This window comes from Dryobates pubescens, chromosome Z (genome assembly GCF_014839835.1).
Source record: "Dryobates pubescens isolate bDryPub1 chromosome Z, bDryPub1.pri, whole genome shotgun sequence".
In the NCBI taxonomy this organism is placed as follows: Eukaryota; Metazoa; Chordata; class Aves; order Piciformes; family Picidae; genus Dryobates; species Dryobates pubescens.
This window is the reverse complement of record NC_071657.1, coordinates 54,988,364-55,233,045: the sequence shown is the minus strand read 5'-3', so window position 1 is coordinate 55,233,045 and position 244,682 is coordinate 54,988,364. Positions and strand designations below refer to the sequence as shown.

General features: G+C 42.1%; 1 protein-coding gene and 1 non-coding gene across 2 annotated transcripts; one reads left to right on the top strand and one right to left on the bottom strand.

Moving 5' to 3' along the window:
- Positions 1–45,668: 45,668 nt before the first annotated feature.
- On the top strand, positions 45,669–45,775 carry LOC128899537 (U6 spliceosomal RNA). Its single transcript, XR_008463131.1, has one exon. It is a non-coding gene; the product is annotated as a U6 spliceosomal RNA (small nuclear RNA).
- A 12,368-nt stretch (positions 45,776–58,143) lies between these two features.
- GLIS3 (GLIS family zinc finger 3) lies at positions 58,144–235,149 on the bottom strand. Its single transcript, XM_054178226.1, has 10 exons — positions 234,777–235,149; positions 180,700–180,895; positions 174,487–175,600; positions 101,704–101,865; positions 100,123–100,233; positions 86,820–86,961; positions 80,654–80,816; positions 72,069–72,250; positions 59,366–59,548; positions 58,144–58,299 (listed from the first exon to the last, which is right to left on the bottom strand). The coding sequence occupies exons 1-10, from the start codon at positions 235,147–235,149 to the stop codon at positions 58,160–58,162; spliced, it is 2,766 nt and encodes a 921-aa protein (XP_054034201.1). The 3' UTR covers positions 58,144–58,159.
- Positions 235,150–244,682: the final 9,533 nt, after the last annotated feature.

Here is a 244,682-nt window from a genome sequence, read left to right as displayed (position 1 = left end):
CTGCGCCAGGGGAGGTTTAGACTCGAGGTGAGGAGAAAATTCTTCACCGAGTGAGTCATTCGTCATTGGAATGGGCTGCCCAGGGAGGTGGTGGAATCACCGTCCCTGGAGGTGTTCAAGAGGAGATTGGACGTGGCACTTGGTGCCATGGTCTAGTCATGAGGTCTGTGGAGTCAGGTTGGACTTGATAATCCTCGAGGTCTCTTCCAACCTTGGTTATACTGTGATACTGTGATACTGTGAGGTACAAAGGGGCTGATCCCATAAGTCCATAAGCATTTAGGGAGTCGCAGGGGGCTCACAAGACCTGACTGTACTGCAGGCTGAGATAAACCTGACCGGGAATGAATGGGGAAAGCACAACATAGTGACTGGTCCAGATGCACCTTGCATTCTTGGCATTGACTTTCTGTGGGAGGGATGCTTGAAGGACCCTTGAGGGCAAAAGTGGGCATTTGGGGTGGCAGCTGTAGAGATTGCAGGCAAAGAACAGCTGTCCACCACGCCTGAGCTGCCAGATGACCCCTCCGTAATGGGCAGCTATAAGGATTTGAAGTTACCTATCCCAGGCGCTGCATGAGCCTACCAGGGGTAAGGCTATGCTTGACCTCCTCTTCACCAACAGAGAAGGGCTGGTGGATGATGTGGTGGTCGGAGGGTGTTTAGGGTCCAGTGACCGTGAGATAATTGAATTTTCAGTATTTAGTCAAGCTAAGAGGGGCAGCAAGAAGACCTCCACTCTGAACTTCCATAGGGTGGACTTCAGGTTACTCAAGGAACTAACTCAGAAGGTTCCTTGGGAAACAGCCCTTAAAAGCAAAGGGGTCCAGGAGGGCTGGACCTACTTCAAGGAAGAACTCTTGAAGGCACAGGAACCGTCTGTGCCAATGTGCCGGAAGATGAGCCGCCGGGGCAGATGGCCAGCCTGGATGGGCAATGAACTTCTAAAAGAACTAAGGGAAAAAAGAGGGTGTATCATCATTGGAAGAAAGGTGAAGCACCCATGGAATGTTTAAGGATGTTGCTAGGTCATGTAGGAAGAAAATTAGGGAGGGAAAAGCGCGTTTAGAGCTTAGAATAGCCTCTGCTGTGAAGGACAACAAAAAATCCTTCTATATATATATTAATAGCAAGAGGAGGGGCAAGGACAACCTCCACTCCTTAGTTGACACGGTGGGGAATGTTGTAACTAAAGATGAAGAAAAGGCAGAGGTACTTAACACCTTCTTTGCCTCAATTTTTACTAGCAGGACAGAATGTCTTCTGGACAGCTGGCCTCCTGAGCTGGCAGATGGAGCCAGGGAGCAGCATAGTTTCCCTCTGTTCCAGGAGGAGGGGATAGTTAGAGATCTCCTCAGCTGCTTGGACCCCCACAAGTCCATGGGACCAGACGGGATCCATCCTAGGGTGCTGACAGAGCTGGCAGATGAGCTGTCCAGGCCATTCTGCATCATTTTTCAGCAGTCCTGGCTCACTGGAGAGGTCCCAGAAGACTGGAAGCTGGCCAACATGGTGCCCATCCACAAGAAGGGCCAGTTGGATGAGCCAGGGAATTATAGGCCTGTCAGCCTGACCTCAGTGCCAGGCAAGATTGTGGAACAGGTCATCTTGAGTGCAATCACACAGCACTTACAGGATAGCCAAGGAATCTGGCCCAGCCAGCATGGATTCAGGAAGGGCAGGTCCTGCCTGACCAACCTGATCTCCTTCTAGGATCAGGTGACTGCCTGGTGGATGTGGGGCAGGCTGTGCATGTAGTCTACCTGGACCTCAGCAAGGCCTTTGACACCATCCCTCACAGCAAACTCCTGGTCAAGCTGTCAGCCCATGGATTGGACAGGAGCACTCTGTGCTGGGTTAGGAACAGTCTGGAAGGCTGAGCCCAGAGAGTGGCGGTGAATGGTGCCACATCCAGCTGGCAGCCAGTCAGTAGTGGTGTTCCCCAGGGATCAGTGCTGGCCCTGTGCACTTTAACATCTTTATTGATGATCTGGATGAGGGCATTGAGTCCATCATCAGTAAATTTGCAGATGACACCAAGCTGGGGGCAGGAATTGATCTGCTGGAGGGTAGAGAGGCTCTGCAGAGGGACCTCGACAGGCTGGACAGATGGGCAGAGTCCAACAGCATGAGATTTAACACATCCAAGTGCCGGGTTCTGCACATTGGCCACAACAACCCCATGCAGTGCTACAGGCAAGGGTCAGAGTGGCTGGAGAGCAGCCAGGCAGAGAGGGACCTGGGGGTACTGGTTGATGGTAGGCTGAACATGAGCCTGCAGTGTGCCCAGGGGGCCAAGAGGGCCAATGGCATCCTGGCCTGCATCAGGAACAGTGTGGCCAGCAGGAGCAGGGAGGTCATTGTGCCCCTGTACACTGCACTAGTTAGGCCGCACCTCGAGTCCTGTGTCCAGTTCTGGGCCCCTGTGGTGAAGAGGTTATTAAATTTATGAATATGAAATAGGAATTATGAAAATATTATTTTTATTAGTTATAAAATTATTTATAACCGATGAATCACCAACTTATATACATGTTCTAGTGCACGTTCGTGAAATACATTCCACAAGAGGCTTAGTGTTATAATTAGAACTTAATTGAACTAGTTACAGACTATTTCCATATTTATATAACAAAGGGTGCAGTTCCGCCACTTGGCCACTAGATGGTGAGTCGTTGGAACACGGGCAGCTTCTGGCCACACGCAGCAGTATTGTAATCTATCTATACGTCAGTGATTACTCTGCTAGACGCGGATACTTCGATCTGAGTGCTAGTGGATGGAAAGCACGTAGAAGATGCTCTATAGCTGTTATTTGTAGCAAAGTGGGAGTCCTGCAGATGACTGTCGCTGGACTGGTTCCTAGATGAGTTAGATGGCAATGTTGAGTTACTGTCTCCTCTCTCTGCAGCAGTGGAGAGGGAAATAATGGAACCTGGGCTTGGCTCAGAAGCAGGTTCCCTTCAGGACTCAGTCGGTTCCCTCCAGACGACAGGGATCAGTCCTGGTCGGGGTCAGCCCGTAGGGTTGGCCCTCAGGAGTCGGCTTGCACGACAGGGTGGGGCGATGGTTGCCGGTGCGTTACGTGGTGGCTCCTCTCCCGCTACGGCGGGGCTAGGCATCTATGGACTCAATCTCGATCAAAGTCCCTTCTCCCCGGCAACTGGGCAGGTCTTGCCCTCGGGGGGTTGGTCCAGTCCTCTGGTGGCACGGTGGGCTCTCCCTGTCGATACGACTGGCTGTGACGACCGTGGGCTCCTCAGGCTCAGCGAAGGTCCTCCCTCTGTGGAGATGGTCCTCCCAACTGCTTCTCACGATGCAGAGGCTTTCAGTATGCGTGCATGTATAACAGAAGCTAAACAGCAATAAACTCAATGACAGAGGCTGGAGCTCGAGAGTTGCTCTCTCGAGCAAGCACAGAGACAAAGTGAAGGGGGGGGGCGCAACTTGGGTGATACTTATAGATTTCCTTGAGGCTGGGTTTGACCAATGGGCACTCTCATAAACAACTGGCTTCAGCCTACAGAAAGCGTGAAGCTACAATTCTCCCCATATTTGGTGTTTGCACGAGCACTGAATGCGCTGGGTGCGTGCTGGCCTGGCTAATGCCTTGGCTTTTGTCTTCCTCCTGAAGGAGGGGGAACTTGTCCACATGCTGGGACAAGATTCAGTATCTGGGCATAATGTGCCTTCACCACAGCCCTTCAAGTTTAGGAAGGATGCTGACTTGCTGGAACGAGTCCAGCAACAAAGGGTTGCTGGAAGGGCAACAAAATTGGTGAGAGGTTTGGAACACAAGTCCTATGAGGAGAGGCTGAGGGAGCTGGGGCTGCTTAGCCTGGAGAGGCGGAGACTCAGGGGTGACCTTATTACTCTCTACAACTACCTGAAGGGAGGTTGTAGACACGTAGATGTTGGTCTCTTCTCCCAGGCAGCCAGTACCAGAACAAGAGGACACAGTCTCAGGCTGCACCAGGGGAGGTTTAGGCTGGATGTTAGGAAGAAGTTCTATACAGAGAGAGTGATTGCCCATTGGAATGGGCTGCCTGGGGAGGTGGTGGGGTCGCCATCATTGAAGGTGTTCAGGAGAAGACTTGATGGAATGCTTGGTGCCATAGTTTAGTTGATTAGGTGGGTTGGATTGGTTGATGGGTTGGACGTGATGATCTTGAAGGTCTCTTCCAACCTGGTTTATTCTACTGATCTGTCAGCATCATTTTCATGCCTGAGATGATCATGGAACAGATTCTCCTAGAAGCTATGCTAATGGCACTTGGAAGGCTGGGAGGTAATTTGAGGTAGCCAGCAAGTCTTGCCTGACCTACCAGGTGGTCTTCTGTAATGGAGTGATTGCATCAGTGGACAAAGTAAAAGCTACAAATGTCATCTCTCAGGACTTCTGTAAGGCCTCTGATGTAGTTCCCCACAACATCCTTCTCTTAGAATTGGAGAGATATGGATTTGATAGAAGGACTCTAGTGGATAATGAATTGGTTAGATGGTCACATCCATAGGGTAGTGTTCAGTGCCTCAGTGTGTAGACTGAGGTTGTGGACAAGTGGTATCTTTTAGGTGTCCATATTGGAATCAGTGCTGTTTTTAAGCTTCATCAGAGACATTGTGGGATTGAGTGCACTCTCAACAAGTTTGGCAGGTGACACTAAGCTGAGTGGTGCAGGTGACACTAAGCTGAGTGGTGCAGCTGACACATGAGGGACAGAATGTCATCTACAGGAACCTGGACAAACTTGACAAGTGGTTCCATGTGAACCTCATGAGGTTCAACAAGGCCAAATGCGAGGTTCTGCATGTGGGTCAAGGTAGTCCCCATTATCAACAGCCCTGCAGGTGATGTGGTTGAGAGCAGACCAACAGAGAATGTGCTGGTAGATTAAAAGCTGGACATGAGCTGGCAGTGTGCAGTCACATCCTGGAAGCCAACCTGAGTTTAATCAAGGGAGGTGATTCTGGTGCTTTATTCCATGATGAGACCTGTGGATGCCTGTGTTCAGATCTAGAATACTCAGCAGAAGAAGGACATAAAGCCCTTGGAGCTGGTCCAGAAGAGAGCCAGAGAAGTGGTCAGAGGGATAGAACACCTCTCCTGTGAGGAAAGGTTGAGAGACTTGACATTGTTCAGTTTGGAGAAGAGAAGGCTCTTGGAAGACCTTACTGCAACCTGTCAATATTTCAAGGGGGCCTGTAAGAAAGGTAGGGATTGACTTTTTAGTGGCCCCTGTTGCAAGAAGACAAGGGGTAATTGTTGTAGACTGAATGAGGGTCAGAGTGGTGTTAGATGCCCCATCCCTAGAATCTTTCAAGGTCATGTTGGCCAGGGCTCTGAGCAAGCTGATCTAGTTGAAGGTGTCCCTGGTCACTACTGTGGAGTTGGACTAAATGAGCTTTAAAGGTCCTTTCCAACCTAAAGCATTTTATGATTCTATGATATTTTATAAATAAAATGTGCTACTGTTGCATCATACTGTGAGGTTACAGCCACAGAGCTGCAGAAGCATTGAGGCATGTCTGGAAAGTCCTCAGTTTCACTCCTGTCCAGAACAGATCAGCCACAGCAGGTTGATCAGGGATGTGTCACATCAAATTTGAGTATCTCTAGGAAAAGAGACTTCACAGCTTCTCTAGATCCTGTTCCACTCTTAACCCTCCTCACATTAAAAGAAGTTTCTTCTTATGTTCAAATATAATTCTGTGTATTTTGATTTGTACCCATTGCTGGCTCTCCTATCACTGAGAGGAGTACGGGTCCATCTGCTTTACTGTGTCCTTTAGGTATTTACATACAGTAAGATCATGGATCCCCCTGAGCCTTCTCTTCTCCAGGATAAAGACTCCCAGCTATTTCAGCCTTTCTTTGTATGAAAAATGCTTCATTCTCTTAATCATGTTTGAAATTGCTTGGTGGACTCACTCCAATAGGTGCATTGGAGGGTGGGACCTACTTCAAACAGGAGCTCTTGAAGGCACAGGAACTGGCAGTTCCCACGTGCCGAAAGATGAGCCGGCGGGGAAGGCGACCGGCCTGGATGAGCAAGCAGCTCCTGAAGGATTTAAGGGAAAAAAAGAGGCTGTATCACCTTTGGAAGGAGGGGAAGGCTTCTCGAGGTATGTTCAAGGAAGTGGTTAGATTATGTAGGAATAAAATTAGAGAGGCAAAGGCCCAGTTGGAACTGAAACTGGCCACCTCTGTGAAAGACAATAAAAAGCATTTTTACAAACATATCAACACTAAAAAGAAGGGCAAGAAGAACCTCCACTCCTTACTGGACCTGGAGGGGAACACGGTGACTGAAGATGAGGAAAAGGCTGAGGTCCTGAACACCTTCTTTGCCTCAATGTTTAACAGCAAGGCAGGAGTTCAGGATGAGTGGCCTCCTGAGCTGGGCAATAGGGTTGGGGAGCAGTGTGATGCCCTGGAAATCCATGAGGAATTAGTTCGGGACCTGCTGAGCCACTTGGACACTCACAAGTCCATGGGACCGGATGGGATCCATCCTAGGGTGCTAAGAGAGCTGGCAGATGTGCTGGCCAAGCCGCTCTCCATCATTTTCCTCCAGTCCTGGCTCACTGGAGAGGTCCCAGATGACTGGAAACTGGCCAACATGATCCCCATCCACAAGAAGGGACGGATGGAGGAACCTGGAAACTCCAGGCCAGTCAGCCTGACCTCAGTGCCAGGGAAAGTGATGGAACAGATTATCCTGGTGGCAATAACTGCACACCTGAAGGACGGCCAAGGGCTCAGGCCCAGCCAGCATGGATTTAGGAAGGGCAGGTCCTGCCTCTCCAACCTGATCTCCTTCTATGATCAGGTGACCTGTCTGGTGGACGTGGGGAGGCCTGTGGATGTGGTCTACCTGGACTTCAGCAAGGCCTTTGACACCCTCCCCCACAGCAAACTGCTGTCTAAGCTGTCAGCTCGTGGCTTGGACATCAACACTCTGTGCTGGGTTAGGAACTGGCTGAAGGGCTGAGCCCAGAGAGTGGTGGTGAATGGTGCCGCATCCAGCTGGCAGCCAGTTACCAGTGGCATCCTCCAGGGATTAGTACTGGGCCCCATCCTCTTTGACATCTTCATTGATGATCTGGATGAGGGGGTTGAGTCAGTCATCAGCAGGTTTGCAGATGACACCAAGTTAGGAGCAGATGTTGGTCAGTTAGAGGATGGAAAGGCTCTGCAGAGGGACCTTGACTGACTGGACAGATGGGCAGAGTCCAATGGGATGGCATTTAACAAGTCCAAGTGCTGGGTGCTGCACTTTGGCCACGGCAACTCCAAGCAGAGCTACAGGCTGGGGTCAGAGTGGCTGGAGAGCTGCCAAACAGAGAGGGACCTGGGGGTGCTGATTGACACCCGCCTAAACATGGGCCAGCAGTGTGCCCAGGTGGCCAAGAAGGCCAATGGCATCTTGGCCTGCATTAGGAATAGTGTGGCCGGCAGGAGCAGGGAGGTCATTGTGCCTCTGTACTCTGCATTGGTTAGGCCACACCTTGAGTCCTGTGTCCAGTTCTGGGCCCCTCAGTTTAAGGACATCGAGACACTTGAACGTGTCCAGAGAAGGGCAACAAGGCTGCTGAGAGGCCTTGAGCACAAGCCCTGTGAGGAGAGGCTGAGGGAGCTGGGATTGTTTAGCCTGGAGATGACCACCTGAAGGGTGGTTGTAGCCAGGAAGGGGTTGTTCTCTTCTCCCAGACAACCAGCACCAGAACAAGGGGACACAGTCTCAAGCTGCGCCAGGGGAGGTTTAGACTCGAAGTGAGGAGAAAGTTCTTCACTGAGAGAGTCATTTGTCATTGGAATGGGCTGCCCAGGGAGGTGGTGGAGTCACCGTCCCTGGAGGTGTTCAAGAGGAGATTGGATGTGGCGCTTGGTGCCATGGTCTAGTCATGAGGTCTGTGGAGACAGGTTGGACTCGTTGATCCTTGGGGTCTCTTCCAACCTTAGTTATACTGTGATACTGTGATACTGTGATGTCTATCTTGCCTTGGACAGCCCAGGACTGCAGACAGTAGTCCAGATGTCTCTCACCAAGGCTGAGGAGAAAGGAAAGATGACATGCCCAAATTTGTTAGCATGCTTCCTAATGAGGCCCAGGAGGCTGTTGGCCTTTGCTGCAAAGGCATGTTGCTCTCTTATGGCTTGCTTGTCCTTCAGGACCTTGAAGCATTTTTTATCAAAGCTGGTCAGACATCAGCCTGGACTTGGGTGGAAGGTTTTTTCTTTCCAAGTACATGACTGGGCACTTTCTTTCCTTGGATGCTGTGATGTTCCTTTTGGCTCATTTCTCTGGCCTGCCCAGGTCCCTCTGAATAACAGCACTCATCTCAGTTTTGTAGCATCTGGAAGTTTGCTAAGGTTGGTATCTTATACCACCATCTCTAAGCCATTAATGAAGTTGTTAAGCAGTGTAGGGCTCAATCACTCTTGCATACCAGTAGTGACCACCCCACACCAATGGACTTTGTGCCAGTGACCACAGCCCTCTGGGTCTGGCAGTTCAGCCACCTCCATTTTTGTAGTCCAAGCTTCATCATTTTGTCAGAATTTTTTAGAGATGACAGTGTCAAAACCCTTGCTGAAGTTGATATGAACAGCAACCACTACTTTCTGCTTTTCCACCAAGTCAGTCATTTTGTGGTAAATGGTTGTCAGGTTGGCCACACATGGTTTACCCTTTATAAATCCATTTTGACTACTACCTGTCATCTTCTTTTCCTCAAAATATCTAGAAAAAGTACCCTGTATTTACTCCTAGCCACTTGCTGTGTGACTGAGAGGAAAATGATCAGCCTGTAGTTTTATAAATCACCCACTGGGTCCTTCTTGAAGTTAAGAATGATGTTTGCTTTTTTGCAGTCTTCAAAAATCTTTCCCAGTTGCTGTGACCTTTCAAAGACACTTGAGAGCAGCCTCATAATGACATGGGCCAGCTCCCTCAGCACTTGTAGGTGCAACCTGTCAAGTCCTGTGGATGTATGGTTATCCAGTCTGTTTAAATATTCTCTAACCTGATGCTCTCCCATCAAGGACAAGTGTGCATTTCCTGGATATTTTCCACTGCTCTTAGTGACCTGGGATTGCTTTACCTCTAAAGATGGAGGTGAAGAAAGTATTGTATGCTATGGCCTTTCCCACATCCCTTGCTTCTAGATCTCTAACCCATTCAGCAATGAGTCCAGATTTTCCCTAGTCTTCATTTTCATGCTGATGTACCTGTAGAAAGCTTTCTTTTTCTTTCTCCATCCCTCATCTGAGTCAACTTTCCTAACTCTTAATAAACACAGAAATCCCAACACCAGAGTCTGCCCATTAATCTTTACCTATCAGCTCCCACCCACATCGTCATCCACCCCAAGGCAGAGATCCATGCTCTCTCACTGCTCTCTCACATAAAAAATTATGTCCTCTCCTCACCTTCCAGGCCTGTCCTTCTTACAGACCTTCCATCTTCTTGTTACAGCACTTCATCTGTGTGATCTATCCCAACATTCTCTCTGATCACCAATTCTTATTTCAAACATTATAGTTATTTCATGTTAATGCTTTTGAGCATGAAGTAACTGAGAGACTCGTGATGGCTGAGGTATTTTCTTAATCTTTGTGAATCACATAAACCCTATTGCACTTCAGTACTTACTCACTCATATTTTACAAGATATTAAGTGCAATATATGTGATAAGAAAGAAGCCTCACTTTCCATCACTTTTAAGAAAAAACAGGGTATAATTTCTGAATTTAGACATAATTTCTACTGAATTTCTTGTACAGTTTTGAATTAACATATTTTTAAATGACCATGATTAAGTGAATATACACACAGATTAGAAGTTATTTCAGATAACTGTAGCATGTTTTATTTTTGGCAAGATGTAGGGGGAACAGTAAGATCTAGATTGTGCAGGTTGCTCACTGCCAACTTCAGTGTCTATTCAAATACAGTGTTATCATCCAAAGGAATAAAATCACAGACAAGAACAGAAGCACAAGGAAGTTAAAAGAATTTTCCAGGATCATACACTGAGGCAACAAGAGATCAAGAAATCTGCATCCTCGTATTCTGTATCTGGGTAAGGATATTTCATTTCACCTGTGTAATTTTCACTGGGTAATTTTCCCACAAGTTTATAAGGCTTTGCTTAAAAAGGGAAATTCCAGGGCAAAATACCTTTCTGACCTTCATGATATCAAGGATCAGGCCCTGTTATTACCTCTATGCCAATTCACTGAGTGCAACATGCAAGTTATGTTCAGTGGCTGTAGAGGGACCAGAAAAAATGGAGCAGTACAAAACCTCAGCTTTTAAAAGTGTATGCATTCACTTATATAAGGGAAGGAATTTGGCTGAAATTGTGGGTAACCCTTGTCCAAGCAATGGAAAGAGAGTCACAGTGGGAGGAAAGACATTTTCAGTTAGATCTACACAAGACTGTAAATGTTGCAAGAACAAGTATGCGATATCTACCAAAACAGAAGCAAGGGTGCTGGCTTACATATTTCAGGGTGCCTGTGCAGCTCACAGGAAGATTAGGTTACTGTAAGGTGGAATCAGTGTTACTCCTGAAGGCTGCAACCTGTGCAGCTCTCATCCCACACACAGTTTACTGTGGTGTGAACTGAAGTATTTCATCCTGGTAAAGTGTAGAGCCATGAGGCATTTGACTCATTCCCCCTGATGGCTGTTGCTTACTGGGTATTTGAGACGAAAGTCCTTATAAGGGGAGAAAAAGCAATATGAAGGTACTGGTTTCTGCAAATCAGAATGAAAAGACCTGGAAGAGGAGAGAGGTAGTACATCCAAAAGCAAAACCTAAAAGCATCCAATAAAAATAAATTGTCTCATTGTCATCAAGTCTAATGCTTTTTAATGGTGAGTATCTTGGCAGACTGTTTTGTAGCAGATGTAACTTCAAGGACAGTAAAAGAAGAAAATAAAATATTAAAATTTGTTACATGTAGAAAGTTTTCTATATATTCTATCTTGTTACCTTTTGCCTCTTCTGGTACATAGTACTATTTTGCTGCTACCTATAGCTCCAAGATGATAACATTACGTGTTGCTGTTAATAGGAACAGCAAAGACTTGATGGTGGTTATAAATGATGGAGTGTGGGCGTGTCCTCCTATCATTAACCCCATCTTTGTCATAGTAGATAAGCTACTGAGGCAGGTCTGAGTTTAAAATTAATGTTTGATTCTGGCATTTCTGGAATGCAAAGCAAAAATTCAGATTCTTTCAACCTGTTGGGGTTTTTGTTTGTTTGTTGGTTGGTTTGTTTGTTTGTTTTGTAGGGAAGAATAAGCATTAGACATAAATGTCATGTTGTTTTGTAGGCAGCTAGGCTCTCTTTGACTTCTAGAATTCTTGCTTGTGATTGCAAACTTCTGTTTGCAAACCCAAATGGGGAAAAGTATGCTTGCAGAATAATTTAGTTTACTTGTTTAGGTATTTTCTCATTAGTTCAGAAAAATACTTAATAACAGGATTCTGGAATGTAACTACTGTAGTAATACACACTGTAGAAAGCCTTCCTTTATAGTAGTTTTTTTCTTCGCCCCCCCCACCTCTTTTTCAGGAGGACACAGTGGGGATAATCAGTTCCTTGAAGTTCTCAGGATTATTCCTCTTCAGCCAATTACAGATTTTTTTATTTTTTTTTTGTAATGTATGATGCAAAATCAGTGCTATTCTGTTGGATTTTTCCATTGCATTTTCCTTGTCTAGGTTCAAATATATTTAATCAAAGTGTAAAAAGAAATTTCTATGGTGGCCCTTTTGATTAAGTCTCTATGCTTCATTCTTAGGAAATTTGTGAAGTTATTGATTTACTTAGCACTATAGTCAATTTCAAAGTATTATTGGTTTACTGTATACCAGATAAAATTACATTTATGCTAATAATTAAAGTGCAGCCCTGTCTGAAAAGTGACTACACAATATGCATAATATGGCATGATTTTTATTAGGTAAGAACCCTGTGTCTACAGACAAGAAAGAGATACATCTTGAACCCCGGAGATCTCATAAGCAGTATGAGAGATGGGGAATGAATGAAAAGACAGAGGAGGAAAAACAGCCTGTGCAGCCTTCACAGGTGCATATAAGCACTGTAGGAGTTGCCATCCTTTTATTGACAGAAGAGACTCCAAAAGAGAAAAAGATTAAAGGGAGAGCCTAAGGTTTTAGTGTTCACTTATTTTTATGCATCAAGAGGAAGTAAATAGCTTGGGGCCAGCTTAGGGTGTATTTAAGCTGTTGCAGAGGGTGATGTGCCAGGCATTGACTTTCTCCAGTGCCCCTTGGCTTTCTGTCCTTACTGGCACATGTTTATGCCTTCCTGGGAAACATTTTGACAATGGCAACTAAAGCAGGAGTGAATACAGTGGTGGGAAGGCAGAGGCTAAGCAGCGTTTAAGAGCTATCAGAAACAATGAAAAGCATAAGAGGAAAGTACCTGTGTGATACTGCAGGGCTGAGCAGCTGCCTTGTGAATGCTAGCGTTGTTGCTACCATTGCAAACTGCTGTGTTAAAGAAGACACCATTCTCCTAACCTCCTCTATTGCCCTGATAAGTCTACCTGGCAGTGCCTGAATTTAATAAATAAATAAATAAATGATAATAATAAAGCACTAAATTCTGGATGCGTAATGGTACAAGAAGCCTGGTACTTCTTTTTCTGTAAGATGTGTTTGTGTGAGTGAATCTTTACAGACAGTATCTGCAGCCTGGCACACAAGTGCTTTTGTAACCAGTACTTGTTGGAATAGTGAAAGAAGAATAAGGAAGCTAGCTCAGCACTTTCAGAAAGCCTCCCCAGAGTACTCAAATATTGTCTCAAAGTCATTCTGAGGTCTCAGAATGGATTTTCAAATATGGAAAAAGTGGATTTCTTAGATCAGTCCAAAGCAAACTAAACATAAAACCATCAAGCCTTCTGCACCAAGCTTTCATAGAATGTGGTGCTTTAGTAATAGAAAACAGCCCTTAAGGACACAAGTGGTTTCTGCCAGACCTGCCTCTGCTGTTTCAAAAGCACTCAAAGGTCTTCTTTTTCCTTCTTCCGGAAAGAAACTGTATTGCAGCTTCTCTGTGGAGGTTAAGAAGGAAATGATGCACTTCATATAGGTATACATATGTAACCAGTAAGTATCTATACAGGCATTAATGCTGAACACCAGCTAGTGCAGAAAATCCAGGAAGGGTGTAATGAAGCATTTTGAGTTACCATAGTTTCAATTTTGCCAATGTGTCAGTTTCAGACAAAAAGCTACCAGGAACATACATGAGATATAATAAACACTTTTTTTTTTTTTTTAATGGCTGGACAAAAATAATTCTGCCACAGTATTCAGGATTAGCACCATCAAATGATGGAGTGGGAATCTAGTGTATCCACTGCTGGGAGAAACTCTGAGGAACTGCATCCTGCCCCTTCCTGTGCAGGAAGGCCAGCAAACATGAAGCACTAACAAAAGCACAATCAGTGCACTCGTCAGTGCACTAGTCAGTTAGTGCACTAGCTGACTAGCAGCTCACTAGCCCTCTGTTTGCCCTTAATAGCAGCATTGGTAGGAACTAAAAAAAATTTTTTTACTTTTGGAAAGCTAATGTAGGAAATAGATATTTAGCAGCATCATGGGTTTTTGTTTGTTTTGTTTTGTTTTCCATAGGTTAGCCAGCCAGAAGATGTCTACTGTAGAAAAGCTTTACATTTAGTAGTAATATTTCTACTTTCGTGGTAGTAACAGCATGTCATGATCTGCAGAGAAAAAGTGAAATGGAAGGGGAAAAAAATACAAAAATGCTTTTTGAGATCTTCTACATGGTACTTGTCCCTATAATGACATCTTTGAATTTTGATTTAAAAAAAATAATACTGCCAACTTATCCAAGTGAAAATAACTAGTCAGCACCTCCCAGAAAGACTGGGTTTGAAATCTTAAAAATTTTTAAGGAGGCTATGCTTGTGCAGCTTCAGTTTACCTTTGCAAATACTGTTCAACCACTTATCCCTAAAATGAAGTAGGTTTTAAAGATCAAATTAGAGCGTGTGGTGGGAATAAACACAAAACCTTGTAGTAAATACCTCAAGATCAACTCATCTTAATTTGATTTAGCACGTGTAAGTATCCATGTGGAATTCTTTGGCAGCAATGCTTTTGTTTTAAGCTCAGTATTATAATTGTTGTTGTTGTTGTTATTGTGGGGTTTTGGGCCTATTTGCTTGCTTATTTATTTCAAGACAAGAAAAAAATTACAAAGGGTTTCCTACATAATAAAATACTGTGTACATTTGCATTGAAAGGAGACCTTGAGGGCTCACTAAGATTTAACTGGTCACCTTAGCACTTGATTTATGTCATCCATTACCACCTATAATGTGTAAGACAATGGCTTGTCAGGTAAGCCTGACTGGAGGCTTGACAAGCTGCTTTGAAGCCCACTGCTCACTCCTAACTAGTTTAAATGCCACTGGCTTCCAAGAATTGATGATGAATATTTCAAGTCAAATAAATAAATCAAATCAAATCACAGCTGCAGAACTAAGCCTGCAAATGTTTTCAGTTGTATGGTTGAGTCCTCTTTATTTTTTGATGAAAGTGAGACAAATATTTCGTTGGGACCAATTAAAAAACAAATTATTTTCCTTCCACACTTCTGGAATTACAGAGTCATAGAACGCTTTGGGCTTAAAGGGACCTTAAAAGTCATCTAGTTCCAACCAGCCTGACATGAGCAGAGACCTTCCACAAGGCCAGGCTGCTCAAAGCCCCATCCTAGTGGTGTTGGACACTTCCAGGGACAAGACAGCCACACCTTCCCTGGGCAACCTCTCCCATTGTCTCATCACCCTCACAGTAAAGAATTAAAGAATTATTTCATTATATCTAATCTGCCTTTTTTTTTTTTTTTCCCATTTAAACCCATTACCCCTTGTTGTATTATATAGGTTCTTTCCCCTTTTCTGGTCACTGGGAACTTCACCAGTTTAACCTTTGTTCACCTTCTCTTTTGACCTGATAGCACCTTCACCTTCTCCTGAGACTTCTTATTTGTAAGAGAGCAACATCCATCCCTCCCCTTTTTGTATTTATCAAAAGTGTTCATAGCACATCACACCATTAGAACTGTTATTTCTACTTCTTGCAGCCAACCCCAAACAAGACTAAATATGGAGATATTTACCTGTTACAGTAACCCACATTAGACACAGGCATGTTGACAAAAAAAGATTGTGTTATAAAGTGCAAAATTCCTCAGCAGATATCTGGATGGTTGATATTTAAACCACAACCAAATTCATGTGGATTAGATTCACATGTCGATATTGTGAGCTTTGTTACAAAGAACCTAAAGGTAAAGTGATAGTCTTTTGCACATTTAGTATACTCACATAGGTACAATTTCTAAAGTAGAGCCTAGAACAAGGAATAGTTGAATCTGACTCCAATTGGAATCAAGCTGTTTAGGTAAAATCTGTCATTTCTATTTATCATACTTTAATCTTACCTCCTTGAAGAGCAGTGATGAGGGTGTTGAAACATTTCACACTTACCTAATGATTAAGTTACCAAAGAGACAGTGCAGTAAATAAGGAAGCAATCTTCGAATGTACTCCTAGTTAACACGACTTTAAGGCATTTCCTTAGTATTTTGGAGGATGTGTATATACCAAATTACCATCTAAGGTGTTTTCCCATGGAAATCTCATGGGACTATCACCTTCTGCCCATCCTTGCTCCTCAAAAGTATGTGATCTCAACATATAGTTTCTCCAAAGTTTTCCCATATACTGATTGCGATCTTAAATTCCAGTTGTGCCTGAAACTCTCACTAAAGAGGGGCAAATCAGTCCTGATGTTAAAGAATAACACCCTTGCTTCAGATAGTTATTATTACAAAAATTAAGCCTTTCACTTGCTCATTTAAAAATTATTTTTGTTAAAGGCAGCACTCTAACAAATGGGTTTTGGCTGTTGAACAATGATCAGTAGAAATCTCCACACATTTCCTCATCTGCTTTTCCAATAGGTAAGGCAAAAGTAACAAACCTGAACATGTCATTTTATACAACACTGGTACTTGTAACAAATGTTTTTGGAATGGTTACGTTAAAATTTCTTTATCTGAAATCTCCCCCTGTGCTGATCCTGTCCTGCAAACTTTATTCTCTTGAGATTGGCCTTCAATAATAGAGATGGTATTTGACACAAGCTTAAGTATGGCCTTTGCCTTTGTATTACCACAGTGGTGATAATATATCACAGAAAGGTGATCAGGCTGTGTTACCCAAAAACCCTGATGTCAGCTGTTGATCTAGGGGTGCCAGGGCCAGCATCTTCCTGGAAGAAGATTTGAGGAGCCATGCAGAAAAATATCCCCTCTGTTTTTCTCCTAAATTGCTACCAATGTTTGGATTAATAGCTGCAAGGACATTACTGCAGGACACTCAGTTCACAGGGATACATTTAACAAACAGCCAAACACCATCTGGAACTGAAAAGAAGTATTACTTACAGGCTGTCCATGTAAATTAAATAACCAGCTAAACAAACTGAAGGTGGTAAGACAGTAGTCTCAAAGAGCAGACTTAAACTTGGCCTCTTGATACTTTTTTACTTACTCCTAGTTGGACTGAGGGTAAATGGGGAACAGGATTTCCTTCTCAAAAATGTGCAACTCTTGATATATCCACCAAAAAAACCCCCACACAATATCCTGGTCTAGAAGGAACAATCTGCCATATAACTAGTGATCTTCTTGATGGGCAGTGAAATCAGTGCTGACTAGAGACTCTTTGCCAAAAAAAAGCAGGTACCCCAGCTCTGAGGAAATCACAAGAGAAGCTAAAACTTGTACTATTAAGAAACAGCAAAGACAATCTGAAAACAGTGTTCAGTAACTATGACAATGTACATGGAACTGTAGCTCAGGACCATCAATTGTCCTTTCACTGAGTCTAACTATAGGAGAAAAATAACAAAGCTCCATGTTTTTCATTGTTGTCTCCATCTTCTGACCTTAACAAGGCTAGAGTTTGGGGATGGGATGAAGGAGAATGTATTACCTGAAAGTCTTGTAGTATGCAGTGTACCACTGGGCTTATGGGTTCATGTTGTCTGTTGTGCTTTTTACTTTTGTCCTGCAGTTATTGGCACAGGCACATATTATCTCCTGTCCTCTATGTAGGGCTGCACATTAATGTTCATTGGAGCAAAACAAACAGAAAGTGGCTTGCCATATCTCCCAAGCCAAGCAGATGAATAGATGAATGGAACTGAGACTAGACACATCAACCCAGCACCTCCACAGTTTATTGAACACTGCAGTGCCTTACTGCTCAGAGATGCCTTACAGGCATCATCTTTTGCCACATGAATGGATATGCCAGGCCCTCATGAAAAGTGTCTTTCTTGGTTGTTTTGGAAATGAAGGAATGAGAAAGGTATCAGAACACTCGAGATCAAAAGAAATGCACATGGAACCAGCACAGTGAAATCAAGTAGCATTCTATGCGTATTTTTGCTCACCATAACCACACATTCTTATTTTGCTCTTTCCATGGAACAATAAAAAATCTTCTACAGATTTTGACTGTGTAACTTCATACAGTGTGTCAGATGGACATATATGTGGTAATCCATCTCTCTGAGTTTTTTAGGCCTATTGGAGGGAAAAGAAAAAAAAAGTGGAAATTAGAATGCTGAAGAGGGCCATATGGAGATGTATAAAATCAGGAGACAACATATGTTTTATGTGCCTTGTAAACATTCAGAGGAGCTGATTTTAATGTGATATACGTGACTCCCAGGTCATGATCAGCTCTTTGCTCCTAGCCAAAATTACTCATTTTTATATTAAAGTTTTGGTATGTGGTCTGCCAATGCCATATGAAAGAAATGAACTGCAGTAATTTAGCCAGAGTCAAACTTCACAATGGCAGTCAGAGAAGCATAAATTCTTGCCATGATTATTCTTCACCTTATTTGAGTGATTATCAGAAATTTTCATACCACAGGCATTTTTTCAGTTAATCAGATTCACAAATCTCCCTTTTAAAATACAGTAGATTGATCACAGCCCTCTTCTATGTGCTGTACAACTTCAAGCTGAGAGATGAAGTTGAAGTACTCTTTGTAATAAGTAGATGATCTGCATATTTATTTCACCAGAACAATAATGAAAGAAAAACCTGTCAGCCTGATTGTCACCTGCAAGAATGTACTTCATATATCTCAGCACTGAAGATGATGAAAATAGACATATTTACATTAGCACCACCTTCAGTCCAAGCATGAATAATAGGGTGCTTTACTATTGCATACAAGATGCACTGGAGCTAAGCATATCACTTGAAAGCTGTATCATTCCTCATGACTGGGGGAAAAAAAAATAAAAAGAAAAGAAAAGAAACATCTTGTGCTGGCAAACGCTGCCAGTTCTGTGTTCTGTCTTCTGCCTTGTGCACTTTGGTAACATGGTGTAAAAGCCACACTCTTGCATGTTCATGTTTTGTCCAATGACCATCTGCCACGGGTTGGGAAGCACTGACAGAGTACCTGCAAATGCAACTCTGTTTTGCAGAGAAACATCTATAGTCTGTGGGAAAGGCAGCTCCACCTACTGACCTTTCTGTCTGTCTGCTTGTTTAACGGTGGAAAAATGACTCAGAAGTGGCACGCAGTCTCATTTCCCAGTGGAAATGATGTTCCCAGAAACACTAAGAAGGTATTCCTAACTAAGCTTTCGAGCTAGAGGTCCACATTAAATCATGTTCTCTGTCTTAAGCTGACTCAGACTTTCTATATATTCACAGTTTCTTAAAACACGAATCTCTGATAGTAGAAAATCTACCAAAAGTAGCACATGAGTAAATATAAAACTAACTCAAAAATCAATTCAATTTTAACCATGCTCTGTCCTGAAGTAGCTTGTCTATTTATTCACTTTTGATCAAGTCATATTTTTCTGTGTTGCAGGTGCTCAAATGTTTATTTTCGTAACCTAGAGCACATTGTGTCTTTTGAAGGATTTTTCCGGGCACTGCGAAATTTGCCACATTTGCCTCCAATGCAACATTGTGGCATTAGGGTGTTTTGAGATCACACCTAATACATGCCCAGTGCCATAGAGACAAATAGCACTCTGCTTGGGTGGAATCAGGATTTGGATGTGGATGTCTCACAACTTGTGATCAAAACATGGTCCATAACCTCACAAGGACTGCTGCAGTGCAGATCGGAAGAACTGAAAGCACACCTTTCAACAAGGGGCCGAATGTGGAAGGGATGAGAAAACCTGTTGTGCTGTGGAGAGCCTAGGATGATTGCTGTAATAATGTTTGGGTGGGAATGAGAGTCAACTGAGCTTGATCTGAATGCTAATGTAGCTGTGAGTGGGGTTGACCTAATTTCTACTGGCTGAGTGGATAGGAAATGCTCTTATGCAATCTTTATTCTGCTTTTCCAGGAGGGTGGCAGGGAAGTGGTGTTAATATCAAACACACACATATACCTTATTCTTGGGGAAAAAATAATACACTTATTCTCCTAGATTTTGTGGAATTTTGAATAATTTGACTTAAATCACTCACTTTGAAAAAGTTCAACTGTAGGTTAAAATAAGCTTGCCTTACTAATTTTCATTCCCTTTGCACTCCATTTCATTAATTTATTTATTTTTTTAAATTTTTTTTTTTTTAAGAGTCTCATTCACACCTACAAAAGTGAAAGTTAGTTTATCCAGACTTAGTGATAAACTCCACACTGGGCAGTCTCAAAAAATATCCAGTAGATTTCTATTCAGCTAAAAGAGGCAATTAGTAGTGACACATTGATGACAATTTGCTGTTAGATCCTTGCTTGCTAAGATGAAGAACTGTAAAGGCATAAACAAGAGAGTGTCTTAGTGTCCAGTGGATATCTGCGTACTGTAACTCAAAGTTACAGTCTTTGCGGAGGGATAATGAAAATGGTGCTGCCAGTCAGACACGAGGAGTAATAAAGAGAAATAAAATAATGGGAGGGTTGGACTGGATGAACTCAAGGGTTGGACTGGATGATCTTTGTGGTCTCTTCCAGATGGATATATTCTGTAGCTCTGTGATTCAGAGAGCTAATAAAACCTTGGCAGATTCAGAGCACCACTCCAGGGAACCAGACTAAATAACTCACTAAACAGAAATGAAACTTTAAGAGAGCAGGTTATAGCAGACAACCAGCAATCCAGTGGGGACTCTATGCCAAGTACAAAACTACTGGACAGAAGAAGGGGCTCTTTCTTCATTTTCACTGAAAAAGCTGCTGGTGACTTGATCTGGTGAGCAGAGAGAATGACACCTGACAGAGCTGACACAACACTGGCACCACCACCAACACAACTGACTCTTGCCATCCCAAGGATGGGATGACAAGGCCCTAACTTCTTCCATCATGCGAGAGGGAAAGAGAGAAGTACAACACTTCAAAAATGAGGTGCTGGATGAGCAGGCAGAATGTGGGGAGTTGTTTCTGGCTCTCTCGTTCTCCTGGTAACAGAGTCAGAGGAAACCAGCCCTGCCAGGGTAGCACTGCAGGATGACTACCTATGCACAGTTTGTTCAAGAGCCAGGCTGCTGCCACTACCTGTTTTGGTTAAATTAGGTGTTTCAGTGTCAGTTAAAGAAGTGCCAGTTTTAGAACTGAGGCAGTAAATAAGCCAGCACTTTTAGCATAGAGGTCTCACAACCATTGTCAGGTGTCGAGGGCTAAGGCTGGGCCAGCCATTTAATGTGAGAGACGCTCAGTATTAACCTTTTTCTTTCCCAAAGGGAAAGAGAAATGGAGTAAGAAAGAGATTTATGGGTTGGAAAAGAAAACTAAACCAGCTTTAAGAAAAATACCAAAATTTTAAAAGTATATAAATGTATAGAAACTCAGTATTGAACCCAATGCCTCCAACAGCTGTGGTTTCCAAAGGAGTAATTATAAGCAACAGCCTTTCTGCATAGCAGTCCTGGGCAGTAATTGTAAACCTCAAGCACTATCACATCTAAAGCATACTATCTGTGAAAATACGCTGTTAACTTCAGTTTGTCAGAAGAGGCTTAGCTGAAAAGTAAAATGGATGAACAGAATTTTGTCTGTTCTAGCTCAAACCAGCACAACAAATTAATGTGCAAAAGGTCCAAGTATGCTGCTGTGGAAAGAAAAATTTGAAAGAGACCTCCTGCTTCTTTTCCTCAGAGACACGGATTCCCATTCACTAAAGCTGGTGTTTGTTTGCTGCGTAGCTTTATGTGCATTAGATTATCATACTGGAATACAGCTTACTGAGTGCTCAACAGAAGAGGAATTCATTATTGTCCAAGGTCAGAAGTGTTACAACAATACAAAATTAATGCTTAGTACTTCTCTGCTACAATTTGTTATGCGGCTGTGATTATACCTCTTTTCTAGAACCTAGATTAAACATGCTGACATATGTATGGCAGCTCCCAAAGGCAAAACAATTTTGTCTGCTGTTTGTCAGGTGATTGAACAGAGCCATCTGGAAACTTATCTGTAACAAAGTTTTGTCACCTTGCAACAAATTTTTGGCCCCCCTCCCCCTCTCCCCTTTCTCCCCTCCCATTTTTTGAAAAAGCATTTTCACAGAAGCAAGGCTGTTGTGCAGAATAATTTCAGAATGGATCCATTCTGTGGATGCTAGAAAGGAAGACAGAACTTGATGATGGACAGGCACATTATGCAAAATTATACAAAAATATGGAGCTAGATGTAACCCAAAATTTAACCATTCCCCAGAGGAGTAATCTGTGTAAAGTCTGCTAACAGCATCACTCAACAAAATACATTTTTTGGGTATGTTTTATTGCTATTTTTTCCTTGAAAATATATTTCAGGTCTTTACCGTGTCACTGTTTTTCAGTTGAAAAAACAGAAAATTCTTCTGCATGTCTCTAAAATTTTCCTGTTATGTGAATAAAGAAGATGAATATTAGCAAATGCTTTCTGAGAAAAAAATCAGGTGCAATGATGGCCCTCATATTTTTTTCTTACTCAGTTTCTGCCTGTTGTTTCTCTTTCAGTGCTTGTTCTTCTTCCTCTATTGTGCAATGTTACTATCTTAGTAAGAAATGTAGCCACTTAAATTTTGCTGTTGAATTATGTCCTGTTATTCCTACATCACAGTGTGAATTAGTGTAAATTACAGAAGGCCCACTGAGCCCCAGATGATACTGCTCCAGAAGTGTGGACCCATTGTCAGGGACTCTGATGAAACTGAGGACAGTAGTCTATTGTCTACAGCAAAACTGTTAATTTTGTGGAAATTATTTTTACATAGGTTTGTAAAAAACTATTTTATGCTGTTCTCTCCTCTGCTTATCCCCACAAAAGATGTAAGATTTTGTGGGTTTATTTTATACTCCTACTTTGACAGGCTTCAGTTTCTTGACAGTCTTTATCAACAACATGAAAATAGTTTGTTTAGTCTGAAATAATATCTGAAAGAAGTGACAGAGAACCACACTATCAAGTGTGTATCGTTGTTTAAATTCTCATTTGATTTTCTATTTTAGGTTGGGGGTTTTGGTTTGGGTTTTTGTGGGTTTGTTTGGTTTGGTTTTTTGTGGGTTTGGTTTGGTTTGGGGTGGGTTTTTTTTGTTTTGTTTTGTTTTTTTTTCATTTTGCATACAAAATGTTTGGTAGTTGGCCAGTTATTGTGTGGAGTGGTTTAGAAAAGGGAGTGATGAAGATTTAACATCGCTGTCAAATTATTGTTCAGTGTGTGAGGAAAATGCTTTATAGATTCACTAAAGTTAGCAAAGGGCTTTACTACATAGAACTTGAATGTCTTTAAAGTAAATCTGAGGCTTTAATGCTCTGTAACTACCCTCTCTATTATCTCATTTGCCTCTTAATCTTTCATGTTTTCTCCTGATCTACATGGGGCAGATTGCTATTTTTTCAAACAGATTTGAACTGGTGCTGAGTCTCACGCAGGATTAGTTACCTTAGTTCAGTAATGTTGGCTTAGAGTCAACACACCATCCAAGAAATTTAAGTTGGCTTCATTCTATGTTTTAGTGCATTTTTCATTCATATTTTATATTAGGTACTCTGAAATCAGTGATAACTTCATGAAAGCTGTTGTTAGAATTGTAAGGGGCCAAATACTTGGTTCCTGGCTTATTTTGACGTGTTAAATGTTCACAGTCATGTACCTATTGAGATGCTAGAGGAGAGATAATTACCTTCTGCTTGCCATTTTCTCCATAGTACTGATGGCTAGCGGTGATGATTAAATGTATAGACATTTTATTCAACAATGTCACAGTCCAAGACCACTCTCATAGTAAAAAAAGGTTTCATTTTACGCTTAAATGGAATTTTCTGCAATTCAGTATGAGGCCGTTGCCTCCTGTTCTGATAGGGCATCACTGAGATGAGAACAGTTCCCTATTTTTGACTCCCTGCATATAGTATTTATATATGGTGCTGAAATGTCCTGAGCCTTCTGTTCTCCAGAAGAGAAGACTAGAAGATGACAGGAGCCAATGGCCTCTGTCCAGGGCACCTGTTTTTTTTTCAGGACAGGTGGCACAAGCAATGCGCAGGGAGCTTGGACTGCCTTGCTCTGCTGCTTGGAAAGTAGAGGCCGGAAGAGTATGAATAAAAAGGGCTCTGTTGGAACATATACATTAAAGAAGTTCACATATACTCCAAGATATTATCCTGCTTTGCTTTCCTCCACTGTCGAGACCATGCAGAGATCATTGCCCACATGGTGCTTTGATTTTGGAAGAAAAAGTCTGAAAAGCTTCTGGATCTTTATTCAAGGTCTGTGAAGCCAATAATCTGAGCTTGCAGTGCAAGCATGTTGAAGTGGAGAACTTCTGGGCTGGCCAGGTGCTTGAAGCCTGTTGTTCGGGGGGATCAGAGGTCCTTAGAGCTGCATTCCCTCATGCTGCTCTGTCCCTCCCCACAGGTCCCTTTCTCTGAATGGCTGGCTTGTTGGTGGTACTTTGGGTGCAGATAGTAGTGCTGCTGTGGGTATTTGTTGCACACTCTGCCTTATTGTGTTGGCATTTTGAAGACAACTAGTCATGTAAGCAGGGTCTGTCACAGATGTAGTTTTAATTTGTGGAATCAAGCCTTTAATTCTTCTTGTTGTTTATTGTTATTATTGTTGTTGTCATTATTATTATTAAAAAATAATTCTGCTGGCACACAGACAAACTAACCATGGGCTCCTGGTAGTCATTGTCCAGCCTCCTGTGTGCAGGATATAGTAAGAAGGCTGTCAGCCCACCACTGTGGGGAGCTGAATCAGAAGGAGTGGAATCAGGTGTTGACATAGGCTGCAGTGTGCAAATGTCATCCAGGCAGATGGGGCACAGGCCATCTGCCACGGCCTCCTGCTGCAGCTGGATTGTGCTGGCCATATTGGCGTAGCCACTGTCCAGCAGACCCTCCATGGAGCCTGACACCATGTCCTGCCAAGAGATGTGCAAAGTGCCTGCGCTTTTCTGGTACTAGGAACACAACACAAAAGAAAGCCACAGAAAGCAGTGAGAGAAGAGAGGCAAGGACCTCCTGAAGGGGTTTTTTGCAGGCTTCAAAGTGATCAACCAGCCCTATGGCCTGCCCCCCACTTCTGCCTGTCACCCTGAGCTGTCCCCAGCAAGCTGCCCACCAAGTTCAGGACCCTCTACCCTGTTCACTCCCCCCATAGACAGACATCATGACTTGAGCTAGCACAGACTACCTACTGGAGGGCAGTCAAGGAATGTGGAGGAACTGGATGGGAGCCTTTGGTTGTGCCAATGGTCCCTGCACCTCCTCAAACTCACAGGCCTGGAACACACGCCATTGGAATGGGCTGCCCAGGGAGGTGGTGGAGTCACCATCCCTGGAGGTGTTCAAGAGGAGATTGGACATGGCACTTGGTGCCATGGTCTAGTCATAAGGTCTGTGGTGACAGATTGGACTTGATGATCTTTGAGGTCTCTTCCAACCTTGGTGATACTGTGTGAGACTGTGTACTGTGTGTGACTGCTGCCATATGGGACCCGAAGCACTCATGCCAGCCAAGTGGCCTAGATGCTTTCTTTATGGGATGGCAGAAACTCGCTGAGCTCTAGTCTGTTTAAGATAAACCGGGCAGTGCTGCAATCGCAGCCACAACACACGTGTTATACCAGCTGCTCCTCCTAAATCTAACACCTGCATTTTGGGTTACATTTGTTTCAAATCCAATCTTGTCAGTAAGCAAAACCCAGTTTTCTTCTGGGTCCTATGGAAGTCCAGGCAGACAACAGTTGAGGTGTAAGGACTACCACCTCCAAGTCAGGGCTAGTGCACACAGGAAGAGCTGCACGTAACAAAGCTGTTAAGAATGCAGACAGAAATACTTGAGCTTTCAGTGTTCAGTCTGTCAACATTCCTAACAGTGAATTATCAATTGATATACTTTATATTTACTTTGTATTTATATAAGCATATATATAACATATATACAAGTTTGGTAATGCAGGTTTGATGAGTTAGACTGTCTCCACTGAGAAAAAAAAAAGAGGTGTAAAAGGTGTATTTTGTTTAAAAGAAGCACCACAAGTTTACCATCTAAGTGAAAATCCTACCTGAGACAAGGCAATTTTGACTTAGTACCTAAACTATGCTAAAGGCAGCCTGTGTAACATCTCCTGTGGGACTTCACATTGAGGCAGGTAATTTGTATTCTTTCACTTAAAGTACCATCTTTTGCAATAAAAATTTAATGGTGAAACTGATAGAACTCCAGCAGGCACACAGCACAACAGTAGCTTGATGACAGTTAATGATCGGGTTAATTTAAAGAAAAATGGATAGAAAGATGGAAAAAAAGAGATGTGAAAAAGGGAAGGGAAGGGAAGGGAAGGGAAGGGAAGGGAAGGGAAGGGAAGGGAAGGGAAGGGAAGGGAAGGGAAGGGAAGGGAAGGGAAGGGAAGGGAAGGGAAGGGAAGGGAAGGGAAGGGAAGGGAAGGGAAGGGGAAGGGGACGGGGAAGGGGAAGGGGAAGGGGAAGGGGAAGGGGAAGGGGAAGGGGAAGGGGAAGGGGAAGGGGAAGGGGAAGGGGAAGGGGAAGGGGAAGGGGAAGGGGAAGGGGAAGGGGAAGGGGAAGGGGAAGGGGAAGGGGAAGGGGAAGGGGAAGGGGAAGGGGAAGGGGAAGGGGAAGGGGAAGGGGAAGGGGAAGGGGAAGGGGAAGGGGAAGGGGAAGGGGAAGGGGAAGGGGAAGGGGAAGGGGAAGGGGAAGGGGAAGGGGAAGGGGGAAGGGGAAGGGGAAGGGGAAGGGGAAGGGGAAGGGGAAGGGGAAGGGGAAGGGGAAGGGGAAGGGGAAGGGGAAGGGGAAGGGGAAGGGGAAGGGGAAGGGGAAGGGAGGGGAAAGGTGTAACCTAAAATGTCAAGTGACAATGCATGATAACAATAACAAATGATGTGTATCTAGCATCACAGCTGTCATTGAATTTCCCTCACAGGCAAGACATCCAATGGTTAATCCAAGTTGAATCGTTTCGCCTGATGCAGAAAGGTTTGGTAGAAACTTGACATTGGCTTTCAGTGTTAATTTTTGGAGTAATGGTTTCCTGAATCTGCAACCCTTTTGTCACTTAGGATAGAGACCAAAAAAAGTTGTATTTTAATGAAATTTTGTCAGAAATAAGATTTTCTTGTATATCCTAGAGCAGCTCTCCTTGCACTGGTGCTCATCTAGAAGAGAGATGCAATGCAAGCCCAGCTTCCTCAAGAACTGTGGAACCTTGACAGTCCTTTCCACAGTTCAGCAGTGCTAGAAGGGTATATTCTTTTGCCATAGCTTTTCATACTCTCTCACCCACCTTCACCTGCACGTACCTTCTCCTGAAAGGAACTGCTGCCTGAGAAGTAAGAGCATCTTCCATGCTTTGTGTAGCATCTCCTTTGACTTTAGTGCCTTCCTGAACAAAGTTATTAATCCTGTGGCTTGGACCTTAAAGTTCTTTAAGATTTCAGAAAGTCCTAATCAGAAATGAATTTGTCTGGGTTTGTTAGTCTGGAGTCTAAGGTGATAGAGAAGAGAGAGTGGGGGAACTTAAAACTGAGTGTAAAATTCACAATTGCCTGCAAATATGCTACTGACACATTAAGAAATTAATCAGTCCCTTTACTACCTGAAAGGAGGTTGTAGGTAGTTGGGGATCGGTCTCTTCTCCCTAATATCAAGCAGTAGAATGAGAGGAAATGGCCTCAAGTTGTGCCAAGGGAAGTTTAGATTGGATATTAGGAAAAGATTTCTTTACAGAAAGAGTGGTCAGGCTTTGGAATAGGTTACCGAGGGAGGTGGTGGAGTTGTTGCTGGAGCTGTTAAAAAAATATGTGGTCATGGCACTTCATGGTTTAATGGCCATGGTGGTAGTTCAAGCCTGCAGTGGGCAGTAGTGGCCTCCCTACTCTAGTCATGAGGTCTGTGGTGACAGGTTGGACTTGATGACCTTTGAGGTCTCTTCCAACCTTAGTGATACTGAATACTGAAAAAATAGTATTAGATAAACAGTTGGACATGACAATTGTAGATGTCTTTTCCAAATGTAACAGTTCTGTGATTCTATGCTTCTGAGACTGTTACTGATAAATTGTACAGCTGCTAAGTAGAAGTACCATGTCAGCTTTAAGTTAGCAGTTAATCTCAAGTCATCTACACTTGTGCCAGGTTTTGTTGCCAAAAAAACATGAATGCTTGAGAAATGTCTATATCTGGTCTGTATTGTACATCAAACACTTCAGATTGGGACTTGTCAGTAATTAAAATCATTGCTTACATAAAATAAATTATTTACTGTACATACAGGACAGCCATGTTTTTTATTTTCATGGTTAGGTCTAGCTTAAAAACCTTCGACCATATATGCATTGCCATGATGAAATTACAGCTGCATGTGATTCATTCTCACATGTCAGATTCTTTCTTAAAAAAAAAACAAACAAACCAGATTGTAGATTAGATTAATTTAAATTATCATTCTAACCATAAAAGATTCCAAATGTGTGTGCCTTTGTGAGCAGAGCAGTTTGTGAGACAACAGCGTACGTGATACTCTCCTTTTAAAGCGGGGTTTCTATACTGTTGTTTTAGCCATTGCAGGGATTGGTTTATTTAAGGGAAAAGTCTGAGGTAAATAATTCTGTAACACTACACTTCACTAAACAATTCTGCTGAGGAATGTGCAGCCTTATTTACAGTCAATAGAGTATGGTGATGAACTTCATATCACTAACATCACTAACACTACTCCAAAAGGGAGAATTTAGCATGGGCTTAGCACAGAGCATATTCAGAAAGAGCTGGGGTGGACAGGGACAGATGGATCTTTCTCAGTGCCCTAAGCAATGCCTGACAGTGCAGAAAGTATCTAACTTCACAAAGCTCCCTGTGATTGCTATACCATTTAGCCTTCCCCTTCTGTGGTTCATGAAAGAAAGAGGGTATTTGTACAGTTAAATAATTTCAATCTCATAAGTTGACCCAATTTTAAAAATAGGGATGCAGGAATGTAGTTCATTAGCTTTAGATCTGCTTAAGATATCCTAATACCTTGTACATCTCTCAGGTCTGGTGCTAGCACAGCTGCAGAAGAGCTGTTTTCTTTGGCATGCCATGAAAGCCTTGTCCTTTTATTTTTTCTGCTTTTTACAGGAATAACTTTTCTTTGGTTTGTTATTATTGTTATAGTTATTGCTATTATTATGCCAGTTGACTGGACTGTTCTTACAGGTACATCTTTAGTTATCAGTTCAATGCAGTGCTTAGTTTATTCACCAGGGGTCATCAAAGGTCTGGATTTTCTTTGTTTGCTGAGATGAACTGAATGATGACATTTCACAGCTTTCATCAGGATTTGGCATTTGGAAAAGTTCATGTACTCTCTTACAGCCCCATTGCTCCGTCTGTGACAACTATACAATGCACTTTGAAGACTTCTTTCAAATATTTAAAATGTGGTTCGTGGGTTTGTTTGTTGGTTTGGTTTTTTTTTTTGTGGGTTCTTTTTGTGTGTGTATGTGGTTTGATTTTTTATTTTTTTTTGTCAGAGCAATCTGACAGTAATTTTTTCACATACTGTTATTTTTTCTCTTACTGAGTTTACATTCTCTTATGTGGTATTTAAATCATTAACAAATGCAGGAGCAATACCAGTTACTTGCTCCTTGCAGATATTTGTTAAACCAAATAATATGGAATAAAGCTGCAAAACGTGCCATAGGTACAAGTCTGGTTTTCTTCCAAATTCTGGACCTTTTAGACAGAAGAAGAATCAGAATTTTCAGCTCTGCCTCCATTATAGCATTTCACAAAGGTAGCAACAATGGGGAAAGCAAGTTGGAATTTTCCTAGGAATTGTTTTTTCAGCACTGGGCAAAATTCATAGTGCTGAGGACAAACAATGCAGTGTAACACACTGTCTATAGACTTGGGTCACTGAAACACTGTAAGAAGTGCGTATTTTCCTGGGCTAAACTTACTGATTCTGAAATAATCAGGTCAAATACACTCTCCATCAACTTCAGAGTCTTTTGGACATAAACTGAAAACAGTTTCCTCACTTTGCCAGGCACTTCAGGATTGTCTTCCTAATCCAAGCCAAATAACCCAGTCAATGATAGGTAAGTGTTGGGTGGCAAGATTAAAACTAGCAGTTTCTGCCACTGAGTCTGAGGTGCTTTTCCCTCCCTGTTTATGTTTGTGACTAATGGCAGTTCCTTAATCCTCTATTGTACAGAAAATTATTTCTAAAGTGCTGAGATAGAAAGGTATTTTAATTAAAGGATGCATGCCAGGTAGATAACCATGTTGAATGTAATCCCAACTGACTGTTGTTCAGAGGGTAATAAATGTTCTGTCATTACTCTGGCATAGCTAAAAGTCTGATGTAACCTAACGGCTCCTCTAAACTTTGTTACTGCTTTCAGTTGTAAGTGTATTTAGTGATCACCTCACTTTCACCAGACTAAATACCAAAGTTGTGTCTCATGTCTAAATCCTCTACAAATCACACCTTCTTCCCACTACATCAGCCACAAAATTTCCCCATTTTTGAAGCTTCCAGTTCCACATTATTTCTGTTTCATGCTTGCATTAACATCTATCTTGAAAGAGATTCACTCTTCTTTAAGGTTTTTTTTTTCTCTCATTTTGAGATTTTCTCTTTCTATGGACAACTGGATTCATGCTGTATTGTGTTAGTGGGTCACTGGAGCACTGATACGTTTTCTCTCCTTTGCCCTACTCTAAGTGCTTCTGCAAGAGCTTTTATCATTGCTGCCTGTGTCACATTCGTTTGAAGTTGACCGCCAGAGTTCAAAAATGTTCAAGGGAGGCTTGAGTGACAGAAACACTTAGATACAGATAAATTATAAAGTAAAACCTAATGTTGCCATTAATCCTGGAAAGATGCCTCAATAGTCATCTTACACAGCTACTCCCTTGCCAGAGAAGGAACTTTTTGCACTCACATGTTTCGTGCTTTTGTGCTCTAATTTGCAACACATTCCTGACAATTACTGTTTTAGATTTCTTTTCTTATCTGGCTAATTATATATGTTTTTGTCAATGTGCATCACTATAATCTTCAAAAGCCTTTGTGATGAGAAGTTTGATAGGAGAAAAAAATTGCATACTAAGGTGAGAGACATCTGTAAAGGAATGTTTAAAATATGGAAAAAACAGTTGATATCTGAAGACAATTTCCCTGTGTTCTATGTGTTCCATAAGATGCCTTATAACCTTTTAAGAAGTTTCAAAAAGATGACATACTCATATCTGATTTACCAAGATATCACAATAGGCTTGAGGAAACCACACAGAAAACTTACATGCTTTGGCTGAGTTCAGTGCAGCAGTAGTGATTTAGGCCACCTGATTATCCATTCCTAATACAATAAAGGATTCTTAAGTCTGTTTAATGAATATTATTAGTCCAGGTCTGGTGCCCTCAACACAAGAAGGCCATGGATCTGTTGGAGCAGGTCCAGACAAGGGCCATGAAAATGATCTGGGGGATGGAACACCTCTCCTTTGAGGACAGGCTGAAAGAGCCTCATACAAGATGTGGAAAAACATTTCTCAGAATCAGAAATGAAATGAATGACCAAAACTCCTGGCTAAAAATTACTCATCTTTATCTCTCATACACCCCTTTTTTTTTTTTTTTTTTTTTTTACTGGGGAAACAGAATAACCATTAGTAAAAGGCATTAGGATAAAAAAAGTCTAAATTAATTGCTGGAATTCTAAATATGTAGACTAGAAAAATATTTGAGGGTTGGGGTGGGTTTTTTTGTTTGTTTATCTCTGTAAATGGATAGCTTACATAAGGAGCAGGTAATAACATGGACACTAAACCTTTCAAAATTCACAAGAGGGCAAAACAGATAAAATTACCTGTCAGAAACAAACTATAGCACTAGAAAGTGCGATAGTGCAACACAGTGAGGAGTAACTGTACACTGCACTGGTTAGGCCACACCTCGAGTACTGTGTCCAGTTCTGGGCCCCTCAGTTTAGGAAGGATGTTGACTTGCTGGAATGAGTCCAGAGAAGGGCAACGAAGTTGGTGAGGGGTTTGGAACACAAGCCCTACGAGGAGAGGCTGAGGGAGCTGGGATTGCTTAGCCTGGAGAACAGGAGACTCAGGGGTGACCTTATTGCTCTCTACAACTACCTGAAGGGAGGTTGTAGACAGACGGATGTTGGTCTCTTCTCCCAGGCGGCCAGTACCAGAACAAGAGGACACAGTCTCAGGCTGCGCCAGGGGAGGTTCAGGCTAGATGTTAGGAAGAAGTTCTATACAGAGAGAGTGATTGCCCATTGGAATGGGCTGCCTGGGGAGGTGGTGGAGTCGCCATCACTGGAGGTTTTCAGGAGGAGACTTGATGGGGTGCTTGGTGCCATGGGTTAGTTGTTTAGGTGGTGTTGGATTGGTTGATGGGTTGGATGCGATGATCTTGAAGGTCTCTTCCAACCTGGTTTATTCTATGTATTCTATGTAATAACACCACATTCTGTTCCTAGAAGTCTTTGCTGGCTTCAGTTAGAATCTTCTGAGGTTTCCATTAGATTTGCTTCTTTTTTTCTTTTCTTTGTTTCCTCATAAATTCTGTTGTTTACAGCACTGCAGCGTCCTTTGCTTAACTAGCTGGCAGGTTCTGCACTAAAACCAAACCAAAACAAAAAACCAACACCAAACCCCCCATCCCCCAAAACTCCAAACTACTGATCAGGAAACTCAAAATGTCTTTCCTGATTTGCTGTTATTATGCCAAGCACTGTTTGTGTTAACTGCCCTAAGAAAGATTTTCATAATAGATCCAAAGACAAAAGTAGAGACTGGAAGTTTGACATCAAACATTACACTGTAACACACTATGTTTCCTTTTAAAGTACTTGCAGTACTTGATGCTGTTAATTGTGTTCTTACTATGTAATAAAATTTCAAGTTGTTCCAGAGATTTGTTAAAAGCTCTCAAATTCTGTCTTCAAACCAGATGTCTGTGATCATCGATTGTTGCTATTCAGCGTTCTCTGTTATTAATATTGTTAGGATGAAGATGTTCTAGGTCAAAACCCTAACTTGCTCTTCATCTCATCTGCTTCCTTTAGTTTGCTTTAAGAGGTTTTCTGGCATTATATGAAATGAGTGTTTCTCCAGTTACTCTTATTGTTAAATCCTCTCAACTCTTCCTCAGTCTTGATCTTGGTCTTGATCTTCACCTTCAGCTTTGCCAGATTTTAAGTTTATATTTCTATTTTTACTTCCTTGTGACTTGAAACAATGCACTGCTTTATTCTGGATGATTAAATTCTTTTATAGGAAGATCACAGGATGTTAGGAGGTGGGGGTTTTTCACATTGGGCATTTACTATTACTTGAAACATCTGTTTGTTGCTTTCTTGTTTAAAGTCTCTCCAGACTTCCCTGTTGTGGCAGATGGTGCAAGCTTATCCACTAAAAACTTGCTAAGCAAGATTTTACAGCTTCACAGCCAATACTTTCAATAATCTATCCCACACCCTGAGAATATGATTCGTTGGTCTCCCATGCACAAATGTGTCTCCAAGAGATGTTCCATTCAGTGAACAAACAGAAGAGAAAACTAAAGGAAAAAAAAAATCTAAATAGTTTTCCCCCACTGACATAATGAGGGGAAAAGATGACAAACTTGACCTTCTGGAGAATGAGATTAAAGATGGACACTTTTTAGCTGGAGTCACCATCTGATGTAGAGAAAGCTGCCTGCTTTCCTGAAAACTGTCATCCAGCTTTATTTCATGGAAGGGGGCAGAGCACCATACCATGAAGAGTTATCATTCACAGAAAACACAGGTCTTGTCACCTTGTTGCAGTTTGAGCTGGGTGCCCCCTGATGTGTTCACTTCCTGTGTCCAGAAGTCCAGCCCAGAGGGATGGACGCAGGAAATTGTGTGTATTTCCTACCATGATTCCTTGCACCACTATAAGATCCAGTGCGGGGTCTAGCACTTTCTCTTTTCTTCCTCCTCCGTCAGCTGGTAGCTGGGGGAGATGTCTGCTGGCCTTGGGCCTGGCTAGGCCCAATGCCACAGGGGGATGGGCAGTCTCAGGCCTGGCCAGCTGAGACTAGCCCAGCAGAGGGAGGGGGAAGAAGGAGCCCTGAGGGTCTCGGGTGTACCCTCAGGTGGGAATGGGATGCCTCTGGGTTTGCTTTGGGATCTTTCTTTGTCACTGCGCTTTGGGTTCTCTGTAACATTCACTGCTTTCTATTTAAACTTTCATCACTTTTGCAATCCGTTTGTCTGAGTGTTTTATTCCTGCCCGTGGTGGGGAGAGAGGGGGCTGCCTCAACCCAGAACACACCTTTACCAGCATATGCTGGCAGTGTTGTTTGCTGCTCCATTCAAAAGAAGTTGTACCTGTGTTTTCTGTCACTACCACCTCTTTCAGGTTGCAATGCTTTCTATCTTGCCTTCTTTTGAGAGTATTCTGAAGCCCAGGACTGTTTATCAAATACAGTAAAGGTTTTATTCCATATTTTAGTAACACCATATTTTTAGGATAAAGAATGTAATTGATAATTCTGAATAGTGGTACAGCTTGAATATGGTTCAACTCATGGATCTTGGAAAAAACCTATCTGCCATGGGTTTTCAATTCTGGAGATTTTCCAGGGCAGACTTTGAGATGTCGTATCTGCCTGCCACTGGTCACTTGATATCCCAGGACAGGCAAATGGACAAGCACCCAGTTTCGGTGATGACAAGTGTATCCACCCTGAGCTCTGATCTGTAGGAGTTCTCCAGGGCCACTGTCTGAGGTGCTTTACAGCAGCTGGAGGAACCTATTAACAGGAAGTACCACATTTGAAAAGCTGCTTGTGCCTATTGTAGTTACCATTATATTGGAGCAGAGAGAACCAAGGAAGCTGATGGTTTGTTTGATTTTTAAAGGAAAAATTGGACATTTTCCACTCACAACAAAATGGTAGAGCCATCTTCAGCCTACATAGCTTTAATGCACCTTGCGTTCCATTTGAAGCCGTTAACACACTAAATTGTGATCTGTACCAGTGCATTTTGGCAACTTAAATGTAGGTCAAACCATAGTGCATTGACACTTTGAAAGGATGTTTCCTCAAAAGGGGAGGATTCTGTTGCTTTTCTGAATCTCTTTCTTTTCTTTCCCACATAAAAGGTTGTCCCAAGGAAACCGAGCAATTGATGTAATAAAGACAGGTCACAAAGAGCACATGTTAAAAGGTTTACAGGAAGAGTGAAAGAACCATGGTGACTCCACCATCCCCCTGGGCAGCACATTCCAATGGCCAATCCTCTTTCTGTGAAGAATTTCTTCCTAACATCCAGCCTAAACCTCGCCTGGCACAGCATCAGACTGTGTCCTCTTGTTCTGTCACAGGCTGCCTGGGAGAAGAGACCGACCCCCACCTGGCTACAACCTCCCTTCAGGTAGTTGTAGACAGCAATAGAAGAATAGAAAAGAAAAGAAAAGAAAAGAAAAGAAAAGAAAAGAAAAGAAAAGAAAAGAAAAGAAAAGAAAAGAAAAGAAAAGAAAAGAAAAGAAAAGAAAAGAAAAGAAAAGAAAAGAAAAGAAAAGAAAAGAAAAGAAAAGAAAAGAAAAGAAAAGAAAAGAAAAGAAAAGAAAAGAAAAGAAAAGAAAAGAAAAGAATAGAATAGAATAGAATAGACCAGGTTGGAAGAGACCTTCAAGAACATCATGTCCAACCTACCAACCAATCCAAACCAACTAAACAACTAAACCATGGCACCAAGCACCCCATCAAGTCTCCTCCTGAACACCTCCAATGATGGTGACTCCACCACCTCCCCAGGCAGCCCATTCCAATGGGCAATCACTCTCTGTGTATAGAAATTCCTCCTAACATCCAGCCTAAACCTCCCCTGGTGCAGCCTGAGACTGTGTCCTCATGTTCTGGTGCTGGCTGCCTGGGAGAAGAGACCAACCTCCACCTGTCTACAACCTCCCTTCAGGTAGTTGTAGAGAGCAATAAGGTCACCCCTGAGCCTCCTCTTCTCCAGGCTAAGCAACCCCAGCTCCCTCAGCCTCTCCTCATAGGACTTGTTCCCAGAACTGGACACAGGACTCAAGGTGTGGCCTAACCAGTGCAGGGGCACAATGACTTCCCTGCTCCTGCTGGCAACACTATTCCTGATACAGACCAGGATGCCATTGGCCTTCTTGGCCACCTGGGCACACTGCTGGCCCACATTCAGTCTACCATCAACCAGTACCCCCAGGTCCTTTTCTGCCTGGCTGCTCTCCAGCCACTCTGACCCCAGCCTGTAGCTCTGCATGGGGTTGTTGTGGCCAATGTGCAGAACCCGGCACTTGGATGCGTTCAATCTCATGCCGTTGGACTCTGCCCATCTGTCCAGCCTGTCGAGGTCCCTCTGCAGAGCCTCTCCTACCCTCTAACAGATCCACACCTGCCCCCAGCTTGGTGTCATCTGCAAATTTACTGATGATGGACTCAATGCCCTCATCCAGATCATCAATAAAGATATTGGACAGGATAGGGCCCAGCACTGATCCCTGGGGCACACCACTGGTGCCTGGCTGCCAGCTGGATGTGGCACCATTCACCACCACTCTCTGGGCTTGGCCCTCCAGCCAGTTCCTAACTAATCACAGTGTGCTCCCATCCAAGCCAGGCACTGACAGCTTGGCCAGGAGTTTGCTGTGAGGGATGGTGTCAAAGGCCTTGCTGAGGTCCAGGTAGACTACATCCACAGCCTGCCCCACATCCACCAGGCAGTCACCTGATCATAGAAGGAGATCAGGTTGGTCAGGCAGGACCTGCCCTTCCTAAATCCATGCTGGCTGTGCCTGATCCTTTGGCCATCCTGTAAGTGCTGTGTGATTGCACTCAAGATGACCTGTTCCATAATCTTGCCTGGCACTGAGGTCAGGCTGACAGGTCTGGAATTCCCTGGTTCCTCCCTCCGTCCCTTCTTGTGGATGGGCACCATGTTGGCCAGCTTCCAGTCTTCTGGGACCTCTCCAGTGAGCCAGAACTGTTGAAAAATGATGGAGAGTGGCTTGGCCAGCTCATCTGCCAGCTCTCTCAGCACCCTAGGATGGATCCCATCCAGTTCCATGGACTTGTGGGGATCCAAGTGGCTGAGCAGGTCTCTAACTACTTCCTTCTGGATTACAGGGGATCTATACTGCTCCCTGCCTCCATCTGCCAGCTCAGGAGGCCAGTTGTCTGGAAGACCACCTATCCTCCTATTAAAAATTGAGGCAAAGAAGGTGTTAAGTACCTCTGGCTTTTCCTCATCTTTAGTTACAATATTCCCCTCCGTGTCCACTAAGGAGTGGAGGCTGTCCTTGCCCCTTCTCTTGCCATTAATATATTTATAAAAGCATTTTAAATTGTGTTTTTTATGCATAGATACCATAGCCTTTTCCCGAACCTTTTTACCAGTGCAACAATTAAAACATCAATAAAGCACATAGCATGTTTTTTATAAACCCAAGCAGTTTGTGCCTTCCCAGTGTAAGTATAGAATTGATCTGTGTGGCTAGCCGTGTTTCCCAGGCATCAGTACTGGATCCAGTTGTTCAGTGTATTCATCAGCACCTCGATGAAGGGACAGAGTGCACTCTCAGCAAATTTGCTGACAATACAAAACTGGGAGGAGTGGCTGACACACCAGAAGGTTGTGCTTCCACTCAGTGAGACCTGAACAGGCTGGAGAGCTGGCAAGAAGTAATTTTATGAAGTTCAACAAGGGCAAGTTGCAGTGTCCTGCACCTTGGAAGAAATAATTTTGTGCACCAGTACAGGTTAGGAGGTGACCTGCTGGAAAGCAGCTCTGCAGATCTGGGAGTGCTCATGAAAAACAATTTCACGGTGAGCCAGAAATGTATCCTCATGGCCAAGAAGGCCAAAGGTATTCTGGGGTGCATTAAGAAGAGAGTGGCCAGCCAGTTTTGGAAGGTTCTCCTTCCGCTTCTACGCTGCCCTGGTGAGACCACATCCACAGTGTTGTGTCCAATTCTGGGATCCCTAGTTGTAGAGAGACAGGGAACTGCTGGAGTGAGTCCAATGAAGGATGATGAGGATGGTTAAGGAACTAGACCATCTCTCTTATTAGGAAAGACTGGTGCTCTTTAGCCTGGAGAAAAGAAGACTTGGAGGTTTCGCTTGAACTTAAGGAGAAACTGCTGTGAGGCTGCCAGAAAAGTTGTACAGTCTCCTTCTCTGGAGACTTTCAAAACTCACCTGGATGCATTCCTGCACAACCTGCTCTAGGTATACCTGTGTTGGCAGGGTGATTCGACTAGATATCTGCATGATCCCTAGATGATCTTCAGATGATCCCTATGATTCTGTGAAACAAATAGTGACATCACTTCAAAATTAGGGTAACTTAGCTCAAAATCAGGACCATCAAAGACAGAGAAACCTAGCAAACAAAATTACCATGGTCAAGCAGTACTCAGGACTGAAAGGGTCAGGAAGTTTGGAAAGATCACATACCAGTTATATGAAGCATATAAACAGTTTCAGGAGTGATGCCGTGGTCTTTTGGAATTCTATGACTCAGCAAGGTTATTTGGTCTGGCATAAGATCAAACTTTAAAGAATTTGGTTTTGTATGTCTTGCACAATTGCCATTTGCATTACAAGGGTTGTTGCACTGAAACAGAAATTTGCCTTACCCCCATTTTGGTGATTTGTTCGTTTTGTTGCTGGTTTTCATTTCGGTTTGGGTTCTTTGTTTGGTTGGTTGGGTTTTTTTATGAGAAGTAATAAAAGCCCTTGAATGGTGGAACACACATGTTTGCAGCTCATCTGCTACTGGAAACACACTGATAGCTAATTTCACTCTTTTGTCTTCATCAGGGTTTTGAAGTAACTCAGTGGCCACTATCATATCAGGAGAGGCTTTTGTTATCATTATGAAAGCTTTCTAAGCTATTTTACAGAACAATGAATGGAGTTCAGACATTCCCAAGAATATTCTTGGGACCCCAAGTGAACAGACAAGTATGGGGCCTGGATTCCTCCTCGGCAAATCCAAAGCCTAGGCAGAACCTGGTGTAACATTTTTCAGTGCTCTCCTCTTGCTGCAGCCAGACGGAGGTGGTAAAGCCTCAATGTTGTTTCACTGAAATCCTGCATTTTAGACAGATCTTACTGTTTCAACATAACGGAACTTATTTACCTCCACCGAAGAGTAGTTGGTACCCTAACCAAATCCCTGGGTTTTCCTCAGCTTCCAACTTTGTAGTAAGATGAGTAGCTCATGAAAAAGATCGTTGTTATTTTTAGAGGTGTTTGATGGTGTCAACCCTGATAAAGAGACTGGTAGATCAGAAGATAATCTGAGCAACATATTTTTCCAATATATCCTTACTTTGTAAATGCAGACTTTCAAATGGTAATCATCTTGCTCTGAATTAGGATTGGAGCATAGCTTGACTCTGCTTTTCTTTTCTTACTTTTTTCCCAAGCTATGGAATGCATATCTTGTTTTGGGGCCATCACATTTATGCTATGCATTCGTTAAGAACGTGACCTCTTGGAGATGTGAGGTCTGGCATAATTTTTCACCTTGCTATTTCTGGATTGCTCCTGCACCCCATTACGTTTTGTCACTGTGTAAAAATGTATGTTTGGAATTCCCAGGTACAGTTTCCAGAATTAATTACTGGAGGTTGTAAGGTGACTCAGAAAAGCAAAGAACCTCCTGATCCTTGCATGTAAAATGCAAATCTGCAGCATCTGGACTTTACAGACTTATATAGATTAAACCATATGCAAGCAGGTGACACACTTCTAACAGAAGTATTAGATGCTATTTTTCTTCTCCTTTGCTAAGAAACAAAAGCCAGTTTCAGGAGCTCATGAAATGCTGTTGCACAGAAAGCTTTTGTTATCATAGATGTCTGGGTGAATTATTAACATGGCATCGTGTCAGGTGCTCTTTGTCCCCTTTTTCTTTCACTCACTTCTGGTAATTAGCTGAAACTCAGCATTCAAGAATGCTGCCTTTGTTAAATTCCTGCAGGATGAGGTAAGGCTGTATGATTAATTCCAACATTTCACAGACCCCCATATAATTTAGCAGACAGCAGCCTTGAGAAGCAAAAAACTAGATTACTCACTTTTTCTCTCCTTTCCACCCAAATCTGAGCTTTTACTGTGGCACTTACTAGGTCTCATTTGGTATTCATGTTCATGACATGTTCTCTCTATACAGATTTTAGCAGAATCACTCCTTGTTCACTTCAGTGCAAATGGGACTTGAATTAAAGTTAACATTTCTATGTCACTCTTTTATAGACTTTTCCCCAATCCCACAGAATACTGAAAGAAAGGATGGCAGACATCCTTCCTAACTCAGAGGTGAGATTTTTCCTACTTCCCATGTAGAGTGAGCTTGACAGAGTATCACTGGGTATTCAGTCACTGCCATTGCATACATGGTGTCAGTTCTCTTTCAAAACCTGTGAAACAAAAATTAGAGAGGAATAAAGACTATGAACCAGCGAACACAGAATTTTCCTTTGCAGTGTAGTCTGTGGTGTCAGTTATGGTAAGGAAGAGTTCAGGTCAACTCTCTTGTGCCAAAATGGAAATGTGACCACAGCAACTTGCTGTTCACAGGTACACGTGGTACATCACCATGGAGAATCTGCTAAGGCAATTGGACGAAGGCTCTCAAGAGCTGTGAGCATGAAATCAAGGTAACACAAATTTAGAAGGCGATGAACAACCACTGCGCGGTCTTCTAGGTAATAAGCAACCTATATCTTCCAGCAAGTGGTATTTTCTGTTGTTGACAATGTTTGCAACGACTAGGCCTGAATTGAAACTATGTAGCTGATAGTCTTATAAATATTACTGGCAACTGCAACACCAAATTGAGGTTAATGATGTATTCTTCGCCTCCTTCAGGAAAGAGCCTTGAGAGCTTCCAAAGGAAAAAGCTTTTATCAGCTCCTGCTTTTACTTCTGTTTCTCTGTATATATGTATAGGTTATAGGTATATTGTATTATGACTGGTTTTATGCTTTCTTTCACCTTTTTTTTTTCCCTAGAAAATTAATGCTCATGAGCAAATCAGTTTTAATTGCCTGTGATCAGTTCCCTGCTACAACTAGCTTTCTATAATGCTGCTTCTATTTGTAATTGAATCTAAACTGTTAGGATGGTTTCATTGCAGGTTAAATGTTTGCTATAGTTTTCAATTGGAGAGCTAGGTTATTTGTCTGTCACCCAGTTTGCTCTCTTTAAAGAGCTGTATGTTTAGAACCCAATTCATCCTCAGCAAAGCAGTGATGTCTCATATGATATAGCGGGCCACACTTCACATACTAAGCATGAAGATGTAATTTTTCCATTCACAGGACCACTGCTTACCAGTGGACCTTGGGAACAGCAGCATAACTTGTTGTGTTTAGGGTTTTCTAAAGCCACTCTGAGCTTGTTTCCATATTAGCTTAAACAGTATAAAGTAACTGGATAGAAATTTCATGTCTGCCTTCAGGTCATTTAGTTATGTCACATATCAGTGACTTCTTTTTGCTTTAGGTTATACACAAACTTCAATTTAAATTTATACTTGATTCTCAGGCAGGACATACAAGTAAGGGCAATATCTGTTACCCTACCTATATTTTTCTGTAAGTAGAGACAAGCAAACTCATCCTAATCTTTCTTACTGCCTGCCTTTAAGTGCTGAAAGGCTGAAGGTAGGTCTCCCAGAGTTTTCTCTTCTCCAGACTGAACAACTGCAATTCCCTGTCTTTCCTCATATAAGAGATGTTTTATTCCTCTGATCATTTTTGTGGCCCTCCACTGGACCACCTCCAACATGTGCATGTCTTTCTTGTGTTGAGGACTCCAGAGGTGGACGCAGTACCATCCAGTAAGTGGGGTCTTACAATGGCAAAGCAGAGTGGCAGAATCACCTCCCTTGACCTGCTCGCTATGCTTCTTTTTATGAAGCCCAGGATACTGTTGGCTTCTGGGCCGCAATTACACATTGCTGGTTCATGTCCATCTTTTCTCCAAGCAGTATCCAAAGTCTCTTCTCTTGCAGGGCTCCTCTCAATCTGTCTCCCGCCTAGCTTGTGTTGATACTGGGAGTTGCCCCAGTCCAGGTAAGGCACCTTCTGCTTGGCCTTGTTGAACCCCATGAGATTCACACAGGCTCACACCTCAAGCTTGTCCTGGTCCCTCTGGATGTCATCCTGTCCCTCAAATGTGTCAACCATGCCATTCAGCATGGTGTCAACTGCTAACTTGCTGAGAGTGCACTCCACCTCACAGTCTATGTCACTGTATCACAGTATCACAGTATCACAGTAACTAAGGTTGGAAGAGACCCCAAGGATCATCAAGTCCAACCTGTTCCAACAGACCTCACAACTAGACCATGGCACCAAGTGCCACGTCCAATCTCCCCTTGAACACCTCCAGGGACGGTGACTCCACCACCTCCCTGGGCAGCCCATTCCAATGACGAATGACTCGCTCAGTGAAGAACTTTTTCCTCACTTCGAGTCTAAACCTCCCCTGGCACAGCTTGAGACTGTGTCCCCTTGTTCTGGTGCTGGTTGCCTGGGAACCAGAGGGGGAAAGATATGAACCAGATATTAAGCAGCACTGGTCCCAGTATGGACCCGTAAGGGACACTACTTGTCCACGATGTCAGTCTAAACATTGAGCCATTGAGTTGCATTTTACCTGCTGGACATGACCATCCAACCAATTAATTTTCCACCAAACAGCCCATCCATTAAGTCCATATCTCACCAGTTCAGAGAAAACAATGTTGTGGGGGACTGTGTGAAAGGCTTTACAAACGTGCTGAGAGATAACAGCTCTTTTCTTGTCCACCGATGTAGCTATTCCACCATAGAAGGCCACTAAGCAGGTGAGACAAAACCTGCCCTTCCTAAAGCCATGCTGGCTGTCTCAAATTACCTCCCAGTCCTCCATGAGCTGTAACATAGCTTCTAGGAGGATCAATTCCGTGATCTTCCCAGGCATAAAGATGAGGCTGACAGGTCAGTAGTTCTCACAGTCCTCTTTTCTACTACTCATTTTAAAAAGTGGGTGCAATGTTTCCCTTCTTCCAGTCACCAGGGAGTTCACCTGACAGCCAGAACTTTTCAAATGCCATGGAGAGTGGCTTGGCAACTACATCAGCCAATTCCCTTGGGACTCTGGGATGCATCTTGTAAGGTCCCATAGTCTAAGGTATGTTTGGGTCATTCAGGTGTTCACAAACCTGATCTCTTACAGTGGGATGGACTTTGCCCCCCCAGTCTCTGTGTTGTGATCCATTGATTCAGAAGGTATGAGGAAGGAGGCTGCAAGTGAAGGCTGAGGCAAAAAAAGTTGTTGAGTACCTCAGCCTTCTCCTTGTCTGTTGTTACCAGCTTGCCAGTGTTGCTCATCAGGGCAGGTTTGCTTTCTATAGCCATCTTTTTCTGGTTGACGCACCTGTAGAAGCCATTCTTATTATTTTTGGCATCCCTTGACAAGTTCAGCTCCAGCCATGCCTTGGCCTTTCTAACCCCCTCCCTATACAACTGGGCATCATTCCTCTACCCTTCCCAGGATATCTGTCATTGCTTTCATTGCTGGTGCATTTTCTTCTTGCCCTGTAGTTTTACCCACAGTTCTCAATTCAACCATGCTGGTCTCTTCTCTTCCTTTCCTGATTTCTTATAGAAAAAATTTCTCCCCCAGATTGACAGCTCTTGTGCTTTATGGATCCTTAAGGTCTGCCAGCTCTGTTCTGCTCCCTTGTCTTTGAGGGTAGTTTTCCAACTGACTCCTTGAAGAGCTGGAAGTTTGCTTTCCTAAAATCCAGGCTCCTGTCTTTACTCTTTGCTTGACTTGTATCTCCCCAAAACTGTGAACTCCACCAGCGCAAGATCACTGGAGTCCAGACTGCCTACAGCCTTCATGTCACCAATTAGCTCGGTTGCATTTGTGACCGTCAGGTCCCCTCTGGCAGGGTTGTGACACTGGCTTAAAAAGGTATCCTTAATGCATTCCAAGAGTCTCCTGTATTGCCTACAGTTTGCCATACTATTTTTCCAGCAGATGTCAAGGCTGTTGAATTCTCCCAGCAGGATGAGAGCCTGCAAATGTGAAGCCTCTAGTAACTGCAGTATGATTTTGTCAATAACCTCCATTGATTGTACAGCCTGTAATAGATACAAACCATAAAGTTCCCTCTGTAGCCTCAGTCTCTAATTTTTACCTCTAAGTTTTCGGTTTGCTTGTGGCTGTTCTTTAGGGACATCTCTTCACACACTATCCATTTCTTGACGTAGAGGGCAAGTCCTCCTGCATCACCTGTCCCTTCTGAACAGCCTGTAGCCGTGAATAGCTGTAGTCACAGGATTCATCCCATCTATTTTCAATCATGGCAACCAAGTTGTAGCTTTCTAGCAATATGATGGCCTAAAATTCTTTCTGTTTGTTGCCCATGATGCATGTGTTGGTATAGCCCACTTAAACTGGGCTATTGGTAGTGTCATCTTCTTAGGGGAACACCCCTTAATAATTTTGAGGTATTTTACTGGTGTTTCCCTGTTGACTTCTATTACTTCAGGAGCCCCCAACTAAGCTTTGTAAAACTTCAAGTGTGCTCTGGTGTAACCTGCATGTCCCAAGCATCAGACTGAGAGCCCTTGCTAGCAATCTGTCCCTCAAACATTGGCTCATCGTTCCACAGCTTGTGACAGGTAAGCTTGATATATTCTCCCTCCCACTTCAAGTCTAATTTAAAGCCCTGTCAATGAGCTCTGCAACCTCCTGAGTCAAGACTCTTCCTCTTTTGAGGAAGGTGAATACCTTGTGGTGCCACCAAGCCTGGTGCTGTGTAGGCATTATCAGAAAACCCAAAACTGTGGTGGTGATGCCAGCCACAGAGCCATGCATTGGTAGAGCGTGTCTGTATGTTTATTCCAGAGCCATTGCCCCACAGCTGAAAGGAGAGAGTGAAAAATAACCTGTGCTCCAGATTCCTTCACCAACTATCCCAAAGTCCTCAAGTCTTTGGACGGCTCTTAGATTGTGTTGTGGCTTCATCACCATCCACAAGGAAGAGCAGTAATGGGTAACAGTCTCAGGGCTGTACCAAACTAGGAAGTTTCCTTTATCTCTTTAACATGGGAGGCAAAAGGTTTCCTGAAGAGGAGAGTCTATCTTGAAGATTGCACTCTGTTCCTCTCAGAATGGAATCTCCTACAACTATAACCTCTCTTCTGTTCCTCATGAATGTGGTCATGATGTGGTGGATGGATATTTCTGACCTTGGCAACATCTCTGTTATAGATGGGCCATTATCCACATCCTCTACTAAGGATTCCATACCTGGAGCCTCATGCTTGTTTCACAGAGGCACCTGTGAGGGTGAGCTAGGCAAGGAGAGCATTTGCCTGACACCTTGAGCATGGCTTTACCTCCGTTCACTCCTTTCCTTTCAGGGGAGGACACAGGGTCCCCTTGACTTTTTTTTTTTTTTTTTTTAACTGGTGGGTCATGCTTTCCCTTAAGGCACAATCAGAGCAAGAACAGGATAGGATAGGATAGGATAGGATAGGATAGGATAGGATAGGATAGGATAGGATAGGATAGGATAGGATAGGATAGGATAGGATAGGATAGGATAGAATAGAATAGAATAGAATAGAATGGAATAGACCAGGTTGGAAGAGACTTTCAAGATCATTGTGTCCAACCTATCAACCAATCCAACCCACCTAAACAACTAGACCATGGCACCAAGCACCCCATCAAGTCTCCTCCTGAACAACTCCGATGATGGAGACTACACTACCTCCCGGGGCAGCCCATTCCAATGGACAATCACTCTCTCTGTATAGAAATTCCTCCTAACATCCAGCCTAAACCTCCCCTGGCGCAGCCTGAGACTGTGTCCTCTTGTTCTGGTGCTGGCTGCTTGGGAGAAGAGACCAACATCTGCCTGTCTACAACCTCCCTTCAGGTAGTTGTAGAGAGTGATAAGGTCACCCCTGAAGAAGCTTGACTCCAGCTTGTTCCTGTAAGTTACATGTCTTATTGGAGGTCACACAGTGATGTGCTCGCTTTGGCAGCACATATCCTGAAACTGGAACGATACAGAGTAGGTTAGCATGGCCCCTGCACAAGGATGACAGGCAAATTCGTGAAGCATTCCATATTTTTTTTTACAGACACAAATTAGGGTTAACTGGGAAGTCGAGAGCCCAGCTGCAGTGCATGTACACCAATGCACACAGCCTGGGCAATAAACAAGAGGAGCTGGAGGTCCTGGTCCACCAGGGTGACTATGATATAGTCACCATCTCAGAAACATGGTGGGACAACACACACGATTGGAGTGCTACACTGGGGGGTTACAGGCTCTTTAGGAGAGACAGGCGAGGGAGGAGAGGAGGAGGGGTGGCTCTGTATTTTAGGGAGTCACTCTGCCACAGAGCTTGAGGTGGAGGATGATGGGATTGAGAGCCTGCGGGTTAAAATCAGAGGGAGGCCTCACAAATCTGACATCCTGGTTGGAGTCTGTTATAGACCACCCAACCAGGATGAGGAGGCTGATGAATTATTCCGTAAGCAATTGGAAGCAGTCTCAAGATCACCAGATCTTGTCCTTATGGGTGACTTCAACCTGCCTGATATCTGCTGGGAACTTAATTCATCAGACAGGAGGCAGTCCAGAAGATTCCTGGAGCAAATGGAGGACTGCTTCCTGACGCAGCTGTTAAGTGAGCCTACCAGGGGACAGGCTCTGCTTGACCTGCTGTTCTCCAATGGAGAAGGGCTGGTGGGAGACGTGTCTGTGGGAGGCTGCCTAGGGTGCAGTGACCACAAGATAGTGAAGTTTTCAATAGGCAGGGAGATAGGGAGGAGCACCAACAGAACCTTCACCTTGGACTGCCGGAGGGCAAACTTCAGCCTCTTTAAGAAACTTATTCTCAAAGTTCCCTGGGTAGCAGCCCTCAAAAACCGAGGGGTCCAGGAGGGTTGGACCTACTTCAAACAGGAGCTCTTGAAGGCACAGGAACTGGCAGTTCCCATGTGCCGAAAGATGAGCCGGCGGGGAAGGCGACCGGCCTGGATGGGCAAGCAGCTCCTGAAGGATTTAAGGGAAAAAAAGAGGCTGTATCACCTTTGGAAGGAGGGGAAGGCTTCTCGAGGTATGTTCAAGGAAGTGGTTAGATTATGTAGGAAAAAATAGAGGCAAAGGCCCAGTTGGAACTGAAGCTGTCCACCTCTGTGAAAGAAAATAAAAAGCATTTTTACAAGTATATCAACACTAAAAAGAAGGGCAAGAAGAACCTCCACTCCTTACTGGACCTGGGGGGGAACTCTGTGACTGAAGACAAGGAAAAGGCTGAGGTCCTGAACACCTTCTTTGCCTCAATGTTTAACAGCAAGGCAGGAGGAGTTCAGGACGAGTGGCCTCCTGAGCTGGGTAATAGGGTCAGGGGGCAGTGTGATGCCCCGGTAATCCATGAGGAATTAGTTTGGGACCTGCTGAGCCACTTGGACACTCACAAGTCCATGGGACCGGATGGGATCCATCCTAGGGTGCTGAGAGAGCTGGCAGATGAGCTGGCCAAGCCGCTCTCCATCATTTTCCTCCAGTCCTGGCTCACTGGAGAGGTCCCAGATGACTGGAAACTGGCCAGTGTGGTCCCCATCCACAAGAAGGGACGGATGGAGGAACCTGGAAACTCCAGGCCAGTCAGCCTGACCTCAGTGCCAGGGAAAGTGATGGAGCAGATTATCCTGGTGGCAATAACTGCGCACCTGAAGGATGGCCAAGGGCTCAGACCCAGCCAGCATGGATTTAGGAAGGGCAGGTCCTGCCTCTCCAACCTGATCTCCTTCTATGATCAGGTGACCCATCTGGTGGACGTGGGGAGGCCTGTGGATGTGGTCTACCTGGACTTCAGCAAGGCCTTTGACACCATCCCCCACAGCAAACTGCTGTCTAAGCTGTCAGCTCGTGGCTTGGACAGCAGCACTCTGCACTGGGTTAGGAACTGGCTGGAGGGCCGAGCCCAGAGTGTGGTGGTGAATGGTGCCACATCCAGCTGGCAGCCAGTCACCAGTGGCGTCCCCCAGGGATCAGTGCTGGGCCCTGTCCTCTTTAACATCTTCATTGATGACTTGGATGAGGGGGTTGAGACAGTCATCAGCAAATTTGCAGATGACACCAAGATGGGAGCAGATGTTGGTCAGTTAGAGGGTAGAAAGGCTCTGCAGAGGGACCTTGACTGACTGGACAGATGGGCAGAGTCCAATATGATGGCATCCAACAAGTCCAATTACCGGGTGCTGCACTTTGGCCACGGTAACCCCATGCAGAGCTACAGGCTGGGGTCAGAGTGGCTGGAGAGCTGCCAAACAGAGAGGGACCTGGGGGTGCTGATTGACAGCTGCCGGAGAGGCTGAGGGAGCTGGGATTGTTTAGCCTGGAGAAGAGGAGGCTCACGAGTGACCTCATTGCTCTCTACAACTACCTGAAAGGTGGTTGTAGCCAGGAAGGGGTTGGTCTCTTCTCACAGGCAACCAGCACCAGAAAAGAGGACACAGTCTCAAGCTGTGCCAGGGGAAGTTTAGGCTCGAGGTGAGGAGAAAGTTCTTCACTGAGAGAGTCATTTGTCATTGGAATGGGCTGCCCAGGGAGGTGGTGGAGTCACCGTCCCTGGAGGTGTTCAAGAGGGGATTGGACGTGGCACTTGGTGCCATGGTCTAGTCATGAGGTCTGTGGTGACAGGTTGGACTCGATGATCTTTGAGGTCTCTTCCAACCTTGGTGATACTGTGTGATACTGTGTGTGAAGACACTGGCACGATCATTTCTTTCTGTCTTTCTGCCCCACCTTCATCAAAAGTAGGTTTGCTCATCACTGTTTAAAGCAGTGGAGAAGGACTACTAACCTGAAATGCCTGAACATTAGCACAAATTCTGTATCTACAGATCTCTATGGTTAGCCACATCTCCTGAGTAGTGGAGACACACAGCTGCAAGTAGCAGAAAAAGTAAGAGTGCCACAGTGGATTTCAGTGCTGTTTTTCCCTTTTCATTGTTCAAGCAGCATTTCCACTAGTTAGGTAATCTCATCTAATTGTAAATGTTGGTTCCATTTTGATTTTAATAATCATGATAGAAATGACTGGTATTGTGCACATTCTATTTCAGCAGGTTCCCTAAAATCAGTTTAATAATTGTAACACAGTTGTTATTCAATATGTATCTGGATCACAAAATTGCTAGCATATTTAATGCTTTTGTGAACTGTCTCAAGAAAGTCACAAAAGAGAAAACTGGCATTGGAACTTGAAAATTTTCACCTAGTGGATTCTAAAAAATGGTTGGGAAAAAAGTAATAATGCAGCTTCCACAGACATTAAACTTCTAGGATGAAAATAAGTGATTTTGCAGCAATGTTTTGACTCCCCATTGGATGATTGTCAAACTGATCATGAATACAACTTTAGTGCAGTTATGGTGCCACGTAACGCTATTTGTCCTTCCTTCATAGACAAGCTTGTCCAGTACTCCTGCTTTAACTTTAGCCTAGGATCATAACTCAGCCAATTTCCATTAAAGCATCCTTCCTCTTCTTCCAAGCAAAGATAAACACAGCATAATTGCAACTGTGTGCTATCCAAAGTGGTCAGTCTTGATCTGGAGGTTTTAAATATGTCTACAGTTCTAGCAGCAACATAATTTGGTGTTTTTTGAACATACTTATGCTGGAATTTTCAGAGCATTTTCAGTGACTGACATGGCCAGGTCACTCTGATTCTAATAAGCTTTATCAATCTCACCATGACCATTTCTGCAACAGCTGAAGTCGGATGATTGAAATGTACAGCCAAGCCTGTAGAGTGCCCATTTTGGGAGAAAAGGAAAAAATGCATGATATTGAGGAAAAGATTATATTTTCTTCTGTCTGCCTAGATGTACTTGTAATGCTTTATCCTGTGTACCTAGTTGCAACCATGCATGAGGTTTGCATTTTCTAGTTACAACAAAGGTTTAACGAGACACACAGAAAGGCATTCTTTGTTACAGCTCAGTGAACCAGCCTGTCTCATTTGTGAATCATTAATGACACTGGCTGCTGGGTAAATTTACTTTAGTTGTAAATCTACAAATGGCATGGGAAGCTGTGGTAGAATGATTTTCCATACCTAGCTTTTAAATGGGTGCACTAAAGATTCAAGGAAGGTACAGGAAAAGATGAATTAACATTTTGCAAGAAGGCACAGCAACCTTAAAAAACTAACACTTTTCACTCTCTGATATTATTCTTACCACTCTGTTTCCTGTGAGTGTATACTACAGTGAATGACTATACACAGTCATGCAGAAATTGTCCACTTTCATACTATCCATTTTTCACATCTGCTTCTTGAGGAGACTTATTTACAGTGGTTTACAGAGGTTAAAAAAATCAGGTAATGTAAAACACATTTCATATTGTTGGAGGCAATGAAATGTTCCAAGGTAGGAAACAGCCAATCTGAATGTGAGGAAGCATTTTCCTGAGGATCACAGCCTAGAAAAAACAGACAGGTGTATTTTCATACAAACATAGAATCACGGTCAGTCTAGCTTCAAATAAAAATTACATTGCAATTAAGCACAATAAATATGAATAGATTCATATTCAGAATGGATGAATACTGTTTGGAGTTAGCTACCTCTAAGGAGAGAGCTATATAGCAGTCAGAGCTTCAATTAGCTATTTTCCATTAGAGCAGTTCTGCTATAAATTCAGGAATACGCTTGGGCTTGGGCACCAGTTCACAGGAGAACTCCTCTAACTACATACAAGCAAGGAAATAACCACCACCAACACCCCTGCCCCTTCCCAAATTTCCATATTGTGAGAAAATTTGATAGCTAAAAATGGGGATTTGTTCTGAAATAGGAAGAAACCCACAGTATCAACACTTTGCAGGGTTAAAAGCTCAGGCAATTTTCATTCAGAAATCATATTCATTGAAGAAATGTAGATGTAACATAGATTCTTTATTACACTTCATTATTTTGCTACAGGAGGGTTTGCAGGGCACCAGGAAAAACTGATCTAGGTAGCCTTGAAGTATTTCAAGTCACATTACTCCCCAATGCACAGGGAACTCATGTTAAGGGTTACACTAAAAGAAAAATTGAATTCTGAAAGAAAACTTGAACTCAGCAGCTCTCAGTTCCTCATGGTAGCCCACAGGATTCATAAATAATATATGCTAAAATGTGGAACAAGTTTTCTACCTCAAATTATCATGCAGTGTAAATAAGTCTGTACTGGGCAAAGTTCATTTTTAAGTAAGGCTCTACAAAGCTCGTACGTATACCAGTCAATGAATTTGAGTATACTCTCACTGAATTTGAGTATACTCTCTTTTTGTTCTGCTAATTGTTGACCCAGAGCCAACCTTGCTAATAACAGTAAAACCATCTTGGACCACTATTTTCAAAGTTCATTTTGCAAGGATATAACAAAATATTTTGCATTTGATTTATTTATTAGTTTGTATTTTGTCCTTAGATTTCTAGCCTAATTTACAAGAGTGGAAAAGTTAACCTCTTGTTTCGTAAGCATGCTGGTTTCTTAGGATGTGTTTTGGACAATGTGATATGAGCATGCATCCACTTCTGCCTCTATTTTTTTTGCTAGCATTTTGCCTAATACACAATGAAAAGAGGTGCTCTGTTACTTAAATGCTCTGAAATAACTTAATTGTTGAGTACGTTGAAGCAAAATCCCTTTACACATTATATTGTCGAAACACATGAGCAAAGAAATCAATAAAAATGGTCACAGCACAAAAATGCATTTGAATGTTCTTCTTTTATTTGTGTCTTTACCCAGGGTGTAAATACGCAGTGAGGCATTAATTTATCTCTACAAATCTGTAGCCTCACTATAACAATAATCAAATACAGGCTTAAAACTCTGACCCAACTTTTTTTGTTGTTTTTACAAAACACTGACATTTATTTATTTTTGTGTTTACTTCTGTTTATAATTATACTAATTCATACAAATACTGTAGTCTTATGGCGAAGGACAATGGCTGGAGCAGTCTTCTTTAAAGGCATCTCAAAAATAAGACATTCTACTGGTCATGTCTTTGAGTTGTGATTTTCCAGTTTTATGTTGTACCATGCACCTTTCAATTTTACCTTTTACATAAAAACAAAAAAAAAAAAAGAAGAAAGGAATCTTATGAAACAGGAAAAATAACTTACAATTATATGAAAAATAACTGTAATCACAAAACACAAAATCTTAAATCACATGGTAGAGAAAAGAAGTGTAACTAATTCTTCTGAAAAGTTATTTTTCATAGCATACATCAGATATGTCTTTAGAGCTTATTTCAGGCAGGTATACAGTATGGCAAATGGAGTTAATCTGTGTGTATATATAAGCACGTATAAATACCTAGAATACTCTCTAAGGGTTAGAAAAAGCATACTCCCACCTTCCCTCCTTGCCAAAGTGCTTTGTGTAAAAAATATTACACAATATGCTGCTTTCTGTACAGAATAAAGGGATTTTTTTTTGTTTCTTAAATAAAATCCCATTCAGCTAATTTTAAATTGTGGCCTTTTGCTTTATCTGTCCCTAGGAAATAAAACAATCAATCAAACAAACGAAAAAGAAAGAAACACACAAAACCAAAAAAAAGACACAAACAACTAAAAAGTGCTGTAAAACTACTCAGGGAATAAATAGTTAAAGTGTAATTTTGATACTCATTCGCAGCCCTTCAGACAGTTGGAAACAAAATACTAATGTAACAGATGACCTTAGCACTGCAATACTTCAGCATCCAGTACTAGTAAACCATAACACCTATATGGATATGTGTATATATACATGCATATATATACATAGAAAGGGATCTAAATACACACATGCACTCTCATATACTCACACACGTACACATGGGCTTTGAAACTGTACTTGAAACTCGAATGTAGAGCAATTTCTAATGCAGATATAAATAGACCATTTTAGTCTGAAAATATGATAATTCCATGAAAGAATGACTGTAAATAATTTCATTAAAGTATTGCTTAATATCCATACTCTAATTAATCTCTTAGCTGTGAATCCCTTTAGAAAGTTAACAATCCATGAAGTAGAATAACAACACAAAAATCACTGAGGGTGAAAGTATTTGCATATGAGTCAGTAACTGGCATTATGCTATGTATCTTCACAAGCACCACTTTTCATTTTAATGTATCACAAATACAATTCCCTGTTTAAATATCAAAATAAGGTAAAATGAGATTAAATGGTTCTTCTTTATACAATTTCCCTCAGTGATAAAAGCTGATCCCCAAAATTCAGACTCCAAAGAGAATAACAAAAAGAATCATCTTTCTCTTTGACACAGAAGTAAACAAAGGCATATCTTTCTATTGACCAATATCCCATTCTTACATGCTGAATTTAGTTGTACTCTAGCTCCTTCTTTTTAAGGCTCACAGACAGCTGCAAATACCTAACTTATCTATATGAATAAATCAATGACTTGCAAAAGTTTCCTTTTCGAAATGTCAACCGATGAGCCTCCAAGTTACAAATACCCTTTTTTGAATTCTAGTCTCTCACTTTGGCGTTGGTCAGGATTTTTCATGATGGACAAGCCCCTTCTCTATTGAACAGTTCATACATTTTTACAGAATTACAGATTACAGGAATACTATTTCAAAAGATTTAAAGGTCAAGGTGGTACAGCTCTCAAGTCAGCAGCAGTATTTCCATTTTTTTACACAGTAACTGACAAATTCTGGATAACCATGTTGTTAAAAAGAACCTTAAATTATTAATACAAATATACAAAAGCAAGTATGTACATATGCATGAATATGTACACACTGGGCCTGATCTGACTTTAGTGGAAAAAACCACAGTCCTACACATTTGAAACTGAAGTGTTCAGCATTGCCCAATGACTTCAGCTGAGCCAAGTTATGCTTGTGCAGTAATCACAGAACAGGCTTTAAGACAGCACAAAAGTAAAGCTTTACTCAAAAGCAAAATTTGCTGTCAATGCACTGTCCCAGACCACAGAGTAATGCAAAAGGACTGTCTTTTTGCCTGTTTATGTATAATTGTGTAAGGAAGCCTGATGTCATTTAACCCAGTGCAAACTAGACCTTCTGTTGTAAGCTGAAGCAGAGGGGCACATTCACTGTTCATGTGAGAAACATAGTAGAAGGAGGAAGAATTTATTACAGAATTCTCTTCAACCATATGACTTATTCTTGTGTATCACTTATGTACATGGTTTATACATGTATTTTTGCATTTATTGGATGGAAATCTCTCCTTTAAATATGCAAGCACATATGCCTGTATGTAAGAATATACTTTGTGAACACAAACCTCAAAAGACTGCCAGTGTTTATAAACATCTGGATATAAATTATTCTCTCTAATGTAACGGCAAATTAAATTATGAATGTGACCCAAAGTGCATTCAGCAACTCTCAAAAACTTCTCAGGATTAAAAATTTTTAAATAATAATAATAATAAAAAAAGGTACACACATTTTAAAAAAATTAATTAATTTTTTTTTGCATAAACATCTTTCAAGAGGAATGATTTCAGCAGCAGAGTCATGGTCTAGTCTGTAAGAACAAACTTTGGATTTTTGTCCTTCTTATTGAAACAGATCATGAGAATACTAAGATGCACATTGCACAGTAAGAAGTCCACAAAATGGATGAATAGGGATGAATACCTTAAATGACCCAGTTTTATATATTGTAAGAGCTGATTTCAAGGTATATAGGATGACAGTGATGACACATCTCCATTGCAAAACAGCACTTTAATTCATACAGTTGTACCTTTCATGAAGAGCAACCTCATTTGCTTGCATCGCAGAATACATTCAAGGACCAAAGCCTGACATTGAGCAGAAAAGTCAAGAAAACCAAACAAATTCAGTTAACCAAAGTAACCAAAGTAACCAAAGTAACTAAGTAACCAAAGGGCACATAAGAAATGTGTTATGGAAATGAAAAATGTTAGGGCGACAAAAATTTATTTGAATCAGGACACACAACTTTGGAAAAAAATCTGTGGAATTTAAGGAAAATATTTTCTACAGATTATTTAAACTTCCCACATAGTACCATAGCTCATACAGCAATACAGATCTAAAATACAATTAAAAATCGACAGAAAGATAAAATCTACTGATTCTCATCTACGCAGTGTGCTTAATGCAGATAAAGTTCATGTACCTTCTCATGTAGTGCATTTGACCCTCCATATTCACTGCAAAAAGCCAGGAGGATAAAGGTAGGAAGGAGTATTGGGAAAATAGCAATGGCCATATTGTATGGCTTGAAATACAGAAGGAAGGACAAGACACTTCAAGTGAAGCCTGTAAGGAAATCAAATACCAGTGAACTTTGACTCCAGAAAGAAGCTACACTAATGCCTCCAGCGGGTAGTGCCTGGATACATGTCTAATTTCTCTCCCTTTTTGATGCTGGTGTGTGCTTAACGTTGGAAGCCTCACAGCGAACAGGTTGTGCAAAACGCTGTGTTTGCAGTGTGCTCTGGTTTTACTTGGTTTCCTTTTATTTATTTTTTTTAAAGGAATTTTTATTTAGCCGTGTTCTTCAACAAGCCCACCCATTCAGCTTGAAAAGATTACACCCAAGAAGTAGTTTGGTTATTCAGTCTGTGAATTTAAACTAGATTTGAAAGGGGAAGGGGCTGAAAACAGTCCCCCCAGACAGGAGTCTGAGGGTGGTAAGATGGAGTGAGGAGTGAAACCAGCAGCCCAGCGGTTGATGAATTATTTTATAGACAGCTAGAGGCTGTCTTAAGATCACCAGACCTTGTTCTCATGGGAAGGTTCTTAGAGTGTATGGAGGATAGCTTCTTATCCCAGTTGCTGTGTGAGCCTACCATGGGTAAGGCTTTGCTTGACCTTCTTTTTACAGAGAAGGGCTGTTGGGAGATGTGGTGGTCGGAGGGTGTTTAGGGTCCAGTGACCATGAAATAATTGAATTTTCAGTATCTAGTCAAGCTAAGAGGGGCAGCAAGAAGACCTCCACTCTGGACATCTGGAGGGCAGACTTCAGGTTACTTAAGGAACTAACTCAGAAGGTACCTTGGGAAACAGCCCTTAAAAACAAAGGGGTCCAGGAAGGCTGGACCTACTTCAAGGAAGAACTCTTGAAGGCGCAGGAACAGGCTGTGCCAATGTGCTGGAGGATGAGCTGCCGGGGCAGACGGCCAGCCTGGATGGGCAATGAACTTCTGAGTGAATGAAGGGAAAGAGAGAGGGTGTATTGTCTTTGGAAGGAAGGAGAGGTTACCCATGAAATGTTGAAGGATGTTGATAGGTCACACAGGAAAAATGTTAGAGAGGCAGAAGGCCGTTTAGAGCTTAGACTAGCCACTGCTGTGAAGGGCAACAAAAAGTCCTTCTACAAATATATTAATGGCAAGAGGAGAGGCAAGGACAACCTCTACTCCGTAGTGGGCATGGAGGGGAACATAGTAAGAAAAGATGAGGAAAAGGCAGAGGTACTTAACGCCTTCTTTGCCTCAATTTTTAATAGCAGGATAGGTTGTCTTCAAGACAACTGGCCTCCTGAGCTGGCAGATAGAGCCAGGGAGCAGTATAGTTCCCCTGTGATATAGGATGAAGTAGTTAAGAGACCTGCTCAGCTGCTTGGATCCCCACAAGTCCATGGGACCAGATGGGATCCATCCTAGGGTGCTGAGAGAGCTGGCAGATGAGCTGGCCAAGCATCTCTCCATCATTTTTCAACAGTCCTGGCTCACTGAAGAGGTCCCAGAAGACTTTAAGCTGGCCAACATGGTGCCCATCCACAAGAAGGGACAGAGGGAGGAACCAGGGAATTCCAGACCTGTCAGCCTGACCTCAGTGCCAGGCAAGATTATGGAACAGGTCATCTTGAGTGCAATCACACAGCACTTCCAGGATGGCCAAGGGATCAGGCCCAGCCAGCATGGGTTCAGGAAGGGCAGGTCCTGCCTGACCAACCTGATCTCCTTCTATGATCAGGTGACTGCCTGGTGGATGTGAGGAGGCCTGTGGATGTAGTCTACCTGGACTTCAGCAAGGCCTTTGACACCATCCTCCACAGCAAACTCCTGGCCAAGCTGTCATCTTGTGGCTTGGACAGCAGCACTCTGCACTGGGTTAGGAACTGGCTGGAAGGCCAAGCCCAGAGAGTGGTGGTGAATGGTGCCACATCCAGCTGGCAGCCAGTCACTAGTGGTGTGCCCCAGGGATTAGTGTTTGGCCCCATCCTGTTCAATATCTTTATTGATGATCTGGATGAGGGAATTGAGTCCATCAGTCAATTTGCAGACAACACCAAGTTGGGAGCAGGTGTTGATCTGTTAGAGGGTAGGAGAGCTCTGCAGAGTGACCTTGACAGGCTGGACAGATGGGCAGAGTCCACACATCTAAGTGGCTGGGTTATACACATTGGCCACAACAACCCCATGCAACGCTACAGAATGGGGTCTGAGTGCCTGGAGAGCAGCCAGGCAGAAAGGGACCTGGGGCTACTGGTTGATAGGAGGCTGAACATGAGCCAGCAGTGTTCCCAGGTGGCCAAGAAGACCAATGGTATCCTGGCCGGTATCAAGAACAGTGTGGCCAGCGGGAGCAGGGAAGTCATTGTGCCCCTGTACTCAGCAGTGGTTAGGCCACACCTTGAGTCCTGTATCCAGTTCTGGGCCCCTCAGTTTAGGAAAGATGTTGAGTTGCTGGAACGTGTCCAGAGAAGGGCAACAAAGTTGGTGAGGGGTTTGGAGCACAAGCCCTATGAGGAGAGGCTGAGGGATCTTGGGTTGCTTAGCCTGGAGAAGAGGAGGCTCAGGGGAGACCTTATTGCTCTCTACAACTACCTGAAGTAAGGCTGTAGACATGTGGGGGTTGGTCTCTTCTCCCAGGCAATCACCAACAGAATAAGAGGACACAGTCTGAAGCTGTGCCAAGGGAGATTTAGGCTGGATGTTAGGAAGAAGTTCTTCATAGAAAGAGTGATTGGCCATTAGAATGTGCTGCCCAGGGATGTGATGGAGTCACCATCACTGGAAGTGTTTAAGAAGAGACTGGATGGGGTGCTTGTTGCCATGAGTTAGTTGACTATATGGTGTTGGGTGATAGGTTGGTCTTGATCTTGAAGGTCTTTTCCAACCTGGTTAATTCTTTTCTATTTTATTCCCTTTGAGAAATTAAAAGAATAACAGAGGAAAAAAAATAGAGCTGCAGTGCCTCTGATGAGAAGCAAAAATTGCTAAGGTTTTGGCAAACCTGATTTCTCCAAACATTCTGCTTCTCAGTTGACTGCTTGATTACAGGATGAATGCTCAGTGACAGCTTTTTTCCTCTCCATTATGTATGTATATTAACTCATATCCCCATACATACATGGCAGCTTTAGGGAGAGAAAAATTTTGCAGAGAAATACCAGAAGAGCAAGATGAAATGTAACTAGTTCTTGTAATTAGTGCTTGCAACTGGATTTATATTACTTTAGCCTTCAGTGTAGACAGAAGGAAGCTGGCTAGAACAACAATCCACTGCATTTACTTGCAGAAAACTGCTATCCTCTGGCATGGTGTGAGATGAATCACCAAAGATACCTGTAGACCCTGATGGGGAAAAAAAATAAAATTAATCAGGACAACTGCTTCATGGAGAGTATCCTAATACTTCTGCAGAGAACTGTAAGTAGTTTATAACCAAAGAAACACAGCAAACATGCCAACATATGTATGAAATTATTTAATAATTGCACAACTTCTTGCTTCTAAAGGGAAGAATTTCAGTTCTGTCACAGTCAAGACTGGAGTACAGCAGACTTCATCACAACTAGCAAGGGCTCGTTGTGCCCGTTTAATGGGTACTAAAAGTGTGATAATTTTAAAAAGCAAACTTATTTTTTGCCTATCTAATTTCATTATACCAAAGGTATGATAAGAGGCTATAAAATACTGTAAAACTAGTTTGCTGTAAAGCTGACACTGGCACATGATAGCAGTAATCACAAGAGTTTCTGTTTACAGAAAACCTCCTGTCTTTTGGATGACATCTTTACATGCTGTAAGATAACTCTTTCAAGTCACAGGTGCACAGGCTTTTTAATGCATGAATGAAGAACCAAGGGCAAAAGAAATTTCAAACCACAACAAATGTTAATTGAAATAATTCTATGTGGATGGACATCAGTTGTGCTTAGGCTCTAAGATTAGGCCTGCTGTCTTGTGTTGATCCACCATATTGAGATAATTTTCATCCTTCCATAGCAGCATGCAAGCCCCTTATGTACGTTTCAGCCAGGAGGAGACCAAGTCAGGTGTTCTTGTCATGATAATGTAAAGAAATTACATTCAAGACTGAGAGAAATCAAACATGAATAAAGCAAAATCAGTGGTTTGAATTATTTTAGGCAGAGTAGAGTGACTATGCAAATATTACAGAGGCCTCAATGAATGGGACTTCAAAGCAAACACATGACCCAGTGACTGTCTGACCCTTAGTGCAGTCTGCATACAGACCAGATCTTATGGTGACCCATGGTAACTGGGTCCCAGTGCCAAAAAATCCAGAGCAATCTGAAAATCTTCACCTTTCAGTGAAGATTGGAGCCCACCATGACAGGTCCCAGTCACACAGACCAAGCAAATCTGTCAGTCCACAAAATACACAGCCATCCACAAATTCCCTCCTGTCACTTACCTGTAATAGCAGAATGAGCTGAAAAGGTTCGATGGAAAATGCCCAGCCCTGCCTGACCTCCTGATGTGGGAATTAAGCAGTCTTCAAATGGAGGAACCATATTGCAAGGAGCACCATGTTGTACATTCCTCTGAAAGTCAGTATGATGTGGAGGGCAGAAGGTCTGAAGGTGCCCATAAAAACCTACAACAAGGTCAAGAAGATATTCAAGGTCAGGCTCAACAAGGTTCTGGGCAGCCTGATCTAGTTGAGGATGCCCCTGCTTACTGCAGAGGGGGGTTGGGCTAGATCACTTTTGGAAGTCCCTTCCAATCCAGACCATTCTATGATCCTGTGAAGAAAGTGGTCAGCGAGAAGTCCATGACAGGTGTAGAAGGCATAGTATGAGGAACCATGGTTGCAAGATTGGTTAAAAACCTTGACTGCAGTAGCACCAGGACTTCAATTATTTTCTACCAACAAGTAAGCTTTGATATGAAGCTTCCTAAGATGTCTTCCAGTTGCTACTAGTTCCAAACACCATCCACTTAATGGACATCATGATTCCAGCTTTTGAGAGGCATTGACTGAGAGGCAGAAGCTGAAAATTTTCAGGAAATCTCTATCTTTACTCTGCACTCCTGTGGTCTGAACTGCTACTCTCCAGTTCTCACACTGGACTGCTGCCTGAGAAATCTGAGAAAACACTTAATTAAAAATAATTAAGATTACCCAAGAAAGGTCTGCATGAAATCTGAAGGTCTGTCACTGATGCCAAGACTGACTGATAGAGGGGACAGGCATATAAGACTCAGAAAGGATGCCAGCTGATGATCTACATGGCCTGCTGATGATAAATACATGATGAGTGCCTAACCCACTCCGCAGCAGCAGTGAGTCCACACAGAAGAGAACTGAGACCCCACCAAGACCCCACCAGGGGGTTTTGTTCATAAGTTGTAGGGGTTTTTTTGGTTCTGTTTATTTGTTTGTTTATTCCTTAGGTGATATTTGAAGGAGAAAGCATAAAAGCATAGAATAAATTAACACTGAAATCTATGATGAAATACATGTTTATATAACTAAAACCATGCTTCTTGATAAAACACAGACAAATATGCACCTTAGGAGGCACAGCCAGACATTCTGCAGTAGGTTGGCCTGAAGATTTTTCTCATGGAATTGAGGTCTTTCATTCTCCCTAAAGAATTGTTGCTAAGTCAAAGCTTGGGAGATTTTGCTTGGAGTCTGAAAGATGGCCTTTTTTAGGTGAAAAAAATGTGGTATGCATTAATTTATGTTTTCTGTGATATGCTATTAGAGTACATGTAGGAAATGAAACATTATAAATTCAGTATTACAATATCTATTATGGAATGAAGCTGGAGGTGGGGAGATTCAGGCTGGATGTGACGAGGAAGTTCTTCACCGTGAGAGTGGTGAAGCCCTGGAATGGGTTGTCCAGGGAGGTGGTTGAGGCCCCGTCCCTGGAGGTGTTTAAGACCAGGCTGGATGAGGCTGTGGCCAGCCTGATCTAGTGTGGGGTGTCCCTGCCCATGGCAGGGGGGTTGGAACTAGATGATCCTTGTGAACCCTTCCAAACCTGACTGATACTATGATACTATCTATATCTATATCTGTATCTTTCTTTTAAGAAAAACTGTGAACTGAGCTCTTCTTTGGCAGTACTGAGGCTCCTTGTTCTCACTAACTTTCCATATGCATAAAGGAAAAAGGAAAATACAGTGCATTACCTCCAAGGTTTTACATAGAAATTGTGGGCCCCAACTGTCCAAAAATAGGCTGAAGAGTGACACAGTGATTGAAGATTTTATTGGTAAACAGACTATTGCCTAAGGGCTGGTGTGCTATTGTCTAGATGAAGAATGTGTTGTGATAAGTCATGCCAAAAGACCACTGTCAAAAAAATGTATCTTCTGTATATAAGTCTTACTGCATATACTGGCTTACAAACATGACCTTAAATGAATCCCCTCTCCTTAGGCATCTGTTTATTTTCCTTGGGATATTATGAAAGAAAGGAGGAACCTTATTACTTCAGTGATTACAAATGTTGGCAGATTTGACTTCAAAAAGTACTAGAAGAGAATTAGGAATTCTAATCTGGATAGTCACAGGGACAGTCACCGCAAGTTCATTCCCACACATGTTCAGGAATTAGTACTTTCCATACTGAGTACTCAGGAAAGCGTATTTATACCATACACTTGGCTTTCATGCAAGGGATCTACTGATGTCTATGAGCAGTAAGAAAGCATGTGTAGCAAGCAAACTAGCTGACAGGATTAAAAGCTCATCTCCCTCCGTAAAAATAATGGGATGTTTGGGTCAGCATCATATGACAAAAAGCCTTTGGGTACCATATAACAGTTCAGAAAGGATGAGGAAGGTGTCTCAGAGAACAGATTATAAGCAGAGGAGATCCTTTTATGGGAAACATGAAACATGGAATCACAGACTATAGATATTTGGGAGGGGCACATCTAAATGTTTTGTGTATTACATAGAATCATAGAATTGCTTTGGTTGATAAAGACCTCTAAGATCATTGAGTACAACCATCAAGACAAGACCACCATGGCCATTAAACTATGTCCCGAGGTGCCATGTCCACACATTTCTTGAACACCTCCAGGGACGGTGACTCCACCAGTTCTCTGGACAACCTATTCCAATGCCTGACCACTCTTTCTGGAAACAAGTTTTCCCTAATATCCAATCCAAACCTCCCCTGGCACTATTTCAGGCCATTTCCTCTTGTTCTATCACCTGACAGTAGGGAGAAGAGACCAACACCTGCCTGACTACAACCTCCTTTCAGGTACTTCTAGAAAGCAATGAGGTCTCCCCTCAGCTTCCTCCTCTTCAGACTGAACAACCCCAGTTCTCTCAGCCTCTCCTCATAAGACTTATTGTCTAGACCCTTCACCAGTTTTTTTGCCCTTCTCTGGAGATGCTTCAACAATTCAATGTCCTTCTTGTAGTGAGGGGCCCAAAACGGAATATAGTATTTGAGGTCTGGCCTCACCAGATCTGGGTATGAGGGCATGACCACTTCCCAACTCTTGCTAGCAATGTTACTCCTGACACAGGCCAGGATGCATCTAGCCTCCTTAACCACTTGAGCACACTGCTGACTCATGTTCAGCTGCCTGTCAACCAGCACTCCCAGGTCCGTTTCTAATCTGCAGCTTTCCAGGCACTCTGCCCTAAGCCTGTGACATTGTGTGGGGTTGGTGTGATCCAAGTGCAGGAAACTGTTACACCTCATACAACTGACCTCAGCCCCTCAATCCAGTCTTCCTAGCATCAAGCAGATCAACACTTCCACCCAACTTAGTGTCACCCGCAAACTTACTGAGGCTGCACCCAATTTCCTCACCCAGATCATTAATAAAGACGTGAAAGACAACTGGCTCAAATACTCTTCCCTAAGAAACACCACAAATCCATTCAACCACCCCTCTTTTGGGCCTGGCCATACAGCCATTTTTTAACTCAGCGAAGCATCCACTCATTCAAGTTGTGGGCAGCCAGGAAATAGTTTTGAAGGCTTCACTGAAGTCCAGATAAACAATATCCACAACCTTTCCCTCATCCATTAAATTGGTCACCTTGTTCAGCCCAGATCAGATCATCTTTGTCAAGCAGGGTCTGTCCTTCATTAACCCATGCTGACTGACACCTGAACTGAACTATTTGCCTACTCATTTGTTACTAGTAATTAGAAATGCTTCCCTGGGGCATCTAGTTTTAAATCATGAACAAAAAGTGTTTTAAAAATAAAAATTTATATTGGTACATTTCCACACCCCAACCCAAAAAAACCCTTCCAACCTCAAATCCTTCTAAATGTTTCTATGCTTAGACACATGCCACATACAAAAGGCACAGGGACAAACTTTTTCTGCATTGTGGCTAGGAGGCAGTGTATTTCCATTACGTTTCCATAACGTTCCTACATAAGTGTGCACTAGGGACCTCTGCTTGCTAAAGCAGCACTGAGGATTTACATACAGATAATGCAATTCACAAACAATAGGAATGGAGAGAGGAGGAGCGTGCAGTGGAAAACATGCTCTATCACTTTGTATGGTATAACTCATTTCTGCCAAGTGGGAGGAAGGAGGCAGAGTTTAGGACTTTCATGAGTTTCATTATTTTCCCTTTGAGACTACTTTCTGTGGTCACCATGAGGAAACATACAAATGTTGGCATGGATAAGATGCTCTTCAACTGAAACAGAAAACTCAGCGTTTAAAAGCATCAGAATAGGCACGGTCCAGACAGGAAAGGTCACAGAATCACAGAACATTTGAGATTGGAAGGGACCTCCAGAGATCATCAGGCCCAACCCCCCTGCCAAAGCAGGATCACCTAGAGAGTCTGCACAGGAATGCATCCAGGTGGATTTTGAATGTGTCCAGAGGAGACTCCACAACCTCTCCAGGTAGCCTGTTCCAATGCTCCGTCACCCTCACTGTGAAGAATTTTTTCCTCATTTTGAGGTGAAACTTTCTATGTTCAAGTTTGAACCCATTGTTCCTTGTCTTATTACTGTGCACCACCAAAAAGAGCTTGGCCCCCTCCACTTGACACTCATCCCTCAGATATTTATAGACATTAGTCAGATCCCCCCTCAGTCTTCTCAAGACTAAACAGCCCCAGGTCTCTCAGTCTCTCTTTGTAGGGGAGATGCTTAATTCCCTAATCATCCTTGTGGCTCTCCATTGGATTCTCTCCAGCAGGCCCCCGTCTCTGTCGAACTGGGGAGCCCAAAACAATACTCCAGGGCAGAGTAGAGGGGGAGAAGAACCTCCCTAGAACTGCTGGACACACTTTTCTTGATGCACCCCATGATACCATTTGCCCTCTTGGCCACAAGGGCACATTGCTGTCCCACAGAGAACTTGCTGTCCACTAGGACTCGTAGGTCTTTCTCTGTGGAGCTGCTCTCCAGCAGGGCAGGGCCTAACCCATACTGGTGCCTGTCGTTATTCCTCCCCACATGCAGGATCCTACACTTGTCCTTACTGAACTTCATGAGTCAGCCTGAACCTGCACCTGGGAATTCAGACCTTATGGGGAGGTCTAGGTAACAAAGGTGAGTGAAACACAGTATTTGCATTTTATTTGGTAGTTTTGCAATACACTTCTATGTACACACGATGAGATAAATGCCTAATTTCCACATATGTAACTAGGTTAGAAGAGACACATAGGAAAGAACTCAGAACAAAATTTCAGTGTTGCATCTGAAAACTTTCAGGGAAAGAGTGTTTTGACTTCATATAAAAGAAAAAAAGTTTAAAAAAAATCAGGAGCATGTTTTTTTCTTCCACAGCAGGCAGGATTTGCAAGCTCTTTGCACGCTCCAGAGAGCCAATTCATTTCATTGTCTTTTGCAGGAGCTGGGGCACTTTGCAGACTTAGCTGCAAATGATGTTTTCAATTATTTTTTTTTTTCTTTTAAGGATTAACTGCAACAAAACTGCAAACAACACTGCAAAGCATGTTAGGTATTCACACCCCACCAATCCTTAAATGTTCAGTCTTGACTTTCAATAACCAGCTGTGGTATAATAAAATAAAAGGAAATACAATCAAAAGTAGACTTACAAGCTACACAGTTGTTGACTGTTTTTAACCGCCTTTAATAATGCTTTTAAAATAAACACTTCTTTCAACTAGCAATAGGACACACTGGTGAGTTTACTGCTGAATCAGATTAACTCACAGATTCACAGATTATAGTGGGTTGGAAGGCACCCTCAGAGGTCATTGTGGCCAACTCCCCCTGCAGTGAGCAGGGACACCTCCAACTAGATCAGGTTGCCCAGTTACCAGAAACAACCATTCTAATCTACAGCAGACTGAGCTAGCTGGCAAGACCCTTCAAGTTGCATGCTGAAATGTCCTTTCACATAGCTCTTTGCTCATTCTATGTTTGTGCCTTTCTCATAGCATCCTGTTCCTGATACAAAACAATCTGGCAGTAACTTTGACTATTGCTAGCTGAAGTCTGGCAGAAAAACTATTTACCTGGGGGATGAGCTATTATGAGTCACATCCTCTGTGTATGCTCGCTCCTCACATCAGCTAAAGAATACTGTCTAAGCTCCCAAGAGAGGTGGTTCAATCTCCATCCCTGGAAGTGTTTAGTCATGGTGCGAAGGGAACTGGTTTAGCACCAGACTTGGTAGTGGCTGCACCTAATGATCTTAAAGGTCTCTTGCAACTGCAACAATTCAATGACCCATTGATACAGTAACCACTATTTGATAGAAGAAAAACAACAACAACAACCCAAAACAAACAAAAAACCCCACAAAAGTGCACAATGCACTTTCATTAACTGATTAAACTCTCAAAATTACTTCTTAAGATTAAAAAAGAGCACAGAAAAATAATTCAGATTTCCTAGATACATGTCCTTTTCATGATTCAGTGCTGTAAATATCAGCCTTATAAAATGGAGAGCTATAAATAGGAAAGAGGAGACACTGTTCTCCTCCTTTCAGTTATTTGGCATTATCCTAAATGTCTTTGTCCGCATCTGCAGTGAACCAGGTCACGGTGTAGAGGTTGTTGAACTGAAGGCCAAACTCTCCTAATTGGTATCGGGAGCTTTTCCCTTTATTCACCTGGTGCCATGCCCAAAGTAATCTACACTACTTCTGAATGTAGGATAATATGGAACTATATGCCATTCACGCCCCACACAGCTGACCCCTTGTTTGAGGTTATCTGTTGGAGAACTAGCTGCAGCATCAGTTTTCTGTGTTTTCATAACAAAAAAGGGAAAACAGGTTGGCTAATAAAGTTCCAGGAGCTGAACCTTTCCTCTCAGGACTGCACTCTGGACTGCATTTAAATAAATTTAAATAAAACCATTTAAAATGCACACACATACAGAGTTATGTCAACTGAATTTCTTGGAATAAGCAGACAATAGCCAACATCCATGTCAAGATACAGAATAAAGAGTTAACAGGATAGCATTGTTTCCTTGTGAAGATTTTAAAACAGGATAAATAGATGTATAGTGCAAGGCTCTATCTGTATGCAAGAAGCTCTTGTTCTTCATCACATACACTGAGAGACACTGTGCATGTGAAAATCACAGGTAATTTGAAACTCACAGATCAAATAATGGTCCAGATAAGTTTTTGACAAAGTCCTGATCTCATTAAACTAAAGTGGACAAAGATTTTGTTACAGATAACTAAAGAATGACTGTGACAGTTACGATTTGCACAAAGTAAGGAGTTTCTGATGGACACGTATTTCCTCCTCAGACAGCTCTCTGCCTGACACTATAAAGAGAGCATTTTCTCAAGATAATCATTAGAATTGCCGTTAAGATATATATGTCACAGGGATCACAGGATCACAGGATGTCAGGAGTTGGAAGAGACCCAAAGAGATCATCAAGTCCAACCCTTGTGCCAGAGCAGGACCATACAATCTAGCTCAGGTCACAGAGGAATGCATCCAGATGGGCTTTGAAAGTCTCCAGACAAGGAGACTCCACAACCTCTCTGGAGAGCCTGTTCCAGTGGTCTATGACCCTTACAGTAAAGAAGTTCCCCCTTGTGTTGAGGTGGAACCTCCTGTGCTGCAGCTTACATCCACTGCTCCTTGTCCTATCACAGGGAGCAAGTGAGAAGAGCCTGTCCCCTCCCTCCTGACACCCAGCCCTCAGATATTTATAAACATTTATTAAATCCCCTCTAAGTCTTCTGTTCTGCAGACTAAAAAGCCCCAGGTCCCTCAGCCTCTCCTTGTAAGGCATGGGCTCCAGTATCCTAATCATCCTTGTAGCCCACCCCTGGACCCTCTCCAGTAGATCCCTGTCCCCATGGAACTGGGGAGCCCAAAACTGGATACAATATTCCAGGCGAGGTCTCATCAGGGCAGAGTAGAGGGGGAGGAGAACCTCCCTTGATCTGCTGGACACACTCCTCTTAATACACCCCAGGATCCCATTGGCCTTCTTGGCCACCAGGGCACATTGCTGTCCCATGGATAACTTGTTATCCACCAGGACTCCCAGGTCCCTCTCCACAGGGCTGCTCTCCAGCAGATCAGCTCCCAACCTGTACTGGTGCAGTTTATTGTTCCTCCTTAGACACAGGACTCTGCACTTGTCCTTGTTGAACCTTATTTGGTTCCTCTCTGCCCAGCTCTCCAGCCTGTCCAGGTCTTGCTGAATGGCTGCACAGCCTCAAGATGTATCAGCCAAGCTTCTCAGTTTGGTGTCATCAGAAAACTTGCTGAGCAGACACTCTGTCACCTCATCAATGTCATTGATGAAGATGTTGAACAGCACCAGTCCCAGCACTGATCCCTGGGGCACTCTGCTAGTTACAGCCCTCCAGCTGGACTTGGCAACATTGATCAATACTCTTTGAACTCTACTGTGTAACCAGCTCCTAATCCACCTCACTGTCTGCCCTTCCATCCCACACTTCCTGAGCTTGCTCACTAGGACGTCATGGGAGATGGTGTCAAAGGCCTTGCTAAGGTCAAGGCAGACCACATCCACTGGCATGTAAAACAGTATGTAAAAATAGTACTCATATGCAGTATATTTCTACAGTGTCCACTACGTGAATTACACAAACATCAAGTAATCATTTGGGACCATCTGAGTGTGAAGAACAAAAGGAAAAGAAAGAGTAGGATAGAGATATAAGTCAGATATTGCGCTTCCAGACTGACTTACAAATGTGAAAAACTAAAAATGTTTCTATTTATTTAAATCTGATTTTTTTTTATTAAAAGAGAACTGCTACTACTGGAGCTGTCTGTATAGATACACTGGGGTAGCTAACTCATATCAGCCAACAGGTTTTTTTAAAGAAATGGCAACCTTTTTCTTTTAACTGAATATTTTATATGATTTTTTTTCCTTCCATTACTCAATCAGCATTGATCATCAGCTTATCTAATGAGTTCAGTTGGCACAATTTCAATGGATGGTCAAATTTCTAGTGCAAAAATGTTCATAGTATCAGAAGCATCTGAAGTCAAGACAGCTATGTCCATGAACAAGGGAGCTTTACCTCACTTTATACTATAAGCACAAGAGGCTTGCTCATTGTGAAGGAAGTCCTATTGTTCTTTCCTTTCCTATCTTATGCATCTCTTATGACTTGTCTCAGAACAACACCTTATTCTTCCAGCTGCCTATATGCTGCAGATGCCTATGTCTTCAGATATTTCTAACTGAGATCCCTGTATTTCTTCTTGGCTGAAAAGATTCACCAGTACAACACAGGTCCTGGACCAATTGTTGAAGATTTCCAGGACCGGTACTATCTTCCATTCTGTCTACAAACACATAGTACAATGGTGTACAATAGAGTCTAGCTGTGAAGTCATCACTCCACTCTCCAGATCAGAATAGCTTCAGATTTGCTACCTCTGGTAATTCAATACATGGCATTACATTCTAATGAAGAGAAAATAAGAGCTTCTCTTCTGCAGCTCAGTGAGTTGTCTAACCAAACATTTCATACAGCAAAGGAAATTTTGAACTTGACAAGAGCAAGGAAAGGGAATATTTAGTCTATTATATAATACTAACTACAACAATAAAAAGCCTTACTGTGTATCTGATGATGAAAATCACCAGAACAAATAATGACATCTGAACTGCAGACAATATTCTTCCAAGAAAAATTGTTTTCACAATACGAGTAACTATTAGATATAAAAGGCTTGTCAGTCTTGCATCTCCTACACCATTTCTTTCTAAAAAAAATCTCTGAGATCTCCACGAGCTTTTAAGATGCTCAGGCTTTCAGTAAGGGAGTCTGATTAGAATTTGTTTTCTTCAAAAAGCTTTTGGGCAACGAAACCCCTCCTTTGTCAGTACAGCAAATTTAAATGGAGTTGACAAGTTTAAGGCTACACGCGGAGACAAAAATGTCACCGTTGCTTTGTGGCAGACTGAGCTGAAGTGGCTATAGCTACAGCACTTTAAATCTTGAAAAGACAGGTTATGAACTGCAGGAGACAGAAACCAGCAGAGCTTCCCACAAACACTTTTTATATCAAATAGTCCAGGCTGGTGAGGTAACCCCATGGTATTTTTTTTTGCATTACAATGATGGGACCAAGGAAAATGGCAATCTTTCTATTGCTGCTGCGGAAACATGACCATGAACTCTCGAAACATCTTCTTTTGAGAGGGAGAGTTCAGGCAAGCCCTTCAGGCACAAAGGACAAAAATAAAAAGCTTTCCATGTAGCACATAGGAGTGAGAAAGCTGTGCTCACATTAGAGGAAGTACATTCTGACAAAACACCTCTTACAATGGGTTCATCAGTCTTTGAAAGAACATTTAATACCCAAAAGTGACCATTGTATTGCAATGCGTTATATCTTGCGTTACAAAAAATCCACACCCCCCAACCATAAATCTTAATTCATCCCACATTGTCTTCCTTCCAGCTTTAAGTGCAGAGATCTTTACAATTGCAACTTTGAGTTGCTATCTCCATGCATATAATTGCTGTCAGCAATGTCTATTTGCAACACAGATGTTTCTAGGGCAGTGCAGCAAACACAGCAATGCTAACACAGGACTAAGCAAGGTAGGGATTTAAAGTCCAAGCCCCCGAAGTTACCCAATTTTTGATCCCCTCAGAAGACAGCATTAAGTTCTATCTTAAATTTGGATGTGGAATGGGGCTTCAGTCCATATGTTACAATTGCCCAGATTAAGGTTTCCCTTGGGCCTTCTTTTTATAATGTTTTGATTGACATTTGTCTTTTGTCCTCTTAAATTCTCCTGGGACTGCAGGAAGGGGAGATGGGCACAGAATAGCATGGAACTGGCCTGCCCTAAAGAGAAGATGCCCAAACAGACAGGGAGCTAGCTGCTCCATCCCGTGCAAGTTCTGTGTAGAGTAAAAAATAATCTGAGGTGATCTGTGAGCTTTTGGGAAGCAGGATTCTTTGAAGACTGTTCAACTTTGGAGCAACTGATTGTGATTCCAGTTTCTAGACTGAAGCTCCCATGACCGTGAGAGGAAGAGGGTGAGAAAGCCATCTACTGATCAAAAGATAATTTTTGGTGGCAGGCAGACAGATCTTAGTATCTGGACACATTTCTGGAATATGAGTTCTTGTCAAAATGTTCAGCAAAGAAAGGAATTGAATAAAATGTACTGAACAGTGAAAGTCAGAAGGCAAACCTGATCCCTTCATGTCCCACATGCTAGCGAATGGGAGCTAGGAGGGCTGGTGGACAGCAATTTCACCATGAGTCAGCAATGCGCCTTTGTGTCCAAGAAGGCCAACAGTATTCTGGGGTGCATTAGGAAGAGCGTGGCCAGCAGGGCAAGGGAGGTTTCTCCTCCTCTTTTACTGTGCCCTGGTTAGGCTGTACCTGGAATATCGTGTCCACTTCTGGGCTTCCCAGGGACAGGGAACTATTGGAAAGAGTCCACTGGAGGGTCACAAAGATGACTAGGGACTGGAGCATCTCTCTTCTGAGAACCTGAGAGACCTTGGGCTCTTTAGCCTGGAGAAGAGAAAACTGAGAGAGGATTTTATAAAAGCATATAAATATCTAAAAGGCAGATGTCCTGAGGAAGGGGCTGAGATCTTTTCAGTGGCTGACAGTGATAAGACAAGGGACAATGGGTACACTTGAGTACACAGGAGGTTTCACTTGAACTCAAGGAGAAACATCTTTACTGTGAGGGTGACAGAGCACTGGAACAGGCTGCCCAGAGAGATTGTGGATTCTTTCTCTGAAGAGTTTCAAAACCCACCTAGATGCTTTCCTTTGCAACCTGTTCTAGGCATACCTGTGTTAGCAGATGGGCTGGACTAGATGATCTCTAGGGGTCCTTTCAAACCCCTACCATTCTATGATTCTACGAATTTATTGAACCTGCTCTGGTATGTCTTCACATATGTCATGATAACAAACAGTATATTAATAAATTTCATCCTAGATTATTTGTGAAACTTTAATCAGAAAGAAAGCCAACAATGTTTATATCCATTGGTAAATGTCATGTTCTAGTATTAATCAGTGCTGTACGGGGCCACCAGCTTCTGAAAGAAAAACACCTAGCTCAAATCCTGCCCACATGTGGTACAGAACAGTAAGAAGAACACAATAGTACTGACACCTTTCTTCCTGCCCTTCATATTAATGAACTTTGGGAGATGCCTCAGTGTCCTCTCTCACCCCTTTGTCTAGAGAGACAACAGTGGAAAAAATAAAACAAGCCTATAAAGTCAGGAGGGATCAGATCATAACATCAGAAAATCAAAAGCAGAGGCAATCAAAGAAATTTTTGCAGTTCTATTTCAACAACAGCTCTGAAAATCAGTCTGAAGAGAAACACATAAGATGATTAACAATTAGCTAAGGGACGCGATGATCTTGAAGGTCTCTTCCAGCCTATTCTATTCTAATCTATTCTATTCTATTCTATTCTATTCTATTCTATTCTATTCTATTCTATTCTATTCTATTCTATTCTATTCTATTCTATTCTATTCTATTCTATTCTATTCTAACTTTAAGGAAGTCAGCAGGCAGGGTCCTGAAGGCTACTTCCCAGAGTCTTTCAAAAGGAAAGGTGCCTTAAAAATACCAGCACCAGCCCCTGAAGCACTTAAGTAGAAGACAAACAGCAGTGTCAACTTCATTGACAAAGAGCCTCCTTTTTACCTTGGATGTGAAGGCTGTTTGGTTGAAAAGAACGGTTTGCTGCTGGCTGGTAGGTCTTTAGAGGCGTTTCTGCAGGCTGTTGAAGGTGGGGAGGTTGTGGAGTTCGTCTTTCTGTCATGTGATGTGGAACTGAAATTTTCTGGGGGTTGATATGGTGAGGAGAAGGAGCCAGAGGAGCAAATCTAGAAATTTGGAAATGGAAAATTTGAGAAACTTTAAAATCCTCAATAGGTAAGAGTTAAAGAATTTCTGCTTTACTTAGATTCCTGCAACGTTCAGCAGTTTGCATAGATAGAGACTTCCACAACATCAGTGTGCAGCCCAGAAACATAGACAATGTGTTTTCAAATGTGAGGTGTCCCTGCCTGTGGCAGGGAGGATGGAACTAGATGATCCTTGTGGTCCCTTCCAATCCTGACTGATTCTATGATTCTATGAAATGGTGACATATAATTAGATTTCACAAGAGGAAAATCAAAAGATTGGATTTCACACTTATCACAGAAAACTCCTTTTAACTTCCGTGGCAGATTTTACGTCTTAATGGGAGCAGATACATTATGAGTGATCTGATTTCTGAGGCATTGCCAGATGTCTTATGGTAAAGCTTTGTATCAGCTGTGTCTGCCCATGAATTACTGTCCTTCCTCACTGCAAGTGAGTGGTCAGTTCTGGTCACTTGACAGTGAGGAGCTAGATATTAGGTTTCAGGTTCTAGAAATCTAAACATTTCTAGATATAGAGTTATTTGAACATAAACAATCTGAAATCAATATAATACTGTATCAAGGAAAGTGTTTAATCACTTCCAGTTGGGCAGAGTCTGACCACATTGAAAGGTCAGTCTGGACTCAAAGTACAAACCTACAAGCCAAGCAGAGGAAGAAATAATGATAATTTTATATGAAGGGCTTGCAGACATGGTAAGTCAACATTTTTCTAGATTTGCACAAAATTGCATACCTCAAGGTACATTTCAAATAGATGCTACAATCATTTTTGCAGAATTATCTAATCAGTAAATGAAAGATCATCCTGGGCTCAAGAATTTCTCTAGGCCACTATCTCATCCATCAGAGAAGAACTGGTAAGGCCAACAAAAGAGTCAGGATATTTCTCCAAAAGGATGAGTGAAAACATACAGATCAGCCTCTCTTCCCACTCCTGAAAGGAAGCTGTAGGTCTATGCTGAGAAAGAGCATCCACCTACCCATCTCTGTGGTGACTGTGCCCAGTAGCTGCTGCTAGAAAGGAATAGTTCTCACACTTAACATAGTCTGAGCAGATCCTAAAGCATGGATTTGGTCCCTTGTTCTCCTGAGTTGGACCAAAGTATATTAGATGAAGTTTATTTAACCTAGCAATAAAGAATGTTTTCCCTATGTGGTGGGCTGAAGTTTCCCTCCCAACATTAACTTTGCCAGACCGACTCAGTTTGAAGCAAATGAAGCTGCATTTACATGCAAAATCTACACTCTATGATGGAATGCAATGAATATATACATAATATACAGTATTTACAATATTATACAGATATTTACAATTAGCAAACAGCACAAGGACCCCCCTCACCCAGGACTAGGGCCCAGGACTAGCTCCTCCCTCCCTGCCTCCCCCATACCCCCCTGTACAAAAGGGAGGAGAGAAAGGAGCAGAGAAGTCAGACCTAGCCAAGGCCAGCCACAAGCACCTTATATCTCCCGAGTAAAGCAAAACCAGCCACAGATCAGAAGAGAAAAGGGAAGAATTGTTATGGTGCAGCTCCTCTTATTCCAGATATTTACCCAATGAATTTGTTTAGAATAATCTTTTATTTTCCTTTTTACACCCAATAGTGATTTATTTATATCTTTCTATTTTTCTGCTCAAAATCTGTAACTAAATTTTAAAGGCACAGCCTAAAACCACCACAGCTTGCAGAAAGGTAAGGAAGCTGTACTCTCACCTTGAATACAGCAGATAGCGTGGCACCACAACTTCACTGGGAGGACCAAGTGGCTCAGGTGGTAGCACATAAGCCTTTCAACAGCAACGTGGTGAGTTCAAGCCTGCCCAGTAGCAGGAGTACTCTCCCTGGGCAACAGGGTCCTCCCCCTTTGTTTCCTTTGGGTCGGTCTGCTTCTCTCTAGCAACCAGCACCAGAACAAGAGGACACAGTCTCAAGCTGCACCAGGGGAATTTTAGGCTCGAGGTGAGGAGAAAGTTCTTCACTGAGCGAGTCATTCATCATTGGAATGGGCTGCCCAGGGAGGTGGTGGAGTCACCGTCCCTGGAGGTGTTCAAGAGGGGATTGGATGTGGCACTTGGTGCCATGGTCCAGTTATGAGGGCTGTGGTGACAGGTTGATGATCCTTGAGGTCTCTTTCAACCTTGGAGATACTGTGAAACTATGATCTCTGGACAGGGTCATCGTACAGATTATAACTGCATGTAAACCCAAGACACCTGAAGATTTTCATGCTGCAGCTCAGAATCAGTACCTCCCACACAAGATCTGTGTGATTTTTTTACTTATTTTGAAACCCATTTACTACATTTCTAGTACGTGCATGAATTCCGTTTGGAGCATAGTGTCAAGACTCTTCTGGATGATTTACTTCCTATTCAGTTTTCTTTAAGAATTGTGGGGGTTTGTGATGATTCGATATAAACTTCTTAAACACATGTATTATTTCAGATATGCTATACAGATTGAGGAAATAAAGACATCACTACTAAGTCATTGAGTCTCTAAAGTGTCAAATATTTCATTGTTCCAGGCAACTGATGCACTGTAGACTTAAAGATAAACTGAGAAGAGTAAGACTAAAGCATGCACCTGTTTCACAATAACAATAATAATAATAATGTAAATCAATAGCATTTTGTGATAAAAAATATCAGACTACAAAACCCCAAAAAACTACAACTACCTGGTTTGATGTCCTCTGAGTGTGAAATAGTGCTAGTTTTTTGTATAGCACTGACAGAGAAAGACTGTTATTTGCTGTCAGAGACTAAATTTCAATGCATAGGTGATCTTTTATTATTACTAATATTTCAAAAATCACAGATTATTATCCTCTGGGTTCTCAAAATTAATTTGTGAAAACTGATTCCTGAAAACCACTTTTAACCAGCCACAGCCACAGGGGAAAAAAATCCTTTAAAAGAAAAAAAAGATATTTTTTTTAATTGTTAAAAGCACAGGTTTGCAGATTTCACACTCAATTTAACATCCAAAAATCCTCCCAATAATAACGCACTACTTCGTATAGCCAGACAGGAATCCTTTTTACTAGACTCTAGCATTGTTTACAATGACTTGTGAGCTACTTCATGAATTTCTGGCTCATTTATATGGGTGACTACAGTTATCTACTTTTACTTTCCTTCTGCCTAACACAAGTCAGTGTGGGACTTGGCTCATTCCACATTTGTCCCTGAACAAATCGTAGTATGTTACTGGGTAAACTTTGTTTCTGAAACGACCAGGACCAGCTTCTAACCTCTCAGAAAGTGCCATCAAGGACTGTGGTGAAGCCCTGAAAGTGATGCAAACGGGAATCAGCCAGGTTTGCAGAAAGGTGCCCTCTCCTATGCCCTGCTGGACACAAAATCAGAGCAGGAAAGTTTCTGGAGCTATCAAGTAGCCTCTCCTTTTCCAAGAGTAGCTAGGAAATGTCATGCTGGGCAATGACTAGATTTTGAAGCAAGCAAGACAGAGATTGATGAAATCAATTAAAATGGCATACATATGGGAGGTTTATAATGACCAGAACTGGTCAGAGCTGTATGAAAAGAAGGTTTTTACTGTAGCATTTGGTTCTTCTACAAGATGTTTCTTCATATAGAATTTCAAGTGTTGTGAGCCTCCTTGATTTAATAACTGTCTGTGATGAATTGTCTGGGCATCAAAGGGCTGAATGGGTTCATTTGTAGGTGGAGTAAATAGTGAGAACAGAGTGGTACAGATGTTTTTTTTTTAATTAAAATTCCCACCAAGCAGAACTGCCACTGCAATCCTGTACAATTGAGATAGGAATCATAACTGTGGTATCAAGTTGTCACTCATCAAGCTGATTGGAAAGATGGAAAGCAAGAGAATTACCACTCAAAGCTCTGCCTGACCTGAGGCTTTCTTATAGTGCTCCCTTTTTCCCATGGGAATTTGAAAGACTCATCACCTCAGAACCCACCTTGGCTGCTGAATCAGTGGATTTCACACGGGCCCTTCTCCCAAGCCATGTGTCCTGCCAGGGACAGACCCCAGGCAGGGTGAAGTCTGGGCATGTTTAAGCAGAGAAACAATGGTTATCAGTTCTAGCCTTTGTCTGGTGGCAATTCTGACAAAAATTAGCTGGCTGTACAAAACAGCTGAGCTGCAGAGAGCGGGAGGCTCTTCTCTCTTGGGTGTTGCCCACCACATGCATGTGGATTATAAGCAGCAAAGCAGTTCAGGAGTATTTTCTGATAAACAGAGACAAAAGAGTAATTCCCACAATCAGCTAGCAGCATCGTGAATAACTGATATATTCCTAATGTCTCTGGGAAATTCCTGCCTTTGTTTAGTGGGCTAATTTACTGCTTTTGGATCTATCTCTCCCAAATACTGATCTCAAATTATTTGTAACCATTCCTATATTGTGAAGGTACTCTCAACCGAATAGTGAACGTTTATAATCTTTAATAATTTTTGTATAGAGTTATGTGGGAGGTACAGCCATATTACTAAATAATTTACATTTTTATTAATTTATCACCTCATCACCCCTTTATTCGTAACACATAGCCTCTAGGAACTCCTGTCAAGCCAGGATGCATCATACTTCGCAAACGTATTACTAACTGTGATTCACAGAACAGTGAAAAGCCACCTGGAACACCAAGTTCACCAGATAAATTCTGTTGTGGCCTCCTAAAAACTAATTAACAGGCTACTTCTTCAACAAAACCAAGGCTTGAAAAGCAAAATGTGTATGTTAGGTAATTCAATATATAAGTAAACCCCACAACACTCCTTGAATAATTTCAGGCATTTGACACTATTGATTCTGAGACAGTGAGTGGCACGTGCTAATTATGAAGACAATTTTTATTTTATTAGATTTTTTTTTTCAGCTTCCTTGAATGCTCATATCTTCTTTTATTACAAAAATAAGTGAAAAGGAAGGCATGTAAATATTCCCTTTAATGCATACACATTTGGGTACTACTATCAGGTACCTTCACTGACTAGTTGGCAGTATTTCTTACTGGGGAAGCACTGCAAGTTAGTATCAAAGAGCTGGAACAACCAAAAAGTAAATCTGCTTTCCTTTGAGAATTTAAGTTGCTTCTTGGATCCAAACTTTTTTACCTGACTTGCACTCTGTGTACATTGAGTTTTTGTACACAGAATGAAAGTATTGAAAGTATTGTAAGAGGTGTCTCATGTTTGGTTGTTTCTCACATTAAAAAGGCTTGGTCGAGACCACACTCTCCCTTCCATCACCTATGCGGAAAAAGCTGCACAAGAATCTCTCAAATTTATTTCCTCTACCCCATAGTACCTGTATAATTAGGGAAACTGCTTATTTCCTTCTGCTTCTGCCACTCAAAAAGCTGAGTCTCCTGTCCAAAGGAATAGATGACCTGCTCTTTATTCATCAAAGTGGCCAGGCCAGCTTGGATCAGCTTCAGTTCAACAAATGCAGGCTATCACAGAGGAGAGTACTGGGCAGCCAGTCCTTCTTCTGGAATGACCCAAGGCATGCACAAGTGTATCAGGGACCACCTACCAGGGGGAAAACAAATTCCTTGCTTGCACCCTTAAATCCTGAAGTCCTCTCAAATGACAAGATTGGGATAAATAGGGTGATTCATTCCTTTAAAAGACACCGTCTCTGGCACTTTATATACAGAAGTGTTGGTTTATTTAGTCTACATTTATACAGCTATCATCACACCAATGATGTGGTGTAAACAACAGCCTACTCGCAGGGCACTGGGCAAGTGGACTATATTACATTCAAAATGCAAATGCTGCACTTGTTTTTCTCTGAAACATTTCCCTTAATTAGTACTGTATGCTATGCAATCAAGCCAACACTGATGATGGTTTTTTTTCCATTTCTGAATTTACATTGCCACTTAAATGAAGATACTAGAACCTTATCACTTAATCCAAAGTAGCTTCACATGTGGGATTAGCACTTTAAGCCTTTTTAGAGAGAGTGCATACAGTTAAGTAAGGAGTGTGTCACACTAAGCTATTATTATTATTGATATAGGTATTGATGTTGTTGTTGCTGCTGCTGTTGTTGTTGCTAGTGGTATCATAGAATCATAGACTCATAAGATGCATTGGGTTGGAAGGGACATTTAAAGGTCTAGTACAACCCCCCTGTAGTAAACAGAAACATCCCCAACCAGATCAGGTTGCTCAGAGTCCCATCAAGTCTGACTTTGAATGTCTCTGGGGATGGAGCCTCCACCACCTTCCTGGGCAACTTGTTCCAGTGTTCCACCACCCTCACAGTAAAGAAATTCTTTATAATCTATAATCTGTATCTACCTTTCTGTAGTATAAAACCATTTCCCCTTGTCCTATTGCTACATGCCCTTCTAACAGTCCCTTCTGAACTTTCTTGTAGGCCCTCTTCAGGTATTGGAAAGCTGCTATAAGGTGTCCCTGAAGTCTTCTCTTCTCCAGGCTGAACAACCCCAACTCTCCAAGCCTGTTTCCATAGGAGACGTGTTCCAGCCCTCTGATCATTTTTTGTAGCACTCCCCTGGACCCAATCCATCAGGTCCATGTCCCTCTTGTATTGAGGGTCCCAGAGTCCTACAAGTAAGGTCTCACCAGAGCAGACTGGTAGAGTCACCTCTCTCAGTCTGCTGGCCACACTTCTTTTCATGCAGGCAAGGATGCAATTTCTTCTGGGCTGCAGGTGCACGCTGTTGACCTATATCCAGCTTTTCACTCACCTGTACCTCCAAGCTCTTTTCTGCTTGGGCTGTTCTCTATCACATTATCCCCCAGCCTGTACTGATAGTGAGTATTGCCCTGACCCAGGTGCAGGATTTTGTACACATTCAAGGATGTAACAAATTAAGTTATACTCTAAATGTGTCTGCTGTAGCCTTACGCCAGTGACTGCCTCAGAAAGGGCTCATGAGAAGATCACTGGTTTTCATGATGAAATTTGTACCTGTAATAACCTTCGATCTGTTCCTGCCTGTCACCTTGTGGTCTCATGATTGTTGGATATGGATATTGGTCAGTTCACACACTGGAAAGACAACTACACTAGCATGGAAAAGCCTCTGTGTCTGACCAAAAGCATGGGAAGCCTCAGATCCTGCACAAAGGACCAGAGTCAGGGATAAAGGTCAGGACTATGTAGCCAGGAGAGGGGAGGAAGGACCGAACATGAGCTCAAATCATCATGAAATTGTATGTTTCATCTCAACAACTTTCTGTGGCTCCAGAACTGTCTGAATGCACATGTGCAGTTTAAAATCAAAAGTCTTTTCACTATCAGTTCCCAAACCCATCATATTCTTCCATCTTCCTGACACAAGGCAGAGTGAGTGCTGCTTTCCTCCAAAGAAATTACGCTCATTTATCAGTAACTGAAATTTAGTGAATGCTCTTATCAGGTTTAAAATTGGATACTTTGTCTTCTCCAAATTACTGGCAATTCTGTCACTCAAGGAAATGAAATAGATCAATGAAATACAGCAACTTATCACTTGGAGCACCAAAAAATGCATAAACAAAAAATGTTTAAATATCCATATATGCATACAATAAGAATTCAGTATTTTGTGCGATGGTTTATCTTCCTGACTTTTCCACTGAAAATCTATTTGCTTAGGCCTCTTTATTCTTGTGAGTTGGTAGACATCTGGTTCAGTAAACTAAGTGGAAATCTATAATCCCATACATTATATAAATAATTGGTAACATTGCTGAAAATGTTTTAGTGTGTCTAAACACAAAAATGAAACTATTTCCAAGCAATCTGCTTCACAACACTGAAATATCTAAGAGAATGGAAACAGCATAGGTGAAGGGGTTTGTACCCAGCTAGCAGAAATCCTGACTATAAATCAAGATATCCAAAGAATTAACTTTTTTTCATTTCTATTGATTTTAATAAAAGGAAAACAAAAGCACCACACACCCCCCACCCCCCCAGCCAGATTCCTGAAGAAATACTTAATATTGAGAGAATAGTGACAGAATATGACTCTCCTACCACAAGTAAACAGAAACATGAATCTCAAGGTTCTCTTCCTGTAAGGTATGGGTGGGATCCTCTGAAGTTTGATGTCCCCGCCAATATGACTTTCCTTGCTCAGGCCATTAGTGGAGATCAAGAGTGGACTGGAGGAAGCTACTGAAAGAGACATGGATAGAAAACCTCTCTGCCCAGGCTATGAATGGAGGCCCTTTTAACTCTCCTTCCCCATGTAAACCCGTATCTGTAGCAGTTGTTATCTGAGGGCTGCCACCAGTGACTTTTGACACACTAACAATTCAGTTTCCACCTGTCCTAGAAGATCTGAAGGCAGTCCTGCCCCAGGCTGAGCATGGGAAAAGCAGGGGCTGGTCTTACCTCTCTGAGTCCGCAGCTGAGAGAAAAGGTAACTGAGGGGGAGGTTGGAGAGGACTACCCTGTATGTTATGTCCTGGGGAGGGGTGGCTGCTGGGGTGAGACAAGGACACTGCCCCAACTGCTGTTCCACTTCGACTTGTCTGTGTGCTGGGGAACACGGCCACTGAAAGCAGAAGGAGAGAAATGACCCTCATCAGGCAGGTGGTATCATAGATAATTGACCAAATACTGATGGATTAACACCTCCCCTAAAGCTATAGTGACAATTCTTGACGACTATCTAGCTTTTCTCAAGTGTTGCTTTCTGTCTGAAGGGAAGAAAAAGCCATCTATATTATCTTTAATGCTCCCAAATTCCACTTTAATAAAACGAGGGATGTTTTAGATGTGGGAATATTGTCTGAAGAAGGCTGCAAATCTTCTCTAGCTTCTTGTTGAAGAGGTGGTGCCAAATATCTTCATATATATATATATATACACACACACACGCACATTTAGGCTTAGTGAACAGAAAGCACAGTTTTGTAAATAGTTACTTTCCTACATTTCCCATTCATTTGCACAACCCCCAGATTTCTTGAACAGGTCAATACAAACTCAAATATTGCTATTATTACCCTCAGATTTCCCAGTAATAAATACAAAAAAAATTAAATTAGCATTAACAATTTAATGATTTTCTATGAGGTTGCTCTCATATACATTTCAAATAAGGAAAGGCTCTGATTTTTGGTTTTATGTTTTTTAAACAAAATCAATACAGGAGTCCCTCTGAATGTCTTAATTAGATTACCCAAAATCCTGTAATTTCATTTTCAGAATTTCCTTAAGTCAGGCAGTCAGAAGGTAGGAAGTTGATTATCAAATCCCTCTGAAAATCCAGTTACTAAATTATTTTTAGTGACATCTGTGTCAGGTAGCTTGTGTTGATGTTGCATGTCAGCATTTTTTATGAGCCCTGAGAGTGACTTAGATAGGCTGTCTACAACATGAAAATGATTGGTCACTGGTTGGTTGTAACAGTTCCTCTAGAAAAAAAGTATTGTTTATGCCTAGGTAGCAGAACACAATTCTACCTATAAAACTCATGTTATATTAGTGAATATGTGGGATTATATTTTATTGATACAAGTCCTAGAATTTAAACCTGTTACCCAAAGGGCACTGTCACTAGTAAAAGAGCTTCCTAGGCTAAAACATCTTCATAGATGCTGAAGTCCTAGCAGAATAAAAATTAGGAGCAACACCACCATGGATTTGTCTCGAAGAAAATGATTTCTCAGGCCACAATTTTGAGCTTTGCTACCCAAGAACAAAAGGGTGAAAAGACTACCTTATCTCCAAGTCCTCAGCCTATTTCTGGAAAGCCACTATTCATCCTCACAACTCAGCCTTCTGATATACTACATATATGCCAGGCTAGGCTAGAGTTAAGGTCAGGAGTTTAAAGAGCAGTCCTGGACATCCTTCAGCTTCTGAAAATGACAGACCATGCAAGATGAGAAATAGGAAACCACTTTCTGAATAAAAACATCTGATAAAGGTGCTGTGGAGGTTACGTCACTGTTTAGTGGAAGCTGACATGAGCCACATTGGTGGGCAAAGCTGGAGAAGGTGAGACTGCTCTACCACAAGTCCAAGAGGAACAACAAAAATGCCTGCAGTTACCATCAGCACTAGTTTCAATTATTTGCTAATTTTTATAAGGACCAGAGCTTCCTAAGTACAAACTAAGTAACAGCAGACCTCTGATAGTAGAAGACATGCCAAACTTTAAGAGAGGTACAGAGAACACAGATCCCACAGGGAGATGAGGCAGCAGAGCAACTCACTAAGAAAGTGCTGAGGAAGACCTCTCCTCTGAGAAGGGAAGGTAGCTTTTGTGTTGTTTTGTTGGGGGGTTTTATTGTTGTTGTTGGTTTTGTGTGCTTTGGGGGTTTGCTGGGGTTTTTTGCTTGTTCGGGTTGTTTTTTTTTAATTTTTACTTTTATTTTTTCATTTTGCTCATAAACCCCAAAAAATCACTCTCCCCACACCCATCTTTCAGAGTAACATCAAGACAAAAGCAGTGGGAAAACAAAAGAATAACCTTTTGGATTGATTATTTTATACTTAGGTGCAGCACAGAAGAAAATACTGAAAAACAAGCAGACATTTTGGCAGAATAAATAAAATGGTATCTTGCAAAGGAAACCCCTGATTATCTAAATAAACAGAGATAATTTACTTCTTGGAAAAAAAACTATGTTAACTTGCATTTTTCCACGAGAAAAACATCAAAATGTGTTAGAAAATACAATGACTTAGTTTTGTAGTACTGTGATCTTTGAGCCTTAATAAAGAATTCTTCAAGGTTGTGGTTGATTAGGAGCAAAAGGGCTGGACTATGACTGTGTTTCAGGCATAAGTTAGCAAGGGTTGTTTTCCCCTGTCATAACTGTTCTCTGCCACAACCAGGATAAGGATTTCAGGCAAACATTTTCTAAGTTGTGCTTGCACATTTTCAGGTGGTCCAGGTGACAAGGAGCAGCAGAGGTTCCCACATTACTGCATAAGAGCTGAGGACTGCCCCTGGGAAAATGTTATCTGCAGCCAGGCATGGGCAGTCACCAATCCTTTCCCTGAACTACAGCAACCTAAAGTCCACTGCAATATTCATCTCTGTAGCTACTGTAGTACCTTTTGGCTAGTCTGTTTCTAATGAAGAGAGAGCACATAGTATTAAGTAAGGCTAAATATGGCAGGGACTAAAGAGGCAGACAGGTTGTTTAATAAAGAAGCACACATATGTTATGCAACAAAAAAGATGACTCCTGTATTTTACTTAATTCGCAGAATCTCAGAATGCTAGGGGTTGGAAGCAATCTTGAAAAATCACCTAGTCCAACCACACTGCCAAAGCAGGATAAATGTTTGCAGATTCAGCAGTACACAGAAAGAGTGATGACTGCAGGCATTGATGTACTTCATTAAGTGGATATGGATTAGCATCTAAACATCTACTTTCGAGGTGAGTTCTCTTTAATATCTTTATCAATGGCCTGGATGAGGGAAATGAGTGCACCCTCAGTAAGTTTGCAGATAACACTAAACTGGTGGGACTGCTGATGTACTTGAGGTTAGGAAGGTTCTAGAGAGGGATCTAGACAGGCTGGATCCATGGGCCAAGGACTGTTGCATGAGATTCAACAAGGACAAGTGCTGGGTCCAAACTTGGGTCACAACAGCCTCATGTAATGCTACAGGCTTGGAGAAGTGACTGAAAAGCTGCCCCACAGGGAAGGACCTTGGAGGTCTTGATTGACAGCCAGCTGAATATGAACCAGCAGTGTGCTTAGGTGGCCAAGGTGGCAAAAGGCATCCTGACCCATGTCAGGAATAGTGTGACACACAGGACTGGGGAATTGATTGTCCTGTATACAGCACTGGTGAGGCCAAACCTTGAATATGGTATTCAATTTTGAAGCCCTTACTATAGGCAAGACACTGAGATGTTGGAGTGGATCCAAAAGAGGGCAATGAAGCTGCTGAAGAATATGAAGAAGAGATCTTACAAGAAACAGCCAAAGGAACTGGTGCTGTGTAGTCTGGAGAAGATTGTTCTCTACAACTACCTGAAAAGAGGTTGTAGTGAGGTGGGTGTTGGTCTCTTCTCCCAAGTGACTATTGACAGGATGAGGAAATTTCCTCAAGTTGCACCAATGGAAGTTTAGATAGGATGTTAGAAGAAACTTCTTCACTGAAAGGGTTATCAAACAGTGGAACAGACTCCTCAGGGAGGTGTTTGAATCCCCATCCCCGGAGGTGTTTAAAAGATGCATAGATGTGTTGCTAAGGGGCATGGTTGATATTGGACTTTGTATGGAGTTTTGGATTATTTGACCTCATGACCTTGAAAGACTTTTCTAACTGAAATGATTTTAAGATTCTATGACTTAATGGCACTGGAATAATGAAGTCTCTTCCTGTTTATACTAAGTAGCACAGACACATTTCAGCTCATATGTTCTAGCAGTTTCCAGTGAAGGGTACATATGTTATTTTTTTCAGAAGAGGCTCAAAGTTTTTTTCTTTATATTTAGAAAAACAAAACAAAACAAAGCAGAGGTTGCTTGCTGAGAAGTTTGAAGGGTGGCTTCTCTAAGGCAAGAACTTAAGCTTCCACACATTTGGTTTTTCTCTCCCTGGGGCATGAATAATTATCATGTTGCCATTTCAATAATTCTCTCCCTTCTGGAATTCTCAGTCATTCACATTGTAGCTAATGAAACAATTCATTTCCACTGGATTAGGTGGTTGGCAAAATGAAGCAATATGGGTTCATCTATTCCTGACATAATATGCTCAGTTAACTGATGTGAAACTACACAACTGAAAAAAAAACTATGTGAAATTTGCCAAGTTATAGATACCTCTGAAAACACATAAGGGAAAGCAGTTTATTACTTACAGAGAAATTAATGCTGATAAGACTATGTTAATTAATACTATAAATATTGCTGCACTATAGGAAGCTGTGCCAAGTAAGAAAAACAAAACAAAATAAATAATATCAAAGCATGTCCATAGGTAATAGTGCTGTAAATCCCAAGTACTGAAAGACAAGACATGAATGAGATTACAAAAAGTAATTCCAGTCTTAGCAGCTGCCTGTGGCACATCAGGATTGCAGACAATTGCCAGCTAAAGGCTGGCTGGAGGTAATAGTTGGACTCATCTTTGAATCATGGCAAACCGTGAGGCAGCAATTTGTTCAAGCCACTATCAGACTAGGTTCAGATTAACTCAACAGCTAGAGTTTGACATTTAACCATAGTCTGGAAGCTAGACTGGTAAAAGAGGTGAATGTTCAACAGATTCTAGTAGCAATCTGTGAGAACGTCCTCAGTTTCTGAAAAACTGGTCTCTGCTCAGCTGACATGCAGACCCACCTAGCTTCCATCCTATCTAGGCACTTAAAAGGAAAACCAAAAGCTGAGTCTTCCACTCTCTCTCAGTTTACCTGGGTAATACCAGCAGATATTTTTTTAATCTCAACATTTCTCATTATCCAACTCCCTTTTGAAGTCCAATATACAATAAACAACTATAACCAATGACATGTCAGTATAGGTTCCCTGGCCAAAATCAGATTTAAAATCCAGAGTTTCCTTTGGGTTTCAAATAAGAGATGCCAAACTCAGACTAAGGCATTTAAAAGTTAACAACATATGAGTAATACCAAGTATTTTAAAAATGAGGACACATTCAATCACAGTTTTCTACTTCCTGATTTTTTTACATATAAACCTACTTCACCATAATCCAGTGTACAGCTCACACCAGCCTTAACAAAAACATGTCGTAGAACTGACAGGCTGAACAAGCCCCTCACTAAAATACAACCATTTATTGAAGTGACTGCTTCATATATCATTTTCTGCACATATCTTTCAGCCACATCTCTCACTTGCTACATCTGGCTCTCTATAAAAAAGTTAAAAGCAGATGTCTTTACAACTAACAAAATACTGCATTAAAAAACTGTTAACATCCTGCCTATCATGGTCTTGAGCATTGAGATGTATTATCACCCATAACCGATCAAATGTTTCAAATTTTGCTAAAATGTGAGTAACAGTTGTATATTTAGCTGGATTTGACAGAGTTGGGTATTTTAACATGAAAATCTCAGTTACTTAATTAAATAGGATTATTACACTTATACCATAGTTTTGTTTAGTGGCATATTTAGAACCATAACATGAGAGTTTATAATGCGCTCTTTAAGTCAATTAATGCAGATCTGTTAGAAAACTGACATGTGACCCATGAATAAGGAAGAGGAAAAAAATACTATTTTGATTTAAAATGAGGCTTAATGAATTTAAGAAGTCTACAAGGAATGGCAGAAGTGAATTACTAGCAGAAGTCAAATGTTTACAGAGGGAAAATACTGGGGTTTGTTGCAGTAGGTTTATTCATGGGTAAGACACATTTGTTCTGCCTCCCTTCCAAAAACATGCAAAATTCTGGTTTTATATTTCTTTTCAGACTCTGTCCTTCTCATAAGATAGATAATGGATTTCAGAGTACATCTTACTTTGCAAAATCATCCCCAGTCTTAAGTAAGCAGTAATACTGCAGGCTGCTTTTCTGTTGTTTTTCTTTTGTTTTTTTTCTATACCTGGGTAAATATCATGAGCAGGGCCTGGGGAGTGTTCCATGGTGTTATCCACAGCATCATGCGGAGATGTGGCTGGCTGGAGGGGCTGAACTGCCAGACAGTCATTCAGGATGTCCTGGCCAAGCTCTGAGCAGGATTGCAACTGAAACATGAGATTAAAAAAACAAGAAGTAGTTGTTATAACATGGACAAAAAAACCCAGAAGGTAACAAATCACAGAAATCCTGAAAAATTGGCCCCTATTACCTGGTGAGGGTTTATAGAAGGCCTATGGTATTATTTTCAGTGGCAATTTGAATGAGCAGAAAAATTATGTCAGGACAGGCCTGGGAGTAAACTTACTGTCCTTTACTGCAGGGTATGTACTCATGTGTTTACTCATATTACAGGTTTGCTTGCTCGGTCGTCCCTACACTCACACACATGAGCTGCATGGCCCAGTGCTTCCTTGAACAACACTAAACATTTTTGACAACCAACAATAAAAATTTATGCCTGATAATTGTCCTAATTCTTGCCTCTGGAGGCTACAGACATCCTGGGGGGAAAAAAGCAATGCAGACAGAAAAGGACTACTCAGTAACCTTTGTTTCCAGGGAGTCATCTGGCCAGGATTTAGAATAGAATAGAATAGAATAGAATAGAATAGAATAGAATAGAATAGAATAGAATAGAATAGAATAGAATAGAATAGAATAGAATAAACTAGGTTGGAAGAGACCTTCAAGATCATCATGTCCAACCTATCATCCAACATCACCTAATCAACTGAACCATGGAACCAAGCATCCTGTCAAGCCTGGTCCTGAACACCCCCAGTGACGGCGACCCCACCACCTCCTCGGGCAGCCCATTCCAGTGGGCAATCACTGAATTTCTTCAGAGCCATAGCATTCATTATTTTCCTGTCTATCACAGCTTTCAGGTATGTGTGCATGCTATTTCCACCTGCTCTTACCTTTTGTTTCAATTAAATGTTTGGCCAGAAAGCAATAAAAATCAAGCTAAACTAGCCTACCTACACATTAGGGATGGTAGGTTCCATACAAGAAAGAGCTGCCAGTGTTCCTCAGAAAGTTTTACTACAAATATAAGTTTTCAAATACAAAAATGTCATTCATCTTTGAGACCTAGTGTAAACAGGAAGAATATACCCAAAATGTTTTTCAGCCTTTGCACTAAAATTCAGGTGGAACCTACACACTCAGCTAACTTTTGCAAAATTCAAAGCAAGAAAAAACCACATTATTGTGAAGCAATACCATGAGAGGAAAGAATAATGACACTGAAGTGAATGATACATTTCTTTTACACAATCAGAGAGGTTTCATTTGATTGTAATTATTCTAATATGAGGAAGAGTTTGGTGGAACACCAAGAACACCATTTTACAAGAGAATATTGCAGCTGGGACAAATCTGAAAGGAAACTTTCAACGAAAAAAATCAAACTGAGAATCCTGCTTTAAAGAAGAGAAGTACAGTTTGAGGGAGCTGTCTGGTTAAGTGGGCAGAAAAGGCCTGCTTGATCATAGTTCTATTGAAAGCTGAGTAGATGCTGCTTGCTATATATATTTAGGAAGTGATGTGTTTTAACACAGAAGGCTCCTAAGGATGCTCCTTGTTGTGACATCTGCACTCCTGGAGATGTTCACATTTTCACAAATTTTACTTATTGCTCTCTACAACTACCTGAAGGGGGATTGTAGTCAGGCAGAGGTTGGTCTCTTCTCCCAGGCAACCAGTACCAGAACAAGAGGACACAGTCTCAGGCTGCATCAGGGGAGGTTTAGGCTGGAGGTTAGGAGGAAGTTTTACACAGAGAGAGTGATTGCCCACGGGAATGGGCTGCCTGAGGAGGTGGTGGGGTCGCCGTCGCTGGGGGTGTTCAGGGCGAGGCTTGACAGGATGCTTGGTTGCATGGTTTAGTTGATTGGGTGGTGTTGGATGGTAGGTTGGACATGATGATCTTGAAGGTCTCTTCCAACCTGGTCTCGTCTCGTCTCTTCTCTTCTCTTCTCTTCTCTTCTCTTCTCTTCTCTTCTCTTCTCTTCTCTTCTCTTCTCTTCTCTTCTCTTCTCTTCTCTTCTCTTCTCTTCTCTTCTCTTCTCTTCTCTTCTCTTCTCTTCTCTTCTCTTCTCTTCTCTTCTCTTCTCTTCTCTTCTCTTCTCTTCTTCCTGTCACACTGTAGTCAGAACTGGAAGGCACCCATACAGATGCCCGCACACGTGCGCACACACACACACACACAACTTCTCCGACTTGCACCAGATTGTATCGAATCTGAACATGTGCATACTGTCTTGCAAAAATGCTATCTACATTATAACTATGAACCTCCCTATTTCATCCTACTTTTTTGCATTTATAAAAGGCTTGTGGCTGGTTTTCATGTGAACAGCAATCTAAATGCTAAGCTGAGCCTTCAAATGACAGGAAAATATCTTTAGGTTGTGCCAGACTTATGTGGGAATATAGTTAGTGTAAGAAATCACTTGTACTGTGTCAAGGCCCTGTTTCAGGGGCCATTTGTGATGCATGAACCCTCTTGCTGCTTCACAACAGAATTCCAAAATACCAGAGCAGATAGAATAGCCTTTATTACAGGATTGCCAGAATCTCAGAAGAGTGGGTGTGTCTGTTGCCCAAAGTAGCTCATTATATATATTATATATAATATATTTTCTGAAAGGAGGAGCCAGGGAATTACAGACCTGATGTCAGTGCCAGGCAAGATTATGGAACAGGTCATCTTGAGTTCAATCACACAGCACTTACAGGACGGCCAAGGGATCAGGCACAGCCAGCATGGACTTAGGAAGGGCAGGTCCTGCCTGACCAACCTGATCTCCTTCTATGATCAGGTGACTGCCTGGTGGATGTGGAGCAGGCTGTGGATGTAGTCTACCTGGACTTCAGCAAGGCCTTTGACACTATCCCCCATGGCAGACTCCTGGCCAAGCTGTCAGCCCATGGCTTGGATGGGAGCACACTGCGATGGGTTAGGAACTGGCTGGAGGGCCAAGCCCAGAGAGTGGTGGTGAATGGTGCCACATCCAGCTGGCAGCCAGTCACTAGTGGTGTGCCCCAGGGATCAGTGCTGGGCCCTATCCTGTTCACTATCTTTATTGATGATCTGGATGAGGGCATTGAGTCCATCATCAGTAAATTTGCAGATGACACCAAGTTGGGGGCAGGTGTTGATCTGTTAGAGGGTAGGAGAGGCTCTGCAGAGGGACCTTGACAGGGTGGACAGATAGGCAGATAGGCAGAGTCCAAGGGCATGAGATTTAACACATCTAAGTGCCAGGTTCTACACATTGGCCACAACAACCCCATGCAGAGCTACAGGCTGGGGTCAGAGTGGCCAGAGAGCAGCCAGGCAGAAAGGGACCTGGGGGTACTGGTTGACAGTAGGCTGAACATGAGCCAGCAGTGTTCCCAGGTAGCCAAGAAGATAATGGCATCCTGGCTTGTATCAGGAATGGTGTGGCCAGCAGGAGCAGGGAGGTCATTCTGCAGTGTACTCAGCAGTGGTTAGGCCACACCTTGAGTCCTGTATCCAGTTCTGGGCCCCTCAGTTTAGGAAAGATGTTGAGTTGCTGGAATGTGTCCAGAGAAGGGCAACAAAGCTGGTGAGGGTTTGGAGCACAAGCCCTATGAGGAGAGGCTGAGGGAGCTGGGGTTGCTTAGCCTGGAGAAGAGGAGGCTCAGAGGAGACCTTATTGCTGTCTACAACACCTTGAAGGGAGGTTGTAGCCAGGTGGGGGTTGGTCTCTTCTCAGGCAACCACCAACAGAACAAGAGGACACAGTCTCAAGTTGCTCCAGGGGAGGTTTAGGCTGGATGTTAGGAAGAAATTATTCACAGAAAGAGTGATTGGCCATTGGAATGGGCTGCCCAGGAAGGTGGTGGAGTCACCATCACTGGAAGTGTTTAAAAAGAGACTGGATGGGGCACTTGGTGTCATTATTTACTTGATTAAGATAGTGTTGGGTAATAGGTTGGACTTGAAGATCTTGAAGGTCTTTTCCAATCTGGTTAATTCTCTTCTATTTGATGTGATTTGATATATATATACTATGTCTTACCTTGCACATTAACCCACTTAACCAATAGAATTCAGCCCTGTACACAAGCTAAAAATATTTCCCTACATACAGTACTCCCTATAAAAGCAAGTCCAGCATGTCTGAAGGTCAGGCTTTTGCAAGATGTTTCTTTTGGCACTCCTATGATGTTTTGTTCTGTTCTTCATAAACAAGTTCACAGCTTGTAGGTGTTTGCAGAATGGCAGCTGCCACAGTATTGCAGAATTCTTTAGTTTTCTTTTCTGAAAATACATCTGTTTTGCCAATGTTTACATCATGAGTGGAAAAACATGGAAAATAAACAAGTACCCATTGATGCGATTCTTCATTTATCATCAAGTTATATTCCTAAATGTCTCATCTACACATTTTAAAACCACCTCCAAGTATGGTGACTCCACCATTCCTGTGGGCAGCCTGTTTCAGTGCTTGACAAACTTTTTGGTGAAGGAAGTTCTTCTAATGTCCAGTCTAAATCTCCCCTGCCACGACCTCTTTTTCTATCACTATGGACAAGAGACCAATGCCTACCTAAATACAACCTTTCATGTAGAATAGAATAGAATAAACCAGGTTGGAAGAGACCTTCAAGATCATCACGTCCAACCTATCAACCAATCCAACCCACCTAAACAACTAAACCATGCAACCAAGCACCCCATCAAGTCTCCTCCTGAACACCTCCAATGACGGTGACTCCACCACCTCCCTGGGCAGCCCATTCCAATGGGAAATCACTCCCTCTGTGTAGAGCTTCTTCCTAACATCCAGCCTAAATCTCCCCTGGCACAGTCTGTGACTGTGTCTTCTTGTTCTAGTGCTGGTCGCCTGGGAGAAGAGACCAGCCCCCGCCTGTCTACAACCTCCCTTAAGGTAGTTTCCTTTTCTATAAACTAAACACCACCAGTTCTCTCAGCTGCTCTTCGTAAGACCTGTTCTTGAGACCCTTCTTCAGCTTCATAAAGAGGTTTTGATGTTTCTTCCTTGCTGGAGTGCTGAGCTCTGTATGCACCCCTAGAAAAGCCCATTCCCTGTGCTGGAGCTTCTTTCTGAGGCATGCCTTGTGCATTCCACCAAGTGCACATTGCTGCTGCTGCAGCAGCTCTGATGAGGTGGGGGTTGGTGGGGTCAGCTACAGTCATTCCTCCATTGCTTTAAGACACTGTTTTCCTATTTCTCCCTGACCAATCTCAAATGCACAGGTCATTTGTAGTCTCCGAAGTTTTCCAACAAATTCTATGATTAAATACCTTGAACACTGCTGCCAATTCCTAATCCCTTTTTGTCAACATTCCTTTCAGGAAAAATTGCTGCACCCCATGGTGCCTGATTTATATTTAATTTTGAAAACAGGAAGGAAAGGGATTAAAGTTGGGGATTAAAACACTCACTCTTCACTGCATTTTTTGCAGAATAGTTTCTTAGTTGCCATGGTCACTGCTCACTGACCTCTTGCCCCTGAATGCACTTCTTTTTGCACTAGTGACATCTTTTAAAGGGACTTCCACAGAAAATAAATGAGCAAAAATATCCTTGTGTTCAACTGCTTTCAAAGGAAGAAAATAGATTTACTTCCCTTTCAATCCATTCTCTCCCTTTTGCAGTTCTAACAGTGAAATCTGAACTAAGAATTTGAATAAGAGCAAGTGAAACCTGAAAGACTCAGAGGAAAACTGGACTCATGCTGCAAGATCTGTCTGCTCGCTCCCAATGACACAGGTGCTCACAGAGCAGTTTCTCCACATTAATAGGAGTTGCATAATGAACAATGTCACTGTTAAGCAGTTTAGTGCCCAAATATCCTGCTGAAATACCAGTGATGTAATGTTCTAACCCTGCTTGGCTCCTCCTTTCCTCATCAGTCAAGCATTCCAAGATAGGAAAAAAAAAAGAGAAGTGAATTTATTTCCTGTAAGAAACACACTAAGCATTGTGCCCCTCACCTAACAAAAAAAACCTGGTTCAAATTCTAAGACAGAAAAGGAAAGTTAAATTAAAACTGGAAATAAGTGTTGCAAAATTAAATGAACCAAATATACTAGGCTAAGAAAATCACCATTTTTTTCTGTTCATGTTCTCCACTAAATCTCAATGCTGGCATGAAACTTTGTTTAAGCAATCGGGTAGTTTCATTGATTGTGTAGCAAAATCAATATGCAATCACAATTAAAAATCCTGCTTTCATTGTAAAACAGTTTAAACAATGAACAATCAAGAAGTATGGGGCCCTGTACAGTTGAGTCAAAATCTCTGAAGGTGGAGATTTAATGTCCCCTTTTGGCTAGTATGGCAGTGGCACAGAGAAGAGCAGTATCTGCATGATTGTTACTGGCTGTGCATGACTTCTGTCTTAATGCTCTTATTTCAGATGGAAATCCTGGTCTGGGTCAGTACAGGCTGCACTGCAAGGCAAGTCCAGGAATCACTTTGCCCTGATGATCTACAGCTGTATTTCATTACTTCCAAGATGCTCCACACCTAGTGTGGTCTGCTCTGCTTTGCTACAGTCCAAATCAGGTGTGGGTATGTCTGAGGTGTCATACAGCCTGCTTCATCTCAGCAGTGCAGTCTAGCAACCTTTTTTCTTCACTGTGACCAGAAAAAGTATTCTGAAAACTTCCAGACATTGATAGCTGATTGAGTTTTGAAAGAGCAAGAAATGCAACAAGGGAGAAACCACACACAAATAGCAGCAGGATTACAAAGAATCTGATTATCTGTCCTTTTTCCTCCTCAGCACGTTAATATCTGAAAACATCTTCTAACCATGTATCACAGAAAAATCTTAGAAGAGCCCATCTTCACTGGGAGAATGTTTTGAAAACTCCCCAAATGTCATTGCTCAACCACCATTTTACAATTGACTGATCTGGGTCAAAAAGGAAGATTATTAGGTAGAAATTAACAAAGCTGGAAGTCTGTGCACATGTCCCATGTCTCCTGAGGTCTCACTGCCTCCTTCATTCCTTAGCAATTTGATAGATGTACTTTATACACTATAATAAAAAAAAAACTTTCACCAAGTGCAGACAGCTTTCAGAAATGTCATTTGGAACACCTATCCCAAAGCTGTGCCTCCATGATACTTGCTTTCTGGTAAATAGACACAACACAACTGCTGTGTTAGACTAAGACCAAGTAGAAAACAAATAAAAAGGTAAGAAGGAAAATGCAGTTAAGACTAAGCACTCCATGCTTAAGTACTGAGAAATCTAGTGGAGATCTAGGAGTATCACTCACTATGGCATGCATCAGTTGAGGTGTTAAGCTATCTGGTCAGCTGAATCCACACATAGTTTCTTCTAGACCCATATGACTGAGCTAAGATGATGCAGGATTGCAGGAGACAGAGTTTCAGAGGCAACTGTCAGATGAGCATTCAATATTTCAAATTTTGACTGTATATTGTATCTGATCCGTAACTAACTTACACAACAAGATCAAGGATATGGTCAAGGCACTGTTGAAACTACCAAAGAACCAAAAACTGATTTAAACTGTGTTTTAGTCCAAGACACAGATGAAGACTTTTACATTCCCTTTAGCCAGTCTTGTTTATCTGATAGGTTGGACACGATGATCTTGAAGGTCTCTTCCAACCTGGTCTATTCTATTCTATTCTATTCTATTCTATTCTATTCTATTCTATTCTATTCTATTCTAACTGCTCAAATTACCTTCTCCTCTTCTCCATGAAGATAGAGTGAATCAGTTGTATCTTTATCTAATACACTCTCCTTTACTTATGTGGAAACAATATTTCTGTTTTCAGGACATGCTGGTTTACAGAACTATCACACACTACAACTGTTGTTCACTGATGTAATCATGGATAAAATTTAAATGGTATCTACATTTATAGCCACTGTATTGTTCAGATGATAAGGTAGATGGGTAGATGTGAACTGGTGTACTGTCCTTGTCCTTGCCAAACAACAGTAAGATATCAATGCAATCTTTTGTCCTTATTCTAAATCATCTCATACCTGTTCAAAAATGCATTTTTTTTAAAGAGAAAACTTTAAAACCATCATTTGAACAAGCTCATTACAAGATCTGTTCCTCTTTAACATCTTCATTGATGATCTGGATGAGGGGGTTGAGTCAGTCATCAGCAAGTTTGCAGATGACACCAAGTTGGGAACAAATGTTGGTCAGTTAGAGGGTAGAAAGGCTCTGCAGAGCGACCTCGACCGACTGGACAGATGGGCAGAGTCCAATGGCATGGCATTTAACAAGTCCAAGTGCCGGGTGCTGCACTTTGGCCACAGCAACCCCATGCAGAGCTACAGGCTGGGGTCAGAGTGGCTGGAGAGCTGCCAGAGAGGGACCTGGGGGTGCTGATTGACAGCCGCCTAAACATGAGCCAGCAGTGTGCCCAGGTGGCCAAGGGGGCCAATGGCATCCTGGCCTGCATTATGAATAGTGTGGCCAGCAGGAGCATTGGTTAGGCTGCACCTTGAGTCCTGTGTCCAGTTCTGGGCCCCTCAGTTTAAGAAGGACATTGAGACACTTGAACGTGTCCAGAGAAGGGCAACAAGGCTGCTGAGAGGCCTTGAGCACAAGCTGGGATTGTTTAGCCTGGAGAAGAGGAGGCTCAGGGGTGACCTCATTGCTCTCTACAACTACCTGAAGGGTGGTTGCAGCCAGGAAGGGGTTGGTCTCTTCTCCCAGGCAACCAGCACCAGAACAAGGGGACACAGTCTCAAGCTGCACCAGGAGAGGTTTAGACTTGAGGTGAGGAGAAAGTTCTTCACCGAACGAGTCATTCATCATTGGAATGTGCTGCCCGGGGAGGTGGTGGAGTCACCATCCCTGGAGGTGTTCAAGAGGAGATTGGACGTGGCACTTGGTGCCATGGTCTAGTCATGAGGTCTGTGGCGATGGGTTGGACTTGATGATCCTTGAGGTCTCTTCCAACCTTAGTTATACTGTGATACTGTGATACTGTGAAAGCCAGGGAAGGCTCCCTTCCATCCACAGTGGGACATGCACTCCAATACTTAAAAGTTAATTAAACCACATGGTAAATGTTAAATGAGGTGAGTAAGAGGACAGAATTTAAAAGTAATTGTAGTTCAGACACATATTGTACGCTAGCATTTCTCTCAGAATCACTTTATGCTCCCATTTTGGGTGCTCTGTCGATTTCTGCCACTGACTTGCCTGCTTAGAAGGAGCTCCATCCATCTTCCCCACAGAGAGGTAACATCCAGGCATGGTCAGTGATTTTCACTTTATAAAATACAACAGGAGGGACTGCTTTTTATCCCTCCAAAAGATCTGAAAAGTACAGACTGGATATTACAATGTAGAGAGATTATTCCTAAAATCTTTTCCTAGAGATTTGCAGCATTTGTTCCCAGGCATCTGCACAGCAGTTGTGTACATGTTTGACCTCAAGTTTATGCATATTTTACAGTTACAAATTGGTTAATGAAGTAGGCATGGTTGTCTTTTATTATTTTGCTTTCCTTTGTAGAGGAAAAGAAGTTTTAAAGTACTATCCACTGAATTGCTTTCATTAAATGTATTTGTAGTGGTATCTTCTTGGTCTATATGATTTCATCCTGGTGAGATTTCCAGTTAAATGTATTTAGTGCATGGCACAAGTCTAGCAGTGGGAAGAGAAAGAGAACCTTAAAAAAAATCCCAAACCCAAACCAACCAAACAAAACAACAACAACAACAACAACAAACCAACCATCAGCAAGAGTTTTTTAAAATTATTCAGAGATGGAAATTAACCTGTATCAGACTGCATAATGTGGCCCTGTCTTAGAGGGACAAAGAAAGGGTCAAATATTTGAAGACAAATCTAGAAAATCTGGACTGAAGAGCCTTTGTACTGTAAAGCACCTCAGGTAGCAGATCCTGCTGTTATATTTTTCATCCAGCTATTTTAAGTCTACACAATATCAAAGGCACATTTGCAGGTACAGTCTTGGAGAGCCAACAACTTAAGACACCACAATATTGTCATTTGGCATGTAGGGGGAGGTTAAAAGGAGGATTAAAAGCAGTCAGGCACAATATATTAAATGAATCCATGACTAATGTGGTGTGACAGCACAGGGTTTCATTCTTTTCAACAGAATAGATCCCTAGGGCTGGAAGTATTACTCCACTGTGCCTTTATCATCTTGGAATTTTTACATTTTTTTTCATGAATTCACATTTTTGTAAAGACTTTTTTTGACATTAAGTCAATTTTCACTTTTAATTAAAGCCACAAATAACCTTAATTCTGTATTAAAAGGTTTATTGTTTCCTACTTTTTATTATTATTAGTGCCAGAAAATATTTAACATACCAAAGCTTGATGTTAGCTAGCAATTCCAAGTTCTCAGAGGTCCAGTAACTTTGTTGTACCTTGTAAACATTGTGCATTGCAAAGTCCATCCATGCTCTATGTATCTGGTTGGATAGATGCCATAGTTTTTCTTTTCTCTTTGCAGAGGTTTGGCTTATTTCCCCTTTTATATATCCATGTATCTTGGGTGACCAATGAGTATAATAAAGTCTTATCAAAGAGAGATGAAGAAATAAGCAATTTTAAGTCTAGAATGTACCCAGAGAGGGTTAAGGAAGGAATAAAAAAGGCCAGATTTAAACTGGCATGAAGAAGGAATGGAAAATGAGCAAAATCCAATACTGAATGAAACCAAGGAAGGAAACTCCTATGCAGTGTTGCAATCTGACAAAATGCCAGAGGAGATAATACATTATTTCACTTCCAAGGACAGTAACGTTACAATGCGGTTGCTTAACAATTGCATTCATGTCCATTTTGCCAGTTTCAGTTGAGGCATCACACACAAATTTCTCAGAATGCAGTGCCTTAATCAGCATTTACTTTACATGCTTGCAAAATACAGTGTCTGGGTGGCTGACTTGCTTTCCTGGGGTACACAGGACAGGGCTCAAAAAGCTCCTTCATCAGTCCTGCCTTGGGCAGCATGCACCGGAGCATGGGAGGCAAAGCATTCCTTACTAAGCTGAAAATGAATGCTCAGTTACTTTGTTATAGGATTGAACACTCATAAATTTAAAGGAAACTCCTCAAGAATGCTACAGGCCAGTTCCTTAGAGGCTGATATGCAGATCTCTGTTGCCATGTTCTACTTCAATGAACCACTGAATTAAAACTTACTCTTTGAATTTGTATACAGAATCACAGACTCACAGAAAACATCCAGTTGGAAGAGACCTCAAACACCATCCAGTCCAACCCTCAACCCAGCACTGAAGGGGCAACACTAAACCATGTTCCTAAGCACCAGGTCCACTAGCTGCTTAAACACCTCCAGGGACTCCACCAATGCCCTGGGCAGTCCATTCCAGTGTTTGATAACCCTCTCTGTGAAGAAATATTTGCTAATATCCAGACTGAACCTCCCCTGGTGCAGCTTGAAACCATTTCCTCTAGTCCTGTCACTTGACATCAAGGAGAAGAGGCTGTGCCCCTCCCTGCTCCAGGCTCCCTTCAGGTAGTTGTAGAGAGTGATGAGGTCTCCCCTGCAGTCTCCTCTTCTACAGACTGAACAGCCCCAGCTCCCTCAGATGCCCCCTGTAGGTCAAGTGCTCGTGGCCCTTCACAAGCCTCGCTGCCCTTCTTTGGACATGCTCCAGCACCTCAGTGTCCCTCTTGCAGTGAGGGGCCCACCAATGAACACAGTATTCAAGATGTGGCCCTCGCCAGTGCAAGTACAGGGAGATGATCACCTCCCTGTTCCTGCTGTCCACAGTGTTTCTAATACAAGCCAGGATGCCACTGACTTTCTTGGCCAGCTAGGCACGCTGCTGACTCATGTTCAGTTGACTGTCAACCAACACCCACAGGTCCATCTCCGAGATGCAGATTTCCAACCACACATCCCCAAGTCTGTAGCTTTACTAGGGAGCTGTTGTGACCCAGACAGAGGACCTGGCACCTGGCCTTGTTGGATATCATACAACAAGCCTGTGGCTTTAGAGGCTGTCACTTAGTGCTTGTGATGCGGTATGAAGCATTTTTTTTCTACATTCTACAAATGGCAGTGTGTTTAATTTTAAAACTTCTAATCTATGACTTGTTTGACAAAGGTGTGACATCTCAAAAGTTTATCCACCCCTGCAACAGTTTGTGCACGTTACCCTTTTATCAGGACCAGTTTTCTTTAAAATGAAAGCTTAGATTTTTATCCTCAATGATCTAAACAATGTCATGGAACAGTGCTAGTAATTAACAGGATACATGATGAAAAATTCTCAGAAAACAAAAAATCATTGCAACTCAGCACGTCAAAGATGTGCTTACACACATAAACAGTTGACTCCTGGACTTCACATCCAGGGGGAACCAGCATTGTGAAATGCCTTGGTATTTGGAATTGTTTGCCAGATAGAAATACAATTTAGAACTTAATCTCACATAATGTCCATCTGTCCTCCAAATATACCCTCCATTAGAGACTGGCCACGAAAACTGGATTTTGTATTACTATGTATCCACCATGTAGCAGAATTTTCAAATAAAAAATTACTTTTTTCAAAAATTAGCTTTGCCTCATTAGAATAGAATGGAATAGAATAGACCAGACCAGGTTGGAAGAGACCTTCAAGATCATCGTGTCCAATCTATCATCTAACGTCACCTAATGAACTAAACTATGCAACCAAGCACCCTATCAAGTCTCCTCCTGAACACCTCCAATGATGGCAACTCCACCACCCCCCCAGGCAGCCCATTCCAATGGGCAATCATTCTCTCTGTGAAGAATTTCTTCCTAACACCCAGTCTGAATCTCCCCTGGTGCAGCTTGAGATTGTGTCCTCTTGTTCTGGTGCTGGTTGCCTGGGAGAAGAGACCAGCCCCTGCCTGTCTACAACCTCCCTTCAGGTAGTTGTAGACAGCAATAAGGTCTCCCCTGAGCCTCCTCTTCTCCAGGCTAAGCAACCCCAGCTCCCTCAGCCTCTCTTCATAGGGCTTATGTTTGTTTAGTGATTAATCATCCTATCAGAAAATAAAAGCATGAATTTAGGCAGCCTCATTAAGTCAAAGATCAAATTATCAGCTATAAAAGGCCCATATCTCTTCCTTCTGATTAATGCTTTTTCTAATCAACAGCCTGAAGTCAGCACAGGTATTTGAAGATGCATTGGAATATCTAATACTATCACACTGACGTCTCCACATAAGCTTTCTATCCGTCAGTAGAGTGGAAAATTTACCTTCTTTCTGACTTGCTGGTCTTTGGAAGAATGGGCTTTCACATGCTTTCTCAAGGAACTTGGATCTGTGTATCGTTTAGTACATCCAGGAATCTGACATGCATAAGGTTTCTAAGACAAAAATACAATGGTTAAAGCGATTGTTAAATGACAGGTTATTTTAACTCAACAGAAACCTTCACAAGCCTTGAGAGGCTGCAAACCACATTACTACAGAACATAGATCTTGTACATTATTACAGGTGGAATGCTTGGTAATTAATTAGAAAGGGAAAGAAGGAAAGCAAGGCTTGTAATCTGGAAGGCAAACCAAATGAACGCTTTCATTACGGCACCTGTCATTGGCACCTTGTTTTTTTTTCTAATCAGTACAATGAATATTGCTAGTTATACTCACAATTCTTCCACCCTCAGAGCAATCTTTGATACAATCAGAAATTACATTCTTTAGTGAATCAGGTAAAGAAACTGCAGTAAAGGCCCAAATAGACTGGTTAGGATTATATAAGCATCTGCTTCAGAAAAAGAAAACAAGAAAATGTGTTAGTTTACTACATTACAAAGAGAGCAAGCAAAAACCAAAGCAACCATTGAATACTAATGTTCCAAAAATACCACATACAAAAATGCACACTTTAATGTGAGGAACAAGACAAACTCCTCCGGCTCATGCTTTCTAGTGACACGTCAGTTTAGATAGATGCCACTCCTACAATACTTTTAGAGTTTTCTTAGAAGAAATTCTAATAAATCTGATTCACCAAATAATTATCAATCTCTATAAATACCCCCTGCTGCCTGTTCTAACCTTTCTAGGTCCACAGTACAGAGTATTAAATGAACATTAGGTCCAACCGTTTGCCGAAATCACCTGTTTTCCCATTTAGCCATTTCTGTTTCACAAAGCATTTCCAAAAACACCTTGTACAAATTATTAACTTGCCATCCATGCTACTGGCTCTTTGAAATGCACAATTTGAGTTTTGTGACAGCCATTTCATTAAACTAGCATGGTTCTTGTTTTCTTTTAGACTTCTGCCCTTTGGAAATTGCTTGTACTCTGACAAAACCACAATCTTTTGTTATGAAACAGAAGGGTTTAAACAAATCTCAGCTGTCACTCAAATTCACAAGTAACAATTTGGTGGCACGAAAACTTTTAGATTTACAAAATTAAGTCTTATCCTCTTGCCTTTCTGGTACATGTCCCACAATTAAGACTTAGTTATTTGGGGTTTTTTTGTTTGTTTGTTTGTTTTCTTTTTTTTTCCACCAGAGAATAGCAGATGGTTTCTGTCTCTGCACAGTGACTTACATTCCCTGAAGATCACCAAAGTGGGAGAAACTTACTGCCTCCATATTCAGTAAAGCCCACCAAGGGGTGACTTGTTTATCGACTAGTTTGGCCCATCTGTATCCATGGTTACACTACTGCATCACACCCGAAACGGCTTAAACAGCCTCATTAGACCCTTCCCCCTTCTATCTCTAAGGTTATGGTCTAGCTGCTGCCACCAAGCTGAAGGAAAGGAGCATATGTCTAATGCACAGGAGATCGCAATGGGACTTCTGCTTCCTTACAGTGTCCAAATGTGTCCTCTGATGCTTGGCACGGTCGCTGGAGTTGCTGAATGCTTTCTGGCAGCCCAGGTGCTGGCAAAGGTAGGGCTTTTCACCCGTGTGGCTCCTTAAGTGAATCTTGAGATTTTCTAGTCTGGAAAAGGCTTTCTTGCAACCTTCAAACTAGAAAAGAGAAAGAAATTATTTGGAAGAAAAGCACACATGGTAAATTGTAAGAGCAAACACTCAATAGGAAGGTGAAAGGGCTTGCAGTGACCTCCAGAATGCTATGGCTGGATGCCTCTCTAGTAGTGAGGAAAGCTTGACTTCTCACTGTGGGTGCTGCGTCAGAGTTTGAACCATTTGGACCATAAGAATGTATTTATCTTTCCTGTATGTGGCTGATCTAGGAAACTATGTTCTACTTCCATTTTACAGATAGGACACTGAGACCCAAAGAGACTGGTCAGCTCAAAGGCCTTGCTGAAGTCCAGGTAGACTACATCCACAGCCTGCCTCACATCCACCAGGTGGGTCACCTGATCATAGAAGGAGACCAGGTTGGTCAGGCAGGACCTGCCCTTCCTAAACCCATGCTGGCTGGGCCTGATCCCTTCGACATCCTGTAAGTGGTGTGTGATTGCACTCAAGATGACCTGTTCCATAATCTTGCCTGGCACTGAGGTCAGGCTGACAGGTCTGGAATTCCCTGGCTCCTCCTTCCGCCCCTTCTTGTGGATGGGCATCATGTTGGCCAGCTTCCAGTCTTCTGGGACCTCTCCAGTGAGCCAGGACTGCTGAAAAATGATGGAGAGCAGCTAGCCCAGCTCATCTGCCATCTCTCTCAGCACCCTAGGATGGATCCCATCTGGTTCCATGGACTTGTGGGGATCCAAGTGGTTGAGCAGGTCTCTAACTACATCCTCCTGGATCACAGGGGAACTCTTCTGCTCCCTGACTCCATCTGCCAGCTCTGCAGGCCAGCTGTCTGGAAGACAACCTGTCCTGCTATTAAAAATTGAGGCAAAGAAGGTGTTAAGTACCTCTGCCTTTTCCTCATCTTTTCTTATTATGTTTGCCTCTGTGTCCACTAAGGAGTGGAGGTTGTCCTTGTCCCTCTTCTTGCTGTTAATATATTTATAAAAGCATTTTTTGGTTGCCCTTCACAGCAGAGGCCAGTCTAACCTCTAAATGGCCTTTTGCCTCTCTAATTTTTTTCCTACATGACCTAGCAACCTCCTTAAACATTTCATGGGTTACTTCTCCTTCCTTCCAAAGAAGGAACTGCGTGTCCACCACACACTGCCTTTTTCCCTTAATTCACCCAGAAGCTCCCTGCCCATCCAGGCTGGCTGTTTACCCCAGTGGCTCATCTTCCGGCACATTGGCACACCCTGCTCCTGCACCTTCAAGAATTCATTCTTGAAGCAGGTGCAGCCCTCCTGGACCCCTTTATTTTTAAGGGCTGTTTCTCAAGGTACCTGCTGAGTTAGTTCCTTGAGTAACCTGAAGTCTGCACTCCAGAAGTCCAGAGTGGAGGTTTTGTTGCTGCTCCTCTTAGCTTGACTGCAAATTGCAAACTCAATTATATATTCAGTTATATATTCAAACTACCTCAGACAGGTGACCTAGACTTAACAGGAACTTGGCAATGAATAATTGTCCAGAACAGCAGTTTCACAGATGTACAGTTCAGATCAGACCTAGCTCTTCCTTTGCCAGCTAACTCATATTAATCCATTATTAGTTGCATATGACCACATAGATGCATTCCTTAAAAACTTGACACAGTGTGTTTTGGTTTTCCATTGAAAATTTCTGTGGTCCCTTTCCAACTACTTGTACATTTACCCTGGATACGAAATACAGGACCAAAAATTCAGTAGAACTCTTAGCAGTGCTAGACATTCAAGTAATGTGAATTTTCTCAGTCAAGTTCCTCTTATTCATTCATTCAAAGATCATATTAGCCCTATGTAAGTCATAGCATTTTACAGAGGTTTTTCATTTCAGTTGGTACACTAAATTCATACTCAGACTCACTTTTTGCTAGGCAGATTTTCTCATCTGGTAAATATAAGCTAAATGTCTTCACTCTTGCGTGCATTGTTTTCATTTGGAGGCTTTATCGTGCAACTTTTTATAATGCAGTAATTCAACTATGCCAAGCAGATCATCTGTAACTGTGTGGCTCTGCTAGTCCCTGTTAAAAGTACATGGTTTAACTATTCAGCACCATTATTTTGAAAAAGAAAAAAAAAAGAAAAGAAAAAGTGAAGCACTCTTTTCCTAGGGTGTACCCTGCTACCTGAATGTAATACAAACACCTTAAACTCACAGAACCATGGAATCATCTAGGTTGGAAAGCGCCTTTGAGATCGTCAGCCTAACCATAAACCACTAATAAGTGGTATTCCTAAGTACCAGGTTTACACATCTTTGGAATGACTCCACAGATGGTGACTGAGTCACTTCCCTGGGCAGCTCGTTTCAATGCCTGATAACCCTGTTGATGAAGAAATTTTTCCTAATATCCAACCTAATCCTCTCCTGGTACAATCTGAGGCCATTTCCTCTTGTCCTCTTGTTACTTGGGAGAAGAGTTCAACTCCCACCTCTCTATATGTGCTTTCAGGTAGTTATAAAGATCTCTTAGGATTCAAAAATGTCATGTGGTTCAAACATCTAAACCACTGGAGAAACCAAATTTCAATACCACAGGCATTTCATCAGCAGTATTTTATATTCCACTCCGTACTGATCCCCATCAGCACTTGGACAAAATTCAGTGAAGACCTTCTATGGAAACACCATAATCTGCCTATGATTCCACATTTGAATTACATTTAAGATTTGTTAATTAATAATATGGACAGTTTTAAATAGTCTGCTTGTATCATCCACTATTTAATAATACCACTACAGAAACAGTATTGGTTTTTTCCTTTTTCTTTCTCCATCCCAGACTGTAGAAGTAACAGCTTGATGACACACAGTCCCTCAAAGAACTGATGGGTATGAATCATAGAATTGTTAGGATTGGAACAGACCTCAAGGATCATCTAGTTTCAAGCTCCCTGCCATGGGCAGGGACACCTCACACTACATCAGGTTGATCAGAGCCACATCCAGCCTGGCCTCAAAAACCTCCAGGGATGAGGCTTCTGCCACCTCCCTGGGCAACCTGTTCCAGTGTCTCACTACTGGAGGAGGACTTCAAGATGTTTCATGGAAACAGAGAACCTGATTCAACAGATATTGAATGACCCAAACCTGTGTGAGTAAATGTTGCCTCTGCCTCATGTAGCACTACTGTCTGGACATCAACCTGATCTCGATTCGCAACAGTAGGTTGCCTGCACAAGCTGCATGACATGCTTACTGTAGTAATATTCATAAGCTGACCATAAGCATGACAGAGAAAAGTCTTGAAACCTAGACACTTGAGCATGTTATCTGAATGAATACACAAGCCATTTCTGACTTTTAGGGAATGATGTCATCCATGAATGCATAGAAACAAATGGAGGGGGGAAAAAAAAAGTAGAGGAAAAAATAAATCCAGAATGGCACACATGCAAGGCTATAAACCAAATCATTGAACTGTTCAGTAGTTCTGTAGCATTTTAAAAGGACTGATTAGCAGATAAAGTGCAAATTAATTATTTAACAATGTTTAAGTCTATCCGTCAATTAATTTTGAATGCTCTGATGTACTGCTTCTGTGTCAGCACCAATGCAATTGGTATGACAAGGATAAAGTATCTTTCCCCAGCTTTGCATTTATCACATGAACAGATGTAAAAGCTGTTCTTTATATGGCTTTCAAACAAGAACGATGCATTTTGAGCCTTAATTAATAGTCTTTTAAAAAGCATTTCCCCTCCTCAACAGCATTAGTAGGGTGCTGCTCCGCAAGAGATGTAAGGGCTCTCAGAAAATTGGAAGTAAGACCTCATATGAAAACCTTTCAAAGAGCTTTTTTATTGCTCCAGACTCTCCTGCCTGGCAATCTTGTGAACAACACATAATTAGTGTCAGACATCATTCAAACTGCTGACATCAGGTGCTCATCAAGGAGGAGGAAGCATGCCACAACTGAGATTTAAAAGCCCAGGTTCATTTCACATAAAAGAAGTTCCATGCTTTTAACCCTAAAAGTGTTTAAATGGAGAGAAACGTAGCATTCATAGCAACATTTCATAATAGTTCATCCATTTCTGTCTGAGTAGACTGCAGTTTGTGACATGGTGAATGAATGCTTTGGTGGACACACAGTGTCCAGGCTATATTTTCCTCAAATCTATGCAAAGGCTGTGGTTTATTTTCTGCTGTTTTGGTTAATCTTATGAACTACTACAACATCCTGGAAATTTTTGCGCTAGTAAATAATGACTGACTAAATTTATATATGTTGCATGAAACTATCAATGCTTGATTGCCCAATCATCAATGACAACTTGGTCCAAAGCTTATTGAAGTAATTAGATTGAATTAGATCATTGAATTGTTTTGATTGGAAAAGACCTTTAAGATCATTGAGTCCAACCATCAGCCTCTCCTGGAGCCTGTTCTGCAGAGTTCTGCATGCCTGCTGTCCCTCACCCTGGCGGCAATGCTGGCCATGGCATCCTCTTTAACATCTTCATTGATGATATGGATGAGGGGGTTGAGTCAGTCATCAGCAAGTTTGCAGATGACACCAAGTTGGGAACAGATGTTAGTCAGTTGGAGGGTCGAAAGGCTCTGCAGAGGGACCTCGACCGACTGGACAGATGGGCAGAGTCCAATGGGATGGCATTTAATAAGTCCAAGTGCCGGGTGCTGCACTTTGGCCACGGCAACCCCATGCAGAGCTACAGGCTGGGGTCAGAGTGGCTGGAGAGCTCCCAAACAGAGAGGGACCTGGGGGTGCTGATTGACACCTGCCTAAACATGAGCCAGCAGTGTGCCCAGGTGGCCAAGAGGGCCAATGGCATCCTGGCCTGTATTAGGAATAGTGTGGCCAGCAGGAGCAGGGAGGTCATTGTGCCCCTGTACTCTGCATTGGTTAGGCCACACCTTGAGTACTGTGTCCAGTTCTGGGCCCCTCAGTTTAGGAAGGACATCGAGTCACTTGAACGTGTCCAGAGAAGGGCAACAAGGCTGGGGAGAGGCCTTGAGCACAAGCCCTATGAGGAGAGGCTGAGGGAGCTGGGATTGTTTAGCCTGGAGAAGAGAAGGATCAGAGGTGACCTCATTGCCCTCTATAACTACCTGAAAGGTGGTTGTAGACAGGAGGGGGTTGGTCTCTTCTCCCAGGCAACCAGCACCAGAACAAGGGGACACAGTCTCAAGCTGTGCCAGGGGAGGTTTAGACTCGAGGTGAGGAGGAAGTTCTTCACTGAGCGAGTCATTCGTCATTGGAATGGGCTGCCCAGGGAGGTGGTGGAGTCGCCGTCCCTGGAGGTGTTCAAGGGGAGATTGGACGTGGCACTTGGTGCCATGGTCTAGTTGTGAGGTCTGTTGGAACAGGTTGGACTTGATGATCCTTGGGGTCTCTTCCAGCCTTGGTTATACTGTGATACTGTGATGTTCTGGTGGGCGTGAGGATCCCCTCATGCACCCCACAAGCCCCTTCCTCACTGGCCCAGACAGCGCTCCTACTTCAGCTATTCCCAGTAGATTCCACTAAAATTTTACAATCCCACACTGTGTAAGTAAAAAAAAAACAAAAAAAAAAATACAAAACTGGACAAAGCCTTAACTAAATTGTTATTTATCTTCTTTGTACTTGCTACTTCAAGCTAAAATTATACATTGCACTTATTATGAGTCAGATGTAAGATTTATGGGACTGCTTCTGGCTATAAGGCTCATATTTTAAGCACTGCTGACTAAGAAGCTTTCTATGCGTATGTGTGTACAGAATGAGATCAATAAACTATATCTAATCTGATTTCAGTTTTTCAATGCATCCACCATTTTGCATGCATTTTAAGTAAGAGGAGCTAAATACTGCTGCTATAACTGGAAAATACAATTAAAACAATTAAAAAAAAAGAATGCAGATTAAAATGTTATACATTGGTTAACATCTGGGAAATTGAATTGGGCTACTTTTTAACCAGGCACCCAGGAGAAGATAGTCTCCTGCAACCTGTCTGAACAAAAGGTTCAAAAAAAGGAAAGTTATGATGTAGTTGCCATCACAGAAACATGGTGGGATGACTTACATGACTGGAGCACTGTAATTGATAGCTACAGGCTACAGGCATGAGATTTAACACATCCAAGTGCTGGGTTCTACATATTGACCGCAACAACCCCATGCAGTGCTGCAGGCTGGGGTCAGGGTGTCTGGAGAGTGGCCAGACAGAAAGGGACCTTGGGGTAGTGGTCGATAGAAGGCTGAACATGAGCCAGCAGTGTACCCAGGTGGCCAAGAAGGTCAATGGCATCCTGGCCTGTACCAGGAACAGCATAGCCAGCAGGAGCAGGGAGGTCATTCTGCCCCTGTACTCCACACTGGTTAGGCCACACCTCGAGTACTGTGTCCAGTTCTGGGCCCCTCAGTTTAGGAAAGATGTTGAGTTACTGGAATGTGTCCAGAGAAGGGCAACAAAACTGGGGAGGGGTTTGGAGCACAAGCCCTATGCAGAGAGGCTGAGGAAGCTGAGGTCGCTTAGCCTGGAGAAGAGGAAGCTCAGGGGAGACCTCATTGCTGTCTACAACTACCTGAAGGGAGGTTGTAGCCAGATGGGGGTTGGTCTCTTCTCCCAGGCAACCAGCACCAGAACAAGAGGACACAGTCTCAAGCTGCTCCAAGGGAGGTTTAGGCTGGAAGTTAGGAAGAAATTATTCACAGAAAGAGTGATTGTCCATTGAAATGGGCTGCCCAGGCAGGTGGTGGAGTCACCATCACTGGAGGTGTTTAAGAAGAGACTGGATGGGGCACTTCGTGCCATGGTTTAGTTGATTAGATGGTGTCAGGTGTTAGGTTGGACTCGATCTCAAAGGTGTTTTCCAACCTGGTTAATTCTGTATTCCATATTAAAATTTCACTTTATCACTCATGCTGTACACATTTGGCTGAGTACTTCCATATCTGGACAGATGAGTTTATCAAGAAAATTTAATATTCTTTCCAAGGAGAACAGTATTCAAAGAGAACACTCTGGTTTTGGCTCAGGCAAAAGAAACAGGAACAGTGGATTAAGAATGCCACCAAATTGCAGAAAAGTTGGAAAAGGAAAATGGGTGAGGAACTGTCTCCACCCACAATATTCTTTTAGTGTGAGAACTCTCTTTTACAGATGGTTCATCGATCAATGTATTACGCTTCTTTTCATTTCAATACTCTGGATATCTTCATACTTCTCATATTCTAGAAACCTGAACCACAGCATATACTCTTATTTTATAGGTAACACTATGCCTAAAGACACAAATATCTCAGCTGAAATGAAGCACAGTACACTCAATCATATTTATACCCTGAAATAATGGTGTCAAGATATTAATTCACTATGGAGATGTCTTTTGTTTTCATTTCTTAGTAAGTATGGCCATTTCAGCCTTGGAAGATACTTCTGTTGCTGTAGAGAAAGTAAATAATATGACAAGTCCCTTCAAAAGAAACTATGACTGAACACATCAGGTGCAACTGATTCAAAAACATGTTGTACAGAAACCATTAGAGGAAGAATGAACAATTTGGGAATACTTTCATTCCTTCATTTTGGAAGACAATGCTCCTGATTTTTGTTGTTGCTTGGTGGTTTTGTTTTGTTGTGTCCTCCCCCCCTTTCTTCTTCCTCCTTGGCTTTTAAGAAAGGTTATCTTCAATCATCTTGCAACTGAGGTCACCATCTGTATTCATGCAGCTTTCCCTACTAAAAGTTGTCAGAGTTCTAGAATCTTTCACTGTTAAAACATCTACTATTATTGCTAAATCCCAGAGAAGTCACCTAGATTTGAACACTTCTTCCTTCTAGTAAACTTAGGAAAACTCAATAACCTTTTGTCAAGTAAAACTCAGTTACTTTCTTGCAGGTATTTTAAAATATATATGCAGGAACACTGCCTTCCCCAACAATACAGATTCAAACACCTAGCTGCATATCATTTCCATAGCAGAGATCTGTACAGGGTATCAACCCAGAGATAAGCTAAAAATTGAGACCATTGGCTTTAAAACATGGACCTGAGGGAGTGTATATCATATTCTCACTGGCATGATTCTGTTTGTTTAGAGTATTTTACTTAGTGAATTTCTTAAAGGAATAAATGTTAACCTCTATCACACTAAGTCAAAACAAACAAACAAAAAAAGGAAGGATTAAAATATCACGGAAGCTCTGAACCCATAGCCCAAAGGGGAAACAAACATGAGTGTAGAGGGTTCTCCATCATCAAACTGTGTCCAAATTCAGATTATTCATGATCATTCTGTTTTCTACAAATAGAAATATAGAATAGAAACATCTAAAGAGGAATACTGCATTCTATCCTATCCTATCCTATCCTATCCTATCCTATCCTATCCTATCCTATCCCATCCTGTCCTATCCTATCCTATCCTATCCTATCCTATCCTATCCTATCCTATCCTATCCTATCCTATCCACTCCTGTCCTGTCCCTGTTCAACTTAAAGTGCCTGAAAACATAACACCATAATGCATACAGGAAGAGCCATCATTAGGATAATGGAAAGTGCTTAGCCAAGCCTTGACTTGCATTTAGAAGTTCAAGGTTCACTAGAAAAATGCACCAAGCAAAATACTCATAAAGACAAATCTCTTAATTTTAATACTAACATACCTGTTGCATTTTTTTCTGACAAATTGGCTTAATCAAAAGTAACTTCTTGCATAAACACAATTTTAGTTTACACCTATGAACAAAATAATTATTAAACTAACAGAGGATTAAACTGTTGTTTCTGTTCTGACTTGTAATGTTGTGAGGAGTCTCTTTTCCAAGTAAACTGTCTCATAGGGAAAGCACAGTTTGATTTCAAGAACTAAAAACTTCTGGATTCTCCATTACACAGTAACTTAGACCACACAATTTTTTGGAAACATCCTATGACAGGAACATATTGTTTCATTAATGTCTCCTGTTGAATTAACGAGAAGTTTAAGCCACTCAACTAATGCCATCTTCAAGATGCATTTAGTTCACACTATAGAAAGGACTGTTTCTATTATGCTCTGGCAGAATCAGTAAGTATTCAAAATGGTAGAAAAACTTCTTGGATAATAGGGGGGGTTTGGTGGTGGTGGTGTTTTTGGCTGTTTGTTTGTTTTGGGTTTTGTTTGTTTGCTTGCTTGCTTTTCCCCCTACATATTACTAACAATTTATAAAAGCATATCTGTGAACCAACCAATCTCACTTAACTGGCAAAGAAGCAATAAGAAAATTAGAATCATGCCTCAAGTCTTAATTATTAAATTAAGGCTAAAAATAGAACTTTTGCCATTTAAAATTCCATATTTTGACAAAAATTTGTATATTCTTCTGTATCTAAGGAAATGTATTTTCACAGCATGAACTCCAAGGAACAGGGTTTCCAAGCTTCTTCAGCTAATTACTTCAAAAGGGTGAAAGAAACTGGAAAACATATATCCTTTTCATTGGAAGCAAGTGCTCTGCTTCCATTAGAAGATATTTTATTTATTAACACAGGGTGCTTCACTATGAATTTATAAAAGGAATTCAGCAGGAATCTCAGAGCCACAATGCTTTTTTAAGGAAAAAGATGTCTACCACTATGCAGTTGTAACATTGCACAGTTTAAGGGAGAGGGCTGGAGGAAAGAGCTTTCCTGAGTCTATTCACACACAGAGGAACTTTTTCTCCAAAAGGTTCATTGTTGATTCATAAATGAGAAGAGATTACATTTATATTGTCAAAAGTACTCTTCTTTAAATTGAGAATGGCATGTATCCAGCTCTAGCACAGGAATTTCAGATGTCTAACTAAATAAAATGTATAGTTTCTTTTTTTCAGTGTACTTACCATTTTAATTTTAAATAACATTTTGAATATTATACCAATGAATCCCTCCAATGTCTACATGAGAAAAGAGGGGGAAAAATTACTCTAGTCTGCACAAAGGATTTGAGGCCACACATATTATTCACAGAAAGAGTTACTGGCCATTGGAATGTGCTGCCCAGGGAGGTGGTGAAGTCACTGTGCCTGGAGGTGTTCAAAAAAGTATTGGACGTGGCACTTGAAGCCATGGTTTAGTTAGTCACGAGATGTTGGGTGATAAGTTGGACTTGATGATGTCTGAGGTCTTTTCCAACCTTATCAATTCTATGATCCTGTGATATAGTGGAAGGGAGACGGTGATACAATGGAGATGAATATATTAAATTAAGCTGAGCAGCCACAACATTACCTGTATCATTAATAATATTTTCTTATAAATGTGCAGTGGTGACCAAAACATTAAGGAGGTTGTGATCCCACGATATATCTCCTTCTAAATAAATGATTCCAAAGCTTTTTCCCTTGAACTGGCTTTTAGGACCATTTTTTGAAACATAATCTGTGCATCTTCATAGCTATAGCTACCCACTATACTTGATTGCAAAGATTACTTGGTTATCCTCTAACTGTACTATTAACTTCAAACTTCTTTCTGTTTGGGAAATGGATCTGACATGTACAAGTTTTTCTATCTCCATTTTGTAATACTTGCTACCATGATAGTGCCATCTCAGTGCTCTTTCACAGGAAGTTTTAATCCTGACATTGTACATAAAAAGCAAAGAGTATGTTACTTTGTGCTCCTTCTAATTTTTTGGATGCATTAAAAACATACAGAAGTTACACTCATGATCATATTAATAAGTAAACATTAATAATTTTCTAACAATTCACATGGTTAATTTTGGTTTACAGTTGTGTCATATTCACCTGAACTGTCTGAGGCATCCAGTAAACACTCTATAGTATTTAAAATCCAGCCTATGCATTCCCCAACTACACAGTTAGAAATGCAAAGAAAGGTCATGTTATAATGTTAATTTCATTCATTTTAGAAACTGATAAAACTGATATAAAAATATCAGATTTAATTTTAAAACCTGATAATTTTTGAAAGACAATATGGTATTGTGAAATAAAAATTGAAGTTCTGTATTGAAAGTGGTAAAATGATGTTTAATTTTTTTTCTGCTGCATTCCTCCTAATTTAGATGAGGTAATTTGCTGATTTTCACAGCAATCTGTTCATTGCTTTTGATAGACCCTAGCTGCATTTCCCAATAAATAAAATATTAATAAAAATATTAGCTCAGAAATAGCAACAAGTCATGCAGACAAAAAAAAATAATAAATTGCCTCCACAGAAAAAAAATGAGAAATAAACATACTGGGTTTAATTCAGATTAATTTATGCCTTATTGAAAACTGTCCAGACTAGTATCTGTATGGCTAATGAAAAATATGGAAAACTACCCAGAAGTTTACTATTCAGCAAGAATGTAAGCCAATGAAAACAGAGCAAAACAACAAGGTTCTTAATCAACCTTAATATGATTGTATTGCTGCCAGCCCATACTATAACAGTTCTGTTCTAATAATCGAGTCCCCATCTGCATTCCTTGAACATGCAGCACTTCCTACTGAAGTAAGTAGGAATTCTGGAAATGCAAGGAATGTAGAATTAGTTTCTTAATCCTTAGGCCACAATCCATGACAATTACAGTGCCTCGACTTGCAATATTGCTGGCTGAACAGCTTGGCAGCACCTTTTAGAGCATTAACACTAGGATTCTGCTGATATAGCCTAGAAATCATATCAAAACCTTGCCTCTGCACTCTTATCTGTAATAAGTAAAGTTAAACTGAGCAATCAAAAGTTTAACCTGAAACACATTTTGAGCTGTCTTGCAGTGTAGCCTTACATCTTCTTCCCCAGCCGTCCCTAGTTAAAGGAGGAATCAATAATACAACTCATGACCTTATCACTCTCTACAGCTACCTGAAGGGAGGTTGTAGACAGGCAGATGTTGGTCTCTTCTACCAGGCAGCCAGTACCAGAACAAGAGGACATAGTCTCAGGCTGTGCCAGGGGAGGTTTAGGTTTGTTGTGAGGAATCAGTTCTATACAGAGAGAGTGATTGCCCATTGGAATGGGCTGCCTGGGGAGGTGGTGAAGTCGCCATCATTGGAGGTGTTCAGGAGACTTGATGGGGTGCTTGGTTGCATGGTTTAGTTGATTAGGTGGTGTTGGATTGGTTGAGGGGTTGGACGCGATGATCTTGAAGGTTCTCTTCCAACCTGGTTTATTCTATTCTATTCTATTCTATTCTATTCTATTCTATTCTATTCTATTCTATTCTATTCTATTCTATTCTATTCTATCCTATCCTATCCTATCCTAGACTTCCCCTGACCTGACAAGGTTACTTCCACAGCTGTCCTTTCATGGTAACACACAGGATAATATTCACCTCACAATTTAAGAGGGAACAATTGTGGAAAACAAAAGAAAAGTACTTGCATTGTAATGAGTGGGAGTGCAGCACAACAGCAGCCAGCCAGAGGATGTTTCTTACCGCACAAGTAAACTACATGCAAATTTCTAGCAATATTCAAAAGGCACTTCCCAGTTCAGTAAATGTTCTCTATTCTTGGCTGCTTAGCACCCTCAGCTTTTTTCAATTAGGTCATGATTGTTCAGAAACCAATAATAAGAAGAAAGCTCTGGAGAAAGGATTAAGCCCTCTATATAATGGAAAAATAATATAAATTAGAAATTCTTTCAGAATCTGGAGTATGGATTCTGTAATCTTCCATCCTGCTGGGAAATGTAATAAGAATAAAGCAGAAATAAGCTTTTTTTTTTTTTTTTTGCTTCATTTGATTTATTCTGCTGAAAACTATCTGCAACTAAATCTCAAAATTTGTGACAAGCCAGACAATACTCCCACATGTTGTAAGCCTCTGAGTTAAAAAGAAAGCTGGGAAAGCTTACAGAAACCCACCTGGTGAGCAAGCTCTCCAGATTCAAGAGGCCAAGATAGATTGTATGGATACAATGCAAGCATGCCTTGAGTGTGAGAAGGTAGGGACAAGCTTAGGTGCTGGCAGTACAGTTCTTCACTGCAGTGTGGCCTCAGAAGAAAAATGATTTTCAAAATGACCATCAGATTTGACCAATGGGTATGAGTTAGCTAAGGATGAGAAAATGAATGGAAGAGGTTAGAGGCTGAAAAACTTAATGTATTTGCTACCTTTCACTATTGCTCTGCAGCAGAATTAACTGAAAACCAATGATTATGCTTTGAATTTTAAATGAAAATGAAGAAAATGTGGAGGAAAAAAAGTAAGTTAAAACAGAATGCTAGAAGCAGAAAACAGCATCTTCTTCTTTTAGGACAGAAAATCACTTTTCTAGTATGTTCAACGTCAAATTGAGGATGACATTTGCTATGATCCCATGCCAGTAATAACAACAGCGAGAGAAAACACCACAAGTTATTCTCAACCTTTTGGTGCAGGGTACCCATGTGAAAGGAACCAATATGTACAAATACATACAAAAGGAAAGAAAATAAGGCTGTTCTTCCTCCCCTTCCTCCTCCTTGTTAACATCAGAACAGACAGATTAAGGAAGTAGCATGATTTTCAGATAATGGTTAGTGTTTACAGCCTTCTGACCTCACATTTAATGTCACCAAAGCTGAACTCTCAGTTCTGAGAGTTCATAAACTGAGTTTGTACTACGTCACCTGCAATTCAGGTACACAAGAAAGCTTGGCTCCTTGAAGATGTTCCTCATAGCAGATAGAAAAATACATTTGGTGTCAGCAGAAATCACATTGTGAGTGTATGTGAGGCTGTGTTTCAGGCAGTCCCCGGTTAGAATAGGACTATGAGCCTGGGTCAGATGTCTGGAGTCAGGACAAAGAGAAGTCACTCCACCCAGGCTGTCAACAGTGAATCAAAGCTAATGCCTGAGATAACAATGCAATGCAGAATCAGAGAGTACAGATATGTTGGCCTTGCTTTTGAAGGAGGCAGGACCACAGATAAATCAACAAATATATCTGGGTACCAGAAAAAAGACATGGGATTCAGAGCAAAAGCTGAGCACACAGGACATGATCTGAGGGACCAGGCAAGGTGTGGAGCTGGACCACACCCAGCAATACTGCTGGTACCATAGTGTTTTCAGAACTGTGGTTGGAGGACAGTATTTTTCTCCTGAAGAGCTCAGCAGTCAACAGCTTCTGCCTAAGAGCAATGGTCACTGCTTGTCTTTTCTAATTCACAAGGTTATTAGTCCTCTTGTCCCACAGACTATGCAAAACCTATGTGAATTTCCTTGAAAAGCTGCAACTCATTTGAGATATAGGGGCTTTTGGTCCCATGTACTGAGAGGCCACCTTAGGCAACACAATCCTTGTGACAAAAAGCCTGTGGCAAAGGGACTAAGAAGGACTGATACAAGTATTCCCTTGGGGTGAGACCAAAAAAAATTCACCTCTGAAAAATGTAATTCACAAAACACTGAGGAATGCAATAGAGGTAAAGTGCTGTTGATTTTTTTTGTTTTAAATCTTTCATCTTTCTAATCAAGTTAAATAATTCATACAACATTTACAACCCTCATTCAATGTTTAAAATAACAGAGACATCTACAAAGCTCAGAGGTGTGCTGAAATCTTTTCCATCCCTTGAACTCCTGGGAAAAGTGCTATGTAAGCAGTGTAGAAAGATAATTTCTAAGTAATTTAGGACTATGGAAATTTTCTTCTGTTTCACTGCACAGGTTCTCCAATGCGTTTAGTAATGCATTTCCTTCCCCTGAAAGTCTAAGGAGATGAGCCTTTTATACATGAACGGTTCTCACCATGCAGCTGGGGCTTAAGCAATGATAATCCTTAAGTGATCATTATAAAGAAAGAGTAGATAGGGGAATTCAGGAATAGAATAGAATAGAATAGAATAGAATAGAATAGAATAGAATAGAATAGAATAGAATAGAATAGAATAGAATAGAATAGAATAGAATAGAATAGACCAGGTTGGAAGAGACCTTCAAGATGATCGTGTCCAACCTATCATCCAACACCACCTAATCAACTAAACCATGCAACCAAGCATCCTGTCAAGCCGCATCCTGTCAAGCCTCATCCTGAACACCCCCAGCGACGGCGACCCCACCACCTCCTCGGGCAGCCCATTCCAATGGGCAATCACTCTCTCTGTGTAAAACTTCCTCCTAACCTCCAGCCTAAACCTCCCCTGGCACAGCCTGAGACTGTGTCCTCTTGTTCTGGTACTGGTTGCCTGGGAGAAGAGACTAACCTCTGCCTGACTACAACCCCCCTTCAGGTAGTTGTAGACAGCAATAAGGTCACCCCTGAGTCTCCTCATGCAGGGTGTTAGTCACAAGCCCTGATAAACCTAATAATTTTGTTATCATGCAACAGATGTAACTTTTGAGGGAAGCCTTGAAGGGTTTACAAACTTCACAGAAACAGAACACATTAGCAATAAATCCAGGGCTAGGATGATGAAAGCCAGTCTAGAGCATGCAAGGCCAGGCAGAAGAATATGATTCATATAAAAGTGACAGGAAGAAAAGTAAGATTGGTAAGCAAGGCATACTAAAGATGATATACCATTCCTTAACTGAAATGTTTGTTCAGTGAGTGAATTACAAGACTTCTATTTATTTATGTGCTTTGCCTGGCACCACTATTGATTATGGAATACTTAGAGGACATTTTAGATTATACATTAATTACTGTACCCATTTTTTACTGCTTATGGGTACAGCCAAAACTCAGCAGGTAACATCTGCAGGTTCAGAAGCACAAGTAGAAGTAGGAGATGACCTATGCAATTTTCTGAGGGCAAGGACAACAAGCTTTGAATTACACAAAAAACCCAACCCAAACCAAAAAACAACAAAAAGACCCCCACACCACGACTCAGTAAATAACTACTCTTAGAACCTACCACCTGCTACATGTTTGTGCAGGAAGTTAAGGGTTTTTTTCTCCTCTCCTTGGTGGATATTGCATTCTTCTTAGTATGCATTTCCCCTTGGCAACTTAACAGTTACCATATTCACTGTGAATCATTACAGCATTCAATAGTCCTTGAAATGAATATTTTCCCTCTGTGAAAAGAAGTCTTAGAGAAACTACAGCAGAAATTACAGCTGTCTTTGCACTATTGGCCAAAACTATTGTGCTTGATTTTTTAAACTGACAATAAAAACTTCATTTTCTATTTTAATGGTCTGTACCATTAAGACAAAGCCAGATGACAAAAATACAGATGAGTACACAACACAAAATTAATTCAAAATGGACAGGAGATGAAGCTTACATGAGCTAATGGAAACAGAAAACTAACTCTGAGCCTGGATTTATGCCCCAATCAAGTTCAATGCTACAAGTGTGCATCGATGTGTGCCATAAAATCAGCTGAAACTATTTCAAAGGAAGTTAATTGTTACTCTGCTACTGAAAAGGTCAACATCTAGCTGTACACATTGTCCAAAAGCAGGGTGAGCAAACCTGGTATCTGCATTATATTTCAAGGCATATTGGTAAATCTGATAGGCATTTGTTGTCAATAGCCTCATACAGAGCTCTTATTGTCCTCAGATAAAACTTCACTGTTAGTGTGTGGAATGGAGGGAATGATGAGGGTGATCTTAGCATGGATCCTGATGTACTGTGCACTTACTGTTGCACCAGCAGCACTGTGAAAAACAGCTGTGACATCTGTGTTCTATTCTTCCCTTTGCATCCTCTGTACCAATAAAGTATTTAAACTGGAGTGGTTTGTCTTTGAACAAAGAGAGTTCAGTAGAAGTTCTGGATGTACTACACCATCAACTTCTATTTCTTCTAGGAAAATGACCTCTTGCAGAAACAGTGAGGGTTTAATTTGTTTATTTTTATTTTCATAGTTAGTGATAGGGCAGTAAGAGCCCAGAAATAAAAAAGGATGATGGCAATGATGATACTGCTGGTAAGAAGGTGGTGCTACAGATTATTTTTTCCCCTCCATTAATGTTTGCCCACAAGAAGACTCCATATCTAATTGTTTCTGCTAGCCCTGATAGCAGTGACCCTTTGATGCTTATTAACAGCTTCCTGATGTTAAGGCTATGCCCCTACAGTGATTATATTCTCTTTAAGAAAACAAAATATAAATTAAACATTCTCTCTCCACTAAGTGCATGCCAGCTGTTACTCTGATACTTGCGTTGCTTTATTACTCTGATTGCTTTGTCCCACAGTCTGAAAATCTGTGTAAAACCTGATTAAGTTGGGGTGTTTTTTTGCATTTAGCTAATTCAACATGCACTATACATAATATACACTTACCTGAAATACTGCGAGCAACTCTCTTCAATAAGTTCTACAGGATTCTTATGAAGATTTCCCTGATTTCTGCTTCAATTTATAGTACAAACACTGTTTGAAAGGCTCACTTGTTTCCTCCAGTGTCCTGATGTCCCAGCAAACAAAACTGAATTGATTGAAATACAGCCCATTAATGCTTTTGTATCACTATAGAGGCTGATGGCAACCTTCCACCTCTTTTGTTGAAGGCCAAATTGGTCTGCCAGAGAGGATTTGGGATTTAAACACGTTTCTTGTTTGGCTGAGCCAACCAATTATTCTGCAATTGCTATCAAGGCTGCAGACTTCTTCATTGGGGTCATTAAGCTTGTCAAAACTAATTTGTCACCAGAACTGCTGACCCTCATTGTCTCTGACAGCAACACAAGTGTCAAACTAAAACAGGCCTTTACATTACAAGAAAGTAAATGACTGATCAGACCCCACCAAGTGTCCTGACCATACGCCACAGTCTGGTCTTCTGACCCCATGAGAGGTAGAAACAGTACCAGCTAAATGACACTGCTAATCATTTTGTAAAGTAAGTGAAAAAACCCTCAAACAGCTGAAGGGAAAGAAGACCCAAATGTAGTATGTGACCTGCAATAATGGTGGTAAAGTTTTGGGTTGTTTTCTCTTTAGTTAAAAGGAGATTAGGAAAGTTACTTACTAAGAGACAGAATTCTATGAAAGAAGTTAACAGCTGACTCAGACTGCCTTTTTGCGAATCTGCTCAGACACAGCAGCTGGCAGTGGTGCACTTTGAGCCCAATCCAGCAGATCATGACTGCATAGTCGTCACAGTATACACTTGACCACACATGTGACATCTGATTCAGACCAGTGGCAAATTCTTAATCTGATGCAATACTAGCCACAAAGTATTTAGCATCAGCCCATATGTACTACACTTCGGTAAAATTTGTCCCAGAAACATATGCATACACCTAAAATTTGAGTTACTGAAGGTACAGGATATGAGTCTTAGAGTTAACCCCTTCAAATTATCCTAATCACTAGATTATTTTGATTACAAATAATTAATAAACTGATTTTAATCTGTTCTTCATGGTTGCGATTATATTCAGTTTAATGGAGTAACTTGGAATTTGCATAATGCCATCAGTTACCGTAGGGTATTTGACAGGAGAACAAACTTGCAAAGACTCCTAACCATTCACGGTACAAATTCTGTGAGGGCCTTTATCTCAACCATTCTGAGACATCCTACTTGGTTCAATTAACTGCCATAAACTCAGTCCATGCATAAACCTTTACAGTGCCAGGACCTTCGCTTGCATGCCACCCTGAAGCATGAAAGAAGTTCTGTAAACCCAGTGATGGTAAGAGGTGTTTATTTTTCCCCCTAGCAGCAGCAGCTTTCAAATGTCATACATCATCCTTTCTCTGTTCTTTTTATAAAGCAGCATTTTCCTAAGCCATTGGAGAAATGCCTCTTTAATGAAAACAGGCAGATGCCATACACCTCAGCAAAGAGGATGCAGTTTTAAAAGACAATAGGTGTTGTTGTTGCTTCTTTTTTTTTTTTTGTCTATGTGAATTATGCTTATTTAAACAAATAACTACATTACATTAATGTAATGACTTTGAGAACCAATCATTGAAAAGTTAGGCTGACACTGCTCACCTTTAAGATGGTCTTAGAAAGAAGAATTGCTAAAGTAATGCTAACACTGCCTAGCTTAAGACTATACTGAGAAAACTGATTCCAGGGGAAACTTACAAAGGATGAAAAGGTCAGAGATTCCTAAAATACTGGACCTGCATCCTTGAGGATTAACATTGTTCAGTAAAGTCAGCAAATTCCCTCAAACTGGTTCCCTGATGTTGAACTTATCAAATTATCATATCATTACATCATTATAATATCATAATACAATTATAATGTGAAAACAATACATCCTAGTTAGAGCAGCCTGCTACCCAAAATAAGCCTTTTACCATCTGAGTATGTGCAATGAATTTAAAGGTAGCCATACCTTTAAGATGAAGCAAGAAAGAAACTCACCAATGGCTAGTTAGTAGGCACTGAAATGTGGCATAGCTAATACATTTTAGTGTACAAATACCTACCATGAATTTCAACGGGGCTGCCAGCTCTGTGGAGATACCACCTAGCACCCACTTCTGTGCAGAACTGGAGTAAAACATCTCGACATTATGTGTTGATTGGCTTTGCACAATCAACAACTTTGAACAGCAAATTTGAACAACACTGTTCCCACCTAAGAAAGGAAATACAAGATGGAAGTGGAAAAGAGACAAAGAACAAGGAAATGGAGAGTAGTGCTGCTCAGGATCCCAGGATTTTGTTGAGTCCTAATGATGTCATTCAGTATTTAATCCCTGGTGACAAGAAAGGAGTTTTTATTCTCCTTTCAGCAAGAAAACAAATTCAGCATTAACAAAGCCCTGCATCTGAAGACAAGATTGCATGTGAATCTTAAGCTGTTCCTAGCTTTCTCTATGCCTTCCCCCTGGACACAGAGAGTAGCCACAACTGAAACAATATGCTTAAAAAGCCATGTAATTATCTTGTGCTTGCTTTTAATTTGTATTTAGGATAGGGTTCTGGAAAAAGGCAAGTACATTCATTGGCAGAAAAATAAATAATGGCAACGGTCATTGTGGCATTGGGGAACTGCCAAATATTGCAACTTGCCGAGCATCACAGACAAAGGCTTTTAAATATGTGCAAATTCTTTGGCTAGCATTTGTTGTTAAAATCAGGCATGGGTGAAACAATATCAGAGAGGGAAAGCAAGAGTGGAGAAAGAAATGTGTATCGTTCTTTTATTTCATGAAACAGCATTGACATTAAGTGTTGGTACGTGTTGGTACGTGCAGACAAATGGAAAAGATTTGGGTTTGTTTTTTTTTTCTTTTGTCATTTAATTGTTAGCAACTACAGAGAGACAGACATAAAATGTGATGCACATAAAACTTTTAAAGTCAATGTGGTTGGATGGGTCCAGTAAACACCCCAAACCAGCATTCCCAGTTTAAATCAGTGAAGCTTAAAACTCTTCTTTTTTTTTTTTTTATGATTGTCCACTAGCAGCCTAAAGCACACAAACAGCTAAGTGCATACAAACTCTTCTGCAAAGATTCCTGATATAGAGGAAGGTATTCCTGCCTATTACAGTGGTGCTGGTACTAGATAACTTTAAGATCCCTCACAACCCAAACTACCATAGGATTCTATGGTTATTATCTGTAAAAGTAAAGAACTATACCCACTATATGCAGATTCTTAGCAAAATAACCACAATTTACCTTACAACAACAACTGTCACAATTTTAATCAGAAATCTGGGACCCATGACTTACAAATGCATAGAGAGAGAGGAAGAACAGCAATGAAAATACTGCATCTTGCAGTACACCAGTCATTCATCCCCAAACTAGACTTTCCAAGTTTAAGATTCAGGTTCAGGTCACCATTACTTAATTAACATTCTGCAATACAGAAACACTCTTGTTTTCTATTTGTATAGGGATAAAGAACATTCTTTAGTTTTAAACTTAGACTCCTACAAATCCACCCCTTTACTTGGAAGGTGGATTTGGCCACTATAGGAAATCCATACTTTACAAATGTCTGAATGGACAGAAGCTGAACAGAACAGTAGTGCTGTGAATGACAGGGCAGAGCAGCTACACATAGGGAGTTAGGTTTCAAAGTATTATTTCTAGTCAAATATAAATTACATGTCCATTCAGTCTGAACATTCTGAAAGTCAACATGCTTCAGCACAAACACTTGTTAAAAGCCGATTTCAAAGTGCAACGCATGAGTACCCAGGGAAACAAGCTTATATCTGGACATTTCTGAATATTCATGCTGTCCATACAAGAGCATGAATAATTTTGAGTAATAAAACACAGATTGTGTATCCAATCAGAACCACATAAAAAAAAAAAGATTTAGAGGAGAGCGCTCAAAGAAAAAGCTTAAGATCAATATGCAGACATGAGTGAGTCACTGCTGCTCACTTTTTATGCAGAGCATTTCACCAGTGAAAAATTAATTGAATAAAATAAAAAGCTATCTATGAAAGAAGTGGCATATTTTAATTCATTTTCATTAAATATAAATATAGAATACATAGAATACATAGAATAAACCAGGTTGGAAGAGACCTTCAAGATCATCGCGTCCAACCCATCAACCAATCCAACTCCGCCCAAGCAACTAACCCACGGCACCAAGCACCCCGTCAAGTCTTCTCCTAAAAACCTCCAGCGATGGCGACTCCACCACCTCCCCAGGCAGCCCATTCCAATGTGCAATCACTCTTTCTGTATTGAACTTTTTTCTAACATCCAGCCTGTATCTCCCCTGGCGCAGCCTGAGACTGTGTCCTCTTGTTCTGGTACTGCTTGCCTGGGAGAAGAGACCAACATCCGTCTGTCTACAACCTCCCTTCAGGTAGTTGTAGAGAGTAATAAGGTCACCCCTGAGTCTCCTCTTCTCCAGGCTAAGCAACCCCAGCTCCCTCAGCCTCTCCTCGTAGGGCTTATGTTCCAAACCCCTCACCAACTTTGTTGCTCTTCTCTGGACTCGTTCCAGCAAGTCAACATCCTTCCTAAACTGAGGGGCCCAGAACTGGACACAGTACTCGAGGTGCGGCCTAACCAGTGCAGTGTACAGGGGCAGAATGACCTCCCTGCTCCTGCTGGCCACACTGTTCCTGATGCAGGCCAGGATGCCATTGGCCCTCTTAGCTGCCTGGGCACACTGCAGGCTCATGTTCAGTCTACCGTCGACCAGCACCCCCAGGTCCCTCTCAGCCTGACTGCTCTCCAGCCACTCTGACCCCAGCCTGTAGCTCTGCATGGGGTTGCTGTGGCCAATGTGCAGAACCCGGCACTTGGATGTGTTAAATCTCATGCCGTTGGACTCTGCCCATCTGCCCAGCCTGTCGAGGTCCCTCTGCACAAGTGCAGCAACACTGAGAATCAACTCTGAAAAAATGCATGGCTGTGCCAGGGGAGGTTTAGACTCGAGGTGAGGAAGAAGTTCTTCACTGAGCGAGTCATTCATCATTGGAATGGGCTGCCCAGGGAGGTGGTGGAGTCGCCGTCCCTGGAGGTGTTCAAGGGAAGATTGGACATGGCACTTGGTGCCATGGTCTAGTTGTGAGGTCTGTTGGGACAGGTTGGACTTGATGATCCTTGGGGTCTCTTCCAACCTTGGTTATACTGTGATACAGTGATACTGTGATACTGTGATTACCTAATATTCCATATTACAAAATACATCTGAGAACATAATTTGCTACAGGAGTATGCAATTGTTTGGTTATGAAAAAAACACACAGATGTGCTTACTTAGTATGCACAGCAAAGTAAGCTGATCCTATAGTCACTTCCAGCTACATAAGAAAAACTATATCCAAATCTGCTTTTTTTTTGCTTTAGAATTATCAAATAATTTAGATAACTTAGACTTGCACTGAAAAGCCGTTAAAGATCTTGGTGAAAAATTTGTCATAGAGACACTACTTGCACCTTCAAAAATGCAAGCATAAAAGAACAGCTCATAACTTTGAACCAAAAGTATACTTTGCCAGTTAATGTAGTATTCTCAGCGCTCTCAGCTGATTGACATATATATATATTAATTCAAGAGACAAGGTTGCTGATCTGCACTGCTGTCAGCCAAAGATGACTCCAAATGTAACTGCCCAGTGACACCTAATTACTCCCTCCACCAAAACTGCTGATGGATGTCATGATGTTACAGCATTCCTTCCTCTACAGGCAAAGTCAGGCAGGTTAGTTTATATCATCAATATTTAAGTGAGATAACTTAACACATATGCATGTGACTAGGGAAAAAAATGTGTTATTAGATGATTTCCAAAGTCAGCAAACTATGGAAAGACTAAGAGCCAGCAAAAAGCAGCTACTGGATAAAGCTTTGTTTTCTGCCATTCCATGTCTGCAAAACATAGTATTTCTGACTATGTCTGAGCAGCCTGGAATTTTTTCAGTGGCAATTATGGTTTTTTCCAACTTATTAGTACTTGTATGCTCAAGGAATACAAATTCCTTCCTTGGTATTTTGTAGTCACACATTTTTCAGTAATTTGTCACCTGGAGTTGTATCAAGCAAATGATACGGTCAGAAGAGCCACTCACCAATTTTTTGTGGATGTAAATTTACAGCTTCACCCACAGGCATCTGAAATTAACAGGTAATGTTTCTATGGATGACAGAAAAGGAGCAAAAATGAGGGAAGATGAGGAGTTTACAAATGTCACTTCCAAGGAAATTGTAAAATTAATCCTCAGATTCCAATGCAAGTTATTCAGCTTTCACTCTTCTAAACACAAAGTAGAATTTCCTGGGGGGAGGGGTGGAAAATATCACCACAGAAACCTCAACTCATTCAAGATTGGATCCTGACATCAGCAGTGCAGTGAAACATCTACAAGGATGCTCTTCTCTAACTCCCCTAGGCACAGACAATGACGATTCTTCTAGGTTTTGTGTTGTTTCTGCCATGTAAGCTGAATGTAAGTTTGCAATTCAGCTGAATGTAAGTTTGCATGACTTGGAAATGCTTTATGTTACAGCCAAGCTAAACTTTTGCTATCACAGGAAACAACTCCATGTTGAGTTATACAAATAATACCTGCGGAAAACTTAGCTGGTGACTGCCAGCTGTACATTTTGAGCACTTGACAACAAAACTTTATCATCAGTTTCTCAGGTAGCAAAATGAGCTATGGCATAGCACAGTTGCTTATGATTTTAACTACACCACTTGAAATATCTCCTAGAGATACTCATGATTTGTTTCCCCTCAGGTATTCTGGAGTTTTTAAAAGCAAGTCTTCAAATTTTGAAGTTGAGCACAAATAAGAGTCATGTACTCCAATTCCAGAGAACTTTGAATATTTCTGCTTACAGGACATAGTACTTTCACAACATAATTTCTTCATACAGCAGCAGCAGAAGAGGCAGGTTTGCTATCTAGGCCACAACGAAGGAGCACTGACTGTGAACCCCAGTCTCCCTGTTCAACCCTGTTAACCACAGTGCCTGCTGACCTCCGCTGTTCTGGTACCCGTCCTTCCTAAACAGTGCATGTGGTAGACTAATACTCTAATTTCTTTATAAAGAAAAGTTAATTAACTAATATTATTTTTATTGGTTTTCCAGTTGTGTCTTATAGTATCCACATCCCATTCTTCTTTTCCACTTTAAAATTGTTTCTTAATAGTCACTAACATGATCAAGATTTATCAGACTGCCACTACACACTGCAATTCCGTACTTTGGGTTTTGTGCTTGGATTTGAGCCCTTCTCTCTCTTACTTGCTTTCAGAACCTGCAAAGTCAAATTTAATTTTGGTTTTCTTACACTTTAAATCCATGGACAACACTGTAAAGGTAACATGAAAACATTTATCATTTTGGTTTTCAATAAAAGTTTAAATGCAATTATTGATCACTTGATACAATGTATATAAGGCAAATGTTTTTCTAATTCCTCCATTTGTATGACTTGACTTTCTTACTAAATAGGATGTATTGAAAGAGTATAAAGAAATTTTGTAATTTCATATGTCTGCTGTCATGCAGTTATTCTTCTCCATTAAGCAACTTGGACTTGATAATAACTATTCTAATCAGCTGAGTACATGCATCCTCTAAAAAGGTATCAGTAGGCTCATTTAACCTAAGGTTGCTGTCAGTTATATATTGAATATTGTACTAATATATGTCAGATTTACTTCCATCAATGTGTGATTACACCACAGCTAAGCATTCCTCCTTAGTGAACAATTTTTTGTTATTATTGCTCACCATTACTTTCAGGGGGGAAAAAATTACCTCAGCTCTGTAGTCCATACCTGTCGAATTTACAAACACCAATTTCTAGTGCTGAAATCAAACATAACATGCAAAATTCTGAGGTCAACACAACCAAATGAGAGGTCTTAAGCATCCTGACTGGTACCTTTTAAAGCTTCAGCATGTTGGCATATTTAGCTACACTGAAGCCAGTAACAAAACTTGTTGCCATCAAGGTACCAATGACTAACCTGTATCTGTTGGCTCCATGTTATTATGCTGCTGCCTAGACACTGGCAGCAAAAGATGCTCTTGTAAACAGTTCAGTTATTGGAGCACCTAACACAAGCAGAATGGAAGTGATAATGCCCCTGCTGTTTGCTATGAGTACACATTCAGTTATCTCACTGTTTCACTGCTCAGATAAATTTCCCTTCCTTTCTCAGAAATTGTTGGCCTACTTGTTAAGTTTCATTCAAACCCATTAAAACTTAAGGACAAAGAAATGTTGGTAAATCACAGTAATAGTTGCTACTTTTGAAATTAGCAAAATTATGTGATGAAGAATTTGATACCTGGGCACTGTATCTCAAAAATAATTACACATACTAAATCACAGAGATGAAGATACAAAATTTTAGGTAATTATCATCAGTCAAATGCAAATAATACCTGTGATAACTGAAGGCTTAAAATGTTAAACTGTGTTATTAACAAAATATACACTAAAGGCTTCAAAAATACATAATTCAGGTCACAACCAGCAAAATAACTTAGATAAGACACAGGTAAGAGCAAAATTTACTGAACATGGGCTACAATATCTAAACATCTCAGAAATTTGTAAAACACACAAAAGTGCTAAGAAGCAAACTCTCCCAAGCAAGCAAAAATAAATATTTTGGAAATACATATGAAGTCACAGTCTTCTCCAGGGAATAACAGAATAGTAAGGCACACTCCTTCACTTTCTAGGAGCTTACAGGAACTTCATAGAGATATGAGTCTGCAAGATAAACCTCTATGACCATTTAAAGCAGTACTTGGCACTATGTTAGGAACTGGCTAGAGGGCCCAACCCAGAGAGTGGTGGTGAATGGTGCCACATTCAGCTGGTGGCCAGTCACTAGTGGTGTCTCCCAGGGATCAGTGCGGGGCCCCAGCCTGTTCAATATCTTTATTGATGATCTGGATGAGGGAATTGAGTCCATCATCAGTAAATTTGTAGATGACACCAAGCTGGGGGCACGTGTTGATCTCTTGGAGAGTAGGAGAGCTCTGCAGAGGGACCTTGACAGGCTGGACAGATGGGCAGAGTCCAGCAGCATGAGATTTAACACACCTAAGTGCTGGGCTCTACACATTGGCCACAACAACCCCATGCAGTGCTACAGACTGGGGTCAGGGTGGCTTGAGAGCAGCCAGGCAGAGAGGGACCGGGGGGTACTGGTTGATAGGAGGCTATCAAGCCCTATGAGGAGAGGCTGAAGGAGCAGGGGTTGCTTAGCCTGGAGAAGAGGAGGCTCAGGGGAGACCTTATTGCTGTCTACCTGAAGGGAGGTTGTAGCCAGGTGGGGGTTGGTCTCTTCTCCCAGGCAACCACCAAGAGAACAAGCGGACACAGTCTCAAGCTGCTCCAGGGGAGATTTAGGCTGGATGTTAGGAAGAAATTATTCACAGAAAGAGTGATTGGCCATTGGAATGTGCTGCCCAGAGAGGTGGCAGAGTCACCATCGCTGAAAGTGTTTAGAAAGAGACTGGATGGGGCGCTTGGTGTCATGGTTTAGTTGATTAGATGGTGTTGGGTGATAGGTTGGACTCAATGATCTTGAAGGTCTTTGCCAAGCCGGTTAATTCTATTCTATTCTATGCTATGCTATGCTATGCTATGCTATGCTATGCTATGCTATGCTATGCTATGCTATGCTATGCTATGCTATCCTGTGCTATGCTATGCTATGCTATGCTATGCTATGCTATGCTATGCTATGCTATACTAAAGCATGTTGCTACACTGCAATCAGTCTATCCTATTCCTCAAGAACACCATTCCGCAAAGTTTCTTTGAGATACCAGCTATTTAGGAGAATATAATCTTGGCACTTTTGAGCTAAATGCTTGAAGTTTATATCAACATGCTTGCAACATAATATGTCTTTGAATTCTAGAATATATATTATGCACATAAGCCTAGGGAAATGAATAGGGACATCATATTTAACACATTTTAACTTTTACCTTGGTGAAAATGAGGCTCGATTGTTTGAACAGGTTAGAATATCTGTGCTATTTAGACCCAAGATCATGACATGATTTGTACTTGATAACAGAAAACAGAAGGATTCTGTAAAAGACTGTGGCTTGTGTGCATCAGTTCAAGAAGAAATATTTCTTCACGTTCTGTAATCTAGTCCACTGAAATGTGCTCATGGAAGAAGTACTGACCCTGTCTTCGGTCTGAATCAGTACAGACTGTCTGGCTCTGCTGTTCTCCTGTTTCTTTCTCGCTTTATTTCAGAATTTTAGTCTCATTTTCCTGTAACCAGCTTCCAGCAAACCAGCTAATTAAATACCACAGCAGTGACAGTGGCAGTACTATGTGATTACTCTGTGGACTCTTGCCAGCATCCTAGCTCAGCCAAGAGACAAATTCTCCACTTTTCAGATGAAGCAAGTTTATCATGTTTCTGCACATACTGCGTACTGACCAAGTATAAGATGGATTGGCATTATACTATGTACTGTACAAGCAGGACATATAATTTTCCCTGCATGTACTTGCAATAAAGAAAATAAGCTATAAAGGAAAGGTTATGGCATATGGGATGAAAAATTCACCTTTGCAAAGATGTCAGTGTCGTGATTTTCATTTAATGAAAAAAAAACTTCAATAGGGGGTAAGCTAAAGGGAAAGCCAATTGAAGTGAGAAGGTGAAGAATAAAAAGTAGCAACAATGGGGTAAATAAAAGAAGACTGGAGGAAACTTGATTTATGCAGAGCAGAGAAAATGCAGGGAAAATTCTCTGTGAAAAGATTCTCTCCTTCAGACATTTTGGCAGATGCTTCCATGGGGTTATGTATTCTAATGCAACTTTTTCCTGAACTGTATTTCTTTATATTGTTTGCTAAACTGGATCAGAAGAGAATCTTGTTACCTAAATTTATGTCACAAATACAATGATGAATGTTCACTGCAAGAGTTGTGTTTAGATGACAAAACTAAGGCAAAGACAGCCCTATCTAAGTCATGGTTTATTCCCAATGGTCAACAATGAGGTGGAAGACATAGAGAAGATTTACCTGGAGATACTGCAGCCCTCTGATACCAGATTTCTAAGTTCTAAACCCAGAGAAACATTCACATCACGAATACACCCAACCAGAGATGTTGCCCACAGCTTTTAGGTGTGGGTTGGTGTTCAACAGTACTGTTTGAGAGCACCTCTATAAATCTTTAAAACAGCAGAAAACCAAGAATTCAAGGAGATAGGATAATCAAGACAAAAACCCCAATCCACTCACAGTTTCTTGGCCAGATTCTTGGGCACATTTATGAAGTATAAACAAATGAACAAGCAAAACATACTATGGCTAAGGACAAATTATCCTCAAATTCCTATCAAATTTATATGTGGCCTTCCACAGAATCAAAGCTAAAGTTCCATGCATCTTGTTATAGTATGAAAGCGTAAGACCTATGTACTCCATATGCCATCACCAGCAGCATTTGTATGAGTATGGAATAACTATAATTCTTCACAAACAAGAATTCTCTCAGTGAGCAAGTACTCATTGCCCTTTCCAGGGCACCAATTTTAACACTTCTGAATCAGGTCTAAATACAAGTAATTTTGGAGCTGAATGAACATGATATTTTTCCTTAATTTTTTGTTTGTTTTGTTTTGTTTCAATGTTCCTCTGCATAAACACCAGAGGAGTTACAGGACAATTATTGTTACATGCACTACTCATGAGCATTTTATCATGCAGATACTGTTTAAAATGAGCTTCCATGCTCCTGAACAGAGAAAAATATTGCTCTTAATGGTAATCCTGCCATGAAACACTCAGTAGTGTTCCTTATTGTGAGTCTCACAACTTTAAAGCCAACTTACTAAGTTGCAGATTTTTTTTTCATCTAACACACTGCACATGAAATGTTTATTAACACCATGCTGCCTGAAGTATAACACTACTAGTAAAAGCAATTCATCATGCAGAGCTTATCTATTCACAGTAATGTTTTCACTGTACATTCTCCAAAATTTGTGATTACTGTTATATAGTGGTGGTGTTATATGCCAGTATCATGTCAATACTGAGCTCTGTGAGGGAAAGAGTTTCATTACTCTTTGGTCAAGATATATATATATACTCCTTCAGAGGCTGACCACCTCTGGCTTCTGCAGTCATGGTCAGTAAAAAAAGCTTCACAGACCTGCAGTGTATTTTCTATGTCACTAGTATGATAGGATAAGGAGTTCCTACACCAGGGGTTCTTCATTTTAAAACAATTCAGAGTGTAACTGAGACAGAGTGAAAGAGAAACACAGTCTTTTTATTTTTTGTATATTTATAAAACACTCATTGGAAAAAAAAATCAATATAAATACATTTATAAAACACTCATGGGAAAAAAGGATCAATATAAATTCAACTTTGATAGCAAACAGACCACAGGAATGAAGTACTGTCTTCATGGATGGAAAAAGTCAGTGATAGAGGTCTATCTTTGGTACAAACATCCTACATTTGAACATTGTGATTTAGCAGAATCAGCCTTGGAACGATTACAAGAACAGACTCCACATTTAGTCATTCTCAAAATACCATGTGTGAGAACAGCTTCTCATTGGAACCCGTGAAGGATTAGCTTTTAAACATTTCAGGAGTTTTGTTCTAGTGCCCTGCTGTTCTAAATCAGTGGCACTGACCTCATATAAAAATCTGAAACTTCATTTCAACTGCAATACAACTGCTTTGCCTTTTTTGTTTTTGTTTTTATTTTTTTTAAGCTATTCTGAATTGTCCTCTCTGTGTTCATCACTGCTTTACACAGCAGCACAGTTCAGTTCCTTTGTTTTGTTGCAGAATTATTGTATTTACTTGCTGATGCAGAGACAGAAAAGAACATACACTCTTTCCCATGATTTATTCTGCACTCTACTGCATGTTGTAAGATTACTGTGAATTTTAATGACATCAATAATGTCATCATCAATAACAAAATAAGAATGTTTACCGCAGGACCTGGATAGATAAAAAAGAGAAGAAAAGGCTAACGTATGAATTACACCTCACTTCCAGGAGCACCTCAATTTGCCATTTGTTCTTGCAGTGAAATGTCTAACCCTTTGAAGGCAATATATTTTTTAAACATTAATAGGTTTACTGAATTCTCACTTTTCTGGAGACACTTTGCTGGTGGTATCTTATATGCTTAAGTCTGAAGTACTGTAGGCATCAGGTTTGCATTCGCAATGTTGTTAGCATCCCAAGAATCTTGCCAGTTGCTCCCCAAACCATAGCTAAGAAAACTTTAGTACAAATATTAACCTGCTTTGGTGCCATCACCTGAATGCATGGGCCTTTCTCTGACTCCTACACTGAAAGTGCCCTTGTGTTTCATAATTTTAAAGCCTATAGGTTTAAAAAAACCAACAGCCTTCTTCAGTGTAATTCTGTTTCAACATTTTATTCATCATAATAAATAACTTAAAACATATCAAAATGAAAGATAGTATTTCTAAAATGATCTTGTGATGACCTTGTCTCTTTGGATAAAAATTAAAACAGTTTGCAACGGCAAGACTTACAAATATGTAACCCTGTGCTTAAAATGAAAAAGTACTTCAGTTAGCACCACTTGTAAATGAATGTGAATAATGTCACAATTTTCTATAATTTAACTTAGTGGTAAATACTCACTGTCATATCTCAACCTATAATTATCATTTTCTTGTAATTCCATTTAAAATTCTATAGGTTGTATTTAGCTGGGGTTGCTTAGCCTGGTGAAGAGAAGGCTCAGGGGAGACCTTATTGCTGTTTACAACTACCTGAAGGGAGGTTGTAGCCAGGTGGGGGGGTTGGTCTCTTCTCCCAGGCAACCACCAAGAGAACAAGAGTTGGATGTTAGGAAGAAATTCTTCACAGAATGTGTGATTGGTCATTAGAATGTGCTGCCCGGGGAGGTGGTGGAGTCACCATCGCTGGAGGTATTTAAAAAGAGACTGCATGAAGCACTTGGTGCCATGGTTTAGTTGATTAGATGGTGTTGGGTGATAGGTTGGACTTGATGATCTTGAAGGTCTTTTCCAACATGCTTAATTCTATTCTTTTCTATTCTAGCTTATAAATCTGAGGAAAACTCTTTTCTGGGAAAAGGGAGTAACTCTTCATGGCTTTGTAATAACTTAAGCAGGAGACATTATAATAGCTATAGTGCTAAGGTGTCCAGTTTGAACACAGGAATACGGGGTGTGAACAACACAGCATAAAAATGTACTCCCCTTACAGCCAACCAGTAAAGCGGTTTTGTAAATAAGTGTCTAAATTTGTCAGGATGTTTCACCCAGACTTTTCTTTTTCCCTTCAGCCCTTCTCACTATTTCAGGTATTGCTTCATGCGTCTGCGATCACTTCATGACCTGCCCTTTACCATTGGTAGGACAAATGGCAACTTGTGCTAGAATAACACTGCAGTAAAGCGCATTGACTGGTCAGGGTGCCTTTACCAGTTTGAATGAATGCCTTAAAGTTGTCTATGCCCTTGACAGAAGGACTAATTTGGGTTCCTAATGTATCCAGTCACATATTTTCACACAAGCTACAGGCACCTTACGTAGGAGAAGGGTTGTTTTTGGATAGCTATGGAAGCCTATGGGGAAGATTTGCCTTTGCTCGAATTAGAGAAGGCTATGTTTAGTCTTTGACTCAGAAAAGAATGTAAACATTTTGTAACTGAAGGAGAGAAATCAGGCAGAATTTGGTTGGATGTGTTAAAATATTGTTTTGTTATTTTAACTTATTGTATGCCTTAATTACATGCATTCCAGTAGAAAATAAAGATGTGACACCTATGCTTTCAAAAAGACTGTATGACTTTGCTGTATAATGTACTAAATGTCTTCACCTGCTTACATCTTGTCCTGGAAGCTGTGCTTGGGGTGAGTTGAGCATCTATTTTTTGCAACCTCAGATGTGCTTCAGGACAGACCCTGTCCACCCTTGTCCTTCTTTGGGTTGACAGAAACTTCAACAGAGAAGATTTTATAGTATTGATGAGGAAACAGGAAGGAAAAAATATTCCATTGAGACGCATCCAGGATCAGAAGTTTGGCCTGCTGATTCATGAAACTTTGCTTTGTATATGTAAGAAATTTCAATTTCTATACATATCAGATCTATGCATCCTACATTTAGGTTGCATACATCTTAAAACCATTTTGGTTACCTGCAGTCTACAGAACTTCATCCTGCATATCAAGTCCAGACAACTATGCACTGAAGCATCATTCCTTTTTTGGAGCTATCTAACTGTCATTTGTAATCTCTGTATATCTTGGAAACTACAATGGTCATTGGTAAAATATTTCATTGCATTTTTATCTGCATAGCTACATTAATGACTCATTTAATGTTGGCTTCCATAGATTCAGCTTACCTAAAGGAACTTTTACTTCATCAGATAATTTTTGCTTGCAGAATATTTATTCCTACCAACAACTGAAGGATGTGAAATTCCAACATTTGGATATTCTTCCAGCAGCTGTGTTCTTTCAGTCTCCATTCTCACCATGAAGAAGCTGTATGCTCTGCTTTATTCTCTCCACTGGAAGGTGAGTTTTCAGAAATGTGTACAATTTTTCACAAGCATTGTCTTTCACACCATGTTCAATCTCTGTTTCATTATAGTGAGCTGCACATTAAATTTCTTCAGCCACAGCTGGCTCAGAAAAGCAGTTTCAAGAAGTGTAGCCCCTTTCTGAGGATGACAGAACACATGGCAGATGAATGGAAGGTACCTACAGAGAACACTTAGTTCCTGTCCCTACCAAAAAAACAAGAACTTACAGCTTTTGCTGAAAGTATTGCTGACTGGCATTTAGCTGTTTTTATCAAAGGCCTTCAGATCTACTATGATACAGCTTCTGCTGGCAATCTAGTCCAGAAATTCACTGCAATACTGTTTGTAATGATGTTGTAATGTATGTTTTCCTAACAACCTCCCTTCCTGAAAAGAAGTCTCTATATCCATGAATGACAGAAAAGGAACAATGGATCAATCCAGTTCAATAACATCTTATGCAGCACTCAAAGAATGTATACCTGCTTTCTACTTGTCTCCAATCCTCCATTCCTTAGCTAAAGCTAACACAGCCCTTGCATGTTGTCTATGTCATGTTTTAAAATCCCTGTTCATTCTCACTGGTCTTCATGGACTCCAGGGGTGACACTTTTCATGTGGTCCATTTCCACCAGAATTGCAACTATAAACTAGACAAACTATCACTGGATCAAGAATTAAGGGTAGTATTCCATATCTTACAGGAAGTTCTTTTGCCTCTAAATCCCTGGCCCTAAAAGTCTCATTTGCAGCAGAACATCATTATTTAATAATATTCAGCTTTAAGACTATTATTGTTTAGTTTTTTTCCCCTGAAAATCGGTTATATAGTGAAAAGTTATCAGGCCCCAGTAAGATTCATTATTCCTACCGAATTACAATCCGTTATATATATATACATACTTAATACCAACTGGGGAAAGAAAATAGCTGTGTATTTTGATCCTAATCTTTCAAGGTACACATAGTCTTCCAGCTTCATCTGCAGACTGAGTAAATGTGTCAGACTGCTAAAGAAACTTCTGTCTAGATGTGACAGATCACTGTGAAACCCCACTCAAGATATATCCTTGTCTTCGACACATATCATTAGGGTCTGCTGACAGGGTATCCATGGCAAGATTAGTTAGTCTGTTTGGGATTCAGTCTTGAACAGTTATGTAATTACATTTCTCCAATGCTTATAATATGAATTACACAAAAGCGTCAAAAGCTTTCATAAAGAATGGTAACAGTATCTGTGAACTCATGTCTTCTCAAGTGGCATTTGGTTTATGAAAGAAAAATAACAACAAACCAAACACAACAAACAATTGCTCTTCAGAATGAAGCTGTGCCTCTAAAAACAGCAGATGTTTGAGAAGGACGATGATGTCATGTCTTTGCTCAGTTTAGAGAATCCAAATTATTTCTTCAGTTGTCTGCCTGCAGTCCTTATTTGCACACACTGACTCACAGATGAATTTGTGAAGGGAGGAATCAACTGAATCATGCAGCCTGACTTGGCATCATCCACAGAGCTACTCACTCTATTTTCTAGACACCTCAGCTCAACTGAGAGTCAACTTGAGTCTCAGACAAGTATTTATATGTTTGTAGTGATAACCTCTACTGACCCCTTCTCTGGTCTCCTACAACATTATTCATGCCACCAGGATTTTTTTCCTACCTCAACAACCAATGCTTGAGCAAATACAGAGTGACCAAGTATATGAGTCAAGTCCTCTAAATCTATTCTCACATGGTGTCAAAGCACATCTACACAGTGGCAAATTACTAGCTTATTTTTGGAGCCCACACATCTTCAGCGACTTTCTTGTTGTTTTTAAGAAAGAATTTTTTTTTAAATTAAAGATTCAGATGCTTTATGCCCACTGGAAGTATCAGGCACTATGTGCTCAGAAAAACTGTGTGGACAGCAAAGTGTCTTTTGATTGGTCAATTAAGATTTCTGTATTAAATTGGCAAATATGTTGATGCCTGCTGCCTCTGATATGATCCAGTATGTGAGACTGGATGTCCTAGGCATGTTGCATCATAAGCAAATGTAATGTCTAGTTGTAAACCTACATTCATTTATGCACAAGGTTATTTTGGTTGTGTTGTTTGGGTTTGGTTTTTATTTAACTTTTAATTTTACCTAATACCTCAAAAGCATGTAGACTGAAAATGTAAATACAAAATTGTCCTTCACCTTCCGTAGTTTGGGTGCTCCCTGGAGAAACACAAGTGCCACCAAGAAGCCTTGCCTCATATGACTGACTGCAGCTGCATCACAGAAACACACACAATGCTGCTGTCCAAGCCACAAGCTGACAGCTTGGCCAGGAGTTTGCTGTGGGGGATGGTGTCAAAGGCTTTGCTGTGGTCCAGGTAGACTACATCCACAGCCTGCCCCACATCCACCAGGCAGGTCACCTGATCTTAGAAGGAGATCAAGCTGGTCAGGCAGGACCTGCCCTTCCTAAATCCATCCTGGCTGGGCCTGATCCCTTGGCCATCCTGTAAGCGCTGTGTGACTGCACTCAGGATGACCTGTTCCATAATCTTGCCTGGCACTGAGGTCAGGCTGACAGGCCTACAATTCCCTGGCTCATCCAACCGGCCCTTCTCGTGGATAGGCATCATGTTGGCCAGCTTCCAGTCCTCTGGGATGTCTCCAGTGAGCCAGGACTGCTGAAAAATGGTGGAGAGTGGCTTGGCCAGCTCATCTGCCAGCTCTCTCAGCACCCTAGGATGGATCGCATCCGGTCCCATGGACTTGTGGGGATCCAAGTGGCTGAGCAGGTCTCTAACTCACATACAAAGGGTAGTAGACAATGTCTCAATGTCCAGATGGAGACAGGGGTCTGCACTCAGATTTCTAGTTCTTCCTGTTTATTCCCCATGCTTCTTGCATAGGCACACACACTTCAGAGACTTAATGGAGTACGAAGGTTACCTTGTGGTTGAGCCTTAACTGGGAGTTAAGAGCACAGATGTGGGCAAGGCTCCCCCCTCCTCCCTCCCAACAGAGAGGGAAAAAAAAGAAAGGGAAGGAGCAAATCCACCAAGAAACAGTATGGAGTCAGCTTGGAAGTAGAGCAGTAAAGAGTTTTCTTTAAAGAATATATATATATATATATAAAACAATAACAGGTAAGGTTCACAAGGGCAAGGAACAAGGAAGGGGGGGTGGGGTGGGCGGAAAAAGAATACAAAACCAGTCTCTCTCTCTGAAGAGGCGCAGAGGCAGCAGGGAGAAGGATCAGGCCCAACCACTTGTCAGAGGAGCAGGAAGGCAGCTGCAGTAGCTCTTGTCCAGGAAAGGCAGGAGCCAAAAAGGAGAGTGTGCTGGGTTGAGGCAGCCCCTCTCCCCACCACGGGCAGAAATAAACAACTCAAACAAACGGATTGCGAAAGTGATGAAAGTTTAAATAGAAAGCGGTGAATGTTTACAGAAAACCCAACGCACAGTGACAAAGAAAGATCCCAAACCAGACCCAGAGGCATCCCATCCCCACCTGAGAGTACACCCAAGACCCCCAGGGCTCCTTCTTCCCCCCCACTGCTGGGCTAGTCTCAGCTGGCCAGGTCTGAGACTGCCCATGCCTAGCCAGGCCCAAAGCCAGCAGACATCTCCCCCAGCTACCGGCCGACGGAAGAGGAAGAAAGAGGAAGTGCTAGACCCCGCACTGGATCTTACAGTGGTGCAAAGAATTATGGTAAGAAATACATAATTTCCTGTGTCCGCCCCTCTGGGCTGGACTTCTGGACACAGGAAGTAAACACAGCAGGGGGCACCCAGCTCAAACTGCAACAGAGAGCTAATGGCTGCAATGTCCTCCCTTTTATACCCTATCTGGGCAGGGAGGGGGAAGTAGAACAAACTCAGTTTCCCAGGTGGAAAACGCCCTGCAGGGAAGGCAAAGCACTCACAAGCCCTCCGCCCCCTGTTTTCAGGGTGGGCATTAACTCATCACACCTTGGAGAAGAGTAAGAGAAACCACCATGGTCATGACTGCTACCATTGCGACTGGTCTGGTTCATATTCCCACTGGCTGCAATGGCACACACATCGCTGTGTTGGACACTGCCCCCTAAGAGCTCCAGTATAAAGCTCTCCTGATTAAGTTGGATAGCCTACTTCCAAAGACTATCTTGCATCTTTGCATCTATCCCTCCCTAGCAGGCTGCAGTTGTTACAAAAACATAAAAACATGTTGTCATAAAAGCCAAAACCTTCATGATGGCACCAGCTCCATAGCCAAAAATTAATGCTCATCATTCATCTATATCTCATGGTCCCTTTTCCCCTAATGGGCAAGACAGACTAGTACAAGCCTCACAGCATACCAGAAAAAGAACTTCTAGCAAATGTAATGTTGGTTTAGTCAAATGACAGGGCTAGAAGGTATTTCATTAATAATAAAAAAAAGTTTAAGAATGACCAAAGCAGTCACTGAGCTGTAATTCTGCAGTTCTTTACTAGGGACACAGACACAGAAGACAATTAACATGAACACTCAAAGTGGGGGGGGAAATGGCAAAAAGTCTGGAATGGACAACAATGCCTAGCAAAGGTACTACACAGGATGATTAATGTAACAGTTGTCTATAAACACTGAGCATAAGAAGAGCAATTCCAAGAAAGAATGGAAACCCCACAAACAGTTCTACAAATGTGTAGGCTGTTTAACTGTGCTTTTGCAATCTTCAGTGTTTTCCTGACTGTATTACCTAAACTCCACGAGTTTTGCATACTGCTTAAAAATAGGTTTGGAACTTTCTACTTTCCTGAAACACACACTGTACTTTTGTCTCATCTGTCCTGATAATTTTGAGAAGCTTTGATCTATATACATTCCTTACATTACCACGTGTCAATTTACCTTTCTGTATAAATGCTGCTTAAGGGATCAAACACAGGGGAGCCGGATGACCAAATTAAGCCTTGCTAAACAAAACACTGTTTATGTATTCTGCTAAGAGACAGGAAAGTCAAGGCAGATTACAATGTGGGCTTGCAGCATCATACTGCAGGCCCCGATTTAAGCACAGACTGTCCTTCCTTAGAGTTATGCACATACTGTAAAACTCCCACACAAGGTTGTGCTAAATTGCTCTCTCCTCATTCACTGAAACACTGAGGAATACTGCCACTCTATTTGTCCTGTTCCTTGAGGTTTTTCATGACTACACCACGTTCCAAGCCATTATGCCATCACCAGATGGTGGCAGATGGGCACATAGTGCTACCACCACCACCACAGTGGACAATGCAGCTCTGGAAATTTCCTGGTCTATCATCTGCAGCTACAATTTTCAAGCAACACTTCTATTGCTGAAGAAATAGCATACATGAGTTCCCTCTTACAGTCATGTTGACTAATACTGAGTGCTGAAAGGGATACAGACCAGATTTTTTTGGTCTCTCTTCAGGATATACTGTGCCATTCAAAATGTTTCTTTGAGTGTCTCAAAGTCACACACTCTGTTACTAAAACTATGCAGAGAGAAATAAATCAGCCTAGGCAATAAAGATACCATGGTATTGTTGAATAATCACTACTTTTTATACATTTTACTTGCAATAAAATGACTGTTATAATATAGATTGCAGATGATGAGATACGCTGGTGCATTTAATCCATTAAAAATAATCAGATCTCAGATCTTCTATAGCGCTCTTGCCTTTGGCAGAAATAATCATTAGCTGAATCTGAACAGTTAGAGATGATCAGATATTGAAAGCACAGATTAAAAGTCAAAACCTTGTCAATCCTAGCCCCATAAATAAAACACTGCTGGACCCTGAGCAAGTCACTTAGAACTAAATCCAAACACAGCTATAAATAACAAGCTCAATGTTAAGTTTTGCACTTCTTGTGTTGAATGCAATGTAAGGGAGTCAAACGAGCAGCTACCATCATATTTTCTGTCTAAGTCATACACAGACATAATTTGTATTCCCCAAAAATGCCAGCTTGGCTGAGTCATCTAGGAAGAGCAAGAAGGCCATCTATTTTTTGGACTTGACTTGGAGTCAAGAATGAAAACAGAGCTGAGTCTCTCAGCTTCATTAATACTAAATACCAACACACATCCTAAAGCAGAAGTGTAGGTGTTCATGGGACTTCCAAGGATAAGAAAGACCAGGTCAAAAAACAGGCAGTAGTTTACCAGGGGTATTCAGGGGCACTCTAATGCCAACAGGGAGACATTTTATTTTTTCTCAGGATCTGGGCCATTTTGCATCTGGCCCTCCCTCTGTAACAGGTAAAGACTTGCACTCTATTAATGTTCTATGCTAGAGTAAATGCTTCATGTCTACCATTCATATCTACACAGCATTTCCAGCCCATGAAGAGAAGCAGCTTCCTTTCTGGATGAGGTGTTACCTAGTAACACAGTGACAGGCAGAAGATAAACAGAGCCTGGGAATGAGGTATTAATTGTGCTGGACTAGAATTTAAGTCATATGTACTAAAGCATTTTCTATACAAATAAAGAAACTGTAAGAGGCTTATAAAATCTCCCATACTTTCATATGTTGGCTAGTTCTCCCTGGGCAACCTGTTCCAGTGTTCTGCCATCCTCACAGTGAAGAAAAAAATTTTTTTCCTCATATTTACATTAAACTTCCTATGCCTTAACTTCTACCCATTGCGCCTTGTCCTTTCATTGGGCACCACCAAGAAGAGCCTGGCCTCCTGGACTCACCCTTTACATATTTATAAACATTGTTGAGGTCACCTCTCAGTCTCCTCTAAGCTAAAGACCCCAGCTCCCTCAGTCTCTTCTTGAATGGAAGATGTTCCATTCCCTTAATCATGTAGCTGTACTCTTTCAAGTAATTCACTGTCTTTCTTGAACTGAGGGGCCCAGAACTGGACACACTGTTCCAGATGCAGCCTCAGCAGTGCAGAGCAGATGTGCAGGAGAACCTCTCTTGACCAACTGGTCACACCTCTTCTAATCCACCCCAGAATGGCATTGGCCTTGCTGACCAGAAGAGCACATTGCTGACTCATGGTCATTCTTCCATCCACCAGGATTCCCAGGTCCCCTTCACCTTTACTGCCCTCCAGCAGGTCCATCCCCAACCTATACTGGTGCATGGAGTTGTTCTTTCCCAGGTGCAAGATTCCACACTTGCCCTTGTAGAACTTAGTCAAATTTCTTCCTGCCCAGCTCTCCAGCCTGTCCAAGTCTTGCTGAATGGCAGTACAACCCTCTGGTGTGTCAGCCACTCTACCCAGCTTAGTGTCATCAGAAAACTGGCTGACAATGCACTGTGCCCTCATCCAGGTCACTGATGAATATATTGAACAGCATATGCTTTTATGACAGCCAGCATCTCTACACACTTGCTGGAAAAAGTTAGCAGAGCCAGTGCAGAAAGCTGCAGATAGCTTAACCACTGTATCAGGATCTGATGAACTGCCCTTTCAGAAATGTCTGTCTACCTGTGTGTCTCCTTCTACCAAATTTGGAGAGCTTAGACAACTTACTGTGGACAGATGAATCCCACCACTGGAGTGCCAAAATTACAACAGAGCAAGAACAAATGAAAAGAGCTCTATGACACAGACCACATCCTCACAGGAGCTTTTGTCCCCATCTGTGTAACACAGGAGCTCCAGATGCTAACAACTACAGACAAATAAAAAATATCCATTTGCTCTAAAGTTTGTTAACTTACAGGGGCTGTTTCTAGGAAAGATTCATCTGCTAACTGTGAGCCAAAATGGTTTTCAAGTATCACTCACCATGATTTTTAACTCACTTTGGAAAAGGCCAAAGTACACATATTTCTGTAGCTTAGGAAGAATATCAGTACTGTTTCTGTTTGCACATAGAATCATAGAATTGTTAGGGTTGGAAGGGACCTCAAGGATCATCCTGTTCCAACTCCCCTGCCATGGGCAGGGACACCTCCCACTACATCAGGTTGATCAGAGCCACATCCAGCCTGGCCTTAAAAACCTCCAGGGATGGGGCTTCCACCACCTCCCTGGGCAACCTCTTCCAGCATCTCACCACACTCCTGGCAAAGAACTTCTTCCTAACAGCCAGTCTGAATCTACCCATAGTTCCCCTAGTCATATCAGTACTTGACACCCTAAAAAGTCCCTCAGCAGCTTTCTTGTAGGCCCCCTTAAGATACTGCGAGGCCACAATTAGGTCTCCTTGCAGCCTTCTCTTCTCCAGACTGAATAGTCCCAACTCCCTCAGTCTGTCCTCATAGGAGAGGTGCTCCAGCCCTCTGATCATCCTCATGCTGTTCAGAACATATTTTGAGAAGTATCATTTTAAGTGTATTTGAATTCTGCCTGGTACCTTACAAAAAAAAAAAAAATCAGATTTCAAAATATTTAAAACCTAAATAAATGAATAGGAAAAGTCTAATATGGTAGAAGAATTTGTGTTTAAATTTCAAATCATGGCACGAAACAAATACTACAGTCCACAATGCTACAGTCCATTTATGTTTAGTGCCTTCTGAACACTCCTTTCAATCTCTATTTTGGTAACCTACACTTCAGTGAAAATTCTAAAAAGTGACACTATTTTATTATTCGTTGCCTCAAATATATTTTAGGAAAGAATAAAGGGAAATAGACAAACTTTCCTTTTCAACAGCTGAGTACCCCTGCCGATTAACCAAATTTAGTGCCGGAATCTCTCATTTACTTCTGAGAACATGAAAGAGAAATAAGGCTTTTGGGCTTTTACACCCCTACCCATGCAGACAGTTGATTTTACAGACTTCATTGTTTCAATTACTCCTAGCAGGCTGGTACATTTCTGCATGCAGTGGAGAACAGAACAAGTTTTAGTTCATTTTACATGGAGAGGCACAACATTTACTTACCAGGAGCCTGGGCGGGCACAGGACTCATGCAGACTGGTTATAATGCAACTGAACCCAACAGTTAACTGCTTTCCTGCTAAATCTAATCTGCTTCCCAAAGATGCCAATCATGGTTTATAAAGCCTGGGTTAAGGGAAAGCCTGTAATTGCTAGTGCTCAGATCCCCATCTGAAAGCTAGGGTAGCTGGAGTATCATGGTAGCTATCAAATTGTGGGACACAAGAAGAGCCTTAAGAAATGCTCTAGACTTTCCAAAACAGAAAGTGAAACTTAATAAATCACATAGATAAAGAGATCCTTTATAATGTAATTATGTGCCAGCACGCTCTCTTTTGAGTTGGTTAACATTCAGTCATAAGTTTTGACATTCCATAAATACTAATCTTTCACTGACTCTTTCTCCTGAAGTTCAAAAAGAGAGATACACAGCTCATTACCAAGGAATAAAGATTATTTTTTTGACATTGATGGACATTTCCAATTACATGAGTCAGAGCAGACTTGACCACCTCTCTGGGCAGCCTGTTCCAGGGCTGTGTTAATTCTCAAAATAAAGAAGGTTCTCCTTAAGTTTGAGTGAAATCTCCTGTGTTCTAGTGTGTACCCACTGCCCCTTTTGTGCCACCACTGCCCCTTTTGTGCCACCACTGCCCACCACTGAAAAGAGCCTGGCCCCATGCCCTCTACCCTTTATATATTTATATGCATTTTTAAGGGCCCTTCTCAATCTTCTCTTTTCCTGGCTAAACAGTCCCAGATCTCTCAGCCTCTCTTTGTCAGAGAGATGCCCCAGTCCCCTAATCATCCTTGTGGCCAGCCCTCCATTGCACTCATTACAGTAGTTCTCTATCCCTCCTGAACTGGGAAGCACAGAACTGGACAATACTCCATATGCAGCCTCACGAGGGCAGAGCAGAGAGGAAGGACAAGATCCTTCGACCTGCTGGCCACACTCTTCTTAATGCACCCCAAGATACCATTTGCATTCTTGGCCATGAGGGCACATTGATGGGTTATGCTGAACTCATCCACGAGGACACCCAGGTCCTTGCCCACAGAGCTGCTTTCCAGCAGGTCAAACCCTAATCTGTACTGATACGTGAAGTTAATCTTCCCCAGGTGCAATTGCACTTGTCCTTTTTAAACTTCATGAAGTTCCTCTCTGTCCAACTCCCTAGCCTGTCCAGTTCTTGTTGGATGGCAGCACAGCCTCCTGGTGTGTCATCCACTCCTCCCAGTTTAGTACTGTTAGCAAATTTGGTGGGGATAAGCTCTGTCCCCTCCTTTTAAAAAGGTAGAACTCCTCATGGCATATTTGCTATTCTCTCACTAGCTAACATTGACTTACAGCATCAGATATGTGACACAGCAAAGATGTGGAAGTGTCAGAGCGTACTCTCCCATAGCAGGGTTTGCAGATGTTACTTTCACCATGACTGCAGGTGGACACTGAAAAATGTTTGCTGGCCTTGCAGATGGTACACAAATAAGGCAGCTTTTGAGTTCAGCTCTTACAATCCAAAAGCATGCTAAAAGGAACAAAACTATGCTATGCACCTTCACTCTGCTTCAGGATACCAGCTGCACAGAAGGAGTTTGCAATGCATAAATATTAGTCATGTTTCTGGGCCAAATACCTTTGTGGAGCTTACAAATGCAAGTGTCATGGATGCTGCAGATAAATTAGTTAGCAAAAGAAATAGCAGTGGAGGAGAACACAATGAGAACACTACAGCATATTTCAGAGAAGCTGTTCAAAGGGTATCAGAGGACTGATACATGAAACATTACCAAGAAAGCATGAAGGTAAGTTTGGACAATTAATGCCTGTGCTGATTCATCCATCCTATAGGCACTCTGCCCCAGCAAGACCTCCATGTAAGCTCAACTAACATCACTTACAGGATGCTAAGCAAAAGAACAGGAGTCCTTGTCCTCTTTCAGATAAATCCCATCTCCTCTCATGGTACAGCACCAATCTTCTATGAGAATAATGGTATTATTCTAATCATATTAGAATTTGTACCTTAATTATCAATATATTTAGCCTCTCAAGTCAGTATTTTGTAGCATTTCATTCCCAAATTAGTGACAAGTCTCAGTAAGCACACATCCTCCAATGAATTACATTTACTCAGTATGTCTGGACTTTGCAACAACAAAAGCAGTTAAATTGAACCTAGTAATAACATAAAATTATGTATTACAGTTTCAGTTAGAGCTTTACCCAGTGATCATACCTACAGTCTTAGCAAGCAAATCTTCTGTCTAGTACATCAATAAATAAGTAAGGTCGCTGTGTCTAGATAAAATTCCATCAAGTGACCAAATCTGAAGATCACCCTGAATCCTAAAGAGAAACCACTGATTAAATCAACTGAATGTAATCTATTACAAGACAAACAACAATGCAGCAGTACACCACTTTCATTTGTTTGGGTGGTAAACATATGGCCAACTTCTTGCCTTGGATATGCTGCTTCACCACCACTCATGTAGGTTTAATGAAAATTTGATCACTCAAACTCAGGAAGTCACATTAGAGCCAGTCATACTTCTGTAATTGTAATTGAAGTCAATGGAGCATCAGAGTCAAAAAGGTAAAAAGTTATATGACTGAAGGAAAGAAAGAAGCCCCCAGTCACCCTTTGTGACACAGACTGTGCCATCTTTGACACAGTTTACAAACATACCTTGGGATCATTTAGCTGTTTCTTGAACACTTAAAATGTATTTTAAACACAGTTTCAGAAGTCAAAGCATTTTTAGAATTATCAGATGGCAGCCTTCAAGGTAATGATCAAATACCATTAAACCATGCTTAAAAAGAAGATATTTAGGCAGATGTTTTAACATCTTCAGAAGAATACCACTCTAAGTAAAGAGTATCAGACATGAGTATCAGCAGTGACAGATTACAGGAAATTCATCACTCCTGAAAGATTGAAACAGTATTTTAAATCACAGCCTACAGCCCACAGTTTTCTGACTGAAACTTTTAAAGAGCTTTAAATGTTAGTTTCTCAGGAAAATTCGTTTCATGTATCCATTTGCACAATATTGAAAAGTGTCTTCTTCAACTACATCATGCAAGACAAGTAAGAAAATACAGTTCTTTTAGTTTGCTATTAAGTACTTACTTCGTATTTAAAGAGCACTCAATTTGGTACATAATTTGATTGATTTTGTAGAAGAGTATCAATCTAATGCACAAAAGCTGAAACTACACAAAGAAAAACTAGGAAAGGGCACATGTTTAACAGTAAGCTTAACTAACTATGCAAATAAGTCACCAGCAGAACTCAGGATTCCTCCCTTCCTGAGGTTTTCAAGACTAAGTGTTTTTCCTTAAGGGATATTTCAATTATCCAAAAGTTACTGGTTCAAAGTTTAACCATACAGAAGTCCTCAGTAGATGGCTGGGCCAGATTATGTAATGAACTGGTTTTATTTTACCCTCTCCCACTAACTAAAAAGACAGATGCAATCTTTTTGTCCCATGGTTTGGAAATATTTCTACTCATTCATTTGGGAGCCTGCACATTGCTTCACACCTGTGAATCACAACTGTATCACAGAAACAGTACTTTCTCAGAACTTACGCAACACATCAGCTGCACATCAAATGAACTCTTTATCTCAGTAAAAAATCATCATTTGTGGACGGTTTCCAGGTTTCACTGACTGTTCACAGGAATCGTTCAGTTCACGACATGGTGAAGATTTACTCTCTTCCTTGTGTACTCATGGAGAATTAGAATTTTAAGTACTGGGGACATGTAAACACAGAAATTAATTTCTACCACCCTCTACACTTTCAGATATGCTCTTATGCCTTCAAATATTAAAGATGGGGTTTTTTTAGACCATTAGGGTATACTAAATAGAAAGTATTCTGGAAATATAACCCTGTCTGTTCTCCTTTGGAAAAATAGGAAGGAAAAAAAAAAGAAGAAAAAAGAGGAAAAAGGGGGAAAGGACATGTTAGGCACTAAGGAATGCCATTCAATAGTCACCTTCTCTCTTGATGAGTTTAGGCATTTCTGGTTTCTCTCTACTTCGAGGTAGAGCAGGTAAATACACAGACTGGCCACATGAGTAAAAATGTGCAAAATGCATCCATGTTCTCGGTTTGTGTCTTTCTAATTTGATGCTGCAGCTTCATCTGCACTCCAAATTTTCCAGCGTTCTGTATGGTCTTCCTTCATGGACTCACAGACTCATAGAATAGTTTGGGTTGGAAGGGACCCTCCATCATGAGCAGGGACACCAGGTTGCTCAAGGCCTCTTCCAGCCTAGCTCTGAACATTTCCAGGGAGAGGCCACCCATCCTGAGAGCATGTGATTACTATATGCACCTCTACAGATGCATCTCATTAAGGCGTACCTTGGCTTCCTTCTCACGTAACTCATACAACACTTAACCAGGTACTGGTAGAAGTGAAGAAAACTATAGCTGACAGTTACAAGAAGCTTTTATTTTTTAAAAAAAATTAAAATAAAAAAAACTAAACCAGCTGTCGATTCTCAGTACTATCCAAGATCCCTCCTACAACGTGGAACCCCAACCAAGGCAACATTAGAGAACTATTGCCATGTCTAAAGAACTGCCTTCAAGTTGAGAAAACACCCTCAACAAGCACTTCATGAGACTAAAGTACAAAAGATGTCTGAGGATGTAGTCCACTCGTTATTTTACTGATTTGGCAGAAAACAGCCTCATATAAAAATACTGCTGAAAATACAGCATTGCCTGAGAAACTGCATAGGGTTACATGAAATGTCACCAGATGGCACTATTAACATAGTCTTCAACTTCTTTCAAGCATGTGAGCAAGTTTTCAGCATTACAGAAAGCATACCTTTTTTGTTGTTTTGGTGGTGAGGTACATGGAAGAAATTATTACAGACGGCAGACTCGTTACAGCCTGGGGTACAAAGTCCATCCCAGAGAATCAGTCAGTAGGGAATAGACATACTATGACTCCAAAGTGCAAATTTTATGCTCATTACAGTTCATTCAAGAGAGTTGGGCTTGCAAGACTTCCCTGAGCATACTGAGGACCACGGAGTTCTTTTTTGAGCTTTTCCATATGGAAGTTTGCTGTCTCCAGAGGCAAGGTCTGTTGCCAAGGAGCAGCTGTGACAGCAGGGAACTACCGTGTATGTCAATGCAGCTGTAATGTCATTGCTTCTGCCTAAATGAACAAAACCTCTAAGTACAGAGAGATTTTCTTTCCCCCTGCCTCCCAGGAGAGATGATATTCTTTTCATTCTGAATATAAAATTCTAACAGTGACAGAGAATAAGGTAAACGCTAGAAACTCATCTAATTTCAACCCAACTTTTGGACTGATGTGAAGCATACAGCAAACCTTCCCTTAAAGTGACATAACCTGCTGCTGGCATGCAGTGTGCAGCCAATTCTCGTACTTTGAAAATTTGGAAAAGATTCTGAAAGTCATAGATCTTGTTCCTGATGTCACTTGCATAATGAGTCCTAAATTATTAATATATTTAAGCAGATGGAAAATCATAGAGCTAAACCTGTTCAACTGGATGGTGCAAGGCTCAATTCAAAGAACTCTGATTTTTGTCTTAAGTGTCATTTGTGCCTGTATTAATATTTCATAGCCTTGACTCAGAAATACTGAAAAGTATAAATTAATATCATGCACGTACCATTGACACCTTCTCTTTGCACAGTGAACTCCTCCTAAAGATACTTGTGAAACACTAAGTTTGGAAAGAAATTTTTAATCCACATGGTTATATACAGTAATGACAACGTTCCATATCGCTTTGGAAGACTAACCACTAGCCACTGAAAACCGTCACGACTGAGGCTTATGCTAAATGCTTCAGATTTACTATAGAAGTCCCAAATCTTCTGACAATCCTTTCAAAGAATGTGCTGAGGAGTATAATGAGTAACTCTTTGCATTAAAAAGATTCACAGGACTTTGATCAGTCTTCCAGGCAGCATCAGGTCACAGTGAACTGTACAAGCTGATTAGAGTCTACCATCATCAGGCTATGTGTAAGTGCTGCTTTTGCCAATTGTCCAGTCAGCCATAGAAAAATACACTCAGAAATGCCATTCATATCTGATGCACTAACTAGGAGTTTCACTACTTAATTTGTACCAAAATAATTGTGAGAACTTTCACATATCAATCTAATTCCACAAAAAGTGACATCAAACCGTAATGTCTTGATAAAAGAGACTGTAATGACTTGCATGTTAGTAACTCATGTTGTTGCTGATTTATAAGAGAAGTTCAGAACTTGCATCTGAAACTAGCTGGAAAAAATTGTATTTTAAAAATCTAAGTCCACAGCCATGTGCATTGTAAATTACAGAACATGGTAGTTCTATTTTATCATCTTTCTTTTCCATTCCGTAGTCAGCCTATGAGTTTAGTTACCAAGAATGAATCAAACAGATGAGATATTGGGGAAAAAGATATTAATCCACCCATCTTCTTCTTCTCCCTCCATCAAAATGGTCTGGCATTTTGTTGTATTTGATCTTGTACCAACTGCATACATCACAGTGAGAATACACAAGCCTGTGCAAACAATCCTGAGAAATTAGTAAAGCACCTGTACTACAGAGTTCCTTCTCTCTCCCTGGAAATAGGCACTCAGGAGATTGCAAACCACTGCAGTAACGCATGACTCTAAGACGTTCTGAGAAACTGAGGCCAACTATGCCTTGTCAGAAAACTTACAGAGCCTCTCAATAAGTTCTTTTTCTCAGTCAGTGCTTTATCTGTCACAGTCAGGCAATCAATTACATGATGTCACAGGGCAACATATATTTTTTAATTAGGAACAGTCCAACCTAAATAAAATAACCATGACACAGCTGGCCACAGCTGTGCTCCCATAAATCAGTGTGATGGATTATGCCCATCCTGAAAACAAAGTGGGGAAGGGCTTGTGAGTGCTTTGCCCTCCCTGCATGGCATTTTCCCCCTGGGAAACTGAGTCTGTTCCACTCCCCCTCCCTGCCCAGACAGGGTATAAAAGGGAGGACACTGCAGCCATTAGCTCTCTTTTTGGCTCCTGCCTTTCCTGGACGAGAGCTACTGCAGCTGCCTTCCTGCTCCTCTGCCACGTAGTTGGGCCTGAGCCTTCTCCCTGCTGCCTCCGTGCCTCTTCAGAGAGACTGGTTTTGTACTATTTTTTCCCATCCCATCCATCCTTGTTCCTTGCCCTTGCAAAACTTACCTGTTATTGGTTTACATATACATATAGATAGATAGATAGATAGATAGATAGATGAGCAGATGTTTGTCAGTTAGAGGGTAGAAAGGCTCTGCAGAGGGACCTTGACTGACTGGGCAGATGGGCAGAGTCCAATGGGATGACATTTAACAAGTCCAAGTGCCGGGTGCTGCACTTTGGCCACAGCAACCCCATGCAGAGCTACAGGCTGGGGTCAGAGTGGCTGGAGAGCTCCCAAACAGAGAGGGACCTGGGGGTGCTGATTGACAGCTGCCTAAACATGAGCCAGCAGTGTGCCCAGGTGGCCAAGAGGACCAATAGCATCCTGGCCTGCATTAAGAATAGTGTGGCCAGCAGGAGCAGGGGAGTCATTGTGCCCCTGTACTCTGCATTGGTTAGGCCACACCTTGAGTACTGTGTCCAGTTCTGGGCCCCTCAGTTTAAGAAGGACATCGAGACACTTGAACATGTCCAGAGAAGGGCAACAAGGCTGGAGAGAGGCCTTGAGCACAAGCCCTATGAGGAGAGGCTGAGGGAGCTGGGATTGTTTAGCCTGGAGAAGAGAAGGATCAGGGGTGACCTCATTGCCCTCTACAACTACCTGAAAGGTGGTTGTAGACAGGAAGGGGTTGGTCTCTTCTCCCAGGCAACCAGCACCAGAACAAGGGGACACAGTCTCAAGCTGTGCCAGGGGACGTTTAGACTTGAGGTGAGGAGAAAGTTCTTCACTGAGCGAGTCATTCGTCATTGGAATGGGCTGCCCAGGGAGGTGGTGGAGTCGCCGTCCCTGGAGGTGTTCAAGAAGAGATTGGACGTGGCACTTGGTGCCATGGTCTAGTGATGAGGTCTGTGGAGACAGGTTGGACTTGATGACCCTCGAGGTCTCTTCCAACCTTAGTTACACTGTGATACTGTGGTATATATATATAGTTTAAAGAAAATGCTTTACCTCTCTCCTTCCAAGCTGACTCCAAATTATTTCTTGCTGGATTTGCTCCCTCCCTTTCTTTTTTCCACTCTGTTGGGAGGCAGGAGGAGGAGCAGGGGAAGGATTCTCAGCCTTGCCCCCATCTGAGCTCTTAAGTCCCAGTTAAGGCTCAAATCACTACGATCAGTATTCCAGGAGATGAAGAACAAGCCTGTAAAGCTGATAGAGTAGCATGGAACAAACAGGACTCAGCTCATAGGACACAGCCACTAGGATGCTGCAGAGATTTCCATTCACAGCTCCGTCCAAATCCTGCTTGCCCTGCATCTGTCTTCATTTCCAGTTATTGATTTTCAAGCATTTGTACATGGTCTGCTTATGTTTCCATTCTAGCCCAAATCCAAATTTGCATCACAGGCTTGTGAACCCACAGTGGGCTCCCTTGATCAGGTGGACTTTAGTAGATGCCAATCACAAGTTTCCCTTTGTTGCCTTTGTCTCCTCAGGCTCCTCAGTGGGCCTCAGCCACTGGATTCTGGATGCTGTTGACAGGGGTTTTGAATCATAGAATCATAGAATTGTTTCAGTTGGAAAAGATCACCACGTGCAACCATTGACCTAACACCACCATGGTCACTAAACCATGTCTCAAAGCACCAATCAATAAGCAATGCATTTCTTGGCATCTGGACCATGATTTAACCTGATCATGATACCCAACTGTACTTTTGACCATTGCCTAGGTCTGACCAATAGAACTGACTATGTCTATTGCCAGTGGCGATTGCTAAGATACTTCAGTTATATTTTAACTTTAGGGACAATATCAGTATTATGCCTTTTTTTTCAACTAAAAAACCAAGCAAACAAAAAACCACATCTCTTGTCTTGTTTTTACTCAAAACGACCTGAGCTAATTCTCCTCAACTTTGAATAAACACAAATATTTAAGCATAAACAACAAATGTTGTTGATGCATCTACTTGGGAATGCATGAAAAAAAAGATTCTGTTTCTTGCTGTATTCTGATTTTCTCTTCATTCTTTATGAATATATTTTCTTTACGAATATATTTTCTCTTCATTCTTCATTTATTAAATCCACCTGATGCCTGTGTAGATAAGCACTGCTGCCAAAAGACTTTGAGGTGCAAAATAAAGCAAATTATATTACAGAAGCACGTAGCAGTTTGATCTGTAAGATATGTGAGTGCCAGTGTGGTAAGACAGTTTAAAATGAAACCGAGACCACTAAAAATGGGAGCTGCCTCTCACTCCAAACAGAATTCTTAGGTGGGTCACATCATCCAGCTGCAGAAAGATCTAAGATTTTGAAGCAATCACATGCAATGACATACAGATAGAAATTGATGGGGCAAAAGAGTGCATGCATGTGTTTCATTAAGAAATGGACTTTTAACCTGATGGCTGGGCAGTGTTTAGAACTATTTATGACTTCACTGTCTGCAATGGACAAGTCACTCTGCTGTTAATCACAGCATCACAGTGTACTAGAGGTTGGGAGGGACCTCAACGGATCATTGGGTCCAACGCCCCTGCTAAAGCAGGATCACTTAGGGCAGTCCACATAGGAATGCATCCAGGTGGGTTTTGAAAGTCTCCAGAGAAGGAGTGTACACAACCTCCCTGGGCAGCCTGTTCCAGTGCTCCATTGCCCTCAGTGTTTCTCATGTTGAGGTGGACACAGTATTTCAGGCGTGGTCTCACACCTGAAGAGTAGAGAGGTAGAAGAACTTCCCTAGACCTGCTGGTCACAGCCTTCTTGATGCATCCCAGGATACCATTGGCTCTCTTGGCCACAAGGGCACATTGTCATTCCATGGAGAACTTGCTGTCCACCAGCACTCCAAGATCTTACTCCACTGAGCTGCTTTCCAGGAGGGCAGCCTCTAACCTGTACTGGTGCATGCTGTTAATTCTCCCCAGATGTAGGACCCTGCACTTGTCCTTATTAAACTTCATGAGGTTTGCCTGCACCCAGCTCTCCAACCCGTCCAGATCAGGTTGGATAGCTGCACAGCCCAACAGGGTGTCACCACCACCCCCAACCCACCCCCCCACCACCCCCCCACCTCCCCTCCTTTCACATACACACACACCAGTTTTCTATCATCAGCAAACTCGCTGAGGGTACTCTCAATCCCCTCATGCAGGTTGTTGATAAAGATATTGAACAAAAATGGACCCAGTACTGATCCCTGGGAAACACCACTGGCCACTGGCCTCCAAGTTCAAACTGTGCCACTAATGATGTCCCTCTGAACTCTGTTGTCAAGCCAATTTCCAATCCACCTCACTGACCAGCCGTCTGTGTCACATCTCCTGAGCTTTTCTATCGGATGTTATGGGAGATAGTATCAAAACCTTTACTGAAATCAAGATATATGACATCCACTGCTCTTCCCTCATCTACCCATTTGGTCATGGTTTCACAGAAGGCTATCAGATTAGTCAGGCAGGATCTCCCCTTGGTAAATGACACCAGGTCAGTCAGCAACAGATGAAGTACATCTGTACCAGAGGAGGAGAATGATCTTAGTGCATGAGAATGGCCTATTCCCCAAATGGAAAAAGGTTCTAGGAAGGGAGCTGGCAGGTCTCATTGACAGGGATTTAAACTAGATTCAAAGGGGGAAGGGGCTGAAACCAGTCACCCCCAGACAGGAGGCTGAGGCTGGTAAGCCAGAATCAGGGGTGAAACCAGCAGCCCAGCTGAAGTACATGTACACTGATGCATGCAGCATGGGTAACAAACAAGAGGAGTTGGAAGCCTTGTTACAGCAGGAAAGTTATGATGTAGTTGCCATCACAGAAACGTAGTGGGATGATTCACATGACTGGAGCACTGTAATTGATGGCTACAGGCCCTTCAGGAGAGACAGGTGAGGGAGAAGGGGTGGAGGGGTGGCCCTGTACATCAGGGAGGCTCTAGATGCCATGGAACTAAGATTGAGGATGATCAAGTTGAGTGCCTGTGGGCGAGAACTAGAGGGAAGACCAACAAAGCTGACATCCTGATTGGAGTCTGCTATAGACCACACAATCAGGATGAAGAGGTTGATTAATTATTCTATAGGGCAGCTGGAGGCTGTCTCAAGATCATCAGACCTTGTTCTCATGGGCAACATTAACCTGCCTGATATCTGCTGGGGAACTCATCACAGCAGAGAAGAGGCAGTCTAGAAGGTTCTTAGAGTGTATGGAGGATAGTTTCTTATCCCAGTTGCTGCAGGAGCCTACCAGGGGTAAGGCTTTGCTTGACCTTCTTTTTATCAATAGAGAAGGGCTGGTGGGAGATGTGGTGGTTGGAGGCTGTCTGGGGTCCAGTGACCATGAAATAATTGAATTTTCAGGATTCAGTCAAGCTAAGAGGGGCAGCAACAAAACCTCCACTCTGGACTTCTGGAGGGCAGACTTCAGGTTACTCAAGGAACTAACTCAGAAGGTACCTTGGGAAACAGCCCTTAAAAACAAAGGGGTCCAGGAGGGCTGGACCTACTTCAAGAAAGAACTCTTGAAGGCACAGGAACAGGCCGTGCCAATGTGCCGGAAGATGAGCCGCCGGGGCAGACGGCCAGCCTGGATGGATGATGAACTTCTGAGTGAATGAAGGAAAAACAGAGCATGTATCATCTTTGGAAGGAAGGAGAGGTTACCCATGAAATGTTTAAGGATGTTGCTAGGTCATGCAGGAAAAATATTAGAGGGACAAAAGCCCATTTGGAGCTTAGACTGGCCTCTGCTGTGAATGACAACAAAAATTGCTTTTATAAATATATTAATGGCAAGAGGAGGGGCAAGGACAACCTCTACTCCTTGGTGGACATGGAGGGGAACATAGAAACAAAAGATGAGGAAAAGGCAGAGCAACTTAATACCTTCTTTGCCTCAATTTTTAATAGCAGGATAGGTTGTCTTCCAGACAACTGGCCTCCTGAGCTGGCAGATAGAGCCAGGGAGCAGTATAGTTCCCCTGTGATCCAGGAGGAAGTAGTTAAAGACCTGCTCAGCCACTTGGATTCCACAAGTCCATGGGACCAGATGGGATCCATCCTAGGGTGCTGAGAGAGCTGGCAGATAGAATAGAATAGAATAGAATAGAATAGAATAGAATAGAATAGAATAGAATAGAATAGAATAGAATAGAATAGAATAGAATAGAATAGAAGTACAATACAATAGACCAGGTTGGAAGAGACCTTCAAGACCTCCAACCTATCAACCAATCCAACCCAACTAAACAACTAACCCATGGCACCAAGCACCCTATCAAGTCTCCTCCTGAACACCTCCAATGATGGCGACTCCACCACCTCCCCAGGCAGCCCATTCCAATGGGCAATCACTCTCTCTGTGTAGAACTTCTTCCTAACATCCAGCCTAAACCTCCCCTGGTGCAGCCTGAGACTGTGTCCTCTTGTTCTGGTGCTGGCTGCCTGGGAGAAGAGACCAACCTCCACCTGTCTACAACCTCCCTTAAGGTAGTTGTAGAGAGCAATAATGTTATCCCTGAGTTTCCTCTTCTCCAGGCTAAGCAATCCCAGCCACTCTCTATCATTTTTCAGCAGTCCTGGCTCACTGGAGACATCCCAGAGGACTGGAAGCTGGACAATGCGATGCCCATCCACAAGAAGGGACAGAAGGAGGAGCCAGGGAATTCCAGACCTGTCAGCCTGACCTCAGTGCCAGGCAAGATTATGGAACAGGTCATCCTGAGTGCAATCACACAGCACTTACAGGATGGCCAAGGGCTCAGGCCCAGCCAGCATGGATTTAGGAAGGGCAGGTCCTGCCTGACCAACCTGATCTCCTTCTATGATCAGGTGACTGCCTGGTGGATGTGGGGCAGGCTGTGGATGTAGTCTACCTGGACCTCAGCAAGGCCTTTGACACCGTTCCCCATAGCAAACTTCTGGCCAAGCTGTCAGCCCCTGGCTTGGACAGCAGCACTCTGAGCTGGGTTAGGAACTGGCTGGAGGGATGAGCTCAGAGAGCGATGGTGAATGGTGCCACATCCAGCTGGCAGCCAGTCTCTAGTGATGTCCTCCAGGGATCAGTGCTGGGCCCAGTCCTGTTGAATATCTTTATTAATGATCTGGATGAGGGGATTGAGTCCATCATCAGTAAATTTGTAGATTATACCAAGCTGGGGGCAGGTGTGGATCTGTTAGAGGGCAGGAGAGCTCTGCAGAGGGACCTTGACAGGCTGGACAGATGGGCAGAGTCCAAGGGCATGAGATTTAACACATCCAAGTGCTGGGTTCTACACATGGCCACAACAACCCCATGCAGAGCTACAGGCTGGGGTCAGAGTGGCTGGAGAGCGACCAGGCAGAAAGGGACCTGGGGGTACTGGTCAATGGTAGGCTGAACATGAGCCAGTACTGTGCCCAGGTAGCCAAGAAGACCAAAGGCCTCCTGGTCTGTATGAGGAATAGTGTGGCCAGCAGGAACAAGGAAGTCATTGTGCCCCTATACTCAGCACTGGTTAGGCCACACCTAGAGCCCTGTGTCCAGTTCTGGGCCCCTCAGTTTAGGAAAGATGTTGACTTGCTGGAACATGTTCAGAGAAAGGCAAGAAGGCTGGTGAGGGGTTTGGAGCACAAGCCCTATGAGAAGAGACTGATGGAGCTGGGGTTGCTTAGCCTGGAGAAGAGGAGGCTCAGAGGAAACCTTATTGCTGTCTACAAGTAGCTGAAGGGAGGTTGTAGCCAGGTGGGGGTTGGTCTCTTCTCCCAGGCAATCAGCACCAGAACCAGGGGACACATTCTCCAGCTGCACCAGGGGAGCTTTAGGCTGGATGTTAGCAAGAAGTTCTTCACACAAGGAGTGATTGGCCATTGGAATGTGCTGCCCAGGGAGGTGGTGGAGTCACCATCAGTGGAGGTGTTTAGGAAGAGACTGGATGGGGTGCTTGGTGCCATGGTTTAGTTATTAGTTGGATGATAGGTTGGACTTAATGATCTCAAAGGTCTCTTCCAACCTGGTTAATTCTATTCTATTCTATTCTATTCTATTCTATTCTATTCTATTCTATTCTATTCTATTCTATTCCATGCTATTCTATTCTATTCCATGCTATTCTATTCTATGCTATTCTATTCTGTGCTATTCTATTCTATTCTATATCCACATTGGCCATTCCTGACAACCTTCTTGTCTTCCATGTGGTTAGAGATGACCTCCATGATAAGCTGCTCCATCATTTTTCCAGGAATGGATGTGAGGCTGACTGGTCTGTAGTTGCCTGGGTCTTCCTTCTCACTTTTTTTGAAGACTGGAGTGACATTTGCTTTCCTGCAGTCATCAGGCACCTCTCCTGTTCTCCATGACTTTTTTGAAAGATAATGGAGAGAGTCTCAGCAACAGTATCAGCAGCTCTCTCACCACTCATGGATACATAGAATACATAGAATAAACCAGGTTGGAAGAGACCTTCAAGATCATCGCGTCCAACCCCTCAACCAATCCAACACCACCTAAACAACTAACCCATGGCACCAAGCACCCCATCAAGTCTCCTACTGAAAACCTCCAATGATGGCGACTCCACCACCTCCCCAGGCAGCCCATTCCAATGGGCAATCACTCTCTCCATATAGAACTTCTTCCTAACATCTAGCCTGAACCTCTCCTGGCGCAGCCTGAGATGCACCCCATTGGTGCCCATGGATTTGTGTGTCTTCAGTTGGTAGATGAGATCTCTAACCTGGTCCTGACTGACCAGCAGAGTGTCCTCCTCCCTCCAGTTCCACACCCTTGCTTCCAGAAACTGGGGTTCCTGAGGGACAGTCTAAGGAGTAAAGAGTGAGACATAGAAGGCATCCAGCAACTCTTCCATCTCTGCATCACCAGTTACCATATCTCCACTATCATTCAGTAGTGGGCCTACCTTTTGCCTTCTCTTCATCTTTGATGTATTTGAAAAACCTCTTCTTGTTCTCTTTCACCCTTCTGTCAATAATAATAATACTAGATGCCTTTCCTTTAGGGTACTAGACACATGTACTTCCCACCATTGTTACACAGTGTTTCAAGTGGGACAACAGAGGCATGTTCATTTCTAAGTTGCTAGAAATTAGACAGCTAAAGCCTGCAACTTACAGTCAGCCTCTGAGGTGGCTCTGTACTCTTGCAAGTCAAGGGCTTTTGAACTTCAGCTGCAGTTCACTGGAGCCAAGGAACTCTGTCTTCACTCAGCATCTTACTGCAAATAGCTAAACATCATATAGTATGCAGCTCAGAGACTTTAGATTGTTCATTTACCTAACTGTGAATTCCTATTTGTGAGTCAGAACTGCTCAGCTTGAAAGGTGCTGTAATTAAGCTGGTGTGTCATTCAGTGACCTTGGCAAAATCCTAATGAGATCTAAGTCACAGACAACAATTACTAGAAAAATAGAGGTACAGTTCAAACAAAGGAGAATGTACTTGCATTTTCCATGAGCTACATCAATGTACTTTAAAGGAGTTTTATTATGTTTCACTGCTTTATCAGCTAAGTCTCTTTATCGCCACAAAAAGTGGCTTGTACCTGGACAGCACATCTGGCAACAGAATCAAGCAAACAAATTACTCTAGGAGATTAATTGACTGCAGACTAATACCTGTACAGCATTTCTTTCAATAGACAAAACATAATGTAGGCACAGGCATGCCTTTTTAAAAAGTCAGCAATCACTACTCCAGAGTGAGCTGAGTGTTGCAGTTACCATTGTACCCTGGAAGGAGAGGAAAAGATACTAATCCATGCTGCTGCCATTGCCATTGCTGGTCTCCTACCCAAAGAGAGAAGTCAGTTTTGTTCTGTATTTGAGAGATACTCAGCTCTTGAAACTCAGAAGTGGTTTCTTGTACTTACAACTATATGAAAAATGCATTTTAAAATGCCATTTGATAAGTTCATACAGCAACACTGAAAAACCCTCTGTGTTTAAGAATGGCTTTGTATCATTGACAGTAGATTTTGTATTACAAAAGAAAAATACATAACAAGCAGTTATTAAGCAGATCCTCCAAGATTAGTATAACAAATTAAAGCCACTGTTAAGCAGTAACAGCTATTTTTATTAGAAAAAGTCAAGTGACAGGACAGCATATACCATTCTGTTATCTTAGGCTTAACTTAAAATGTACAAATCCAGTTGCCACCTGGAATTTCAGTGCAAGTTTAGCAAGATAAGAGTCCTGTTACCAGCTCTGGCACAGTCAGGTTTAGTTATTCTTAGAAGGCATGGTCAAATATTTCTGAATCATCCAAGTTTCTCAAAAGAAATCTGTTATTTCTGTGAAAGAGCTAGTATCTTGCATCTTAGCTGTTTGCAGTGGTCTAAACCAGTGCTACTTTTCAATATACCTCTAGCAATACAATGAATGTTCTGCCATCAATATGCCAAATGGTGTAATTCCTCCAACAGATGAGAGGAAAATTTGGGACCCTTCTTAACATTGGGGTATTCTGAAACATCACAACTTGAACAAAAGGGCATCCATAATAAGGCTAATATTTTTATTACCATGAACCATGAAGACCCTGTACTTGTGGAGTAGCTGAGACCGAGATACTTTCTTTGCTGCTCTAGCAGGCATCAAATGGAGCCAGTGTGTTCTACACCTTGTATTTTATGGAGATATTGATAACAAACAAAAATTGAGCTTTCTGAAATTGCAGTTCTCAAAACTCAAAATGCCTGTTTACATACACCTCATGAAGCAAAACAAAGCAAAGCAGGTTGTAAACAACTTCTTTACATAAGAATGTGATTCATGACTAGCTCCAGATTCTAATACATGCACTTGTGTAGAAAGCCAACAAAGCCAAACTTCACATTTCCTGGGATGGGTCTCTTGTGAGATAGACATATGGGTCACGTACTACACACCTGCATGCTTGTCAATGCATCCCACTAACACTTTTTGGATAATGATACAATGGCATGATAAATCCACCTGACATCCTGAATACTACCAGTATTGTTCCAGGTGTATCGCCATTTTCCCCATGTTCAAGGATGGTCAGCTATTTGACTGTGAAGTGCTCAGCACTCTGCAGAAGACAGAACGGAAACACCCTGGGTTTCTTTGTTGTAAGGACAGTGATCAAGTTCTGTGTTTTTTAACTTATTTCTCACCTCAGCCACAAAGCTGTTATTCATGATCAACAGGTGATTTATAGTAAAGTTCAGTTTTGGACCGTGAGAACCAAAGTATAAATGATTACATTTACAGCTTCAAGTGCATACATACAGACTCAAGTGCATTTTACAACGTCACAATTAGCTAAGAAAAATACTTCCAGTTTTTAACAGGTTGTTGTGGGGGTTTTGTTTGTTTGTTCTTTCTTTAGCAATTTACAGTATACTCTAGAATTTTCCTTTCAGAGACTGGGACTAGTGTGCAAAATATCAAATGTATTAAATATTAGACTTACTGAAAACTACCAAGGATCTTCTGAAATTCTGACAGTTCCTTTGCATACATAGTTAACAGGTATACTTGCATGTCATTAAGATACTAATACTTTGCAAGTTACCACCTACTGGTTGAGCTGTAATGTGCTGTATGTGTAAAACCAGTCTATTCCAAAAGTAGAGTGAAATGTATGACTGAGCTCAGGAGCTGTAGCAGACAAAGTTTTTAAAACTTATTACATACCATAGCTTTGCAGGTGGCCAGTAGCATGCAAAGCTCCAGTGATACAAGCATTTGAAACGGAATGCCCATATCTGAGATTAGATCATCTTCTGATGATACAAGATCTTATCTATAATTGTAACAGCAATGAAGAAAACTTCAGTGTCTTTTCCTAGCCTTAGAAGTTGTTTATCAGCTCTTCATATCAACAACACAAAGAAGCTTAGATGAACAAACACTGTCAGCAGCTTTGGTATTTTGTCTTATCCAACAGACTAATAGAGATGAATGTACTCAAAGAAAACAAAACAAACAATCAAATAATTAAATGCAATACATTATGACTGTTCCTCACCAGGTATAGACAAGGTTTTTTACTGTTCTAGCTTTCTGAAAACATATGTGTCTTTTCTACATAGATTGAATATGTCAAAATTTCTTGTGCTACTTTCCAGTAACTTATTTACATTATTTTCTTAACCCCTATGTGGTTCAGAAGTGGAGACTGTTTGGAGAGAAAGGTGTTATGGTAATGACAAAATATTTTATCATATCATGACCTTGAAAAAAATAAATTACTGCAAAGTAGTACAACGGACAGGTTTTTTTGGGAGGGGACTCAAATGAAAAATAAATTCCATTGTAAAGATTTTGATCAATTTAAAAAGAAAAGCCTAGCTCTTGATAAATTAGGTCCACAGTTCATTAAGACAAATTGCATTTTGTCTGAACTTTCAACTTCAGGAGGAAAACCATGCAGTTCCTGGAAAGTCTATGGATTGTGGTGGGTTAACGCCCTTTCTGAAAAGAAAGAGGGGAGGGCTTGCGAGTGCTTTGCCCTCCCTGCAGGGCATCTTCCCCCTGGGAAACCGAGTCTGTTCCACTCCCCCCTCCCTGCCCAGCAAGAGTATAAAAGGGAAGGCATTGGGGTGATTAGTTTTCCTTTTGGCTCCTGCCTCTCCTGGAGGAGAGCTACTGCAGCTGCCCTCCTGCTCCTCTGCCACGTGGTCGAGCCTGATCCTTCTCCCTGCTGCCTCCACGCCTCTTCAGAGAAAAACCTCCTCCTCCCATCCGTCCTTGTTCCTTGCCCTTGTGAACCTTACCTGTATTGATATATATATTGTTTTGTTTTGTTTTTGTTTAAAGAAAAACTGTTTACCTCTCTACTTCCAAGACGACTCCAAATTATTGTTTGGTGGATTTGCTCCTTTCCTTTTTTTCCCCCTCTCTGTAAGGGAGGAGGGGGGAGTGGGGGAGAGATTCTCAGCCTTGCCCCCATCTGAGCTCTTAACTCCCAGTTAAGGCTTACACCACCACATGGATCAACAAAGACAAAATACTAAATGAATTCATGGAAAGAACCCCAAGTACCATTCAAAAATTGGAAGAGTTCAAGCCATTTAATTCTGTTTACTCTTACTAAAACATGGGATATTTTCAAGTATTTCTTAAAAAAAAAAATCTTTTCAATAAAAATGAAAAATTATGCAATACATGGCACTATAGGGTATATATACCAAACTAATAGTAATAAGACACATTCTAAAGATGACCTTGTTGTTTTTATGGATCATGTCACTAGTCCACTGAAGGAGGCTCTTGGGATCACTACCTGTAAGGTCTTACACAGACAGAAGTGAGCTGATTCTCCCTAAATGCTGAGCTTTCTTGACACATGCCAGAATAGATCCAGAAACCCCATATACATCATCAGTTTTGTGGACTGCTCCCACTGCACTGAATTTCACAAGGACTGAAGAGAAATCTTCACAGTTACTATAAAATTGATTTAATTCTGTCTATAAAGGTTGGAAAATGGGAAAAAATGCAAATGAAAACTGCAGGTATGCATAAAACACGAATATCCAGAACTGGTGGTGTTGTCCTCATCATGTATGATGTAAAGCCTGCTAGCTTCATTTTCATATCTTCCCTGTGGTATCAGGTCAGAGTCATACCACACACCCATACCTTTCCGTTCCATCCCTCACTGAAGCAAGTACCAGCAGCAAGAAACACCCCATGCAGGTTGTGTAAGAAGTTAGAGCACAGCAGCTTTCCAGTCTCTGCCACCAGCACTGTTACAAAAATGTTCTACATCCAAACACCCCCAGCCATGCTCTTTGTATCCACACCTGAGACATGATTCTCCTGTTATATCTGAAAAGGAACATACACCTGTTGCAACCTTGCCTTATGTGCTTTGAGCCTCTAAAGGCCTCATTCTGCTCAGCAATTGAATTAAAACCCAGTATCTCAAGACAAGGCTAGAGAGGCGAGTAGCCTACCAGTCTGTCTCATTTTCTGGGAATATAAATAGAGCATAGTTTTGTTTCACTCTCCATTTATGAAGACTGGATTTTCACCACATCAGCATCTCCATTCTTCTCCTATTACCACAGTCCCTTCCCATCTTTTGTTACTCTTCAGAACCTTCTAATATCTTTGAACTAAAATTGTATCAGAATCTCACAGTCACAGAAAACTCCAGGCACTGGATGAACTCAGTCCTCCTTCCTATGTGCTACCAAGAATTCTCCTGAAAGAGCTCACTTCAGTTTTCTCTGATGGTGTCAGGTTCAGAGAATGGCCAGGCATAGTTTCCTTGCTGACCAGATACCATTTTCGCTTGATGACAGAGTATCTGTCACACCAGCTATATATGGCACAAATTACAAAGATACTAACATTTTAATTCATCTGGAAAATCCTGTGGTAATGAATTCAGTGAACCATCTCTTCTTACTCAATGGAAAGAATAAATTACACTAGTATGATGAAAGAACTAAAGTAAGTAAACAGAACCTGCTATGATGAATTAAATTTTGCTGACTTCTAAGCCTTGCAAAGACTATCTATAACAGTTAGCCACTATGTATCTTGCACTAAGCATAAAAGAAATGAAAAAAAAAAATTAACTCCAAAGCTTTCCACTTTGGGTGGAGGAAACATGAGGGGAGAGGTACGTTTCCAAAGGGGCCATCCTCATTTTTCAAGATGCATGACGATTCATATTTAGAATTCCAGATTGGTATTGCACTCAGTGGCCTTTCAGCAACTCCTGACAATGAGAAGCAGAAGTACCAGACCTCTGCCTTCAGAGGAAATGTCAGCATGACAGACTTTCAAGGACCTTATCACAATTACAGCAGATGGCTTGCTTTTAATTTGGAACAAAACTCTTAACTGACTCATTGAAATGCCATGTTCCCAACCCAGGCTTCACAGACATTCATCTCAGTGAGTTTAACAGTCTGAGTTTAATTGGTGATACATTGTATATTTTCAATCACTCTTTCTGCAGAGCTATCAATTATAATGATTTTAACAGTATTTTTTCAATCTGCATGTCTCTTGCCTTGACAAGCTATGTGGTAATGGTCCTGCTTCACTGGTGCAGACGTAAAATCAGTGTCGTAACTTAGCAGCTCACGTTGTTAATTTACATAATGGATCCAGACCACATCTGTTCAGGCATTAAAAAGCTAAGAGTCCTTGTGAGTCAGCCAGAGTGGAGCAGAGTTGTTTCTCAACAGTGGCTCATTTTTAAAAAAGGACTCTCAATAATCTCAGCAGTCTCAACATAAATATTCAGTTTACGCACAGCCCACTCCTTTAAACAAACAAAGCAGACCTCATGTTCATGCCATCTACCAACTTCTGCATGACATTGAACAAGGTTTGACGAGTGTGTCGGAATCACTTGGAATCTGTAAGATCACAGGACTGAAAGTTTCTCAAATCAATTATGTAAAGCCACTGAAAAGAAATCTGTGCATCTTTAGCAAGCAGGTAAAGCAGGCTTTTTGTGGAACAAAAGAAGCCTTGTCTTATTCTGTTATGTGATGACTCCTAATTAGAACCAGTAATTTTTTTGTTGTAGACCCAGATAAGCTTGTTTGCATAACAGTAACTACACAGTAACTGCACTAAAACAGACCTTGAAGAACAGTGGCATTGCTTGATGTTTATATCTGATTAACCTTGGAGGTAATTCTGCAAATGTTAAGCAGTCAAGAATGTAGTAGAGCGCCAAAGTAATTTAATTTTGTTTGAATGCATTTATAGAAAGGTACCAAGAGTACCCATAAAGGCACACTGTAATCTTTTCCTTGAGTATATGCCAGCTGATGATCAGTAGAAAGCTTTCAAAGAGGGAGAAAAGAGAGAGAGAGTGAAATTATTTATAACAGCTCTTTGTGTATCTAGCACACTGCTTCACAGACAGATGAGGAACATTACATTTCAACATTTCATGGAGAAACAGCTCTTAAAAAAAGAATTTCTTACCACAGAGACATCTCTAGAATGATTCACTTGTGATCTGGAACTTTGTAATCCTGTGTGTTACTTCTCAAGAGTTGAATACTCATGGAATAAAGTTGCTATTTATCCTTACAAATAATAGTAAGAAGGCATAAAATCTAAATCAAAACAGTCTTTAAAAAACAGGAAAAATGAGCAGCCTTAGCACATAAAGGTGATATCAGAAAACAATCACCATGTGGCTATGTCAACATTTAGCAAACACATACATTAACAGAGCTGAGGCCCAGGGCAGTTCCAGACAAATCAGTCACAGCATCCTCACTAGCTCCTTGTTACGAATTTCCTTTCTGTCGTTTAGTTCAGCACTCTACTTTCTGTTTCCATGCAGCCTTGTTCAGAAAAGTTTGTTCAGGAGTTAGTTGCTTAAGTCCTCCTGTTAACACAAGATCAACAGCAATTGCATTTCTGTAACAGAGGACTCCACTGCACTGGCTGCATTGGTAATAATCCTTGTCCAAGAAGCCTGTTTCAACTATTTATAGGGAGAGTCTACTGCAACTATGTTCCAAACAGTGCATAACTCTTATACTGACCAAGTATTTTGGAAACCTACCCTGCAAGAATCTCTCTATGGAAGTACATAAGTTTTCAGCATCTGCTGATTGCCACCTTAAAGCAGAATTACTTTAGGGATCAGAGTGAATCAAGCTGATTCTCGTTTTCTTTGAGCTACTAGGCCTGAAGTTCAGGGTAGACCTTATTGCTCTCTACAAGTACTTGAAAGGAGCTGGTAGAGAGGTGGGTGTCATGCTCTTCTCCCAAGTAACAAATGACAGGACAAGAGGAAATGGACTCAAGTTGTGCCAAGGCAAAGTTTAGAGTGGACAATAGGGCAAAATTCGCCACTGAAAGGGTTATCAACCATTGGACCAGACTGGCCAGGGAAATGGTTGTGTCACCATCTCTGGAGGCATTTAAAAGATTTGTAGGTCTGCCACTTAAGGACATGGTTTAGCGGTAGACTTGACAATGTTGGGTTAAGGGTTGGCTCAATGATCTTAAAGGTCTTTTCCAACATAAAGAATTCTAAGAATCTGTGTGTGTGCACAAACCTATGCTCAAGACACACCATGGAAATCAATGGAATCATTGAGTTATGTGTCACATTATGTCAGTAAAAATATCTTAAACTAAATACAAATGCTGAAAAAATGTCAAAGAATACCTTAGCATGTGCAAAGCCTTCAGAAATATTTGCTTTTGATTTGTAACTCACTTAAATGGTGCAACCATAAGGTACATGGCACTTTATCATTGCTTCATTACTCAGTACAAATAATCCAATTATGTTCTGTGATGCTTAATTCTCAACATTTGTTTTTAAAGCCTATGTTCACACACAAACCATCATTCTTAGATGCCTTGGAAGTCCTCCACAGAGCTCCAGAAGCATTAATTAAACAGCTAAACCCTAAGGAAATCTGTGTCAGTCACCTGAATAAAAGCCAACAATGTGTTTACCTTTGCTTAAAATGTATTTTCATTTCTGAAATAACATTGCAATGTGTAGTATAATTTATTAACTAGTTCCCTCCACTTCTCTATTCCTCTTTTTTAAAAGAGAGTTATGTCTTCTGGGAATGGGGTGGGTTTTTTTGTCTGTTAATGTTGCAACTGTACTACAACTTACATTTCCTGTTTTCCCATCAGATATTGATAGGCTTATCTGTCACTCTGTTCCTAATACAGGTCCAGCCATCCATCACGCAGGGATGCTGAAAATGCAAAGTAAAATTGGCAGAAAAGAGTAGAAATCATCCGAAAATAATTTATGGCCTCACACAGACATTCTCCAACCCCACAGCTTTAGTACTGGCCCCCTAGCATTGAATTAAAATAATTTTCTAGTTCAAAACACAAGCACGAATAAAACTCAGAACAAAACCAACCTCTAAGTTTTCTGCAATTGAAATTTTGTTGGCAGATCAAATTGTTATAAGTGCCCCCCCCCCCCCCTTTTTTTTTTTCTTCACCATTTATTTATAGTATGGTATAATAATGAAAAAAAAAAAATCTCCAAGATGTTCCATTAAAATCATACTACAGGGAAATGAAAATAAATACAATGCAATATTTGTACCTATCCACAGGCATAAAGAGGCAATACATTAGAAACCTTTCCACACAAACATAAGCATGTGTACATTTAGGAATGTTTACCAATATTTGTGGACACTTCACTGTCATGTTCTGGAATACAGTGAAAGTAAAAAGAACCATATTTGGAAAAGTTCATTAAAAATCTGTCATAAACTTTCCAAATATCTATGTCAGAAGGCAGGAAAAGCCAGTTCAACTAGTTGACATGAAAATCACATTACTCATTACAAGAAGAAGAAGAAAATTTGAGGTTTCATAGATTTTATTCTGTAACATGTAGTAAGGTTCTCCAGCTATCATTTTTAACTGTCATCCTTTCTACATCTGCATGTTGAAAGAAACTTGTTTTGCATTTTTTAATGTACAGAGAAACTCTCTGATATTGAAGGTCAGTACTTGGATACCATAAGCCTTGAGGTGCTCACTGATCTCAAGTGGAAGTGCATCTTAAGCAGACATAGGAAAATTATGTAACATTACATTTTGGACTCACTATACATTTCATACGGAAGGAGTAATATTAAAAGGCTATTAGTACCATTGCTGAGAGGTAAGCTTTGTTAGCTTGGGGTAGATGCCATCTGATGCAATCACACGAGTTTGAGCTCTTTGTGGAAGCACACCTACAGTTCATACTTCATTTTTTCCTTTAAATAGATTAAACATCATAACCAAACCCAGCAGGTTAGTAAGATCACACAAACTTGTGAGACTAACTCTGAGGTTACAAATTAAAACTCATCTTTCCTGTGTCTGTACACCATGATATAAGCCTAAACAGTTACACATCTCTGCCTTTTCCACAACATTTCTCTTTCAGTTAGTTTATGGAATTACAGAAACAATGAGCAACAGGCCACTTGGCATCTCCGTATTTTCAGCAACTTGACTCAGCAATTGAATTACTGGTCATTTAACACCATGTAAGACTGAGAGCTTAGCTGCTACTTTAGCACAGTGAAAAACTCTTCTGTGAGCATGTAAGCAAAAATAAATAAAAAAATTTGTATAGTTTGTATTTTGTCAAGACTTCAGTGCAATACAGAATTTTGTACAGTCTTTCCTTATCATCAAGAAACAGTCATAAAATCATAGAATCAGAATGGGTTCGGTCAGAAGACACCTCCAAAGGTCATCTAGTCCAACTACCCTGCAGTGAGCACAGACATCCTCCATGGGCCCCATCAAGCCTGACCTTGAATATCTCCAAGGGTGGGGCCTCAAATACCTCCCTGTTCAACCAGTTCCAGTGTTCCACCATCCTCATGATAAAGATCTTCCTCGTAATGTCCTAAATCTACTCTTCTCTAGTTTGAAGCCCTTGCCTGTTGTCCTATCACTCCAGGCCTTTGTAAACAGTTCCTTTCCAGCCTTCTTGTATGCCCCCTTCAGGTACTGGAAGGCTGCTATTAGGTCTCCCCTGAGTCTCCAGGCTGAACAATCCCAGCTCCCTCAGCCTTTTTTCACAGAAGTGTTCCAGCCCCTTGATCATTTTCCTCGTCCTCCTCTGGACCTGCTCCATCAGGTCTATGTCTTTCTTGTGTTGAGGGCTCCATAGCTGGATGCAGTACTCCGGGTGAGCTCTTAACAGAGCAGAGCAAAATGGCACAATCACCTCTCTTGAACCTGCTGGCCATGCTTCTTTTGATGCTGCCTAGGATGCAATTGGCCTTCTCTGGGCTGCAAGTGCACATTGTTGGCTGGTGTCCAGCTTTTCACCCACCAGAATTCCCAAGTCCTTTTCCACAGGGCTGCTTTCTATCACCTCAACCCCCAGTCTGTATTGATAATGAGGATTGTTCTGGCCCACATGCAGAACCATGAACTTAGTCTTTTTGAACCTCATGAGGTTCACCTGGGCCCACCTCTCCAGCTTGTCCAGGTCCTTCTGGATGACATTTCTTCCCTCCAGCATATTGACAGCACCACTCAGCTTGGTGTCATCTGCTAACTTGCTGATGGTGCACTCAATCCCACTGTCTATATCACTTATATCACTTATTATTCAGTACTGGTCCCAGTATAGACCCCTGAGTGACACCACTTCTCCCCTGTCTCCTTCTGGCCTGTATATAACATACATAGTACAAAGCAAATACAACACACCATATAAAGCCACACCAGCAAAGCCTGAAGATGGAAAAAAGTTCCCTATCTTTTTCATATAATGCATTTCTGGTTTTACCCAAAATTTCATGTTGAACATCATCTTCCAAGCACATGTTCTTCAAAGAGCACACACACACATCTACCTAAATAATCACACTCACCCAAAGATGTTTAGTTGTGATTCAATAAATCATTATAAAACTGTTTTTAACTGTTATGTTTTGTGGTTGTGGTGGGTTTTTTTTAACCATGAGCCTTCTGTTTTAATGCTTAGTAGACTGATGTGTTGTGGACTAATTTCAGATATTTAGCAGATATTAAATGGATGTTGTTTCAAATCTGACAGGAATGCTAAAAATGTTATTGGTTTAAATCATAAAAAGTGCTGTCTATTATTACAGTATCATAGTATTTTAGGTATTATCATCCCATAGTTTCAAATACTAATGGCACTCAGAACTTACAGAAAGCAAAAAGACTGAATTTCATTTCAAATGGGGAAATATTCCTAGTGTACCTGAATGAAAATGCAAACACAGACTGAAGTCTATCTCCAACAACACACTGTTGCTATTTACACCAGGATAAATTAAGCTTGTTGTTTGCATAGCATGACACAGCTAATTATGTACTTGTTATTTCTGCTGAACTTGAAAAATAAAAAATATTCATAATAAAAGAAGGAACACCGAGTAGAAAACGAGCTTACAAGTACAGCCAAAGACAGCAAAAGGGCAGCATTTGGCAATTGCTACTATGGAGTTTCCACATCTTTTGATAATTCTCTTTTTTTCTAACCCAGAGGAAATATAAAGTAACCTCAGATACTATTTTGTGGTTAACTGCCAGCAGATGTTACAAATTTTACCTCAACCACTGGCATACTAATTGCTTGCATTGTAACATCAATTTTTCATTCAATTTTAATTTATTCCTACAAAATATAAGTTAATGAATACATTAATAAATACAACCTATTTGAACATGCCATACTTTATAAGAAATAGTTTTAGGGGTAGACACTAAATATATATTACCATGTCCTGAATATATTTTTTAGTCCTTAAACCAGGTCAGTGAGACAATGAATGCATTCCAAATGCAGTAAACTGGAATATTACCTGAAAGAAGTTTCAGTGAACAGTAAGGATCACCCAACACATTTTAACAGCTATTTAAGGAATTCCTGTATCACAGGAACCAACTTCAGGTGAGGCCTTTTGCATGCAGGTACTCTTCAACTTCACAAATTTCCATGTAACAAAGCAAGGCTAAGAGCAATCACCTGCTTTTGCATCCCATATAAAACAAAATGCAAAAATTAATAAAATTCACACCTTTTTAAAATTATTATTATTATTATGGTGTATTTTTCAGAACAAGGACCCATCTAATAATAATGGGCAGGAATGAAAAGTACACCACAATTTTTCAGTTCACAGAGAAAGTATATTTGATCAAATTGCCAAGGCCTAGTCTGAACACACAGCTTCATCACTAAATTCAGTTTAAGCTGGAAAAAGAAAGAGCCTTATTCACAGAACAACAATGCAAAACAAATCTATCAGACAAGTATGCAATTATTTTCCAGTCCACTCTAGCTACCTTTGTACAGAGGGACAAGTATGTTCTGCATTTGTGACCTTAAGAATGCTTGACTTTTAAGTCTGGATCTGATTATCATGATTGTCACGTTTTTGTGTACTGCTATCTGATTAATATTCACCCTACAACACTTATCTTCCAGAATCAAAGAAGACTGATCATCCAGAACAAGAAGGAACTCACAACTAGAGTACTGCTTGTAGCTGTAGTTTATCACTTCAGATTTTTGTTATATAGATAAATGGAAGCTAGTTCGTATGTGGCAAAACAAATGCTGAGGTCAAAGGGGTATTCTACTTGGCACTGATTCTGACTACAACATATGAAATACTGCAGTCCTAGCTGTCTTCAAATCTCTTCTGAAATAAGTATTTCAGCATCACAGAGCAATAGAGAAGAATAAATTGTATTAAATTCAGCTTCTTATTAGTTATGCCCCTGATTCCATGCTATCTCCTTATGTGTTATAATAATACAACTTAAAAGTAACCCTGACCTTTTATTAACAAAACCTGACAAAGCTTGCTGAACTCTTAGATGAGTCCATTGGGATACACACAATACAGTATATAATAACACACTTGCAACACCTGTGACATTAAAGCAAGTACTGCGTGACAAATACACCAATCAGGATGCCTGGGAATACATGCTTAATTAGAAGATTGTCTCTTGCAAAACACTAGGAACCATTAACACATACCATGCTCTCAATAGTTAGTGTGTGATGTCACAAAGGTGAATAGTTTAACTGTCTTTGTTTATAGGACACTTATACATTAAGACAGTGCCTTCCAAAGACCTATTATTTCTGCTATATTCTTGGTAGTAAATGTAATTCACATAACAATGTGGTTTTGGTATTTTTCATTCCCTCCTTGGTCTATTAAAATATTTCTTAGTGGTCTGCAAACTGCAGGTACAATGATTTTAGAGAAAGAGACATTTCACATCTAGAAACAGAAAATAAACTATAGAAAGACCCTCAGTGGAACAAATAAAGATAATTAATTTAAATGTATCACTTAAATGCATAAATTCACACAAGTTTGCAGAAAAGTTTCAGATTTCTTTTGCATATTTTTTTTTAATTGCAGAAATTGTACTTCATGATCATCTTGCCCAAAATGTTCTCCCTAATACCTTACTCACAATCACAGTTTAAAACCTCAAATTATATTGATAAGATTGTAAATTTCACTGCTAGGTAAGATAGGTATGAAGCCTGGCTAAAATATTGTTTCCTAAATATACTGAGAGAATTTCAAACACCTGGACATTAGAAAGCCAAATATGTTTTTCCAAATTCACATAACTTCTGAAAAGGCTAAAGAATGCCATTTCTGCATACTTGTGTCAAGAAAGGTACTTACAGGCACACTATGAGGGTTATCACGTCACCCTGAAAATTTTAGTAATCTCAGAAATGTTATCATATGAAGCACTTTACCCACTTAAACATTAACATATTCATCATCAGTGAATGATGATTCTGTCAAAGCTAGGGACTACTCAGGGAGGCCTCATACTCATGAGAAGGTCACTGGAAATATAATTTCTAAACAGGCAGGGCAGGCAGTGTAGAGTCCTACTAACTGTCTTCCCCAGTCTTACTGGATCCCTCATCATAATTCTCCTACTATAAAGAATCTGGTTACCTGAATCACTCTTTTTTTTTCAGTTCAGTGTTCTTTCACTGTTCCTGCCCTTTTACTTCATACTGTTGCCCTCATTTTCCCATGTGCTATTCCCTTGAAAAAAAACCACTTTCTTGACTCCTAATAATTCTTTTTCCCCGTCCTTGTCTCACTACACAGCTGACAAGAAATCCTTGAGGAGGAACAGTGGTTAATGGTAACCTCTGATCCAATGTATCTGGAGGGCGGAAAAGATATTATTCTGGAATTCCTAGAGCAGAGAGCCTGAATTCAGGCTCTGGTGTGACAGAGGTTCCCAGTGTCATGACAAAAATCTCTGCCAGGTCCTTTAAATTCAGGTGAGAAATCTGGGAAAATACATACTGGCCCTTTGAAGTAACAAAAGTGAAAGAAACAAATTTCCTCTATCTAGTGTACAAGCAAACATCTACATCACAGTAAGAAAATCACTCAGCTAGGCATGCAGCGAAATGACCCACATACACAACTTCTTTTTTTTTCCCATGGAATAATAACCAGCATTTTTCCCTAGAAATTATATATTCATTATTTAGTTAGGCTAAGCATAGGGCTGGAAACAGTACTGGTGAGGCTGCTTTCTGCTGATGGTAAATAAGCGCTTGGTAAGCGTAAGCCAATTGTCATACAAGATACAGACAGTATGCAAAGCCAACAAAGACATTTTATCCCAGAGATTGTAGATTGTTCACTGGAGACTAAACATAAACTGATTCTATCAAACCATGTGATAACACATGTGTTAGACTGACTTGTGGTGACCCTAAAAAAAAAGGCAAGAAAAACATGACTTTGGGTGTTGAATGCTCACTGCTAAAAAATCTGTGAACAGATAAATTGCTCTGGGTTTTATTCCTACTGTATTCAGGGAAACAAGGCTGTGAATCTGCTTTTTGTTAGTAATGAAGCAAACAAGTGCCTTCAAAAATACCTAATTCTTCTCAGCTTCACTTTTCCATATGTATCCTTCATGCAGGTACTTTATGCAGGTGCTTTATGAAGGTCTACTGTGTTACTTCTGCAGTCTACATGGAAGTTTAGAAATTTAGATAATAAAATTTTGTCTAACCCTCTTTGTTAGTACATATAAAATTAAAGAACGCCTCTCCTTTCTTTCTAGGTGGAAAGATGGAGACAGACTAGTTAAAAAAGCACCCCATTAACTAGGGAAAACAATGGCAGAGTTACAATTTCTCTGTATTTTCATGAGTAACAGAGAAGCATTTATTGATAAGAGAGAGAGAATTCAGACTCACTGTGCATTTGTTTGGCTTCTCTCCTGAGTGGACTCTCATGTGAATTAGCAGTTTATAACGGGCATTAAATGGCTTGCACCTTCGTGGGCACCCTGCCCAGAAGCAAGTGAAGTCTTCTCCCTTCCTCTGGTCTATATGGATCTTCTCTATGTGGCGCACAAGTTCCTCTCGCTGGTCATACAATGCACCACAGTCAACCCAGTAACAGCTATGCTTGCCATTGAAATCATCTAGCTCACCATCTTCATCAGGCAGGGAGCCTGGGGCAGAAGGAGGAACAGGCAGTGAGTGAAAATGACTTGACAGACTGTGTAGATGACAGTGCTGGTGACCATGGTATGGTGGGGGTGGCCCTTGTGGAGGAGGCAGTGGCAGCAGGGGTGGAGAAGACATGTTAAGTGTGTGGCCTAAGAAGTCGTCCAGCTGTTCATTTTTCAGGATGCCTGCCACCTGGTTGTCTGCAAGTGGCACACCTTGCTGAATCACCATGTTACTTGTGGCAGTCACCTGCAAGGTGGCTTGCTCCAGCTGCTGAATATGCTGGCTCTCACCAACCTGATTCTCAACATGCCCTGGGAAGGTGATGCTGCCATTAGCTGTAAGAAGGCCTTTCTGGGTAGCTGTAATAGAGCAATTTTGGGGTATACAGCTTCCTCTCACTCCCAAAAAATGTCCATAGACCTCAGGCTGTGGGGACACATTTGTTGGCGATGTCCTGGAGCTGTTGATGTAGGCCACAAGAGATGCTGGGGATGTATGGATGATTGTATTGAAGTCAATCCCAATGCCATCAGACAGAGGAGACAGAGAGAGTGCTCTCTTTTTGGAGCGGGTGGATTGAGACCAGCAAGGACTAGAGAAAGGGGAATGCTTATTTTCCATGTCACGTAAATAGGATGGTAACAAGTTAGAGACACAGCTACTGGACACAGATCTTCCAGGTGAAAACTTCAGTAAATCCTCTGGCTCACTGCCATTTTGTAAACCTTGGTCAGGAGGAACAGGAGGAGGTGTCCTGTGTCCACAAGACCACTCTTGCTTAATGCACAAAGTGGACTGACTTTCTGACAAGCTTGAGGTTGTAGAGGCCAAAGACTCATGTGACAACAGCAACCTGGAATAAAAGCACAATAAAGTAAGCAAGCAGTTAGACAATTCCAGAGTGGTTCTTCTATCTTGACATACATGTAAAATTAAGGACAGGCTACATGTGAGAAAAGTTCTCTCTAAATTTAGGCACTCAGCTGTATCAATCCTAGATAAGGTATCAGGAGGCATACACAGACATTATGTATGTAACAAAATAAACAAAATAAATGAATAATGTAGAACTATCTGAAGAGGTTTATTTAGTTTTGATTTGATGAGATAACTGTCTGCAAGTCAGCAATCAAAATTTTTCACTAAAGTGTAATCTTGCTGTTACCATTGTTTTTCACAGAAATACTAGGAAACTTGTTTGTGCTGAAAACATCCCAAGCATAGTTAAAAAAAAAAAACACAACAAAACAAAACCAAAATCAAAACAACTCATAAATTCTTCCCAATATTGTTTTCTACAGAACAGTACAAAAAAGAAATTCAGGGGCATTAGTGTCCCTGATTCATGACTGCAAACACTGAATAGATTTATGTCTCTGTGTTTCCAGTTCACATCCTGGCACATCCTTGGATTTCCTGCTAGCCAGTCAGTATATTGAATTGTATTTTAATGGGGTTCTAACAGTAGGAAGAACTAGGTATGTATCTAGATAAACCTGGAGATCTCACAGACACAGATGCCTCTGCATCCTGTATTTTTGGGATTAATTCCTCAGTTTATTATTTTTGTAATATGCTATTGAAGGAATTTCAATGGTGGATTAAGTATATAAGAAATTCAGTTTCTCCTCACAATCTAAAATGCATTTTTTTAAGATGGACAAGTCAATCACTGCTTCTCAGCTTCTCACATAAAAAATAAGACACCAAACCATTCCTATCATATAAAGAGTTCAAGAGGTCAAATTAACATTAAAAAATAAAAAAGATAGCAAAGGAGTGCTAATAGGTGCCTTAAATAGGAGGTGTTGAAAAATATTTCTTCAAGCTCTAATTACATGAAATATTTACATGCAATAATCCAAAGGAACTGTCACTTAGGCAAGGAATAATGCATTCTTATTTACAAGGGTAAGTTATTGTCATTGGTTTTTTTTTACCACCTGGTTTTATATGGATATAAACTTCAAATTTCTACAAGTACACAGTTAGTAAGAGCAAATCTCACCTCTTTCTCAATACAGGAATTAAGTTTTGGTATCTAGTCGGAGTAAATAATATTGCAGTTGCTCTGACTTCTGCAAGATTTTCTTACAGATGCTGCCTCAGGAAACAAGGGTGCATGGGACAGATATCTTAAGGCGCATAACTGCATCGTACGTCTGTACCATAGCCCTACTTCAGTGAAAGCAACTTCACTGGAGATACACGAAACTACTTGATTTAGGAACTGGTGGTTCCCAGGCTAGAACTAGGAATCTGAATCCCATTTAAAACAATGTCAGTCAACCCAACAGAGCAAAACAAGACCCTAAATGATCTCTCTCAAGATATTCCCAGTGAACATAGCAGTATTTCCATTATTTTACTTGGTAAATCCACTTTTCACCTCTGTAATCTGTGGATTACTTTGCAATTAGATCAGCAAGGTTGAAAGAGAACATGATAACACTAAGTAAAGTCATTCAAGGAAGTGAAATGTATATGACTTTCCACATTCACTTCTAACCTCAAAAATTAAAGCTAAATAGTCACAGTGTGCTTGTTCTCTCTGAGTGATGTGGGGGTTTTCCTACTACTTAATACTACAGCATTTTTCAGCACTTGAGAGTCACCCAACATGAGGAAAGAACAATTGGGTTGCAGTGACTTTGGTTTAAGAGCTGCATCATGCTGCAGAAACAATCCAGTCACTGCTGAAGAGCTGGAGGAGCTGATGTGGTGCCCAGGGCACCATGGTTGTCCTCTCAGGCCCTTTTTGTCTAGAGGGGAAGACTGGCAGTAGCTGAGGGAGAGAGGAAGCAGTTTGCAGGTGCAATGTCTCCACACTGAGATAGCTGCTGAACAGTAAAAATGTAGCTTTGAATACCATCAAGCTTTGCTGTGATGAAGTACAGGATAGGTAAATGCTTCCTTGCCTAAGATACTTGCTTTGTAATGGTTGGTTGTTGTATCAGAATAAGAATCACTCCTATTGAGACTGAATGTCAGCATAGGGTACTGTTATGGATGTCATGTTACTGCCTAACTGCACTTTCAAAACCCTGCACAATTAACATACTGACTACAACTTGCATTGAGAGAAGTGAGAAATGACTGATTGCTATATTAGGTCAATCTTGTGTAAAATTAAGATCTAGAGGGATAATTATTTGTGGGGGGAAAAAAATCGTTCAGGCTGTTTGGTCAGTCTGTTATCAATGGGCTTTATTAGAGCATAGTTCATTATAGGGCAGTTGGATTCTGTTTAGCATGCTGTGACCCCAAACATTCTTCAACAGAGGAAGAAAACTAAGTAAAACTTCTTTTTTCCATGCTAGACTATATATTTTTCTATCTGGAAAATATACATAATGGAAGGAATTTTTTGCCAACTCAATTATTTAAATGTTTATTTTCTCTTTTTTATAAATAGGGAAAACAGAAGTCATGCATCAACATAACAATTTTGTTTATGTGATGTCAAGAATTTTAATCAGATGCTTAGTGTCATTCAAAAAAGCCAAACACAAAGAGACATATCCATTAGTGAACCTGTATTTAAAAACCCTTGTAAAAGAATGAAAATAAAAAGTGGGCCCAGAAGTATACCATAATTAGCCAGATCATCTGGAAAACTTTGGCTCGTTCTTAAGCTTCTAAATTCAAAAGTAAAAACAAATTCAACTCTCCCTGCTCCTCCCCTCACACCCCCCCCCCCAAAAAAGAAAAGATGCTTAAAAACAGAACTCACACTGTAGCTAATTTCCCAGGGGAAAATGAAAACACATATAGCAAATAATAAAATTAAGGGCCAGCTATACTACTGTACCAGATTCTCAGATGGCATTAATTGCTATGTCTACTTACTGGTTTGGAGTAGATCTTTTAGGAACAAGAGATTACTGCAATTACTTTCTATTCTTTCTCTGTGTACAGGGACCACAGTCCCAATTAGAAGCGAAAATCTTACACATTAACATGGAAGAGTAAAAATTACATTTTCTAATCTTTTTGAATAGTCTTCTGTTTTACTATCCAAGAACCCTTTGCTCTTTCCTAGGTAATTTTCTGATATGCAACGAAATAAATGGCAGTATTATACCTAGTTTCAAGCAGAATAAGTGAATAATCTGAACTTTTTTTTTTTTTTGGGGGGGGGGGGCGGGGGCAGGGAGGGAAATGCTCAAAAAAGATGAGAAAGATTTCACCACTCATGGTCTATATACCAACATCTGATGATATCTACAGCCAAATTACAATTCTGCCAATTTTTCTTTCTTCCATCAGTAAAAATCAAGACAAACTATTTCTGTTTCAGCAAACAATCTAGTTTGGACAGAGCTACCAGGGAACCGTTTATGATGCTCAAGAGATACAATCCAGAGAAGGCACTCAGTCCATAAAGGATTATGGAGTCATCTTAGGCACACAGTTCAGGCACATGCAGTTCATTGCTGAAGAAATTTTAAGTAACTAACTAAATAAAACTTATAGTGTTTCAACTATATGTGAATTATATCTGATTTCAAACTTGTTTTGCCCTATAAAATACTCAGATTTAGAAGAAAATTCCTCATTGACAAATCATTAAAAGAGACTCTAGAGAGAATCATTAAAAGGGACATTAGATTCTTGATTCTGCCACAGTTTCAATTTCATTTCACCCTTGGTAGACGTTTCTTTAAAATAAAACCAAAAACATGTAACTCAGTACTGACATAGTACATCAAACCACACATTCAGTTAAAAGTAACAGTGTTTGTAACCATACAGTCACATCTAAAACTTGTTCAGTAATAATTACCTAATTATTTAAGTTTTGTACCATCAGTTTTGTTCTGGCTCAGAGGCATGTCTTTGGGCTTCTTATGTCTCATCATCTTAGCAGTGAATGGATTTTACTGACACGCTTACATAGGAAGCACAGTTAATTTTGTAAACTGTCCTGAGGTACTCTGTCTTCACAAAAGGAATGACAGAAATGTCACAAACGCTCTCAAAGCAAAGCAAGGTTTTCTTCCAGTTACATAACACTAATTTTAATTATTTCAAGAATGTTCCTTGGCTTGTAATAACTTAATATAGTAAAATACAAACTGTTTTGAGAATAAAGGCGCTTCTGGCCCTTTGTAAATAAGAACAGTTAGGTTTAAACTCATTCAGCAACCCTTCCATGAGTAACATGTAAAAAAAGTGGAAAAGTAAATAACACACCAGAATGTTTTCTCATTATGTTTAACTAATATCAAAGGGCATGCTTAATGTATTTGTATGAAGGTTATATCTCAAGTAACTGTTTTCCCTGCACTGATGTGCTATACTCATAGCCACAATCTTAAAAGTTACATAAATATTTAAGAATTGATTATCAGTATTTATCTACAGCTCAGTGATACGAAAAGGCAATATGTAGGGGAGAGGCTCTAGCTTTTATTAACCTACTCACCAGAGCTAGGAAAATGGACAAGTTTTCAGGGACTGAAGTCTAACACAGATGATGTTAACTGCTGGCTCAGTGCAGACAGCAAACAAGTGTTCAAATTAACTTAATTATGTAAACAATTAAACAACCTGAAAGAAAAGCTATTTGATGAGAAGAGAGAAATGTCAGCAGGGCACTTAAGTTTACTTTGTCTGACATTAGTGTTGCTTGACCAGCATTAACAGTACTATGGTAAGCTTAAAATAGGTCACTGTCCCTCAAGACAAAACCAAGGAGTATTTCATCCTCTGTAACATTTCATGTCTTTAGAACAAAAACGTATTTAAGTGAATATAAACACATTTATACAACAAAAAGTGTTATCAAGGATAGAAAACGTGACAAAATTTCACTCCTGGTTTGAATGAGCCAAACAGTATGATTACAGCTGATGTGAATTAAATAGCATTGAATGAAATTTCCTGTGGCATAATAGAGCATCATTTAGGCCATTTCCATCATACATATAGAAAAAACTAACTCGGAACCTTGCATCAGAAGAAGTACTCAGGCTGGAAGCATCCATACACCTCTGTAAAGTAAGGCTCATCTGGTTGCATGCTGCTGAAACCTGATTAGCAGAAGGTGGAACAGGTTCCAGCTGTTGAATTCTCATGGGATGGCTGGTGACATTGTCGCATTGTTTTTCAACAGACTTGTACGGGGGTCCATAACCAAGACCTCCTAAAAATAAACAAATCAGGTTAGTAATCATCTCCCATGAGCCCATAACAAGGCCACAAAACTCCTATCACTTCGCAAAGTAGGCAAAGCATCTTCAATCATAGAAGAAACAGGGCACCAACACAGAGATTTTGAATAATTCTCCAAACATAGACCACAATATTCTAAAGTGAAATAAATAATGTCCATTTAAAACATATGATGAAGTACATACACTAAAGACCAGTTGCCACTGACAAATGTCAAAAAGGTACCTCTAGAAGAGTCTAGGTAAAGGAGCTGCCCTCTGCCAGGGGGACAGCCAAGCCTAAAGTGTACCTTTCTCTGAAGAAGGTGGGAAGAGATTAGAACCCAAGGAGGCTGCAGGATCACCAACATGCCTTGAATCCTGCCTAACCCCACAGTTCCACATCATTACAAGCCATTCCATTATTCCTAGCCCTAGCCACCCAAAAAGAAACAGACTGCAGACATGCATGCAAATTGCAACCATAGGTCTGGTGTGGTGAATAGCACAGGCCATGTCATTTCCCTGGCAGGGGACAGTTACAGCTAGAACTCAGCATTCCACCAAGGTACTGGGGGAGAAGCTTGACCTGGATCAAGGAAAGATGCATTCTGGACTTCCTTTAAAAGGTCACAATGTGCTCTTAATCACTACTACCATGACTCACACTGATGGCTATTACACAGTAGCATGATATGACGTGCTAGGTTAAGCCCAGCATAAGAGGAGGGTGGGCTGAAAAGAACCTAGCCTCAAGTGGACAAAGAAACCTGACCCAGGTGGGCAGAGAGAGTTAACCCCCCTCCCAGGGGAAGGGGTCCCCAGGTCAAAGCCTATTCCACTCCCACTTCCAGTCCACAATCCTTTCTAAGGGAAGGCCATTTCCTGCCTCACTCTCTTCTCCTGCCCTTGCTTTGCTGACATCCTGCTGCTGCTGCTGTTAGCTGTTTAACCACATGGCTGGGCCTGTTCCACGCTATTCCAGACTCCTAAGGAACTGCATCTAAAGAGAATCCATCTTACATCAGAGAATCCTTTGACAGCTCTGTCTGGTTTTGTATATATTTTCATTTACTCTTTTCCCTTATACCTTTGTAACATTCCTTTTACTCAGATGTCTTTTGTATTTTGTTAAACTTACTTTTTTTACTTCCAGATCGATTCAAGAGTGTTCTTTTGTAATTTTACCTCTCTCTTCTCCGGCTTAATTTGCTTTCCCTACCAGGAAAAGGGGGAGAGGGGAGGCAACCTAAATCTGTTTCACTGGGGAGCTTTTGGGCTCTGGGAAAATGCTTAAACCACAACAGAAATAGATGGCAAGTGTGACATTATCCACTTCTTTGTGTTACGCTTTAGGTCACAGACAGTGATTTAAAATACATCAAGATGAAGATGACAAAATGTCAGTTGTCATATGGAAGCTGTTGGATACTTAGCAAATTCTCATCATGGTTGGAAAATAGCAATTAGATGATTCATGCTTCTAGCTGCTTCCCCATGTTCTGACATATTGTCCCATAGCTGGACAGCACAATCAGGACAGTGAAAAGCATGTCAATCTCAACCATTTTCTAAATGAAGTCTATTTACTCAGTTACACAATTCATGTACTACTGTTTCTCAAAGATGCTCAAATGGGCTGTGAACATCACCAAGCAGTACATTAAGGCATTTATGGCACTCATTTATTCTTCAATACCCTCCAGATCAAATTGGATAACCTTGAAAATTTTCAGTTCGCCCTAAAAATTTAATTTATAGCTCTTATCTTTTTTCTTTTTTCTTTTTAAGAGAACAAATAGATAAATTTATTTCTGTTTCACTAGTCTGTGACTTTTTTTTTTTTTTCCCCAAATACTCTTTTGGCTTAATTAGTAATATCTGAGCTGTATGTGAGGAGCACCTACATGATTCTCAAGTCCACTGGGATCATACATACATGATTCTCAGTCCACTAGAATCCTAACTGCTTATTAAATTCATTTACAGATGTTACAGTTTGCCTTCATGATCTGCCATGAAAATGTGCTCCCCAGGACAATATATGGCAGCCTTTAAGAAAAACAACTTACCATTGCTACTGCTTTATAACATAACTGAATAATATAGCATCTGGCTAAAAAACTCTTAGGACAAGAAGAAAACGTGTAATAACTGACCCTGAAATGTAACTAAAAGGACTGGAAATTTCCAAGGACAAATACGTAAGAACTCTTTGCATTGCACTCAACTCCATTGCAGGTAGCAGTAAAAAAGCTTTTGACCTTTGTAGGATTCCTTTCTAGTCTCATTAAAAAAATGCCCAATTAAATCAAAGGAATAAGGAAAGACATTTTATTTTCCTTCCTGTGAAGCAGGTTTTATTTCTAACTCATTAAAGCTGAACCAGTGTGCTGCTCAGCAGTCGCTTTTATAATGCTAGTGTTAAAATGAAACCAGACTGCAAAAATCTGGCAAAAAGCATCACTCGCCCCTGGCAATACCATGGACTCTCTTCATGAAAGGATTGGTAGGGACACACTCACATCATATAAAATACACAATACTACATAATATGGCTATGTGTGTGTATATTACGTATGCTCAGTCAGTTATTTTTTAGAGTCTTTAGCTTGTAGCAACAAAGTCTTTCTGCACCAAAGGATATCAAAGATAGGGAAGTGCTCTTTAACAAGAAATTCAACTAGTTTCAACACTGATACACAACTGTAATGCCTGTAGAGCTTACATACATACACACATCTATATATAGGGAGAGCGAGAGAGACTGCTTCATAAATGTAAACCTGTTATTTAGCACTGATAAAAGCTCTACTACAAAAATGTAACAAATATATACTGATTTTTGCCTGGATGACACCATAATATCCATCACTCACAAGCCACTTTCAACAACTTCCAATGGTAACAATACTACCCATTTTATCATATCCAGGAAACCAAAGGCTGTGCACTCCTAAGATTCACACTTAGGGACAGACCACATGTCACTGCAAATAACAATATGCAACCATACAGTGATATTGTTATCTATGTATTACTAAACCTGATCTGCTTGGAACTTGTGTGTCACAAAGAAACAAATCAAACCAACCAAAACAAACAAAACCCCAGACAAAAGCAAGCAAGAAAACAAACAAACAAAAAAAAACCCCAAACCAAAACAACAAAACCAAACAAAGCAAACCCAGCAAAGGGAGTATTGTCAAACCAGTACTTTTGAAAACAGAAAGTTGAACTCTCAGTTACAGGGTCTGCTTTCATTATCTGTGCATAAAGAGCACTTCAATGCTAAGAAAATTTGTTCCATAAGATTGAGTGTGAGGATCAAAGGTGGACTACTCGCTGATCACTGAAAAGGAAAAAAAAAGTAGAAAAGGGTAATTTAGAGATAATGTATCACTACAATGACAGACTAAAGCGACGTGAAACTCCAGTACTCTGATGCTGAATTGGAAGGTAAACCTTTTGTTCTTTCAGTTGGTGATAAACATTCGCTGTTATGGGGAAAAATTACAATTCTTCCACTTAAAAGACTGGGCAGAGGAGATTGATTATCAAGAAATAATCTTTCATCAGCTTCCACCATTGAAAGAGACTGCAAAGTAAGACTTTGCTATGAAAAGCAAAATCACAGTATTCATCTGTTTCATACAGGTGCAAATGTGCCTAAAAACCATCATCGATACCTCATCTGTGCCCTGCAAGTCACTGAGCAGTCTTCATTTGGTTTGAATCAGGCTTAAGTACACAATCACATGTCTGTTGAGCTAAGCTACAGCAAAAGATAGGAATTTTAGACAGACTTTGAGCCAATTGCAAGAGTACAGCCCACATATGATCTGGTATAAACAGGTGCCACACGAATATGTGACCTGGCATGGCAATGTTGCTAAAAGTCAAACTTTCAGAGAATATTTTCAATACTGAATGAATCTGGACTGGCAGAATGACTGCATCCCACATCAGCATTTGATATCACAGTGCGAATGGAGCTCTCAGTACAGGTTTGCTGTATATCATTGACTCAAAATCTGAAAATTCCAGGAGAGTGAAAGAACAACAAAGAATTCCTTAATGTCTTGAACCCACATCAGATGAGATAAACAGGAATAACTTTTGAGGACACCAGTGGAATTTGAATGAGGTTGTAGATTCTAAGAAACATGTACGGAGATAACATTTTAAAGGAGTGAACAATGCAAATTCTTTTAGATATATATACACACACCAAGGTACAAATCAAAATATAGTCCAATAAAGGCAACTAAAGATGTGGAATCAATCCTGAGCTAGCTCATGGAATAGTTACTTAGTATATAATTTATTAAAAACCTAGCCCCCCCCCATTATACATAAATCAAAGTGGGTCTTTATCAATAACTAACAGTAATAGTTATCAAATATAAACAGTACAAATATTTTATGAAAATATTTTAATTCATTCATTGCCTATTTCCCCTGTTTATTCTTGTGAGAAATTGTTATATTTGGGTTTTGCATGGGGAAGGTGGGTGCCAGTGGGTGCCAGTGGGTGCCAGTGGGTGCTGGCGTTGCTGGGGACTGCGGGGTTCGATCCTTAAGCAGCTTGGCTGGTTGCAGCCTGTTATGTAGGATGTGTATTGGGAGAGAAGTGGGGGGAGGGTGAGGGTCGAGATGTCTGAGACCGGCAGGGTCAAGAGTGCTAACCTTCATCCAAGCCCTGACCGCAGCCTCAACAGATGGGATTGGGAATGAGGGGGGTGGGAGCGTGCTTGGGAAATGTGAAGGGATTTGTGGAGATATTTATGAATATGTATGTTTGACATCTCTATAAGCTTAACTCTTGCTATTATAGCATGCCTCTAGCGAATCTGCTATGCACCCAGCACTGTTTTGCCTTTATTTTATAACAAACTGTTTGTATTCAAAACATAGCAGTGAGCTCATTTCTCACATTCTCTATAGCTGGTTAATAGCTAAGTTTCACTCATCCTTGACATGAAAAAAAAACATTTCACTGCAATGTTCTCAAGAACTCCTCTAAAAACACATAGTCTTTTATCAGACATTGATTGAAAACTCTCTTTAAGTGTGTTAAACCAAAGTTGCAAAAGTGGGGAAAAAGACAGAATAGGAGAGAGGTTGACACTTGCCCCCAGTTAGCACAGGATCAGACAAAATCATTGTCTGTTTATGAATCTGGAGTAACTCACACTGTTATCATCCTCTAAGACCAAATCTTTTGGGGGGACACCTTGAGGCTCTTAAGGTAAACCACACAAAATTTCAATCAAATTTACATTAAATAGGTAGATACTGCATATCTGGTATGCAATTTGGAATTTTTCAGGGTACAAGTAAATCACTAAACTATGGCTCAAAAAGTTCCCAACTTATGATTTTCATGGCAAGTCCTATGACATAGAGTATTTTCTCAACTACACTACACTACATTACCTGTAAATGAAATATTGAAATAAAGATCCTCAAACCACATGGTTTTAAATGCATGGTTATGATCTTAGATTATTATTCTCTTAACACTCAGAATTACCAGTGCTTTGTTACTAAGACATTTCTTCCAAGGCCTCTAGCAGTGTCCACTCTCAACAGTGAGTCAGACAGACCATTAATCTAAGTAGGATTGGTAATTCCCATGTTCTCAACTGTTTGCAGAGGCTTAATCTTTACAATCAAGAAAAATAATCTGGAGGAAATACACAAAACATAATTATATGACCACACTGTATTATGAGAAAACACTGTGTATGCCTTTTAAAAGCTCTGCGTGCTTTGAATCTTGGAAAGGCAGTTTCTTCACTATCAGAGTGCACTTGGTAAATTACTTTGCACTAATTTGCAGTGCTATTTGCCACTCATTGTATGAAGTAATAAAGCGTGTACTTTCAGCAGCTCTACTGTGAGACAAAACAGTCTGACAAAGCACAATGAAAAACAATGTCTCTCTTCAAGTGGAACCAAGGTAAAAAATTATCCAGAACCAGCCAGTGAAAACAATACCTCACAGGTGATTAACTTAGCTGGTTTAAAGCAGGCAGCAATGAGATGACCTACTTCTACAGAACATTTCAACGTCTAAATTTAAACAAATGGCAACAGTGGTCTTGTAATGACTAAACTAAGAATTTATTATGAAGCAATCACATTCAGGAGACTTCCAGGAAAAAACGCACCCTATAAACCAAAGATTTTCATTTAGTCCTGCAGACACCCTTCTAGTATCTCATGTTAATTTTGAATCTCTTTAATTTATATCAGAAAGGCCTTGCATTTATTAAAAACCTGTTTTGAAAGCTACTTTCTTATTCTGCATATAAAGTAAGATGTTATCCGTTAACTACGGCACAGATCTGTAAATGTTTAACTGAACTAAAATATAAATGCTTCAGCTGTGATGGGTAACTCCTTATTTGCTATCAGTGACATTAGATGACTTCTGCTTTTGTCCTTGTTAGGAAAATACACAGGACGTGCTCTTCTATTGCAGCTTTACATCTTTGGTCCATGCTACCACTTGTCTAGAGTAGTAGTTAATCATACTGATGTCTGGTAAATTCCTGTGTACAAACATTAGGCTGACCATTTAGTTTGTATTTTTGAAAAACTAATACATTGTTCAAGCCTCATGTTCTTCTCAAATAACTGGTATGAATCAAGGGAAACTCCCCTAGTAATGTAATTTATTATTCATATCTTAATCTCATGGTGAACAATATCAGATGAAAAACAAAACAAGTTTCATGTCCTCAATTTCCATATTGGCCAGCTCCTTAAAATACCATTACAATAGAGAGGGAATAATTACTATAATCAAAATGGAAAGTTACAGACATTAGAATGAACAAAAGAGAATTGCATTGGAATTAGAGGTAATAGTCTCAGGGGGAAAGAGCCTCAGAATACAGAATTAACCAGTGTGGAAAAGACCTTTGAGATCATCGAGTCCAACCTACCACCCAGCACCACCTAATCAACTAAACCATGGCACTAAGTGCCTTATTCAATCTCTTTTTAAACTCTTCCAGTGATGGTGACTCCATCACCTCCGTGGGCAGCACATTCCAATGGCCAGTCACTCCTTGTGTGAAGAACTTCTTTCTAACATCCAGCCTAAATACTCCCCTGGTGCAGCTTGAGACTGTGTCCTCTTGTTCTGGTGCTGGTTGTCTGTGAGAAGAGACCAACCCCCACCTGGCTACATCCTCCCTTCAGGTAGTTATAGACAGCAATAAGGTCTGCCCTGAGCCTCCTCTTCTCCAGGCTAAGCAACCCCATCTCCCTCAGCCTCTCCTCATGGGGTTTGTGCTCTAAACCCCTCCTCAGCTTTGCTGTCCTTCTCTGGAGACATTCCAGCAACTCAACATCTTTCCTAAACTGAGGGGCCCAGAACTGGGCACAGGACTCAAGATGTGGCCTAACCAGTGCTGAGTACAGGGGCACAATGACCTTCCTGCTCCTGCTGGCCACACTGTTCCTGATACAGGCTAGGATGCCATTGGCCTTCATGGCCACCTGGGCACACTGTTGGCTCATGTTCAGCCTCCTATCAACCAGTACCGCTAAGTCCCTTTCTGCCTGGCCACTCTCCAGCCACTCTGTCCACCGCATGATCTCTTCTCCCAGGCAACCAGCACCAGAACAAGGGGACACAGTCTCAAGTTGTGCCAGGGGAGGTTTAGACTCGAGGTGAGGAAAAAGTTCTTCACTGAGCGAGTCATTCGTCATTGGAATGGGCTGCCCAGGGAGGTGGTGGAGTCGCCGTCCCTGGAGGTGTTCAAGGGGAGATTGGACGTGGCACTTGGTGCCATGATATAGTTGTGAGGTCTGTTGGAACAGGTTGGACTTGATGATCCTTGGGGTCTCTTCCAACCTTAGTTACTGTGATACTGTGATGATGTAGTTGCCATGACAGAAACATGATGGGATGACTCACATGACTGGAGCACTGTAATTGATGGCTACAGGCGCTTCAGGAGAGACAGGTGAGGGAGAAGGGGTGGAGGAGTGGCTCTGTACATCAGGGAGGCTCTAGATACCATGGAACTAAAGATTAAGGATGATCAAGTTGAGTGCCTGTGGCTGACATTTGGAGAAAAGACCAACAAGGGAGACATCCTGTTTGGAGTCTGCTATAGACTACACAACCAGGATGAAGAAGTTGACAAACTATTCTATAGGCAGCTAGAGGCTGTCTCAAGATTGCCAGACCTTGTTCTCATGGGCGATTTTGACCTGCCTGATATCTGCTGGGAACTTAACACAGCAGAGAGGAGGCAGTCTAGAAGGTTCTTAGAGTGTATGGAGGATAACTTCTTATCCCAGCTGCTGTCTGAGCCTACCAGGGATAAGGCTTTGCTTGATCTTCTTTTTACCACTAGAGAAGGACTGTTGGGAGATGTGGTGGTTGGAGGCTGTCTGGGGTCCAGTGACCATGAAATGATTGAGTTTTCAATATGCAGTCAAGCTAAGAGGGGCAGCAACAAATACTCCACTCTGGACTTCCAGAGGACGGACTTCTGGTTACTTAAGGAACTAACTCAGAAGGGACCTTGGGAAACAGCCCTTAAAAATAAAGGGGTTCAGGAAGGCTGGACCTACTTCAAGGAGGAACTCTTGAAGGTGCAGGAACAGGCCGTGCCAATGTGCCGGAAGATGAGCCGCCGGGGCAGACAGCCAGCCTGGATGGGCAATGAACTTCTGAGTGAATGAAGGGAAAAACAGAGGGTGTACCATCTTTGGGAGGAAGGAGAGGTAACCCATGAAATGTTTAAGGATGTTGCTAGGTCATGCAGGAAAAAATAAATTAAGAGAGGCAAAAGCCCATTTGGAGCTTAGACTGGCCTCTGCTGTGAAGGACAACAAAAAATGCTTTTACAAATATATTAATGGCAAGAGGAGGGGCAAGGACAACCTCCACTCTTTAGTGGACATGGACCTCAATCTGGGTCAACACAGATCTTTTGAAAACAGCTTTGCGGTGAGTTGCCACCATCCCTACCCCTGGCCACGGGACATGACTGGAGAACACTTCAGGAATGAGCCCAGGTGGCTCAGCACCTCCTTCCCTCTGGTGAAAGCACCACTGCTGCTGCAGTCTGCACCCACACTGTGCCAGCCTCTCCTGAGGGAAAAACTGGCTCGGGGGGGATGGAGAGGGATGTGCCACTCCACACGGTGTGCTGCTCCGGTGCTGCCTCTGTGCGCTGCACCTACCACTTCAGTGCCACTGGGAAATTATTGTTTGAGTCTCACCTAAATAAATACAGAGCATACATCTACACACGTGTGAGAGCATAGACTGTTATTCCTGTTGTCTTTCAAGTGGTTTTACTTGAGGGGTAAACAAAAAAATAATGTTGTTAAAACTTCCTTATGAATGTTAGGGCTCAAATGAAATCTATAGGGAAACACTTTGCACACTAAACTGTGTTGCACTCAACCACAAAATGAATGGATCGGTTCCAGCATTGTTGTTGGAGAACTTCTTTGTGGATATTACCTGATTGCAACACAGAACAACCAACTATGAAGGGGTAATAAGAAAACACTTTAGAAAAATAATTCTTTGAACATTCTAACAGTTCTGCCATGACATCTTCTAGCACTGTTCAAACTTCACTACACATTCGTGCTTTCCTTCAATTTAGAAATACATACTTAGCTGTTTCCCCAGTAATTGCTGAAGTTTTTCCCCCTCCATTTTAATTAAGAGACATTCAGATCAGATTGTCTCTGTTATTCCTGTATCCTTAGTGTTTTGGAAAATACCACGTAGGAGCTTTGCTATCTGCAAACATTGGCACATGCAGATCCATTACTGAAAAGACTTTATCATTCCACATACTGAAGCAAGGCAGCAAAGCAATGTGCCACCTTCTGTTCACATGGTAATTTCTGATTTCTTGCTCTGTTCATTGGACTGCCATCGAACACAAAGGCAGCCTTCCTTTCACACACCGTACGCTCATTTCTCCTGTCAGCCTGATTGTATGGGCAGTGAGTAATAATGAGGAAAAAGAAACAGACCTCTTCCTACATCCAGACCTCAGGCAAAAGGAAGATCTTTCATCATCTGTTACTCTTCCAGACACAGGGATGTTAGTTCCATCCAGCAAAGCACCAAGAATAAGAGGACAGACTCTCAGCAGGTTTTGGGTGCTGTAACTCCAACGATCTAGGACAATTTTCCCCTAGTAAAACTGCCACCAAGCTGTATCAGTACAGAGCAAAGGGTAGAAGCACAAGGAGGTTGCCTCCTATCTCCAGCCTGGGCCAGGTATCTGTCTTTGCACCGTAACACACCAGTGCCAGATTGCACTGCAGGAGACATCTGTTCAGCTAAAAAGCATGCAATAAGGGCTTTGGTCAGTGTAACCCCATTATGACTGTATAAATCTTCACAGGTAACCCAACATATTTGACCACTACTTCTCAGAAAAGCAACTTTACTCCTTTAAGAGACCAAAAGCAGGAGTAAAGAAAAACAAACAGCAACCAATGGGCATTAATGATACCAATTAATAACAGGTGGCAAATTTTAACAAGGGAAGAAGTACAGAAAGTGGCTCTTGCAGTATGCAAGCAGGAATGTAACTTAAAATCGCATTGAACACATTTTTGTTTCTCGAATAAAGTCAAGGATAATTTTTTTAACTGCTTTGTCCCTGAGTTTCTGAGCAGTATAAAAAACTTTCCCTTTTTCCTTGTATTAAAAAGAAGACAGTGTTTAGTGTTGTTCTCCTAAAAGATAATAAGAGAAGATCATCCTAGCTGTCAGTATAATCAGGCAGAAATAACAAGCATGTAGATGACCTGATGTGTGTATTCTAAGGCTTTATACTGAGTTAATTAGTTTAACTATTGCTTTCATGGTTCATTTAAGTTTCATGCTTCATTAAATATCAATATGCTTTACCACCTCAATAAACTCTGTAAAAATACAATTGTCTTTTCAAGCAGTAATCTTGTTGACTGATATATACATTTCAGGCATGTATATCAGACAATATCTGAGTCTGAATTGCTAGCCACAGTATCTCACAGCATTATGTAAATCTGATTCCACACACAAAGATTTTTTTTTTTGCCTGAAACAAAAATAGTGTCAAAACCCATGGTTTTGACATGTTATTTTCACCTTTAAAAACTTCCCATGCTGATCTCTAGTTGTTCCAACCTCACAATAATCAGCTCAAATACACTTTGAATTCAGTAGTTGTGAATGTTTTGTCAAAAGCCCCTAAGCTCAGAAAGACTGAAAAGGAAACATAAAGGAAGCATAAAGATCAATGGAATTAACAGTTGTAAGAAGACCAAAAACCAAGTGAAACTTATAAAGAGAAATTTCTGCGGTTGAGAGAGCAGTTTTTCTACTGCAAATGTTTACTTACTTATGCAAAGCATGTATTTTCTCAATTCAGGATGTAAGATTACCTCAAAGCAGTTTAGAAGAATATTTCCAGAACATTTTTAGAAGAACATTTTCCAGACTGAGAAATTAATTCTTAAAAGTCCACCTGCATCATTACCACAACTTCTCTGGAAATTTCTACTACCTTCCTTTGCACCAGTGGGGCAGTGTTCTATTACTAACAAAGACCAGAAGGCCTCCCACCCCACTAGGGTGGGATCAGTGTGCTCAGCATGGTCCCTGAAATGCCTGTATGCCAATGCATGCAGCATGAGGAATAAACAGGAGTTAGAAATCTGTGTGAGGTCAAGGGGTTATGATCTGGTGGCAATTACAGAGACGTGATGGGACAGCTCACATGACTGCAACCTTTTAGTAAAGACAGGTCAACAAAGCAAGGTGGTGAAGTTGCTCTTTACATGAGAGAGCAACTAGAATGTATTGAGTTCTGAAGGGTTGGTGTCAAGAAGGTGCCAGTCTCTTTTCAGTGGCCAGCAATAGGATGAGGAGTAACAGATACAAGCTGGAACACAGGAAGCTCCACATAAACATAAGAAGAACCTTTTCACCATGCGGGTGATAAATCACTGGAACAGGCTATACAAAGAGGCTGTGGAATCTCCTTCTCTGGAGACATTCAAAATACTCCTGGATGTCTTCCTGTTTGACCTACAGGAGTTGATCCTGCTCTGGGGGGTTGGACTAGATGATCTTTCAACGACCCTTCCAGTCCCTAACATCCTGTGATTCCTTGATTCTGTGATGTGCAATCTTGATGATCTTACATAGTCAGCAAGATGCACTGCAATAGTAAGATTACAGTGGTTATTACTCAAACTGACTTTTAGAGGAGGCCACTGTGAGCAGCCTTCCTGATGAAATTTTGTTACACCATAGTCCAAACAAAACCTTCCACTTGTCTTTCTACTCTTCTGTCTTCACATCAGTGACACATAGACCCTGGGAAACTACATTTTTATTCCAATTTTATTCTTTCATTAGTGCAAAGCACACTAATTAATTGGGGTTGTTCAGCTATTCCACAAAGCTAGGGTCATAAGAAGGAGGATTAATGCCACTGAAATGGCTTAGGCATAAAGGCAACTCCAGCTCTTGGCGTAGCCATCACCCTTGCCAAAATTGATTTACGGAGAATGACATCTTAACCACAGCTATTACTTTGTGAAGAGGAGGCTGCTGTGTTGGCAGTGTTTGGCATCCAAAGCTGGCTACTGAGTAAGACCTGATGCAAAGACACAGGAAACCACACTGGCATACCAACGCAATAAGGCGGAGGTGGGGTGTCTGAAAGGGCTCTCTGAAGGGTGGAAAGAAGTGTTCATGGACAAAGGCAAAAAAAAGGTAAAGACTGTGCTGAAACATCTTTTGAAGGTTGGATACCCCCACAAATGCCCTGATGAAGACTGAAATCTTTTTAAGAATCTGGTCATCCTAACCAGAGGATTTAGAGGCTGGTGTAGTCAAAAGAATTTTGGGTTTTTCGATCTTGAAAAGCCTTCCACTGCACCAGGTCAGCTGGCAACAGATGAAGCACATCTGTCCCAGAGGAGGGGAAAGATCAGAGTGTATGAAAATGCCCTATCCCTCAAAGGGAAAAAGATTCTAGGAAGGCAATTGGCAGGTCTCACAGATAGGGCTTTAAACTAGATTCGAAGGGGGAAGGGGCTGAAACCAGTCCCCCCAGGCAGGAGTCTGGGGGTGATAAGCTTGAGCCAGAGGTGAAACCAGCAGCCCATCTACAGTGCATGTACACTAATGCACGAAGCATGGGTAACAAACAAGAGGAGCTGGAAGCCTTGCTGCAGCAGGAAAGTTATGATGTAGTTGCCATCACAGAGACATGGTGGGACAACTCATATGACTGGAGCGCTGCAATTGATGGCTACAGGCTCTTCAGGAGAGACAGGCAAGGAAGAAGGGGTGGAGGGGTGGCCCTGTACATCAGGGAGGTAGTGGATGCCATTGAGCTGGAGATCAGGGATGATCGGGTTGAGTGCCTATGAGTGAGAATTAGAGGGAAGGCCAACAGGGCTGACATCCTGGTTGGAGTCTGTTATAGACCACCCAACCAGGAAGAAGTTGATGGAGCATTCTATAGGCAGCTTAAGGCTGTCTCAAGATCTCCTGACCTTGTTCTCATGGGTGACTTCAACCTGCCTGACATCTGCTGGGATCTCAACACAGCAGAGAGGAGGCAGTCTAGGAGGTTCTTAGGGTGCGTGGAGGACAGCTTCTTATCCCAGGTGCTGCGTGAGCCTACCAGGGGCAAGGCTATGCTTGACCTCCTCTTCACCAACAGGGAAGGGCTGATGGGTGATGTGGTGGTCGGAGGGTGTTTAGGGTCCAGTGACCAGTGTGTGGTGTGGCTCAGTTGGTAGCACATAAGACCCTTAATGGGAAGCTTGTGAGTTCAAGCCTGCAGTGGGCACTATTGTCCTCCCTACTCTAGTCATGGGGTCTGTGGTGACAGGTTGGACTCGATGATCTCTGAGGTCTCTTCCAACCTTGGTGATACTGAATACAGAAGCAAGTATTGTTCCACATCTGGTGAGCTACCATGAGATAATTGAATTTTCAGTATTCAGTCAAGCTAAGAGGGGCAGCAAGAAGACCTCCACTCTGGAGTTCCAGAGAGCAGACTTCAGGTTGCTCAAGGAACTAACTCAGAAGGTTCCTTGGGAAACAGCCCTTAGGAACAAAGGGGTCCAGGATTGCTGGGACTACTTCAATGTTGCAGTTTGAGCTGGGTGCCCCCCTGGTGTGTTCACTTCCTGTGTCCAGAAGTCCAGCCCAGAGGGATGGACGCAGGAAATTGTGTGTATTTCCTACCATAATTCTTTGCACCACTATAAGATCCAGTGCGGAGTCTAGCAATGTCTCTTTTCTTCCTCCTCCGCCAGCCGGTAACTGGGGGAGATGTCTCCTGGCTTTGGGCCTGGCTAGGCCCAATGCCACAGGGGGATGGGCAGTCTCAGGCCTGGCCAGCTGAGACTAGCCCAGCAGAGGGAGGGGGAAGAAGGAGCCCTGAGGGTCTTGGGTGTACCCTCAGGTGGGAATGGGATGCCTCTGGGTTTGCTTTGGAATCTTTCTTTGTCACTGTGCTTTGGGTTTTCTGTAAACATTCACTGCTTTCTATTTAAACTTTCATCACTTTTGCAATCCATTTGTCTGAGTGTTTTATTCCTGCCCGTGGTGGGGAGAGGGGGCTGCCTCAACCCACCACATTCAAGGAGGAACTCTTGAAGGCACAGGATCAGGCTGTGCCAATGTGCTGGAAGATGAGCCACCGGGGCAGACAGCCAGCCTGGATGGGTGATGAGCTTCTAAAAGAACTAAGGGAAAAAAAGAGGGTGTATCACCTTTGGAAGAAAGGGGAGACAACCCATGAAATGTTGAAGGATGTTGCTAGGTCTTGTAGGAAGAAAATTAGGGAGGCAAAAGCACATTTGGAGCTTAGACTGGCCTCTGCTGTGAAGGACAACAAAAAGTCCTTCTATAAATACATTAATAGCAAGAGGAAGGGCAGGGACAACCTCCACTCCTTGGTGGACACGGAGGGGAACGTTGTAACAAAGGATGAGGAGAAGGCAGAGTGACTTAACACCTTCTTTGCCTCAATTTTTACTAGCAGGATGGAATGTCTTCCAGACAGCTGGCCTGCAGAGCTGGCAGAAGGAATTAGGGAGCAGCACAGTTTTCCTCTGTTCCAGAATGGGGTAGTTGGTGATCTGCTTAACCACTTGGATCCCCACAAGTCCATGGGACCAGATGGGATCCATCCTAGGGTGCTGAGAGAGCTGGCAGATGAGCTGGCCAAGCCGCTCTCCATCATTTTTCAGCAGTCCTGGCTCACTGGAGACATCCCAGAGGACTGGAAGCTGGCCAACGTGGTGCCCATCCACAAGAAGGGCCGGTTGGATGAGCCAGGGAATTCCAGGCCTGTCAGCCTGACCTCAGTGCCAGGCAAGATTATGGAACAGGTCATCCTGAGTGCAATCACACAGCACTTACAGGATGGCCAAGGGATCAGGCCCAGCCAGCATGGGTTTAGGAAGGGCAGGTCCTGCCTGACCAACCTGATCTCCTTCTATGATCAGGTGACCCGTCTGGTGGATGCAGGGCAGGCTGTGGATGTAGTCTACCTGGACCTCAGCAAGGCCTTTGACACCGTCCCCCACAGCAAACTCCTGGCTAAGCTGTCAGCCCATGGCTTGGATGGGAGCACACTGCGATGGGTTAGGAACTGGCTGGAGGGCCGAGCCCAGAGAGTGGTGGTGAATGGTGCCACATCCAGCTGGCAGCCAGTCACCAGTGGTGTGCCCCAAGGATCAGTGCTGGGCCCCCATGCTCTTTAACATCTTTCTTGATGATCTGGATGAGGGCATTGAGTCCCTCATCAGTAAATTTGCTGACGACACCAAGCTGGGGGCAGGAGTTGATCTGCTGGAGGGTAGAGAGGCTCTGCAGAGGGACCTCGACAGGCTGGACAGATGGGCAGAGTCCAAGGGCATGAGATTGAACACATCCAAGTGCCGGGTTCTGCACATTGGCCACAGCAACCCCATGCAGAGCTACAGGCTGGGGTCAGAGTGGCTGGGGAGCAGCCAGGCAGAGAGGGACCTGGGGGTACTGGTTGATGGTAGGCTGAACATGAACCTGCAGTGTGCCCAGGCAGCCAGGAGGGCCAATGGCATCCTGGCCTGCATCAGGAACAGTGTGGCCAGATGGAGCAGGGAGGTCATTCTGCCCCTGTACACTGCACTGGTTAGGCCACACCTCGAGTACTGTGTCCAGTTCTGGGCCCCTCAGTTTAGGAAGGATGTTGACTTGCTGGAACGAGTCCAGAGAAGGGCAACAAAGTTGGTGAGGGGTTTGGAACACAAGCCCTATGAGGAGAAGCTGAAGGAGCTTGGGTTGCTTAGCTGGAGAGGAGACTCAGGGGTGACCTTCTTGCTCTCTACAACTACCTGAAGGGAGGTTGTAGTCAGGCAGAGGTTGGTCTCTTCTCCCAGGCAGCCATCACCAGAACAAGAGGACACAGTCTCAGGCTGCGCCAGGGGAGGTTTAGGCTGGAGGTTAGGAGGAAGTTTTACACAGAGAGAGTGATTGCCCATTGGAATGGGCTGCCCGAGGAGGTGGTGGGGTCGCCGTCGCTGGGAGTGTTCAGGGCGAGGCTTGACAGGGTGCTTGGTTGCGTGGTTTAGTTGATTAGGTGGTGTTGGATGATAGGTTGGACACAATGATCTTGAAGGTCTCTTCCAACCTGGTTGATTCGATTCGATCCGATTCGATCCGATTTGATTCGATTCTATTCTATGTACCTCTCCTCTATACCTCTAAAAAATCAAGTGATATCCACCTTTACATTAGTTTGACACAGAGAAGGTGCTATAAGGAAGAGCTATATGGGTGATTATTTGATTTTTGAGGTCTTCATTCTATTGACTTCCGTTGATGTTGTACATCAACATGAGTCATTTTTGCAAACAGAACTTGGCCTTATGAGCTGCTTAGCTAATTTTTCAAACTTCAGACATGTGCAGGTGTTCACCTATTCTTCATATAATTTATTGTGTGTTTCTCTAGTATTTTGGTGTGATTTTCATTAAATTGCAGGAACCAGATTCCCTGACATTCAGAGACAACAGTTCCCTGAAGTTAATGTGAAGAGGATATAAAGCAACACCTCTTACAGTGAGCTGTGGCTGTATTTCACTGTTACTGAAATCTACATTCTGTTCTACTGGTTACAGCAATTTTCCTTTTATATGACTAGCTCCTCTACTTCATGCAACATTCAAGATTCAAGTCTGCACAGGGAAGCTGAATGAAGAAAAATTATGGATTTTCAGCGTGGGTTTGGAGAGTTTTCAATGCCTAGATGCAGTAAGTTGACCTTGGCTAGCTGACAGATGCTCACCCAGCCAGGCCCTCATTCTCCCCTCCTCAATAGCAGCGAGGACAAAATAAGATGGAAACATTCCTGGGTAAATATAAGGCCAGTTTAACTAGAAAAGCAAAAGTTCATGCAGAGACAAAGCAAAATCAGGAGTGTATGCACTAATTCCCTTCAGCAGGCAGGTGTCCAGCCCCTGCATTCTGCTTCTTTCCCTCAGCTTTTACTGCTGTGCATAACACCATACAGTATGGAGTATCTCTTTGGTCATTTGGGTCAAATGTGTACCCTACCAATCACCCCAACCCTGTGGCCTGGCATTTTATGGAGCCTCGAGACTCTTCAAGCACTGTTCAACAAGAGCCAAAACACTGGTATGTTATCATCGTTGTGTTATCAGTGCATATCAACACTGTCTACTCACAAACTCAAACCACAGCAAGATATGGGCTGCTATGAAAGTTAACACCAGTCTGACAGGGGTAGTATTCCAAGTAAAGAAAAAAATGCAAAGAAATGTCAGGGGAAACTGCACTGAGAGACAAATCTATGGGGTAGAAGGTCAGTGGGATAAAGAGAAGCACTTCCCAGTGAAGTGCTTCTCAGGTACCACTTCAGGCTTAAAATTTACCTCTAAAAACACGAGAAGAGAGATGCTTTCACATTGTGATTTTTAAATACATGAGAAAAAGGAAAATTCAACATTGCATAGGTATGAAATGTTCGGTTTTCTGTTAAAATAATAATGCAGTTGTAGAATTTCAAAAGCTTGCATTTTCAGGACAGAAAATCACTAGTTTTATAACCAGGAATCACAGTATCACAGTATAACTAAGGTTGGAAGAGACCTCGAGGATCATCAAGTCCAACCTGTCTCCACAGACCTCATGACTAGACCATGGCACCAAGTGCCACGTCCAATCTCCTCTTGAACACCTCCAGGGACGGTGATTCCACCACCTCCCTGGGCAGCCCATTCCAATGACGAACGACTCGCTCAGTGAAGAACTTTCTCCTCACCTCAAGTCTAAACCTCCCCTGGTGCAGCTTGAGACTGTGTCCCCTTGTTCTGGTGCGGGTTGCCTGGGAGAAGAGACCAACCCCTTCCTGGCTACAACTGCCTTTCAGGTAGTTGTAGAGGGCAATGAGGTCACCCCTGAGCCTCCTCTTCTCCAGGCTAAACAATCCCAGCTCCCTCAGCCTCTCCTCATGTCTTACTGGTAACAAACAACAAGACATTGATTATGAATACTTTCAGTCTATTCACTCTGAATAATTCTTTTAAAGTCAATTTCTGCCTTTAAATTATCATTACACAGAGTTCATTGCTTTTTGAATCAGCAGGCTTTTTTTTTTTCCCCCCAAAAAGATGTTTCTGCCTGAGAAACTCTAACAAGGAGAAATAATGAAGGTTCAGCCAAAATTACCAACTGAGCTAAGTGTTGCAGGCTCCATAGGAATGATCCCATTTCTTCATGCATGTCCTTTCCAGAAATCATTTTGCCTAAAACACCATATCTCCTTCTCCTGCTCTTCTCAGGCAGATATGACCTAGATGTATCAGAGGAGTTACCTACCCAAGATACCCTCAAATAGAGAGGCAGAGAGAAAGTAGGTCTGCAGAGCTTTTGGCCAATGGACCAAAAGCAGCAGTGAGATGAAAAGTTGTAACAGAAATTGCTCCTCCTCTAGGACTCAGAGGAGGACCCCAACCACAGTCTTTCCAATTGGTTGCTCCAGGAGGAATTCAGCTCTGTACCACAGCCACAGGCCTATCTCACACAATTTGCAAAGAGGAGTAAAATCTGGGAGTTGAGACAAACAGCCCAGAATACCAACTATCTCATAGATACATGGATGTTCACAAAAGTAAGCTAGCAAGTGAATTTCACATAAAACTTCCAATGCTTGCTCAAAGACCCTCTCATTAGGTCCAGCTTTACTTCCATATAAATGCATGTAAGTGGTATCCTTCCTTTTCATGGCTCTTCCTGACTGTCCTCAGGATCAGAAAGGAAACTTAAAAACAGAGACTGCCCTGTTCTTTCTGCCTAATATGCAAGACAACATCCCCTTAGTTGCGCAGGTGAAAAGGCCAAAAACATAGACCCTGAGTCTCAATGGGCTTACTAACAACTGCTGGGGACATTCCAAATTAGTCAGATAAGACAAAGTTGTAAGCCCTTTGAAAATACTTCTTGTTTAAAGTCAAGTGCTGAAATACGGAAATCAACAGCATTTTCTGAAATGCAAAGTAAGTACATCTTAAACCCTACCCATGTACATTAGATTGTGAATTTTTATTCCTAAATCTAATCAGTTACCTACTGTTTGTGATATTAATTTGAAAAGCTATAATGTAATTGGCCAGATGGATGAACAGCTTGAAGAGCTGCAAAGTAAATTCTCTGGAACAGGGTATCTCAAGTATGGTGGGTTGAAAATTCCCCCCAACATTAAATTTTTCAGACCAGCTCAGTCGGAAGCAAATGGAAGCTGTAATTATGAGCAAAACTACAATCTACAATGAAATGCAATGAATATACACAAAATATACAATATTTAGAGGTATTTACAATTAATAAACAGCACAAGGACTCCCCTGGCCAAAGACCAGGGGAAGCTACTAGCTTCTCCCTCCCTGCCTCTTGCCAGGTATAAGAGACAAGAGACAGAAGCAGAGAAGTAATACCAGTCACAACAAAAGCAGAGCAGCCAAGGTCAAGCAGAAGCAAGTTAGTATCTCTCAGCCACAGGAAGCAAGAAGAGATTGTTCCGGTACAACTAGCTTAAGTCTCTTACTTTCTTCCAATGGGATTGTTTGGATCTGTCTTTATTTTCCTTTTTACACCCAATAGTAATTTATTTACACTTTCTGTTCAAGATCTGTGAAAAAATTTTAAAGGCATAGCCTAAAACTACCACATCAAGTAAGTAAAGATCAGTGAATTCTTAAGTGTTTATGGGACTGGATCATAACTGTGATCAGAGCAAACTCATACATTGTATTAACCTGAAAAACTAAATCATATAACTCTCAATAGCTATACCCTTTCTTGTTTGCAACTTACAAAATTATTTTCTTTTCTATGAATTTTTAGAAAGAAATAAATCCATCTTGCTATGACATCCTAGGTAGTCACAAAGGAAAAATGAGATTATTATCATTATGTTCAAGTCTGGTTTCTACAAGCTCATTGCAAAAGATTCCAGCATTTAATTTAAGGCTCATTTTAGTGATCCGTGGGCAAAGAACTATTCAGATAATTCAGTTTGACCATTAATGAACTTATAGGTTAGTATATGATGCAGGAATTCATGACAAGAGCAATCATGTGGAAAGAATCTGCTCATGACTACTTGTTCTTGTGTCAGAAAAACTTTTCTTTTTTTAAATCCATTTTAACATACTGCAGACTTTCCTAAGTGTTCCCGGAGACTGAGAAACTCAGAATATTTCTTGAACCAGAATCCTGAAAGACTGAATATAAGACAAAAATGCAGAGTAAAAGATTAACAGTGATTTTTTTTTCCTTTGGGGCGGGGGGGGAAGTTGCATAAAATATATGTACTCATGTTTAATGTATGACTGTACAAAATTAGGCTCATCGTTGTAGCACTTCAGAGAGCATTTTTATTGGTTAAGAATGGGCATGTATTTTTCTTGAATTCTTAAAGCCTCACAATTCTATATTTATAAATCAAACCCCTCAATAAAAGTAATTTTTTTAGAAACATGAACAAGGAGAGAGGAAAAAAAAAGTTAAAGATCACACTCAAAATATTGTTCACTGTAGTAACATTGAAAGGCTAAGAACTACAAGAGATGGCAAAAGGAAAATTGACTGTTTCCATAATCTAACCTCTACAAAACCAGAACAGGGGGTAACTCTTAGTGGAACAGGGAGTTTGATACCTTCCCATCAGCAAGCCTCTCAGCCTCCCTGTAGTAACCCACATGAGCAGGGCCAATGGGAACAGGTCTCTGCCCAACAGAAGGAATGCAAACAGAGAAAGCCTGCTACTTTAAGCAGCGCGCTGCCTACAGTGCACTTACAGAATAGGTATGAGGCTCTGCAGGAGGAACAGGTCATCGGCAAGGATGAGGACTCAAGAAGGTCAGAAGCTGCACCAATGACAGGTTGCCTCAGGCCAGCCATCAAAACTAATCCGGAAAAGAAACCTCATAGGGTCATCATTATAGGAGACTCCCTACTGAAGGGAGCAGAGGGCCCAATATGCAGACCCGACCCATTTCATAGAGAGGTCTGCTGCCTCCCTGGTGCCCAAGTAAAGGACATTGTAGGTAAAATTCCCAACCTCATGAGTCCTTCAGACTACTACCCACTTCTGGTCTTTCAGGTGGGTAGTGACAATGCAACAATGAAAGGCTCACAATCAATTAAAAGAGACTTCAGAACCTCAGGGCAACTGCTAAAGGGATCAGGAGCTCAAGTTGTGTTCTCTGCTATCCCTCTAATGTCAGCAATGGATGAGGGAACATTGAGGAAGAGCCAACAGGTCAATTCATGGCTCTGGGGCTGGTGCCATCGACAGGGCTTTGGGTTCTACAATCATGGCTTGGTTTACAAGGCACCAGAGCTGAAAACAACTTATGGGACACGCTTGTCCCAGAGGGGGAAAAGGATCCTGGGGCAGGAATTGGCAGGGCTCATTGATAGGGCTTTAAACTAGATTTGAAGGGGGAAGGGATTAATAGTCTCCTGCTGGCCTGTGACAAACAGAGGAGCAGCTCACCAGAGGCAGAGGGATGGAGAGCTGGTAAGGGCTCTCAACTTGCTGCCCTGAGGCAAGCCATGAATGATGCACCAGGACATTCTGTGAAAACCGAGGGGAACTGGCACAAGAGGACGACAGGGCCAGCCCAGCTGAAGTGCTACGCAAATGCACGCAGCTTGGGCAACAAACAGGGTGAATTAAGGGCCGCTGTGCTGCTGGGATGCCATGACATAGTGGCTATTACTGAAACTTGGCGGGATGATTCCCATGACTGGAATGTAGGGACAGATGGGTATAAGCTCTTTAGGAAGGATAGGCAGGGAAAGAGAGGAGGAGGTGTTGCCCTCTATGTCAATAACCAGCTGGAATCAGTGGAGCTCCACCTAGGGAGGGATGATGAGCTGGTTGAGAGTGTATGGGTTAAAATTAAAGGCAAGACAGAGGAAGGAGATATTACTGGGGGGGTCTCCTACAGGCCACCTGACCAGCAGAACCAAGCAGATGAGGCGCTCCACAGGCAAATAGAAGTGGCTTCCAGGTCACAAGCCCTGGTCCTCATGGGCGATTTCAACCACTCTGACGTCTGCTGGAGGGACAACACAGCAAGGCACCAGCAATCCAGGATGTTCCTGGACTGCATAGAAGACAACTTCCTCCTCCAAATGGTTGAGGAACCAACAAGAAAAGGTTCTATGCTGGACCTTGTTCTCACCAACAGGGAAGGGCTGGTAACCAATGTGAGGCTCAGAGACAGCCTTGGCTGCAGTGACCATGAAGCAGTTGAATTTAATATCCTCAGGGCAATCAGGAGGAAGTATTCTAAGCTTACAACCCTAGACTTTAGGCGTGCAGACTTTGATCACTTCAGGGATCTGATAGCCAAAGTGTCATGGGACAAAGCCCTGGAGGGAAGAGGGACCCAGGACAGCTGGTCAGTATTCAAGGACCACCTCCTCTGTGTCCAGGAGCTATGTATACCAACAAAGAGAAAAGCAGGAAAGAATGCTAGGAGGCCTGCCTGGATGAGCAAGGAGCTGCTGGACACACTATTACTTAAAAAGAAACCCTACAGGAAGTGGAGGGAAGGACAGCTAGAACAGGGGGTATATAAGGAAGCTGCCAGAGCAGCAAGAGACCTGGTTAAGAAAGCCAAAGCAGAGTTTGGATTGAATCTAGCCAGGGAGGTTAAAGGGAACACTAAGAACTTCTACAGGTATGTTAATGGCAAGAAGACAACTAGGGAAGGTGTGGCCCCCCTCAGAAAGGAAACTGGTGAAATGGTCACCAGGCTCAGGTTCTCAATAACTTCTTTACCTCAGTCTTCACTGCAAGGGCCTCCAGCCACACTCCTGATGTCATGGAAGACAATGCCAGGGACCACAAGAAAGAACTGCCCATCGTAAGTGAAGATCAGGTTTGTGATCACCTGAAGAACCTGAAAGTGTTCAAGTCCATGGGACCCGACAGGATACACCCACAGGTACTGAGAGAACTGGCAGATGAGGTTGCTAAACCCCTCTCTATTATATTCCAAAAGTCCTGGCAGTCTGGGGAAGTCCCCACAGACTGGAAAAGGGGAAACACTACCCCCATTTTTAAAAGGGTAAGAAGGAGGAACCAGGGAACTACAGACCAGTCAGTCTCACCTCTGTGCCCAGAAAGGTCATGGAGCAGATCTTCCTGGAGGCACTACTGACTCAGAAGAATAGTGAAGAGGTGATTGGGAACAGTCAGCATTGCTTCACCAAGGGCAAATCCTGCCTGACAAACCTGGTGGCCTTCTATGAACAGGTGACAACATTAATAGATGAGGGGTGAGCAACTGATGTCGTTTACCTGGACCTGAGCAAAGCTTTCAACACTGTCCCGCACCACATCCTGGTCTCCAAACTGGTGACACATGGGTTTGATGGCTGGACCACTAGATGGATAAAGAACTGGCTTGATGGCCGTACCCAAAGAGTGGCTGTCAATGGGTCCATGTCCCAGTGGAGGCCAGTGACAAGCGGAGTCCCTCAGGGATCAGTCCTGGGACCAGGCTTGTTCAACATCTTTGTCGGTGCCATGGACAGTGGCATTGAGTGCACCCTCAGCAAGTTTGCTGACAACACCAAGCTGTGTGGTGCAGCAGACACGCTGGAGGGAAGGGATGCCATCCAGAGGGACCTTGATAGGCTGGAGAGCTGGGCACAAGCCAACCTCATGAGGTTCAACAAGACCAAGTGCAGGGTCCTGCAGCTGGGTCAAGGCAATCCCAGGCACAAATCCAGGCTGGGCAGTGACTGGCTGGAGAGCAGCCCTGAGGAGAGAGACTTGGGGGTGCTGGTGGACAAGAAGCTCAACATGAGCTCTCAGTGTGCACTTGCAGCCCAGAAAGCCAATCAGATCCTGGGCTGCATCAAGAGAAGTGTGGCCAGCAGGTCAAGGGAGGTGATTCTCCCCCTCTACTCAGCTCTGGTGAGACCCCACCTGGAGTACTGCCTCCAGTTCTGGAGCCCCTATTACAAGAGGGATATGGAAGTGGTGGCGCGTGTCCAGAGAAGGGCCACGAGGATGATCAGAAGGCTGGAGCACCTCTCCTATGGGGACAGACTGAAGGAGTTGGGGCTGTTCAGTTTGGAGAAGAGAAGGCTCTGAGGTGACCTAATTGTGGCCTTCCAGTATCTGAAGGGGGCCTCCAAGAAGGCTGGGGAGGGACTGCTCAGGATATCAGGTAGTGATAGGACTAGGGGGAATGGAATGAAGCTGGAGGTGGGGAGATTCAGGCTGGATGTGAGGAGGAAGTTCTTCACCATGAGAGTGGTGAAGCCCTGGAATGGGTTGTCCAGGGAGGTGTTTGGGGTCCCGTCCCTGGCGGTGTTTAAGACCAGGCTGGATGAGACTCTGGCCAGCCTGATCTAGTGTGGGGTGTCCCTGCCCACGGCAGGGGGGTTGGAACTAGATGATCCTTGTGGTCCCTTCCAACCCTGACAGATACTATGAACATACCAGGTCAAACCCTGTATTTTTCCTGAAACCCCACATAGTTTCACACATCTTTTTCTTTATGACTATGCTGAGTTACTCATTACACAGACGTTGTGGTAGAAGGCATTACATGCCTCAAATGGTATTTGACTTGACATTTATCAACATTTTTCAACCACAGAGATATCTGTAAATGTACTCATGTACATTTTCTTTTCACAGTCAAGCTAAGGGACACTGGTATGATTACTGAAATACCCTCCCTGCCCTCAACACCAGGCATGCTGTCCCATACAGTCTGAATTACCACTTGGTCTTTGACAGCTTACTTATGCTCTTTCTCTACCTGCCATCAGAAGGCAAAATATAAGGAGAACCCAAGACGGTTGTTGGAGTGGTGAGCCACTTCCGTGAACAGAGGGTGTCTGGACTTGCCAGAGACATGCAGCCTTGGAGGACATTGCACATCTGCAGGTGCACAGCACAGACAAGTTACTGGCAGACAAAATAAGCTCCTTGAGTTAAACAAAGAAAGAGCTTTTTCCTTGGTTGTCTAGACTGAGAATACATATACGTCAAACCATCTGCAGGCACTGGAAAAATCTGAAACCCACTAAAAAGCTGCTACAGCTGCAAACCTTGTTTTGGTGAGTTTACTCCCAGTTTCTCTACCCAGAAACTCAAAAGCTGGTTTTCACAAAACTTTCTTTCCATGGTAACTCATAATCAACTGATCATTACATATTTAAAAACTGAAGAGGCTGTGCAGCACTGTTGCATGGTTTTTCATAGTGCCAACAATAGCAAAATAGACCAATTTGTTTTGTTCTTTTTTTCCAAGAGCTGCTCACTCATCAGCTGGAAATGTGAAAGAAAGCAAGATCAGGGTGTCTTGGCTGCACTCTGCAGTCCGAGAACCCAACCAAATGTGACCACTAGTGATGCATGTTGTCTACAATAGCAGGAAATTTACTCAGTCTAGCTCCCTACACACTGCCACTCTCAGCAGAACTTAAATGGGAGCCTGTCTCACACCTAGAGTGCACTCAGTACCCACTTCTACTTCCACACTTGTGACATTAAGTGTTTCAATTCACTTCCACTACAGTCAGACCTTAGGATCAGTCAAAGTGAGACCACTGATGAAGGTTTTGAAAAAGCCCATCAACGATGTGCAAGCCGAAACAGCAAATTCAAGTTCATCATCACATGGTCAGGGTTTTAAGACTTCATTTTCCTGACAGACTTTTGTGAAAACACAAGAAACAAGAAAAATCCACATACTTTCTAGGTGCTTTTACAACCTGTACACTCCAAGAGCAATAATTGTACAATGTGTGTTAGCAGCCTGATTAATTTTTCCCTTCAGGATATGTTGTGCTTTATGCTTTTTAAAAAGAATGAAGCACGTACCTGTTTGGGGGTTTGTTTATTTGTTTTCCTCCTTAGAATGTAGTGATTCTAGCCTATTTGTCTTTCCTTTTGGCTTCCATATAGAAACAGGGGTTTTTTGTTTGTTTGTGGTATGGTTTGGTTTGGTTTTTTTCTCTGAAGTCTATGGAGGATGAGAGCAAAGTAATCTGGGCCTGGAAATTTTGGTTTACATGGTCTATTTCCTCCTTCCCGTGCATGAGGCCATAAGGAAATCATAATTTATATTCCAGAGGAGCAAAGATAAGACATGACAACCAATACCAGACTAACACAGGTATGCTCTTCTCAGTGTCCAACAACAGCAGAACAAACAGATGAACAACACTGACTATGCAGTGTTTGGTCTATACAAAGGCAGACAACAGTGAACTGTAAGTAGAGAAAATATAGACAAGAAAGTAAAGCAAAACTGCCTCTTCCTAGTGAAACCTGTGAACTTTAAGACACAATGCTTCCCAGGTCTCTCCCTCATGAAGTAAAGTTTTGCAAAACTTCTTAAGTAACCTGAATGTCATTTTCACAGATTTGAACCTTGGTGTTCCCTTGGGCTTTCAGCAGGACAATTAGCAGCATATTCCCTTTGTCCAACTGACCAAATTACATTGTGGTTAAGTGAACATGGGGCATGTACACTTTGTTCTCCCCCTTCCTCCCACAGGTATCCCTTCACATACTTTCAGTTCTGACACCCAAACAAATTTCAGGCATGTACACTTTGTTCTCCCTCTTCCTCCCACAGGTATCCCTTAACACACTTTCAGCTCTGATACCCAGAAGAAAATGTGCATGAAAAAAAACAACAAACAAACCAAACCAACAAACCAACCAGACCGAAAACCACAGCACCTTCTTGTGCAAGAAGACAACTTTGACTATTCACAGAGCAGATGTTCCACAGTGTAACTGTATCTCCTCTGTATCTGTCTTTCAGTGGCTGTATGTAAAATATGTTTTTAATAGAACATTATTGCCTATTGTGACTGCTGTCACAGCAGCTCTGTCAAGAAACTGGAGACTAAGGAGAGATTTGAACAGTGCTTTGAAAAGTCTAAAATAATAAAAGGTAGCAATGATGAGGAAATAACAAAAGCAAAATAAGGATGGAAGAAGACAGGTTGGAAGCAAGAACACAATCATTGAGAGATGAAAAGCAAGGGTTAGAGTTAACCACTGCTCTCGACCACATTTATTGCATTTCTTAAAGGACGGCTTCCCCAAAAGAGCTTCTGACATGTACTGCCAGTTAGGAGAAACAACAACCTGTGCCTTTATTGAGTTATGCAGGTCATGGGCACAGATTTAGAGGTGCTACTACTCATCCTTGTCAGGAATTCACCCCCAACATACAACTACAAGTCTAATGCAAAGAATCATGCTGTAAATTTTGAATAAAACTCAACAGCATGTGGAAAATGTTTGTTGCTACTGATTTCAGACAATAGGAGGCATACTGAAGGCATATCATTATATTATTTCGTTACCAGTTTATTTTTCCTGTTCTAAAATAATCCAGGGCTTTCAAGAAGCTTAGAAAGAAGACACTTAGTCAAAATCCTATACAGTCTCTTTCTTTTTCATTCAAAGCTACTATTATTCCTCAGTAAGTAACTTCTCTATGGCACTTTGTAATCCAAACTCAATTAACTTTCTTTCAACACTATTTTTACCATATTAATTCAATAAGATATGTCCTATGAAGAATACTGTATCATGGCATTTAAATGCAATTAAATAAGTCAAAACCTCTAGAATCTAACAAAGTTCTTTTTCCTGCAGTTTTAGTAGTTCTACAGAAATATCCCCTACAGCCAGCATTTTCCATTAGATTGTACAAAAGCCCAGAGTTCTCTAGTAAAAATTCTATGACTTGTACAACTTGTTGACAAAGGCTGAAAAATAAATTGTTCCATCAGTTTCATCCCAAGTTTCAACTTCACCCTTTGACAAGGAGAAACTGTTACCATCTAAAAGAAATGTCTCTCCAGATGCACAGTGTTGCCTCTCTCAACAGAAGAGATTACTTTAAAAAAATCTCAAGATTAAAGAAAAAAAAACTCATGTTGAAGTCAGAGAATATTCATACAATATTTTCTGTAACAGAGAGTCACAGAATGGTAGGGATTGGAAGGGACCTCCAGAGATCATCTAGTCCAACCCTCTTACTAAAGCATGTTCACCTAAAGCAGGCTGAACAAGATCACATCTTGGTGTGTTAATATTCCCAGAGAAGAAGACTCTGCAACCTCTCTGCACAGCTTCTTCAAGTGCTGTCACCCTCAATAATAAGCACGTATGAACTCTACTTTCATGACCAATGGGACACATAGACATTTAGAAAAAGCTTCCCAGCTCATATTTTCAGAACTCTCTCACACAGCACTTAATCTTATCTTCCCACTCACAAGGCCATACGCAAAGTCATCGTCTCAAGAAGGCCCAAGTTTTCTCCTCAAACCACTTGTCTAGTACCATAGTTAGCACCAATGGCAACCATCTTCTATAGAATGCACAAAAAACAATGTTCTTTTTGTTGTTCCAGGAAGAGCTGCATATTGTGCTCTAGGTTTGAGAGCAGAGTATACTTTGGTCATTTGCCATCCAAGGAGAAAAAACAAAAACAAACAAATCTTATTTTTTCCCCTTACAAGTGTCAGCAGTGCACAACAGCAAGAAAATCCACAAGTCCTTCAATCTACAGAATACTAAGACTCAAATTTATGAAAAGATATTTAGAAACACACACAGGAAATTAAACCAATCTGAATGTATAGAAGCACTTGCTAAAAACTAATCACTAGTGGGCATGTGTAACAGAATTATACCCATATTTGAATTACATTTTCAAGTTTCATTCCTGGTTGCCCTACATCTACTGTTTTCACCTTTTGTGGTTCAGACTGTGACCCTTTTAATCCCATTAGCCCGTACCTTTAGACAATGTAGTGTTTAGCAGACATAAGGTATTCAGAATCTGTCACTACAATGTTTTCCATGTGTGATAACAGAATAGACTAGACTAGACTAGACTAGAATAGACCAGGTTCGAAGAGACCTTCAAGATCATCCCGTCCAACCCATCATCCAACACCACCTAATCAACTAAACCATGCAACCAAGCACCCTATCAAGTCTCCTCCTAAACATCTCCAGTGATGGTGACTCCACCACCTGCAAAAGGTAAAATTCAGAATTAGAACTTATTTGGACCTTTTTTCTTTTCTTTAATATATTAGACTCTGTATTAGACAATAGACATAGAGTGAACAGTAACTTGTGATTCTGGAGAAACCAAAATGTATCCACCATCCCAACCAGTGGGGACCAGGGGCCTTTGACAACAAGCAGTCAGAGGGCTATATGGAACAATACCGATTGAAAAGTTTTCCAGTAGCTAACCAGACACATGGTCACATTTGTTTTTCCAAGTACTTCCTGGACCAGATTCAACCTTTCAAACTCCCAGTAAGTTAAAACATCCCACTGAGGTATTGACCCTACTCAAATTCTGCACAGGATTTGTCATCAAGTCAATAAAAGCCTCCATATTTAGCAAGAAAACTGTATTTCTTTTGTCAGAAAGGCATTCAAAACAGCCATAGGGAAAAAAAAAAAAACCACACAAACTAAAACATAAAAAATTGTGTTTGGTTTACATGAGTTTCTAGGCAGAGTTAACAATTTTACTATTACCTACACAAAACTATCTTATGACAAAAATGCTTCCCATCTAGGTTAACAGTAATAAACAGACTGAACAAAATTTGACAGTTTCACTGGATTTGGAATACTACCCAGAGATGGTGCAATCACAAATGAATGAAAGGATGTGAACATAAAGATCTATGTAAAATTAATTTCCTCATTCATTTTCCCTCTTCTTACATTTCTAAAATCCATTCAGGGATTTAAAAAACAACAAAAAAAAAAGTCTCTCAGTATGACTCCTTCCATGTTCATACCAAAGTAAGTGCAGTTAAATAACCAACACTTCCACCGCAACCAGTCAGGAAGACAGAAACAATACACCCATCATGGAAATCCCAGTACCTCTGAGGAGATAAATACTCATGGCTCAGGCAGAAACTCCCTCTTCTCTTATGGACACGCATAATGCATTCAAAAGTGAATAGCTTTTGACATGGAAATAAGCTACTGCACTTCACACCAATGAAGGAGGTACTTGAGAAAGTATATGCAAGATGGGAAAAATGCAGCAAGAATTAAAAATAGAAAGCTTGCAAGAATCTGAGTACAGATTAAATGGGCAAAACCCACCAGCCTTGCAGCTCTATGGACAAAGAAGAGTCAGGCATGGGCATTAACCATCACACCGTTCAGGATATGGCAAGGATATCAAAAGTGGTCTTCCAGTCAGCCTTGTGATATCAGAATGAACAACATTTCTCTTAGACTACAAAAGATTTGTCATCATTTCCACTTATTTGAAAGCCAAGCCATTTTCTATGTATACACTTCAGCAAACACACATCCAAGGAGCCCTCTATTACTGCCAAAGCATCAAAATATTCACAAGATCGTATTTGATGATACATTTCACCAATTAATTGACATCAGTGCTGGGTCAGTAGGGTTTTTTAGAACATTCATTTGGGATGATGATTGGCAGGCCAGTTATAGTTTGGTTAGCTGGAACCCAAAAGCCAATTGTAGATTTATTAATAGATGTCCAAATAATACTATATAATAAATGTAAATTAAATCTAGATCAAATGTGCTACTGATGAACTCTTGACTGTCTCAGTGAGACAGAACAAGGATTTTAAATTTTATGTTATGCAATTAAGAGCAATATTTAGCTACCAAAGTAAATTTTCTGTTGATAATGTTAACAATTAAGACAACTGCCTGTCATAATATACTGGTATTTGAATAAAGCATTTACTACACAAGCTTGCATGTCTTTACACAGAATCACAGAATGTTAGGGGCTGGAAGAGACCTCAAAATATCATCTAGTCCAACCCCCCTGCAACAGCAGGATCACCTAGAGTAGATCACACAGGAATGCATTCAGGCAGGTTTTGAATATCTCCAGTGAAGGAGACTCCACAACCTCCCTGGGTAGCCTGTTCCAGTGCTCTGTCTCCCTCACAGTGAAAGAGTTTTTCACCATAAACATTTCATACTGTCCACAGAGCCAGAGCTACTGAGGTGACTCACCAGTCACACACACCAGCCTTCCCTCTACTTTCAGTTGCCTATAGAGAGGCCTAAAGAAAATGTCCAATTTCATGTGGTTAAAAAAAAAAAAAAAACAGACAAAAAAACCAACAAACACACACACAAAACACATACCCCCCCACACACACACAAAAATACTCAAGCATACAAACTGTGTGTTTGTGTCAAGAAATAATACCTGCCTGTAACACACATGCCATGCAGGAGCCTATACCAATATATGAAATCAATCACATGCTGGCACATGCATCATCTGAATGTAGTTTGCAAGCCAACAGCAGTAGGTTTGCGTAAGACTAGTTATCATCTGATACCTAACTCCCAACTTCGAAATATTTCTATGCTGAAATACAGAAGTAGTAGCACTTTTCCATTAAATTTCACTGGCAAAGGTCACAGCAATCAAGAATGACTATTTTACCATAATTCTGTTCACCCAACAAGTTTGCCATGAGAGATAAAAGACAAAAATACAACACTTGGCTGTTGCAGTTCATATTAATACTGTTTAATAGGCTACACTGGCCTAAGATGAAACTTACCCTGTTTAGGATGATAAGTGATACGGAAACATGGACAAAGAAACACATTTAGAATAGAATAGAATAGAATAGAATTAACCAGGTTGGAAGAGACCTTCGAGATCATCATGTCCAACCTATCATCCAACACTACCCAATCAACTAAACCATACAACCAATTTTAGGATATTAACAAACCAGTTAGAAACAGGTCAGATGCATTTTAAGGCAGTTTATTGTCCCAGCTAAGCTAAAGTTCAAACATGCAAGCATGGCCATTTAAAAAAGTCACACTCGCTCCCTTAGCTTCCTTGACCTCTGAAACACAACTAAGTGTCAAATTCAGCTTCAAAAAGACCAGACATAAGTAAAACAGAAAAGCAAGAAAGTCTCATTGGTGTAGACAATTCCCATTTTTATTTATGGATGAATTGTAGAATCACGGAATCACTGCATATCTTAAGTTAGAAGAGACACATAAAGACCCCTGAGCGCAACTCACTGCTCCTTGCAGGACTACTCGTAGAATCATAGAATGGTTTGGATCAGAAGGGACCTCCAAAGGTCATCCAACCTCTCTGCAGTAAGCAGGCACATTCTCCACTAGATCAGAATACCCAGAGCCCTGTTGAGCCTGACCCTGAATGTTGCCAGGCACGAGGGCTCAACTACCTCCTAGGGCAATCTGTTCTACTGTTTCACCACCCTCACACATAAAGAACTTGTTGCTAACATCTAATCCAAATCTATTTTAACTTAAAACTATTGCCCCTCATCCAAACACTATGGACCTTTGTAACAGTCCCTCCCCAGCCTTCTTTGTAGGCTCCCTTCAGGTACAGGTTTGGGTTTCCCCAAAGCCTTCTCTTCTCCAGGCTGAACAACCCCAGCACCCTCAGCCTGTCCTTGCAGGAGAGGTGATCATTTTTGTGGCCCTCCTCTGGACCTGCTCCATCAGGTCCATGCCCTTCCTCTGATGAAGGTTCCAGAGCTGCACAAAGTACTCCAGGTGTGGTCTCATCAGAGCAAAGGGGCAGAACTATCTCTCTTGACCTGCTGGCCATGCTTCTTTTGATGCAGCCCAGGATGTGCTTGGCCTTCTGAGCTGCAAGTCTGTGTTGTTGGCTCATGTCCATGTTACTGTCCATCTTACTGTCCACCAGTACCCTCAGTCCTCTTCTGCAGGGCTGCTGTAATTTCATCATCCCCTACCCTGTACTGATACCAAGGATTGCCAAGATTCTCCTCAACCCACCTCTCCAGCCTATCCAGGTCCCTCTGGATGGCATCCTGTCTTTCAGAATTATTAACCATACTACTCAGCTTGGTATCATCTGCAAATTTGCTCAGGGTGCACTTGGTCTCACTGTCTATGTCATTGATGAAGATACTGAACAGCAGTGGTCCCAACAGAGACCCATGAGGGACACACCTGTCACACATCTCCATCTGGACATTGAGCCATTGATTACTACCCTTTGGATGCAATGACCCATCCAATTCCTTACCCACTGAACAGTCCACCCATCAAATCCACACCTCCCCCACTTAAGAGAGAACAATTCCAGGTATTGAAAACTGTGCAAGAACCCTGAAAGTAAATGAAACACTCCATGTGCAAAAAATAATAAATGTCAGAAAAACAATTTATCTTCTCATTGTTTACCCTGAGTGAGGGGTAGGACAGAGCAGCTAAAAAACAGGAAGCAGTTGGTGTGCTTCCTGTTCACTACCATCAAAGAGCACTGCAGCAGTGGGGATCAAACGAAGGAATGCATTACCATGGTGAAGATTATGTTGTAGCACTTCTAGGAAAGGCAGCATAGTGCAAGAACACAATGGGAATATATTTAAAAGCCAAATCCATGTGCTAAGTTGTGCATTTTACAAATACATATGCTTAATTGTGCACCAGATTACTTTTGGGCCCTTTCCTAACATAAAGGCATAAAGAACATGTTCTATATGTGCAGGTATACGTGCAGACCTGAAATTAATTTTGTGTTTGACATCAAAAATTGCACTCCAGGTGGATTTCTCTAAGCACTGAATAAATGTAAAAATAACTTATCCAAAATTTGCCCATGAAAAGAACAGAGGTACAGCAGAAGATGTGGCTTCAATTAAGCTTTCAGGATTTCTTCAGATACAAAATTTCCACAACTTTCACATTTCAACTGGATTTTTTTTGTTGCAAGTTTCCTGTATAGAAAAGTGGCTGAAAAATTCATCTCTCTATATAGAAATAGATTTTATTAGTGCCACCTCCTGGTGATAAAACAACACTGAAAAATCATGACTTAAGATGAAGATTCTCAAAGTAAAATGAAAATACAATAGTGTGGCCTGGTTTGGTTTGGTTTTTTTATGATGGTTTGACCTGAGGCATCAGATTTTCCTTTCTGCACACTTGAAGGACAACACAAAATTCATTAGCCATTTTTAGGACAACATAAGTGCACATGCATAAACATCCTTTAATCAATGAAAACAGAGTAAAAAGGAAAGGTTATATTCTTCTTAAGAAGTACACCTGCTGTGACTTCACCCTTTGAGAATTTTGCTGGGGAAGACATTCAAAAGCACGCTGAGATGTCCAACAGATACTGTCCATGGGATAGTGATCTTGGTGTAGCCCTCCTCACCCAGCTTGCCCATGCTTTCTTCAAAGACTTCCAGCTGGAGATACTCTTTGGATGCTACGGACAACAGCCAGCCATCATACTGTGAAAACAGGTATCAGAAATCTAGAAATAGATAGACCTAAACACCTTCAACCAGTTTGCCTCAGGCTGAAAGAACGGTCTAAGAAAATTATAAAATATGAGATTTCCTTAAATGTCCTTTTTGCTATAATGTATTTTGTATAGCTGCAATTCATTTTCAAGCTCATTGTCCAGGCCCACAAAGCAGAGGATAAAGGCATAAGGGTGGGTATGAGAGAAGTTAAATTACATTCTTAACACAGAATGGGTAGGTGTTGGCAATATGCCTAGTATTCTTGAGGGATTTTACAGTGCCTATGTAAAGTAGATCCTTTTTGGCATTAAGCCTAATACTCTTCACGGATTTTTTTGTTATGTTGCCTTGGGCCTTTATAACATGTAGTCCAACACGTGTTTTGGTACCACCAGCAATTTTTATTTTCTTAAACACTTTGTTCTTAAGTGAAATTCTGAAGGCCTAAGCTAAAGACTCTAAAAGTACAATCAAAGCAATGTAAATTACAACCTCACATCATTTGTTCTCTGAACATCATTTAACTTCAGGAACTGAACCTTGTCTGACATGACAGACAAGGAAAAAGAAAGTTTAACATGAAATAAGCATTCCAAAGGATTGCTCTGCAACCAGAATCTGTGCACCACCTTCTACATTAGAATGAAACAAACTTCTTCTACAGTCTATAGAAGGAATACAATAGAATAGTATTAACCAGGTTGGAAAATACCACCGAGATCCTCGAGTCCAACCTATCACGAAACACGATCTAATCAACTAAACCAAGGCTCCAAGTGCCTCATCTAGTCCCCTCTTAAACACCTCCAGTGACAGTGACTCCACCACCTCCCTGGGCAGCACATTCCAATGGCCAATCACTATTTCTGTGAAGAATTTCTTCCTAACATCCAGCCTAAATACTCTCCTGGCACAGCTTGAGACTGTGTCATCTTCTTCTGTTACAGGTTGCCTTGAAGAAGACACTAATCCCCACCTGGCTACAGCCTCCCTTCAGGTAGTTGCGGACAGCAATAAGGTCTCCCCTGAGCCTCCTCTTCTCCAGGCCAAACAACTCAAGCTCCCTCAGCCTCTCCTCACAGGGCTGTGCTCCAGACCCCTCACCAGCTTTATTGCCCTTCTCTGGACACGTTTCAGCAAGTCAACATCTTTCCTAAACTGAGGAGCCCAGAACTGGACATAGGGCTCAAGGTGAGGCATAACCAGCGCTGAGCACAGGGACACAATGACCTTCCTGCTCCTGCTGACCACATTGTTCCTGATACAGGCCAAGATGCCACTGGCCTTCTTGGCCACCTGGGCACACTGCTGGCTCATGTTCAGCCTACTATTTACCAGTATCCCCAGGTCCATTTCCACCTGGCAGCTCTCCAGCCACTCTGACCCCAGCCTGTAGCTCTGCATGGGGTTGTTGTGGCCCATGTGTAAAACCTGGCACTTAGATGTGTTCAATCTCATGCCCGTGGACTCTGCTGATCTGTCCAGCCTGTCAAGGTCCCGCTGCAGAGCTCTCCTACCCTCTAACATCCTACCCTCTGCATCAAGAACAGTATGGCCAGCAGGAGCAGGGAGGTCATTCTGCCCCTGTACACTGCACTGGTTAGGCCGCACCTCGAGTACTGTGTCCAGTTCTGGGCCCCTCAGTTTAGGAAGGATGTTGACTTGCTGGAACAAGCCCAGAGAAGGGCAACAAAGTTGGTGAGGGGTTTGGAACACAAGCCCTGTGAAGAGAGGCTGAGGGAGCTGGGGTTGCTTAGTCTGGAGAGGAGACTCAGGTGACCTTCTTGCTCTCTACAACTACCTGAAGGGAGGTTGTAGACAGGCAGAGGTTTGTCTCTTCTCCCAGGCAGCCAGTACCAGAACAAGAGGACACAGTCTCAGGCTGCGCCAGGGGAGCTTCAGGCTAGATGTTAGGAAAAAGTTCTATACAGAGAGAGTGATTGCCCATTGGAATGGGCTGCCTGAGGAGGTGGTGGAGTCGCCATCATTGGAGGTGTTCAGAAGGAGACTTGATGGGGTGCTTGGTGCCGTGGGTTAGTTGTTTAGGTGGTGTTGGATTGGTTGATGGGTTGGACACAATGATCTTGAAGGTCTCTTCCAACCTGGTTTCTTCTATATACTTCCAACAGGTCAACTCCTGCCTCCAGCCTGGTGTCATCTGCAAATTTACTGATGATGGACTCAATGCCCTCATCCAGATCATCAACAAAGATATTCAACAGGATGGGGCCCAGCACTGATCCCTGGGGAACACCACTAGTGACTCACTGCCAGCTGGATGTGGCACCATTCACCACCACTCTCTGGGCTCAGCCTCCAGCCAGTTCCTAACCCAGCACAGAGTGCTGCTGTCCATGCCAGGGGCTGACAGCTTAGCCAGGAGTTTGCTGTGGGGGACGGTGTCAAAGGCCTTGCTGAAGTCCAGGTAGACTACAGCCACAGCCTGCCCCACATCCACCAGGCAGTCACCTGATCCTAGAAGGAGATCAGGTTGGTCAGGCAGGACCTGCCCTTCCTAAATCCATGCTGGCTGGGCCTGATCCCTTGGCCATCCTGTAAGTGCTGTGTGATTGCACTCAAGATGACCTGTTCCATAATCTTGCCTGGCACTGAAGTCAGGCTGACAGGTCTGGAATTCCCTGGCTCCTCCTTCCAGCCCTTCTTGTGGATGGGCGTCACGCTGGCCAGCTTCCAGTCATCTGGGACCTCTCCCATGAGCCAGGACTGTTGAAAACTGAGGGAGAGTGGCTTGGCCAGTTCATCTGCCAGATCTCTCAACACCCTAGGATGGATCCCATCCCATCTGGTCCCATGGACTTGTGGGGATCCAAGCGGTTGAGCAGGTCTCTAACTACTTCCTCCTGGATCACAGGGGAACTATACTGCTCCCTGGCTCCATCTGCCAGCTCAGGAGGCCAGTTGTCCAGAAGACTACCTGTCCTGCTATTAAAAATTGAGGCAAAGAAGGTGTTAAATACCTCTGCCTTTTCCTCATCTTTTGTTACAATATTCCCCTCCATGTCCACCAAGGAGTGGAGGTTGTCCTTGCCCTTCCTCTTGCTATTAATATATTTATAAAAGCATTTTTTGTTGTCCTTCACAGCAGAGGCCAGTCTAAGCTCCAAATGGGCTTTTTTCCCTCTAATTTCTTTTCCTGCATGACCTATCAACCTCCTTAAACATTTCATGGATTACTTCTCCTTCCTTCCAAAGATGATACACGCTCTGTTTTTCCTTCATTCACTCAGAAGTTCATTGCCCATCCAGGCTGGCCGTCTGCCCCAGCAGCTCATCTTCCAGCACACTGGCACAGCCTGTTCCTGTGCCTTCAAGAGTTCTTTCTTGAAGTATCTCCAGCCCTCCTGGACCCCTTTGTTTTTAAGGGCTGTTTCCCAAGGTACCTTCTGAGTTAGTTCCTTGAGTAACCTGAAGTCTGTCCTCCAGAAGTCCAGAGTGGAGTATTTGTTGCTGCCTCTCTTAGCTTGACTGCATATTGAAAACTCAATCATTTCATGGTCACTGGACCCCAGACAGCCTCCAACCACCACATCTCCCAACGGCCCTTTGCTGTTTGTAAAAAGGTCAAGCAAGGCTCACTCAGCAGCTGGGATAAGAAGCTATCCTCCATCGGCTCTAAGAACCTTCTAGACTGCCTCCTCTCTGCTGTGTTGAGTTCCCAGCAGATATCAGGCAGGTTAACGTCACCCATAAGAACAAGGTCTGGTGATCTTGCGACAGCCTCTAGCTGCCTATAAAATAATTCATCAACCTCTTCATCCTGGTTGGGTGGTCTGTTGCAGACTCCAACCAGGATGTCAGCCCTGTTGGCCTTCCCTTTAATTCTCAGCCACATACCAACAACCTCAAACCTGAACAGGATCGTTGAGTATCCAGCTCCAGTGAGTCTCATATTCTTAGCTAAGCCCTTTGGGAAAATTCTGGACCAGACTGAAGAATCCACACATCTCTACTGTCTTCAGAATGGCTTTCCCAAACAGCTGTCAGAGCTTTGATGGTTCCTGTGGGGGTTTATTCCCAAGCATATCAAGGCCACTAAAGCATATGCAAAGCTGGAAAACATGTCCTGCTGGACAAAACTAAGATCATTGCATTGTCAATTAATCACTTTGCTGTACCTAAATACTGTCAATAACCAGGCTTTAAAACTGCCAACAATTAATTACACAAAACAATTGGAAAAGGAAGTAATTCCCAAGTCAGGCTTTCTGTGTAAGAAACTGCACAGAACACTGATGAACCTCTTTTTTTTCAAACTGTGCCAACTGACACACAGAAACAACAGTATTAGAGAGTAAAATAAGTATGTTAAAGACATTTCCTCTTCCAATCCCTTTGGGTAAGGGGGGTGGGGGGGAACAAAACAAAAAAAACCACCACACCAAAAAAAAAAAAAAAACATAAAATCCTTACCCAAAGATTAATGCCTGTCAACTGTTTGCAAGATAAGGAAGAGCCTCAAAGATTTCCAACAGAAAAAATATCATCTTACACAAGAACATTAGTTAACTGACTCATTTTACTAGAAAAACAATTAAAGTTACATTTGCAGGATAAAGATAAAGTTACATTTGCTGGGTAACTGGCCTCCTGAACTGGTAGATGGGGTCAGGGAGCAGTGTAGTCCCCCTGAAATCCAGGGGGAAGGAGTTAGGGATTTGCTCAACCACTTGGATACTCACAAGTCCATGGGATCATATGGGATTCATTCTAAGGTGCTGAGAGAGCTGGCAGATGAGCTGGCCAAGCCGCTCTCCATCATTTTTCAACAGTCCTGGCTCACTGGAGTGGACCCAGATGACTGGAAGCTGGCCAGCGTGATGCCCATCCACAAGAAGGGCTGGAAGGAGGAATCTGGAAACTGCAGGCCTGTCAGCCTGACCTCAGTGCCAGGGAAAGTGATGGAGCAGATCATCTTGGGGACAATCACAGCGCACCTGAAGGATGGCCAAGGGATCAGGCCCAGCCAGCATGGATTCAGGAAGGGCAGGTCCTGCCTCTCCAACCTGATCTCCTTCTGTGATCAGGCGACCCACCTGGTGGATGTGGGTAAGGCTGTGGATGTGGTCTACCTGGACTTCAGCAAGGCCTTTGACACAGTTAGCCTCAGCAAACTCCTGGCCAAGCTGCTAGCCCATGGCTTGGACAGCAGCACTCTCTGCTGGGTTAGGAACTGGCTGGAGCACTGAGCTCAGAGAGTGGTGGTGAACGGTGCCACATCCAGCTGGCGGCCAGTAACTAGTGGCATCCCCCAGGGATCAGTGCTGGACCCCATCCTGTTGAATATCTTTATTGATGATCTGGATGAGGGGATTGAGTCCATCATCAGTAAATTTGCAGATGACACTAAGCTGGGGGCAGGTGTTGGTTGGTTAGAGAGTAGGAGAGCTCTGCAGAGGGACCTTGACAGGCTGGACAGATGGGCAGAGTCCAACAGGATGGCATTCAACAAGTCCAAGTGCCAGGTGCTGCACTTTGGCCACAACAATCCCATGCAGTTCTACAGTCTGGGGTCAGGGTAGCTGGAGAGCAGCCAGGCAGAGAGGGGCCTGGGGATACTGGTCAATAGTAGGCTGAACATGAACCAGCAGTGTGCCCAGATGGCCAAGAAGGCCAACGGCACCTTGGCCTGCATTAGGAATAGTGTGGCCAGCAGGAGCAGGGAAGTCATTGTGTCCCTGTACTCAGCACTGGTTAGACCACACCTTGAGTACTGTGTCCAGTTCTGGGGCCCTCAGTTTAAGAAGGATATTGAGACACTTGAACATGTCCAGAGAAGGGCAACAAGGCTGGTGAGAGGCCTTGAGCACAAGCCCTACGAGGAGAGGCTGAGGGAGCTGGGATTGTTTAGCCTGGAGAAGAGAAGGCTCAGGGGAGACCTCATTGCTCTCTACAACTATCTGAAGGGAGGTTGTAGCCAGGTGGGGGTTGGCCTCTTCTCCTAGGCAACCAGCACCAGAACAAGAGGACACAGTCTCAAGCTGCACCAGGAGAGGTTTAGGCTGGAGGTGAGGAGAAAGTTCTTCACCGAGAGAGCTGTTAGCCATTGGAATGTGCTGGCAAGGGAGGTGGTGGAGTCACCATCCCTGGAGGTGTTCAAAAACGGACTGGATGTGGCACTTCAAGCCATGGTTTAGTAATCATGAGGTCTTGGGTGACAGGTTGGACTTGATGATCTTTGAGGTCTTTTCCAACCTTATTGATTCTATGAAAATAGAAATAAAATACACAATTATTTTTTATGTGAATAAACAAAATTAAGACTGTAGGAACCACACAAATGGAATGACAGCTGTCATTTCAAAAGCCCTAGAAATGAGAGCAAAAGGAATCCATGCCTGTCTACAAAAGTTTCTGCATTTCTTACTAACAAATATCCAGAATTGCTTCTTCAAGTCCCATCTCAAGTATTTTTCATGTCAACTCTTCACTACTATGACACACCTGACTGCAGTGTTTTCAATAGTACAGTCAGATGGAAAAAAAGCCAGACTGGTTTCAAGGCTTGAACTTCCCATGTGTGCTATCTCACCTGCTGCCAAGGAGAATGGGAGACACAAACATAGATATGGTTCTCATGACTGAGAACTGCTTACCATTTCTATAAGGTCTTGCCTTATAGAGCAAACTACAATTACAATGAGGCTGACAGACTGCCTCTCCTTTCCCCAGCCCATATTGGACATCTCCCCAGGTTATCAGCACAGTGGCTGGAGGTGAATCAGCAGTACCACCTGTACCAACAATAACTCAGCACAGAATTTTAGTCACAGTGAGAATTCTCCATCAGCCAAATCCAAGCTGCTTTAAGACTACAATATATTGACTTACAGGACAAGAAAATACACTCCTACATTTTGAATGAACTGCTCTAAGTATGTTAAGTACAATCACAGTGATTCAGACAGATGATCCAATTCCTCCAGTAGGACTGATGCTTATGAATAATGGAAAAATATAAGGCATCCTCTCAAACGACTCCCACTGCTGCTTTCCACATTTACCTACACCAGCAGGTCTTTAATCAGACCAGTAGGTCTTTAATCCCTGTTGACAAAGTTGCAAAACATGTTTTCATTCACTGAGTAACGGAAACCAATGTAAGTGTGGAACATATCTGTCCTTTCAGAAAACACACATCATTTTCAGGAAGATTTGAGATTATTATCATAACATGAAACAGAAGAATACTCAGGATATGCCTGAATATAGCCCAGCTCACACTCACAACGCCATTGCACAGAGGACTGAATAACACATGCAGAAAGAACAGCTACTAGGTTTTCTAGAAAAAAAAAAGTTATTATTCAGATGTACACAAAGTTCAAGCATACTGGTACTATACCCTTGAATGTGTATCTTTTCTCTTTTAACTACTCTTTATATCACAGCTCTAGTTTGAATCGTTTGAAATTTACACACTTTTAAAAAGCAAAAAAATTTTCTTAATAGAACACTCAGTAGAAATCTGTCTCCCTAGTCATTTTCACCTCAAGCAGATACTGTCAAAAAAGATCTCTTTCTAAGCTTTAGCAAATCTAAACAGTGTGAAACAAATTATTCAAAATATACACCAATGCCAAATGAGACTGCAGATTTCCAATACCAAATACACATACTGTTATGCCTCCATTTTGGACCTAATTTCTGTATGAAATACTTAATATGGATACACAAAATATACATTCCTAGCAAAAAAAAAAAAAAATATTAAAAAGACCAAAAAAAAAAATCACTGTTTGAGCATATTTTCTTTTATTGAAAAAAAAAAAATCCACCACCATGCTATTCTCCTTTTCATATTTACAACACTGTAGTAGAAAGTATGTTATACTACCAGTAGCATACAGGAAGTGAAGTAACTGAAATCACAGAATCATAGAATGGTAGGAGTTGGAAAGGACCTCTGGTGATCATCTAGTCCAACACCCCTGCCAGAGCACAATCACTTAGGGCAGGCCACACAGGAACATGTCCAGCAGGGTTTTGTAAATTTCTGTTGCCCTCATCCTATCACTGGCCACTGAAAAGAGACAGGCCCCATCTTCTTGACACCCACCTTCAGAAATTTGTAAGCATTGACAAGATTCACTCTCAATCTTCTCTTTTCCAGGCTAAATAGCCCCACATCTTTCAGCCTCTTCTCATATGAGAGATGTTCCCATCCTTTAATCATCCTTGAAGCCCTCTATTGAACTCTCTCCAGTAGTTCCCCATCCCTCTTGAACTGGAGAGCCCAGAAACGGACACAATACTCCATGTGTGGCTTCACTAAGGCAGAGTAGAGGGGGAGAAAAACCTCCTTCAACCTGCTGGTTACACTCTTCTTAATGCACACCAGGAGACCACTAGCCTTCTTGAGACCACTAGCCTTCTTAGCCACAAGGGCACATTGCTCTATCATGGTCAATTTACTGTCCACCCAGACTCCAAGGTTCTTTTCTGTGGAGCTTGCCTTCTAGCAGGTCAACCCCTACCCCTTCTAGCAGTTCAATCTCTAACACGTACTGGTTCGTGGGGTTAGAGGACTCAACACTTGCCCATGCTGAGTTTTAATTTCAGTAGGTTCTTCTCTACCCAACTCTCCAGCCTGTCCGGGTCTTGCTGGATGGCAGAACAGCCTTCTGGTGTGTCAGACACTCCTCCCAGTTTCCTGTCATCAGTAAACTTAACAAGGGTACACTTTGTCCCTTTATCCAGGTCATTGATGAATGTGCTGAACAAGACTGGATCCACTACTGACCTCTGATGAACACCAATAGCCACAGGCTTCCAACTGGACTCTGTTGCAGATCACAACCCTCTGAGCTTTATTGGTTAGCCAGTTCGCAACTCATCTGACAGTCCACAGTACATCAGTGCATGTTTAGACTCACTTTTTTTCTCCACATGCTAACACCACACAAGGTGCTTAAGGTTCTCATCATGCAATGATTTAGGTGGCACCCTTTCGAAAAATCACCTTTTTTTAAAGCTGAAAGACTACCTTATATCACCTGGTGATATAAGGTAGTCTTAGAATCATAGAATCAGTCAGGGTTGGAAGGGACCACAAGGATCACCTAGTTCCAACCCCCCTGCCATGGGCAGGGACACCCCACACTAGATCAGGCTAGCCAGAGCTCATCCAGCCTGGTCTTAAACACCTCCAGGGATGAGGCCTCAACCACCTCCCTGGACAACCCATTCCAGAGCTTCACCACTTTCCTCCTCACATCCAGCCTGAAACTCCCCACCTCCAGCTTCAATCCATTCCCCCTAGTCCTATCACTACCTGATATACTGAGAAGTCCCTCCCCAGCCTTCTTGTAGGCCCCCTTCAGATACTGGAAGGCCACTATTAGGTCACCTCAGAGCCTTCTCTTCTCCAGACTGAACAGCCCCAACTCCTTCAGTCTGTCCCCATAGGAGAGGTGCTCCAGCCCTCTGATCATCCCTGTGGCTCTTCTCTGGACATGTTCCAGCACCCCCAGAACCTTCTTGTAATAATGGCTCCAGAACTGGACACAGTACTCCAGGTGGGGTCTCACCAGAGCTGAGTAGAGGGGGAGAATCACCTCCCTTGACCTGCTGGTCTTAGTGCAAAGTAAAGACCACAGATTATTACTACTCTATTTTTGTGCACTCAGCACCACCTCCTTGTCCAAAAAACAAAAAATTCTCTGTAGAAAAATAAGGCACACAATTGAACTGCCCCAAAATATTCTGTTCTTTCCTAAATACTGAACAGTATCTCCTGTTATATTTCCTTGTTTTATTTTTTTAGAACTGTTTTGTCCATTATTAAAATAATGTAGGGAAGCTGTTCCAAACCTACCAACTACCACATGTCACAGCAATTTGCATGGCTAGTCACAAGGGCAAGAACAGATACAGACACAAACCAGCCAAAAGCTGTTAGCAACCCAGAAAAAGAGACACATCTTTGTCATAAGGGCTCACTATTTGCAGACAAGACCCACTTCTTAGGGAAATCTTCACCCCTGAGGCAAGGGTGAACAATGTAAAAAGAAAACTTCTCACCCTTGTTCAGACTTGCCTGTGACAAGCAGAGGGTCAACTCACTGAAGGCTCCTGATACAGTAGAAGCCATCAACGAAACTCCCATTAAATACCTCAAGGTAATCAGGGCACACCTGCTAAGAAAGTGAAGCTAGCAGATGACTGCCCAGCTGAAGTGCCTCTACACAAACACATGTAGCATGGGCAACAAACAGGAGTTCAAAGCTACTGTGTGACTACAAAACTCTGACCTGATAGCCACCACAGTCTTGGTGTAATGAATCCTATGACTCAAGTGTGGCTGTGCCGAGTTCTGGGCCCCTCAGTTTAGGAAAGATGTTGACTTGCTGGAGCGTGTCCAGAGAAGGGCAACAAAGCTGGGGAGGGGTTTGGAGCACAAGCCCTGTGAGGAGAGGCTGAGGGAGCTGGGGTTGCTTAGCCTGGAGACGAGGAAGCTCAGGGGAGACCTTATTGCTCTCTACAACTACCTGAAGGGAGGTTGTAGCCAGGTGGGGGTTGGTCTCTTCTCCCAGGCAACCACCAACAGAACAAGAGAACACAATCTCTAGCTGCACCAGGGGAGGTTTAGGCTGGATGTTAAGAAGAAGTTCATAGAAAGAGTGATTGGCCACTGCAATGTGCTGCCCAGTGCAGTGGTGGAGTCACCATCACTGGGGTGTTTAAGAAGAGACTGGAAGGGGTGCTTGGTGCTATGGTTCAGTTGATTAGATAGTGTTGGATGATAGCTTGGACTCTGTGATCTCAAAGGTCTTTTCCAACCTGGTTAATTCTGTTCTGTTCTATTCTATTCTATTCTATACTATTCATGGCCACAGACTCTTCAGAAGGGATGGGCAAGGAAGGAGGAGTGGAGGTGTTGCCCTCAATGTCAGGAAATGGACGGAGCATGAAGAACTGCCATGAATAAGTTGAAAGCTTATGGATAAGACTTAGAGAAAAAAATGAAAAGGAAAAAAAAAAAGGAACCTTGTGGTTGGCATCTATTGCAGGCCACCTGATCAAGGGGAGCCTACTGATGAAGGCTTTCCAGTCCAGCTAGACAAGACTTCACACTCACAGGCTCTTGTCTTGGTGGGAGACTGCAACTACCCTGACATTTGCTGGAAAAATAGCACAGCAAGCTGTAGGCAATGGAGAAGACTCCTGCAGTGCCTTGATAGTAACTCCCTGAGCTAGATAACAAGACAACTCTACTGAAGGGAATGCAATCCTGGACCTGACGTTCACCAAAGCACGCAGCATGGGGAATAAACAGGAGGAGTTAGAAATCCATGTGAGGTCAAGGGGTTGTGATCTGGTGGCAATTACAGAGAGGTGGTGGGACAGCTCACATGACTGGAATGCGGTCATGGATGGCTATGTCCTTTTTAGGAAAGACAGGCCAATAAAGCGAGGTGGTGGAGTTGCCTTTTACATGAGGGAGCAAATAGGATGTATTGAGTTCTGTCCAGGGGTGGATGAGGGGCAAGCTGAGAGTTTGTGGTTGTGAATTACGGAGCAGGCTAGCATGGGTGATACTGTTGTGGGTGTCTATTACAGGTCACCTGACCAGGATGAGGAAGTTGGTGAGGCCTTCTACAGGCAGCTGACAGGAGCCTTGCTTTCACAATCCCTGGCTCTCGTGGGGGATTTTAACTATCCAGATATTTGCTGGAAGGCCTCCTCAGCCGGCCATTCACAGTCCAGGAGGTTCCTCCACATCATTGCTGATAACTTCATGATGCAAATGGTGGATGAACCAACTAGGAGAGGAGCACTACTTGACCTGATACTCAGTTACAAGGCAGGTCTGGTTGAAGTGGTGAAGATTGAGGACAGCCTTGGCAGCAGCAATCATGAGATGGTGGAGTTCAGGGTCTTGTGTGATAGGAACAGAAGGCCAAGCAGGATCACAACCTTGGACTTCAGCAGGGCAATCTTTGGCCTTTTCAAGCAATTACTAAGGGAAATCACATGGGCTAGGGTACTGGAAGGCAATGAGGCCCATGATAGTTGGTTAATATTCAAGGACCACTTCTTCCAAGATCACGATCAGAGCATTCCAACATGTAGGAAATTGACAAAGGAGCCAGGAGGCTTGCATGGTTAACTAGGGAACTGCTGGGCAAACTCAAGTGCAAAAAGAGTCAACAGATCATGGATGGAGGGGCTGGCCACTTGTGAGGAGAATAAGACTGTTGTCAGAGGATGAAGGGAGGCAGCTAGGAAAGCTAAGGCCTCCTTGGAATTCAACCTTGCAAGGGAGGTCAAGGACAAGAGAAAGGGCTTCTTCAAATACACTGCAGGAAAAACTAACACTAGAGGCAATGTAAGACCACTGCTGAATGAGGTGGCTGCATGGTGCCAGAGGATACAAACAAGGTGGAGTTACTAAATCCCTTCTTTGTCTCCATCTATACTGCTGGAGACTGCCCTCAGGAGCCCCAGACTCCTGAGGGCCCAGAGGAGGACATGACAAAGGAGGAGTTTTCCTTGGATGATGAGGACTGGGTTGATGAGGGTTGGGTTAGGGAACAGTTAAGTCATCTGGACATCCAGGAGTCCTGATGGCATGCGCCTGCGGGTGCCGAGGGAACTGGTGGAAGTTTAGGAAGTGAGGAGAAAGTTCTTCACTGAGAGAGTCGTTCACCATTGGAATGTGCTGCCCAGGGAGGTGGTGGAGTCACCGTCCCTGGAGGTGTTCAAGAAGAGATTGGATGTCGCACTTGGTGCCATGGTCTAGTAGTCATGAGGTCTTGGATGACAGGTTGGACTTGATGATCTTTGAGGTCTTTTCCAACCTTGTTGATTCTATGGTTCTATGGTTCTAAGGCCACACCCCCATTCTGAGGTGTATTAGATGGGTGTGGTTAGTAGGTCAAGAGAAGTTCTCCTCCCCCTCTACTCTGTCCTGATGAGGCTGCATCTGGAATATTGTGTCCAGTTCTGGGCTCCTCAGTTCAAGGAGGACAGGGAACTGCTTGAAAGAATCCAGTGCAGAGCCACAAAAATTATTAAGGGAGTGGGACATCTTCCTTATGAGGAGAGACTGAGGGAGCTGGGGCTCTTTAGTTTGGAGATGAGGAGCCTAAGGGGTGACCTCTTTAATGTTTATAAACATGTAAAGGGTGAGTGCCAAGAGGATAGTCAGGCTCTTCTTGGTGATGTCCAATGACAGAACAAGGGAAAATAGGTGGCAGTTGAGGCATAGGAAGCTCCACGGAAACATGAGGAAAGATGTTTTCACTTTGAGGGTGATGGAACATTGGAACAGGCTGCCCAGGTGGGGTGTGGAGACTCCTTCTCTGGAGATATTCAAGACCTGCCTGGATGTGTCCTCTGTGATCTGCTCTAGGTGACCCTCTCTGGCAGGGGGGTTGGACTAGATGATCTATTGAGGTCCTTCCCAGGCCCTAACATTCTGTGAACTCATCAGTGATGTCAAGATTGAGCACAGCCTGGGCTGCAGTGATAATGCAGTGGTGGAGTTTGTGGGGATATGGGACAGAAAAGAAGAGTAAGGACTCTGAATTTTTGGAAGGCAAACTTCCAGCTCCTTAGGGAATTAGTCAGGAAGATCCCATGGGAAAGGATCTTCAAGGACAGGAGAGCAGAGCAGAGCTGGGAGATGTTTGTTATTCTTAGAGCACAAGATCTCTGAAGATAAAAGAAGGTGTTCCCCCTCTCATGAGTGACCATGGAGAGCTGGTGTGAGCAGACAAGGAGAAGGTTAAAGTACTCTAACACTACCTCAGTCTTCTCTGCCAATCTTGCTCTGCCCGCCTCCTCAGTCAATGGATCAGGAGGTGCAGGCTAATAGTGTAAAATCCCTCCCACCATAAAGGAAGATCAAGTTCAGGACCACCTGAAGAACCTGAACATACATAAATCTGTAGGACCTGAAGAGATGCATCCCAGAGTTTTGAAGGAATTTGCTGATGTAGTTGCAAAGCCAATCTCTATAATATCTGAGCAGTCCTGGCAGTCAGGTAAAGTCCCTGGAGACAGCAAGAAGGGAAACACTGAACCCATCTTTAAAAGGGGTTAAAAAAAAATGGACTCTGGAAATTACCAACCTGTCAGCTTCACCTCTGTGCTTGGGAAGATCATGGAACAGATCCTCCTGGAAGCTATAACAGAACACACAGAGGACAGGGAGGTGATTTGAGACAGCCAGCATGGCTTCACCAAGGGCAAGTCCTGCTTGACAAACGTAGTGGCCTTCCACAATGGTATAATTACATCAGAGGAAAAGGGAAAACCAATAGATGTCATCTATCTGGACTTTTGTAAACTCTTTGAAACAGTCCCCCACAACATCCTTCTCTCTAAGCTGGGAAGATAAGGATTCGATGGGTGGACTGTCCAGTGGATAAGGAATTGGTAGGATGATTGCATCCAACAGCTCAATGCCCAGATGGAGATGGGTAACAGTGGTGTCCTTCAAGGGTCTCTACTAGGAACAGTAGTATCCTGTTCAGTATCCTCTTCAATGATACAGATTGTGAGACTGAGTGTACTCTCGGCAAATCTGCAGATGATACCAAGCTGAGTAGTATGGTTGATAATTCTGAAAGACAGGATGCCATCCAGAGGGATCTGGACAGGCTGGAGAGATGGGTTGAGGAGAATCTCGTGAGGTTCAATAAAGCAAAGTATAAAGTCCTGAACCTAAGTCGGGGCAATCCTTGGTATCAGTACAGGGTGGGGGATGATGAAATTGCAGCAGTCCTGCAGAGAAGGACTGCGGGTACTGGTGGACAAAGAAGATGGACATGAGCCAATAACGCACACTTGCAGCTCAGAAGGCCAAGCACATCCTAGGCTGCACCAAAAGAAGCATAGCCAGCGGGTCAAGAGAGTTGATTCTGCCCCTTTGTTCTGCTCTGGTAAGACCTCATCTATAGCTCTGTGCCTAATTATCACAGCACCAACACAAAAGAGACATAGACTGCTGGAGCAGGTTCAGAGGAGGGCTGTGAAGTTGATGAGGACCTCTCCCATGAGGACAGGCTGAAAGAACTGGGGATGCTCAGCCAGGAGGAAGACTGGGAAAAGACTTGTAGCAATAGGATGAGAAATGATGGTTTGAAACTGGAGCAGGGTAGATTTAGTTTAAATATAAAGAGGAAGTTCTTTATAATGAGAGTGATAAAATACTGGAACAGTTTGCCCAGGGGTGTGGTTGAGACCTCACCCCTGGAGACATTCAAGATCAGACTTGATATGCCACTGGGCTGCCTGATTTAGTTGGAGGTGTCCTGTCTCACTGCAGGGGGGCTGGACAAGATGGTCTCTTCCAACCTGATGCAATTTGTGAAACTGTGAACAAGAAATTTTATTGAGTATCTTGCTCCTTTTACTATCTCATATGGTTCATTCTAAAAAAAACCAAAACAAAACCAAAAACCTTTGGATAGTGCAAACCTCTGTAGAATCATAGAATCATAGAATGGTCTGGGTTGAAAGGGACCTCCAAAGGTCATCTAGTCCAACCCTCTCTGCAGTAGGCAGGGGCATCCTCAACTCAACCAGTCTGCCCTGTTGAGCCACACTTTGAATATCTCCAGGGATGGGGCCACAACCTCCTCCCTGGGCAACCTGTTACAGTGTTATGCCACCCTCATAGTAAATAACCTGTTCCTAACATCCAATCTAAATCTACTTCTCTAATTTGAAGCCATTGCTCCTTGTCCTTTCTAAACAGTCTCTCTCCATCCTTCTTACAGGCTCCCTTCAGGTACTAGAAGGCTGCTATTAGGTCTCCCTGAAACCTTCTCTTCTCCAGGCTGAACAAACCCAGATCCCTCAGCCTATCCTTATAGCAGAGGTGCTCCAAGCCCATGGTCATTTTAGTGGCCCTCCTCTGGACCTGCTCTATCAGGTCCATGTCATTCCTATATTGAGGGCTCCAGACCCAGATGTAGTAGTCCAGGTGAGGTCTCACCAGAGCAAAGTGGCAGAATCACCCCTCTGGATCTGCTGGCAACACATCTTTTGATGCAGCCCAGGATGTGATTTGCCTTCTAGCCTACAAGCACACGCTGTAGGTTTCCTGTCCATGAGCACCCCGAAGTCCTTTTCCACAGGGCTCCTTTCTATCACCTCATCCTCCAGTCTGTATTGATAGTGAGGAATGTTCAGGCCCAGGTGCTGAACCCTGCAGTTGCTCTTGTTGAACTTCATGAGGTTCACCTGGAACCACCTCTCCAGCTTGTCCAGGTCCCTCTGGATCACATCCTGTCCCTCTGGTGTATCGACAGCACCACTCAGCTTGGTGTCACCTGCAAACTTGCTGATGGTGCATTCAATCTCGCTGTCTATATCACTGATAAAAACACTAAACAGTACAGACCCCTGAGGACACCACTTGTCACTGCTCTCCTTCTGGACTTGAAGCCATTGCGCACCACCCTCTCGATGCAACCATCCAGCCAACTCCTTATCCACAGAACAGTCCACCTATCAAACCTGTATCTCTCCAGCTTGGCTAGCAGGATGTTGTGGGGGAGCATTTCAAAGGCCTTGAAGAAGTTCAGATAGATGACATCCATGCCTTATCTACTGACATAGTCACTTTATCATAGAAAGCCACTAGGTTAGTTGGGCAGGATTTGCCCCCAGTAAAGCCTTGCTGGCTGTCTTGAATCACCTCCCTGTCCTCCATGTTCCAGCAACTGTCCCTTTCTTAAAGGCACAGCCTAAAATGGTCACAGCCTCAACGTGGCTTCTAGGAGGATCTGTTCCATGATATTCCCAGGCATAGAGGTGAGGCTGACAGGTCAGTAGTTCCCAGGGTTCTCCTTTCTACCCTTTTTTAAAATGGGTGTGAAGTTTCCTTTCTTTCAGTCACCAGGGACCTCACCTGATGGCCATGACTTTTCAAATATCATGGAGAGTGGCTTGGCAACCACATCAGCTAATTCCCTCAGGAACTGATACTGAGACAACAGTAAAAGGAAAACTGCTGCCTTCTGGAGAAGGATTAACTAAAATAAGTATCTAGCAAAAGACACTTCCTTCCATTTATCCACCACCAGAAAAGCACAAAATATGAAACAGCCACACAAGCGTAAGCATAAGTGTAAGTTTCAGAAGGTTTGCAGTCTTATTTATACAGCATATCAAACTTCAAAGTCTTAGAAAATTATCTGGACATGACCAAGTGAATAAGATCTAGCTCTTCCATAGTGGGCTCTCAGTGCACAAAATCTTCCAACTCCCTAAATGGTCCTGCTCATAACAAGAATTTGAAAGCGCAAGAAGCTACTAATCCATACCCACAGAAACAGAATCTGAAGGCCATTACACCTGAAATCCACAGTATCTTGTCTAACTGGTATTGTTCACACATAAACCTCCCCAATGCCCACCCTTCAGCAGAATTCTCTATTCACCATCCCACAAAACACTGGAATACTTTACATATGAACACTGATCAAAACAAGAAAGAAAAATAGAAGTGGGGCTGGACTCGGTCTCCTGAAGTCCCTTCCAACATCCTGTGATTCTGTGACAATGGCTGGGAATTGAGCAGTCAGACACAGCAGATCAAAATCTCCAAACCAAGGATGTTAAACAAGGTGATGCTCTCTTCACTCTGTGATGCTGCCCTGCAACACATACTGCAGGCAGGTTAGCTATTACGTGGGGCTATTTCAGAGATCTCAGCATGTATTCTCTGGTTTTAGGCATGTAATTTTGAAGAGAGCAGGAATCAGGCTCCACGTGTAGTTAAGAGAGAAGTTCTTCCAAAGGTCATGAATGAGAACACTACTTCTCTTCACTGTAGCAGAAGCTTAAAGCTATATGCAGTGAATTGCACCTACCACCACCTCCAAAGTGACAGGTGATCTCGGAGGTCACCCAATGAACATGCATAGGCATTACCACTGGTCTGACTCAGCAGAGCAATGAAGCACACAATTAACTTTCATCTTGTTGTGAAATGACACTGGCCTCAGGCCTGCAAGCCTGGCTGAAGAGGTATGGACTTTCTAAGGTTTCAAGGGGAAGCAGTGAAGAAAAACAGAAAAACTAAGGGAAGCAACACACATGGAATAAAATGGGAAATCTCTTTCTCCTTCTCTGCACTTCGACTCAGTTATCAACCCAAGCCTTCCTTTGTATTTTAAAACTTTTAATTCTATCCTCTACATTAAACTCTCGTATCTATTTGCATCCAGTTTGGAAAGTATGATACCAAAACTCCACCAGAAAGGGATCCCCATCTCCAGTATGACCAGAGCCAAGATTTACTGAAAGTTTAGAAGTTCTGGTTTAACTTCAAAGAACCAAGAGCAGGAAAGTCAAGCATTTTCTCATAGATAGGTAAATCTCTGATACAGAAGCACTTACTCACAGAAGACCAGGGTTATGCATCATTATTTTCTACAGCAAAAGCCATTGTTCCAAAAAACAGATTGCAAATCCATGGTCTAGACATGCTTCAAAACGCTTTACAGCTTGTCCAGCCTAAAAGTCTGAAAACATTATTCCACTTTTATCAATATGCAGCTTTTAGTCACCAGTGGAAAGCTGTGTCCATGCATCCAAGAAGTACTTCTGATAGCACTCACAAAATTCTGGTGCTGCAGAAGATAAATTGACTATCTGGATTTATTGAGTCAAGAGGTGAGGCTAGAAGAGCAAAGCCAAACTACACTGTTTATAAAGAAACTTAGGACAACTCACAAATTCTGAGCAAGTGCTGTTCAATACAAAGCCCCTAGGAATAATCAAGCAATTAATTACTTCTATGGAAAGTATCGGGACTTCTTTTTCCCCCAGTATCACTTCCTGTGCAGTAAAAGGGTGGTACAGAAGAGACTGGATTCAATCTACTAAAACCAATACTATTTGGATATGTGGTATTGGAGAAGAAGCAGGTCTACTAATAGCAATAGAAAAAGGAGTCTTACCTTCATCTGTGCATGGGGAGAAAGTATTTCCAAATCCTTGCTTTTTTTGTTTTAAGGACTGTGAGGCTGACAGTCCAGGGGGCTGTGGGACTTGCAATAAAGGCTTTCCATTTGTAAACGCTTGTTTCTTAGGACTTAAAGCAGGAAGGTGAATGGTGTTGCTCTCAGGAGCTACCCCTCCTCCAAGGGGCATCTTTAAGTGTAGGATGGCAGACAAGTTTCCAATATCTGGGCTTAGGGTGAGGCTATTTGAAGATGGGCAGGGTGTTCCCACATGAACCTTGATAGGTGGGATCTGCTGTCTACTGATCATCCCAGGTCCATGAGGAATACCTGATGTCCAGTGGCTCATACTGCATGATCTCTCATTCATTTTTAAGAAGTGTGTTTTTAAAGACCCACAGCTATAACTGATATCAATCCAGAGGCATAGTAATCCATTGGGTATCATATGCCTGTTTAAAAAATACATAATAAAAATAATTTATATTGTAGTAAATTATACACGAAAGAAGACTGCACATGACTGCTAACTTTGTGAGATTACCTGTTACAAGACAAAAGAACAAGCACTATATGGTCTGAAAAAGAACAAAGCCAAACAATAATTTTCCTAACAGAGGAAAATCTGCCTCTTCTGAAGCTGAAGTCTGCAGAAAGGTCAACTGCCTTCACATTAGCTAAACCGGCCATGAAATTAAGTGAATGCTGATCAAGTACAAGGCAGCAGCCAAGAGTGAAAAGACTGTGACAGGAAGTTGTCACAGGATGACAATAGCAATCACTCCTTTTTCTGCCAGCTCCTCAGTCCGTTAATTAAAGTGATGCTCTAAAGCACATACAGTAATCTACCACTATGCAGATATAGATAAAATGGGAAAGAGATATCAGTTCATGTTTAAAAGGATGTGCATACAACAAAATTAAGAGGGAACAGCAACACCACAGATATGCCCCCATGGTCCATCGAACTCTGTGGCACTTCACAATAGGAAAGTACAGCAAGAAAGCACAGCACAGAAGTATGCATAAACGTAAGTGCAGTAATTTCACAAGTGCATGTTTATTGCAAGCCTGTAGATGTGCCATAGTTAAGTGTAATCCTATAGTAGCAAATTTTCAAGGCCATCTTCCAAATTATACCAATAATTTTTTATCTCTGATTTTTGTCATTTATCTTTTCCTGTTATTTAAATCTTAGAAGCAAAACTGGCAAGGAGTTTGAGAGGTCAACTGAGCCACAACCTGCTTCAAGGCAGAACTGACTAGATCTTTCAATTTCCTGACATTAAAACATATTTGTAGCCAAAAACTGTACTTGTCAGTGCAAATGACTAATAAGATTGGGGAATTTCATCCTTAACTCAGCTAAACAACACTTACTCAGTATTCATCACTAAATTCATATGTTTATCATTAAGCATGTAATTCATAGAATCATACAGTCATAGAATCAATAAAGTTGGAAAAGACCTCAGATATCATCAAGTCCAAACTAATACACCATGACTATATAACTACAGCCATGTCCAAACCTTTTTTGAACACCTCCAGGGACAGGGACTCCATCACCTCCCTGGGCAGCACATTCCAATGGCAAATCACTCTCTGTGAAGAACTTTCTCCTCACCTCAAGCCTAAACCTCTCCTGGTGCAGCTTGAGACTGTGTCCTCTTGTTCTGGTGCTGGCTGCCTGGGAGAAGAGACCAACCCCCACCTGGCTACAACCTCCCTTCAGGTAGTTGTAGAGAGCAATGAGGTCTCCCCTGAGCCTCCTCTTCGCCAGGTTAAACAACCCCACCTCCTTCAGCCTCTCCTCATAGGGCTTGTGCTCGAGATCTCACACCAGCCTCATTGCCCTTCCCTGGACATGTTCAAGTGTTTCAGTGTCCTTAAACTGAGGGGCCCAAAACTGGATAAAGTACTCAAGGTCTAATCAGTGCTGAGTACAAGGGCACAATGACCTCCCTGCTCCTGCTGGCCACACTATTCCTGATACAGGTCAAGATGCCACTGGCCTTCTTGGCTACCTGGGCACACTACTGCCTCACATTCAGCCAGCTGTCAACCAGCACCCCCAGGCCCCTTTCTGCATGGCAGCTCTCCAGCTGCTCTGACCCCAGCCTGTAGCACTGCATGGGGTTGTTGTGACCCAAGTGCAGCACCTGGAACTTGGACTTGTTGAATGCCATCCTGTTGGACTCTGCCCATCTGTCCAGCCTGTCAAGGTCCCTCTGCAGAGCCCTTCTACTCTCTAACAGATCAACACCTGCCCCCAGCTTGGTGTCATCTGCAAATTTACTGATGATGGACTCAATGCCCTCATCCAGATCATCAACAAAGATATTCAACAGGATGGGGTCCAGCACTGATCCCTGGGGGACACCACTAGTGACTGGCCGCCAGCTGGATGTGGCACCATTCACCACCACTCTCTGGGCTCAGCCCTCCCAGCCAGTTCCTAACCCAGCACAGAGTGCTGCTGTCCAAGCCATGAGCTGACAGCTTGGCCAGCAGTTTGCTATGGGGGACAGTATCAAAGGCCTTGCTGAAGTTGAGGTAGACTACATCCACAGCCTTCCGCACACCCACCAGGCAGTCACCTGATCACAGAAGGAGATCAGGTTGGTCAGGCAGGACCTGCCCTTCCTAAAGCAGTGACGGCTGGGCCTGATCCCTTGGCCATCGTCCAGGTATGCAGTGATTGCCCCCAAGATGGCCTGCTCCATAATCTTGCCTGCGACTGAGGTCAGGCTGACAGGCCTGTAGTTTGCAGGTTCCTCCATCCAGCCCTTCTTGGCCAGTTTCCAGTCATCTGGGACCTCTCCAGTGATCCAGGACTGGAGGAAAATGATGGAGAACAGCTTGGTCAGCTCATCTGCCAGCTCTCTCAGCACCCTAGGATGGATCCCATCCGGTCCCATGGACTTGTGAATATCCAAGTGGCTCATCAAGTCCCTAACTTCTTCCTCATGGATTTCAGGGGAACTGCACTGCTACCTGATCCCATCAATCAGTTCAGGAGGCCAGTTTTCCTGAGGTCCTCCTGCCTTACTACTAAAAATGGAGGCAGAGAAGGTATTTAGAACCTCAGCCTTTTCCTCATCTTTAGTTACAATGTTCCCCTCCAGGTCCAATAAGGATTGGAGGTTCTTCTTGCCCCTCTTTTTGGCATTAATATATTAATTAAAATGCTTTTTATTGTCCTTCACAGACGTGGCCAGCTTGAGTTCTAACTGGGCTTTTCCCTCTCTGATTTTTCTCCTACATGATCTAGTAACATCCTTAAAGATATCACGAGTTACTTTGCCCCCTTTCCAAATGTGATACATCTTTTTTCCTCTTAATTCGTTCAAGAACTGCTTGCCCATCCAGGGCGGTCGCCTTCCCCACCAGCTCATCTTTTGGCACATGGGCATAGCCTGTGCCTGTTCCTTCAAGAGCTCCTGTTTGAAGTAGGTCCAACCATCCTGGACCCCTTGATTCTTAAGTGCTGCTACCCAGGGCACTCTCCAAATTAGTTGTTTAAACAAGCTGAAGTTTGCCCTCTAGAAGTCCAAAATAAGGGTTCTGGTATTGCTCCTCTTTATTTCTCTGCATATTGAAAACTTCAGTATCTCATGGTTGCTGCACCCTAGACAGCCTCCCACCAGCCCTTTTCTATTTGAGAACAGTAGGTCAAGCAGAGCCTGACCCCTGGGAGGCTCACTTAACAGCTGCATCAAGTAGCTGTCCTCCATACAGTGTAAGAACCTTCTGGACTGCTTCCTCTCTGCTGAGATAAGTTCCCAGCAGATGTCTGGCAGGTTAAAGTCACTCACAAGGACAAGGTCTGATGACCTTGAGACAGCCTCCAGCTGCTTATAGAATATTTCATCTGCCTCTTCATCCTGGTTGGATGGTCTATAACAGACTCCAACCAGAACATCAGTTTTGTTAGCCCTCCCTCTAATTTTAACCCACAGGCACTCAATCAGTTCATCCTTAACCTCAAGTTACGTGGTATCAAGAGATTCCCTAATATACAGGGCCACCCCTCCTCTTCTCCCTCACCTGTCTCTCCTAAAGAGCTTGTATCCACACAGTGAAGTACTCCAATCCATGTGAATCGTCCCACCATGTTTCTGTAATGGCAACTACATCATAGTTTTCCTGATGAAACAAGATTTCCAGTTCCTCTTGTTTGTTCCCCATACTGTGTGCGTTGGTGTACATGCGCTTCAGCTGGGCTGATGATTTCTCAACTGACTCTAGTTTATGTCCCTCTCTTTCCTCTCCAGAGAGACTGATTTCATCACCCACTCCCTGCAGACCTAGTTTAAAGCCCTCCCACTGACCCTTGCCAACTCCAGTGCTAGAGTCCTCTTGCCCTTTCTAGATAGATTTACCCCATCTAGGTCCAGCAGGTCAGGTGCAGTAAAAGTTGCCCCTTGATCAAAGAACCCAAAATTCCACTGCTGGCAACATCCCCTGAGCCATTTGTTGATGGCATGGGTTCTCCTGTTCCTCCCAGTGTACACCCCTGCCACTGAGGGAACTGAGCAGAACACCACTTGAGCTCCTGCCCCACCAACCAATTGTCCGAGGGCCTTGAATTCCTTTTTGATTGTCCTGGTGCCCTTCTTGTCAATCACATCGCGTCCAGCTTGGATTATCAGCAATGGGTTATAGTCAGAGGGCCGGATTAGCTTGGGTATTCTCCTGGTGATGTCCCTTACCCAGATCCCAGACAGGCAGCAGACTTCCCTCTGGGATGGGTCAGGACGACAAATAGGACCCTCTGTTCCCCTCAGGAGAGAGTTTCCAACAACAGTTACCCTCCTCTTTTTCTTTATGCCACTAGTCCTGATGGTTGGTGGGGACTGATTTGCTCTAGGCATTACTTTGTTCAATCATACACTCAGTACCTAATTAACCTGTTCAGGCAAACAAATTAAGTTGATAGGAATAAAACCAAAGTATGGCTTAAAGTATGGTTTTCATTCATGTATACACTGAGGTTTTACTTTTGATCTTGATGAAGCAAAACACTGACCTGTAACTTCTACCTTCAGTACACAAGATTTTTAACACTGAAGCCAGTAAGCTTATAACCAATGTATTAATGACTGAATTTAATGTAAAACCTTCATACTTAACCCTTTGCTTATGATAATTCTGCAATGTCTCAATTTTCTCTGTGAATGGGGAAGAAAACCAACAACAAAACCAAAAAACCCAACACTGACCACTAACAATGAAAGGCTTAATCATACTATCTTCAAAAGCAAGGGCAAAATTGCTGACATTAATAAAAGAGATATGCCCCAACCACATTTAAATGGTCATGAAAGATTTAGTCTACATGCCATTTTTCACTGTTATGGTTTTATATTAGGGGCATAAAAATTGTAAAGCACACCAATTAAAAGCAATATTAATTACTTTCATGCCTGGCTGAAGCATAAATCACTCCAATGCAACCAAGGAGAAGGAGAGCTGAATGTTCTTAAATTCTCAGAGTTTGTTTTAAAAGCAGAATGTACTTTGCCCTAACACAGATTACTAGATCCTTAGAAAAGGAAATACAAACAAAGGCAGTTGCTCTTATGGCAAAGCTATATAACATTTTACTACAAACTGTCTACAAATAAAACTAATTATTGGCTGTAATTCTTGTCTGCAGTTTTAGCTACATTAGAAAAGCAGCAATACAATCAAGAAAAGATTATACATGGCAAATGCATTAGCTTTACTCAACAAAAGCACCTTTAGTTTAATCAACAGAAGAGTGTTTCTACATAGCTTATACAGGCCTACCAGCCCTGTAAAATCCAGATCAATATGCAATTTGTGTTGTTAGCAGGTTGGTTTCTGTTTCTTTCTTCTCCATTAATATTACACCTTACAGCGAGTAACAGTGTTCTATGCTATAGTCATCTCGAGTTTATCATGGGCTACTGGTGTTCTTTTACACTCAAAGAAAGACCTCTGCGCCCATCATTTGTTTTGTCTTGCTAGAAAGTTGTATTTTGAACCAAATGACCTGGAAGTACAAACAAAAACTTTTTAATGAGAGCAGAAATAAGTAGTTTCTCCACAGTTTCTTCCTGTGGTCTTCTTCCTGATTCTACTGTGAAAATGTGTAACATTAACATGCAAATCAGTGCTTCTTTTCTTAACAGTATTAAAGCACCTTGGAAAGCACAACTTTTCTTTCTTTTTTTTTTAATATTTTTATCTTGTGCTATTGTCAACATTATTTACTTGCTAAATAGTGGCTATTCATTAATCATATTTGTTTATAAACAACTTTCAGCATAATGTCAAGACACTCCCATATCAGAGTGGCCAAGCTGATTCGAACCTGATTACCTAGAAGTGCAATAATGCATATATTAACTGGCCAAATGCCTACTGCACATGAATTATATTGAAAGTCTGACCGATTTTCACGTCACGTCTATGAATAGTTTCCAGCTACACAGCTACCTGTAATAGTAACATGGCATGGTAAATTTCTAACTGAAGTGATCTTGGAAATTGTAGGAATACAACACTAAATACAACAGCTTGCTTAGAAATAAGCTTAGAAATCCTCAGCAGGATTGAAGACTAATGTACTAAGTCAAAGCACACACAAAACACAGGAAAGAATACTATCCTGAAACGGAATGGCTGTGACGACAAATTCTTTTGCTCTACTAAAGGAAAATCCGCACATGCCACCTTTTAATGAAACATTTCCGTCCATCAGTGAGTAGTGTTGCAACCTTTCACGTTCCCACAGACATTAAAGGAAATACAATGATGTTCACTGCTTCTAAAATCTCTTTTTTAAGCTGAAATCTTTATGACTCTGCATCTATCAATAACAGCATAATACCATAATTACTCAAAATCCGTAACACTGATCCATAAATTCACTTTCAGAAAGCCATGTAGTACAATTCAAATTCAAGCTGAAGCCCTGGAAAATCCAAACACTAATCCTTCAGAAAGCAAAACAAAAGAAGAATTCACAAACCTATGCCTGCAGCACAGTATGCCACATAGTCTGCTTTTACAGTGTGGTTTTGCAAAATAACCAGAATTGGCTTACTGCTTCATGCAATGAAATAAGAAGTAAGATACATTTCAACTTCAATAGAAAACTAATTACTCCACTGCAGAGATCGGTTTAAGGAATTGTAATAAATCCCAGCTCACATTGGATCTACACACACTGTCACGAAAGTAATTAACTGAATCCACACACACTACCACAGAAAATAATTATCAGATCGTGGCACTTCACACACAGGGTAGCAAGCGCTATCCCAGACCAAAGGAGATGACTGAAGACAGTCCCCTGCTTTCTGTTCTTCTGCTGGAGACATCTCACCTCTACAACAGTTGCCATACACTGCTGAAAGCAAACATTAACTGTAACCCCCTCTCTTGGGACTGGGCACTCCAAGACTGTGAATGCCTTCCCTCACCTACACTGCAACCAGACGCAGCCAAGCCGCTCTCCATGATCTCTTTGTCATAAGTCCAGGAAAATACTTACTTCCTACCAGAGCTGAGCTACCACAATGCTAACCAAACAGACTACCTCCCCTATAAGCTTCTCTCTCCCTTCCCAACCTTCTCTCCTTCTGTGGCCATGGTATTTGGAGCACCACCTGTCAGTGATACCATGGTGAAATAGTCACTGCCTCCCCTGACATCATATTCCTGATGAGTCAATCTGAATGGACTCAAGAACTGTGATGGAGAGGGGGAAAGTATGGCCAACAGAAGCCATAGTGATGCCTCATCTCAGCCTCACTGACTACTCAGTGTCTTACAGAAATGAACACTTAGGTACTCCTTCTGTCCTTTGCGTCTCAACTGCTTGTGACAAGGACTCACCCTAACAGAGGTGTAAGCCACCAACTTAACCCATCTTCTAAAAAAGCACACAAGCACATTGACAAACACCAGAAGTGCTGGTATGACAGCTTTTGTGGAGTTATCTGCCTATAGCTCACAGACCAAACCACAGTAATAAATGATAAGAAAGGAAAACTAAACAGAGATTTGATTGGGGGGGGGGGAAGAAGAAAAATAAAAAAGATAGCTGAGAGACCAAAAATAGGCTTGGAACGGTACACACACCACTACAATAAAGGAAGATGATGTGGCTTCAGAACTGAAACCACAAAATAGGCTTTACACTCAAATTACAGAGAATCTTTTCCCCACCATTCATGCCAGCCAGCATCTCAGAAGTCATGCACTACTGAGAATAATAAGTACCTTGCATTAGCATCCACTGTTTTGCTCATTTGCATCCATTTCTTGACAACTGTACTCTAGGACTATCACAGAGGACATCATTACAAGCTTCAATGCTCCGAAAATGCCACGTTTTTCTCAGGGTAAGGTGATCAGCTAAGAAAAACTGCAAAAAGGGGTCACACAATGTGGGAGCTTCTAGTTCTCAACATCAACAAAATGTTTTCTTCATACAGTATCAATGTTTAAGGCAAACAAAAGCTAAAGGAGGTCCTCTACAGCACTGAGACAACCAGCCCCTGAACACAACTGCGTTTCTCAGAGCTAGCATAACGAAATATACTAATTAGTTATTACTTGCATCACTATAATTCCTAGGAAGATTAGTCACAGAAAGGAATGCCTTTGTGTGTGTGGCTGTACAAACACAGAGCAGAGCACAATCACTGATAGTGCTGCAACTGCCATCAAAAGGGTAGCTGTTATCAGAGGACAGGATGATGTATATCCTAGCATAGTTGAGAGAAGGCATTTTTACCACTTTGTCAGAAAAAAAATCTCAGGTTTTTATTATGGTAATTATGATCTCCTAAGATTTTCTTTTTTTTCTATTAGTATCATAAGTATTCAAGCATGCTGCTGCAAGTGGTTCCTGTAACTAAGCATGAGCTTTCCAGGAGCAACATTATTCTCCTAAGGGCTAGCAACAAACTTCAGATGCTTGAAAAATCCAACACAAATTGGGCAGTGCCAACTACTAGAGTCAGAGGCATACTTTCTGATGCTGTCCATAGCAACTGCATCCTGATCCAGTAACCAAAGGCTCTTGCGAACTGTGACTTGTGTGCCTCTGACACATGCACTGCCCTGCCTGTAATGACTTTGGACTTTTCAGGACTGCAACTACAAGTGCTAACATTGCAGTGTCAGCAATGGTGAGAGCTTCGGTGCACACACGACGTGGGAAACTACCAACAGGGTCCCCATGCAAGCAGGTGGGAATGCAGGGCAGAGGTACAGGGCCTGCCCTGCCCTGGTGCCCTCACGCTGACTGCCACATGCTGCTGGGCAGACAGCCGGGAGACAGCTACCACCACCCTTGCTACACTTACGGCCATCGCACAGACCTCTCAGCTAAAGTATTAGCATCTTCAACCAGGGCCAAAAATCAAGCCAAGGTCTCAGGAGACCTGCTGGAAGCCATGAATTTCAAGTCTATTACATTTAAGAGGCTGGCGTTACTAAGAACACACTAGTCTGCAAACGAGGCAGAGCTGTCACCTCACCGGGCACGACATGTCTGAGTTTTTTTGCCCACGGAGACAACTGTCTGGATGACAGCAAGTCCCGGACAAGACATTACTCGGCATCGGGGCCGCCGCTGGGCACCCCCGTGGGCCGCGTACCGCGCCGGCCAGCACGCCAGGCCGAACCCGCGCTCCATGCCCGCGCTGCCCTCCGTACTGTCCTCCGCGCTTCCTGCGCTGCCCACACCGCCCCCGCTACCCTCCGCGCTGCCCACACCGCCCGCGCTGCTCACACCGCCCGCGCTGCCCTCCGCGCTGCCGCGACGTGCTCCCGCGGCCAGAGAGGTGGCCGGCGGGCAAGCTCTTCGCTCCGCAGCCTCTTCCTGCGGGTATCTATCTGCGCTTATTCATCAGCGGG

Coding starts and splice junctions, on each gene's coding strand:
- GLIS3 (XM_054178226.1), bottom strand. CDS start 235,149: ATGAATGAGAGATCATGCAGTATGAGCCACTGGACATCAGGTATTCCT. Junction 100,234..101,703: donor AGAGGACACATTTGGACACT/GTAAGGAAGCAG, acceptor TTTTTGTCTTAG/AAACCTTATGCATGTCAGAT. Junction 80,817..86,819: donor TGCTCATGATATTTACCCAG/GTATAGAAAAAA, acceptor TTCTGCTTTCAG/TGGCCGTGTTCCCCAGCACA.